Raw genomic sequence first — 288,358 nt, 5'->3', positions numbered from 1 at the left:
CATAAGGCATTAGAATTAAACAATCTTATTAAAAAAAAAGTCCCACCCCATGGGTCACAGTCACCGCTGACTTAAGCAAAAAACATCTTTAGATAAGGATTCATTTCCTAGGCCCCGGGTGTTTTAGAAATCTAGAAAAGAATTGTGCCACTTTTCTAGGTTGTCAGGCTCTTCCACATCACAAGGGAAATAGGCTGTGAACTCAATGGATACAGCATGAGGGACACACCCATTTGCACTCCGTCACCCCTTGGCTGAACCCTAGATTTCACCCACTGGCCTCTCACCACTTCATCTCTTTCTCCAAAGGTGTACTGTCTGCACCCTCTTCCCTGGGATCCAGCAACACTTGCCTCCAAAATAATACACATAGTTTGCCTGCCAGTACCCTCTCGGGTCTTAAGAATTTTCCAGTCCCAGACAATTATGTTTGAATGGGCTTTCTCTTATCCCCCATAACTGAGTTCACCATCCCCCTACCCCAAAGGAAGCATGGGTTCTGGTCATGATGTCTGCTGAGTCACCAGGAAAATGGAAGTCTCCATTCCCACACAAGGGCTGAGGGCTTGGAAAAGAAATCATGGAGTTACAGGAGCCCTGGGTTGCATCTGCTCCTGCCTTGGAATGTCTCCAAGCAAACCCATCACTTAATCATAGGAGCTCTTTCTTTCCCAAAGCCCCTTCTGATTAGTTCTTTTATTCACCCAATATTGAGCATCTACTGTATGCCAGGCACTATTCTAAGGACTTGGCATAAGACAGTGAACAGAAGAGATAAAGTTTCCTGTTCTAGTGAAGTTGATGTTTCAATGGGTGGGGCTGGAGCACAGAAAATAAACTGCAAATATAATGGTCAAATGAAGCATATATTTCAGGAGGTGATTTGAGCCATAAGAACAAGAAAAGTAGAGAAAGAGGTGGAATGGAGAGTGTGTGTGGTAGAATTAAACAGGGTGGCAGGATGGATCTCTCCAAGAGGGTAACATGTGCACAGAGACTTGCAGGATGAGGTGAGGAAATTATCCACACAGATATCTGGCAGAGGAGCATTCCAGAAGAGGGGACCCAAAGATGGGACCATGTTTGTCACATTTAGGAAGTAGCAAGGAGCCTAGTGTGGGTTGAGCGAAGTGAGGGCAAGAGAGAGGCATCTATGTGACCTACACAAGGAATTCGTATACATACTATATAAACCTTTAAACACGGCCTTTCCTAATAAGAAATAATTTTACTGAGAGCATCCCTCAACCCCTTGTATCCTTATTCTGAAATACCTCACAAAGTGAAATACACTGAAATTTCTAGGCAAACTCACATCCCCTCCACACACAAAAATAACCAAAACCACCCTGCCGTCCCTGCTCCCTCCCTCTCTCCCTTGCCCCCAAGGTGTTCTCAGACCCTTCAGAGAGCACTAGAATTTCAGTGAACATAGATTAATGTGATAACTGGAAGAGGCACGAGAATTCCTGCAATTTACTAATTTCGTAACCAGCTTTTTCAGCAAACATTTATCTACTATGTACCAGTAAGTCATATATTGAATAGCAGACATGATTATTATTAGCAACATTATTATTACTGTACAAGACCCCAAAAGCTGGGAATACTAAAATGAAACAAGAAATAGCCCCTACCCCCAATATTAAAAAAAAAAAAAAAGTGGACAGAAATGAAAAGAAAAAAAAAAAAAAGATTTCCCTTCATACAATAATAGTGCTATACATATTCCAGACAATATTTTGAACATTTTCCATGTATTATTCCTCTCAACCCTTATCTCAGTCCTGAGACATTATGCTATTTACATCCATAAAGTCATAAAGAGGAAGAGATACTGAGAGGTCAACAAGCCTCTCTGCATTAAAACAATATGTGTGGGGGAAAAGTGGAATTCCTTCTCTCCCTGTCTGACTCCTGAGCCTCCTAATGCACTCTGCTGGCATGCAATTAGAATCGGAACAACACATACACTTTAGTGCTACAGAAAAAGAAATGAGCAGCCATTCATTCTCCCTCTATGAAGTAACAGGAAAGCCACCAAACGCTACAAAACAGTGGCGCATCAGGTTTACAAGTAGAGAAAGGGCATTCGCATGAAGGAAACATATGCAGAGAACCTGAAAAACATAAGGAGCCCAGCTGAGCTAGCAGGAGATGGGGTGGGAAAGGGAGTTTGAGGTCCTGTTGTGAAAGCCTAGTGACCCCTCTTTAGGAGCTTGCATTTTATACTGGGTGTAATCAAATTCCATCCTGCTGAATGCACAATTTTACTCAACCCTATACAAAATTGGTGAACTACTCTCCTTTTCCATGCCATAGCTACCTTATGTCCTGGGTTGTCAGAAGGCTAATAATTCGACACCCAGCTCTGAAAACATATTTCCTTTACATAGGCAAAGAGAAGTCATAAAATCGAGATTAATATATTTATATTTTTATGCCAAGCAATCTGGAAAACCTTGGGGATAGAATAGGCACTTTGTCAACATCGGAAGGTTGATTGCTTTGTTGACTGGTTGGTTGGGTTGGTAGTATACTTGGTTGATGGAATGGATACATGAATTTCTGTAAGACCCCTAAATTTAGAACTTGTATCCTGTTCATTCCTCCATTCCCTTCATGCTTAATACCATACCTCATAAATAGTTGGTCTCACTAATTACTGTTTGAATGAAAGATAATATGAACAAGGGAATGAATATGTTTATAAATGAATGAATGTATGATCATATAAATGAGTAGACAAATTGAGTGCATGAACAAAGTGAATTAATGAGCAAATATGTCAATGTCCCACCCAATCTGTCTTTCCCTACAGGGAGTAGAAACTTTTACCTGCACACACCACATTCTTTCTGTACTGTTTTCAACCTCTCTCTTCTAAAACACAATCCAGAAGTAGACCATATTGCTGGGGAGAGGACCATGTCTCTGTGTTTTTGTTAGTCTTTAATTAAACTTTTAAAATTTGAGATGATTATAGAATCTCATGTAGTTATAAAACATAAAACAAAGAGTTCTGGAGTGCCAGCTACTCATTTTTCCCCAGTGGTAATATCTTGCAAAACTATAGTACAGTATCACAATCAGGATATGAACAGTGAAAGAGAAGATACACAACATCTCCATCATTGCCAGGATCCCTCATGATGCACTTTTATAGCCACGCCCTCTCCCCCCATCTTCCCTTCCTGTATCCACACATCCTTCCCATCTTCCCAATCTTGGATAAACATTTACATGTTTTCCATTTCTAAAATATGCTCATTTTAAGAATCTTAAATAAATGAAATCATACAATAAATAACCTTTTGTAATTGACTTCCACTCAACAGAATTCTCTGGAGATTCATCCCAGTTGTTGTGTGTGTATCAAAAATTCATTCCTTTTTATTGCTGAGTAGTATTTGATTATATGGATGTACCATAGATGATTTAATCATGCACCCACTGAAGGTATGTGTTCCTTCCGGGTTTTTTGTTTGTTTGTTTTGTTTTGTTTTGTTTTAGCACTAACCTGTATTTGTGCACACATTTTTGTGTGAACATATGTTTTCATTTCTCTGGGATAAATGACCAGGGTGGTGATAAAGAGCCAACTGTTAGACATTAGTGCTTTGAAAATCTGCAAAACTGTTCTCCAGAGTCCTCGTATCTTTGTACCTAAGTGACCCAGTGAAGATACGGAGACATGGAATCACTCACACATTGCTGGTGGAAATGTAAGTGGTATACGAACTTTGTACACCCACATGGTTGTATGTCAGTCATTCTAGTAGGTTACATACTGATATCTCATTGAGGTTTTAATTTGCATTTTTCTAATAGCTAATGATGTGGAACATCTTTTCATGTGCTTATTTGCCATCTGTGTATTCTCTTCTGTGAAATGTCTGCTCATGTCTTTAGCCCATTCACTAATTGAATTTTTTCTCATTGAGTTTTGAGAGCTCTTTAAATAGTCTAGATATTAGTTCTTTGTCAGATATGTGGTTTGCAAATGTTTCCTTCCAGTCTATTGTTTGTCTTTTATCCTCTTAACAGCCCATTACAGAGCAAAAGGTTTTCATTTTGATGAAGTCTGACTCATCCATTTTTTCTCTTATGAATTATGCTTTTGGTGTCAAGTCTAAGAACTCTTTGCCTAGATCTTGAGTGGAAGATTTTACCCATTTTTTTTTCTAAAAGTTTTATAGTTTTACATTTTATATTTAGACAATGATCTATCTTAAGTTAATATTTACATAAAGTGTAAGACTTAAGTAAATCTTCTCTTTTTTCATTGACTCTGGATGTTAAATTACACCACTCTCGTTTGTTGAATATACTGTCTTTCTGCCATTGATTCCCTTTTGCACCCTTGTCAAAAATGAGTGTTCTATTCCATTTCTCTGTGTGTTTATCTTTCTCCCAATACCACAATATCTTGATTACTGTAGCCATATAAGTTTTGCAATTGGGTTAACTGATTCTTACATTTTATTCTTTTTTTTTTTTTCTTCAAAATTGCTTTGGCTATTCTAGTTCCTTTTCCTTTACATATAAATTTGGGACAATCTTATCTATAGCTATGAAAAACTTATAATTGTGATAATTATTGTGTTCAGCAAGTTCCCCACATAAAACACAAAGAAAAAAATTATGGTCCATACACCAGCAGTAATACACGGACACTGAAATTTCAATATCATTTATAATAATTACAAAGAATAAAAGGACTCTTAGGTATAGATCTAAGAAAACATGTACAGGATTTGTATGCTAAAAGCTACAAAATGCTAATAAAAAATTAAAGGTGATCTAAATAAATGTAGAGACATACTTTGTTCATGCATTGGAAGATCCAATATAGTGAAGACATCCGTTGCTTTGATTTCCTTACTACTGAGAGAACAATTCAAATGATCTCTTTCATATTGGGTTAATAGTAGTATTTCTTTTTTGAAGAATTAGTCTGTTTTATCTAGGTTGTCAAATCTATGTGTAAATAGAGTTGCTCACGGTATCCCCTTATTATCATTTTGATATCGTCATGGTCTATAGTAATATCTCCTCTCTTTCCTGATAGTGGTAATTTCTATCTTCTTTTTTTTTTCCTTGTCAACATTTCTTTTTTTTTTTTTAAGATTTTATTTATCTATTTGAGAGAGAAACAGCAGGAGAGCAAGCAAGCAAGGGAAAGAAGCAGAGGGAGAGGCAGAAGCAGGCTCCATGCTGAGCAAAGAGCCTGACATGGGGCTCAGTTCTAGAACCCTGGGATCATGGCCTGAGCCAAACGCAGATGCTTAACCGACTGAGCCAACCAGGTGCCCCTCCTTGTCAATATTTCTAAAAGTTTGTAAATTTTATTGATCTTTTAAAAGCAACAGTTCTTTATTTCACTGATTTTCTCTAAAGTTTTTCTGTTTTCAATTTCATTGATTTTTGTTCTTATCTATTATTTCCTTCCTTCTGCTTCTTTGGGTTTATTTTATTCTTTTGTTTTTTCCAAGTTTCCTAAGGTGGAAACTAGATCATTGATTTGAGATTTTATTTTCTTATATATGTAACTAGGACTATAAATTTCCATTTGAGCATTGTTTTAGCTATATCCCATAAAATTTTGTATATCACATTTTCATTTTGGTTCAGTCCAATGTATTTTGTTAATTTCCCTTAAGACATCCTCTCCAATTCCTGAATTATTTAGAAAGGTGTTGAATTTTCAAGTTTTGGAAGATTTTCCTGTCATCTTTATTAGTGATATCTAGTTGGTTCCACATGGATCAGAGAACACGTAACATAGGATTTTAAGTCTTGAATTTGTTGAGGTTTGTTTTATCACCCAATATGTAGACTATCTTGATATATGTTTTGTGGGTCCCTGAAAAAAAAAAAAAAAGGTGTATTGTGCTACTGTTGGGTCCAGTGTTTTATAAATGTTGATTAGATCCTCTTAATTGATAGCATGTCAAGTTCTTCTATGTCCTTGGTGATTTTCTATATGGTTGTTCTATTAATTATTGAGAGGGGGTACTGATGTTTCCAACTATAACTGTGGATTTGCCTATTTCTCCCTTTAGTCATCAATTTCCAGTTTCCATATTTCATAGCTGTTTTTTGATCCATATACATTTAAGATCATTGCATCTTCTTGGTTGACTGGTCCTTTTACCATATATGTTCCTTTTTGTGATAATTTTTTTCTCTGAAGTCTTCTTCATCTGATATCAGTTATAGTCACTCCTACTTTCCTTTGATTAAAATTTGCAACTTAATTAAAATTTAAAAATTAACATATTTTTTCATCATTTTACCTTCAGCCTACCTGTGTTACTATATTGGAAGTGAGTTTCTTGCAGACACAGATAGTTAAGCCATACTCATGAGTTTTTATCCAGTTTGCCAATACAGGTCCAGATCAAATGTGAATATGTCCATTTACATTTAGTATAATTATTTTATTTTATTTTATTTTTTTTTTTTTTAAAGATTTTTATTTATTTATTTATTTGACAGAGAGATCACAAGTAGACAGAGAGGCAGACAGAGAGAGAGAGGGAAGCAGGCTCCCTGCTGAGCAGAGAGCCCGATGCGGGACTCGATCCCAGGACCCTGAGATCATGACCTGAGCCGAAGGCAGCGGCTTAACCCACTGAGCCACCCAGGCGCCCCTAGTATAATTATTTTAAATGAAGCTTGAAAGTGACACTCAGTTTTTGGTTTCTATTTGTTCCTGCTATATGCATCTCTGTCTTCTTTTTCCTACCTTGCTGTAGACTTTTTTTTTTTTTTTAGAATTACATTTTGATTTATCTATAGACTATTTGAGTATATCCTTTTGAATGGCTTTTCTAGTGCTTGCTCTAGGTATTAACATTATATTACAAAACTTAGCATGGTCTACTGGTGATGTCATTTTACCAGTTCAAGTAAAGTATAGAAACCCTACCACCCTCTACATCTCTCAACCCCCTCTCATTTATAAACATGTTAAATATTTCCTCTACATACATCTAGAACCACAGTGTTACAGCTTTCACTTCAACCACGAAACATAATTTGGAAACTTGAAATGAAGAAAAAAGTCTATTTATACATATTTCAGCATACTGTTTTTTTTGGTTGGTTGGTTGGTTTGTTTTTTGTCCTTCCTGGTGTTCCAAGGTTCTTTTCTTTAACATTTCCTTTCTATTTAGAGAACTTCTTTGAGCCATTTGTTAGAGTAGGTATGCAAGTGTCAAATTCTGTTTTTCTTCACCTATGTATGTCTTGATTTCCCCTGCATTCCTTAAACATATTTTTACTATATATAGTATTGTGGATTTATAGTTCTTTTAAAATCTTTTTTAGCACTTGAAAAAATGTTGTTCTATTTTCTTCTGATCTCTATAATTTCTGATGGAAAATCCACTCCCATTTGAATTGTTCCCCACCCCCCAGGGGGTAAAGTATTAAATAATTCCTTGATACTCCCAAGGTATTATGTCTTTAGCTTTTAGAAATTTGACCATGATGTATCTCAGTGTGGATTTCTTTGGACTTACTTTGTTTGGTTTCACTCAGTTTCTCAAACATGTAAGTTTATGTCTTTTACAAAATTAGGAATTCATCAGTAATTATTCCTTTGGGTATTTTATCAATTCCACCTTCTTTCTCCTTTCTTTGTGGGAACTTTCATGACACTAGTGTTGGATCTTTTGTTATAGATCCACAGGCCTCTCTGGCTCCCTTTGTTCACTTGTTTCAGCCCATTTTCTTTGTGGATCATTTCTATTGTTTTCCTTGCAGTTCATTGATTCTTCCCTCCTCCTCTTTCCATCCTGCTATTGAACCCACCCATTCAGGTTCTTGTTACAGCAATAGTATTTTCACTTCTAAAATTTCCACTTCGTTCTTCTCTATACCTTATTTTTCTTTGCTGATAATTTTTATTTCTTTGCTAAGATTCTTACTTTTTCATTTGTTTCAAACATGTTCTTAATTGCTCACTGAAGCATTTTTGTGATACCTCTTTAAACTTTTTCAGATAATTCTGGCATCTCTATCAACTCATTGTTGACATCTACTGATTGCCTTTTTTTCATCAACCAGAACTTGCTCTTTCTTAGTATGATGAGTCATTCTAAATTGAAACTTTAGGGGTGCCTGGGTGGCTCTGTTGGTTAAGCAACTGCCTTCAGCTCAGGTCATGATCCTGGAGTCCTGGGATTGAGTCCCACATCAGGCTCCCTGCTCAGCAAGCTTCTCCCTCTGACCCCTCCCCTCTAATGTTCTCTCTCTCCCATTCTCACTATCTCTCTCTCTCTCTCTCTCAAATAAATAAATAAAATCTTTAGGCAAATTGGGTCTAATCGAAAATTGTAGCCTGAGGCTACTCCAGAAGGGAGGATAGGGCCCTCTTCCCTCCCAGCTGAGTTCAGTAATTCCTTCAAAGAATGCAGAGCACTAGCTACCGGATGTGAAGCAGCAGACAAGGCACTGGGAACACTGCAGTAAGACAAACACACTGCTGGCTCCTGCTTTCCTGCAAAACACTGAACATGGTGTGAACGTAGAGTAAATATTACATGGGGTCTCCACATACGCAACGGTGAGTTGCTGATGTACACAAGGCACTCTTCTGGGCATTTGGAATGGGGTGGTGACCAAATGGAGCTTACATTCTGATAAGATGAAACTAAGGAATGAAAGAAGCATGAGTTGCTCTAAGAACTCTGACAGAGAGACGAGCCTCGCACCTGAGAAAGGGATGCTTCTATCACCATGTGAAGCTTGAGTAGGGACTGGTAAAAGGTATGCGTTGGGGAAGGAGGAAATACCTGGAGAGTGTTCCATTTCAAGTTCCAAATGTTGCCAAGCTACCACAGTTTGTTGTATAGTAAAATAAAAGGTAATTTATATCTTTCTCTCTCTTATTCAAGTATTTGTGTAATAATTTTTAAGCATATCAAAGTCATACTTAAAACTGCTTTATCTAATTTTTACCTTGTGGCTTTAATGTATATTGGTCTTTAAACCGTTACTTGTCAATTATGATCAAATTCTATTATGCATATGATATAATTTGGAGACCTAAATCAAAATCAAGTAAGAGTTTTACCATGTTGATAAAAGCATTGAGTTTAAATCCAATAAATAAATAAATAAATAAATAAATAAATAAATCGAAACTTTACAACTTGGGTTTTATATTATAGGACTCTGATCTTATTTAAACCTTACATTTTAACTGGCATCCTCTGACAAGGGAAGGGGAGATGCTGTCTCATTAGTTCCAGGGCCAGTTTGAGTGTAGAAGTCTAGATTCTCCATGTGGCCTCTGTAGTATCCAATGTGGTGTGTTCCTTGTTACTGGTAGGTGGGGGTGGGAGTTCTCCTCCTGACTGGGTCTCACTCAAACCCCCCATTTGTGGGTTGAGGGATAGGAGTTCTCTTTATAACTCTCACTAGGCCTCTTTTGACACATCTGGTGTGTAGAGGGGTGGTGAACACCTCACTACTGCCCAATGAGGAAACCCACATGGTCTCCAGACACTGTGATGGAGAAGGGACTCATTATTGTCTGGAAGGGATGAAAGTTCCAGCTCCCTCCTCAGTCTCCTCTGACACCACCCCAGCAGGGGGTTGGGGGCCTCTAATGACAACCTGAGAAGATAGAACTATAGCTTCCCACTCATCCTTTGCTGTGGTGTTTGGGTACAATAAAGTGGTTATTTTTTAGATGTTTTCTGTCTTGGTTTTCTGCCCCTTTCCTGTTCCTCTGGGTAATGAGGTTGTGCTTTTTTGAGGCTGTTTTTTTTTTTCTGTGCCTGTTGGCATTTCTGAGTTGCTGGCTTCTTTAGCACCAAGTCTGGGACATGTGAAGAAAAAGAAAAGTCAGAGACTCACCACCTTGTTTCTTTTGGTGGTCTAGCAGTCTCCAGCCAGTCTACCATTTCCCCACCTTTCAGAGTTTCCATGTACTTTTGTTAATGTAATATCTAGGGCATTTCGTTGTACTTAGTGGAAAAAACAGGTCAAAGTCCATGTCTTCCATCTTCCAAGAAGGAGTCGTCTCAGGGCCTTTTTCAAGTTTCCTATAGAAATATTAAATTGCTCACACTTTTGGCCTCAACTGAGACATTTATGTATTTCTTAATAACCCATTTACTTGACTTTACCAGAATTCCAAATCTCAGATAACAAAAAGTCAGCAGGAGAGGCGAGGACAAAGTCACAGAAGTTTTCCTGAGAGAGGAGACTGTCAGTGTTAACACTTAAAGAAGAAACTTCTTGAGAATTAATTCAGATGGAAACTGCTTATTTTTTAATATTGCTGAAACCTCGATTTGGCAGCATTCACTCAGAAATCCCAATTTTAAAAATAATCTTGCATGCTCAACTTTTGGTTAGATATCATTAAAAAACTTCCCTACCTTTTCAAACAATAGAGACACAGGAAAGGAATTCACTTCTTGATGACCCAGATCATAATTCTAAACTGCTGGGGCAGGCAGCTTTGCTTTCTCTCTGCCAGGCAACTGCAAGCTCCCAATGCTGTTCTCACAGATTCTGTTCCCACATCCCTAGCCCCTGCTTATAACATTCTAGGGGATTAGAAACGAGAATACCATGCTTGGCAGTGTTATGGGTAGATCAAGAGCCAGATGCTTGGGTTGAGGAGACAGGGTCTCTTCTACCATGCGACAGGCAGGGGATATGACTCATTGTGGGTTTGATAATTTTAGTGTCACTAGATAATTTAAACAATTCAATATTCTTAGTTATACTCTGGAAGGCTGAGATTGCCAAACAACCAGAAGTTAAAGCAAAAAAGAAGAAGAAGAAGAAGAAGAAGAAGAAGAAGAAGAAGAAGAAGAAGAAGAAGAAGAAGGAAAAGGAGGACGAGGAGGAGGAGGAGGAGGAAAGAAAGATAGAAGAAAGAGAAATTAAGTGTTATGTTTACAATGGTTGGTTTACTGTTATCCTGTTGGAAATGAATTTGTGGACTGTGGGTATGAACCGGATAATACACCAGATCCATTATGGATGTTATTAATTTGAATACAGAGTCATGGCAAAATATGTTATCCACATTTTTTTTTTAAATGAGAGAACCAGGTTTAGGTTACACCCACTGCAAACAAAGTAGCTGAATTAAAACCAGTTCTGCTCTTATCTTTTCCAAGACAATGGTGTAGAGTGGGTGCCACAAAATCTAGTTAAGCACACAGACAATAAATCCCATGCTCCTACAACATGGCTATCTAAAAGAGTGCTTCTCAAACTCTACGGGCTTAAGGATTCCAACACAGTAGGTCTAAGACAGGAAGTCCTGTCGTATTTTTCTTATAAGCTCTCAGATTTTCCTGATGCTACTGGTGCCCTGGGTACATTTAAATATCAAGGATCTAAAAGATCCACTTTGATAATATGCAAAGGGCATGAATATGGGTTTGATCTTTTAATTGAAGGTATTTCAGGCAGTTCATTGTTTTGGTTATTTTCTTTTTTTTTTTCCTTTATAAAATGCAACAGAGTCATAAAAATTACATGGCTGCCTCATAACTGATACTGAAACTGAATAGGAATATTGATGTAAGGCAAGGAAAAAAATCTTGGGGCATGTAAATGAATTAAAAATAAAGTGTCTGAACATAAAAAAGAAAACTAATCCCTTACCTATTACCAGTAGTATTCAATATTCTTTAGCTTCGTTGACCATAATTACTAAATCAAAAATCAGAATACATGATTTGATGATTCGACAAAAGATTAAAAATTAAAATTTGGTAATTAGGTGACTTCTCCATTGAGAACTAGAATATTTCACTGTTAAAGATATGAAATGAACATGAAAATAACCCCCCCACACACATATATACATAAATACCCCACTATAAATGTGTTACCTAAAATACTTTAGACTAAAGAGATCTAAGAGCCTAAGGATGTTTATATACCAGCTGCTATCCTGATTTTTGAATCTGCAATTTGTGTAAATCAAAACAATAACCCTCTGCATACTGATATGAAAGAAAATATTTAGCCCTTTGAACAACATATATCTAAGTACGTTCCTGATGATTCTATTTCTCAAGCCCCTGCCTCTAGATTCTCTTAAGTAACACAACACATTTCAGTCAGCTTAAGTCCCAAGTATAATCTTGTTTTACTATTTAAAAAGCATATTTCCAATTTTAAAAATGAAATTTCAACACTGATTTAGAATTGCATTTCCTCCCCCACCCCTACTGGAAAGGCTGCACTCTAGAAAGGGCCTCCAGGTGGCATTTTCTCTTTCCCCTCCCTAGCACTTTCTCCCACCACTCCCCTCAGAACCTGTCTAGGTTTGAAGCATGTGGGGAAAGAAGTAAAAGGAAGGTTGACTGGAAAGTTCTTGTCTGCTAAATAATTCTGTGAGCTGATAGTCTGGGTTTGGCAGTTCTAACAAGGATGATGAAATATCCAAAAGAGGGTCAACCTCTGAGACACCACTCACCCTTGTGCCTGTTTTTAGCCATCTCCCACTGCAGTTCTGTGATGTGGATGATGCCCCTATCTTCCTCTAGCTTCTCCTCTACCTTCTCTACCTTCTTTTCACAGAAGTCATTCACCCTTCTGGGTGCCATCTTGGTCAGGTGCTAAAATGGCTCCATACCAGCTCTCTCTTGCTTATAACACTGATGTTATCTAGAAAAATACTCATTGAGTATTCACAGAGAAATTCAGGATACCGAGCACAGCCAACACCTCTTCCCAGCACTGCCAACCCCCATTTTTACCCATTTGCAGCTAATCAGCTCTGCCCTTTACACTTTTGATTTGTAAAAGAAGACACAGATTCCAGAACACTCTGACCACCCTCCCTTCCACTGCAGGGGACTTACACAAAACTCTCTGAGTGGTCCTGCCAAAAACCACCCCCCACCAGGTGTGATATGAGTAACACCTACCTCCTCTCTTTCTTCTTTGTGAGGTGTAAGGGTTTCACAGCTCAGCGATTATTTTCCAAAAATACATATTCAAAAAAATTCTCTCACTCTCCACTCTGCTACCCTTTTGATTCCCATATGTGGTGTGACATCCCAGTAGCTTTTGATCATCTACTTTGAACTTTCTGCATATGATCTAGTACCTTCTTTGAAAGGCAATATCCATTGTCTCCTGGTGCCTCAGCCAACATTCTGTTAAATATGTTAATGGACCTCTGGAATCCCAAAGAGTATTTCTGAAACTTCTTCCAGCTTCAAATCTTTTCATAGGACAGATCACAGAACTGGTTTGGAGCACTTTTTTATAAACACTTGGGCAAGTGGCTGGCATTGAAAAGGACATTAGAAATAATCCTTCCTTTAGTATAGTAAAGAAGATGATCTGGGGCCCAGAATGTGTATTGATGAAGTAAAGTGACCCAGGTTCTGAACAGGAGGGCTGGAACGAGGTCAGCTATTCAACTGGCAACTCTTCCACCATACAAGACCAGGACAGAGACAGAGTGCTCAAAATGTTTGAAATTTCATAAAACTGAAGGAGCATAAAAATGTCTTACTTTTTTGAAGGGAATTAAACCAGTCTTTCAAAAGAAAAAAAAGTTGGTGAAGAAAATACCAGCATTATGTGTTTCCAAGACTCTCTGTTCCAGGATTCTGAGACATCTTGTTTTATGGGTTAATATATATCTTTATATTTCAGAATTATTTAGGAGCTGTTCTGTGGAGACACTCTTTTGTGACTCAGCAGTATTAGGCTAGAAGGTCTTCCATGAGATGAAGGATCAGAGTCAGAGCGCACTTTTTTTTTTTGGCTAAGGAACCAACAGTTCTTGTGTTGTATTGGAAACCAGGTCCTGCACTGCATTAAAGAAGCTCGGTACTCTCGCTGCCCCTAAAGTCCACAATTTCAGTGTAACAAAGCAGTTAAGAGCAAAGATGCTTTACAGTTTCAGACATAAGTTTGACCACTAGCTCACACATTTAGAGAAAGGAGAGCAGGTTGCCCACAAGTTCAGAATCTATTACATTGGTCTATAGAGTTTCCTCTTTACTGAGAGGCTAGGACCCTCACACCTTGAGCTGGAAACCACCCAAGTCCAGGTCAAGCCTTCGGGCTCTAAATATCACTCATCCTTTATTAATAGTCAAAGGCCTCAAGCCCAGAAGGAGACATCCTTACAGAATCTGGTATCACATTCAAAACAAATCAGCTTTCCTACCCAACTAATCTATGATGATGCTCTTCTTGCACACCAGACAATATGTGAAGGGGACCATATTAAAAATTAATAATTAATAATTCAGGCTGGAAGCTTGAGGAGGTGATGGTGTAAATGGAGGCAGCATGCCCCTCTCTCACAGTACTTACCTGATGTGTCTGAGAGGAATCGAGTGTTTGAGAAAAAAAAAAAACAAAAACCTGATTTTGGAGTTGAGTACATCATCACAATTCTGTTTCCAAGGTACAGTGACTTCACCTCCTCAGTCAAGCTCCTTTACTTCCAAACAACAGTGTCTTTGGACATAAAATGGCGATAGGGCAATGCCTGCCTTAAGGAAGTATTGGAAAGATGAACTACTGAGTTAACACCTTCAAATCAGCTAGGATAGGGCCTGACACACAATCAGTGTCCAACACACATTAGCTCATGTCACTGGAAGGACTACACCAAGGAATACATGCCAAATGAACACACAGAAAAGCCTGGTGTCCCTTCACTTCTTTATGAGTGTGCCTGTAGCCCACAATTTTCCCTTCTGCATGGTCATTCTAACTAGCTTTGCTTTCACCCTCCTCCCAGGAAGCTGGATGACCACACCAGCATAAGCCAGTCTCTCATACCTGTCCACCCTGATCACTCATCGCCCTCAGACTGAGGACCACAGAGAACCACCCACGCCTGATGTCTCATACCTCTGCTCAGAAATCCAAGGAGCAATTACTGCCCAGAACTGTAATCTCTGCACTTTCTTGACTTATAATTCCCAGAGAGAAGGAGACCTGAGGTAGCTCTCTTTTGCTTATTACCTTTCAGAAATGATCCAGTATAGATACTAAACCAAATGATTATCATATCAGTTATCAGTAATGCTACATAACAAATAAATTACAACCCAAGGACTTAATAAACATTTATTGAGCTTGTGAGTTGGAGGGTTGGACTTGGCTGGGCAGTTCTAATCTAATCCCCACTGTACTACTATGAGCTGGATTCATGCCTGCATCTGTGACATCAGCAGGAATATATGATTACGACTGACTGAGCTAGAATGCCCTCATATGTCTGCAGTGTCAGCTGGGGTGGCAGGGCTCCTGGACCATATGTCTCTTCTCAAGTTCCACAATTTAGGTTGGCCTTATTCACTTGGTGATCTATGTTCCCCCAGAAATTCATATGTTGAAGCCCTAACCCCCAGTATGATGGTATTAGGAGGTGGGACTCCATGATGGGACTAGTGTCCTTCTTTTTTTTTTTTTTTTTTTAATTTATTTGACAGACAGAGATCACAAGTAGGCAGAGAGGCAGGCAGAGAGAGAGAGAGGAGGAAGCAGACTCCCTGCTGAGCAGAGAGCCCGATGCGGGGCTCGATCCCAGGACCCTGGGATCATTACCTGAGCCGAAGGCAGAGGCTTTAACCCACTGAGCCACCCAAGCGCCCCGGGACTAGTGTCCTTCTAAGAGGAAGAAGAGACCAGACATCTCTCCTTCTACCATGTGAGGACACATGTCATTTACAAACCAAGACAAGGACCCTCACTAAGAACCAAATTAGTCAGCACCTTGACTTCTAGTCTCCAAAACTGTGAGAAATAAATGCCTGTTGTCTAAACCCACATCCTTGCTATTTTGTTATACAGCTTGAGCTTACTAAGCCAATGTGCTAATTGACAGCATTCTAAGAGAGCTAAGGAATGCATGCAAGGTTTCTTGAGGCCTAAGCTTGAAACTGGCACATACTTCCACTTCATTCTACTGGCAGAGGATTCTTGAGACAGCTTAGATTTGGGGGGCAGAGAAGTAGATTTCACCACTTGAGAGGAGGAACAGGGAAATCATGCTGCAAGAGCCCAACTGATAAAAAGGGGGTGAGAATCATGACCTCTTTTCCTATCAATCTACCGATGTCATCAAACTCAGAAATAAGAGTTTCCGAGTCAGAAAAATTCAAGTTTGAAATTAGCTGTGAAGTCTTGGGAAAATGATTTAATCTCCTGAAGACTCCCATTTATTCACCTATAAAGCAGCAATAGTAATCACACTGCCCTTACATTGCAGCTCTAATGATTAAACTAGAAAATTCCTGAGTATGGAGTCTGGACATAGTTAACTATTGGGTGTTATGGTGGTACTCAATAAACATCAGCTTCATAGATATTTTATGTAAAGTATCTTCCAGTGAACAACATTTTTTGAGTCTCCCAATGACTATATTTTACAAATGGGAATACAGAGTATAAGTCTCATCCTCAAAACTCATGATTCTTGTCTGATACCATACCACTATCTGTGATTAAGGGGATCTTATTAATATAAAGCTTACTTACTAAAACTATTAAGTGAGTATCCTTGCTTATGTAGAGTATTTTAATGCTGCTTCCTGTGTTCATCTAAACTGACTTGTAAAACCAGGTTTTTCAATAGACCTCTTCATTGCAAATAAAAACTCTGGAAAGACAGCTTTATAACATAATCATAGAAACGGTCTTCATGGCATTTTGTCAGTCCTGAGTAGAATCTTGGTCTCTCCTCCTTTAACCTGTGATACTGTGACTTCTTTCTGTGATACTCTAAAGTCTAGGAATAAGGGGTCTTGATCTCTTTCATAAAACTTAAGATTTTCTCCAATATCCTGAAAAGCCAATATTCTGTTTTATCCAGTCTAAGCCCTCCTGTATATGGCCATCAGAGTGATCACCTTAAAATGAAAATCTGACAAGTCATTCACCCCTTCTTTGAGCTCTCACAAGATGCCATGCACTTTCTTCTGCCCCTCAGGTTCCCATAGCTGATCCCAGCTCTGGATATTTTCAGATACCTCAGGAGGGATTGAAACAGAGTCTGACCCTTGCCCACTGAAACCCTAATGTTTATGTTGGCATCCTGCTCATAAACCAGGGAGTCCTGCCATGTGACCCTTGGCTGGGAATTTCTGTGGGGAGTCAGCTCAACACAGAAAAAAATTCTGAGATGGTTTCTAAAGGTCTCCTATGTGGGCCCCTTTAACCTTAAATTTACCATAATAGAAGCACAATCCTTGGGAGGTCACTGGATGTCCAGGAATTCAGACTTTACATGACTATTCTATGGAAGGCCCAGATGAGAAGCAGAAAGGGGGTGACCTTCCCTAAGACACACTCGGCTAGAACTCTGAGATTTTGAGACTAGTGGGCATTCCACTATACCCATTACCCATGTTCTTCTGTTTTGGTGGGAACTCCCTAGAGTATCTTTAGAAATATGCAATTATGTTAACCCCTTTAGAGAATAAAACAAAACATTATCACAGATCTACTCCTTTCCTGCTTCCTCCTGCTTCCCATAGCAGACAAGGTTACTGATTCACAGGCGAATAAATAGGGAGCCATCCAACCAAATGACTCACTGGCTCACACAGTTCATGAAGAGTGACACCAAAACCAGAACCCGTGGCTTCTGAAATTAGTCCAATGCCCCTTACCTAATGTAAACAGTACATTTGATTTTGTGTGACAGTGCCAAAGATAGCCAAGCCCTCATTCCCAACAACTCTAAATGTGTTTTTTGTGTTATGTAGCAAAGGGGAATTAAGGTTGCTGATGAATGAGGCTGTTCATCAGTTGACCTTAAAATTGAAAGATCATTGGATTATATTGGTGGGCCCAATGTAATGACAGAATCTTTAATGTGGAAGAGGGAGGTGGGAGAGAGGGTCAGAGGGATGCCACTTGAGAAAACTTAACCCTACACTGCTGGAGATGAGGGAGATGCCATGTATCAAGGAACCAGGGGCAGCCTCTAGAAGCTCATAAGGGTAGAACATAAATTTTCCTATAGAACATCCTGAAGGAGCACAGCCCTGCCCTTACCTGAATTTTAGTCCAGTGAGACCCAGTTTGGACTTCTGACCCTGAAACCATTAGATTATAACATCGCATTGTTTTAGCCACTAAGTTTTTGGCAATTTGTGATAACAACAAATAGAAAAACAATACAGTGTCTAGGTGTAACTAGTGTTTCCCAAGGTCCTACCAACTGAGGAAGGACCAATGGGTCCTAACATGTAAGCATGTGTTGTGTTCAATTCTTTCTCTAAACTTATGGGAGAAGGAGTTTCAGCCTTCAGACCCCATTTTTTCTACCCTGTTACTATTGGTGGTTCTTTGCTTCATGAAGGCACATCCTCTACACCCACCTCCTGCACTTGAGCCAAACCATTCTATTCCTCTGTACACTTAGATACCACACTGACCACCTTGGTCCAACTTAGGCACTGGAGTCCTTGACGTCCCCAAGGAGAGTGCTGTTTCACCAAGTCTTCCATTCGCTAGAGTTCAGTCCCTTCTCCCTAAGCCTCTCATCCAGCCCCCCATGGACAAATGTTCAAGAACAAATCTACATGGCAAATACCATCTGATTTAGGATGCCCTGATTTCTGACCCCAGAAACATTTCTAATGATCAAGCATATGCCCCTGAGCCCGTGTTCATCTGAATAGGTTTGCTGGGGGATCTTTCCATTCTTCATGGGGCTAAGAAATCTCAAGTCCAGATGGACACCTTTAGAGATTAATTTAAGAAAGGTAGGAAAACCAGTAGGGAGTGGGTCTGTTTTAGTTTATATTCCCTGCAAACCAACTATGTGACAGGCATTTTACCAGACACTTTATGTAATCATGTCATTCATTTCCCAGTTCAGGGATCTGAAGTTCAGAGTTAACTCTTCCCCAAACCCACAGCCAGGAAGTAGAGTGTCTGGAATGTCAGGCACAGGGAGGCTGGACCCCGTGTGTACAGAGACTTCATCCATACCAGCTGCTCTGAGAAAATATGTCATAGCTGGAATGGGGAGTGGGCGCTATCTTAGCAGCTTTCCCCTGCCCAACCTGGGTGATGGACATGGATCTCCTCCAGAGTATGGTTTGACCATGGAGGGAGGGAAGAGAGCTGAAGGCAGCACCATCCGCAGGGGCTCAGGGTAGGCAGCTGACATTAACCAGCAAGGGGAAAAAAAATCCATTTTTAAAACAACAGAAGAAAAATTAAACTTGCTGCTCCATCATTTCATATAAAAAATCAAGGATGAAAATAAACATGGTTCCAAGTTATTTTATTCTGAATTTATTTTTAATGCCAATGACAACAAAATAGCTCTTTTATGAGTCATTTTACAAAACAGAAAACATGATTTCCTGAAATGGCATTTTACAGAAGCTTAAAGGAAACTACTATTTGACATGAGAAAGATGGAATGCAGCTAACTCTGTTCACCTGGTGGGGGAGGGGGGGTCTTCTGCCACCCTACTCCCTAGAATACCCTTCCTCTCTTTAGCTACCTCCCCATTCCTCCTACAAATGTCACTTATGCTGTTATTTCCTCAGAGACTTCTTCTCTGGTCACCTCTCCCTTTTTTTAAATTTAAATTCAATTAATTAACATATAGTGTTTCATTAGTTTCAGAGGTAGAGTTCAGTGACTCATCAGTTGCATATAACACCCAGTGCTCATTACACCAAGTGCCCTCCTTAATGCTCATCATCCTTTCCCCTTCCCCCAACCCACCTCCCCTCCTGAAACCCTCAGTTTGCTCCCTAGAGTTAAGAGTCTCTTATGGTTTGTCTCTCCCTCTGTCTCTATTTCATTTTTCCTTCCCTTCCCTTATATTTCTGTTTTGTTTCTTAAATTCCACATGAGTGAAATCATAATTGTCTTTTGCCGACTGACTTATTTCACTTAGCATAATACCTCTAGTTCCATCCACATCATTGCAAATGGCAAGATTTCATTTTTTATGGCTGAGTAGTATTCCATTGCATATATATATATATATATATATATATATATATATATATATATACCACATCTTCTTTATCCATTCATTTGTTGATGGACATCTCAGCTCCTTCCATAGTTTGGTATTGCAGACACTTCTGTTATGAATTTTGATGGTCACTCCCTCATTTTATTTTTTTTTTAAGATTTTATTTATTTATTTGACAGGCAGAGATCACAAGTAAGCAGAGAGGCTGGCGGGGGTGGGGGGAAGCAGGCTCCCTCCCAAGCAGAAAGCCCGATGTGGGGCTAAATCCCAGAACCTTGGGATCATGACCTGAGCAGAAGGCAGAGACTTTAACCCACTGAGCCACCCAGGAGCCCCCACTCCCTCATTTTAAATAATGTCTCCCCCATTACATGCTCTCAAAGAACATGGTACTATTTCTTCATTGCATTTCCTGAAATTATGATAATTGTTCTGTGTTTATGTGCCAGGCGCTTAGACATGGGAGGTGCAGATCCAGACAACCCTACTCTCTTAGAGCATAGAGTCTAACTGGGGTAGAGGGATAGTTTCAGTGTCTCTCTCCATCAATTATACTGAGACGTGCAGAATTCCAGAAAACAAATGGACTTCAGGCAAGAACCATGACAGCAGAGAGCAGAGGACATAACTAGTCATGCTTACACATTGAACACACACATAAATATATGTCTCCTTTATGAGATATTGTCTGTCCTGTTTGGCACATATTAGAAGCTCATTAAATGATTATTAAAACACTTAATGGAATGGAAAGTAGCCACTTACAACATGTGGGCTAGTGAGGTAGTTAATGCCTGTGGCTCCTGGTTCAAAGCTGAATGTGCAAGCCTACAAGATAAACATTTCAATAATTATCACTAATAATCCCACAACGTGCATGCCAACTCTCATCTTTGAGGTGGATTCCAAATCTAATAAGTCACTTGCCATCTTTAACTTAATTGTTCTGTCACCTGGGTTCTGCCCTGTTGACACCATCTCCTTGAAGAAATGTGCCTAATGTGACATGAGCTTTTGCTGATGTTCTTCTTAGTCTTTGGATGGTACTTCTAATAATCTTCTTCAGTTCATTTCTAAGACGCTGATCCTCCTCAGGCTTCTCTCTCTGTTTCCTGCCCAAGGCCCAATATTTACAGAGCAAGAAGACAAAGCTCAGATGCCATCTAGATGGGAGTTCATTTATTTATTTTGTTGAATAAGTACTCGTACAGCAAAGAGTAAGTTCCAGGCACTACTCTAGATGTTTTGTTAAATAATAATTCAATTATGGTTAATAACTTTCACAACTCAAGAATAAGACATGACTGGAAGCAGAATTCCAGACTCATGTCCAAGAAATGGGATGCAAATGGATGATGTTAACAGGACTTGCACTGCCCCATAAACTCCTACAGCACCTCTTCTCTTGAGATATAGCCAGTTGTCCGAATCACTAAATACCATTGTGAGAAGCCCCGGTCACTTCTACCCAGAGTGCCATCTCTCAGCCCCTCCCTCCAGGTACTGGTCCCTACCATATTCATCTGTAATGTGCCAATATCATCCCAGGCACATGTCCCAAGCTCCTCCAGCTCTCCAAAACAGTGCCGTCTTCCTCCTGCCTGCTCCATCTAATATGTTCCTGTAGATACGTTCAACTTGGCCACAGTTCTCAGCATCTTCCTCTTCAACTGCCTAGCCTGTCAGTTCCAAGCCTTCTAGTCTGTCTTGGCAGTCTGCTCTTTCTGCCCACACCATCTTTCTGTCCCCTTACACCTAGATGATTGTGAGAGTCTCCCTGCTGCTCTCTTTGCTTTAGATCCCCTCTCACTTCTCTAAATATATACTTTCCTAGATATTAGAGACTCTATATACTTCACTGGATGTTCTATATACTTTACTAGATGTTCTAGATACTTTCCTTCACACCTCTTCTAAATGATCTCATGGAAAATGGAAATCAGATCATGGCACTCCTCTTTGTAAAATTCTTCAATGTCTTCTTTAAAAGAAAAACAAAAGAAGATTTTATTTATTTATTTGACAGAGAGAGAGACAATGAGAGAGGAAAAACAAGCAGGGGGAGTGGGAGAGGGAGAAGCAGGCTTCCTACTGAGCAGAGAACCTGATGCAGAGCTCCATCCCAGGACCCTGGGTCATGACCTAAGCCGAAGGCAGATGCTTAATGACTAAGCCAGCTGGGAACCCCTTTTCAATGACTTCTTATCTTCAGAATACAACAAGGAAGTGTTTATCTGGAAGGAGCAAGATAAATATGCTGACAAGTCTAACCTTACCTTTGCTGTTTGTGTCTTCATACTTGTGTTCCACAAGCATCCCAAGTTGTAGTTCTCCAACACTCCCTCATCTTTGCAGTCCCCTCTGCCTCTACATAGGCAATTCTTTCTTCATAGAATCTGCCTCCCAGCTCCCTTCTGTTAACCACTCTTCCCCTGACCACCAGCTGAGAGGATGGCAGCTAAGTATATAAGCCAGTCTACCTGGATTCAAATCTCAACCCCCATACCTGTAGGGTGACCTCACACTACTGCTTTTCTATGCCTCAGTTTCCCCATCTACAAAATAAGGATGATGGTATGCTTACATATATTAGCTTTTCTTGTCCTCACAATAACTCTGTGAGGTAAACATATGGTAACCCATGGCAAGCACTGTGAGTTTTTATTATGATCAACTCCTGCACATTACCAGCTTTCTCCACAAACCCCTTATGCATATCTTTTATTTGTTCATTCACCAAACAACTTGTCTATTTTCAGTCACTCACCACACTGCAAGTTCCTTGAGAGCAGGGACTGGGCTTTATCCATCCCACCAACATCTAGCATAGAACACGGCAAGGACCAGAAGCTCAGTGGAGCTTTGCAGTCCTAACAAATAATGCCAGTTTTCAGCTGTGTTCTCACATAAAGAACCTGATACAGAGTGGCCAGAACATAACATTTATGTTATGCAGTGTATGTTATATACTATATTTAGAATATATATTATGTTATGAGGGACCTTCAACCACACTGGTAGAAAAGAGCAAGGGAAGGAGTAGTTTTAAGAAGAGGATTATACTTTATGTCCACAGGCAATAGATACAACCAAGCCTGAAATAGACAACTTCTGCTTGCAAAATCTGTAGCATGATTTTAAGCATTTCCTTGTCAAAGTATTGACAGAAAAATGAAAAATATGTATCTTATGCATGTCCAGAAAAGTTGGATGGTGATAGCTCCATGGAATCCTCATTTAAAAAATGAAGAATTCATTGAGGGCTTAGAAAATTATGACTAGGCAAAAGGTAGAGCTGCTAAAACCTCTTACAGGTGCAAAAGATAATACTATAAGATGCTCTTAACTATAGGAAAAAACTGAAGGTTGCTGGAGGCAAATTAGTTAGAGGGGGAAAGAGTAATTGGGTAAAGAGAATTAAGGAGGGCACTTGATGTAATGAGCACTGGGTGTTATAAGTAACTGACAGATCACTGAACTCTACCCTGAAACTAATAATACATTATATGTTAATTAACTTGAATTTAAATTAAAAAAATAAAAAGAGAGATGATCACCATTTTCCAGCACGTTGGAATCATCACAATTTGCTGAAATGTTTTAGGAAATAAAAGAATTGAATGATACAATTTCTAAATGCAAAGCCTCTATGTAATTATATATATACACCATGCATATATTCTGCAATGACACTTGCATATTCCTGTTTGCATTGTTTACACAAAGGCATGTTTCTTTTACTTTATGAAAGAAGAATTTTTCAGGTAATTGTCTCCACCCATGCTTGTTGCCTCAACAGCTCCAGTAAGAATCTAAGCTCTTTTATTCATCTCTGAATAAGGGGTGATGCACACGGCTTAGAGTCGGGAAGTCTGAGCTCCAATATGGTCGGTCACTGCATTCAAGCTGCATGATTAACAGGTCTCTTAACTTAGCTGAGTCTCGAGCTTCCTTATCTGTAAAATTAAAAATAGCATCTACATCACAAGTCAGGTTCTGAGGTTTGAATGAGGTAATGAGTGCTAAATTTTTGGAGACTGTGAAACACTATGGATGTATAATGGGAACCCACTTAACATTGTTCAGGCAAAGTAATGGATAATCCCAGGGTTTCTATAAAATCACCATGAGCATATCTTTGGCTTTGGAGTTGGACAGGCTTGGATTCCTTTCCAGATTTCCTAAATATCTTTAACCACAGTGACTTCAGCTTCCTAGAGAATGACCTTCAGTTTCCTGTAGAATAATCATACCAGTGTCATAGCATTTACTGAGTATTTATAACATTGGATGCATTATGTAGACAATCTCATTTGATCATCATTGCAGTTCATCTTCTTTACCCGCAAAGTCAGCACCTTCACTTCCACCTCATTCCTTAAATTCCATAACCAGACATTCTTCCCTTTGCCAAACCTGTTTCTTCTCTAATTCCTATTGAAATACAAATACTTTATACATGAATGTATTAGTCAGGAGTTCTGCAAAATCAGACAGAGAGATGGATAATAAGAAATGGGCTCACATGGTTACAGGGCCTAAAAAAAAAAAAAAAAAGTCCCAAAATGTGCTTTGAGCAAGACAGAGATCCAAGGGAATGAAAGTGTATTTCCAGACTGAATCCAAAGGCCTGAGAAGCAGGAAAGCATATGGCTTCAGTTCCGGTTTGAAAGCTGGAAGTCTTGAGATCCAAGAAGAGACAATGTTTCAGTCCAAGTCCAAAGGCTAGAAAGACTAATATCCCACCTCAAACAGTTAAGCAAAAAGATTTCCTTCTTACTCAGCCTTTCTTCTCTTCTAGTCAAGTCTTCAAATGATTAGATGAGGCCCAATCACTTTGGGAAGAACAGTCTGCTTTACTCAATCTACTGATCCCATTTTAATCTCCTGCAGAAACATTCTCATAGATACACCCAGAAAGATGTTTAGCCAAATGTCTGGGTACTCCATGCCTCAGTCAAACTGACATATATAATGAACTATCCTAATGAGGGTCTATGAGAGTTCCATCACAACATAAGCTGAATAGTGTTCTCTGACCCTTCCTTGAAGATTTCCATTAGGAGGTAGAATTATCTGAGAAATAGGAGGATTTTGGAAGGTGTTCCATCAAGAGACAGGTGGGTCTTAGTGTGGGAGGAAAAAGCAGAGAATACCAAGTACCAAATTAGCTTCACAGATTTTCAGAAATATGACTAAACCTGTCTTATATATATTGTCAGGTTTTATTTTTCCTTTAGTCATCCATTAATATATTTACATATTCACTTTTCAACTAATGTTTACTGAAGGCATAATGTGGTCTAGGTATTATGTGGGTGTAAGGGCCAAACAATCAATTGAGGTATGAAGTTTGCTCTCAAAGTACACTAGAAGCTAAAACCATGTTTTCAAATTTCTTCTAAATGATATGCCGGTGAAACCCTAGACATATTGGTTTGGAATTTGCCTTAAGTCTTATGTAGTTCAAACACACCACCAGCAACACCACCATCTCCACCAAGGACTTCTGACTTCTAGACCTACCTACTTAGACTGTGATCACTCAACCACCGAGTTAACATTCCTGTTTTTCAGTTTAATTCCGAGTGGGAAAAAAATGCCTATTTCAGCTTTTATCTACTTAGTCCTATTTATATCACACAAATCAACACAAAACAGTCAATAATTCCATAGATGCATATCGTGTTACTGTCTTCTTAGCCCAGTTTGGTCACCATAAGGATGAGATGACAACGGCATTTAATGATCATTTCTTAAATTCCTATTCCATGCCATGCCCTTTTATAATTAGCTTCCTGTTATTCTCACAACCTACAAAAGCTAAAGCGAAGTGTCCATTGTCCATATAAGTAGACCAAAATTTAGACACAAAGAAGAGTTTGCTCAATGTTCCCAAGATAGTGAGGAGCCAAGTTGGGTTTTGAAGCCATTTCTGTGTGACCCCTCGTTCATTCTTCACCTGCCACACTAGGTAGCTTTGCTGAAAAGGAGCCAGCAAAGACAAAATTTAAAGTAAAAGTGCCCTGTACATACTCAGTTGCCTTGCTAGCTACATGAAGAATGTGTTTGAGTGTGAGAAGCCCTTCTTGTTGGACCCTTGAACTTAGAGAGTGAATTATTTGGGAGAAAGTATGTAAAATGCTTTTCTCCCTCACAAGTTCATTTATTGCTGAAATTTTGTTTTCACTACACAAATACTTGCAAACACTATCATGGTTTCTTTTGTTCACAAAGAGAAATGATAGACTGAAAATTCTTGGCAACTCCAACCCTTATTCTGCAGGGACTTTCCTAATTAAGTCAGTTGAACAGACTTTTAGAAGATTGTCTTAGCTTTGCCGAAATATCCATGTCTTCAGATTTTAAATGTTAAATAAATTATACTAAGGCTCAGCAATTCCTCATGGTTAACTTTGGGATGCATGAAGGCCTGGGGCCAATCCAGTGTCAGTGAGATTACTGCCCTGAATCTATGTGGTAGCCTCTGGTGACTACAGGTACGTAACTGACTTTTCTTTTTTTTTTTTTAAACTTTATTTTTTCAGTGTTCCAAGATTCATCATTTATGCACTACACCCAGTGCTCCATGCAATATGTGCCCTCCATAATACCCACCACCAGACTCACCCAACCCGCCACCCCTATCCCCTCCAAATCCCTCAGTTTGTTTCTCAGAGTCCACAGTCTCTCACGGTTCATCTATCCCTCCGACTTCCCCCAACTTCCTTCTCCTCTCCTTCTCCCAATGTCCTCTGTGCTATTCCTTATGCTCCACAAGTAAGTGAAACCATATGATAATTGGCTCTCTCTGCTTGACTTATTTCACTCAGCATAATCTCCTCCAGTCCCATCCATGTTGATACAAAAGTTGGGTATTCATCATTTCTGATGGAGGCATAATATTCCATTGTATATATGGATAATATCTTCTTTATCCATTTGTCTGTTGAAGGGCATCTTGGCTCCTTCCACAGTTTGGCGACTGTGGCCATTGCTGCTATGGACACTGGGGTACAGATGGCCCTTCATTTCACTACATCTGTATCTTTGGGGTAAATACCCAGTAGTGCAATCACAGGGTCATAGGGTAGCTCTTTTTTTTTTAAATTTCTTAAGGAATTTCCATACTGTTTTCCAAAGTGGCTACACCAACTTGCATTCCCACCAACAGTGTGAGAGGGTTCCCCCTTCTCCATATCCTCTCCAACACTTGTTGTTTGCTGTCTTGTTAATTTTGGCCATTCTAACTTGTGTAAGGTGGTATCTCAATGTGGTTTTTTTTTTTTTTTTTTTTTGGCTGGGTAGAGTATACTTTATTGATGGTACATGACAAGGTAGGGCTCCCCAAGCCCCTCCCCTTCTTCAGGGGGTCTGGGATGGAAATAGTGGAGGTTGGGAGATTCTCAGTGTTTTGGGAGATAAGTTGGGGCAGGGATTCCCCAGCAGCTGAGGGCCTCTCTCTTCCTCTTGCTCTGTCTGGGGCTGGTGGTCCAGGGGGCTCTTACTCCTTGGAGGCCATGTGGACCATAAGGTCCACCACCCAGTTGCTGTAGCCAAATTCATTGTCATACCAGGAAATGAGCTTGACAAAGTGGTCATTGAGAGCAATGCCAGCCCCAGCATCAAAGGTAGAGGAATGGGTGTCACTATTGAAGTCGCAGGAGACAACCTGGTCCTCAGTGTACCCCAGGATGCCCTTGAGGGGGCCCTCTGATGCCCGCTTCACCACCTTCTTGATGTCATCATATTTGGCAGCTTCCTCCAGGCAGCAGGTCAGATCCACGGCAGACATGTTGGGGATGGGGACACAGAAGGCCATGCCAGTGAGCTTCCCATTCAGCCCAAGGATGACCTTGCCTACAGCCTTGGCTGCACCAGTGGAAGCAGGGATGATGTTCTAAGCAGCCCCTCAGCCATCACGCCACAGCTTCCCAGAAGGGCCGTCCATAGTCTTCTGGGTGGCAGTGATGGCTTGGACAGTGGTCATGAGTCCTTCCATGATGCCGAAGTTGTCATGGATGACCTTGGCCAGAGGAGCCAAGCAGTTGGTGGTACAGGAGGCATTGCTGACAATCTTGAGGGAGTTGTCATACTTCTCATGGTTCACACGCATCACGAACATGGGGGCATCAGCAGAAGGAGTGGAGATGATTACCCTCTTGGCCCCATCCTTCAAGTGAGCCCCAGCCTTCTCCATGGTGGTGAAGACCCCAGTGGACTCCACAACATACTCAGCACCAGCATCACCCCATTTGATGTTGGCAGGATCTCGCTCCTGCAAGATGGAGATGGACTTCCCATTGATGACAAGCTTCCCATTCTCAGCCTTGACTGTGCCGTGAAATTTGCCGTGGGTAGAATCATACTGGAACATGTAGACCATGTAGTTGAGATCAATGAAAGGGTCATTGATGGCAACAATATCCACTTTGCCAGAGTTAAAAGCAGCCCTGGTGACCAGGTGCCCAATATGGCCAAATCCATTCACTCCGACCTTCACCATCGTGTCTCAGGCACACGGCTGGCACTGCACCTGAAGATGCAGCTGTCTGTCGAATGGGGAAGAGCAGAGAGCTCTCAATGTGGTTTTGATGGCTAGTGGATGAGCATTTTTTCATGTATCTGTTAGCCATTTGCATGTCTTCATTGGAGAAGTGTCTGTTCATGTCTTCTGCCCATTTTTTGATGTGGTTATCTGTTTTTTGAGTGTTGAGTTTGAGGAGTTCTTTATAGATCTTGGATATCAGCCCTTTGTCTATAGTGTCGTTTATGAATATCTTCTCCCATTCCGTGGGTTGTCTCCTTGTTTTGTTGACTGTTTCCTTTGCTGTGCAGAAAAAAAAAAAAAAATTATTTCTTTTCAGTGTTCCAGAGTTCATTGTTTATGCACCACACCCAGTGCCCTATGCAATACATGCCCTCCATAATACCCACCACCAGGCTCACCCAACCCCCAAGCCCCCTCCCCTCCAAAACCCTCAGTTTGTTTCTCAGAGTCCACAGTCTCTCATGGTTCATCTCCAGAAGCTTTTGATCTTGATGAAGTCCCAAAAGTTCATTTTTGTTTTTGTTTCCTTTGCGTTTGTAGACATGTCTTGAAAGAAGTTGCTGTGGCCGATGTCAAAGAGGTTACTGCCTATGTTCTCCTCTAGGGTTTTGATAGATTCCTTCCTCACGTTGAGGTCTTTTATCAACTTTAAGTTTATCTTTGTGTATGGTGTAAGAAAATGGTCGAGTTTCATTCTTCTACACATAGCTGTCCAATTTTCCAGCCCCATTTATTGAAGAGACTGTCTTTTTACCACTGTATAATTTTTTCTGCTTTGTTGAAGATTCTTTGACCATAAAGTTGAGGGTCCATATCTGGGCCCTCTACTCTGTTCCACTGGTCTATGTGTCTGTTTTTGTGTAGGTACCATGCTGTCTTGGTGATCACAGCTTTGTAGTAAAGCTTAAAATAAGGCAAAATGATGCCCCCAGTTTTGTTTTTCTTTTTCAACCTTTCCTTAGCAATCTGGGGGTCTCTTCTGGTTCCATACAAATTTTAGGATTGTTTTTTCCATCACTTGGGAAAATGCTGGTGGAAACTGATTTTTCTTGAATGGGATTTAATATTTCTTTTGCAATCACATGTGTCTGGAATCATTCACTTGTGGCAGGAAATGTGTCATAGTTTGGGAGATGATAGGAGGGTTTGCAAGCCATAGCTAACATTTCTCAGTAGTTCCAGGCAAATAAGATGTCAAGGACACATACTTTGCCCTTCTTCCTCAGTTTATCCTACACTGTAACACAGGTTTTCAGACTCTGACGTACATGAGAGTCACCAGGAAAGTTTGTTTAGAATGCACAGCACTATACCTAAAACTCAGAGATTCTAATCAGAGGATGGGTCCCTGGAATCTGCATTTTTAACAAGTGTCCCAAGGACTCAGAGAAAACACTATAAAATCAATCATAGGGGAAATTTGCCTTAACTTGTTCCCCAGAAAATAGAGCTTAAAGCATTAATGGTTGGCCACTTGACAAGAAAATTTTATCCTAGGGAAGCTGGAATGAAGGCACATGGGAATATGACAGGTTAGGAGGGAGACCCAGTGTGATAAGTGACACTGAGCTAGCTGAGCATTTTTTATCATGCCCAAGTAAGTGTTCCTTCCCTCTATCACATGGTACTATCTTCCTAGGGCTCTCAAAAACTATTGAGTCCCAGACAGTCCTTTTTGGGGAATGAAAGGGAAGAGCTTATCTGCCAGCTTACATTTCCCAATATTCCCTAGGCATTTTAACTCTGTGTGCTTCCATTTGGGTTCTGCATAGGTTTAAGTGAGCACCGCAGTACCTCATGCTTCAGTGGCAAGTAAGGTGCTCAGCACTGGAGGTAAGAGGCTCAAGTAATGAATACCAGACTGGGTGCTGGTATTCATTTTGTGAAGTAGATGTGGAATAGGTGTGGCAGAGGTGGCTGATTAAGCTCATGTAGAATATGACTGTAGCCAGAGCTGGGTCCTGACAGATGGCCAAAAGGACCTGTGGTGGCACATAAAAGCCATCTGATACAGAGTCCATGGTCAACTTCTTCCTTACTCCGTCTACCAGGGGAAGAATGTCTATGGACTAGGACAAAATGAAGTCCTCAGAGACAGCCAGGGGGAATGAACTCTGTGGGCTATCAAATTAAACTCAGAGCTGGAAACTCTCCTCTTCTCACCACATGCATCTCCATTTTGGACAAGATGGACTGGAAAACCACATGCCTGGAAAGTGGCCCTGGACCAGACTGGGAGGGAGATGGAAAAGAGCCTTGAGTATGTGACTTGGGGGAAGGATTTCATTCCTTATTCTTATCTCTTACTTCTGTTGCAATAAGATTCAGAATGCCCTGCAGGGTCAGCAGGGGCATAAATAGAAGCAGGCATGGGCAGGACATGGAGTTTAGTCTGGGAGGAAAAGCATAGTAAGTAGAGGTTTCAAGTCAGTCAGGTGTGAGTTAGGGCAAGCCTGGATCCAAAGACTATCTAGTTTGATAATACTAAACTCTCAGAGAGTCAATCTCCTTCTTTTTATAGGGATGATGTCCACCTTGAGAAGCTGTACCAGTGCTTACCCAAAACAGCATATATGTAGTACTTGGGGATATACAGGTATCCAACCAGTGTGAGTGAACATATTCTTCACTTCGTCTTGTCCAAGGTGTAGTCTAGTGGTGTTAATGTAAGCTGAAGTCCCACACTCAGTCCCACCTGGTTGGATAGAAGTTAAATGGAATTTGGGAATCTTGCACAATCAACAAAAGAAGTTTTATTGCACTGTATTTGTGCTGTTGGTGTTTATGCTGATGTGGCAACTGTAGGGTCCTGGAGGATAGTTCAGTGATGGTTTCCCCACATCCCCCATAACCAAGAACAAAGACTAGAGGAGCTGGTACACCAAGACAGGGCAGTCTTTCTGTTGAAAGGCCTAGAAGACTTGAATACATTATCTCAAGTACTAATTAAAGAGAAATTACAACTGCTAGTACTACACAGGATCTCTGGCCACCTGCGTTTAAAGCCATGGACTCCTCACTACAACACATGACCATGATCTATCATATTTGCAGTCCTGAAAAACCTCAGATCATGTATTTAAACCAAATTATAAAAACTTTGTTTCAGTGAGGATAAATGGGGTTTGGAACAGGTCATGCAAGTTCTTGAAATAATGGTGTTTTAAAGTTATAAATGTATATCTCTACATTAGTTTCCTAGGGGTGTTACAACATGTACCACAAACTAGGTGGCTTACAACCACATATATGTCTTCTCTTTCAGTTCTGGAGGTCAGAAGTCTTCCATCAGGGTGTCAGTAAGACTTTGCTCCCTCCAAAACCTATAGCATAAGATCCTTCCTTCCTTCTGCCAGTTTCTACTGGCCCAGGCTTCCTTGGCTTTTGGCCACATCACTCAGATTGTTCTTTTCATCTTCATATGGTCATCTTCTCCCAGTGCATGGCTGAGTCTTAACATGGCATTCTCCTTTCTGTGTGTCTATCCTCTTGTTACAAGAACACCAGTCATATTGGCTAGGAACACCTAAAGGAACCCATCTTAAATTGGTTGCATCTACAAAGAACCCATTTCTAAAAAAGCTTTCATTCTGATATACTTGGGTTATAATTACAACATATCTCTTTAAGGAGGACACAGTTCAACCCCCATCAGGCTCTAAAATCAAAACATCACTGAACAAATCCATTCTTTAATTATATCTAACCTTCACTCCTGAGTCTTTTCTCCCATCCACACCATCAGAATCACTATCACATTGTTTCTTATACATGCTCATCCCTTTCACACCCATTGCTACAATAGACCAGGCTCAAGAAGAACCAAATAAAGCAGCAGCCTTGCAACCCAACAGCTTCCTTGATACCCCATAACTGGTTCTACTTCCCAACTGAAATTCTAGTACATATACACTCACAGGCCTATTATGAAAACCCTATCCCCTAATCGATTATAGTATATTCAATCCATATTGAGCAATTGCTCAGTACATAAAGACATGCCTTCATCTAAAACCTAGTACTAACCCTGTGGAAACTTAGTATTCAAGTTATTTGGCATCAAACCTATTTAACACTTTATTTTCTTTTTCCTCTTGCTAAACTACAAGGCTGCATAAGTACTATTTGAGGTGCCAGAACAGAGCTTAAACAGCACAGATCAAGCCCAGGCTGCATGGAGTCTGTATCATTGAGAACCTACTCTGTGCCCAGGGATCTTCACTATGGCAGATTCCAAAAGGGACAAACCCTACTGTCGAGGAACACCCTCTTTGTTCTGTCTCTAAATAACTATAGAATTCTTTCATTCCTACAATCTTCTTCTTAGGATCATATTTGGAATAGACTGAATGTTTGTGTCCCCTCAAAATTCATATGTTGAAATCCTACCCTCCACCCCAGTGCAATAGTACAAGTAGATGGCTCCTTTGGGATGTGATTAGGACAAGAATAGGTCATGTGGGTGAGAGGAACCAGGAATGAATCAGTGCTCTTGTAAGAGTCACTAGAGGGCTTGCACCCTCTCTCTGCTGTGAGAATACAGCAAGAAGCTGGCAGTCTACAACTGAAAGACAGCTCTCACCAGACCCTAACCATGCCGGAGCCCTGATCTAGGACTCCCAGCCTCCCAGAATGTGAGGAATAAGTTTCTGTTGTTGATAAGCACCCCCAGTCTATGGCACTTTGTTACAGTAGCCCAAACTAACAAAGACATTAGTCTTCCCCTGGCTCCTATAAAATACTTTTAGTATTTTTGATGTATGATCATTAAGGAACCATGTTTCTACTGTTCCTTAGAAAACCCCTAAGTCATAGAAGGTTCCCAGCACAGGGATGGCAGCATGGACTGTATAACTCCAGCCTTAAAATGATCCAAGTCACAGGACTGCCAGCTTCACAACTGTTTACAGTGGACTCAGCCCCTAATTTTCACTTCATTGAGCTTCTGTGTCCCCCTTTTAAAGAAACATTACTGACGGGGGCAAGTGGCTTGAGGGTTAGAGACCCAGGTTTGTCCTTGACAGGTTTCCCAACTGCAGGACCCAGGCAACACTTGTAATTTAACAGCTTTGAATCTCCAAAAATTATGCTGAGTGGTAGGTGCATTACAGACTAAGATATAAATGAAGAAAACGTTCAGAAAAGCAGGGTGCCTGGGTGGCTCTGTCAGTTAAGCATCCAGTTCTTGATTTTGGCTCAGGTCATGATCTCAGGGTCCTGGGATAGAGCCCTGCATGAGGATCCACACTCAGCAGGGTGTCTGCTTAAAGATTCTCTACCTCTGACCCTCCCCCTGATCTCTCTTGCTTTCTCTAAAATAAATATTTTTTTTCTTTTTAAAAGGGAAAAGAATCTAAAAATTGCAATTATCCTACTTATGACAGCTATGGTTATTCCTATTTGTCTTAAAGGCAGAAAAGCAATTTTAGTTTCCTTCTCCTTCCTTCTAGAAAAGAAAAAAAAATTAAGAAAAAGGCAGAGAGAGAGAATGAGAGGCTAAAAGCCCTGTCTCCATTTAAAAGCCAAAGGTCCAATTCCATTTTTGGTGTTAAGCTTTGCCTCCTTCTTCTCTTCTATTCTCAGTCCTGCCTTGCTCCACTGTCTCCCCTAACCATGGTTTGTGCCACGCGCTAAGTAAAACCTATCAAGGATTTTTCTGTGCTGTTCATGATGTTTTCTTTTTCCTTAATCCGATTCTCACTTCAAGACCTAAATTCAACCAATGTGAGGACAGATGGTGTAGGGCCCTTTGCCCTGCCAATTTAGCAACCCTGGCAATGATTCAGCTCCTGCACAGAGAGGGAGTGATTTTGCCTGCATGATTTAAAAATACCACAGTGTTTTAACCCCCGGCAAAACTGTTTGGCAAACAACCCCTAGCAGATTTGTATGTGTGTGGATGATGTCACCACTCCTTACCAGATTTGTCTAAACAAGGTTTGCTCGAGATAAATGGCTAACAGTGGCTGCCATTTAAATGTGGAATCAGGAGACAAAGCTGTGCAAGCCTGGAAAGAAATTTAGCTGAGAAGATGGAACTTGTGCCACTGTCTTCATTCTTCCCATGACTCACCTTGGTTGTCAGTCAAGTTTCCTCTACTTTCTCATTTGAAAATGACAGATGTAATCTACAGCCAATTCCGTTCATCCAATTGCTGGGTGATACACCATGGGTTCTTGATATTACAAAGGATTCCAAGACGAGAAGCAACTACAGCCACCCTCAAGGAATTTATGATTTAATGAGGCATATGAAGTTCATCCTCCAAAGCTCATCTGTTCCTCAACAATTCTTATGAGGTTATCTCAACTCAGAAATCCCTTCCCTCCAAACTTGCATCTGGCTGAGTACTTTTCCTCACTCAGGCCTCAGCTCAAATGTCATCCCTGCAGAGATTCTACCTCACACTGCCTGATATGAAGAAACTCTCTAGCCCATACATTCCTGGCCACTCTCTGTCCTGTTATCATGTATCATTCCTTCATTGAGCTGCCACTTTCACTTACATATTTCTTTCTTACTGGCATTTCACCAGGTACAGGAGCCTCTGCTGCTACTAGTTTCCATGGCCTTGGTAGGAGAGAGACACTAGTGTTCTGGAGCCCTCATGATGCCAAAGTTGGGAGGGAACCTGTGGAGACAGTGGGGATAGATGACTCTATCACCAGTTTGGTGATACTAAGTCTCTGCTCTTTCACAGGGATAATAGTAACAATGATGCCAACATAGAAGCATTATTGTGATAATTAAATTATGGATTTATGCAAAATGCCTAGAACAATGAGGTCTTACTTAATGTTAGCCCCATGAGGCTCTTCTGGGGAAAAGTAGTGTGAACTAAGCACTGAATTTGTGTTTAATAGATCTTCATTAATGGATAAACAAACTAACATTTCTGTGAATGAAGAATTAAAGGAATCCAAGGAATATCAGTAGAGATTTAAGGGAAAAGCTCTTTCTTTTTTTTTAAATTTTTTATTATTATTTTTTATAAACATATAATGTGTTTTTATCCCCAGGAGTACAGGTCTGTGAATCGTCAGGTTTACACATTTCACAGCAATCACCATAGCACATACCCTCCCCAATATCCATCATCCCACCCCCCTCTCCTGACCCCCCTCCCCCCAGCAACCCTCAGTTTGTATTGTGAGATTAAGAGTCACTTATGGCTTGTCTCCCTCCCGATCCCATCTTGTTTCATTTATTCTTCTCCTATCCCCCAACCCGCCATGTTGCATCTCCACTTCCTCATATCAGGGAGATCATGTGATAGTTGTCTTTCTCCGATTGACTTATTTCACTAAGCATGATACCCTCTCGTTCCATCCACGTCATCGCAAATGGCAAGATTTCATTTCTTTTGATGGCTGCATAGTATTCCATTGTGTATATATACCACATCTTCTTTATCCATTCATCTGTTGATGGGCATCTAGGTTCTTTCCACAGTTTGGCTATTGTAGACATTGCTGCTATAAACATTCGGGTGCACATGCCCCTTCGGATCACTAATTTGTATCTTTAGGGTAAATACCCAGTAGTGCAATTGCTGGGTCATAAGGTAGTTCTATTTTCAACTTTTTGAGGAATCTCCATACCGTTTTCCAGAGCGGATGCACCAGCTTGCATTCCCACCAACAGTGTAGGAGGGTTCCCTTTTTTCTGCATCCTCGCCAGCATCTGTCATTTCCTGACTTGTTAATTTTAGCCATTCTGACTGGTGTGAGGTGGTATCACATTGTGGTTTTGATTTGTATTTCCCAGATGCCAAGTGATGTGGAGCACTTTTTCATGTGTCTGTTGGCCATCTGGATGTCTTCTTTGCAGAAATGTTTGTTCATGTCTTCTGCCCATTTCTTGATTGGATTATTTGTTCTTTGGGTGTTGAATTTGCTAAGTTCTTTATAGATTTTGGATACTAGCCCTTTATCTGATATGTCGTTTGCAAATATCTTCTCCCATTCTGTCAGTTGTCTTTTGGTTTTGTTAACTGTTTCCTTTGCTGTGCAAAAGCTTTTGATCTTGATGAAATCCCAATAGTTCATTTTTGCCCTTGCTTCCCTTGCCTTTGGCGATGTTCCTAGGAAGATGTTGCTGCGGCTGAGGTCGAAGAGGTTGCTGCCTGTGTTCTCCTCAAGGATTTTGATGGATTCCTTTCTCACATTGAGGTCCTTCATCCATCTTGAGTCTATTTTCATGGGTGGTGTAAGGAAATGGTCCAATTTCATTTTTCTGCATGTGGCTGTCCAATTTTCCCAACACCATTTATTGAAGAGGTTGTCTTTTTTTCACTGGACATTCTTTCCTGGAAAAGAGCTTTCTTTATGCATTTACTTGTCACTTCTACTCTGTGACTTCCAAAGAAGTTATGCATGAATGCAACAAAACTTGGCTAAAAAATCAACCCAGAGTCAGAAACCTTGTTATGCTCAGAATGGCCCTTGAGCTCTCACCTGTGAGGTTGAGGGCTCTTACACTGAGCCCCAGGTCTACCTATGTTGGGGTTTGCCTTCCTATTGATTGTGTTAAGGTGGTCAGCCTAGGAAGCCAGGGATGCCTGAAGGTCCTTTCTGGAGAGAATGGACTTCTATGGGAACAACCCCACCAGCTGTTACTACCCAGACATTGGATGAGTCTGAATATCAACTATGTTTAAGTTGAGGTTTTTCCTAGGAAGCTACTTCTTGGCAGTCATGAAAATTGCCCAAATGGGGACATAGACCCAGTTGACACTGAGCCTCTGAAACACAGCACAGAACTCAACTCTCACTCACACCAAGATTCCAGAGTGCTCATGTGATGTGTTAGAGAGACCATAGCTAATGGAGAGAGGCTCATAACATGCTTCCTGGAGGAGACAGGTTATAAAAAGAAAGGTCATTAGCATGAGGTGAGCCCATTTCAGGGGCCCAGAGTCAAACTACCCAAGGCCCAGACACAAACAGGTGCTAAGCTATAAGAAATCAGAAATGCTTGTGGCAATTAACCTAGGTTCTCATAGGAGCTCTTTTATAATTCGTGAAAAGCATGTGGATTTTGATCCATTACCAGAGACAGTACCTTCAACTGGGAATTTATAAAACAAACACACACCTACCAAGATGACCTTGAACAGTCTCTCTTGTGTTTTGGGGTTTATGGATATATGTGCAAGCTGCACAGTCAAACCCAGGCCTTGACACCATCTTGAGACCAGCTGTGTGACAGGACCCTGAATTTGGCAATCACCACCCTCCAAAAGGGGGACACCAAATATCACCCAGTATTAGGATGTTGACCCAGGACCAGGATTTTTTTTTTTAATCACCTGAATTTATTTCATTCAAAAAATCTTAAAAGAAAACCAATGAGAGAGCAAGAATAGCAAGAAAGTGGTTAAGCCAGGCTTTATCATCTTTTATTTTTCTTTCTTTTCCAACACATCATCTCAGCTTTACAGAAAAGTGAATGCTTCTGTTTAGAATGTTTATTCATAAGAAATCAGTTTCTCTAGGGAAAAGTGGGTGACATGTACTCCATGGGATCTCTCTTTGTGATTTTGGCAATTACTTATGAGTCCGTAATTACTCCAAAATAAAAATTGTTTAAATAAGACAGTATTTTTTTAATTTTATTACGTTATGTTAGTCACAATATAATACATATTAGTTTTTGATGTAGTGTTCCATGACTCATTGTTTGCATATAACACCCAGTGCTCCATACAATACACATCCTCCTTAATACCCATCACCAGGCTAACTTATCCCCTCACCCCCCTCCTCTCTGAAACTCTCAGGTTTTTTTACTGTAGTCCATAGTCTCTCATGGTTCATCTCCCCCTCTGATTCCCCCACCTTCATTACACTACTGGGTATTTACCCCAAAGGTACAGATGCAGTGAAAAGAAGGGCCAAATGCACCCTGATGTTGATAGCAGCAATGTCCACAATAGCCAAACTGTGGAAGGAGCTGAGATGCCTTTCAACAGATGAATGGATAATGAAGATATGGTTCATATGCAAAATGGAATATTACTCAACCATCAGAAAGGGTGAATACCCACCACTTGCATCGACATGGATAGAACTGGATGAGATTATGCTAAGCAAAATAAGTCAGGCAGAGAAGAAAGGGAAAAATAAATAAGACAATAATTTTTAAAGTATAGATACGAATTTCAGTTTCTCCTTATGTGCATTAAATTCAAGTTGAAAAAATATTTAGATAATTCTTTGAAAGGGCTCCAGGTTATTGATATGTGGTTACGCTTTCTCCTATACCTCCATTTATGAGGTAAATTTATCATTTTGTGCACTGGAAATGCTATGAGGTTAGTGGTGTCACACTCCTTTTTAAAGGTGAGAAATGGAATATTACTCAGCCATAAGGGATGAGATCTTGCCATTTATGACAATGTAGGTAGACCTAGAGACTGTTATGCTAACTGAAATAAGTCAGACAAAGAAAGAAAAATACCATGATTTCACTTATATGCAGAATCTAAAAACCAAAACAAATGAACAAAAACACAACAAAACAAAGACTTGTATAGAGAACAAACTGGTGGTTACCAGAGGGGATGGGGTGGGAGGGAAGGATGAAATAGGTGAAGGGGATTAAGAGTTACAAACTTCCAATTATGAAATGAGTAAGTCACTGAGATAAAAAGTACAGCATAAGGAATACAGTCAATAATATTGTAATAACTTTGTATGGTGACAGATGGTAACTACACTAATCATGGTGACCACCACATGATGTATACAACTGTTAAATTACTATATTAAACACCTTAAACTAATGTAACATTGTATGTCAACTATATTTCAGTAAAAATATAAAATTAAATTTATTTATTTTTTAAAAAGTTGAGAAATGAAAGAATCAGTTAAGTTAGATAACTTGCTGGAAGTCATTCAGTTAAAACTAGAGTAATTCCAAGGCCCAACAAAGCTAGAGTAATTCCAAGGCCCAACAGTCTTGCAGTTCTGCCTCCCCACAGGGCCTATAAGAGCCAGGAAAAGCTTTCTTTTCCTCCATCCCAGGAACTGAGGTCTTACTTGAACATAATTAGGTCTCAAAAGTCTTGCTTTCTGGTTTTTTTGTGTTTATTTGTTTGTCTGTTTGTTTTCCCTGTGATTCTTCCATACAATCTACCCAAGGTCTTCATACCCTAGGTGGACTAGCCAGAGAGTGAAATCTTGACAAACTCGTTGTATCAAGCATTGTTCCTTTCAGACCCAGAAGCAGCTCAGCTCAGCCCATACACTACATCCTTTATTCACAGATGTAGTGGATCACTCATCCATCAGGTAGTGTTTCTGGAGGTCTCATATTATGCTTTAGTGGCACTGCAAGAGGGTCCCAGGGAAAACTAAGAGACCGATATTAATAGATGCCAAGCACAGTACAGGACACTCTGCAGGATGCAGGCAATGTACCAGATTACAGCAGGCACTTGAAAGAACTTGCTGCCAGCTTAAATAAACCAGAAGTAAGGCAGAGAGAAATTAAACATCCTGAGTGCCCAATATGTGCCCCAAACCTTGCTACATGTCTTAACTTACATTATTTTGTTCATTTCTTGGAACAGCTCTAAAATACAGATATTATTATCCCTTGATCATAGACATAGAAGCTAGCTGAGAAACTGCACCTTGTCCAAGATCACACAACTAACAATTAGTACAACAGGAGTAAGAGCCAGCCATTTTTCTTTCCAGGCCCCATGTTCTCTCCATCACACCTGAGGGATCTGGTCCATGTGTCTTGTGTGGTCTCAGGGAGCCGCTGGCAACATCAAGTCATAAGATAATTAGTATTCAGTGCACAAGTGAAACAAGACCAGAAAAACCCACATTTGATGCTTGAGTGTTGTTCAGCAATCCATTTTAGTGTGTTCTATAATTGTGATGGGCCACTCAGGGACTCCATGTGTCTTTAAGGACACCCTTTTGGGTCAGAAGACTTTAGCCTCAATGGCTTCACATGCTGTGTTTCGACTGAAGAGGAAGTCCTACTCACACACAGGTCCTACCACCCTAATCTGTGGTCACATTTCACAGGAAACCAAACCTAAAACGGACCTAGGAGGGGCTTTCTGCTAAAGGACACCGCTTAGTCCTAATTCACCTCATTGCATTACGGATTACTGGTTCCCAGAGTTTTCTGCAATGCTGCCACGGTGGCCCCTCACAGGAGACCAACATCTCAGCACGGGACCTTGTGCACCTCCACGGCTCTTCAGGTAGGAGGTCAGCTCCATCTGAATGGGCATCTCACTGGCATAAATGATCATTAGGAAAGAGCTGACACCAAGCAAAAATTGTTTTTATAACATTCAGTGCTGGGCCTTCTATAAAGCATTGAATGGCGTAAAGAAAGCCAGCTCCCTTAACTCAGTTTTTAAAGAATCCTTCATTCTGCTGGAAGAAAAAATCAAGATACGTACCAATTAAAAATTAAAAGACTAGATGTTTTCAATCTTCTCATTCTGGAGCTTGGACCCCCTGACTGTTTGCTACTAAAACCTAAAGGCCAGCCTGGTTGCTGGCTTTCTTGGCTGACCTTCATTAGGACAGCCCCCTAGAAAGGCAGACACAATTCAAAGTAGGTCATTGAAAGTAGAAGTTAACTCCTGGAGCCCCTGTGGATATATGTTTCTTTTTTTAATGTTCTAAATTGAAATAATTTCCTTTCTGGTTTGGTGTGACTTTGGAATCATGCCAACCATCCTTCCATTCACAAGGGTGAGGAGTCCAAGAGTAAGAGTGAAGGTGGGTACAGTATTAACCCTCCAAGATGCCGGGAGGCATCTCTGCCAGGTGTTTCTTGGAGAGAACAAACAAGACATCAGTGAGTGAGATAGAAAAGAGAGTTGGTGTCCTCAAAGTCTGTCTGCTTTAAAAGATACTGACATGGCTGCACTTTATCAATACCAATTTTTTTTTTTATTGTGTGCAAGTGTTACTTATCTGATTATCCTCTTTGTTCTATTGTAGCATAGACCCTCAATGATGTTGCTCCATTGGGTTCCTGGGGGGTCCTCAAACCACAGGGAATGGTTATTTCAAATCTCAGGAAGACAGCTGTAGGCCAGGTCAATTGGAGGTCTGCCAGAAAAATGACAGTACTTCAGAAAACCTCTGCGAAACTCAAGATAAACTATGCCCCAGAGAAGCAGGAAATGCAACTGGCATTTACAGCTCCGTCTCTTGCTGGCCAATCTGTAGGTATTAACTCCCTTGATCCTCATACCCAACCTTTTGAGTTAGGTTAGTATTTTCCCCCATTTACAGAGGAACTTGAGTGGTCCAAGTAAATGTTCAAGGTTGCCCAGCTACTAATGCCATAGGAGAATTCAAAAGTACCCTGACTGCACCTGAGCTGACTGATAAGAACAATGTTTCTTGGCAGCTTCCTGGGGTTCATCTTGAAGCCGTTCCTGGAACGGTGTTAGAAATATTTCATGGCGATATTTCTCTTCTTCTCTCCAAGGAGCCCACTTAGACAACTCCATGAACAAGACCATTCTAAACCAAAGATTATCCTTTTCTGTACCATCTGGCCAGCACTGGCCTTAGCATCAGGGGACCATATTTCTAGCTCACTTTGCCATGAGTCAGGTTCTGTCCTGGAAAGGCTGTGGGATTTAACATCTGACAAGCTGGTCAGGATCCAAACTCTTGCCACTTGGACCAATCCTCAATTCCTGCATCTTTATAATGGACCAAGATCACATAACACTTGCACTGACAACTTTTTAGCCTCAATAATATACTATTTATTCTAAATGAAATATGGCACATATTTAACACTTAGTAAGCACTCAATAAATATCAGCTCACTCATCATTACTTTCCTTACCCCAAATCAGTGCTGACCTTACTCTTAAAACATTCCCATAATTACCATGGAATTACGAATATGGATGAATTTATGAATATTTTATTTTAATAATCTCATTAAACAATAGTAATATATCACAGTTGCATAGTCCTGTACAAGCAACCTTTACTAAGTGGAGAGGGTGACACCAGGTCATTTAAGAGATATTGCCACTGAGGCTCTGGGAAGTTGATGTGGTTGTACAACATGGTGAAATAGAAAAAGAAGGCGCTTTGAGGTCAGTCAACACTGTATGTGAATGTGATGTGTGACTTGTGTGTCTTTCGGTAAGTGACTGAACCTCTCTAAGCTTCAGTCAGCTGTTGAGGATGTGTTATAACTCAAAATAATAAAATAAAATAAAATAATAAATAAATAAATAATAATAAAATAAAAGTGTAAAATAATACACTTTGTAAGTTCCTGTGAAGATGAGAGCCAATGTACATACGGTGTCTGACACAGAAATCACGTTCAGGAAATAGACAAGTAGCAGCTGAGAGATATCACTGCCAAGGTCAAACAGTGAGTAGCAGAGCTCACTCTAGAAGCACCTTTTTATGAACACCACTACATAAAGCACTTATATTCATATGTCAACTATAATCCAATAATTTTTTTTAAAAGCAGTTATAGACAACATTGTAGACAACTGCCATGGTCTACCAAGACCTGAGTTCCAAAGAGCTCCCACAGGCTATCCCTACCCATTCTAGTGTGAGAACAATACAGGGCTCTAAGGGGTTACATCATTAAACAGAGATAACTACTTGAATCTAAATTAGGTTGAAGATTTTTACTGTTGAAACAAAATGCCCAGTGATGTTGTAAAGTGAATTATCAGTAAGTCTGGAAAGATATGGTTAAAAGTTCAGTATCAGTAACTTAAGAAAGAAAAATTACCATGGAAAACAGAACTGTGAAAAAAGTCATTATGGGAATATACTTTGTGGTTTTTGTTTCATTTGTTATTTTGTGGATGGAATACATTGGATATCATCGTCATGGTTCACTCTCTTTTTTTAGTAGGTATATTTAGTCTTACTCTGTACAAAAGGATGCTGGTGTTCAGAGAGATCCCCTACATTGTCCACTTTACACAGTGAATAAGAGGGAAAGCCAGAAATGGGACCCGGGTCTGCCTGAGTCCCAAGCTCCTGCTTTGTGCACGAGGCTTCCTCAGTGCTCTGCTGGATGTGTTCAGGGTCATGATCATAACATCATTTTCTTTCAAACTAAACAACAACATTTTTTGATCTCTCAGATAGACCACAAGCAATAGCAAATTGGTGTATGAGTTTGGTTATTTTATCTCATTGGTGATGCTAATTGAAGGACTACTTCCCAAACACTTAAACATAAGAAAAAGAAGTCCACCATGCTGACATGACACTGTGCATAGTTACCCGCCACCTAAACCAAGAGGAGTCAAAAGATCTGAACATGACATGGAAATTCCATATCCATGTGTTTGAAGACACAGCCTTCCATTGTGGTGGGTTTTCTGTTAAATTTAGTGTGAGCTAAATATGAGGGGTGCCTAAGGCCCAGACCCAACCTCTGAGAGAGTTAAGCTTTTGTGGGGTTCTGTTGGACCCATATTTAATCATGGGCTTTGCAGATTTCATCTAAGGCATTCATAGTTGATAGGACTCAGCAGTATTATCTCATTCTGGCATTCTGGTCCATGTATCTATCTTCTGTAACTGTGAAGTGTTAAAAGTGACTTAGGTTATAAGTTCCTTTCCAATAGGCAAATCTATCCAGGAAACCAAATTAATGTAGGGAGGTAACTTCATGAAAAGAAAGTCAGAGCTGTGTCATTACACTCTCTCGACTCCCTGAACTATCGATAGTCTGTTGTCTTGATAGGCACCTGGGAACCAGTCTGCCCCATAACTCCTATGGATGTTCATAGCTCAGGTCCCCCTTAGTCCTGGGCATGTCCGGGGATCTTCTGACCAGCTCTACCTCTATGGGCATTCCCCATAAGAACACTTCCCAATCCCAAACTCTTACTTCTGTTCCCAAGATCTTCCTACTACTTGGCTCCACCTACTCTTTGAGAAAGAAAGAACCGGGGTTTGGGTTCAGACTGTTACTTCCTAGCAGAATGATTTCAACAGCTTATTTAATCTCTCAGAATCCCAAGTCATCCTTTATAAGATGGAATTGCAATACCCACCTTCTGGATGTGTGGGGAAGAATGTGATGCAGTACATAAAAAATTATGTATTATAGTGCATGGCAATTATTAAGAGCAAAGTAAAGGATAGTGGATATATTATCATTTTTAGCACAGTTATCATCAGCTTAATTTGTATTCAAGCAAACTTCCATTAGGTTCCTTGGCTTCATTTCCCTCTTTAAGAGTTTTGACCTAAAGAAGTCCTGTTTTAAGGTGATTTCTCCAGAAAGCTAATTTCCTCATTTTCCTATTTATTTTAATCATTCATCTTTCAAAGCCTTGGTAGTATCTTACAACTCTTCAAATGTACCAATCCTCTAAAAATATTAAGACTTAATGAAAAAAGATACAAATTTCTTTAGAACACTTTCCTTGACAATTTGAAATCCTACTGTCCTTCACGGTACTGATACTTTTAGAAATTGCTCAATAGTTACCTGTTGAACTAGATGGCATAACCATTTATAGTTGACAAGATACTTTCACTTCCATCATCCCATTTGGTCTTCAAACCCATCCTATGAGCAAGGGAGGGTGAGTGTTTATATCCCCTTTTTCAGACTGGAGAAACAGAGTCAAAGTTGCACAGTGCTCTGTACAGTTAAGCACACTGGGTCTTAAAGACTTGCTTCCTATCTTGCCAGGCCAGTGATCTTGAACAAAAGAAGGGGGCGAAGAAAGAGTTAATTATATGGAGGAAGCTCAATTCAGGGGTTAAGTTCTAAATGCACTTGAAGTTTCAAAGAAAGCAGTGACCTCATCTGAATTCATACTGTGCATTTGTTCACAAGACAGATTTGGCTCAAGAGGGCTCTTGCTGAACAAAATGACAGAATTGTTCAATATTGAAAAATCTAGGTCATTTGGATTATTGCCTTAGGATGGAATCTAAAGTAAACAGGGTGTCCTACATAGGGTTCTGGCATTCAGCAGATGGTGTTATTGTTATTGTTGTTGTTGTTATTGTTGTCATTGTTACTGATTACATTACTCTCAGTTCAGTGTCTATTAGATTACCTGGCTTTTCTTGTCCTGTCTTTGGGCTTAAAGATGCTCTCAAACTTCTCTGAGACCCACCTTACTGTGAAACAGATCCTCAGAAAATGACCAGCATATAGCTGATGCTTAATAAATGACTATTTTAAGAATGGCAATGCTTTCACTATGGACCTTTAGATGTCCATGGGGGAGGTAGGGTCCCTGGACCAGTCTCCACCCAAGGGCCAGCCTGTAAACTGTGTCAGGTAATGGCAGAGAGATGATAGACGGGTAGGTAGATAGAGAGATAGACAGACAGACAGATAAGGGCCTGGAAGTACCAGCCCCACTCAGTGTGTTTCTGCCTTGATTTTATGAAAGCCAGATGCAAACGGGTTGAAGTAAACAGGTAAACCTTTATTTTTTTTTCTGATTTTGTTTTAATTTTTATTGTGTTATTTTAGTCACCATACCATACATCATTAGTTTTTGATGTAGTGTTCCAAGATTCATTCCTTATTATAACACCCAGCACTCCAAATCATCTGATTAAGCGCTCAATAATCTACATTTTGTTTTTGCTACAGTCTAGTTTTCTCTGAGCAGTAAAATCACTTCAATGATAAGAGAGCAGGAAGAGGGAAGGATGGGGGAGAAGAAGGAGGCGGGGGGAAGGATGAAGGAAGAGAGGATAGAAGGAAGGGAGGGCTGTGAGCATGAGCGAGTGAGAAAAAGGATAAAGCAAGAGGCTATTTACTACAAAATGGGGAAAAGTGGGGAAAGAAAAACCCTACCACGGAAGGAAGGGAACACTTTCTGCAGAAGAGAAAAAGATATGACTTTTGAAAACAAAATGCACCAGGGGAGATATATTCCAAAATCTATAGTTTGCATCAGATCATTAAGGGTGTTTTCAAAATCATTTAAAATAAGAAAAAAAAAATGGATGCAGGTGCACATTACCTTGAGATACTTAAGGGAGGTTACTTCTTACCAAGACAGTTGCAAAATCTTTTTTTTTTTTAAATATGCCCATACTTAATAGCAGAAAAACTAGGAAAGCAGTCCCCTATATTCCTCAAAAAAAAATCTATAATAACAATCCATTTGACTCAAATGCCTCCATTTGTTGGAAATCCAATAAAATTAAATGTTATACTTAATTAAATGTAGCTGATTGTTCTGACCAGGGTACAGAAATAGAAATCCAATCAGCATACAGCTTCTTCTACGTCTGAGCATCTCTAAGATGTAACTTTCTCATTTTTTGTATGAAAATAGAAGAAAGCCGCATATAACTGTAACCAAATCAATAAACATCTGCATCTGAGAAGTCAGATGTTTCAACATGTTTACTCAAAGCATATGCATGTATGCATGGACAGACATACATGTGCATGCACAGACACACGAGCACACTCCTTGGTCCTCATCCCCAAAATATTCACATGGTAACCCCTCATTTCCTGCCTTAACTCCAAGTGACATCTGTCATTTGGGATCTGTTGGATGTGACTATTTAGAGAACTAGATGTGTACTGTACGCACTTTATGCTGGATTCTTTCTTGTTTTCATGGTTTAATGAAAAAAAAGCGTCAAGCCTTAATGCTGACACTCCCCTCCAGTCTTGACCCAGTTTCAGCTGCAGAGCTACATCGTAGCTTCCCGACCATCTCTAATATCCTCCCCGCCAGTTCAGAGTTAGCTTTCAGCCATTTCCTGTGTCCATTCAGGTACAGTCATTACTGGCATGATGTTTCTTAAATTTTGAAATAAAGAGGCTAGCATTTTTATAATAAGCTTTATCTTTGAGGAATAAGTGAGAAGTATTTGAGAGCAAAAAAAAAAAATCTTCACTGTAAATGCATTGTTTTTCCTTCATAAAATATTAATTTCAGATCAGGTGAAATGCAGCAGAAATATTTATGATAACATGTCTCTTTGCAAGCTCAGTTTGGTAGCACTGGTGAATTCCCAGTGGAGAACAAGAGTTCTCCAGGATAACAAGGAAATGTGATTTGTTGCTTTACATATTTCCAATTGTTTAAACTGCTTATGGTACCATAAGGGTATTAATTATTTTTGGATTAAGATCCACACCAAAATTCAATCCATTGATAAAACAAGTCTTCCCTTCCTAACATATTCACTGAGACCCCAGATGAATTTCAAGCTTAGAAACAGCCATCCTGGTTTTAAAGCCCAAATCTAATGTACGTTCTTTGGAAATCTTAAGCAAACGCCTATCTATAGGACCTTGCTTTCTTTATTTTAATAGTTTTCTGAAATATTTATGTGCTTTAACCACCAAATCCATTATCTTCTTAAAAAATGCTTTTTAACCCACAAAGTACTTAGTAAGCTAATTGAATGTAGTAACTGAGACCATCCCTCCCAAAACTGTGGAGCTATTTGGCCAAAATGGATGCTTAGTGCAGGGACTCCTCTACTCTCAGGACCCCAGCCATGCTGTGCTCCTCTCTTTGATATGGCCCTCTGTATCCCTTGAGAAAAATGGATTGGCTTTTAATGTTGGTACCATAGGGTAAAGTAATGTTGCTCAAACTGGACTCATTTTGGACCCCAAGGAGTTCCAGAGCCTTAGATGCCCGTAAATCCCATGAGAATTCTGTCACTGAAATGAAAGCACAGATCTCTAAGCCAAAATGAATTAAGAGTGTATTCTGTTTCTCCTGCCTAGGCTTTGGAAGCTGGTACATTAGTCCGGCAATTATAGCGTCCATGTTGGCATTTTAAGATGAGATTTGCATTGGCATCTAACGTTTAATACAGTTGATATCTCTCCTTGTTGGAGAAATAAACAGTGATCATGAAAAGAGGTGGCCTGTCCTCACAGACTCCCCAGGGCCCCAGGATCTCCTGCCGGGTTCCTCCCTGACTGTGGGCCCCCACAGGCAGAGTGCAGTCTCTTTTCGAGAATCCCTTCTCGAATGTTCTTCTGCCAGCATTCCCACCGCAGAGCCGGCTCTGGACATATCAGTGCCATTTGCTGTGACTGACAGATGGCACCTGAGCATGCCTTCTCTTTGATCACAAAAGCCACATTTAGCCTTTGTTTCTGTGGCTAACTAGGAAGAGAAACTGAAGGAAATGCCCCAATTCCTATAAAAAAAAAAATAAGTGTACAAACTCATGAGATTTTCTCCCTGGCTGGACCTTATAACATCTCTGGGTTGCTGAGTGAAGGTAAGAAAAGCAAGCATCCAATGATGCTCTTTTATCTTGGACAATCTCTAGACCCAGAAACTCCATGATGGCCTGGGGGTCCCCTCTCCCTTCCATTATCATGCCCCAAGAAGGAGTCAGGGAAGCTCATAAGGAGCAGTAGAGAAACAAGTAAGGAAATCTTCCACTGACCCCAAGAAGGTGCATGGACCCCTCTGGGCATGCCTTCCTCTGTGTTCCAATGCCACCATATATTCCTCTATTATTTACAGACACATATTTAATACAGTTGCTTACAGTGCCGTGAAGAAACAAACCAGTGTTACAAGACAGGGCCTTGTTCTGTGGTCTCTAATTCCTAATATCTACACGGATGGTGCTTAGCACACAGCAGAATCTCACAGAATACATGAACAATTCCAAACCCAAACAACAGTTGTGGGAGCCTGGGTTTTACTCACTCTTTGCCTATAGCGAGACCTGACACCGGAATCACTGCCTGCTGAGATTCGAAGCCTTTCCCACTCTGATCTGTGGTATCAGTGTTTGGATGCAGCGGGTTTGCTTTACGCATTTTACTGAAAATTAACTCAGGAATAACTCCAAGCACATAGAGTTGTATGAACAGTGGCATGGCTGAATTTCCATTTAGGATGAGCCGGGTACAGGGAGGCAGATGGACGTACCCTTTGGTACTTCACTTAGGAATGAGAAAATGCCAGTGTGTGGCCCCAGGCAGAGAGCTGAGAAGGGAAGCTCTCACGTCCACTTCATTCTGCTGCCATGTGCCTCAAAATACCCGGGGCATTTTTAAAAATATCGGTATCTGGGCTCCACCCCAGGACAACTGGATCAAATTTTATGGGGCTTCAGTATTTGTAATAGCTCCTGAGGTAATTCTGAAGGGCAGACAGCTGTGAGAACCCCTGCTTGCCCCACCCATAGTCATGAGCAGAGGGAAGTGCTTCTCATTTTTGAAGACGGAAGCCTCTAAGTCATACAGGACGTTTCATCTTAAAGTTCAAGTTAATGTCAATCCCTATCTTTCCATATCTTAGATAGCTTAGATATCTTTCCTGTAATCCTCACAGGAGCCCTACCATAGCTGTTGTGTTACCCCCACATCACGTATGAGGGAACTGAGGCTCAGAGCAGGTAGATTGTTGCCCCAACGTATTATTAAAAAGTATCAAGGGCAATGGTTTGCAACACCACCTTATTGTACGTGCAATGTAGGGCCCCATACTTAACTTCTGTGAATGTCAGTTTGGTTTTGTTTAGAATAAGGATGATAATACAGAACCTATGGGGTTACCTGGCGCGGAGCAGGGACACATAATAGGCGTTGGATGTTCATTACATACACATGCCAGGAAGGGAAGAGCCTTGATAATGTACCACCTTCCTAAAGCCTATGGACATGAAATTCTTTCTGTCTGCTTCGCCACACCTCATTCTCACCACATCCTTTTCAAAGTGACTGAGATCAGATAGAACTACAGCATTCTGGGACAGCTCTTAGACGCTCAGAATAAAGCAAAGAGTGGCTTATCTTGGAAAGCACCACGCATTACGTCATGCTGATGCCACCACCTGGTTGGCTTGTACTTTGTTGTGGGTCACTAAGACCCCAAATTTTGCTTTTTAAATGCTAGAAAGTTTGGATGCCTCTCACGACATTTTAAAATTCTTTTTATATAATAGGCTGTTCACATCTCTCGCAAGCTGCTAGTTATATCTTTTCTGAACACTTACTAAGATTTTAAAACACGAGTTGTTTCAGATCAAATAATTTACAAAGGTTTAAGGACACGGCAAAAGTTAAGGGTTTCCTCCCCAGCCCCTACCCTGTCCATTCCTGACGCCCTCAAAGTGAGCACTTCAGCAAAGCCTCTGCAGGAAGCTTGATTAGAGAAGACAGTAAAATGGGAGAAATAGAAGAACACACATCCAACTTTTTTAGACTATTTTTTGTCACCAAATACGAAAGAATTACAGGGCTTTTTCTTTAGGATTTTTTTTTAATTTCTTTTCAGTATTCCAGAATTCATTGTATATGCACCACACCCGGTGCTCCATGCAATACATGCCCTCCGCAATACCCACCACCAGGCTTACCCAACCTCCCACCCTCCTCGCCTCCAAAACCCTCAGTTAGTTCCTCAGAGTCCACAGTCTCTCATAGCTCGTCTCCCCCTCCAATTTCCCCTAACTTTGAGAGAGCACAGAGTAAGAGGTAGAAGCAGACTCCCCACTGAGCAAGGAGCCCAACATGGGGCTTAATACCAGGACCCTGAGCTGAAGGCAGATGCTCAACTGACTGAGCCACCCAGGCACCACAGAATTATAGTTTTGTTTTGTTTTTTTTAAATAGAACTATTCTTTGTATCTTTTTTTTATATTCATTTTTATTGTGTTGTGTTAGTCACCATACAGTACATCATTAGTTTTTCATGTAGTGTTCCATGATTCATGTTTTGCATATAACACCCAGTGCTCCTTGCAATGCACGCCCTCCTTAATACCCATCACAGGGCTAACCTATCCCCTCACCCCTCTCTCCTCTAAAGCCCTCAGATTATTTTACAGAATCTTTGAGCTGGAAGAGACCTATATGGCCAAACTGATCATTTTTCAGGTGAAAAACTGAGGCAGAACACTTCAGTACCTTGTTCAAGGTTATACAGAAGATGGCAGGTGAGGCTGGAAAGCAGCTTCTTCCCTGGGGCCACCTCCCCAGGCCTCTGATCTGAAGCAGTAAGCCCTTGGAGGGGACTGTCCTGCACCCTATGATTCTTCCATTAAAATTATCTTCCTGTATCCCATCTCAACATTGCTAACTGATGCACTTAAAGAAATTAAGGGAGTGTTTAAGCAACACATTTAAGTGGTGGATGGTCCTGAAGTGGAAAAGGGGGTGCAAATCTGTCCTATGTGACCATAATCAAATAATTTAATTCCTCTAAATATCAATATCCAAAAATCAATGTCAGTATAACCCTAGAAACCCAAATGTAACATAGCTGAGGTTACAGCTATCTGCAGACTTTGTTATACAAGTGATTGCCTGTGCATCTTTCCATAATGTTGTATCGTTTGCAAAAGATTTTCAGATGCATCAACTGATTTCATACTTAAAACAGCACAGTAAAAGAAAGATTTATGCATTAGCATTTATAAATGAGGAGACACCGACAGCTCCTACGAGGTCACACAGACAGTTAGCAACAGTGCTGGGACCAAGCAGCATCCTTCAACGTTCAGTGCAGGACCTTTCCAGTATTTGGTGCACGTCGTTTGTGTTATATGAGTAAATGTTCAAGCCCTGTTCCCCACCTCCATGAAGGAGACAACTTTCAAAGAGGCCAAGCCCTAGATATACCACACCACATCCAGAGAGGACTGTCCGTGGATGAGAGTCTAGCAGCTGTCTCCCCTTTCCATACAGCGACTCACTGGAAACAGAAAGTGGGGCACACAGCTGTGAAGTCACACACAGGGTTTCTGAACACCTGGAGCTTAGTCTGGCTCTTTAATAACTCTCCTGCCGTTACTGGTCCAGGACACAGCTCAAGTCCAAAGCCCAGTCTTTGTCATGCATGGTCCCTAACAATCAAAACCCAGTGGATCCCTTCCCACGTACTATCAACATTCAAGCTGCTGACCCCCGTGTTCCCACAAGCAGGACAAAGCTTCTCAGGAACACTGGGTATTCTAACATCTTCATATCTTTGCATATGTCACTGCATTTACCCAACACACTTCCCCTACTTCTGGGCTAAGAAAAGGCAGACTCACTCTGCAAGACTCAGTTCAAGGACTCTCTCTTTTGTGAAGATTCCCCTGGACTCCAAAGCATAGAGGATTTGTTTTGTTTCATATGCATCTGTTTTTACAAAGCATTTAGATAACAGCCATCCTAGAAAGAGGCAGAATCTATATGATACTGAGTTTTAGGAGTGCCTTGAGGACAGAGACTATGTCTTATTGGGCACAATATTTGCACAAAATAAGTTTTCAGTACATAGCAGTTGGATAGATGGATGGATAAATGCCAACAGATGGCTGGCAGGATGATCTAGAAGTGCCTAGAGCTCAGTGGGGTGTAATACAGTAACTGGCCAGGAAATGGCATTTTTAAGTCCTATGCATTCAGACTTTTCCTGCAGATGGGTGATTTGGGGCACTCAAGTTAACTTCCCTGAACTTCATTCTTTTTACCATTGAAGTCCACTCCCTACCCCGCTATGCTCAGACGGGAGTCCCAGGAGGCTGATGGGTAGAAACTGCAACAATGCCTCCTCACCCTTGGGTTCCTGTTGAGTTTGGCCAATGGGAGACAGCAGCAGGAGATTCTGGCCAAGATAAGTGTGAGATGGGGTTTTCTCACCCACCACACTTCCTCCCTGCGTGTCCCTCATATTGTGGAAGCCTCGGTTCCCTTCCCACTAGCCCCCTGTCTGGGTCCCAGTGACCCCTAGCTCCCCTGACTCCTCCAGGCACAAACATGGCAAAAACACACCCAGGCCCTTCACTTTCCTTTATGGTTTCCCCATACCTTGTTCATACCTTTAAAAAAAATTTTTTTTTTAAATTTCTTTATTTGACAAAGAGAGATTACAAGTAGACAGAGCGGCAGGCAGAGAAGGGAAAGCAGGCTCCCTGCTGAGCAGAGAACCCAATGTGGAGCTGGATCCCAGGACCCTGAGCCGAAGGCAGAGGCTTAACCCACTGTGCCACCCAGTTCATAACCTTTAAACCATCTTTTTATTACACTTCTCAAATTATCAATTTGAGCATGCTATCTGTTTCTTGCTAGAACTCCAACTGATACCATGGGCAATATCCTTCATACCCCCAGGGCCTTTGTGTAGATTAAATGTAATCACTGATGTAAAGCTCCTACTGAATACTCCCAGGGTCTCTACGGCTAATTTATATGGTAAACGGAGTTAATAATCTCTCCTATGTGAGTGAATACAAGCCACAAATAAAATGTTGTGTTCTGTGCGAAGTGCTATAGAATTAAAGCTTCCCAATAAATATTTCATGGCAGGTCACGCTTGGAAAGGAGAAACATTCCTTCTCCTGCATGAGCACGAGCGCCCAGAGCAGAGCCCCGCCACCCCCCTCCAAGCAGTGGCTAACACATCCTGGGTGCCCAGGGGAAGTACACAATTGCACGCTAGGGAAAACCAGACTCAGGATGTGCTCAGCTCCCCGGGGCAGACGGGATGGATCCTGACAGAAAGAGGACAGCATGTCAGAGAAAAGTCCCCTCCCCCACCCCGCTCCAGAAATAAACCAATTATCGACCTGGATTGATTCTCTCCCCATCACTTCCTCTTAGCTGGCACCTGTGTCCCATTTTAACAAGAAACGACAGTAGCGTTCACCAGAATTAAAACATGATGTGTCTAGCTCAGTAACGAGATCACTTTTTGTTTCTACAGGCTGAACTGAAGATCCCTCTTATTTGCGGGGCGCCAAGAACTATGAACAGACAGTAAGTACCATGACGTCACTGTGAGTCCCAATCTCCCCTCTCCTGGCGGAGGAAGGAAGGGTGTTCACGCACCCCCGTGAGAAGGGCATTTCTGGCTTCAGGGCCGAGCCGGAGAGTCCGGGTCGAGGACGTGCGTGTTCGTGTTCACTGAGCATCTTTCCGATAGCACCGGCTTTTTCTGTGGGCAGTCCACTTGTTCTTGCCCAGCATGGGAGTGCCGCCAGGACAGGGACAAGACACCCAGCACCAGAATGCTAGAAGGCCACCCCCAAATACCACCCATTGTGTTACACCCCATTGCCTGAAGGTAGAACCAAAGCGACCATGTTGTCACACTTGTTCCCGCCGCAGAGAACTTGGAGTCTAGCTGTCTCTTTGTGGAGCACCCAGAGGGGTGAAGTGGTCAGTTTAGGGTATCCTAATGTGTATCTGATTCCACAAAAAATACCAATCCTGTTCCTGATGTCTATGACTATAATAAATAAAAAAGAGCAGACCACCAATTCGTAAGAGATATTTATAATGAAAAACACACACACAAAAATGTTTTTAATTGAAAAAAATTGGTGTACTAATTTTAAAATTAGTTTTGCTTTATTTTGCCAGTTGGAAAGGTAGCGCTGTTATTGTCACTGTCATTGTGTGAGCCAGAGCATGAGTTTCAGAGTTAGGAAGACCTAGTGTGCATCCTTTGTTTTGCTCCATCATTTTACAGCTGTTTGATATTTGGGGCATTACCTGATCTTCCCTCCAGAAAGCAGGGTCTGTCCTGGAGAAGGAGAACTAACTGGCTGGTTTCTAGGTGGATTCCTGGCCCTGGAGGGAGCCTGGGGGACAGCTCAGGGTAACCAGGTGATGCCTGGGTTTCCTAGATGGGTGCTGGAGGCAGGGTTGGTGTCCAGAGTGACACAGAGGTGAGCAGTTCCAGCATCACAGCTGTCCCGGTTGCCCCCAGGTGTCTGGAGGGAGGCAAACTGACACACAGCCAGGCCCAGGCCTGTGGGATGGAGAAGCTGGGATTGTTGCATCTCTTCTTGCCATGGAAGTGCAGCGGGAGCTTCCTGGCACATGGTTCACAGGTGGGCTCTGCCTTTGGCTCCTAATCTAGCTCATGAAGCATCTCTTCGGTGTGATGTGCCAGGACGCCCTTCTTTTCTTTGATCTTACAAGTGTGGCGGCGAGTGTGGCCAGATGGCAGGCACCACCACCTTCTCTGGGCATCAGCTTCCTGGTTTAAGTGACTCCTCTGAGACAGCACAGAAAGTGGGGATGGAGCCAGGGCTGGAACTGGAGTCTGATTCCAAATTCTATTTATCCCGCTCTGCAGGAAACTGAGGAAGGCAGGGGCTGGGCAGGTGAGGCCAGCGTAGGTCAGAGAGCTGGCTGATCAGGGTCGCACGACAAAGACAATGAACTATAATCATTGATGGACATGGCAGTCAGCAGCTTCACTGTAAGATAAACAAATAAAGTCTGTGGCAGTGGAATGAATGGTAAGGCAGGTGCATCTGCTTCCCACCAACCTGGGTGGCTTAAAACAACCAAAACTGTGTTCTTTCAGAGTTCACGGAGATAAAAGTCCAAAGTCAAGATGTGCACAGGCCCCTGCTCACTTCAAAGCCTCGGAGGAAAATCCCTTCTTACCACCACCACCTTGTCCCCAGTTTCTGGTGGCCCCAGGTGCTCCTCAGCTTGTGCCTACATCACTCCGCTGGTGTCTCCACTCTCGCTGGCCTTTTTCTCTGTGTCTATGCCTTCTCTTCCTCTGCCTGTCTCAGATCTCCCTTGTGTTTCTCTTATAAGGACATTTGTCATTTGGTTTAGGGTTGCTCCAATAATCCAGGATGATTTCATCTCAAAATCCTTAACTTAATTATATCTGCAAGGACTCTTTTTCCTCATAAGGTCCTGTTCACAAGTGCCTAGGATTTGGGCATGGAAATATTTTAGGGCTGTCATTCAACCTGCTAGGGCATGCTTTATTTTCAGACCCACCCCCTTCTTGGGGGGCACTGTGTGGTTACTTTGACAATCTCAGCAGTATTTGCTATAAGTTTCCAACTGGTTTTGTGATTGAGAGCCCCTACCCTGCATCCCTGCTTCTGTTTCTCCCTGTGATTCCACACTATGCCAACAGTCTCCTGCATAGAGAAGAGAGGTGTCTCCCTCTCATGAGAACTTTGGGTAGCTTTGATTTTTAGCCAGACAATTGACCTCTTGGCAATCTCATTTCATCAGGCTTCCAAAAGGAGGCTTTAAGAGTTCAGCATTAAAATCATGTGTGATGTGAAGCTCCCAAAGGACAGACTGCATAATCACAACTTCATAAACATTCCTTTTCTCCTCTTAGGATCCTGAATCAGAATCTGTATTTTCACAAGCTCCCTAGTTGATTTCTAGCCACATTAAAGTTTGAGACACACCTGGCTAGAACAGTGGCCCAGAGAGCTCTCTCCCTCCTGGCACGCTTGAGAAGCAGCTATGATATTTGCCAAGATAGGACTCAGAGAAGGCCGTCACATATGGGATGTTGCAAGAGCATAATTTGGAAATTTTTGACCCTCCCACCCTATACACACATATACACGCACTCACACACAGGTTTTTTCCTGCTCTGCCTTAGGGGAGCACTCCTTTCTCTGTGAAAATCATTAGACCAGGGCAGTAGATTTTAAACGTGACTGAACAACAGGATCATCAAGGAGGCTCCAAATGAAAAGCGATTTCAGTGTCCTCCCCCAGACCAAAGAAATCAGAATGCCTGGACACTGACTTTACTTGTAATGCTCAACTGAGTCTTATCCACAGCTAGGGTTGCAAAATGCTGTTGCAAGAGGTCTTACAACTCTGTAACCTGGAGATCCTTGTAATTTTTTAACCTAAATGGCCTTTGTAACTACAGCTAGTCCCTTACTGTCTCCCATTGGGCACTTTTACAATGAATGAATGAATGAATGAACAAATGAACAAACATATGAACACAAATGAAAGGACGGTATAGAGATAAATTACACATTTACACACACACATATGTATGTATACATATATGCACAATACAAGTATGTGCACATGTATTTCCCTATAAATGTGTTAGTTCAGTCAACAGCATTTACTGAGTATGCACTGTACTGGGTTTCAGGCTAGGGACCTCTCTTATAAAGATGAGAAAGTTCTAGTCCCTACCCTCAAATAGCATTAGCTGTATGTTGTGCAGATCATTTTAGTCTTACACAAAAAGTGATGGGAGAGCACCACCAATGCTAAGTACTCTGGATATCATGGTCCTAAATTCCTTCTGAAATTAGCAGGCTATTTCATATTTCTTCTCCCTGCAACAAACTTTCAGCCTCCTGAACAATCTATCAAAGTACCTAAAGTTCCACTCCTTGGAGTGCATCGGTGCTGTTAGAGTAGAGTAGACAGAACTACCTACTCCGTCGGGGCTGGATGAAGGGGTCTTGGCTCTTCATCATTCTGAACAGAACTGATAAGAACCTGGGTGCTACAGCTTTAAGTGTTTTGAAAGAGATGGAGGTCATGGGAGTGATCGCCTTTGGGCCCTTACAGTTAGCAAATGCCCTACACTGGCCAGGCTGCTTCAGGCACTCAAGAGGGAGACACACTCAACACATCCCAGATTGGAGGCTGATGGGGGCAAGTGCCCCTGTAGTGCCCACTTTGAACTGTGCTGAAAAGGTATGACGGCCAACTGACTTTGCTCATTGTTAAAATTACTCAGTCTTCATGGAAATTTTAGAAAATATATAAAAGTACAAAGAATGAAACAAAAGTCACCATTTATCTTAGCATCCAAATATAACCACTATTTGGCTGCAGGTTTCTGAAGTCATATTTCTGTATCCTTGTGTAATACATTAAAATTTCAGCAAACCTACTTTTAACACTTCTGCTGTTTTCATTCATTCAATCACACCATTTTGTGTTATGAGCACGGTCCCACATTATGACCTTCTTCAAAATCACAGTGTTTTAAGGCTAGTGCTTAAACAAGGTTCACAATCATTTAACCATGATTCCAAAGCCAAAGCCTCCAAAATACTGAAAACTGTCTGTAACTAATTTGGCAATAAAACTTGACCTACAATGAAATGAAGTTATGTATGCTCTTCATTTATCCCTCTTACTGTTAATATATCTTCATGTTTCACAGCAGAAGTAGCAGTGTGTTTAATGACCAGGCATTGCTCCAAAACCTACAGGTGAAATTGCTGGTATCAGTACATGCACGATATTACTTTCCAAAAATCCAAAATATTCTGAATCCCTAGCCCTAAGGAATTTGGGTAAGAAATGGCAGACATGTATTTTATCCAGTGGTTTATTTTATCTTGACCTTGGTGTTGGACATTTCAGTTGTTACCCATAAAGTTTATGAGGCAGTTTTATTGCCAATTTAAACTTTATACTCTAGGAATATTAGAGAAGGCTGTGTCACTCTGGTCCCTAGCATGCAATGCTGTGTCCTATCACATGTAAAACAAATCATGACCGTCTATTATTTAACAGGGACACAGATTCGATCAAGTTATCTGACAACAACCTACTATTTCTTCTCTTGTTTTAGGAAACTTGTCTTTCATATTCCTTTATTTGGACAAGAATTGATGGTAAACAAAGCAAACCAATAAAATAGTTTGAGAGCTAGAGAGAGTCTTAGAGGTATGGAATTCAAGCTGCTACCCATGGCTGTAACTCCAGACTTGAGAATCTTCTTGAATACTCACTACCTTCTGAGGCAGTCAGCTTAAAAATTGGAGGAAAACTCCTCTTTATACTGACACCAACAAAGCCAATTTCCAGGCTGTTATTCGTTGACCCTGTACATTTCACTAAGGAAATAACAATCTCTCCTGCCATACTTTTCCAACCTAAGTGCACAGTCTGGTTGTGCAAAAGGAAGGGTAAAGAGATAAACAGTGCTACAAACTGGGAGTGCCTACGGGCTGGCACACCACTAGCCATTTGCATGAGGATCTGTGCCACCCTGTGTGGCTACTTAGCACAAAACCCCACTCCCAGGTCACCACATAAGACTGTCAGTCAGGGTAACATGTCTCCCAATTCAGAGTCAGCTAGAGTCACATGTGTTGGATTCCAAAATCCATGATCATTGTACCATATTGAACTGTTTCGTGATGATCAAGAATATCATCTTTATGTATTTCTCATCAGGGACACATCCCCAAATCGAACGACTGTTTTGCTTATGAGAGGCATATTTTCTCTTTGAAACCTTGCATGATAAAAGCCACTCAATTGCTGGGTGGGGATGGATATCAGCTTCTCTCCAAAGAGCCCAGCTCACTGTCTGGTACACAGGAGATGGCCCATAAATGACATTTTCCTCCATATGCATGCATGATAAAACTCTCAGTAAACTCTAGGTCATTATTTTCCTCCATGATATAGGTGAACAACCCCTGCCTTCAACCTCAGGGAACAACTTCATTTTGATTTGCAGAAATTCATAAGTATAAATCCCACTGAATCTTGGGGAAACGAGAAGCTGCAATTTTGGCATCCCGAGATCAGAGTCTTGCACCCAGCAGAGTCAGCAGTGTGGCTGCCTTCCTAGTTCCCCAGAAGTAATTATGAACCAGCTCTCGGGCCAACCAGGCCCATCCGCTGGTGCCATCAGAGTCGCATCGCTACCATTCAGCTTCGTGGTTGGCTGGTAATTAAAAAGCTGCCAGCTGTGAGAAACACAGCTGAGATCCAGGGCGAGTGTTTGCCAGAGGGTGCAGACATGGCCAGTGGTTCCTGTGCAGGAACAGCAGGGGTGGCTGGCCCTGAGACTCATGGAGATAGGTGGGGATGAGCCAATGGAGAAGTCCAAGATAGCCTTCTTTCCCCTTAATGGCAAAATTACCAGCTGGTGAAGGAACAACCTGACTTCACTCACCTGCCACCACTCGGGAAATTTCCAGTTGACCAAACTTAGTGTCCTGATGACTAGCCACAAGGTTGGACTTTTCATGCTTATGCCTTTAACAACATCACGAAGAATAGAGAAGGCTACGACTTATTTTGAGTTTACTGCTGTCATACCAGTAATGTATATTCATTGTAGGAAATTTATAAAAATACAAAGACATCCATACAAAGAAAAAAGACCATAACAGAACAACTGAAAAGCGGTCAATGCTATAGGCATATTTTAACCTTTCTTATAAAACTATGCATTCTATTTTGGTTTTTTAATGTTAATATATTATAACTATTTTCCAGTGTTTCTAAAGTCTTTTCCATAGCTTTACAATCTTTCATCATTTAGACACGCCATATTTTATATTCTCACACTGCTAGAAAACAACACACCTCATGAACTAATTTGACAAGTTCTATTAATACCTCTATGTCTTAAGATACTGTGTTTTACTACCTGTCAATACAAAAAACCAACCACCCCAGGGAAGTCCCATGAGCCAGGCCAGTGTTTGGAGAACCTGACCCACAATGACAGTTTATAATAATCGCAGAGCATTTGAGTGTGTAAATGTGTAGAGAAATTGAAAGCAAGGTCCAGCATCTCAGGTTGGGTCCTCCACGAAGTCTAAACCACTAGTCACCCACTTGTTCTAGTCTCCATATACACAACATTCCCCCACCAATAAGACACAGGAAGAGAGGAAAGTGGGCCTCGTGAAAATTTTGGTCAAGTTCAAATGCACCTGATACCAAAACGCTGAAAAAGTTTTCAAAAGTTGTGAAGGGACATGATTTGGGGTCAAAAATCAGGAACCTAGAAAAAGGTACTCATTAGAAAGAGCAAAAGTAATTTCCCAGAGGCCTGGCTACATGGAATTCCAGTATTCCTGGTGAAGAGAGATCAGGTCACAAACCAGAGCACAAGCCAAATATCAAGTAGAAGAGTAGGAAGGCATCCTGTATGGTTCTGTTCTCACTTTCCATTCTTTACCATTACTTTTTCTGGAGGGGGGTGGGATTTTTTTTTTTTTTCAGTGATTGTATTTGTCTTTGTTTCTTAAATAAGTAGGCTTTTATTGAACTTTTTATTTTGAACTACTTTTAGACTTACAGAAAAATTGCAAAATAGCACAGAGTTTCCATGTGTCCTTCACATACATACTCCCATTTTTTTTTATTATGTTCAGTTAGGCAACATATAGTACATCATTAGTTTTTGATGCAGTGTTCAATGATTCATTAGTTGTGTATAACACCCAGTGCTGATCATAACACGTGCCCTCCTTTTTTTAAGATACATATTTTAAGAGCTTAAAAATTATTCTGTTGAGTTAGTCAAAGAGGAAAGTAATAAAGTCAAATGTCTATTTAGCTCTCACAACAAGGAGGTCAAACACTTACGTGATTAAGAGAGTGGACTCTGGAGTCATCTACTGGGATTATCAGCTCTACCACTTACTGGCTGTGACATTTAAGGCAATTAATGAGCCTCTCTGAGCCTTTGTTTATTTGTTTTGGTTTTGTTTTGTTTTTATCTATTAAATGGAAGTAGTAGCTATCTCAAAGAAGCTTGAGAAGAGTTAGGTTAACTGACTTAATATATGCAGTATGGGGGTGCTGTGGTGGGTCAGTCATTTAAGCATCTGCCTTTGGCTCAGGTAATAATCTCAGGGTCCTGGGATCAAGTCCTGAGTTGGGCTCCCAGCTCGGCAGGGAGTTTTTTTCCCCCTCACCCTCTCTCTCTGCCTCTCCCCTGCTGTTTGCACTCTCTCTTGCTCCTCTCTCAAATAAATATAATCATATATATATATATATATATATATATATATATATATACACAATATGTTTAGCACTGTGTCTGACAGGGAGGGGGCACTCCACAGATGTTATAGCAGATTGTATTTCCTGAACATGACACATGCTTTAGTGCAATGTGACCTGGATACTTCCCATTCAGAAGTGAATCTTTTCTCCATCTTCTTTACTGTGTGTGGGGCTGTGACAGCACTGACCAATGGAATATGACAGAAGGGACACTGTGCCAAGTCTGGGAATAGGCTTTCGCAGCCAGGCAGCTCTGGTTCCTGCCTTTGAAAACTGGCTTCCACTGGTCATACGCTATGACCACCATGCTGTGAGAAGTATAAGCCATGTGGGAGAAGCCCCCATGGAGAGCCAGGGAGGCTAAAGAGCACCAGGCACCAGACATGAGAGCTGGAAGGCCATCTTGGGCATTCAGCCTGGCCCAGCTCAGAGATAACCATCCAAATGCAACAGCAAGACAGAGCCTCAGAGGAACCCTCCCAACTGAGAGCCAGGAGAGATAAAAATAAATCCTCATTTCTAAGCCACTGCTTTGGAGTGATGAGTTATGTAACAATAGATGTCTAGAACAGATATTGTCTACTATTTTTATGATCACAATTATTACTTCACACAAGACCCTTTGCTGTTGAATATTCAGGATTTAATTTAGAGATTCTTATGACTTGATATCCCACTTTAAAGAACATCCATTCTAGATGAGAATGGCAATAAATAACTAATAGTGGGCAAACTGAATGCTAATAAAATATTCTTTGCCCCAAGTATGTGTGAAGTGCTAAAGGGACACAGGGGTTATTTTGTCTGGGAGCAAATCTTAGAAAAGGAGTGCAGTGGTTGGTAGAAGAGACATCATCACAGAGTAAGTGACAGTTGAGCTGAGCTTGGAGGCTGATGCAATGTCACTAAGCAGCAAACAGGAGAGGGAGCAGGGATGAAGTAACTACCACAGCTGGAAGAACTCTATAAGGATATAATACAAAGGGGTAACTTTAAATTGACTGATAATTTGATTTTTATTCCTTAAAATCTAATTCTAAGTAATTGGAGAGAGAATTTCTTGGTGGCTTATGATAAATAGTAGAATTCTACTTCGCACACCTCTTTATTGCTGAGGGTGGGGGAAGGAGCCACAATCTATAATCAGAAAGAGGATAAAGGTCTGGGTTGGAATTGCAACATTTAAAAACTCCCGTGATGTTGCCTTTTGGACAGGCTGCAATTAGAGGAATTCGGGCTACTCTCTGTTGCCATTGTTTGTTTGAACAAATATTCTTTGAATAATGAAAATTCTACACCCAGATACTCTTCTGTGGACTTTTCTGAGGATTCCATCAAAGATCCAAGATAAGTTATGTGGAAGAAACAGGAAAACTTCCTCTGCCATCATTGGCAAGGTCTTATTTTCTCCCTTTAGTTTCTTTGATTGCTTTCAATATTGATTAGAAACAAAAGAGAAGTCATAAGATATGCATAAAGTATAAAGAACAATAAAAAATATTCTGCTATTTAAAATTACCACTGCTTTTGAAGTTTCATCCACGTTTCTGTGATCACAAATTCTCACCCCTACAGGGAAAAACTGTCCTGAATCCTGCGTTCATCCCTTACTTACTTTAATTTTTCATTTTACCATGTGTATTTGTGTCAGTAAAAAAAAAAAAAAAAAAAAAAAAAGTGTTTGGTTTTGCTTGGTTTTGAACCTTAGGCCCCCCAAAAAATCATACCACAGGGTATATTTTGCACTCAGACTATGTGGTTTTTGACAGCTGGTTCTTCCAGTTATGGGCTGTGAAATCTTAAGCAAGTTAGTAAATGTCTCTGTGCCTGTTTTCTCAACTGCAAAATTGAAATAATAACAGTACCCACTTCTCATGAAGGGGAGCTCATTTGTGTAAGACTTTGGAAGTACTGCCTAGAACACACAGTGTGGGCTCCATAAGTACTAGCCATTATTCTCCAATCTGTTTTATGACTGCCCCAATTTACATTCCAAAGATAATCCATGCTATCGTGGATAGCCATAAATCCTTTGATTTTATGGCTATATACTATTTCCTTATGTGCATAAAATACTATTTAATTATCCACTGTCTAGTTAGTAGACATTGGATTGTTCTCCAGATTTTGCTTACACCAGTGCTGCTAGGAAAATTCTAGTTTGTTGGAGCATATATTCTAGGCTGGGGACAGATACTCTAAGTTAGCTGTATGTAGAGGTATGTTCTCAGAATTAAAATACCTGGGGCACAGAGCAGGCACACCTTCAACTTTACTAGACACAGTCATAGTTTCCCAAGTTGCCCGGCCATTGCACATGCCCACAAGCGTGTGTAAGCGACTCAGCTGCTTTGGAACCTCACCCACCCTCCAGACTGGCAATTTTCATTTCTACCCAGCAGGGGGGTGATTTTAATTTACCTTTGTTGGTGACAGATGCATTTAAGCATCTTTTCAAATACTTGTTAGCAGGGCACCTGGGTAGCCCATTCAGTTAGGTGCCTGGCTCTTGATTTTGGCTCAAGTCATGATCTTAGGGTCCTGGGATCGAGGGGCACATCAGGCTCTGTGTTTAGCAGGGAGTCTGCTTGAGATTCTCTCTCCCTCTCCCTCTGCTGCCCATCGACCCCCATGCTCTCTCTGTCTCTCAAAAAAATAAATAAATAATATATCAAGATATCAAAATTCCATGTTTTTGTGTTTGTCACTGCCAATACATTTTTAGAGATGATATATATATATACAGCTGGCCTGCTCATGCTTTATAATTCATTTGTTAGTTTACTCTTTAGGGTTTGCTATGTAGATGACAATATCATCTGCAGATAATTGAATTTTATTTCTTCCTTTTCATTTTTTATACTTTTTTATTCTTGCCTGATGGCCCTGGTTAGAACCTCCAAAACAAAGCTAATTTAAAGTCATAGGGAGCAACCTTGTTCTTAATCTTAAAGGGAATACTTTCAGGGCGCCTGGGTGGCTCAGTGGGTTAAAGCCTCTGCCTTCGGCTCAGGCATGATCCCAGGGTCCTATCAAGCCCCACATCGGGCCCCCTGCTCAGCAGGGAGCCTGCTTCCTCCTTGCTCTCTGCCTGCCTCTCTGCCTACTTGTGATCTCTGCCTGTCGAATAAATAATTAAAATCTTTAAAAAATAATAAATAAAATAAAGGGAATACTTTCAGTGTTTCAGCACAAAGCATAAGAGATCGTTTCCAGATTTTGGTACGCTTCAAACACCAGATTAAAGACACTAGGTCCCAAGGAGTCTGTTTATTTTTATTATAAATAAATATAAATTTTATCATTGGTTTGTTATGATGATTACATAAATTTTCCCTTCCCCTTCTGTTTGAAGGGTCCCCAGATTAACATTAATAGATTTTCTAATGCTCAACAAAACTAGAAGGGGAGGTGAACCATGAGAGACTATGGACTCTGAAAAACAACCTGAGGGTTTTGAAGGGGCGGGGGGTGGGAGGTTGGGGGAACCAGGTGGTGGGTATTGGGGAGGGCACGGATTGCATGGAGCACTGGGTGTGGTGCAAAAACAATGAATACTGTTACGCTGAAAAGAAATAAACAATTTAAAAAAATAGATTAAAAAATACTAGAATTTCTGAAATAAACACAACTCAATCACGACATTTTTGTTATTTTGTAACATATTGGTCCAAAGAGTTATTATTAATGGGCTTTAGTGAGAATGGCTTATAATCTTGTCTCTTCCTCTCTTCACTGGACTTGGCATTGGGTTTTTGCTAGCTTCATCAACTGAGTTAGGGTCTTTACCAATTTTTCTATTCTTAACAGAAATGTGTGGTAGGGAGTAATTTTTCCCTTTAGCAATAAAACTGTCTTGGACAAATATTTCCTTGGGGGGAGATTTTTAACTATTGATTCATTGTCAGTTATAGAAAGTATCATTGTTGGTTAATAGTCCTTCATGGGTAATTTTGGTTGTACATATTTTTCTAAGTACATGTTTGTCACTGATATTCCTTTATTATTTTAACCTCTGTTTCATCCTTAGTTATGTCTCCTCTTTCACTTCTAATTTTGACTGTGGTGCCGTCCCTTTTATTTCAGAGCAAGCTTGCCACGGGGTATAAATTGTATTACTCCTCTGTTGTAATTCCATGCTCTATTTTGGTAACTCCTGCTCTTTGCTACTTCCTTCTGTCTGTGTTCTTGGCATTAAGCTTTTGTTATATCACCAATCTACAAAGTTAGTGCATCGGTGATTAAATTTTAGCTTTTCTCCTTTTCTAATATTTCACCATTATTGTTGTGTCTTAAATTGTTTTATTCTCATTACCATTTACTCTTTGACTCATGACTTGCTACTTTCCAAATAAACTTGCTTTTTTTTTTTTTTTTTGGTAAACAAATGACTCCAAATTTTATTATTTTTTGAAATGTGAACACATAGTTCTGGGAGATAAATTTCTTTTTTTTTTTTTTAATTTCTTTTCAGCGTAACAGTATTCATTGTTTTTGCACCACACCCAGTGCTCCATGCAATCCGTGCCCTCCCCAATACCCACCACCTGGTTCCCCCAACCTCCCACCCCCCCCCCTTCAAAACCCTCAGGTTGTTTTTCAGTGCCCATAGTCTCTCATGGTTCACTTCCCCTTCCAATTTCCCTCAACTCCCTTCTCCTCTCCATCTCCCCATGTCCTCCATGTTATTTGTTATGCTCCACAAATAAGTGAAACCATATGATAATTGACTCTCTCTGCTTGACTTATTTCACTCAGCATAATCTCCTCCAGTCCCATCCATGTTGATGCAAAAGTTGGGTATTCATCCTTTCTGATGGAGGCATAATACTCCATAGTGTATATGGACCACATCTTCCTTATCCATTTGTCCATTGAAGGGCATCTTGGTTCTTTCCACAGTTCGGCGACTGTGGCCATTGCTGCTATGAACATTGGGGTAGAGATGGCCCTTCTTTTCACTACATCTGTATCTTTGGGGTAAATACCCAGTAGGGTAATGGCAGGGTCATAGGGAAGCTCTATTTTTAATTTCTTGAGGAATCTCCACACTGTTCTCCAAAGTGGCTGCACCAACTTGCATTCCCACCAACAGTGGAAGAGGGTTCCCCTTTCTCCACATTCTCTCCAACACATGTTGTTTCCTGTTCTTTTAATTGCCTTTTTGTCGCTGATTTTCCTCATAGTATGGTGGTCGTAGAAACTAGTCTCCATATTATTCTGTGACTTTTTTTAAGGGAATTTGCATTGCATTCAATTATAGGGCAATTTTCTTTCAGTATGAAGAATAGAATTTGGATTGTGCACGCGTGTGTGTGTGTGTGTGTGTGTGTGTCAAGGCTTATTGTAAGAAAATGTTTGTTGGTGCAAAAAAAAAATTTTTTTTTTATTTTGCCCTCATTCTCATAATGACATCTTCATTGAACATATAATTCCAGGTTGGCAGTTCAAACCATGGAGTTATTTTTCTACACTCTTTTGTCAACCACTATTGTTATTAACTATTGCTCAAAAATCAATTATCAATACAATTGCCATTCTTTTGAAGGTGATACTTCTTTTCTCACTGGATGCCTATAGGTTCCTCTCTTTGTCTTTGGTTCTCTACAGCTTCAGCATGCTATACCTAGGTGTGAATTTTTTCTTATTTATCCTTCTTTGGATACATTGAATACTGATTCTCTGTTTTAAAGTTTTTCACCATTTCTGAGAAAAATTCCTTATATTGAAGCCTCTTATTTTTTATTTAAATAAGAGGTACTCGGGACGCCTGGGTGGCTCAGTGTGTTAAGTTGCTGCCTTCGGCTCAGGTCATGATTCCGGGGTCCTGGGATCAACTCCCACATCAGGCTCCTTGCTCAGCGGGGAGCCTGCCTCTCTTTCTGCCTCTGCCTGCCTCTCTGCCTGCTTGTGTGCTTTCTCTCTCTCTTTCTGACAAATAAATAAATAAAATCTTTAATAAATAAATAAATAAGAGGTATACACTTGGTGTATATTCTTTGTCTGATAAGTTTAACATCTAAAGACTGAGTAGCTGATTCCATTGTGGTGTTTCTTCCATCTCACTTTGGTTCTTTGTTATTTTAAGGGTTTTCTGATTTTGTGTGTATGCTAATTTTCTTGGAAATTAATTTGTGGGGGGCACCTGGGTGGCTCAGTGGGTTAAGCCTCTGCCTTCAGCTCAGGTCATGATCTCAGGGTCCTGGGATCAACCCCCACATCGGGCTCTCTGCTTGGCAGGGAGACTGCTTCCTCCTCTCTCTCTGCCTGCCTCTCTTCCTGCTCGTGATCTCTCTCTCTGTCTCTCTGTCAAATAAATAAACATAATATTAAAAAAAAAATAAAGAAATTATTTTGTGGGAATTCATTCAGGCCTGGGTTGAAGGTGAGCTTCTCTAGAGAGGATTTGTGTTTGCTTTTGTCAAATGCTTGAAGGAACTGCAAAAACAGAACTTATTTACTCTACCTTCTCAACTTGAAGGTTTTTAGGCATTCTAGGCTAAAAACTGATGTGTACTTATAAATTATCAGGGGGAAGCCCTGCCCCCTTCACTCTGCACCAGTGTTAGAGAGTGGGAAAGTTGGCTTCTCTCTAGTTCATTCTTCAACTGAGGCTCTAACACTTTATACTCCAGTTTATATTGGGGTGGGTTCTCACACTAGACTCTCCATAGTGTAGGCGATCTGAGCCTTACTTCAAGTCCACTGCATTCTGTGACGTCTTGAAAATCAAAGACCATTTTTCCTGTAGTAGCAATTCCAGCAAAGAGACAGCTGGCTCCCGTGCTCCACTTCCATCTCTGAGTTCTAATCTTCTTTCAGATTTTGGGCTCTCTCTGGGAAGTCCTTACTTTTCCCAGAAATTGATTGCAAAGTTAGTTGTTTTTTCAAAACTGCTTTCTGTGCAAGATTCAGTCAGGTATCTAGTTCATTATGCTATAAGCAATCAAAGACATTCTCCCATTCTCTGTATGGAATTCAATTTTTTAATTGCGTTTTGACAAAAATTTAACTAAAAATAGAATAAAAGAAAATTTCCATGTTTTCTGTTTTATCAATGATGTTCTTATTTTTATATAAAGAAAAGTAACACATCCCTTGGATTGGCATGTTCTTTGCTTGATGTGATTCATCAAAGTTTTGCAAATGCTCATTCAATGATCATGAATTAAGCTCTTCCTACATGCCAGACTTTGTGCTATTCACATTTGAATACATTATCTCATTAGATTTAATCTTCAGAAATAAAGGATTCAGGGGTTACCCTATCCATTTAACTGGGAAAACAACATTCTGTGCAAAGCTAATATTGCCTGCCAAGTGCCCAAAAGTATTAATAGGTTCATGTGCACATGCCAGATTAATCTTTTTATGCATAAATAAGCAAACAAACAAATAAACACATCAATAAATAGATCTAAAATACATGAACAGCCCTATATACTGTTATGGAATGATTATGGAGTTTGGCTATTACATGGGCTATGCTAGCTGTTAAGACAAGAGGACGGGATTACTAACATCACCTTTCTGTGCTACAGTTTCCTGGATCAGTAGAAGATAACATTACTCTACCTCATGGAATAAAAATAGGGATCAAATAGGTAATGTATATGAAAAACACCAGTGTTAGCTCCCCCCTTCTTCTTAATCAGTCAAATTATATTTGGTGACTTCTCAGCTGTGTGACCTTAAACAAATTACTACACCTATGAGTATCTCAGTTTCTTTTTCTATACAGTGTAGGTAATAATAACACTAATCTCATTAAGTTGTCCTAACTGCTAAATCACAACCTAATATGTGTAGAATGCTTAGAATCTTATCTTGAATATAGTAATTCTTTATAGAGTTTTAGCTCTTCTCAACAGCTATTATGACCTCAATTTAAGAGAACACCCAATAAGAACTAGGTTTTCTAATATAAGAATTTTTTTTTATTTTATTAAGATTATATTTGAGAGAGAGAGAGAGACAGCATGAGCTGGAGGGAGTGTCAGAGGGAGAGGGAGAAGCAAAATCCGGCTGAGCAGGGAGCCCAACATGGGGCTCAATCTCAAGGCCCTGAGATCATGACCTGAGCCAAAAGCAGATGCTTAACCGACTGAGCCACTCAGATGCCCCAAGGAATAAGATTTTTAAAGAAACTCTGTTTTTTTTCTGATTATAAAATAGGAGCACATTCATGTGAAATACAAAGATAAGTCACAGAGGTACAGAAAAAAAGGTAAAAGGAACCAAAAAAGTCCATGTCAAAGATCATTGTGCCATTCTAGGTATAGAAAAGTCTAAAAAAAAAAAAAAAAAGAAAAGAAAAGTCTAAAAGATACACACTAAAATGTTAAGAGTGATCTCTGCATGTAGGATCAGAACAAGTTTTATATGCGTACATAATGTTGATGTTGATTAATAGAAGGCTATTCAGACTATATATGCGTATGTAGATATATCCAGCTGTCTGTCTCTTTATAATTCAGTCATTGAAATAGGCTCGGTTAGCAGTGTCTAAATTAAGACTTCAGTTGAAGCAATCCTTTATTATCTTCTTTATCTATATATTAATCCAGCTCAGTGTCTGTTCATTTGTGCATCCACTCATCCATTTATTTCCTATGTACAAAGCCCCGTGCTGGTTGTTAGGGGCAAATAGACGGAGACATCTCAGTCCCAAATTTAACAATCCAATGGAGCCATTACTGCAACGAACCAGTAAACAAGGAGTTTCTAAGCAATGGTATGTATTAAGTACCAGCAGAAAGTGAAGGGCAATGCAGGAGCACAGAAGTAAGGGCACCTATATCTACTCAGGTTGGAAGGTCAGGTGGGAAGTATTAGATTGGAGACAAGCAGTTTTTCAGGTATATACATGGAAAGAAAATTCTTTTTTAGCCTGAAAATGCTTAGGAAGTTCTGAAAAACATGCTTTTTTTTCTATGCCAGGGAAGACCACTGTTTCTGTCCTCCCAGGAAAACTAGATATCCCTTCTCTGAGGGATGAAAATAAGGGTATTAGCTCAGCAATTGCAAGGTTATTAGTAAGTAAAACCTAGCTACTTTAAGCTTTGGGCACTAAGATGGGGGAGTCTAGGATAATAGGGCAACCAATGACTGGGAACCAGAAAGCCCGTCTTTGTCCTCTCTCTGCCACTCATAAGTTCTTTAAATCCATATAAGATCTTTATGAGTCCTCGAATCCCTTATCTGAAAAGGGAATATAATAGCACCAATTTTCTCCACCATCTTTCACATGTCAGATACTTGAAATGGCAGCATGTTTGATCATGAAGATAGATGATTATGGTCTCTGTGAAAAAAAGATTATGTGAAAAGAGATTAAACCTTAAAATCAACCAGACCACATTCGCAATCTTTCCCCCGTCACTTTCTAGATCTAGATAAGGGTTACACTATATAATGTACATAAAGTACATAGGAAATGCGTAGCATCAGGTGCCCCTTAGTTGTTGGTTCTTTGAACTTGGAGCCATAGATGTTAACAGCTCCAAAATTTAGTTGACATTTGAGACTCAGATAAATTGCCCAGTTACCTCATTTATAAAGCAGAGATGTCTCAAGATAGCAGTCCTCTAATGTCACTTGAGATAACACATGGGGAAGACTTAATTAGTTCAGTGGAACCAAAACAACGTGATGTGTCATTACATGATAATTTGCAGGATGAAATGCTTTGCTGGGAAGACCAGTAACAGGTTGAGGAGCCTGTCCTATAACACCAGGATGCTAGTGACATACAAAACACAATGATGTATACTTCAAGTTTCTGACCTAGGCAGAAGGGGAAACTGCCAAGAACTCACGTCCAGAGAGAGGTCACAGCAGAACAAGTGAATTTGGCACGTTTGAAGGTAGCGTAATGAGCATGTCTTAGTGCTCCTTCTGTGCAAACGTTCTCCCATGCTTAGCTTTTGAGGATCAGAGCAAAAATGTCTATGGGCTTTAGGGCATCTAACGTGTCAGCATTCTTTACTTTTGTATCGCTATCGCCAAGAATGGTGTCTCTTATAAGTGAGCTGAAGGCTGTAATGAAGCTTTTTTGTTTGTTTGTTTAGTTAACTCCCTGCTCTGTGAGATGGTGATTATAATACTTAACCTCTCAGAATTATGGGGACAGACAGAAAAAGTGACAGACAGAAAAATGAGAAAGAGGAAAGAAGGAAAGAAGGGATGGAGGGAGGGAGGAAGGAAGGAGGAAAGGAAGAAAGAAACATGTATTTTCTTCGGTGTACTTTTGATAACAAGAATCTTCGTTCAGCAATTTCTTCTTGTAGTTAAGTCTATGGACTTAAAAATAATGCTGGGATCAACCCCATTCCTGTAAAATCATCTGCATCAAGTCCTTCCTGGTGGGCAATTAATAGTTAGAAATAATGGTTTGAATGCTGGCTGCTTAAGGTTCTGTGAGTCAAAGAGAGTTTCATTTGCCCATGAAAACACTCGAAGTTTTACCTATAAAAAAGAAAGAAGTAGGTGGGAGGAGACAGCTTTCCGCTGTCACAGCAACATGGCCTGGAGGAGACAGACTTCCCAAGCGTGACTATAGTAGTGAGGCTATGAAGTCATGCAACCTGCCAGGAGGCACAGAGCCTGGTGGCCGGCTTCTACCTCCTACTTCTGTCTTCCTTGGCTCAGGTTCACCAACGGTAAGGAATTTCTTCTTGACAAAACAGATTTGCTGAGGCACATCTGTTTCAAAGCTGATAACTTGTCCTGAAAACCCATTATTGGACCATTTCACTCAATACCTCAAGGCTTGGGTCTATTTCCCCAGTTGACACATAAGGGCCATAGATAGTCTCTTCTTCCAAACCTCTCTGGTTTGAAAATAAACCTTCACATTCCACAGTTCAGCCTCTAATTTGCTTTTGATTGTGTTGTATTTAAATGAAGCATTAAAGTTAAAAAAATGCAATTAGAATTTGAAAATTTCCAAACAGACCTTTGTATATAAAAATGTAAAGTGTGTGTATGTGTGCACCTGTGCGCCATTTTAAAAATACTCAATATGTACCTGGTACATGCGTTACGTCATAAAATCATCCTAAGGATTAAATGAGGATTAAATGTGTTACTGTCTCCAAAGTTAAGAAGTTAAGTATGTAAACAAGCACTTATGTCACTTCTTAACTCTGCTGATTTGTAAGGTTCCTACCCTGAGAAAGGGAGAGATTGATATTTCAAGAGGTACATAGAATCTTAACACGACAGGGTTAAAATTCCCCCCCAATCACATTTACTCACTTTGCAGGTGTGAAATGAACTCTATTTCAGGCTGGACACTGATGAGACTCCGAGACAGTGACAGGAGCACATTGTCAATCATCCTCTCAGCCATGTCTTCCCACCACATCACTGGCTATAAGAGGCAACAAGGGCTGGGTGCTTGGTATCATGGAAAGGACTTACTGGCACCTCTGGGTGGAGCCAGAGCTGGAGCCCAGACATAAGGCAATCAAGGAAGGTCTTTCAAAGGAAATTTTCATAATTCATTGCACTTCCACTTGTGGCCCAAGTTCTCACAGCACTATTCACACTGACCAAGGTGTGGGAACAACCTTGATATCCATTAAGGAAAGGATAGATAAATAAGGTGTGGTCTATACTAACCACAGAATACTATTCAGCCCTAAAAAAGAACTTCTGCCATGAGGTATTTAAAACAGTTAAAATCATAGAATCAACGAGTAGAATGGTGAAGGCCTGGGGGAGGGGAGTAAAGGGAAGTTATTGATCAATAGGTATGGTTTCAGTTGAGCAAGATGAGTAGGTTCTAGAGGTCTGCTGCATAGCATTGTACCTACAGTGAGCAATTCTGTCTTGTGCACTTAGAAATTTGTTAGGAGTAGTGTAGATCTCATGTTCTTACCACAATCAAATGATTTTTTTTAAGGAAGAGATTCGAGTACCACAAGCAGAACAAACTTGGGACAGTTATCCTGCCATAAGCTGGAACCTTCTAATCCTTGAGAACTAGCAAGGATTGGCATGAACACCCTTCTCATGCTTTAGCAGTTTATAGCCTTACCTAAGAATTTTACAAATCTCAGCATAAGTAACTTCTCAGAACTATCTCTGGTTCAGAGTGGAGGATAAGAACTGAAAAGCAACAGGAGTATGTGTCTCCTCTTAGTATTGCACTAAGCTATATTTGTAGTCAGTGGGAAAAAAAAAGCCAGTAATACTCACATGGCCTTTATTTTGAAATTTGACTTTTTTTCATAATTGATTTTTTCCATTAATTTTGACTTTTTAGAAATTATTGCTGTCTAGGCTCAGTCGGTTGAATGTCTGCCTTCAGCTCAGGTCATGAGCACGATCCCAGGAAATAAAAAGATTGCTATCTAACCATATTCAGTTTGGTTACTACTGAGTTTTTTGATGCCCTCTTAAATTTTGTTTCCAAAGTGAATTTGGGAGACCTGCCTCTCCCTGGTCTCCCCTCTGAGTCTCCACCATGTTCTGGACTACAGCATATAAGCTGTCTGAGCCCAACCCTGGACTTTGCCTTCTACTAGAGGGGAGACCTCATACAAATGATTAAGCCTCACTGTGCCTCAGTTTTCTCATCTGTAAAATGGAGATGATATCAACACAACAGTTTTGAGATGTAACTGTCAGTACATGGGATGTTACAGAAGAGGCCCTGACACCTAATAACCACAATATTAAGTTATTATGAGAATACATAAGTAAATATGATCCACCATCATCCTGAGAGTGTCCCCACTTCTCACTATAGCAACAGCTGGAGTAAGCCTGGTCTGTGAAGCAAAGCCTGGAGATGTAGGGGTAAAGGGGCATGGAGACATCATACTCACCACCACCCACAGTTTAGTGCTCAGCATCGGCAGACATCCATCCTGGGGTCACATTTCCTTGCTGCTCTTTCCCCTACCCCGTGCCCCCAGTGCTCAGTTTCCCAACACCCCACTGGCTTCTCCCTCTGCCCACCACCGTATATGAACCCTTCCCATCTCCCTACTCCTGCATGGCCCACATGCTGCTCTATGTTAGAACATTTTGACCTTCTCCAGTCCCTCCTTCCAAACTGTGTTGGAAATCCTGGGGTTGGTGTGCTAAATTAAGAATATGCAGATTATGACTTGCTGGCTAAGGAGTCACAAGCTGCTGTGGGGTGGGCAGGTACTTCCCTTGGTGTCTCAGCTCCCACTTTGGGGAAGCGAAAAGCCCAGGGCCATTTTGATTGGGGGTGCAGTTTCAGTACGGTCACACAAAGGAGATAACTCACAAGGTTTATTAGGTACAGATCCCAGGATAGGGACTCAATGAACCAGGGGTGGAAGCAGTTCTCTGTCCCTGGTCATGAGTGCAGGAGAAAGAGAGCAGGGTTACGCCTACTATTTATAAGGTGATTGGGGCAGAGGTCACTAACTTTTCAAGGGCTAACTCCAAGTGGTTATTTGAAAAGTGCCCCCAGGAAAAACAAAGCAAAAATTGGTGGCAGTCATCCTAAATTCAAGAGCTTATCTCAATGTCCAGACTCTGAGTGTGAGCAGGTTGTCATACTGTAAAATGTCTGGGCAGAAATGCAGGATGGCTGTTTCTTCAACACACAAACCAAGCATCAGGCCCGCTGCACATAACCAAGCTCATCGGGGTTGACAGCAGAATAAGGGATTTCCGAGTACCATGACCTAGGGACCTACGGTTATAAACAACATAAGAGATCAAAGAGCTGAGGAACCACGAGATATTTGGTGTGGTTGGTGCCCAGTGTTGTCACGGTAGGACTTCTCTCTGCGACATCTAGACATTGCTTTGGAACACTAAAAGTTTACAATTGTGTTGTTACTGTGGATTGCCATGACCTAATCTTGAATGTTTGTTAGGGGTATATCAGAAAGTGGAGGGAGTTTGAAGTTGTGGGGATGCTGTTATTCACTTCCACCCTATGACCAGCCTGTGACTGTATGTCTGCATGTGGCACTGTATCTTCTCCTTGTGTGTCGTCTTTTGTCATTTGTGGCACCGATCCTGGTGGCAGCAGGAAATTCTGAGCCGGCAGTGATAGGAAGAGAAAGGAAATCAGTCCCTATAGACAACAATAATAAGCTCTTTTCTTGCTTCTGGACAGCAGGCTCCATAGGGCAAAGACTATATCTCTCTGGTCACCTCTGTGTCACCAGTACATAGCACAGAGCCTAACACAGAGTAGGTGTTCAGTAGGCATTTGTCGAAGGGGTTATTGCTAGAGTAATTGATTGAAAGGAGAAGAGAACCTAAAGATGGAATCTCATAGGAGTCCTTCCCCCTGCAGCCATCCCGGAGAGAAGAAACTATGAAGAGCTATCTGCTCCTTTCAGGAGGATTCATGCTTCTCCAGGTGACGTGAGTCAAATATAATCAGCAAAGAGAAAAATGAGGCCAGGATCACATAGTAGTCAAGATCCAGGACATTTACATCTAACAGATAGACCAGACACTTGCAAGCATCATGCCTGTGAGTCTGCCTATGTGTGTGTGCATACAGCTGGGTTTTGTGTTTGATAGACCTGCCAGCTATCTTGCAATATGGACTTACAGATACCCACTAAAATAAAAAGTTTTAAATTGTGACTGACAGCTTAGCAGCACTTAACATTTTAAATGACCTTCAGGGTCTACTGTTTTACTTAGCCTTCCCTACAGCTCTGTAAGAATATCAGGGCAGATAGATGGATTCCCACTTGGGAGCTGACGGAGAATTCAAGAAGGTGACTGTCCCAGGGCCACCTGATATGAAATCACAGCGCAGCCCGGTGGGATGGGTTAGGTCATTGTTTTTTGGTTTTGGGGGGGGGGTGGTATTTTTTTAAATTTCCTTTTCTCCTTTCTGTTCAATTGGTGGGGAAGAAGAAACTCAAATATTCTAAGCTTGCCCAAGTTCATACAGGTCCCATCACTGTCAGTGTCAGGATTCAGACTAGCAAAGTCAGATGGCCTGGGTTTTCTTTCTAAACCCCATCTCCTTCCTCATTGTTGCCTCCCTGCCCCTGTCCAGTAGCCTACTCTGCCTGGAATGACCTCCCTCCCCAAAAGGTCCACCTCCCAGATGTAAACTGAATGACTCTCCTGCAAAATGTGTCCTATATTCTCCCAGGCCTCCCCAGACGTCCTCTCTATACCCACCCACTCTCTCTTTGCTTGCACTCACTTTGCCTCTACATCTCAGTCAGCAGCTCCCTAAAGGCAAATGCAAGGTCTTGGCCAGTTGCATGGGGCAGGTATCTGGCAGGAGGCACTGGGCAAGAAATCAGAAAACATACAGCAGGGTAAGCTGAAAATAGTAAAGGGCTGTACATACATCAGATTTGCTTATTTGTTTTTACCCTCTTATCTTCTTTTCCAAAATTGACTTAAATATATTTATGTCTCATGTGTTAGTTAGTTTGTTAGTTAGTTACTGTAGGGGTGTTCTTGAGAATAGCAAATTCATGGATGATGTATTTGAAGGATGCACTTCCACCACTCATTCATTCATCCACTTCCTCACTCAGATGAAGAAGTCCAACAGTTGTCTAGAAGCAGCATGGTCAGTAGCTGGGACAATACATCCCTCAGCCCCCCAGGAGATGGGGCATATCAGAGTATCCATGACAGCGAGCCTTGGCATGGTATGGACCCTATATCAAGGGCAGTCGGGGATCCACTGAAGTGAGAATGGTGTCTGCAGTTGATCCTCCACTTCATGTAAGCTCTTGTTTTCTACTGAGGTCATACTGGGCTCTTAGTGCAGACCCAGATTTAAGATTGGGTCTTTTGGAACCACCTGGTTGTCTCTTCCTCCCCTGAGTCTTCTGCTGTAAGCAGCATAACATTGGCAATGCACTGAAACTACCCATGCCTCTGTGCCAGTCCTCAATTCCGGGGAGCCTGAAGAACCCCACTCAGCACCTGCACACCACCCCCAGCAAAATGGCCAGGTTCTCCCCAAGCTGTCCCTCAAGGGGCCAATTCCTCTCTACACAGGGGTCCACATCAGACTTGAAAGCACAATCTAATTCCCCTACAGCTTTAAAACACCCATAACAAAACTCATTCTGATTTGAAGTTTGATTATCATTTCACATGAAAGATGGCCCTGACATGCTCAGAGGTTAGCAGGGTGGGCAACCTTCCAGAGGCAGCTGCCATGAGCCCCTCTTAACAGTGGCTTCACCTCCAGCTGGAGCAAACCTCTGTCTCTGAAGTTGGAAGCACAGGCTCTCAGGCGAGCACTTCCCACTGGTTTCAAGCATCTGCTTTTCATCTGCCTGTACGATGGTTTCACGCTGCTGTTTATGCTTGTTGCGAGGAGGACAGCTGTTGGGCAAGAGAGCAGAAGCCTGCAGCACTTGGGAGAGGCACAAGTATGATAACAAAAAAGAGTGAGACCCATAGCAGCAGCTCATGCATACACCCTGCATCTCACATGTCCATATGGTCAGTGTAGCCTGGCAATAGGATCCCTATGTTACAAGTGAGCGGGAGTGACAGATTCTGATGTGGTTAGTTTAACGTTGCTCAGTAGTTAGCAGTAGAAGAATTATGGTACAGGATGGGTGTGTATGTGTATGCATGTGACAGAGACTGAGACAAAAATTTTAGTCCAGCATCGTGCCCAGCAGCCATGCCCCAAATGACCACTCTGGCAGAGATTCCAGAGCCAGAAGTTTCCTCATTCCTCACAGCCTCACAAGTTAGATTCCAGGGTTGCTAATGTTAAGGACTGAAGAAAAAGAGTCCATTCAGCTTTAGGTAGGAGGTCATGTAGGGTAATGAAACAGAACCCAGACTTTAGAAACTGGACAGTCCTGGAGTTGGATCTCAGCTCTTCCACTTCACATGTGACATGGAAGAAGAACTTAAGAGATAATAAAGTCCTTCGGGGGGGAAGATGTGGAAAGTGCCCAGAGTGGTGCGATCAAGTAGGACTTTCTGTAGTGCTGAAAATAACCCAAATCGGGACTAACCAATATGGTGGCCATTCCCCCCACGTGGATGTCGAGAACTTAAATGTGTTTAGGGCAACTGAAGAACTGAAGTTTTATTTTTTATTTGCAATTAAGTATAAATTAAGTAGCCACAAGAGCATGTGGTTGCTATATGGGGTAGTACAGAAATAGAAGCTACAAATTTATGAGCTCGTGTGTTCTCCATGACAACTTTGTGAGTTACGTGGTGTAGGAAGTCTGTTCTCATTTTATTGACAAGGAAATTGAGTGTCAAAGAGATCCCACTAGGACTTCATGTGGGCATCTCACGCCGTTAGCTGGCTCCTGAGTTAGGGAGCTATCAGCAGCCCCCTCCCACTCAGTCCAACAGAGCACAGGCAAGCCCGAAGGCCGGTCAGGCACTGCCTGGGCAGAGAAAGCGCTTTGCACAATGAGCCAAAGCCACTGACAAAATATTATTCGATGTGTCAGTGTTAAGGCATTCTGTCTAAACCATTTCCCATCACCAACGGGAGAGGGCTGGCTGGGTAGGGCGCCCAGACTTGTTCAATCAATCTCGCAGAGGCTCTCTCAGCATGGCCAAAATGGGCTTTGCACTGGTCAGAAACATCTCCAGCTCACCATATCAAAAGCAGTTTTGAAATTCCCTCAATACAATGGGTTTGGGCCCTGAAATACACCAGCATTTCTGGGGATGAGGAAGGCATCTATCGTGGGCTGAATTGTGTCTCCCCACCACCCACCACCCCACCAAAATCACATACTGGAGTCCTAACCCCCAGCACCTTAGAACGGCACTGTGTTTGGAGAAAAGGACTTTGAAAAATTAATGAAGGTAAAGATGAGGCCATTAGGGTGAGCCCTAACTCATGATGACGGGTGTCCTTTAAAAAGGGGGGAAATAAGGACATAGATGCACAGAGGCACAACCATGTGAAGACACAGGGAGTTGAAGATGGCCATCTGCCAGCCAGGGAGGGAAACCTCAGGGAAAGAATCCCACCCACACCTTGACCTCAGAAATCCTAGCATCTAAAGCTGTAAGAAAATAAATTTCTGCTGTTTAAGCCACATGCTCTGCAGGTGTGTGTTACAGCAGCCCCAGCAAACTAATATAATTATTATTTCTATTTGATAAATCATCCCAGATAATTCTAGCAAGCAGCACAGGTAAAGAATCCCAACTTCAATTCACTAAAGAATGACAGTTGTTAACAACACCAATGTCAACAACAAGGATGACAATAATAAATTAAAATATTATAGCTTTTCACAGGGAATATGCCACATTCACAAACATTTTCACCAAGTTATTGTGAGGACAAGTCATTCTTCCCACTGGAATGACTGGAGCCTCGGGAAGCAGAGTGTGTTCAAATTCACAGAGTCCCTGATTAATGAAACCAGGTCACATATCCTAGGTCGTGGACTCCTCAATCAGATTAGCTGTTCTTCACCAAAACCACCTCTGAGCAGGGTGACTGGTGCGTCCCGATTTGCCCAAGACAGTCCAAGTTCACACTGTTTCCCCAGAGCCATTAGGAATGGTGTTCCTCTTTGAAAAGCTTCTGGGTTTTTGCGATTTATAACATGGTCACCTGACAGATAAGCCATATGGATACTCTAAGTCCCCCGAGAGGTTACACATCTTCAGGAGAGTACAGCAGCTATCTACATGGAAAGGGAATTCCCTCGTGCAATTGGTGGTCCCATGGGCTCGGCTAGTGGTGTGGACACAGGCTGGATGACAAGTGCAGTGTGAAGAACAAGGTGGGCTTGAGTGCTTAATGAAGGACACTGGTGCTTTTCCGTGACCTGCTGTGGGTTTATAGACAGCCCTGAGCTCCCTCCAGCTTTAATTCTCTGGTTAATTTGATAAGTGCTCAATATGTTTAAGGGGCTGTGGGCAGGAGTTGGCAGTAAAAGAAGAATGATTCCCATGGTGTGGGGTCTTCTCGAGAGGTGGGACATGTGTGTAATTCTGATATTCTGCCTCCACACATCTGGACTACGTATTGCTGGTTTGTCACAGTAACAAGCAAACCCCAGAAAGGTCAGTTTCTTCAGGCAGGAAGGTTTATTGTTTTGTTCACACACAGTTTGCTCTGAGTCGGGCAGTTCCCCTGGACGGGAAACTTTCATGCAGTGGTGCAGAGATGCATGCTGGCATCTGAGCTGTGCCACCTGGAGTAGGTGTCCAAGGCCAGGGGAGAGAGATCTAGGGGTAATGATTCTGCTCACACCCCATTGTCCAGAACAGTTACACCCCCCACACCCTGGCTGCAAGATTACCCTGAACATGCCTGCCCTTCAAAATACCATCCCAGGGGCACCTGGGTGGCTCAGGTCATGATCCCAGGGTTCTAGGATCAAGCCCCCCATCAGGCTCCCTATTCGGTAGGAAGACTGCTTTTCCCACTCCCCCTGCTTATGTTTCTGCTTGCTTGCTCTCTCTCTCTCTCTCTCTGTCAAATAAATAAATAAATAAAATCTTTAAAAAATAAAATAAAATACCATCCCAGTCCAGCACTTCAGCCTCATGGCCAGCAACCCCCTGCCTGCCCTCCCAAGTTCCAGACTCACTCCCAGTACGTGAAAGGGAAGCTGCCTCCATGACCTGCCATGCAGCCGTCCCCTCCCGGAACACTTCCTCCCCTCTGCCCAGCACCACTTAGGCCCTAAGGTCCGTGCGTGTGGTATCCGCTTGTATGAGCTTCCTAGGGCTGCTATAACAAATCATCACAAATTCAGATGGTTTCAAGCAGCGGCAATTTATTCTCTTGTTCTAGAGGACAGAAGTCTGAAATCGAGGCTCTTGGAAGGATGACGCTCTCTCTCCTAACTTCGGGTGGTTGCTAGTGGTTCTTGATCTTCCTTGGCTTGCCACTCCTTTACTCCCATTTCTGCCCCCCATCCTCATGTGGCTTTCTGCCTCTGTGTCTGTGTCTTCACATGCTATTCTCCTCTCTGTGTGTGTGTCTCTCTCTGTGTCTCTTTTCTGCTTATCAACACACTATTGGATTTAGGGCCCACCCTACTCCAGTATGACCTCAGTTTAAAGTTTCATTATAACTGCAAAGACCCTATTTCCAAACAAGGGCAAATTCACAGCTACCGGGGGTTAGGACTTCAATGTATGGCGTGGTTTGTTTGTTTGTTTTTAAGATTTTATTTATTTATCAGACAGAGAGAGAGCACACAAGCGGAGTGGGGGTGGCAGCAGGCAGAGGGAGAAGCCAGCTCCCCGCTGAGCAAGGAAACCTATGCGGGACTTGACCCCACGACCCTGGGATCATGACCTGAGCTGAAGGGAGACACTTAGTCAACTGAGCCACCCAGCCGTCCCTCAATGTTCACTTTTGGAGGACACAAGGCAACCCATTTGGCTGCTGAGAAGTCTCCCCAGGCACCCATGAGCAGAATTGCTGTCCCACCTCTGCGTTCTCACGGATCACATGCCACATACCTGAGTACGGCATTGGTGCCAGTGTGGAAGGCAGTGGTTTGCACACCTCCCTGTGGTGGGAGGGACAATGCTTTCTGTGTCCTGTGCCTTCTGGCAGCTACTTCCAATGCCTGACTCTGTACAGAGCAGCCTGGTCTAGAGGAACCTGACTTTCCAGAGAGGTGTTAATTTCAACTCCAATTCTGCCACCTGCTAGCTCTGTGATTTGGGGCAAGGTATTTAACCTACAAGATTTTCAGTTTCTTCATCTTTAAAATGGGAATAATAACCCAACCAAACCAGCATAAGACACAAAAAGAATTTATTCTCTTGAAGACTACCCAGCCCAGCAGCACATTTTACCAAAATTCCTTCCAGCAGTTATGTTCTCAGATCTTTCCTCGTCTCTAATGACTTTCACTAATCTGAATGAACCTGAAGGGAGAAGTCAAATTGTTCTCCTGAGCTCTGCACCAGAAGGAAGCAAAAAAATCTTCAAAAGGCTGAACAGTGACAGGTGTTTCAAAAAGCCAGAGTTTGATTGGGAAAGCTGGAAACGCAGAGGTGTCTCTGAGAAGCAGTAGGGCAACCAAAGTACTTAAATTAATTAGCGTTAAAAATGCACAGTCTTTCGGAGAGCGGCATAAGCCCAGTAGGCACCATCCAGGCTGCAGACATATATTCTCTCCCGTTAGATCAAACATGGGGAGGTGGAAGGCATGAAGCTTGAGGAAATGACAGGCAAATGCAGTAAATAGAACTAATTAACTTCAGCTTCATTCCCCAGGTTGCAAAGTGTGGAGCACACACAGCAAGCCGGCAGGGAAGCTGCAGGGTCTCTGGGCCCGCCTGTGACAAGGGATAACTTGTAAGATGCCTCCCAAAGTGACAGCCCAAGTGTTCCCTTTGGTCCGAAACTTCCTGGGGGCTACTTTTTCAGGGCAAATATTCAGTCTTCTTCCCTCTGTCTCTCCTCAGTGTCCTCTCTTGTCTCAGAGACCTTCCCTGCAGACCCCAACAAACTCCATCCTCCTTCTATGAGCTCTGGCACCTTCAAGAAACAAGTGGTGGCCAGGGTCAGGGAGTACCACGCAAGGATTCAGGACAGGGCACAGGGTCACAACTGTCAGTCTGAACCTAGCTGACCTGTGTGATTTTGTAAGGGTACTTTCTCCCCTCCCCCCACCCCATGACTTATTTTCCTTGTCTATAAGATGGGGGTCCTAGTTCTAACCTCACTGGTGGTCCTAAAGACTAATGGGAACATGTAAACCCAACACAGAGCTCTCATCTTCATGCGACAGAGCACCCAACGTTGTTTTACTCTGTTCCATTATGACCAACCTCGTGGGGCGGACACAGGGAGCAAATGAAATAGTGTATGTGACATCACATACAGCAAGGCCTCACACCTCTCACACTGGGAATGCCCATCCTATTGGCACCATGTGGGTGGGTTCTGTCTGCTTCTTGCATAGGCATCTTTCAGCCCAGTGACATCTCTGCCATTGGGAAGGGTGTGGAGTGGGTGTGGAGTGGTTATAAAAGTTCAGAGTAGAAAGATAGCAGCACTCCTGGTCTTCAGTGAACTTGCAGGAACTCAAGAGGGTATCGTGGTCCAGGAGGAAGAGCTCCATTTGTAGGGTCAGATGCTCCCAGCGTGGGAGCCACCCCCACCAAGCTGCTCATCTCGTGTTTCTCCCCTGCAAACCTCAGTTACAAGGGGAGTAAGAGTCAAATGAGAGAGTGTGGGTGACAGGTCACAGATCACCTGGCCCATAGTACATCCTCAGGAAAGGCTGGGTTCCATCAGATCCCAGGGAAGCCCCAACCCCATAGCGAAGACAGTGAAGATGGTAACAATAGTGAGCAGTCCAAAGACCCCGCTCTCAACCTGAGGACCTGCGGGCCTCAATAACATGTAACAAAGCCTCAGTTTTAGAAACGGAGTTCCAGATTTCTGTTGGGAGTTGCCTGGCCAAATTTGTTTCTTTGAGCCTAAGTTTAAGGTATTTAAAAAATACTCTTCAGTTTCATGATATGTGATAAGTGCAAAAGTGGCAAGAGTATGGAAAGTGGTAGAAATAATGAAGAATTTTTACATGAAAAGTGAATAAAAATCATGTCCCATGGTTCATGTGGCATGACTCTTTCAATACTAGGAACATTCTGGAATACAAGCAGTGAGTCTGTTCCGTTTGAGAAGTGTGGCCAACGTGCACCAGCAGCAGTTACCAAGACACGAGGAAAGCGATCGTGGGACCCTGGGCTAGACTCAGAGAACTGCGTGATAAGGTGGCGGAGGAAGCAGATATCCCACAAATAGTCACAGGAAGGTCAGACATTCGGGATGGAAGTTGTATGTGTGAAGTGCTGTGCAGATTGCCAGCACAAAATCAGAAGTCCCCTACTTCCTCTTTGGCATTCCTTCATACGCAGGCCCCAGAAGAGCCGGCCATGTCGTCCGCAAACCCTTCATGGACCGGGAGACAGGCAAAGGTGAAGCGGGGTGTGGTAGAGGTCCGCTAGAGAGCAGTGAACAGATCCAAGAGGTACTTTGGAGGGAAAGTCTCTAAGATCAGGTAACAGATAGTAGCAGATGACTCCTGGACTCCTCTACTGCACAACCAGGTGAGAGAAGGTGCCATTTACAGAACCAAAGAAGCCTGCAGAGATGGGCATTTGAAAGATATGACTTATATATTGGGTATTTTAATCGTTAGATGCCTGTCAAGCATCCAGTAGGAAACATCAGATGACAAACCTCTTCAAGAACTATTCATGCATTCGGCTATATCTAATACTGCAACTCAGTCTGCGAATTAGGTGCCCACACACTGAATAAGCCCTCGACTCAGTAAAAGAGGCTAAGGGCTTGAACAAAAAGGCCTCAGAAGCAGACACATTTGAACCCCCACTCCATTGTCCATTAGCTGTGCGACATCTGAGGGACAATTGGGAAAATCCTTCGGTTTTTTGAGCTTCACTAAAAAGCAGAAATAATTCCTCTGTTACAGAGTGGCTTCGAAAATGAAAGGAGACCGAAAACTTTCTAATTGCCAGACATTGTCATTGAATGAATTCCTCTTTTGCTTCATTTCCCTCTTTTTCCTCTATCGCCCCATTACTTGGTGATGAGGCTGAAGGGAATTAATATTAATGTGTAATTAAAGATCGTTGAAATAGTTATGTAATGTTGAAGGGTTTTGGTTTTTTGTTTTTGTTTTTGTTTTTATTTATTTTAGCTTTACCCCAAGTTCCTGACTATTTCATATAGATAGACCAATCAATAAATTGGTAGATACAGACACACAGAGAGAGGGAGATGATGGATAGATAGCAATAGATGGGATCTATCCATATAGATCTATCTATTTGGATACAGATACATAAACAACAGAGACATAAACCAAGTGTTCTTATCTTATTGTCAGACAACATGGTGATCTGAAAAGTTTCTACCTCCCTGTAATTGTGATTGTTCCTCTCTGGCCATTTCATTTCCTGTTCCTCCATCTGAGCACCTGCCCCAGTGGGGATGTCTGTCTCCCCTCTACCTGCCTCTAGTTTCCAGCCTCTGCTTTACCCTCTGCTGCCTATCCAACCACAGAACACAATTAAATGACTTCCCATGGAAGGCAGCTAGAGCACTCGGCCTTTGTGTGAGAGGGTGCCTACCTCAGGCAGCTTGAGAATGCGTGTCCATCAATGTGCTCTGGGCAGGGATCCCTCAGACAGTTCTTAGGTCCTGCGGGTTCTTCAGGAGCTGACCTCATCATGTTGACCCCAAGACAACCAGACACCAGGAGGAGCAGGAGGGAAGTGAATGGAAGGCCAGGAGAGAAGGCTTTCATTATGCCATGATGGGGAGTGACAGTGGGTCAGCAAATGCTGATTCCCTCAAGTAGCTCTGGCACTTGATGCGATACAGTAGAGGATAGAAGATATCTTTTCTTGAGCTTCTCCTCTGTACTTTCTGTAATACCTTTATTACAACCCTTATTCACATGCCCATCCATTCATTCATTCACTCAACAAATGCACCTAGAGTTAATTGTACATGGAGATAAACATCACCGTCCATTCTCTTGCCTGTTTAAGGGGCTGTCCATGATACCATACATAGGACAATAGTGCCTGCCTGGCTTGCAGTAGGTACCCTATAAACAATAAGTTACTGGTGTAATTGCCGAAGAAACGTGTGAATTTGTGATTGAGTGAAAGGATGGACAGATTAAACAATGAATGAGAAGGAAGGATGCTCAGTCCAACCTATGAGATTGTGGATCATGTGGGTGGGAAGTGGGAATGAGGCATGCTGGTGAAAGGAAGATAAACATTCCCACTCCCACTGTATTGCTATAATTAGTTTTATTGGCTCCTCCCTTCCTCAAGTTCACAGTCTATTTGGAGAGAGAGTGTCTCCATAATTTCTGAATCTGAAACCCATAACACAGGGCTCAGCATAGAGAGAGAAGAAAGTCAGGGCAGCACTGAGGTAGGGGCAGGATGGATCCCAGCTCCACCACTACCACCTGCAAGAGCTTGAGCCTCCTGGAGCCCTGGGATCTCCACTGTGTTCCTCCGTAAATGATGGTCATGAAGGCCTCTCCCTGCTTCTCTCTCGGAGTGGTCACAGAGTCCAAATAGACAAATATGCGTCATACTAAGTTGTCAACTACCAAGCAAACTTGTTCAGAGGAAGTTGTTCCTTATTCTGTCAGCAGACAGAAGTAAAATGAATACGAAGCAAACCACATCCAACGCAGATGCACAGTGTTGAATCAGCATCCACAAGGCTGAGGAATTTTCACAGAAAATAACCCAACTCCTGGAGTGAGAGGGTAGTGAGACTATTCCAGTGTGTCCCTTAATTATTGTGAGTCTTTCCCATTTGGGACCCCCAACCCTCGGAGGTCTTCTGGTCCAGTGCTTCTCAGACACTTTGCATGGACTGGGGATGGCTGGCAGCATCAAAAGCACAGGGAGGGGTTTTTCTATTTTCAAATATTTTATTAAATATTTCTGAGGCATTGAAAAAACTGAGTTCCCAGGTCTCCCTCGTGCAGGCTCTAATTCTGAATTCTTGAGATAGACTATGGCTATCTGTTTATACAAGACCTTCCCAGTGGGCAACCAGGGCTGGGGAACACTGACCCACTCACCACCATGTTCCTCATCCTTTTCTGCTCTACAGCTTGGAAGATGTTGCCTCAAACCTACTTGGGCTTGCGAGACACTGACTTGGGGTGGGGCCGAGGGGTGTCCTCATAGATAAAGGGGACAATTCCCTGAGTTGGCTGCAACTCCAAACCTTGATTTGAGGTTTTCTAGACCCAAGCATCCCCTCTCATGACTTTGAGAGATGGCAGCACTTCCTCTCTCCTGCTGGGTCTGTGCCTGCTTCCAGTTCCTGGTACAGGTGAAACAGCAGGGGGCCTTCCAAGTGAACACTCTGTTGCTCTGTGCCTTGGATCTGATTGCCAGTATGTCCTGAGAAGGTGAGCCCAGTATGTCTCAGGACATACTGGCATTCTGAGATCCAAGGCACAGAGTTGTTGTCTTCGCTGAAGAATGAGGAGACAGGGGTCAAGAACACACAGTTTGTCCCAAAGATCTGGGAGCTGGGTCCATCTTCACCTGCCTCCAAAACCCCTCTGCCCCTCAGGGGTTCACCCACTGCTCTACTCTGCAATGTCCTAGGCATCTTTCTGTAGGTTGTCCTTTCCTATGAGCAACTGAGAAACAGACCCTACCTTTTCAGAAACTTAACATGAATTCAGAGAGAAGGAAAAATAGTGAATCTTCTCACAAATCAATATTTGGACATGAGAAATCCAAGGGTAACTTATAAGTAGAGGAGAAATGAGAAATCGTGAGAGCCAGCTCTCTGGAAGAACAACGGCACAAAGCTCTCCCTATGATGCAGGTAAAGAAACTGAGGCACAGGGGTCAAGCAGACTGCTCAAGAAATACATAAGCAGTGAGTAGCAGAACTAAGACTCAAGCCCAGACATGTCATTAAGGTATAAATCTGTAACCATGAAGTCAGGAAATTGCTGAAATGCAGTATAAGATCCATATTATAAAATGTTATGCGGCCATCAAATATGATTTCATGGAGGTATATTATGCACATATTTTTTACCAAAGAAAAAAAATTTTACTTGTGTGTGTGCTCTAAGCCAGAATATGTCAAGATCTGTATTGTGTGATTTTTATTTTCTTATTTTTCCTTGTATTTATTTTCTCAATTTTCTACAATGTCCATGCATTATTTTTTTAAGATTTTATTTATTTATTTGCAAGAGAGAGAGCATGGGAAGGGGGAGCAGCAGAGGGAGAGGGAGAAGCAGACTACTGAGCAGGGGGCCCAATGTAGGACTCAATCTGAGGACCCCAGGATCATGACCTGAGCCTAAGGCAGACGCTTAATCAACTGAGCCAACCAGGAGGCCCCATGCATTATTTTTGTAATTAAAATGTTATATAAATAAAAACATAAGAACCAAATTTTAAAAAGAAAGGAAAGAGGGAATAATGAGGGGCTGATGCTCCAGTTTTTGAAGAAAAAAAAAGAACTTCATGTGAATAAACTCAAGGCCACTCAAGAGAATCAGTGGAACTAAAGGCAGGCTGATGCTGGTCAGTGAAGCAGAAACAAGAGCAAAAAGGAGAGAATGAGAAACAGAGGGTGGAAGCAGGAGCTTGCTATTCAAATTCTATTCTTCTTGGAGATAAAAATCATCACCATCATTGTCAGACCATTGCCCTCAAAGAAAACTTCACTTCATGGATATAGAGTTTGAGGTCTGGGGCTCTAAGACAACTTCCCCCAGACTTAGAAGGGAACAAGCAGAGCTGGCCCAAAAGACCACAGTGGAAAAGACATGTTCTCTGGGCAAAAAATCCTGTCTGTGAGGCTGGTGCCACCATCTGCTAGCTGGGCCGGACAGACAAATCAAGGATGAGAATAACCAATCCAGTGCCCAACGATCTCCACAAATCATCAAATAAATGAGCAGCTGAAATTATGTGCTAGTACAGAGCAGGTCACAAGTGTGGCTTTTCCTAGTCTAGATGACCCCTTCCCCCTTCCAGACAGGAAACCTCCCCCAAACCATGTTAGTCCTCAGCTATGTCAGTGGAAGTCTGACCAGTCATACAATGAAAGAAGGCTTGGTTTGGGTGCCTCTCTGTCTCTGTCTATCTCTTGTCTGTCCTCTCAGTCTGGCTGTCTCTCTCATCTCTTCCTCTCTCTCTGCCTCCATCCCTCTCTCTGTCACAGAAGCACAGGCCCCCACACATGCACTCTTAGTCCAATAAATGCCTGGCATTCTTCATTTCCAAAGTTCATAAATGATTTCGCTGGATCTAAAAGAAATGATCAACTGGGAAGAGGGAATGAGCCCAGAAGAGCCAAGCTTAGTGTAGAAGCAGTGAGAAAAGCAAACACAAATTGTTCAAATTAACTTGCGGCTGTGTCAGCCTATTGTGTTTGCCTCCAGGCTCCCCCTTTAAACACAGAACACCTCCCCTCCGCAGCGGGGCACCGCCATGCTTTCAACTACGTCAGCTAACCTTTCTGTGTAACAGCAAGTCTCAAATCCTGTCAGACATCCCCAGGGCTGAGTTGACTGGTTTGTTCAAAGCCTTGCATGGCTTTATGGCTCCATATGCAGGAGATCTTCATGTCATAGGCATCTTGGAGCCACGTTCTTGGTATGTCTGGGATTTGGGGGCTGGAAGCTCATTCACATTCATAATATTATGATGGTTATTATCCTCCTGCCCAGGAAAACTACTGCAATTCATTCTACTTGAAAACCACCAAGAAAGACATTGCACTCTTTGTTCTATAATCAGTGGAGTTGAACAAAGGAATATTTGAGACCTGCCTGGATTCACCACCAGCTGGGTTGGACATATGGGGCTGGTCACTCTCCCTCCATAGGGTAGTTCCCTCAGCCCACACAAGGAGTTTGGATGGAGTCACCATTTCCCAAAGTGTGTTCCTCCAAGCACCAATCACCAAGATTCTTCAGACAAATAAAATGGGTTGTTTCTTAACCAAGTAATATGGGAAGAAGGAGAAACCCTCTCTCTTGCTTATTAGCATGTGAAAGTTACTAAGAAGTCCTGCTGGAATGATGCTATGTTTACTATCCAATGGGCTAAACCAAACAACTGGACATTAGGTTGCTTCTCCTTGTGCAAAATCTATTATTTAACATGTCTTGATATTAGGGTCCAGCATTACACATTAGTGCTTCCCTGTCCCAGCATTGACTGATGTCCCTCCAACTCTAATATCCTAAACTGTTTGAATGATATAAATCTAAATTATGCAAGCTAATTACTTCTCTACCTATGGGTGAGGAGGAAAGAAAGAAACCCAAAATGTTGGGCTGCTCCATTCGCTGGGACATGCACATCACATTTTAACTTAAACACGTCTTGCTCAGTGTGACATCTAACTTGTTTCTTCCCCTCTTCCTGTATACCTTGTTACACTGTAAGTCTGGACATCAGCATCCTGACTGGGACTCCCACGTGGGCTCGCGGTCCCCTCCAGTGACAGTTTCAGCTCCATGTCACAACATTCTGTGCTCAGTTGGAACTGCATGTTCTCTTGGCCATTTCCAATACTAAACTCAGAGTCTCTAGAAGTCACAGCACCAAGTTTGTAAGTATTGTATCACTATGTGCCTGACACTTAGAAATAATGTCCAAAATCAATTGAGTGCTTAGAATATGTGAGACACCATCTTATTTAGTCCTTTCAAGTATCCAGTGAAGTAGATACTGGTACCACCTTTGATGCACAGACAAGCAACCCGGGGCTCAGCAATGTGTACTGACCTTTCCTAAGTCCATACAGCTACGAGGTTTGAGGCTAGAATTTGAACACAGGCTATCAGACACTGGAACTCTTGCTCTCGCCACCATATTCTGCTGCCCAGAGGCACTGATAAGATGTTCGACAAATATGTATTGAAAGGAGAAAAGCACAAAACTTTATTCAAGGAACATTCTAGAAGGAGGTACTTTTCTGATTCTGCACCCTCTGTATCTTGGGGTTACTAATCTGTTAACCCTTTCCAACCCAGAAATTAATCCCTAAAACCCATAGAGGGTCTTGTTAAGTCAGGGGCTCATTAAACCAACTAATGTGTTACTTGAGTTTAGGAGGATCCATTCTGGATTCTCTGGAATGAGAGTTGTATATAGTATATATCTTTTAAATAATCTATTATCTTTGTTTACTACATATCTTTTAAATATTTTAACAACTCTGTTAAGATATAAGATACATAATAAAAATCATTGAATTGTACATTTAAAATAGATGAATGTCATAGAAGAGATTTGTTATGTATTTGTACTGAGGCTCCCTCCATCAAACCATGACAAGGCTTTTGGGGTTCTTTGGAGGGGGGTTTTGTTTGTTTGATTACGTTATGTTAGTCACCATACAGTACATCATTAGTTTTTGATGCAGTGTTCCAAGATTCATTGTTTGCATAAAACACCCAGAGATCCATATAATATACGCCCTCATTAATACCCATCACCAGGTCACCCCATCCACCCATCTCTTCCCCCCTGAAACTTTGCTTGTTTTCCTTAGTCCATAGTCTCTCATGGTTTGACTCCCTCTCTGATTTCCCCCCTTCATTTTTCCCTTCTTTCTCCTAATGTCCTCCATGTTGTTCCATATGCTCCACAAGTAAGTAAAACCATATGACAGATGACTTTCTCTGCTTGACTTATTTCACTCCCCATGTTCTCCTCAGATCCCCTCCATGTTGATGTAAAAGTTGGGTATTCATCCTTTCTGATGGAGGCATAATACTCCATAGTATATATGGACCATATCTTCTTTATCCATTTGTCCGCTGAAGGACATCTCGGCTCTTTCCCCAGTTTGGCGACTGTGGCCATTGCTGCTATGAACATTGGCCCTTCGTTTCACTACATCTGTATCTTTGGGGTAAATACCCAGTAGTGCAATTGTTGGGTCATAGGGTAGCTCTATTTTGAACTTTTTGAGGAACCTCCACACTGTTTTTTAAAGTGGCTGCACTAACTTGCATTCCCACCAACAGTGTAAGAGGGTTCCCCTTTCTCCACATTGTCTCCAACACTTGCTGTTCCTCACCTTGCATAACAAGGGTTTTGATACCAAAATCATGTTCTTTCTCAATAAAGAACCAGAAGTGTGGTGGAGGCATCTTTGCTGTGGTGTGAAGGCCCCTTTCTGCCCCACACCTTTTTGACCGAGGATTATAAGAAGACCCTCTTCATGGAGTCATGGTCCTCACACCTGTTACAGTTATCTCTGAGCTGTCATAGCCAGCCGCATCTAGCGAATTTTGGAACCCAAGAATGAACAAAATAACATGAATGTCTAGAGAAGTGGCTTAAAATCAGGTGACCCAAGTTTGCTTTCCAGCAATTATCCCTTTTGCACTGTGTGACTATGAGCCTCAACTTTCTGGGTTGAGCTGTATTCCAGGCTGGCTCTGTGCCTAACAATCTATATGGCATTTTCCAAATAAAGGGGTAGCACTCACAGACATTTAAGTATTTTCTACTCCTGGAAATCTTTTCACTGCCTAAAATGTCAGGACTCAAATTTCCAAGCAAAACCTTTTCTCTTCTTTCTTTCTTTTTTTTTCTTTCTTCTTCTTTTTTTTTTTTTTTTTTTTTTGGTCTAGCCTCTAAGCAACTATTGTTCCCAAACCACTTGCCTTTATGATCTAGACTGCAAATACCAAGTCCTGTTTTGCCCAGACGAAAGAGTGATTGGAGAACCATTTAACAGTGTACATTTTCTCAGCATCTCAATCACAGAAATACCTGGGATAAACGGCTCAGTGCTGATCTGCTGTGAAAATTTGTGCAGTGTTCAATTACCCTTACAATTGTTCATCTCTTACCTGTGGAGCCCCAATGTTAAGTCATGGGACAATGGACTGCCATTGGGAATTTTTTTTTTTTTCCTGCGCACAAAAGAAGTTCACAGAGAAGTCAGGGACCCCGGGCCCCACCTGGAAAATGAGCCGTCCTTTGCTTTTCAAAACTTGCATCATCCTTTCCTTGACATTTTGTTTTTAATATCTTCCTGGAGAGGACAGAATAATAACAGTGAATCTGACATTGGCTTATGGCATCTGAGGATAGAATTAATTCAAGGGCTAGATATGCCAGTGGCTAACATTTGTGGGTCTTCAGACATGCGGCGCATTTCTGGCAGCAGCTTGCTCTGGCAAGGATTATGCCTTCGACTCAATAGACCCTAAAATGGAAAGGCCCAGTGACACTTAGCTTCCTCATGTTTGGTTATAGACTTATTCATCCAGTCCTTATTCCACAAATGTTTCATAAATATCAATTATCTGTCAGTAACACTGTTTGGGGCTAGGAATTCGGAGCCACACAAGATAGGTCCCTGCCCTCAGAATCTCCCTGCCTGGAGATGTGTTGCTATTATTCTGACCTCTCCAGGATGTTTCTATCCTGTCTCGAGGGACAGACAGGCAAGCAAGCCAGTAGTTCCAGCGCACTACAGTCAGCATGATGGGAGCTGTAGGCGCAGAGCACCATGGGAGCCTGGCGATGGGCCATCTAACAGGTGGGGTGGGCAGGACATGTTCAAGGAGGCTGAAGGGGATCTTGGTTTTCAAAGGTGAGTAAGAGTGCTGGCTGACGAAGTGTTGGGGAGCAGGAGAAACTCCATGGTTATACCTACTACACACAGGGGCCAGTGACTTTATGGGAAAATGCAAGGGGGCAAACATCAAGGATCGAGAGGATCCAGCCGAGGAGCTCCAGATATAATCAATGACAGTTCTTTGACAGTTAAGTCAGCACCTGAGGGAGGAGACTTTATGAGAGGCGTTAACCTAGACACTCCAGGTACCAAAAACTCGCTGAAAAGGATAAAGCAATTGGTCCCCCCAAAGAGGCACAGATTCCTAGTAAAACAGTGCATCTCAGAAACAGGTATCTCTGGCTATTGCCTGGCTGTAGGGCTTGGGTACATGGCCCTCTGTTTCTGGACTTCAAGTCTCTTCTTTGCATGAGGAGCTGTGAGCTCTAAGGTTCTGAGACGAAGGGGGTGGTGTAAGAAAAGGGGGGTGCTTGCTCAGTGCTCGTTCTGTATCCCGACACGCAGCATCTCCCACTCACATGTGACGACCAAGGGGGAAGGAGTGTCCAGGCCACAGATTTCCACATTCTCGTGTAAGAAGAAAACCAGGGATTGTTGTTTAGGCACCGCCCCCCTCCTTCTTGTATCATTTAGTATCCATGAATGACTATTAGGACGGGGTCTTCTGGAAAGAATCCCGGACTTTAGCCCAAATAGGAATAAGTTCGGCTGGCAGCTCCCACTTACAGGGCTCAACCTCCCTGGGGTCCCCACGTATGGTATTCAACCCCCTTAGCCTCCATTTCTTTATCTCCAAAATGGGGAAAAGAACACCAGTAGTCTGAGATTTCCTGAGACCCTACATGTGAAGCACACAGCATGCTGCTGCATTTAAACACCTTTCTACTTGTTTGTGTTTTGATGTTCGTTTTTTGAGGGTCATGGAAATCTATTCCAACCCATTCATAATGCTGAACATCCTCTGTCCTTTTTCTATTTTCTTTTCTTTTTTTTTTTTTTTTTAAATCCTGGTCACAGTCTACTCCCAACCCCGCCCCCCCGGCACACACACACACACCTGTGTTTCCTACAGAAATAAAGCTAATTCTAACAACCAATTACTGAGGTCATTGTCACACAGAGAGCGGCCGAGGTCCTCTGAGAAGGTGCTCTGTTTCCTCGTAAAATTTAACTTCATTTCCGACAAGGTATTGACCGCCCTGTTTTTACCCAAACACAGTCTCAAAGACTCCATCTGTCTGTTACTGATGTCTCTTCCCAGTCTGCTAGCAACAGCTCAGGAGTCTGGCCAGTTTAAAAACACAAAGTTCCTAAAACCAGAGCCAGTTTATTTTCCTAACACGTGATTAGTGTGTTTGGTTCTAATTTAGCATGAAAAGCCTCCAGCAATCACTCTAGGGAGAGCTGGGTGGTGGTTGAGTGAATGACGGCGTTTGGTCTACAGGTGTGGGCCCACCTGTAGGCACCGTTCGGGGGGAAGGACAAATCCCTTCTGGAAGCTCAGCCCAGCTGAGTTCAGGGGACCTAGGACATAGAGCTCCTCGTGGCTGTTCTGTGGACAAGGACATCACAGCCTAGGGCATTCACTGATGAGGGATCAAAGATGAAGGATACTGCCAATGTGCCATTTTCTCCTGAACCTTCTTCTAAGTAAACTTATTTAGGCATACGTTACATGTCATCCATTTCAAGCATATGACTCAATTTTCTTTAGTAAGTTTAGCAACTTGTGTAACTATCAGCTTTACATACATCATACATCAGCTCTAGAACATTTAGAACATCTCAATTAGATGTCTCACCCCCTTTCACTACTGATTCCCAGGCCCCAGCTCCCATCCTCTGCTCCAGGAAACCACTAATCTACTCTCTTTGGGGCTAGATGGTCTTTTCTGGGTTTGTCCATGGTACACTAGGTGGACTCCTGTGCCCAGCTTCTTCTGCTTCACATATTTTTGAAGTTTGTCCAAGTTGTGGCATTTGTAATGGTTCACTCCTTTTTATTGCTAAATAGTATCCCATTGCATGAATGATGCCACATGCCATCTGTCCACTGACCCAGCAGTGGGCACTGAGGTTGTTCTCCATTCTGGATGCTAAGGAAGAATGCTGCTAAAATCATCCCTGTGCAAGTCTTTGTGAGGCTCTATATCGTCAATTCTCTTGGGTAGATATTCAAATGTAGACTTGCAGGGTCATATGGTACATTGGTGTTTACATTTCTAAGAAAATGCCTCCAGAATCTTGATTCTTGTAAGCTCATTTGCTCTCCCCTTCCTAACTAAAAGGCCAATGATTCTAGCACAAGGACAGTACCCTGCTCACCCCTTCTCTCTACCTCCTTATAGCCCAGGATGAAAAACATAAAACAAAAACAAAAACCAGAGCTGTTCTCTCTCTCCTGGTGATATACATAGTGGAAGAGATGCAAAGGGTTCAAACCCAAAGGAAGCCTGTTGGGGGAGGAAGAAAGTCGTTCTGCTCTCTCCCATTCTCTTTTCTGTATGGTACAGGGCAGACAGAGGTTACAGGGAAATCAAGCTTCAGATGGTAGTCTTGGCTCATAAATCACTAAAGTCTTTATCTTTAATGCTCTGGGCAAACGTTAACTATTACCTAATTAGAATTTAATTTACTGAAGAGTTTGGGTACCTACTAAGTGCCTAGCACAGAAAAAGAAGCGAGTAGGGAAGTAATTTCGATCGAGGAGTACCCTCTGTCCTTCATCAGCTTGCATCACCAGTGATGAGAAACCTATCATTATAATCACTCATCGAGTTGTAGTTCAGGAGGGGGTTGTGGATCGGCTCTCCTCCTCGGCTCACATCAACGCTGTTGACAAAGAATTCCTTCCCAGGGGATAAAAGAGAAGGGGATATTTGAACTTGGACCTGCCCCGGGCTTAGATCTCCTCCAGCTACAAAGGAAAGATACTGGGATTGATCCTGAGCACAGGGAGACAAGTAGTGAAGTCATCCGCATATTTTTGAGGGGATAAGGAGGCGCACGGATTTACGAACACTTTGGGACTTGGGACAGGGAGGGGAGGAAGGCAGCACAGTTCTGTGGGACTTTTATTCCTTCTATGTTCCTATACTTGAAAGGAGAAGAGAATTAACTTTTACTGGGAACCCAGCCTCACATCACACCTACTAAGACATCACTATTGTAGCCACTTTCGAGATAAGAAACTGTGGCTCAGAGCAGTCTAATCATTTGCCCCAGGCCAGAAACCCGGAGTCTAATCACAGGTGTGCTGCATACCAGCTATTGACGACACCAAAGCTGAGCTCATTCTGTCATAGGACACTGTAAATGGTTATCCTTCTGGTAAACTTTAGTAAACATTTAACAAACAGCTCCTGAGCTGGAGTGCACATAAATGCATACAACTTGCTATAAATGTTACTGATACGTGGGATGTACAGTATGCAATTTACAGATAATAGTGAAATACACAGCACTCTTTAAATTTCCATAGTGCCAATTGGTTCTCACAGAATGATTTCACTGATTTTTGTTGTACTCTTACATCCCTAACCAACCCATGGTTGCAATTGACAAATGAGTACCATTCTCACATCAAGATTGACTGAAATCTTCCTTTGCATGAATGAGTAAAACAGAAAGGAAACAACAAAGAAATCTTCCAGAACTTCACTTGCCAGTGATGTGAGTAACTTCTCTGCTGTATCCAGTTTTGAATACTGGAAAAATATCTCCTCAATTTCGGTATATTCATGATATTCCAGCTATAGACATGACACACTTTTTTTTTTTTAAGATTTTATTTATTTGAGAAAAAGAGACAGCATGAGTAGAGGGAGGGGCAGAGGGAGAAGGACAAGCAAGCTCCTTGTGAGCACAGAGCCTGCCTGCAGGGCTCCAACCCACGACCCTGAGATCATGACCTGAGCAGAAGTCAGATGCTCAATCAATCGAGCCACCCAGGTGCCCCTGACATGACACAGTTGTTTTTTTTTTTTTTTTTAACTGTCAGGGACAGTATTTTTTTTTTAAATTTTTTATTTATTTTCAGCGTAACAGTATTCATTGTTTTTTCACCACACCCAGTGCTCCATGCAATCTGTGCCCTCCCTAATACCCACCACCTGGTTCCCCCACCCTCCCACCCCGCCCCTTCAAAACCCTCAGGTTGTTTTTCAGTGCCCATAGTCTCTCATGGTTCACCTCCCCTTCCAATTTCCCTCAACTCCCTTCTCCTCTCCATCTACCCTTGTCCTCTATATTATTTGTTATGCTCCACCAATAAGTGAAACCATATGATACTTGACTTTCTCTGTTTGACTTATTTCACTCAGCATAATCTCTTCCAGTCCTGTCCATGTTGCTACAAAAGTTGGGTATTCGTCCTTTCTGATGGAGGCATAATACTCCATAGTGTATATGGACCACATCTTCCTTATCCATTCATCCGTTGAAGGGCATCTTGGTTCTTTCCACAGTTTGGCGACCGTGGCCATTGCTGCTATAAACATTGGGGTACAGATGGCCCTTCTTTTCACTACATCTGTATCTTTGGGGTAAATACCCAGCAGTGCAATTGCAGGGTCATAGGGAAGCTCTATTTTTAATTTCCTGAGGAATCTCCACACTGTTCTCCAAAGTGGCTGCACCAGTTTGCATTCCCACCAACAGTGTAAGAGGGTTCCCCTTTCTCCACATCCTCTCCAACACACGTTGTTTCCTGTCTTGCTAATTTTGGCCATTCTAACTGGTGTAAGGTGGTATCTCAATGTGGTTTTGATTTGAATCTCCCTGATGGTTAGTGATGATGAGCATTTTTTCATGTGTCTGGTAGCCATTTGTATGTCTTCATTGGAGAAGTGTCTGTTCATATCTTCTGCCCATTTTTTAATATGATTATCTGTTTTGTGTGTGTTGAGTTTGAGGAGTTCTTTTTTTTTATTTTAAGATTTTATTTATTTCTTTGACAGACAGAGATCAGAAGTAGGCAGAGAGGCAGGCAGAGAGAGAGAGAGGAGGAAGTAGGCTCCCTGCTGAGCAAAGAGCCCGATGCGGGGCTCGATTCCAGGACCCTGGCATCATGACCTAAGCTGAAGGCAGAGGCTTAGCCCACTGAGCCACCGAGGCACCCCATGACACACTTTTAAATTAAACCTGCTTTATTAACATTTTTCCTTCATTTTCTTGAGTTAATCTAACAACAAAGCAGTAAGCAAACCCTGACTTACAGCATGTGTCAAGTTCTGTGGTATAAATGCTCCCACAGTGGCCAAAGTCAAAACCAGCTTGAGGTCACTAAATGCAGAATTGGGAAGAACGCACATGTTTCCACCACATGGATAAAATAGACGTGAAGAGCGTCAAACCTAAGGTGATAGAAAATGCAGGAAAATAATTAGGAAGGGATGTGTTTTGAGTATTTATTACCTTTGTTTTTACTATGATTTATTCAATTGTAATTGTATATAATTTAATTTTTAACAAGTCATTTACCAACTGGCTCTCAAATTCCTACCATGGTTAACAATCAGCCCCACTGTGTAGTGTAAATGCACTCCAGCACATCACCAATAGCCCCTAGTGGCCCCCCTCACCCTCTCCCACCCCATGCAGGTCTGATGTGGAAGGTCTCTTCAATTCCTGACATCTTACAGCTGGAGAAATAAGGTCTGGAGATAGCAAGCATGCCATGAGGCAGAGGCTGAGTGAGAACGACTAACATTTCCTCTCTTCTCCAGCCAGTGTGGTAGTTACCACTCAGAGTTCCCCAGGCCCCCACCAGCTCTCTGCTTCCTCTGGAATCCTAAGCACAACTAGCTCAGTGCTCCAGTGAGACAGAACATCTCCAGGAGGCCATCAAAGGCGAAGCCAAAGGATTAGAACAATAATGCAAAATGGAATAGGGAAAAACATGAAACGCTGGGATGCTTGCTTTTTGAATGGTTTCCAGGGGAGCCAGCATTAAGGAGCAATTAACTCTGTGGATGAGGTTGGGAGAGGCAATGGGGGAAAATGCCATAGAGTCTCAGCCATTGCTACAAGGGTGATGAAACCTCCCTGGTCCCCCACCAGCTTGTCGTCCTCATGGTCCCGGGTCTCAGCTAGCATCAGTTCCTGTCTGGGTCACTTCAATTACTTCTCCGAAGATCTCCCCACTTTCACCAAAATGCCAAAAGTCCAGCTGTTCTCCACACAGCAGTCAGTAGATCCTACGGAAACATACCTGACATCACTGTGTTCTTCTGTCCAAGACCCTGCCATGGCTTCAGTTTTCTCGGAGCTTAAGCCTGAGATCTCTCAATGACTAGGGCCTTACCCCATCTGCTTTCACTCGCCCAAGGACGGGAACTCTTAGATGGTCTTTCCAATCCAACTTCTCCCCCGCTGTGCTCACTCCTGTTCAGCCATGCTGGCCTCCTCACCTTGACCCAACTGCTTAGCCATGTTCCTGCTGTCACCTTCAGGCTGTTCCTTCAGACTGTCACCCCCACTCCCCCCCTGGGCCTGGATGCTCTTCCCAAAGATACCCCACAGCTGACTCCCCACAGTGCCTTCTCTTGGCTCTCACCTTCTCAGCAAGTCCAACCCTGGCCACCCTGTGACCTGCCCACTCATCTTTCTACCTCTTGTGATTGCTTACCTTCTCTTTCCCCAGGACAGAGAGCCTTCTGAGCCTTGTTCTATGGAAGGTAGGAATCCTAGCTTCGTTCACTTACATATCCCAAGCATAAGAGCAATTCTTGGCCCATAATGTGCACTAAAAAATTGTTGTATTAATTCTGATAAAGATTTCCAACTCAAATATTTATTGAGGATGTACTGGATTCCAAGCTCTGTTTTGTGTGCATTATCTCATTTAATTCTCATAGCCTACCCCAACCAGCCCTATGAAGGGTCAGACCAGTGGCTCATGATGGCTACTATTAGGATGCAAAGCAGAAGCCACAGAAAGCTAGCTGTGGAAAGTGTCAGGAAGACCATGGAAGGCCTATGTTCCACATTTGGGACATGAACCATAAACGCAGTGAGAAGCCCAGCCACAACATGGCAGATGGATGGGGGGAAGTGAAATAGGGTGGGACTGGAGGGGAAACATTGCTGCCAACAGTGCTGCAAATTCCCACAGTGGGGAGGCTAGAGCCCAGCCCAGGACCTGGCATCTTGTAGAATCTTCCCCTCTCCCACTTATTTCCCTTTTCCACCTTGATTTCCCTTCCTTTCTTTGGGCCTTCTGGAGTCAGAACATGTTGGGCCAGGAAATGGAGGAAAGCATATTATCTTGAGGGACCATAAGCTCTAGAAGCCCCTCCCGCCATGCAAGCAGGAAGCCCCTCCCTGGCATCCCTGCAGGTACAAGTCAGTTACAACCCCTTTTACTCTTGAGTTTACATTGGGTGTATATTAACCAGGCACAAGTCAAGCATTTGTTCCGAGGGATTTTTTTAAAAATACACGTATTTTTTTAAGTCCTCTTCTATCCACATTCAGTAACTTTCAGGCATGTCCATCTATAAATTAAATTTCACTATGAATACCTCTTTGCATGTATAAAAAGGGTAATTCACTGTTGTTATTGTATTTACTCATTACATACCCTGATGGCCTATTAGAAGCTACATCCCCTGACAGTCAAGACTGAAGAAAAAAGAGAGAGAGAAAGAGAGAAATCATTTGAAAAGCTGATCTGTAAGACTTCTATTTTTCTTGGTTCATTTGTTTCCTTTTGCTGAATCAAAATTTAAACAAAAAAGCAAGTGGGAATAATGTTTTGTGGGTTTTCTTGAAACTGGACATAAAGGATTCAGGATTACTTTCTTATGGTCTAAATTAAATTATCTTTCTTTTGTCTTTCTTTATTTCCTCAAGAAGATTAAAAAGAAAATGAGGAGAAATTATTTATAAGACACACAAAGAGGTTTAATTAAAAGGACAAGCCCTGGGGATGCAAAGGCCAAATGAAATGGACCTTGAGCACCACTGGTGGAGCTAGGAGCTGAGCCAGAACTTTCTCAGTCAGCATCTGGCTAACTCAGGCAGGTCATTCCAATTCTCTGGGTCCAACTTCTCCATTTGTAAGATTAACAGGTTCAAGGAGATGATGTCTGTCCTTCTACTCAGGTTCATGCTCTGAAAACCTTTGAGGCTAAAACTGGAAAAGGAAGGAGATAAATTCATACACCACCCTTCACTCTGTATCTGCAACCTATAGACAGAGATGATCTCTTCTGGAATATTCTGAGTCCATTTTCTGTCTTAATAAACAAGAATGAGTAATTCCCTTAAGAGAGTCCTGTCTCTATCTACAGAGCTTCTTGTGCACAAATATTTCCTTTGCTGCTATTCTTGGGCGGGGAGTGGGGGGGAGAGGGGGCAGCGACAAAAAACAGAGTTTTTGTGGTAGATGTGCACACCAGTGAAGACCATGCAGGTAGTAATCTCTGAAAATCCAAACCTGGTCCATTTCAACAGAACCCAGAGCCTTTCTCTGAGTCATGGGAAGCTAGAGGACAGAGTATAGCCCAAGTGGATCCCAGGAGCCTGAAGAAGGTTCAGGAAGGGGCTACCTCCCAGCCTGGTATAAATCCAGCAGTTAGTCAAAGCTGTGAAGAAAAGGAAAATCAGGTTAGAACCAAGTGGACTGTCCTATAATTGTGTAAACATTCAAATCAGGAATAAACAAAGATAGGAAGCCACGGATTTAAAAAAAAAAAAAAAAAGGCAGAGGGATGGGCTCTTGGCTCATCAGCTTGGTTCCCACTCATGTGGTTGCCAGCTTCACGAAGGCAGGACCTTCTGTGTCTTGTCCATCTGTGTCCCCAGGCCTAATACAATGTCCAGCACATAGTAGCATTGTGGAATACACCAGGGTCTCCTTCCCAATTTCAATTCAGTTCAGTAAAGGACTTGAGTCTAAGAGGACTTTTTTCCCATGACCATGAGACAGAGCCTCTCAGGAGTTCTCAGTGAAGATGCAGGAGAGGCCTTAAGTCCAGGACAGGTGTGGGGGCTTAGGAAACTTGGCTGTCATCCACTAAGGCAGAGACAAGGACCATTCTAACTCACTGAGGAACATGGGACTTCTTCCTAGACACATTTTTTTAAAGATGTATTTATTTATTTGAGAGAGAGAGAGTGTGCATGTGTGCAAGAGTTGGGGGGAGGGGCAGAAGAAGAGACTCTTCAAGCAGACTCCCCACTGAGTGTGGAGCCCTATACAACCTCACCACCCAGGAGATCATGACCTGAGCTGAGACCAAGAGACAGATGCTTAACCGACTGAACCACACAGGCATCCCTTCCTAAATACATTTTCAAAAGATGATTGGAAAAGATGGCATCTGTGCTGGGCCCAGAAGAACAAGAGATGCTGAAGTTGTGCACGTGCAGAAGGAAAAGAGGAAGAGAGGGAAGTGAATCACAGGCGGAGGCAGCAACATGAACAAAGAGTATCTCAAAGAGCTCTATTTTGGACCAGCAGGAGGTTCAGTTTGCCTGAAATGTAGGTCTGTAAAACAAAACTGCAGAGTTGGAATAATAGCCAAGACAAAAATTGTAGGGCCTCCTTGTGGAGAAAGGACTTGATGTCGAGGAGATCAATTAAGGAGCTCTTGTAGCAGGGGATTGAGTGAGCACAGGACGCATGAGTTAAGTCATCCTTTTGCCAAGCCATATAAAGCATGGTACATATGCACACCCCACTTATGACATGGTTTTTAAGACTCTGCCGCTAGGCTTATAGCTGCTCTGATTCACCACTGTTTAACACAGGGACAAGAAAATGCTCAGGATGCATTTAGTGACAGGGTGCATCATGGACACACCAATCAGTCCTATATTTTACACCTATGCCATGTAACCATCATGGGCCCAGGGTGTTTGAGTGGTGTAGGTGAGATAATACAAGGAGGAAGTAAAGGAGTTGGGGCTCAAACCCTAACTCTAACCCTGAAGTTATGTACCCAAGCTCCCCTTCCCCTCCAGCAGGCTGTCCAGCAGAGTCACTGTCCAGGATTGTAGCTAAAAACACAACAGATAGGAGACATTGGACAAGAGAGACAGAACCCTCTGGGCAATTCCCTCAAAGCTGAAACTGCCTCAGAATGTAAGTCTGTTCTTTATCTGGGCCATTTCCCTCACTTTCTGCTATGCATGTAGTGTCAGAAAAGGCAGGAACAGCCTCCAGAGTCCTTGGATTGTGATCTTCTAGGGTGCAGAGACTCAGGGAGTACCTTGTTGTGTTCCTGTCTCTGAACAGGGACTGAAATGATGCCTCATCAGCAGTGCTGGCCTCCCAACAAATGTAGCTTCCAATGCATTATCTAGGCGTGGGTTCACTGCAACAATCCAGGTGGACAATGAGGTCATGTCCTATAGACAAGGGCTCCCACTGTGTCCTCACTAGCAGCTCAAACTCCAGTGTGACTTGGGCACAGAGAGAAAGAGAACATCCCACAGTGGGGGCCACGACAACCAGAGAGGATCTTCTCCCATGGCCTCGCCCCTAGGTCTCCTCCAAAGAAACCAGCTCAAAGCCTTGCTCAGCCCTAGAAGGATCCATCAGGACAAAAAGTCTCCTGTGTGCATATCTTTCCTCTGTTCATCAGACACTTGATGTGGTGTACAGTGGAGTCTACTACATGTGGAGTCCATTCAGTGAAGGAACAGGTTTTACATCAAGATTTGTCTCAATAGGGGCACCTGTGTGGCTCAGTGGGTTAAAGCCTCTGCCTTCGGCTCGGGTCATGGTCCCAGGGTCCTGGGATCGAGCTCCGCATCGGACTCTCTGCTCAGCAGGGAGCCTGCTTCCCCCACCCCCCTTCTCTCTGTCTGCCTCTCTGCCTACTTGTGATCTGTCAATCAAATAAATAAAATCTTTAAAAAAAAAAAAAGATTTGTCTCAATATAGAACCTCATTAGCTAGAGGCATGAGTCCTTGTTTTGTCATCTATAAAATGAGGACAACATGAATTGCCCTCCTCTAATATGAGGGTCTGTTGTGAGGATTAAATTAGATCACCTGCAGTAGTATCTGGCACATGGTAGACACCTACTATCTATTAGTTACATATCCTTTCTTCCCTGTGTGTTGAGAGGCACTTTCCAATAACTAAACGTTTGAGAAGTATATTAGTCAGGGTTATCCAGGGCATAGAACCAAAAGAATACATGCGTACATACAGAGATTCATTTTAAGAACTTGGCCCACACGATTGTGGGAACTGGAAAATCTGAAATCTATATGACAGGCCAGCAAATTGGAAACTCATGTAAGAGTTGTACTGCAATCTTGAATCCAAATTCTGCAGGGCAGAGGCTGGAAACTCAGACAGGGTTTCCATGTTGCTATCTTGAGCAGAATTCCTTCTCCTTCAGAAAACCTCAGTCTTGGCTCTTAAGGCTTTCAACTGATTAGGTGAGACCCACCCACACTATGGAAGCTTATCTGCTTTACTCAAAGTCCACTGACTTAAATGTTAATGACATATGGGGTACCTGGGTGACTCAGTCAATTAGGATTCCCAACTCTTGGTTTCAATTTAGGTCATGATCTCAGGGTTGTGAAATCCAGCCCATGTCAGGCTCTACACTGAGCATGGTGCCTCTTTAAGATTCTCTCTTTCCCTCTCCCTCCACTCCTCCCTCCCCCAGTAGGACACACACTCTTTCTGTCTGTCTGCCTCTCTCTCTCTCTAAAATAAAAAATAAAAAAAAAAACACGCATATATGTGTGTGTGTGTAAATAAATAAAATAGTTAATCACATCTAAAAATACCTTTTCAACAACATCTAGACTATTGTTTGACCAGACAAGTGGGCATCGTAACCTAGCTAAGATTAACCATTATAAAGGTGTGAATACATGAGGGATAGCAATTAAAACATCTCTTTATAGTCAATTCATGAGTTGACTCATATAGTCTACTCATGAGTGGACTACCCTCTCAAATTCCCCTGGAAAGGGTTACCAGCTCAAATCTTAAGGGGCCAGTGAGCATGTAGGGAAGTGTAAGATATTCAGGATGAATGATGGGTGTCATGAGCTTGAGAGTAAAGGCCCCAAATAAATATATTCAAGTTCAAAATTTTTTAAAAAGGGGGGGTGCAAAAAAGTTGTACATGCCCTTAAGCTTTCCTGGGTTCAGCAGCAAAGCACATAATGATATCCAGCATCTAGACTGTAGCACATCAGTTTCCCAAGAAACTGAGCTTTTCCAGATGCTCCAAGAGAGCATTTCTTTATATGTATTTTTATTTTATTTTATTTTTTCAGTATTCCAAAATTCATTGTTTATGCACCACACCCAGTGCTCCATGCAATACGTGCCCTCCTTAATACCCACCACCAGGCTCACCCAACCTTCCACCTCCCACCTCTCCAAAACCTTCAGTTTGTTTCTCAGAGTCCACAGTCTCTCATGGTTCATCTCCCCTTCTGATTTCTCCCAACTCACTTCTCTTCATCTCCCAATGCCATCCGTGTTATTTCTTATGCTCTACAAGTAAGCAAAACCATATGATAATTGACTCTCTCTGCTTAACTTATTTCACTCAGCATAATCTCCTCCAGTCCTATCCATGTTGATATGAAAGTTGGGTATTCATCCTTTCTGATGGAGGCATAATACTCCATTGTATATATGGACCATATCTTCTTTATCCATTCGTCTGTTGAAGGGCATCTTGGTTCTTTCCACAGTTTGGCAACTGTGGCCATCATGGCTATGAGCATCAGGGTACAGGTGGCCCTTCTTTTCACTACCTCAGTATCTTTGGGGTAAATACCCAATAGTGCAATTTCAGGGTCATAAGGAGCTCTATTTTTAATTTTTTAAGGAATCTCCACACTGTTTTCCAAAGTGGCTACACCAACTTGCATTCCCACCAAGAGTGTAAGAGGGTTCCCCTTTCTCCACATCCTCTCCAACACATGTTGTTTATTGTCTTGTTAATTTTGGCCATTCTAACTAGTGTAAACTGGTTTCTCAATGTGGTTTTGATTTGAACTTCCCTAATGGCTAATGACGATGAGCATTTTTTCATTTGTCTGTTAGCCATTTGTATGTCTTCATTGGAGAAGTGTCTGTTCATGTCTTCTGCCCATTTTTTGATATGATTATTTGTTTTCTGTGTGTTGAGTTTGAGGAGTTCTTCATAGATCTTGGATATCAGTCCTTTGTCTAATCCCCTATTATTTTTTTTTAATATTTTATTTATTTGACAGAGAGAAATCACAACTAGACAGAGAGGCAAGCAGAGAGAAAGGAGGAAGCAGGCTCCCTGCGGAGCAGAGAGCCTGATGCGGGGCTCGATCCCAGGACCCTGAGATCATGACCTGAGCCGAAGGCAGGGGCTTTAACCCACTGAGCCACCCAGGCGCCCCTAATCCCCTACTATTAATGTATTTATATCAATATGACTCTTTATCTTGATTAATAGTTGTCTTTTGTAGTTGGCTGCTCCTGTATTGGGGACATAAATATTTATAATTGTTAGATCTTCTTGGTGGTATAGACCCTTGAAGAATGATGTAGTGTCCTTCTTTATCTCTGACTACAGTCTTTGCTTTAAAATCTAATTTATCAGATATGAGTATCACTACCAGCTTTCTTTTGAGGCACATTGGCATGAAAGATGCTTCTTCATCCCTTCGCTTTCAGTCTGGATGTATCCTTAGGCTTCAAATGGGTCTCTTGTAAACAACATATGGATGGGTCCTGTCATTTTTATCCAATCTGCAACCCTGTGTCCTTTTATGGGAGAGTTTAGGCCATTCATATTGAGAGTGATTATTGAAAGATATGTTTTTATTGACATCATGTTGCCTGTGAAGTCCTTGTTTCTATAGATTGTCTCTATAAATTTCTGTTCTATGACTCTCTTGGGTTCTTTCTTCTTTTATATAACCCTGCTTAACATTTCCTGTAGTGCCAGCTTGGTGGTCACAAACTCTTTTAAACCTTGCAAGTCTTGGAAGCTCTTTATCTCTCCATCCATTTTGAATGTCAACCTTGCTGGATAAAGTATTCTTGGCTGCATGTTCTTCTCATTTAGTGCCCTGCATATGCCTTGCCAGCCCTTTCTGGCTTGCCAGGTTTCTGTAGACAGGTCTGACATTATTCTGATGGACCTTCCTCTGTACAGAAGGACTCTCTTCCCCCTAGCAGCTCTCAAAAGCTCTTATCTAAAATTATGATTCATCAGTCTCATAAGTCTCTTAAGTGTCTCGAGGTCTTTCCAGATTCATTGATGTTGGGGGGTTGACCTTTCTGCCTCTAGGACACAAACACTGGTTCCATTCCCCAGACTAGGAAAATTTTCATGGAGAATTTGTTCAACTATATCTTCTAGTCTTCTTTCTTTCTCCTCACCCTCAGGGATCCAAATAATTCTGACATTGGAATGTTTCAAGGCATCATTTATTTCCCTAATTCTGATTTCATGGCTTCTAAGCTGTTTGTTCCAGGCCTCCTCCTGATCCTTTTCCTCTATCAGTTTTTCCTCTAGATCACTAATTCTATCTTCTGCCTTGGTTACCTTAGCTGTTAGAGTATTTAGATTAGATTGGATCTCATTGATACATTTTTAACTTCTTTCCAGGTGGCTTTCACTTCTGCTCTAATCGATTCCATGTTGCCACTAGTGTTTTTCTCCAACCTAACCATTGTCTGGATAATTGTTACCCTGAATTCCTTTTCTGACATACTGTTTATGTCCATACCCAATAGCTCTGATGGAGAGGGTACGGTCTCTGAATTTTTCCTCTTTTGGGTATTCCTCCTCCTAGTCATTTTGGTGAGAGGTGGTTGAGGGGATGTGTAGCTGAATATATCAACCATGAGCCATGCAAGGTGCACACTGGAATGCTTCTGAGCATTGGAAGTTACCACCAAAGAGAAAGAGAAAAGAAAAAAAGAGAGAGAGAAGGAGAGAGACAGAAAAAAAAAGAGAGAGAGAGAGAGAAGACCCAGCCAGAATGGGCCCCAAAGGTAAAAATTTTAAGGTATACAAACAAAAATGGAGAAACAAAAAGACTGACACAAGTAAATGACAAGAAAGAAAAAAAAAAGAAAAAAGAACCATGCCAAAAAGAACCCCAAGTATGAGATTTATGTAATACCAGAACAAAAACAAATACACAGAAACACTGATTGAAGAAAAGGATGGGATGGTGGTTATAAATCCTCAGTGTGGGAGAGGGAGGTTATTTTGATTCTTCCTGGGTGTACTTTGATATCTTTGTTAAAGGACTCAACTTTCCAGAGATAAAGAGGGATTAAAACTGGTTTTTATATAGGGGTAGTATTGATTGGGGAAAGAGGATTACCTTGAAGCTTATCTCTATATAAATATTTTTTTAAATAGAAAATAAAAAGAAAAACACAAGTATATGTATAAAAAAAAGTTCAAGTTAAAAGGTTATTATGGAATATGCTGTATTAAACCTCTAGTTGTAATGTAAATAGGTTTAAAAAAATTAAACAGAACAAGAATAGTGAGAACGAATTAAAAATAAAAGTTGTGATAGTTGTCTTTCTCCGATTGACTTATTTCGCTAAGCATGATACCCTCTAGTTCCATCCACGTCATTGCAAATGGCAAGATTTCATGTCTTTTGATGGCTGCATAGTATTCCATTGTGTATATATACCACATCTTCTTTATCCATTCATCTGTTGATGGACATCTAGGCTCTTTCCACAGTTTGGCTATTGTGGACATTGCTGCTATAAACATTCGGGTGCACGTGCCCCAAGGCGGGGGGGGTTGGGGGAAGGTAGGAAAAGAAAAAATGAAAAGATGGGATTGGGAGGGAGACAAACCATAAAAGACTCAATCTCAAGAAACAGACTGAGGGTTGCGGGGGGGAGGGGGGACGGGAGAGGGTGGTGGGGAAATGGACATTGGGGAGGGTATGGGCTATGATGAGTGCTGTGAAATGTGTAAACCTGACGATTCACAGACGTGTACCCCTGGGGATAAAAATACATTATATGTTTATTAAAATAAAAAAATTAAAAAAAAATAAAAAAAATAAAAGTTGTATCTATGAAAAATACAGGTTTTAGGGCAATACCAGAAGATTAAAATATTGTTTTCCCCTGATATTAGGGTTTTACAGTTTTATGGGGACCCTGTGGTGGTTGTCCTCTCATTGTTTTGGCTGGCTTCCTGGGGGAGGGCCCTGCCAGCACATGTTGTTTTTCAGGCAGTCTTGCTTGGGCTGAGTCCTCCTGCCCCATATCAAGGGGCTGGGTTCTGTGAAAACCGGTTTTTCAGGATTGTGTTCTCTGGAGGGGTTTTTTTGTGGGGTTTTTTGGGGTTTTTTCCCCCCTTTGGCGACTTTTTGCAGCTTTTTGGAGGTTTAGTGGAAAGCAAACTGCACCCAGACCTCCTTCTCAGAGAGAAGCCTCAGTCTGCTCCCCTCTGGGTGGTCCAGAACACACAGACTCCCCCTCTGCAAACTCCATCTGCTGAGCTGTGCAACCTCCCACAGGCAGCGCACGTCCCCAGCCACTGTCTCAGGGGTCACCCAAAGCACCCGCTTGTGTTTGCACCCCTGTGCCACTAAAACTGCAAGCAATATTGGTCCAGGGAACCCAATTCCTGTGGCTACCTTTGCCGGGACTGTGTCTGGGGTCCAGATCTCAGATTGCCACCATGGGAGATTGCACTGAGTTCCTTTCAGCCCCAGCTGGGAGAGTCCAGACCCTCCGCTGGTCCTAGAGACCACGGGCTAGCACCAGGATGAAGCTTTCTCAGGCGCCTGCGGGGAGTGGGTCAGACCCCAGTCACACAGTGCACAAAAGTTCTAGGGAGCTCAGGCTGGCACCATCACCAGACTCCCTCATGCAGGGGCAGGAATGTGCCCAGCCAAGACATGATGCAAGCCTGCAACCCTGGGGGCTCTGCCACACTCTGTCTGGCATGGGTGGTCACTGGCAGTGGCCGTCCTGGGACCATGGGTTTAAGCCCATGCCCATGACCACCCAATTCCACCAGCTACCCCTTAAGATCTTTTTCCTCTTTTTGAGTGCCTTTAACCAGACTCCAAGTTAATCCTGGTCCACAATCACAGGGAACTCTCATATTGGGGTTTTACTTTCCAATGGGTCACTTCTGGTGGCTCCCTCCCCCTTCTGTTTATCCTCCGATCATTCCCACTCCACTTTACCTCTCCACTGGAGTCTTCTGTCCCCATAGAGATCCAGAAATGTATAATCCTACATCTCAGGCTGGTTTCATGGGTGTTCGGAGTGTTCTGGTAGATAATTAGCTCACTTTAGGGGACTGGTTGAAACAGGGTCTCAACTTCTCCACCATCTTGCACCTCTCTTCCTCAAGGAGAGCATTTCTCAGGTTTAGAAGAAACTGTGTAGGAATATACCACTTGAAGTAAGTTTGCACATACCACCCACACAGCTTAGGGAACAAGTGGAAGAAACAAAATGGGCATTTCTCACTTGGAAAAGTTGAGACAACTGATGTGGTGACTATTTTAAGGGAGTTAGAAGCACCGCATCCCACTACAAAAAAAAAAAAAAAAAACGATTGCGGTGGCCTCTCATACGCAAAAGAGTTAGAGAACCAGTTTATTCTGGTCTTGGCTGGAGCTTTCTGTAATTAGCTGAAAAACCTTCAAAAATTGGCCTGACATTTTCAGAGGTCATAGAAAGTTATAAAATAGGCCACAAAAGGATTTGAGCTGATTTGGTTTTTAGGTTCGCAAAAAATCCTTCTAGACATTACTAAAGTGTCATCTGTAGTCCTGCTTCCACATTGAGTAGAGGATATGCATGGCATACAGACACTAAAATGTTCCCTCCCCCCAATTATCTATCCCCTGGTACTCATGTTCCTCCCTGTGTAATCACATCCCCTGGAATGTGAACAAGTGCTGTGGTTCAAGGAAATGGGTTGTCACTTCTGTGATTATGTTGCCTAAGATTACAACTTCCTCTTGTCTTCTTGGTTGGCATGCTTTGATGAGGTAAGTGGCATGTTGGGGAGGTCCACATGGCAAGGAACTGAGGACAGGCTCCAGCCTACAAATGCTAAGGACCTGAGGTCCCTAGTCCAATAGGCCTCACGAAACTGACTCCTGCCAATAATCATGTGTACTTAGGAGCAGCAGAGCTTTCCAACCCTGGCTGATACTTTAACTGAAGCCTCAAAAAGACCCGTAAACAAAGGACCCAGGAAAGCCATGTCTACATTCCTGATCCACAAAAACTGTGAAATAATAAACGTGTTGATTAAGCTATTAAGTTTGTGATAGTGTTGATACGCAACAATAGATAACTAATACAGTATGGCACATTTTTTAAGATGGAAACAAAAGATGATATAACATCTCTAATGATGCTAAAATAGCAAATGCATTCTCATTCTTCTGAGGGCATGATAGCAGAAACTAATAGAATAGAACTGATAATCATAGAAGAATTGATCAATTGTATAGGAGAGAAAATGATCCTGTGGATTTATAAGGGAGAAAAAAAATCCAGTGGATTTTATAAGGGAGTAGAAACTCTCACAGATTGTGTAAAAGAGAAGGAAAGCTCATGGATGTACAAATGAAAGTTCAAGGTGATGCTGGCACAAAGTAGGAATAACACATAGCATAGTGGAGTTCATGGCTCTTGAACGGCCATGCTAATGAGTATGAGGTCTTTTGGTTGGGCTGGACTCAAAGTGGGATCCCAGGAGACCCTATAAAATAGCTAGTGCCACCACCCTTTCTAGATAGACTCCTCAAGTCAATGAAGACCCGTGCCATTGTGTGGTGTTCATCTCTCAGGCTGAGAAAAAAGACAACACAGTGCTGTGTCTACAGAAGTGTTCCAAGGTTCTGTAGCCAAATTAATGACAGTATAAGGAAAGCAGTAGGTTATGGTGTCCATATTTTCAAAGTTTTCATGAAGAACAAATGTCTTATACTAGGAGGTTGAGTGACAGAAACAGACTGAGCCAAAGAGATCATATCACACAGACAGACATGACTTGATCTTTAAGTATATGCTCTACGTAACTTTACTGAAACATTCAAAGCCACTCACCAGAAACAGCAAGAAAATTCTCGAGTTAAGGCCAATGACACAACCTCTAATGCCTATAAAGTACTGGATTAGATAGTGAAGTTGAATTTCCTGCTTTAAAAAAAAAGGAGGGGGAGACCTGTTGGAATCCAATATTCTATTTACCTGGGAAAATATTGGGCAATTAACTCGCTGCCAAGGCAACAGTTGTTACATTTAGATTAGATCAGATCCTTATGGATGACCAGCCAGTACAGCCAAGCACCCAAAACAAATGGCTGGGTAAAAGAACAAAATGACGGAGCAGCTTAATTTTACTTTCTGTAAAGTCCCTATCGCCAGTAGGTCTCCATTTTTTCTAGCAGATGCTTCTCACTCTCCTAAAGTTAAGGAGAGCTTTATGTTGGTAGCCTCAGCTATATGAGATAATAATCACATGCTGGTTGTTCTCAAAAGAAAAATCAGAAAACGAAAAAGAAGCAACCTACAAACAAACAAATTAAGTAATATTTAATGCCAGGATTTTGTATCTCTCCAATAAAATCACCCACTATTTTGACCCGGATGAAATATTTTAATTATCAAACTGCCCTGCTCAATGCTATTGGTTGTCCACCTATGGTAATCTTTAGTCATTCTGAGTGAGAATCAGGTCCTAGGTTAAAAAAAAAAAAAAATGACCACTAACGTGCAGTTGATACATGAGGGAGGTACTGTAACTCTGCCTTTCCTTGTGTGTAAAATGGGGATGATGAGCTAAATCAGTGACTCAATCAGTTGGCAGAACCTAATTCAAATCCAGATCAAGTACAAGTGTGTGCTCTTTTTTTTTTTTTCTTTAAGATTTATTTATTTACTTTAGAGGGTGGGGAGCAGAGGTCAAGAGAGAATCCTCAAGCAGACTCCAGGCCGGGTATGGAGCCTGACACAGGGTTCAATCCCACCATGCTGAAATCATGACATGAGCCAGAATCAAGAGTGGAACACTTCACTATGCCACCCAGGTGCCCCCCTCCAAGTGTGTCCTCTTAATTCTGTGTCCACACCAATACCTTTGTGAGGACTGACACTTTTCTGACCTGATAGTCTCCTTCTCAGGGGACAACTGCCCTTAAAATCATTCAGCTTTGTCCCCATCCTTCCTTCCAATTTCCTTTCTCTCCTACTGAAAAATAGAGCCAAGGCCCATTTTGACTTTGAGATCTCAGACTTTCCAAAGGGTCAGAATGCAGTGTGATTTTGTACTAGACTTTGTGAATCTCCACCTAGGTTTCCCTCAGCCTTCTTTGTGAATTGCCTTGGTTGGATTTGGCTTACCTGGAACAGCCCACATCCACTGACTGGTCCACCCAGAGGCACAAAAGGCCAGCTCTCCTACCACAGTTCGGGACATTGTGAAGGGCCATCATGATAGCCTCAGAGCACAGCCCATATTGTTCCCTTGCCAATCTTGCTCCTTTTCTCTCCTTCCTTGGGGACTGATCCCAGGAGCTCACCCTAATGCATTTCTTACATGACTCCATTTCAGGGCCTATTTCCTCAGGATCCCAACATCATCAATTCCTGAGGAGAGAGAACATGAGTTAAACACGAGATGAAGAAATCCAGTAGAGCTGGGGATAGAGTGGGATAGGTCTCTTTCAGAGAGTGCTGTGAGGACTTCATGGATTAATATGTGCGAAATGCCAAACAATAGCCAGTAAGCTATAAATCCCATGTAAGTTTTGAGTTGTCATTATGATCATTATATAGTGTTATACATTATTACCACTCATAATCTTGGAGTCAACAATCCAGTTGCACAAGTCATTGAAGGATTATGACTTAAGAGCAATTTGTGTGATTTCTCAGGAGTCTGCAAGATCCCTGTGAATGTATAGAATGGGAAACTTCTGAAAAAGTTGCACTTGATCTGAAAGTTTATGAAGAGAAGTGTAGTTTCACAACAGAAGAAATGGTAGTGCTTTCTCTGTGCTGGTCAGACTGTGTCCGCCATATTGGGTGTGGTTCAAAGTACAGGAGAAAGTGAGAAATTTGAGGGGAATGACCAGGACAGATTAAAGCAGGTGTCTTTAGCTTTAGATTTTTCCACCTTCCTCTGCACCTCCCAGCTTGCCCCATCATCTGTCTGAGAACTACCTGTAGATCCTCATCCATCACTTTGGGGAAGCTGTTCTTGACTACCTTCTCACTTAAAGATTTAACCAGTTTCTTCCTTCTTTTTCCATCTAGATCATATATGGGTTTTGTTGTTATTTTTTTTTATCATTGCACCTATTGTTTTGCCTTAATTTGGATTTGGGTCTAATTTATTTTCTGTCCCTTAAGACAGGTTAGATGCTTGCGTGTTAGCTTCCTAGGGCTGCCATCATAAATTACCATAAACAGGTGACTTAAAACAACATAAACTTATTTTCCACAGTTCTGGAACCCAGCAGTTTAAAATCAGCTGGGCTGTGCTCCCTCAAGACTCTGCAGGAGAATCCTTCCTTGCCTCTTCCAGCCTTGGATGGTTCCATGGCCCATGGCTCCAGTCTCTGCCTCCATCTTCATGTGGGTCTTCACACAGCCTTCCTCCATGTTCTCTCCTCTCTTCTCGAAAAGCCCTGTCATTGGTTTTAGGGTACACTAGGTTTTAGGGTACATTGGTTTTAGGTTATTCTCGGATGATTCCATCTCAAGATCCTTAGCAGGATTATATTCTCAAAGAATCTTTTTTCCAAATATAGTCACATTCACAGGTCTCAGGAACACATATTCTTGGTAGACATCCCTCAACCTACTACAGCACGTATATATTGATTTCACCATGGAACTAGTCCACCAGTTCTAAACTGTCAGGTAGGTTAGGTCTACTCAAAAAGCAATGGGAATCACAGAAGGTATATTTAAAAAAAAAAAAAAAAAAGAGGGATCAAGAAAACAAATGTGTGAAGGGATACCAGATGGGTTTTGTTAACTGACCATGCAAGTGGGAGGTGGAGAAGAGAAGAAAATCAAGAATGGCCAGAAGGTGTCGAACCTCAAGTGCTGGGAGGAGAATCAAAAAGAGAGGCTGGATGGTGTGGGGTGATGTGTTCTTGCTCTTGTTTTGGCAGGATGTGAGATGTTTGGAAGAACAATTAATTGGCTCACCCGCTGGTTCTCTGTGCCTCAGTTTCCCCATAAGCCAGTGGCACTTCTCACTTTTACAGGATGTCCTGAGTTCTCTGGGCAATGAATTAACTTGTGTTGCTTCCCTGGTGGACACTTGAGTAGGATCAATGACAAGTAATAGAGTAGCAGTTTAAAAATGCTGATGTGATTCATTTTACAGCATGGGTGAGACAGGCTGAGTGGCCCACAGGAAGGACAGCTGGTCCCAAATGTTTGAGGCCTTGTAAAATGATGCATATCTACTTAACACTGCTGTAGTAAACAGAACTGTCATTCCCAGGCTCACAGACACAATGGCCAACTTGGGAATGCTGAACCTTCCAAGGTCAGATCTCTATTTAATGAAAAGCAAACAATCTTGACCCACGATGATTAACATTCTTAAGCACATTTTCTGTGATAGACTGAAACTTTATGATTCTTTCAACATTGTACATTTTTTTTAAAAATGTGTCTCTAAAAAAATGGAGTCCTAAAGAATGATTTAAAATAGAGAAACCTGGGAGGGGGTAAAACTGTGGAACTGGACATTTCAGTTTTTCTTGAGATTAGCAAACAAAATTAAAAGCCAAATAACTGGGAAGGAGCAGGAAACAGGGAGAGAACCACTTTGATTTCTAATCTATGCTCTTTCCATGCCTTTCCAAAGCAAATCAACTTTAACTACTTACTATCCAGGTAATTGCCATTTATTTACCAGCTTCGTTAACAGTTTCCTCACATAATCCATTGTGGGAGGAGGACCTCCCCATCCTGCCCATTTTCTCTCTGTTCCTCAGTGGTTTTCAGTGAGGTCCGGCCCTCAGCTTCTGGAAATCACTGGCTCCCGGTTCCCGTAAAGCACATCTGACATGCACCTGGCCAGAGGTCAGAGCTCTGGCCTGCAACCAGCCTGCTCACTGTAGCCAAACCCCCTTGGCTCTCAGGCTCCTGTGTCCTCATCTGTATCTTGGAGCTGAGAAGGAGACCTGCCCATCTGAGGGTTGCTGTCAACATCAAATACAAAAAGACGTTGAATTCAACTCTCTTCCTAAAGTTAAAAAGTCGAAAACAAATTATCTGGAAAAGTAAAGGTAGCATCCAGGATGTTGGGTTCTTAAGGTATCTAGAAAGAGATTGAGGAAATTCTCAGAATCTTTCCCATTCTCCTACCATGGGACAAGTTAAAGCCATTTAGGCAAACGTTATGTGGGCTGTCAGAGTGCACAAATGCTCTGAGGTGATAGAATGAAACTGAGGGCCTCCTTCTCTCTGCGGGGACAAGTCAGGATTTCCCTGGTAGCGGAGAGACCCACAGGATTCGGCACATGAAGGGTATGCTCACTTCCATGGATCAGCCCAATGGGCAGGCCATTTGTTGATTCTTTATTGATTCATCTATTTGTATCTTACAAACATTCCTGAAGTCAGGGAGCCAGTGTGCTGGGAAAGAAATAAATCCCAGGATATGGCTATACTGCCAAGCCGCTAGTGCAGGGGAACACAATCGCATGAACAGGCACATACAAGGCACTATGATTTTTTAAAAAAAGATTGTTTGTTTACTTATTTATGGCCTATCTCCCCAACAACAGTAAGATTCATGAGGCATACTCCATCCGTCTTCTTTAAAAACTGCATCTCACTGCATGGCCTCCAGCCTGGTACAGAGTAGATTTGATAACTGTTCATTGAGTTAATGAGTGAATGGATCCGTGAACAAATGAATGAATGATTAAACAGAGATATATCAAAAGTCCTAAAGAGGAAGCAGCATAGAACTCATGGGAAACTAGTTCCAATACTAGAACCTGAAGAATGGAAAGGTTTTTGGCAGGTGGAGAGGAGGCCAAAGAAAAATCCAGTAAGTGATGTGGGAGCATGCAGAAGTAGGGCCCAGAGAGAGGACAGTGTGGGGCCCTGGCAGGGGGACAGGATGGGAGGGAACAGAGACACAGACAACAGAAATTGTGCGCAAGGCCGCTGAGGCAAGCATCTCGGCGATCACGGGAATAAGTTTGGATTTCGTCCCCCAGAAAGGGAAAGTGGTATGGCTTTTCAAGCAGGGAGTTGACTTGATAATATCCTGCTAAGGAGAAAGGTCACAGTCACTCCTGCTGCATTTTCGTGTGTGGATTGGATCCAGAGGTCAGGAAAGCAGGTAACCGAGATAAAGAGAGAAGAATGAAGATGGAATGGAGTGAGGAAGAAGGGGCAGGAGAGGGGAAATCCGGGGATCTGCCAACAGAGCGTGGCCGTGTTGGTGTTGGGGACGGGAAAGAGAAAGCTCAAGTTTAGTGCCCAGGTTGCTGGTTTGGAAACTATATGAGCAACGGAGGGGCTCACTGGGAAAGGGGCTCTGTCTGGAGGATAACCAAGAAGAAATGTCCAGAAAAGAGATGCCCATGTCAAGAACTTAGAAGGCAGATAAATAGAAAATAACGAAATATATGAAATAATACAATAATTAAATGATTTTCGAAATCATGAAATGATGAAAAAATAAAATGAAAAACAAACTGAGCATTTTGGAGGGGAGGAGGGTGGGGGGTTGGGTGAGCCTGGTAGTGGGTATTCAGGAGGGCACATATTGGATGGAGAACTGGGTGTGGTACATAAACAGTGAATTTTGGAACACTGAAAAAATTTTTTAATTTAATTTAAAAAAATAAAATAAAATGAAAAATAACAAAATAACACTTTATCTTTGTGTCAATTTACACAATGATGAACTATATCAAATGACCCAATAAATTTTTTTAATTTATTTTATTTTTTTTTTATTTTTAAGGATTTATATATTTATTTGAGAGAGAGAGAGCATGAGCAGGGGAAGGGGCAGAGGGAGAGGGAGAAAATGAAACCTTAAAACAGACTCCCTGCTGAGTACAAAACCCAACATGGGGCTGGATCCCAGGACCCTGAGATCATGACCTGAGCTGAAACTAAGAGTTGAATGCTTAACTGACTGAGCCACTCAGGAGCCCCACACTTATTTTTTTTAAACATTTATTTATCTATTTCAGAGAGACAACAGGGGGAGGGGAAAAGGAAGAGGGAGGGAGAAGTAGATGGAGAGACAGAGAATCTTAAGCAGGCTCCACACCGAGCATGGAGCCCTACACAGGGCTCCATCCCACGACTCTGAGATCATGACCTGAGACTGGATGCTTAATGACTGAACCACCATGGTGCCCCTCACTAATTTTTTTTATTTATCACTTCACAACCTATAGGCTGCACGCAAAATCCAAGATGGACAGTCCAGTCGCCAATAGGCATTTCCCGGAGTCCTTGACTCCTGCGTGCACAGGCTGCCCACTGAGGGCCCACTGTGGGCCAGGAGCTGACCCCCACCCTACAGAAGCACAGTCTGCACATCTCTGCCCTCACAGGCATGGTCATTGAGCTAGCTTAGCAGACATGGTCACAAGCTACAGGTTAAGACCAAAGGAAAATTACAACTCGGACACATGCTATGAAGGAGCCAGTCTCAGAGGGCAGGGAAGGTTCCTCTGAGGACTGGGCACCTGTGCTGAGCTCAGAAGTAGGAGTGAGAAGAGAGACAATAAACAATACCTAAAAGAGGCCTGAGGGTTAGGGTAGAGAAAGTCCAGGGACCCGGAAGAAGCAGATTTGCTCCATGCGGAGGAAACCAGGAGGACAAGAAGGTCAGCCAAGCTAACGAGGCAGCTGTCAAGGAGCATTCGTGGAGGAAACCATTATCAATAATTGTCTGCTAACGTTCACAAAATACCTGCAAAAGAAATGGAAGTATCTCAAACGTGGCTAATTGAATGAACGAGGATGCATAATAGTGATGGTTTACGATAGTAAGTGTGAACAGATTAACTCAATTTAAAATAATTTAATCTTTTCACTGTAAATGCCATAGCAAAGTATCTAAGTTATATAGAATTCCAATAAATATTATTTGAATCTGAATTGCTATTGCTAAGTAATCTTCCTTCCTACATTGGATGATGTCTGCTAGCGTCGGGTCAAATCTGACTAACAGAGGAAGCACCTAGAACATTCTTTGGCCCCAGGCCCTGTCTCTCTTTGACAGCCTCCCATCAATGGCATGGTGAAGGTGTGATCCTCCTTATTTTACAGAGCAGTGTCACAGGGACTCAGGCAGCTCAGGGAGGGTGCCAGCGGGAGCCTGCTGATGTGGGACAGCAGCCCACATTCTCATCCTGGCTGGGGTGCTTCTTCACCCCACACTACCGCTCCTTGTAAAATAAAGCTCTTACATTTAAAAGATGTATATTGTAAAGTAATTAACTTACTTTAAACATGGATTTTTTTAATCCCAATGGAAATGCAAAGAGAGATTTGGAATTATGTGTGAGACGTTCATTACTTAAATCTGACTGGGTGGCTGTTTCTATGAATGAATGCACTTAATTAATTTTTTTTCCCCTAGTTTCTTGCTATTTCCTGACTGTAATCTATTTTCCTTCATCCCAGGGGCAACAGAAGGACAGCAAAAGAAGGATCCAGTGATTTGAAATTCCAGAACCTCTGTCTGCCGAAAAATAGGTCAGAATATTTCCTTGTTTATTAATAGAGGAGTGAAAATGTAGAGTCTGTGGCAAATCAGCTGACCACCATACACTCACACACACACGTGTGCACATGCACACACACACACCAGGTTAATGTGATAGAATTTTATTGCTGTCAGAGGTCTTAGAGGTCACATGGAGACCAAGGTTCAGAAAGAAAAGAAACTCATGTGGGTTGAAGTACCAGCACATGGGTGATGCAGGGAGAGGTTGAAAAGCCCTGCGGCATCCGCAGAATTTCCCATGAGGGCTACTTCCACCATCCACCAGTGGTCCAAACAACCCAGGAGACAGCCACTAAGATGGAAACTTCCATTCCCAGCTGGTGAGTGATTTAAATGATGGATCATATATGCATCAGGCCATGAGCCCACCACCAGCTCTCACACATGAGGAGAACAGAGGAAGCCATGTATCCGTGTGGTTTTTTCTCTTTGTCCCCCAGCTGAGCAAACACTTACTAAGCAGTCATGGCATTAGAACTTGCACAGGCTAGAGAATATGCAGAGATGAAAGACAAAGTGCTACTTCCAAGGGACTCAGAACCAAGTCTAAAAGTTCAGAATAGGGGCTAATTTCGTGAAAGGACAAGATTCCAATCCTGAAGCCAATCCAGGTCGGCCATCGCCCAGCAGCCAGACCCTGGGCAACACCCTGATGCCCAGAGAGGGTTGGTCTCCCTGCGCCCCAGCAGAGCTCCCTCACTGAGCCTTGCCTGAGCAGCCTCTCTGCCCAGAAGCCCACAAGGGTCTCCATATGTTATACCACACCTTGCATCCCAACACACTTCAACCGAGTCAACTGCCAAACACCCATTCAGTTCGTCCTATGTGCCAGGCACCCAGGCATTCTTATCACCCTAAGATTTACTTGAAGAACTATTTTCCCTAAGATGAGTAAATGAATGCCTCTAAAACAGAATATTTGAAATATTGTCAAAACCACATTAAGCAAAGGAAAATTTGTGGCTGTTCTCAGACTTGTTCAATGTTTACATTAAATACATTTGAATAATGCATTTTAAGTCAGTTTTTCTTATTTCTTGACAATAGCAAGAGATGGGAGTTGGAAGGGTTAGAAGCCTTCCTTCAAATGAAGATGGTTGCAGCAATCACATACATCAAAGTAATATTTACAGCTACATTTGAAAAAGAGAGAGAGAGAGAGAAAGAAAGAGCAGTGCTTTTTTCCGCAGCAAATTATTTCAGGATGTGTCATAGCATGCTCAAGATATATTAAAAAGAGCAACAGACGATGCTTCTGCAACCTGTTCCAAACCATTTATAAACCTAAATTTAAAAAAAAAATCCCATATGCATACAAATCTCTGTACCACTGCGTATTTTATAATGAAAGTATTATATGAGTATAAATTCATATTTGAGATATATAAATTAAATCAAAATGTCTGAAAACTACATATTTGGGCCCACTGTCATACTTCAAGAACTATTAAACTGATTAATTCATTCTCTGTACAAATGACAATTATCAGCATTTGGCAGAGAGGAGAGAAGAAGGGTGCTGTGGGCAGGCAGGGCAGACCCCTGGGGTGCCGGGTCTCAGTGTCAGCAGACCCGCTCACTCCCGGAGCGACCTCAGTCTGACAAGCCCATTTCCTATCTCAGCGCCTCATATACTTTAGAAAGGCCATTTGAAAGCGAATGGGTAGGTCATCTTGTCCCCTACTGACCCCTGTACGTAAAGCAGTGCCTGTGTGTGGGAAATAAATGGGAGACCCCTGCAGCGTGCCTAGAACATAGTAGGTTCTCAGTAAATAACAATGGCTAATGGTCGCTGAGTGGTCATGTGACCATCATGTGACCATATGCTGGACGCCGTTTTAAGTTTAATAGGTACTGTCTCCCTGGATCCCCACAGTCCAAGTGTTATTAGTCTCCTTTTTATAGGACAGAAAGCATGCCCAGGATCAGTAACTTCCCCAAGGCTGATGAGCCAGTTGCTTTTCCAATCGTTACTGGTATCTAAAATAGCCTTGGCACTCCATGTGGCTGCCCTCAATACTGCCAGCCCTTAGTTAGATGAGGGGTCAGTTCCCGCGACAGGTGCAGAGGGCTGTCCCCCAGCCTCCTCCCACACACACCCCATACACACACACTCAAACATGCATGCGCCTCCGGACCACAGAAGATGCCCACGCAGATGCTGAGTGCCGGGGCTCCACCCATCTGATGGGGTCCAAGAGATGATCCAAGAAAAACACAGGAGCCCATCCACATCCAGTACCCACGACATGTCCACACTGCTGATACGAACACATCCTAGAACTCCCCATAGAATTCATCGAGCTGAATCCCCAGTATCCACTCCTGTTCTGTACTGAGTCCCCACATGTACAGAAAATGGAAAGATACCAATTGATGTTTCACAATCGAGTCCAAACTCAAATCCGTAGTTAAGTGCTTAACGTGCACCAGTCACCACAAAAGGAATTTTGGCATTTAATCCCCATGGTACTGATCTGAAGTAGTTATTCCAACCCATCTTATAGACAAGAAAGAGAATCTGAGAGAGGTTCCATTTGCGGTCAATCACAGAGCTGGTCACTGGTGACAGCTGGATTTGGTTTCAGTCTCACCTCAAGTCAAGTGCCATTTCTGGGTTCTAGGTGACCCCAACTTTCTGTTATGTCGGCATAGTCATATGGATTTTGTTTTCTGTTCCTGGGAGTATCCATTCGGCTCATGTCAAGACTGCCAAGAAGAAGGAGCATGTGCATGGGCCCCCTGAGAAGAACGGCCACATCCATGACACAGCCTCACAGCGGCAGGTCCTGGATCATGGCCGTGGACCAGCATCCAGCAGCATCACCTGGGAACTCTGTAGAAATGCAGATCCTCCTCTGTAGAAATGCAGGCCCTGACCTCCAGAATCAGAAGCTCAGGCGTGGGACCCGGGCCTCTGTGTTTCAGCAAGCCCTCCTGGTGAACCTGGTGCCCATTCAAGTTTGAGAACCTCGACTTTATCATCGTTACCTGGAGTGCAGCTTCAGAGCAGGAGTAGGAGGCCTCTGGGCTCAGCACTTACTCTTCCCCTACCCACTACCTCCAGGAAATGGGAAGAAGAGAAGAAGATGCAAGAAGGCGGCCGGGAGGGTAGGAGGAAGGTGGGAGAGTTCAGTGCACTGGGGACATGGAAATTCAGAGTTGAAGACACAGCCCTCAGGGGCAGTAACGGTCAGGGAGACTAAGGGCTTGCCCACAAGGTTCCCAGCCACGCCTTTGCACTCTGCAAGTGGAGACTGTTCCCACTCCGGACGACAGCACTCTAGTTAACACTGTCGCTCGTGCGTCCCACACTCCAGTGCTCCCAGTCCCCTCTCCTCATTGACTATCCATTTGTTCCCTTTTGCCAGGATACTTGCACCGCAATAGTTAATTCCCCAGAGGTTGGGGGAGGGAGGGCAAGGTACAGGTGGCTGTAATTCCTCAGGGCCAAGGAGAGCCAGTCCTTACCCTTCAGATGCAGCAGTCCTGTTCCTATGCTAGGAGGCCCCCTGCAGGACACTCGCAGCAGACAGCCCTCCCTCAGGAGACAGACCCAGTGTCAGGGTTCCCTCCTGCTCCTTGCTCTTGACCTCTCTGCTTTCACCCTACACCCCTGCAGCGACCCTGAGCATCCACGGCACTGACAGATCCCTAAGAATACCACTCCCTTTGGCCCTCCTCGCTGGGCAGAAAGGGGGGGTATCTTTCTAAAACGTGGCCAGCTGATAGCTTTACGGAGGGCCCAAAGTGCTTTCACAGAGGGTGTGTGGACTACTGTGCGGTGCCTGGTCCTTGGGAGCTCCCCAAGGTGGATGCTCAGGAAGCATTGCTGAAGGGATGGGAAGAAGGACTAGAAGGACCCACCAGGAGGCCTTTGGATTGTACGATGCCCAGGGCCTGGCACATACTAGACACTTGAATAGGTGGTAGAAGGAACTTTTACCAGAAGGAAAGGATTGAGGGACACAGAGAGAAGACAGAACAAGTCAGGGAGGGCAGGGGAAAGGGTCGAGGCCATGGACTTAGGAGCCGTCCACCAGCTGGAGGGGCACCAGAGCTAATCTGGGCACACAGGGCACACCACGCAGCCACAGCCCTGGTTCTCTGCAGTGTAACCTATCCAAATGCCAGATATGGTTGTTTTCACCCTTCAGTATTTGTCAGGGACATGGAGAGCCCACATAAGAGGGATCATGCGTTCTGTCCTTGTTGAGGAAAGAAAAATCACAAGTTTTAACAATGAGATTTAAATCGGAAATTCATAACTCCACACTCTCTTTTGACTCTCCTAGTGTGTTAGGAGAGCAAACAGTAGGGGGAGGCTCACAGGCCTCAGAGGGATCCTGAGGGGTTGAGGGGGCAGGGCTCCCCGAGCCTGAAAGTTCCTGGGAAGTGTGAGCATTCATACTTCCAGACTTTTCCCTAGGATCCTTTCAGGGACCGGCACAGCCTGAATATGTGTTTTGTTTTGTGAAAAATAAGATAGAAAAGAGGAGAATTCTTGAAACTAATCAAGGATTCCTTTAACCAAGAATGAGTCCATTCTTTCACTAATTAAATATGAGCATTGACTTGAGTCCACCTTGGTGTGAGTTTCATCTACTGCAAAGTAATGTGGGTGTTGGGAGTGGTTCTCCAGTCTGGGATCTGTAACAAAAACGAAAGCCTGTTCCAGAGGGGTTTATGTGGGATGTGTGCCCACGCGTGGAGCAGGTTCATCCCGTGTAGTGGACTCTCTGCCAGCCCTTGCCAGGGCAGGTGGGTCCACATAGAGACCCAGACATGGCTGACCATGCATCTCTAAGCTGCCCTACTCTTGCGACGCCCTCTAGTCTCTGCTTGCCTGTGCACCTGTACCCTGCATTCATTCCCTCGTCGGTGCTCTCACTCATGCTTACTTGGCCACATATTTGTGAGTACATGATATGTTCCAGGCACGTTCTGTATTCAGTGCCTGGTCTCCCTTTTAGGGACTGGGGCCCTGAGGAAGGGAGTTTGAGAAATTGAGCTGTACTCTGTTCTGCTTATAGGGATGTGAGTTCCACTGGAGAAGCACCACATGAGCAGAGAAGGGCTCTGACGGCCACACGGGAAGTTGGGGAAATGCTCGCTGTCGAGGCTGGCACTCACTCTCACTGAGACTGCTGCACACCCCCATGACCTTTCTGTGATGCAGCTCTGAGCAGGCTTTACCCAGCATCTCACCCAATTCCACCTGTCTCCAGGACCACGAGGGCCTTCTAGTGCTCCCCTGCTTGTTCCTCACTCTCTGGGCATGAGCACACCATGCCTTTCCACACTCAGCTCCCACAGCACCCTCATGCCGACCTGTACCTCCCTCCAGTGCTGGAGAGGAAGGAGGGTGTACCCCACCCACAGACTGGCTGTACCCTCAGGGGAGGGGTAACCTGGGCCTCAGCCAACCCAGCCCCAAAATGAAAGGGCCAGTTCTGGTAGTTAGCCCTAACACTGAGATCAAGGTTCCTGTCCACCAGGAGTCGCCAGGAGATTTGCTGAGATGATTTACATAAGGCTCGCCCTTTACCAGCACGGTGCAGGCATCCAAACAGAGGGAGGAAGGCAATGAATTTAGAACTTCAGAGTCACCTTCATTGCTCTTTAGACTGTATTAAAAGTGAGTTTAGCAACTCTTCTCAGTTGTCTGACAAAAATTAGAATTTTAGTCTAAAGAACTCTCTTAATGTCCAAGACGGTGCTTAAGGTAAGACATAGTGCTGAACCAGTTAATCTTGGAGGCTTGGGACAGGGAGTGGGCTGGCAGGTGAAATCACACTGACCGTTTCCCAGGGGGCTTGTTGTGCATTCTGCTCCAGCAATGGGTGCCTGGGGAGACCCAGAGGGGACCACACACGTCACTCTCGAAGGGGCGATGAGGAATTATCTCCACACCAGGAAATTGACCCTGGAGACAGGACCCAATGTCGTCTCTATGGGACAGGAAAAACACACCATCCAAACTTTGTTCCCATGGATAAGTAAAACGCAAGTGCACCCCGCCTACGCAACCAGATCCGGTTCTCCCAGGAGGCAAGGAGCGGGGGGAAAGGAGGAAAGGAGGGTTTAATTTAGTGCCCTTTCCAGGTTAAAAATTATTAAGCCTATTAAATTATTAAGAAGTATTAAAAATTAAAAATAATTCAGAAATTGAAATTCTTTATTTGTAATAAGGCTTAAATATTGAAAACCACAAACCACCGGAGGTCAATCTTTCTCATTTCATATTCCGTAAACTCCCCCCACCACAATGTGGACACCTGCCTGCACAAGCCAGAGATGCAGAGGAAGGCATGCCGCCCAGAGGCTCAGACAGAGGTGGAAGGAGCACGGAGTGTGAAAAGCAGAGGGGTGGCTGCCGAGCCATCCCCCTGTCCAGCCGTGGCCCGTCCACATGTGACCATGTTATGGATACCATTGATGCAAAGGAGCCAAGGAGCATCCTTGTAATTCCCTGGCAAGAGGCAGCTTGCTAACGAACACGTGGGGCTTTCTTGAGCGTAAAGAACACACTGGATCTCCATGAAGCTTGCCAGCAGCCTCTTTTGCTCATTACCCTGGGCTGTCCGACTGCAAAGAGCATTAACACAGGAGCCTTTTCAGGTAGACTGTCAGCTGCCAGTCTGCACTCCAACCAGACATAACTGTGGGGTGCAGGTCCCCTCTGGGGTCCCTTCCTTCCCAGGCCCTCCGAGGCCGGTTCCAGGCTTCCTCTTCTCCCTCTCCCCTTTCTGGGCTCAGCTGGAATAACAACGCTGCTCCTGGCTCTGCTGATGCTTCCTCTGCTAATTCATTTGGCTTGCACTGACGCACAGAGGGCCCTGGGGTGCAGAATCCCAGAGGATATGACATATGAATGAGCCCCATCGCTTGGGGACCCCACTGAGAGGGAGAGTGGATCAGAGAAGCCTGGACAATCAGGAGTAAGCTCCCAGGCACGGAGTGCTGGGCGGTCTACTGGCTGCTGTAGGCTTGGAAATAATAAGGGTGGTGGGACAACTCCTGGCTCCGCCGATTGCTTGCTGGGCCACTTCACCTAACCTCTTCTGAACTTGAGCTGCACCTGCAAAGTGGGGAAAGCCAGCCAGCCAGAGCGGAGCCTCGCTCAGTGCCGGACAAGCTCCACTCTTCACAGGTGTCAGAAGACCCCCAGGTCTGCCTTTGAGGGTCCCAAACTTGGAACAACAAATTGGACAACATTGCCTCTGACGTGCTTTTTAGCATTATCAGTCTTTGATTCCAAAAACCAGGTGAAGCCAAGGTCAGAAGGACAGAATCCTAACTTAAAAGTCCAAGCTCTTGCTAGGCTCCCCGAGGAGACTGGCATCCTCTTCCTCATCCCCGGGCCCGGGACGCTGCCTGTGCTGGGTGTGATGCCTCCGGGCAAGGGCCTGGCTTGCCACACTCCCGTCAAGCTCGCTGTGCACAGTCGTGAAAGAATATCATTTACATTCCCCATGTCATGAGTGGCAGGTCTGGGGAACCTTCAGAGGCCTTGATCTAAGACGAAGATGTCAAAGAAGAGCCCATGCGTTCAAAGTGTCAAGAGAAAGCTCCGAGGCCCTAGATAAGTGATCTGCCCCTTCCTGGCCGGTTTACTATTAATTTCTGCAGACTGTCGGGCAGCTTGAAAGGATGCCAAGAGCTAACCACAAGGGCTCCGAGACCACAGCTGCCTTTGGGCTCGCCACCATCTCGGGGCCAGGGTCAGGGAGGTGGCAAGGACAGAGGGATCCAATAGGCGGGTGTCAGGCCCCTCGCTCTCTGTGGGACTGGACAAGTTGGGGAGCTCTCTGAACCTCCCATTTCCTCATCTGTAAACTCAGGACAGCGTCAGCCACCCCACAGGACCACTCTGAGTATTAAAATGGCAGAGGACAAAGGGCAAGCAAGAAGTCAGACTCAAGGGCGGAGGGCTGTGGTCTTCTGGTTACTCTTGTCTCCCAGCTTAACTATTCAGTGCCTGACATCCCAGCCACCAGCCAGGCCTCATAAATATTTACACCTGGTGTGTGTTGCGATGCTCAGTTAATTGCCCCTGTGACGTACTTTGAGAGCCTCGGAGGATAGGTGCTGCGTGGGGCCCAGGATTATTAAAGGCACAAACAAGTTGGCACAGAAGCAGCACCCTCCAGAGCCTTCCATCGCCCCAGAGTTTTTCAGATCTTTGCCCGAAATCTAACCAAAAGGTGTTTCCAAAGGCACCCTGTCCAATGTGAATGTGGTGGCCAAGCAAAGACCCTACTAGAAAATGGACAAGCACACGTACAGGCAACTCACAGCGGAAGTGGTTCCAAAACCACTTGGAAGATAATAACAATAATTCAGTCTCACTAGGCATCTAGGAAGTAAAACAGGTAAAATAAGGAATCAGGTGCCAAGTAGGCAGGATCTTTTTAAAGGATGGATTTAAGGGTGGTGAGATCCAGCAAGACGGTCACTTCCAGCTCTGTGGTTTAGCATCTCCATCGATCCAACCCATGTGGAGAGCAACTGAGTGATCTACAGCAAGGGGCGTGGATGACCCCCATTGCCTGACCTCTTCACTGCACTTGGTAGAGTCTCTCCATGGAAACATTTCAGGGGTTAGATGAGAAATGCAAGCATGGATATTCCCTGCAAGATCATTCACCATAATAAAAACTAGGAAGAACCTAAACGTCCCCTCCAAAAATCACCAAGTAAATATCACCGAATAAAAATAAAATCACCAAATAAATATCACCAAATAAAAATCACCAAATAAATATCATGTTTTGGAATAACAGCTAAAGATAGATAATGCATTTTTAACATCAGCAGCCCATACATTCCTGTGCTACTTTTATACACCTGTATGTTTACACACACATACCCTTATTAACACGTGTGCATAGGTATAGCAGACTTGCCAAAATATTACCTGGGGTGCTGTTGTTTTCTTCTCTGTGCATTTTTCTATTTTCTGGATTCTCTATAACAAGATGTTGTTTTGGATCTAGAACAATAAGAAAATGAGGAAATCGTTCCGTAGGTTGATCTGGGAAATGTCTGTGGTGGCTGCCACTCCTCTGGGGAAGGTGTGTGGCCCGCATGCCGCTAACACTGACCTTGGTTCTCTTTCCTGCCCTAGGTCATGGCCTCGAATCCACAATGCCACCGGTGAGTCAGGGGCCCTCTGTCACCTAAGCAGTGGGAATGTCAGCATGGCTCTGTTACTCTTCCTTCCATTCTTGTCTGCTTTTCTTTCAATGAAACTATTGGCCTGTTCCAACTGGCATTAGCCACTGACAGTCTCTCCCTCTGGTTGCTCCTGGAGTGCAGCCTGGCCTGTGACTTCCATGAGCTTTGGAAGCTGGCAGACTGACGGGGAACCCTGGCTCCCCACTTTTAAGCTGTGAAGCATAGGTCCCTTTGGGCTCAAGTTCCTTCATCTGGAAAATGGGTGAAAGTCTGCCTAAACATCAGGGTTGTGGCCATTCCTTAGCGCTTGTACAACTGAACTCTATATAATGGCTTCCCCCCGAAAATATGTGTTGTGCAGATGATTGATTCATTTTATGCTTCTCTTGCATCTTTTTTCAGAGCCTAGTTCTGAATCCCATTAAAGTTTGAGTAAAAGTACATACTATTCATCTTGGAGCATTATTGTTTCAGGGAAAGTCCAATAGAACGTCCCTAGAAAGCTGGTGGCCACAAATGATGGCTGCAAAGAGACAGAATAAAGTGAGAAATAGACAAGAAGTGTGCAAAGAAGGGATAAAATCATAGGAAGTGATGCAACCTGCCAATGAGCTCCAAGGTTCATATGGTGCATGCTGGAGCATGTCCCAAAGAGCCACGAGTAGGGGAGAAAAGCAAAGTCCGAACTGCAAGTATGAATATAGATAAGAAACAAGCACCCAGCTCTAATGGTTTTAGTAAGTTTCCCAGTCCTTTGCTAACAAAGGTTGCTTTCTCTCAAGGTAGATGCTTCCAAACTGTACCAGAGTCTTTGATCCCAAATACACCTCCCTCCATCAGCTCACTACCTCTCACCCCTTCCCACCACCCACTTAGAGTCCTGGGGGTACTCTAGACCCTTCCAAAGGGGATGGTCCCTGCAAAGGAAATTGCCAGTCTGACGCAGGGGCTGGTGAGTTATAAACCACATAACCCATACCCCTCCCCCTTTGCTCCCTCTCCATGTTCCTGAAGACAGAGAAAAACTGACAGGTGGGTATTCCATTTAATTAACAACATTCAAGAGACAGAAGCTGGGGCGGGGTGGGGGGGTGGAGGTGGACAAAAACAAACCAAAATCCCAAGAAAACTGATTGAGATAAAGCTTCCCAGGCCTGCCCATACCCACTGGAATCTATATTCTGCTAAAAATATTAACGGCAAATCACACCACCCCTGTCTATGCACCTTTATGAACCGGGGCAGATATTTATTAAAATATAACAGAACTGATATAATTAAAGATGCTTGGGATTCACATAGCAGGCTGTTTGCCACGATATTAATAACATTTCTAGATATTTTTAAGTTGCTTGATTTTTTACCATGGGATCAATTGAACATATGGTGAGGTTCCAGCAGGAGGGAATACTATATAGTCATTAAAAAACTGACACTGAAACATATTTAGTGACATGGATATGTTCTAGTCTGCTATTCTATGACAGAGCAGGCAAGAACACAGTGTGCTCAGGCCTATAGAGGTTATATCATGTGTGCATGTGTGTGTGTGTGTGTGTTATCAGGCTACAATCAAATATTTTTAGTGGGTGTCTTGGTAGGGGGACTTTATAGTAATTTTTATCTCCTTTTTTCCTCAGCTGTATCTTATAATTTTCTACAGTAGCATATATTTTATATGCTAAACATTATATATATATAAAAATACGTATTACATAACATATATACATTCATAACATATACTATATATATATATTCCAGGCCTGGAAAAGACAAACACCAAACACATGTCCAAACTTGGACAATCTGTCAATACCAATACCTTCTGTGAGGCTGATTTACAGAGAATAAGGCCATGTTTTTCCATAAAATAAACTCAGGAGTTTCTCTCCTTCCACTGATTAAAGAAGGAAATGAAAGAAGATAGCCCTATTTAGAAAGTGGTCTTCTCTCTTAAGGCACCGTATACAACAAAAACCCTGATAAAGATATATATTGGCTATTTCAATTAAATGGACAAGAAATTTCATTTTGTCCAGGAGCACTTGTTTTGTTTTTGCCTTTTGTTTCCCAAGGAAAGCAGTCTTGAAAGTTGGTTTTTCCCACTTTCAAAAGAAAAATTAGTAAGGATTTTAAGAGTCGGTGGAGGAAAGGCAGGAATGGGATACATGCGCATCCAATGCCCCCTGCTGGCCCTTTATAGACATTGCAACATTTGTATTAATTTCGCCGAGGCTGGTTTTCCCACAAGATGTGGGCAAAATCAGTGGACAGAAACAATGTGAAAAGTTGGTGGTGGAATTGCTGGAAAAATGTGTTCCCCTAGTTCACATAAGCACAAGCCAGGATTTCAAATCGCCCATGATTGGTAAACCCAGCAATTCAGAGCTGTCTTTAAAATGTGTTGTGTATCAGAATCACAGTAGTCACAAATGTGTATTCTCAAGCCCATGCCAAGGTCTGTGCTTTCACAGGTCTGTCGTGAGACTAGCGAGTCCTTGCCTTCCCGGGATAATTCCATCTCATGTAGTGCTAGGGCTGTCTTTGGAAAATCACTGGCTGAAGCAACAATAAATAAAAAGGAAGCTATGAAGACTGCCTTCACTAGGAAGCTGCTTGCAATTCCCTGGACGACGACTATCTCAGAATATTTTATTTAAATTTCAACAGAAACCGTGCAGTTCCTAAAAGACAAACACTGGTGAAGGCAGCACAGAGAAAGAAAAGAACCTGGAGCCCTAGGTCTGGAGCCCAGACTTTGAAAACTGGTTCTCCCATGACATCAGCGAGACCTAGGACCTGTGAATGAGAGAAAACGGAAACTAACAACATAATGAGTCCCTAGTTTGTGCCAAGCATTTGATAGATGTCTCTAATTTAGCTGTCAGAGGCTGATAATACTCACAGTGTAGATTAGGTAAACTGAGCCCAAGAGAAGTTAGATTCCCCCCAGGGAATAAGTCAGCAGAGTAGAACTCAGATCTGCCACAGTACTCTTGTTCCTGCTGGGGGCGAGCAGTGTTTTCATCTTTCAGCTGAGGCTGTCAACCAGCCGTGTCACTGAATCCCTGGGCCTCACAGCCAGATGGGTTGTGCTCAACAGACCACTGGGAAAATGGACAGAGCCACACCAACAGAGTTGAGTGTTGAGAAACTCACTGCTCTTTTTTTTTTTTTTTTCTTAAATGAGAACTCAGTAACGAGCAAGTTCCTAATACAGATCTGAAGGCAGAGGACTCACAACCTGGATTGAACAGAAAAGATTTGGTCATGACATTGAACTTGAAATGTGAAACACAGCCATTCATTGGGGGAACACACTGCCAGGCAGTTATTTCTTTAAATTTCTCAACTGCTATTTGGGGGAGACACAACTTTTCTCGTTCTACAAGCTGATATTCATTAACTGAGGCTTACGCGCTTGCCTGCGGTCACGTGGCCAGAAACGGCCAGGTTTTGAACCTAGAATTTCTAACTTATTCAGCGTCCATGAAAGAGGCATTCATGACTTTCCTTCAGAAGCTCTGCCACCTTTTCGGTGAATTCCAAAGCTGACCTCCTCAAGGAGATTAAACAGTAAAGGCTGAAACACATGTTCAGAAAGAAATCACAGAGGCTTAAACGTGACTTGTTTTCTTCTATGTAAGTCAAGTCCAGAGGTAAGCCCTCCAAGGCTGTTTGGCAGCTCTGCTCCCCACGTCCTCAGAGACGCTGATCCCTCCCTTGCATTAGCCTCAATCCCATTGCCTAAAATAGGGATAGCTGTGCTCTAGGCAGCAGGAGGGTGGAAGGGAGGAAAAAGAAGAAATCAACAGTGCACAATTTCTCTTCTGAAAGTTTCCTGAAAACTGAATTGATTTTCCACCTCTTGCATTTACCAAAACTTAGACTCATGGGCACATAGGACTGCGAGGAAGACCGGGTTGTAGCAAGTACTTGGTCTAGGTGCCCACGTAAGCAGCTGATGGTCGGGGCTTCCAGGACGGACGGGGGAAGTGGACATTGAGAGACATACAGCCTTCTCCTCTACAGAGTTCTAGTGATGGGGCCTTGGGACCCTCTGGCCTCTCCCTTATCACCAGTTATTGCTGAGTAAGACCAGCTGGCTCACTAGAGCCAATGCTCACTTTCGCCATACCTCTCCCCACTGCCCTCCCCCCACTCTCCAAAATCTTGTGACTGCATTGAAAACAGAAGCTGGGGCTGCTTGGGGAACCTGACTGGTTTGGGAATGCCATCATCCGAAAAGCCCGCTGAATCCACTTCCCAGAGAAAGAGGAACTTCTAAAGCACTCCAGGCTCCCTATTTTCACTTCCCTTCTTGCACCAGAGAACACGACTCTCTTAATGGGACCTGCTGGGAACTGTTTCAGTGATTTCCTTTAAATGCAACCATCCCATGGAGCCAGCCCTTGGGGACACAGCCAGCACCCCTGTGCCAGTAGAGGCACTAAAATGCACCAGCCTCAGGCTTCCAGAGGCTTCCGTTCAAGGGTGTGTTTACAAGCGCTGATAGTCCGAGCTTCTCTCTAACTTTATCGAACATGGCCCATTTCCTCATGGAAGGGAGTCAGAGCTCCTAAGTCAGCAGTCTTCAGACATCAGTGTGAGTAGACATCACCACAGAAGCTTGTGAAGAAACTAACTGGTTTGCACTGTGAGCCTGGTTTTGTTTTCTTCCCTTACTTTTTTGTTTTTGGTTTTTTATTTTGTTTTTTTGAAATGGAAAACAAAAAAAGTACGTTAATCAGGAAGAGCTAACATCCATAATGTATAAACTACATATGTTGGTAGTTTAATAAGATAAGGATTTACTTCTTGTTCACATAACAATCCAATGTGGATCGAAGGAAGTCTTTTCCCAAATGCTCACTTGGGATTCACTCTCCTTTTACACACTGGCTTTCATTATCCCTGAAGACCTCAGGGTCTTCTCTCTCTAGATGGGTGTCGAGAGGGTCACGAGAAGGAGAGGGTCAAGTGGGTCATCCAGGAGGGACACACATGCACCCACCTTGTCCTGGCAGCTAGAGCACCATGCCATGGCCATGTGGCACAAGGGACACTGGGAGATGTGTACCAGCCAAGAGCCCACAGGGAGAGGAAATGGGGCTCAGTGCATCTCCTTGCAGTATCTTCAAAGCCATTCGAGGCACTTGAGGTATTGAGGCCCAGGACTGGAGAGGTGCTCCTTCACTTTTACCTAAGATTGGTAGTCAGGGAGGCTCCCTCCAGGCACAGTGTGTACAGGTCTCTGGGGTGGAAGGAGCTTGGCGTTGAAAAGAAGCTGGGGTAGCTAGTTTCAGAGGAGAGGAAGAAACTGGAAAGACTTGCGATCAGAAAGGGGCCAGGAACCAGACTGTGCTGGAGGCTGGGAACCACGGCAGAGAATCCAGGTTCCACGGGGCGTGCCATGGGCCACGAGTGACATGAACCGATTCACAGTTTTAAAAATATGCTTTTAAAATTACATCCCAAACCTGCATTGTAAGGAACATAGGGACTGCAGCAGATAAAGACAACTCCTTCCCTAAAGAACGGCTAAGGACAAGGGCGCCTGTGTGCCTCAGTCGGTTAAACGTCCCCCTCTTGATTTGGGCTCAGGTCATGAGCTCTGTGTCAGACTCCATGTTCAGGGCAGAGTCTGCTTGAGATCCTCTCCCTCTCCCTCCACTCCTTCCCTGGCTCATGTGCTCTCTAAATAAATAAATAAATAAATAAAATCTTTTAAAGGGAGGGCTGAGTACATACCCATCAAAGAAGTAATCAAATGCTGCCTATTTTTATGTAGGTGTCCCAGTGAATGAGACAGAAAGTAACTGTCCTGACAATTCCGTGACATTAAAGTCACCTAGAATGGTCAGAGAGGGGAGCCCCAGGAGGATCCCAAAGGGCACCAAGCATTATGGAAAGTAACACAGAGGAGGTGGGAACTCCAGCTGGACTCAACCCAAGCAAAGACTCAGAAGTGGAATGAAACATATTTGGAGGATCCAGGAGAGTCTCAGGCTGCAGGCTCATGAAGGAAGAGACCCCACAGCTCTCCATGTCGGAATAATGACCACATCTGATGAGAACAGTTTTCTAAGATGAGGTCATATCGAACTCTGAATCACACAGTGGAGATGCTTCCCTCGGTCCTGTGGGCCAGAGTAGGTCCCCAAAATTTCAGTGCTCATTTGCCTCTTCCAGGCCGGCTGGTCCTTATGGGTAACCTTATTAATGTAACTCAATTCATGAGAGGGTACAGGTTGCTACTGTAAAGGGCCGGAAAACCTGTGGGTTTCTCCACCGGGGCTGTAGGTAGGGGTATGATTGTGCTGGGACGGGAAGATGTCCTCAGTGCCCCAGGACAGTGGTAGCTGCAAGTGCTACCACCGGGATGGGCTGGGACTGGGCGGCAGGTGCAGACAGACTTCTGCTCTTGCCTGCTCATTATCTCAAGGAAATTAGCTTTGGCTAGTTAACATGTCCCTGATGCACTGGTCCTAAGCAAATTCCAGAGAGCTGTGTTTCCACTGAGCCAAACTTTCATTAATTTACACATTACAGTCTACACAAGGCTTGGGCATGCTGACACAAATCCCCAGCTATTAATTGCATATTTTGGTATGGTAAAAGAATTCTGGGTGGAAGGGCAAAAGTCTAAGAACATGATGAAGCCAGAACAAGATGCAGAAATACGAATCATCCTGTGGTCCTCTACGTGACTTGGACACAGGCCAGAAATTTGCCCTGAGATTCTGAACAGCCAAAGGAGGAAGGAAAATAGATATCTCTTGTAAAATCAGTGTTTTTCATTAAATCAAAGCAAACCAATGCTGAGAAGCACACAGCTCCCGAGACCCACTAGAAACTTCTCACATATGTGCTAATAAAGAGGATGTGATAAAAACATTTTCTGCTTATAATGTTCCTGCATGCAAACTAACAGCATGACACTATAATGCAATTTAGGAAAATTAAGTCTAGAGGAAGCAAAAAACCCTGCAGATCATGTGAGCAGTTCAGTGGCTCTGCATCATCTGAGGGTGGAGTTTAAAATAGGGCATCGACCGAGTGCACTAGACGACCTCCAGGCAATCTTCCATAAAACAAGTCCCAGTAAGGGGGTCAAACATTGACAGACCTCACATGAACAACACTCACTCAACAAACACCTGTCAAGAACTCATTTGTTCACGGGGCAGCTGGGTGGCTCCGTGGGTTAAGTGTCTCACTCTGGATTTCAGCTGGGGTACTGATCTATGGGTCATGAGATCAGCTGAACGTCGGGCTCCGCACTCCATGGAGTCTACTTGACTCTCTCTCTGTCCCTCGGCTCCCCTCCTGATCTCTCTCTCTCTTTCTCTCAATAAATCAATGAAATATTTTTTTAAAAAAAGAACTCGTTTGTTCAATGTTGGGCCCTGGGCCTGGAGTTAGGGACAGATGAGTGAGTAGACCTGTCCCCCTGCCTGTGAAATATTTCCAGTCTGTTCCAGGAGATGGGCATACAGCCGATTACAGCAAAATGCAAGTGCTGTGCCAGAGGGTGGGGGAGGGGCAAGTAAACCTCCTCATGGGCCCAGATGCCCAGGGAGTCATGACTGGGTGCATATGATGGGGAGAAGGAGGGGTCCTTCTAACCTGATACTGACCTTCCATAGAAGGAGCGAGCTTTTCTAGTTTGGATATGATTGTCTAGCCTCCTTTTTCATCGCCCTTGCTTTGCAAGAACAGCAGATAGAAGGAAAAGTATGCTAAGCGAAATAAGTCAATCAGATCTCACTGATCTCACTGATCTCACTGATATGAGGAATTTGAGAGGCAGGGTGAGGGGTCATAGGGGGTAGGGAGGGAAAAAATGAAACAAGATGAGACCGGGGAGGGAGACAAGCCATAAGAGACTCTTAATCTCAGGAAACAAACTGAGGTTTCCTCGGGGGTACGGGGGAAGGATAGGGTGGCTGGGTGATGGACACTGGGGAGGGTATGTGCTATGGTGAGTGCTGTGAATTGTGTAAGACTGATGATTCACAGACCTGTACCCCTGGGGCAAATAATACATTATATGTTAATAAATAATAATAATAATAATAAAAGAAGGAAAAGTATGGACATACATACTGCATTTTAGGCGATCACCTTCAAAAGAAATAAATGGCAATGAGCACAAAACTTCCAGAGAAACACAAGGGTCACTCTTTTCAACGTGTTTTGGTTTATTTTTTAAGATTTATTTATTTATTTTAGAGAGAGAGCGCCTGATCCAGGGGGGCAGAGGGAGAGGGAGAGAAAATCCCAAACAGACCCTGCACAGAATGCGGGACTCGATCCCACGACCTCTGAGATCACGACCCTAGTGGAAACCAAGAGGCAGTCACCTAACCAGCTGTGCCACCCAGGCGCCCCCACTCTCCTCAATGTTTTGCAGTAACACTTGGTCCACTTCTGTTCACAGGCCAGCACCAGGCTATCGATGAGCCTCTTCTAGAACATGTAAGTCAGCCTTCCCGAATTGTCAGTCTTTGACATTTACAAAGTGAGTGGTTCTTTTCAAGGTACTTGGGTGAATTTAAAGAAATTTAAACTTAAAGGAACAAAATTTAGAAAAGAAACAAAAACAACAACAAACTTTTCCAAATAGCACGATTTCCTAGCAGAGACACCTGCATTTCGCTTCTTGTGTATAACCTGTCTTCCCACAATACACACTGTAAATCAAACCATTATGTTGTATGCCTTAAACTTACATAGTGATGTATCTCAATTATTTCTCAATCAAACTGGAAAAAATAAATAAGTGGATAAGGCATTAATAGAGAGACAAAAAAAAAAAAGAAAGAAAACTGTCTTCCAATTCCTCAGCTATGAAATGCAGATAAAAATTAACTCACATGGCTACCGCAAAGATGAAATAAGATGAAAATACCACCACATGGTGCTGGCAAGGGGGAGACAAGAGAAGCACTTCCTAAGCTCATGGTGAAATCTTAAATTGGAACTCACTTTCTGGAAAGCCATTTCATAATAACCAATCAACATAAAAATGTCCACTTTCCTTAGCCCAATAATCCTATGTCTGGGAATTTAAACTAAGAAACTAATCTCAAATTTGGATTAATATGTAAACATATTCATTTGTATTTTATAATAATATATTTAAAGAGAAACACTGGAATCATCCTAGATATTCAATAACAGAAAAAAACATTGACTAGATTATGATGTATTCATATGATGAAGCCACTAAGAGTATTGACAAAAATTTTAATGACTAAAGAAAATTTGAAATTTATAACATGAACTCAGCTACCTAATGTTATATTAGTTTATTGTTAAATTGTACATCATTTAAATAGTTTTAACTAGCATATCTATAGATAATATTGGGAACAAGTAGATAGATGAGAGGGAGAGAGAGAATTTGCCTTTAAAATCATTGGTTCTTCACTGTTTGAAAGCCTTCTTTAGAATCAGATTAAAGCTACAGATCCTCACCTCAGGACACACACGCATAATCAATCAATCAACCAATCAATCAATCACAAATATTTTTAAAGTAGGAGGCTTGTGGACTGAAAAGACTAAGTTTTAGTTAAGAAAACCACTGCTATTGGTAGTAGTAGGTTGATAATAGATTATTAAATAGATGCAAGTCATTATATTTAAAATAAAATTCTGTCTCTTTCTCATTCTGGAAAGAAATAAACCAAAATATTAATATTTAGTCCTGGGGCAAGATTCTCAGGGTCTGGTGTAGATTCTCTATAGACCTGGGGTGATGGTTGCTGTTCCCCCTTGTGTCTCTCTGTGCCCTGACACCACAAAGTCTAGCAAGGGGATTAGACTAAAGATCTCTGTCTCAGATTCTTTAGCAGGTCCAAGATTTCCCAGAGGAACTGCACTCTGCGGAGTCTTGGTAGTTGCTGTAATAGTATGTAAATGATGCCCCTGCAACAAAATGTCCATCTGTCAAATCCCAAAAGGAGTTGCTCCAGGTCAGAACTCACTTCTGTGTGCAGTTCTGAGGGAGAACAGCCCAGCCACCTCCCCTTCTTTCCCACGTCAATTGTGAAAACCCCTGGAGTTCCCCTCCTGGCAGACTTGCTTTGCCCTGGGCACTCAGCGGTACCGAAACTCAGTACATTAACTAGAGAGAAAGGATCTATCACGGGCAGGTGTCATGAGCAGGTGTCAAAGTAGAACCTTTATGGACATTTTACTCAATTAATCTCCAACTACAACCAAATAAAGCAGATTTAGCCATCTCCAATTTACAGATTAAGCATGTGAGTCAGAGGGGTTAAGTAACCTCCCCAAGGTCATAAAGTGGATCCAGTTTAGATCTAGGAGTGGGTGACTCCATCTTGGATCTATGTTTCCCCCAAGCAGACTGATCCTGTCTGGTCTCCCACCCAAGAATTCCTGGTCCGAGCCCTGCTTTCCTCCTAAGACCAGACCAAGAAGGCAGGGTTTCATAGCTGTAACACCTGGTTGCTCGGGGCACAGCGTCCAGGCAACCACGCCAATGGCCCCACTCCAGCTTTGTTCAGTGACCTAACCTCTTTCCGTTGGTCATCAAGGTCCCCCTTTCGATCCTGTTCCTACTCCTGGGTCATTGTGCTGGTTCCTGTTCTCTTAGACCTGAGCCCCTTGAATTTTGTAACTTCATAACTTGCCTGACCCCTCAGTTCTTGTAGGACTTAATCCTTGGTCTCCTTTAGGAGCATTTTGATAGGAATCAGGGCATCACACTGAAAGCCAAACTCATAGTCTTCAGGGAGCCCCCCTTCTTTATGCTCTCCCATGGAGAACACTGACATACTCTTGCATCAAATAAGCAGAGTTACTTAGAGCCCAAGGAAAGCTTATAAGGCCTTCCAGACAGGGGTTGGTGAGTCCCCACAGCACTCTGCTCACCTGGAAATTGGGACCATCACGGACATTGTCTTTACCTGTGCCAAACTGCTTTGGTAGAGCAATGATGAAAAAAGAGTCATGCTTGGAGCTGGTAAGCAACTTGCCCACATACACTAGAGAACTGGAATCCTGCAGAGCTGGAATTTAAACACAAGCCTCTAATTCCAAGCCCCTCCACTATAATAAAACCACCTCCCAGACTGCTGTGTTCATACAACGAAAAAGCGTACCTAAAGCATCCAGCACATATCAAGTCCTTAACAAACATTAGAGGGGCTCTAGGGGAGGATTGGCAACCTTGCTTTATCTCTGCATTTCTTCAATTGTCATTAGCACAGCAGCAGCCACGGTAATATTTATATATGTATATGGTATTATATACAATACCATCAGGTATTTTGCTCAAAACTTTTGATGCATTGTCTCATTTAACTTCTGGTTGCCAGTATCACTCTATAATTCTGGGTGATTGTAGTAGTGTGAGTGAATATCATCTAATTCAAAAATAATTGAAGTGGCCTCCAATAAAGATTATCTCTAACTGGGGAAATTACAGGATAAATGAAAAATTTTAAATCATACCCATTATTACACACTAAATCTAATTAAAATCCATTATTTTATGTACTTGCTTATTTAAGAAGCATGTATTAAGAATCTACTATGCACACACACACACACACAAAAAAAACAAAAACCCACAGATATGGTGAAGGCTATAATGCAGTAACTTTGACTTTAAGCCATCAGTCTTTGACTATAAAATAATTGAGAGTCCAAAGAAAGAATTAGTGGGCTGCCCAATTCATGTAGTGTGACTAGGATAGGCTGGGAAGAAGTGAAATGCCCTCTACAGAATCAAAAAGGAACTTAAAAACTCAGGATCTGAGCCCAGGCTCACACTGTTTGCCATTGCACTCCCTGGTTAAAAGTCAAAATTATGGATGTTGCAACACAAGGAATGCCCTAGATTCTTCGCCTTTCATCTTAGGCTCAGAACAATTTTAATACCCGGCACTGGATTCTAGAGGAGGTGGATGTAGCAGAAGACCTAGGTTCTGCCTATCGATGGCACCTATGGTCTCTGTGGTTTTCACAAGTCACCATTTCCAGTTTCTATATTTGTAAAACAAAGATGTAAATTGTTAATCCTGAGGGCCAAACTGGGGGATGTGCATGCCAATCTCTTATAACTGGATCTGTTATTTATAGCCATGGCCATCTGGGGTCTTAGTGGGAACTTTAAGAGAGACAAGGGATCTTTCTGTATGAAAGGCCATTGAGATTAGCAACTGGGCTGAAACACAGCACAATGCTGAATCCAAATCCCAACACATAAGTACAGATTCCAGAATTTCTATAATGGGGATTATATCTTTTGCTGGGTGGTACCCAGTCCTGCCATCTCCAGTGTTCAGACTTGGATCTCATTAATGGTATATAGAAATACAACCAAAATTTGTGGATTGACCATGTATCCTGACACCTTGCTGAATTGTTTATTAGTTCTAATAATTTTTTTAGTGGGTTCCTTGGAATGTTCTACATACAAGATCCCATCATCTGCAAATAGATCTCCTTTCTTCTTTGAAAGGCTCATGTGATTACACTGAACCACTCAGGTGATCCAGGATAACATCCCTATTTTAAGGACAGACAATGAGTAATCTTAAGTACCTCCTTAATGTCCCTTCATAGCAGTACCCAGATTATTATTTGATTGAATAACCAAGAATGGGAATATTTGAGGACATCTTTAAGATTCTGCCCACCACAAGAATTTGCCCAGATTCTTACAGGTTTTCATCTAAGAGAATCTATACGTCACTGTAGCCCCCCTCAACTTTGTTATGACTGAACCTTCCCTTGACTCCATCAACCGTTTCCTCCTGCTTAGGAAAGGAACTTTGCTGTGTCAGTTCTGGATGGATCAAAAGACCACATGGATGGCGACTATGAGCACCCTGAGCTTCACATGGTAGAAGCATGGCCATCAATACAAATTTTGCCAGCCAGGCCTATAAAGGAATCAGAATATGCAGGTAACATCTGGTGTCTAAAAGCTGGGAATGCACGTCCATGACGCAATACTGCACGGCAGTTAAAGCCGCAGATGCCGAATTATACAACTCCAGGCTAAAATCCTGCCTCTGTGCCTTACTCGTTGTGTGGCCTTGAGCAAGCCTAAAAAATTCATTTTCTTTACCTAAAAATGGGTTCATAATAACAGAACTTACCCTCTAAGAGTTCCTTCAAGTTCTCAACAGGGGACTTGGCACAGAGTCAGAACTCTGTAATTACAAGTTGTCACGATCACGATGCTCTTCCTGAGTCCAAGGAGCAACCGGGGAGCATGGCAGAGGGTGGACAGGCGGGGCTGTGGGCAGCATGGGAACTTTAAGACAGAGTTTGCGTAATGGAGAATAGCATGAAAGGGAAGACTTTTCAACTTGGCTGACTTGTTTTACAGGCAACCAGCGTATATGTAGCCCCAGGACATGGCAGCAAAGCCAAGCTTTTTAAGAGTAAGGAAGACATAATTTCACATCCACCCTGCCTCTTCCCAACTGGGACACACTCAAGTTCTCTGAACTATAGATACAGCACAGGGCTGTAAGGGAAAAGAGGAGAAAGCCCTTGTGATTTCTGAGGGCCTGACCCACAGAGACAAGTCTACAGAAGTTGTTTCAGGAAGAATCACCTTGCAAATAATGATGAAACTCCTTAGCTCATTCACTCAACAAGCAATTACTGAGTACCAGCCATGTGCAGTTACTGTGTTAGGACTGACCAAGTGACACAAAGATAAACAAAGCAGGATCTCCATTCTCGGGAAGGTCGCAATCTAGGGGCAGATGCAGAAAGATCAACAGATAATTAGGATAGACTATGTTAGGTGTGAATATAGAAAGAAGAACCACAGTGTTGCTGTTGGTGGGTGGGATCTAGAAAGATTTGCAAAGGGCGTGACAGCACAGGGCTTGAAAGGGGTAGGAGTTCCCAGAGACTGAGAAGAGTAAAGGATTCTCAAAGAGTAAAGGATTCTCAAAGACTCTGGAATTCACACATACGGACCAAGAGGAATACAGGTCCTCCTCCTTGGGCTTCAATCTCTTAATCTGTCCAGTGAGTTTGTAGATATGCACATACTTTGTTAATTGTAATGTGCTGAGTCCACATAAGGTAAGACTTCGAATTTTTCTCTTTCCACAGATACACGCTATTTCAAGGGTATGATGGACACTCCCAATCCCTTAGACACCAAGACCTCTGTCCCCACGGAGCGCCACCCCTGGTACACACAGATGGGGCTGGAGAAAGTGAGTAAAGGTTTGGCCATGTGACCCAAACATGGGCAGGGCAATTCCTAGCAGCCGGGAGCTTCCCCATCTCCCATTCCCAAGGCATCTTGCTGGTGATGAGCATGCTGAGTTCAGCAAGGTGTAGGGGAACTGATTTCTGTGACTGCTGAAGTCACGGTCCCAGGGAAGGAGCACCAAGAAGGGAAGAGCACTAACATTTGGGAAGGTTTTCTGTGAAGCGTTGGGGTGGGGACTCCTCACAGGCATTTCACCTGAGGCTTGCCTCCTTTTCCAGAAGCAAAATTTGACTCAGATCTTATTGATAATAACATGTCATTTTGCCCAGGCTGTAGGCCTAATGCTGACAGCTGGTAACCGGGTGCTAAGAAGTAAGTCAAGCAACCTCTCTTAGTCCTTTGTAACCTCATCTGTGAAATGGGCCTAAAAATCCCTACCATGCTTTACTTTGAAAGGCTGTTTGGACCCTACATATAAGAGACTTATGAATATATCCTGTAAATATAAATGCCATATATATATATATATAACATATATATATATGTTATATATATATAACACTTCTGCTAATGATTCATTTTCTTAATGCAGAAATACAAATGAATCACCCCTGGAGTTTCAGGGTTTACCAGGCACGATGCCATGTGACATTTTGTGTCCACACTCTCTGTGCAGACCTATTTCATGCAAGAGAGTCCCAGTGTCATAGACACCTGTTTTTTTTTTCCTTTTCCTATTAAGTTCTGCTTATAAAATGATTTCCCATGTGATAAACAAGCATTAATGGCATAATCTTTATAGATATTTCATACCTCATCATGGGATTTTTAATAATTTTACTTAACCATTGAGTAAAAACATTTTAAAAGCTTTGGTACATGTTGTAAAATTTCTTTCCTGAAAAATTGCTTCAATTTACCCTCCCAGAAGCCTTGTATGAGAATGTGCACCTCACAGGACTCTCACCGAAACTGGCTAGTGCTTTATTAATTACATTTTTAAAGGGATTTCACTGTCTTTTCTCAAATTTGTATCGCATTTATTAGTGAGCATGAACATGCTTTTAAATATTTATAGCACATTTTTCTTTGTGCATTATTGGTTCACATTGTCTATCTATTTAACTTGAGGGCTTCTGTTAATATTGATAATCAAAGGAAACAACAAATATTACCAGGCAATGTCATTTACCCAGAACACATCCAGGAGAGTTTGGGAGAACAGGATGAGGGATGAAATATTGAACACTTCTGCTTTACACAGGCAGCAACCTAAACTTTAATCATTCATTCAACAAATTCATTCAAGAAATATGTGTTGAGTGCCTGCCATGGATCAGACACAATGATGAGCTCCCACATGCACTGGTGAATAACCAAGGCCCTGTGCTCATGAAATTTACATACTGGTGGGAGGAGACTGGAAATAAATAAATAAACAAGCAAATAAATAAATAATAGACAATATGCTAAGTTATGAATACTTTTTAAAAATCATTAAAGCAGGGTAAGGGTAGTCAAGGAAGGTCTCCCTGAGTAGAAATGGGAATGAATGAATAAATGGAAGAATGAATGACATTTAATCCTTAAAATACCCTTGCAAGATGAGCATTATAACCCCCATTTTAACAGCTCCAACTTTTTTTTAAAGACTTTACTTATTTATTTGACAGAGCAAGAGAGATGGGGGGAAACACAAGCAGGGGGAGCAGTAGGCAGCGGGAGAGGGAGAAGCAGGCTCCCTGCTGAGCAAGGAACCAGACTTGGGGCTCCATCCCAGGACCTTGGAATCATGCCCTGAGCAGAAGATGTTTAACCGATTGAACCACCCAGGCACCCCAACAGCTCCAACTTTTGTGAGCTCTTTGAGCCAGTTACTTACCCTCTCTGAACCTGCATTATCTTAGCTATAAAATCTCATCGTTGTTATGATAATACATACAGAGCATAGTGCTTAGCAGGAAGCAATCAATCGGTCAATAGCAGACCTCTTCTTGAGAACAGGGACCATTTTAGCCCCAGCACTTAGCACAGTACTTTTATGTAAGAGGATCTCAGGAGATACCAGTTAAATGGAGGAAAATGAATGAACAAAGGAACTCTCAATCATTTGAACTGAACCTTGAAAGATGAGCAGCTGTTTCATAGGAAAAGAAACCCAGGCTCTACTGACTTCTGTCCACATGGAACCCTTTTTCAGCCTGGTCTTCAAAGTTCTCAGGTAAATATCTGCTTCTGTCAGCAACATCTGCACTGGGGCAGCCCCACAGGGGTTGTTGGACAAGGAGGAGGACACTTCAGGGCACTCATCACCAGAGCATAAAGCATGTTCAGGGAAAAGTAAGAATTGCAGAGCGACTGGACCAGTGGCTGAAGATACAAATTCTGGTCTGGTTATTAAAGAATAGAGAATATTCACCTAAAAACTTGAGCTTCCCTTTCCCCCAGAATTCAGTGATTCATTCCCCTTTACATGTAAGTAGGCCTTTGTTAGAAGAATTTTTTTAAAGATAATTCTCGGAGTTTTTAAAACAACTATGCCAGAATGTAAGCTTCCATTCTTATTACTTTATACTTCCTTCATAATATCTTTGTAGCTTTCTGTTACAATACAGATTTCTTCCTTTAGCTAGATCACTTTGCAAGTGGAACTATAACCTCAGCATTTCAAGTCAAGTGAAATCATGTGAGAAAAAGAATATGGGAGACTCAGCACAATGTTGGCCAGGGCAGGGTGGGGAAGTTGAATTATTAATTAAGTAAGGGCTTGAGCTCAATTCAGATTAAGGAGGAAGATTTATTCTTATGATCAATACTTGAATAATCACATTTCATGAGAAGCAAATTCTTTATTTTTCATTATAGCCTCATTCTCAAGAGTTAATTCTTACTACTTCTATATTCACTGTAACCTCTGTTGAGAGTAAACCATCGATGAAAGGGATCTTCAAATCCTGATGAGAGACCAGTTCCTACCTAGACTCCTTAGGTTGGCTACAACTGTCTTTGACCACTGAGCCTCTGCCCATCTTTTCATTTATTGAGCATTTTGCTATGTACCAAGCACCGTGCTCAACAATGGGGATGAAAAATGAGCCAGTGCCCAGAGTCTAATGGAAGAGTCTAATGGAAGTATAATGTGAAGTGATAAGACAGAGGTGAGCATGATTCACAGAAGCTGCATCACTTAACCCAGCTAGAGGCTTTTGAGAAGCCTTCTGGAAGAAACAGTGCAAAGCAGTCTTTGACACATCATTGTATGGTCATCAGTGGCCCTCATTAGGGACCATTTTGCCCCTAGGGGACAGCTGGCAATGTCCAGAGATAGGCTGGTTGTCAGGACCAATTGGGGAGTGCTACTAACATCTACTGGTGAAGAACAGGGACATTGCTAAGAGTACTATAATGCTCAGGGCAGCCTCCACAGCAAGGTATTGTCCAGCCCCAACTTTCAATGGTGCTGAGGTTGAGAAATCTGGGTTATAATGTGCTATAAGGTGTTGTGAGCTCAGACCTGTGTGTATGTCTGAGTCCTTTAGAATCCAAGCTCTTATTCCTCTTTTTCCCTCATATTCCAGCATTGATGCAGGCTTATAGTAGGCACAGATAAATATTTATCTAACAGAAAATGGGAGGAGCCCCCTTGGGAGGGGCAGAAAATATTCCCAGCCCTGGAATCTTATACTAATACCATCAGAGGGCACTTGCTGCTTGGGAAGGTGTAGGGCAAAGAAGTTTTTTCACACAAAAGGGCCAAGTGGATCCAAATGTCCAAAGACACCAAATTAATTTGGACACCAAAGGGGGAAAATGTGGGAATGCTGAGGAACCCTCATCCCTAAGATCCTAAGCACACCGGGTCCACCTGAGATAGAGACAAGAGAGAACCTCTACTGCTTCTATAATCGGGCTTGTGGTGGGAGGTGGACATAAGCCTTGAAAGACCCCATCTGTAAGGCAAGCACACAGAGAAAGCTGAAAGTTGAAGGCACAACAGAACATTGAAAAACCCATCCAGCACCCCAACCTCCACAGAGCAACACTTAAGGAACTGGAAGTCATGAAGGATGCCATAGTGACAACAACATCCAAAGAACGCTCAACTCTTAGTAGATTAATGAACCAGCAAAAGACCCACACACCTTCCAGGCATGTACGGTGGTCCCGTTTTCCACAGAGGAAAAGAACAAGACATTGAACATCATAGGGTAATAAGTAACAGGCTATTCAATGATACTTCTCCCTCCCACCATCCATCTTGTCCACCTCAACTTGATGCCAGTGAAGAGTAATGCTACAACCTGTACTTTCAGCGTTCTCTAGAAGCATAGGAGATAGATGACAGAGAGATACAGAGATACAAAGAGACACAGAGACAGAGACATAAAAGAGTGATTATGTGGGCTCCGTTCCTTGATCTACCATCTGAAAGCTGGAGCTCCAGGAAAGCCAGTGGTGTAAGTTCTAGTCTGAGTCCAAAAGGCCTGAGAACCAAGAGAATCAATGATGTAAATTTCAGTCTAGGGCAGGAGACCAATATTGCAGGTCAACATTCAAGTACAGAGACAAAGTTCTTTCCTTTGCCTTTCTTATTCTATTCATCCCTAACAGATTAACTGATGCCCACCCACAATGGGGAGGGCCATCTGCCTTACTAAGTCTACTGACTCAAATGCCAATCTCATCTGGAAACACCTTCACAGACACACCCAGAAATGTTTAGCCAATTATCTGGGAATTCTGTGGCCCTGTCAACTTGACACATAAAATTAACCATCATAGACCCCACTGCTGACCTAGGCTTAGAGGCTTTCAAAAACACTGGGCATCATTATATCTTCATCTTCTTCTCCACCCTCTTGCCTAGCAATTGTAGAGCCCCTAATGGTTGACCAGTGCCTTTAATAATATTAATAATGATAGCTAATAACTCTTTTTTTATTTCTTTTCAGCGTAACAGTATTCATTGTTTTTGCACCACACCCAGTGCTCCATGCAATACGTGCCCTCCTTAATACCCACCACCTGGCTCCCCCAACCTCCCACCCCCCCCCGCCCCTTCAAAACCCTCAGGTTGTTTTTCAGAGTCCATAGTCTCTCATGGTTCACCTCCCCTTCCAATTTCCCTCAACTCCCTTCTCCTTTCCATCTCCCCATGTCCTCCATGTTATTTGACATGCTCCACAAATAAGTGAAACCATATGATATTGACTCTCTCTGCTTGACTTATTTCACCCAGCATAATCTCTTCCAGTCCCATCCATGAATCTCTTCCAGTCCCGTCCATGGCTAATAATTCTAAAGCTTTGTTGGTGCCATTCCCTGTTCTAGGCACCTTGCATGGTATGTCTCATGTAATCACCCCATCCTCATGATGCATCAGTACTTTTGTTACCATAATTTCACAAATGAGGAAATTGAGGCTCAGAAGGTTAAGTGACTTGTCACATTCTCAAACACAAGATTTTTATGCCAAATACCATCCAAGGCCACTACAGTGGTCATTGGCACGGTGGTTCACACATTTACATTTTTTTACACGTGTTAACTGACTGCCAACCATACACATATGGTGATTCTCTAAGAATGATGCATCCAGGGACTTGTGCCCTGACCCTGGGGAGTAACCCTACAGAGTGGCAACACATTTGATGGTATCATAGTCACAACTGAAGTGATAACGGTGCCACGTTGTCTTCCACAGGTGGACAAACCCGTTTCCAAGGATTCCAGAAGCCAACATGTTAAAGGTAAAGTCAAGTCACAAAGTTTGAAACACAAGGATATGTCTTTGCTTCCAAGAAATCTGTTCGTGGTCACAGGTTATCTTTGTTGGTGGTCACAGGTTATCTTAATCAAGATGATTTTTTGGACTGTCCTTCATGAAATAACTACTTTTGGAAAGGCTCTTACACATCTTATGCCTTTTTATCACCTTACCTTATTGACGAAGAAATTGATAGTGAAAATTCATATTCCATGGCTATGCAATTTCAGAAAGGAATTGCTTTGAAACATATGGGTTGCATTAAATATATAACTAAGTTATTTCTCCAAGCATATCCCCAGTAAAATCACAAGATAGAAATCTAATTTTAAAACGTTGATTAATTCATATGAAAACAGATTTTGAAAGCTTTAGGCAAAGCAACTCAATTTGGAGATGAAGATACAGGTAGGAAGCTGAAAGGAAATAATCAATTTCAGTAGTGCTGGAAGCACACATGGAGGACAGCCAAAGAAATTTAATTGGATCATACACATTATAGCTCCTCTCATCATCTCCCCCATGCTCCATCTTCTCTCACAATGTCCAAATGGAAAAGATGGCAATGATTTACACTTCCCAGTACTTGAAACATATCAAATTTATCGTTTATGGGTCTAATGCTATATTCTATAACCTATTATTAACATCGTATTTTCTTTCATGGGAAGGTGTAACAGCTAGGATCCTAATAGGAGACAGATGGCAAACCCAAATTAGGATGACTTAAGGAAACTTATTTACAAAGGAACAATTTACTGAGGTGTGTGGGGTGTACGGCTGATGTGGGAACTGGGCAGTGGCACTGTCGCCACCCCCAGCCCAAAGGAATGAGGGGACAATTATAGAAAACCAGAAGCACACCACCTTGAGAGGAGGGACACCACCAGCCCCACTGAGCCTCATGGAGGGGAAGCCAAAGGAACACATGCCCACCAACTTCCCTCTCTAACCTGCCTCTGAATTCCTACAGGGACTTTGCAATGACTGAACCCAACCAGAAACCAGAGGGCAGGGCGGTCAATATCTGGTCCATGCTGGTTGGTCCTCTGGGATGGAGAGTGGAGTGGAGCAGAGGCATATGGAGATGGTAGAGGATGCAAGAACATCCAGGGGCACAGAGGAGATCCAAACAACAGGAAACATGGTGGAAGGAGCAACCGGAGTAGCCAAAACATAGGCTCTGACCCTTTCCTGGCTGTGTGACCTTAAGTGAGACACCTAACCTTTCTGGGTCTCACTTTCCTCCTCTTTGAAGTGTGAAATGGGCAGGGTTTTTATGATTACTCAATTCAGGAGCATTCACCGAGGCAGGAAAATATAGCTATTCTCAAACCTTCCTCCTCCCTCATCTGTCTTCCTTCCATACCACCCTTAAACCTCCCCCAAAATAGGAGCTTCCAAATCGGTGCCTCTTTAGTCCTTAAAATGTCAGTACCTTCAATGTATATAGTACTTGATTCAGAGCTCTTCTCCATGAACTCATGTATTTTATGAGAACTCACATAACTCAAAGTGAATTATGTAGACCAAATATTTTCAGACCTCTTGACAGAGAAAGGGACCAGAAGCACAGGGCGATCCCAGATGAGAGCATAATCGTTTGATACACGAATGTTCCACGTCTTCCTAGAACCTTCACAGACACGTGTCGAGAAATGAGTCCTGGAGAGAGAGAAGACAAAATGGACCTCACAGTTCCTTCCTTTTTTATAGTTCACTGTAGACATCCAACTTCACTTCTTTGATTGCAGAAGCTTCTTTGACCATTATTCTACATTATCGACATGTCTGTTCGTCTATTAAGATGTTTCTAATCCCCATTCCAATATGCATGTTGGGGGAGCACTTCCCCCCGCACCTCCAAGCTGTCCTCAGGCACCAGCTGTGTGTCTATAACTCAACCCAATCCTGATATTATCCACCCAGAGGTAGCATCAGATTACACAAGTTGAGGGCTCAGTCTCAAGCCTGTCCCCACTTCAGATGCCAGTCACAAGTCCAGATTGTCACCTGTGTTTCTGACAGACAGGTGATAGACTGGAGGTCCCAGTGACCTTTCTTAGGTTCCACTAATTTGCTAGAGAGGTCATAGAACTCAAAGCAATGTATTACTCATTAGATTACAGTTTATTATGAAAGGATATAAGTCAGGAAGAGCCAAACAGAAGAAATGCACAGGATAAGGTATGTGGGAAAGGGTGTGGTGCTCCCATACTTCCTTTATCTCCAACGCAAAAGCTCTATGAACCCCAACCTTTTCGGTTTTTATGGAGACTTCATTACATTGGCATAATTGATTAAATCACTGAGCATTGGCAAATGAATTCAATCTCAAGCTTCTCTCCCCTCCCTGGGATGAGTGTGGGAGGTAGAGAAAGTTCCATTTCTCTAGTCATATGGTGGGCTCTCCCCATCCCCCCACAACCATCCTCAGATGCAGTCCAAAAGTCACCTCTTTAACATAAGAAGACACCTTTATAGTTTTCATCACTTAGGAAATTCCAAGTGATTTATGAGTTCTGTGCCAGAATCCCGGAGATGAGGATCAAATATATATTTCTTATTATAAATCACAGTATCACAACTATCCATGCATATATTTATCTATGCTTTACCTGAGCTCACAAAGCTACTGGGGTGCTTAACAAAAACTTACATAGTAAAATGGAAGAAAATAAAAATAAAATCCTAGAGTGAATCTACGTCGACTATAACATGAAGACAAAGATAAAATTCAGGACCCTCGGGTACACATCATTACACTCTATTAAAATTAAACTACTGGCTCGCCTCTTCAGCTTTCTGGTAGTCTAAGCAAACAGGAGGTCATGCTTCTTAATGTGATATTAATTGCCCATAATGGAAAAGCAAACTAATTTCTAAGAAAGCACAACAAGGACATTTCTTTCAGAGTTATGTCAGTGCTGTCAACCTTGCAGTAAATGTAGGCTGGTATACGGGGACCATGGCTGCAAAAACATGACTGTTTTTGAAAAGGAGCCCCCCACTAGACTGCATACAGGACATCAGTGAAAGCAGAGTTCCCAGAATTGAGGCTTGTAGGGAGTAAGTGGAGGTTGCATGAGAAACTTCTGCAGTAAGAGTTACTCTCTTTACATCCTCTCTTCCTACATTTCCCTAATTGATGGTTCTCCATCACCCCTCAGAGCGCTAAGGAATCACACAGAAAAGGAAGCTCAAAGGGGTGAAATTAATATGAATACCCCCATTTTTAGGACCAGGCATCTTGCTGGAGAATGCTTGAATGATTTATGTGTTTATTACAAAATTCTGTATTTTTGATGGAAACACATTCTCAGATAATTTATTCATTCTCACAAAATGTCATGGAAAAAACATATCGGGTGGTTCAGCAATGACAGAATTTTATGGGTGATATTTTTCATCAAGTTGAGCAGTTATAGATTTATGTTAATGTACACTTCATGTCATTTTTCTTGCGATCGTATTCTGACATTATCTGGAAACTGTCAGATTTCAAGATCTTATCTTCCCTGAAACTTGGTTTTTAATTCTAAAAATGGGTGAAAGTTTATTTGGGGGCAAAGTATTTATATATAATAGTAGTACAGCTTGTTTGTGATGAGCCATTAGCACTCACCACAAATCCAAAAAAACTGTCTTCTTTTCAGAGAAGGATAGCTGTAATGTTCAAATATAGGGCAGCTTAGCTTCTTAATGCTGAGAATAAAGGACGTTAAAGCGAATTTCTCTTGGCCTCAGATGTGAACCAAGCACAGACTGTGAACCAATTTTCTCTGAGGTGACAAGCATACCATATGCAAGAATGAATTTATAATGAAATACAATATACTATCCAAGAAAAGAAAGAGAATTATGCACAGGTGACTGAACACGTACATCCAGAAACATGAGCTTGGTTGAAAAGAAGCAAAATAGAATTCCACACAATACCATCAAAAGGCCTTTCTTCTCATTTGCTTTTAGAGGAATTTGGATGCCAACAAAATTAGAATCAGAGATGAGTTTGTGTTAATCTGGTTTAACTCCCTCATTTTATGGAAGGAAATCTAGCAAGAGAAGTGGCCAGCTCAAGGTCACAGAGACCAGAGCCTAGACCAGAACCCAGGGTTTTGTCAACGATGGCAATGTTTCCATACAGAGTTTTGCTGTATTTGCTAGTACCTAAAATCCATTCTGCAAACTCCCCCTCCTGTTCCCTGTTATCCCACGCATCCAAACGCTGCAAGGTTTAGTGCTGGACATGAATTGATGGGCGATACTGCCCCCTAGTGCCAGAATATGGCAACACAAAACGTCGCAAAAATGATGGACTTCGGCATCCTTTGGATTGTATCTTAAACAAAAATAACAAGCCTTGGGTCACAGAGGTTATCAGAAATAAATTTAAGATTATTCTCCTATGATTTTATTTTTAAATTTATTTCAGACACAACAAAATCTCAGACATAGCTCAAAAGCAACAGAAGCAGGGATGCCTGCGTGGCTCAATTGGTTAAGCGGCTGACTTCGGCTCAGGTCATGATCCCAGGGTCCTGGGATCGAGTGTCGCATTGGGCTCCTTGCTCAGTGGGGAGCCTGCTTCTCCCTCTGCCTCTGCCTGCTTGTGTTCTCTGTCTCTGACAAATAAATCTAAGAAAAAAAAAATCTTTCAAAAGCAACAGAGATATTGATACAAGATTCAGTTCAAAGTTGATGTCATAAATTTATTATAACTGGTATAAATTTTATAAAAATCCCTCAGTAACAGGACTACAAGAAAGCATTTGCCTCTCCATCACATACACAGGAAAGAATAAGGCTCAGAGAAAAGGAAGGGCGTCTGATAACTGCTCGTTTTAACACATACGGTTTTCTGAAAGAGAAATGTAAAGTAGCCACAAATAAAGGAATTAAAAACAAGGGAGTTAACACACTGTGTGGTAACTGCCAGGGTAACAGGGCACTTTGTTTAAAATTACTTGTTCCAGGAACTGAATAGCATAAGACCTTAGACCATGAAGAGCCCGCACTCTGGTCCAGTCAACTCTAAGTATTCTGGGAACTCAACAGAGTGCATACTTAATTCTGCCTAGGGGGAGAACTGTGTCTCTCAGGAAGGTTTCACAGAGCAAGGGACATTGGTCTGAGGTGGGAGACAATAACCTCACGGGGAGTTAAACATGGTTTCTGATGCTTAGAAGTAGCTAGAATATGGCTGCATGAATGTGAGACCTGGGGACACAGAGCCCTGGGTTCACATCCCAGCACTACTGCTTTCCAAATAAGAAAACTCCAAGGATCTTAACCTCTCCACATTAGTCTCCACATCTCTAAAATGGGGGAGATACCAGTTACATCATACAATATCTATCTTTTTAAAGGTAAGGACAAGTGAAAACCTATAGCACCATCACTGACTCATGGTGGACCCTCCACAGAGGCCTACTGAACTGACCAGATTCACAGGGTTCTGGGTTCCCTCTGACCCTTGCCTTTCTCCCTGACTCTCTCTCTAAGATTCTAAGAGAGTCTTCCTGAGTCTCTAAGCTAAAGCCATTCATGCTCTATTCAGTCTGGTGTTCAGGGTACAAAATAAATCTTGTAGATGAATATGAGAAACGAGTTAGCCTCCTCAATCACAAGGATCAATGTTTATTCAATGCTGTTTTCCCTATAGCAAACACATAGCATTGTGCTACACACATAGTGGATGCTTAGTAAATATTTATTCAATTAAGTCTAAAATTTAGCCCATTTTAATAGTGTATTCAATCAGCATTGCCAGGTGTCACCAGACCACCTAGTGATGAACCCATGACCTCCTAGTAGGGGTCATGCACCTGCACTAGGTGGGGGCCTGTGGAGGAGCAAGTCAAGAGGCCCGTATTGCTTGCTTCTGGTCCCATTTCTTTCTCTGCCTCTAAATCTAGGCAAATGATATTCCCTCACTGGGCCTTAATATCCTACCTGCTGAAAGACAGCAGAACACAATGGTCTCTAGCATTTTGTGAACCTCTGGGTATTGCTCAGACACACAAACCCAACCACCCCACTGCCCATGTCAGCCCTGAAGTCTTAGTCCTTCACGTGCCCTGCCTGCCCTCCCACCCTCATTCCCTGAAACACCAGGTCAGGGAAGAAGAGCTTCCCCAGGCTTGTTTGAGGAAGGAGCTTCTGTCCTACATCCATCACTAACCCCAACACACAGCTGTCAATTACATGGTCAAGTGTGTGTTGATGTACGCGCTCCTGCCACTGTACTGTCTCACCTGACTTGAGCAGTTGCCTAAGAGGGTGTGTCCCTCTCAAATTCATAACTTTGCCTAACTTACTCTCTCCCTGCCCCACCCAAAGAATGGTGTCAACAATTTATTGTTGGAATTAATTTCTGAATGCTTCAACAGACTTGAAGACGTTCTTCAAACAGGCCTTGTCAAATCTACATTAACCACTTGGATCATAAGTTGCTTTGTTAGGCTCTTCCATAATTAATCATCAGGACATGCAGTCCTAAAGGTCCATGTCCATATATCCTAAAACCGTTAGACATGATAAATACTGTGACTCAGCCCAGATTTTATCCATTTTTGTCCAGAGTCTATTTCTCTAATTACAGAACATTACACTGATGGTCTATTTCCGAAGTAATGATCTTCATGATCATATTTTATAGATAAAGGGTATGACATATATTGAACACAAATCGAATGGCAGCTAAGTGAAAAACAAGTATTATTTTATTTAATTCTATCCAAATCCAAGGAACTATGCCTCATAATCTGCATTCCACAGACAGAAACCAAAGCCCAGAGTGTTTCCCTAATTTTCCTGTGGTCACTTAGTAAGTGACAGAGGAGTGATTAGAATCCCATGTGAATGATTTCAAAGACCCCGTTTGTTGTCACTCTGTTGTGTCATTGTCCCTTCTATCAAGAAACACATTCTTGGATCCTACATATCTTTGTCCCTCCATTTAAGTCACAGATGAGGACACTGAACCCCTGAGAGGACAAACAATCTGTGTTAAGTCACTCAGCTCACTACTGGTAGCACCAGCACCAAATCACAAGCCCTGGTAAATGTCTGGAAACAGATCTCTGGGGGGTGGGGGAGTATGAGAACAGATTTGGAGAGCTGACACTATCCTACTTCCAGATGTACTGTAAAGGTCCAGTAATCAGGACAGTGCAATATTGGCGAAGCAACAGACAAATGCATCAGTAGAGCAGAATGGAGAGCCCAGAAATAGACCCACATATAGTCAGCTGATGTCTGACAAGGCAGCAGAGGCAATCTGATGGAACAAAGATTGTCTTTCCAACAAATGGTGCAGGAACAATAGGACATCCCCTTGAAAGAAAGAAAGAGAGAAAGAGAAATAAAGAAAGAAAGACCTAAACACAGACCTTACACCCTTTACAAAAACTTACTCAAAATGGGTCAGAGACCTAAATTAAAAATCAAAACTATAAAGCTCCTAGAAGATAACACAGGAGAAAACCTTGATGACCTTGGGTGTGGTGTTGCCTTTCCAGACACAACACCAAAGGCACAATCCATGGCAGAAATCATTGATGAGTTGCACTTCCTGAAAATTACAAAGTTCTGCTCTGGGAAAGACAATGTGAACAGAATAAGAAGACAAGTCACGTTACCTGTAGAGAATATCTGCCAAAGACACATCTGATAAAGGACTGTTGTCCAAAATAGGCAGAGAGCTCATAAAACTCAACAATTAAAAAACCAATAGTCCAATTAAAAAGCGGGCCAAAATATATATATATGATATCATATATATATATATATATATATGATATATAGATGGCAAATACGCATATGGAAAGATGTTCCACATCACACAGCATCAGGGGAGTACAGATTAAAACAATAATGAGATGCCTCTACACACCTCGAAGAATGGCCAAAATCCAGAACACTGATAACACCAAATGCTGGCAAAGATGTGGAGCAACGGGAACTCTCATGCACTGCCAGTGGGAACACAAAACAGCACAGCCACTTGGAAGACAGTTTGGCAGTCTCAGATATAACGAAAGTGTACGTGAAATAATTTATTTTTTGATAATGGCTGTGTTTAACAACCGCATTGCAAAATTCCTAAAGTCCAACACCAAGCTTCATAAGCTGGACCAGCTGCTCCAACACAACCACAAGTGGGTCTTGTGATACTTTCTTATCCGGGATGCTTTGCTTTAACATCCCAGAACCCTGGAAGGTTGACAATTTCTTCGTGATTTCTCCCTAATAAGTCGTGGAGGTAACAGTCCAACCCTATCCATCAGATTCTACAGCCATGCTGTGCTCCCCTCACCACAGTACCTCCGAAGCAGCAATAAATTTTGCAGCGGAAGTGAAATCAATCTTGTTGCAGAAGGAAGAGCAAATGAGGACACTCTGTGGGCAGATGGTGCTAATTACACAGATGGCCACCAGATGGCGAGCATGCCAGCCTCCTCCTCGTGAAACCCACTTTATTGAATTTCAAGAAGGGAAGGACCCCAGAAAACAAATGTTTGGGTCTTCTTATGTGACAGAGAGGGAACTTTTCCTAGCATTTGAAATATTTGTGTGTACTTCACAAGGAGAGTGGATTGTCATTCCCCTTCTAGTTTTCCATCACACAATAATGCTAATATCTGGGTGTGCATTACAAGCCATGTACTTGAAGGGCATTCACCCATGTATTCCACCCACAAATTCCAGTGAAGTGTGAGTAACCATTTCTCACTTATCCAGATGAGAAAACAGCCGTCCCTCAACCCATTTGCTTATTTCATAAATATTTATTGAGCACCTGCTATGATCCTGCCCATAGTAAGTAGCAGAATCAAGATTCAAACTCCAGAAATGTTGCTCTGTATCTCATCTTTTTCCATTATCCCAAATACTAGTACTTTATTAAACAACCCCCCCAAAACAAAGCTGATTGGATTTTATGAATTATCACAGCATGACGTGCTACTTTGCCTATTTGATCCAGTTTTCTCACTTGTAGGATTCTTGAAATTCACTCTTACCCACTAGTCTGTAGGATTTCAATTACCTAAACAACAAACAAGAGAAGCTCGACAGCAAAAATGACTACTAATAGACATATTTGATATAGCTGAAATCTCCGCTGCTGTTGACAATGATGCCAGATACAAAAATTTTTAAGTAGGGGGGAAGGTAAGTGATGCCATTTTATAATGTCATTTTATAATGAGAAATGAGAGAATGAGAGAAATGAGAGAAATGAGAAAATGTCATTTTATAATGAAGACACAGGATGTGTAAACAGTGTGTCCAAAAGACGCACCGTGTTTAAGACAAAGCTCTTACCACAGCCTACAAGATGCCAGGCGATCTGGGCACTCCCCTACCTCTGCAACCACTACCTCCCTCTTGTTCATCTCACCTCAGGGCCTTTGCACATGCTCTTCCCTCTGACAGGAAATTCCTGTCCACACAGTCATATGATGGGCTCCCACATGTTCCCTGGGTCTCCATTCTCATCACCTAAACAGAGAGGCTTTCTGGGATCTGCCTAAAAAATAGTCCCCCTGGGGCACCTGGGTGGCTCAGTGGGTTAAAGCCTCTGCCTTCAGCTCAGGTCATGATCCCAGGGTCCTGGGATCGAGCCCCACGTCGGGCTCCCTGCTCAGCAGGGAGCCTGCTTTCCCTCTCTCTCTGCCTGCCTCTCTGCCTACTTGCGATCTCTGTCTAAAAAAAAAAAAAAAAAATAGTCCCCCTGCTCCCCATCTCTCTTGTGTGACAGATGGAGAACTCTTCATGCTCCTGCTCTCTCTATGGCCCGGCTTTCTCCCTCACTCTGTCGCATTATTCTTTGGAGCACTTCTCATCACCTGTCCTTGTCATCGTACACTTTTATTTGTTTTCTATGTCCTGCCACTGAAATGTAAGTTACCTGGGAACAGCAACTTTTGTTTGTGTATTATACTGCCCAGCACCAGCATCAATAAATATATTACAAATGAATGAAGCCATGCCTGACATACACTACATGCTCAATAATAAGTCCATGAATAAAAGGAGGATAGATGTCTTTTCCTGAGCTCAGTCACGGAAGCAATGGGATAGATATCTCTGAAACGATAAATGGAATGTTCCTACTGAATCCCAGATACTCAGTCTCTTTATTGAATTTTTTTCCAGTAGATTGAATTGATCCCCCATAGATATAGTGGTAGCTAAGAAGAGAGGCCTCTTAGAAAGCCGACATCTAGCTTCACAGGGAAAGTCATCAGTGTGAGCAGCGAGACAGTCCGGCGGGGCGCTCTGAGGGTGAAGCCAATGCACAAAAAAGTGAGACGAAGTTAATCTTAGGTCTTTGGACCTGGTGCCTTAAGAAGGCACCATGTGGTCTAAGTTCTTTGGAAATACTGTTGAAAGAGCCAAAGAGCTCCCATTAACTAGATTGCTGCTGCTGTTGAAAGCCATCCCAGATCCTATTTTGTTTTTACAGTGCCAAGATCGTCTACAATTCCTGTTTGCCATCAGTGTTTGAATGTATGCAGAGAAATCCAGTCTATTTAAAAAGTGTTTTCCAAAAACAAAAGATGAAGAACGATAATTTTGCTCACTCAAGTAATTATTTTAGACCCGGAAGAGCCCTTGAAATCATCCAAACAAGTGTTTGTTGTGTTGTGTTGTTCTGGGCCAGCTGGAATTTTCCCCAAAAGAAATCTGGAAGCAGATGGAATGAAGCCTCCTGTGACATGGGACAACGAGCCAGACACAAGTCCTCTAGCCCTCCTGTTCCTTATGAGTCCCCAGGGGAGTCCAGGGCACCCTTCAGAGCATGGTTAAAAACCACTGAGCCAGTGTGGCCTCGTTGCTCCACACACAAGGAAATGAAGCTCATGGAGGCCAGTACTCAGCCCAGAGTGAAGTCATCTCTGACAGGAGCCATGTTTTCCCATTGGCTCCTCCCACAGCCATATAAAACACCATTTAAGACACCACATCCACTCTTACAGATCAGTGAACTGTGCTTTCTCAACTTTGCTTTCTTTGCTTTTTCTGACCCCCCAGACTAACTTAAATCTCCCATGTGTCCCTTTAATACCATGGCCTTCCTTCTGAAATTCTCAGAGATTTAATAGTGTTTTCAATGTACACTCTTTAGGTACAAGCCCTATGGCAACAAGAACAGTGTCTCACCCTCCTCATTGTGTCCCCAGATCCCAGACCTTGGCCTGTAAACCGAACAAACATAAGGACCTTGAGGGGAAGGCTGTGCTGTCTTTGTATCCCGCTACCTAGTCCCCTTGCTTAGCTCAGAGTAGAAGTCCATTAACTGTCTTTGAGTTGAATCCAACTGTGGAAATAAAACTACCTGAGATTCAGGAAATGCCCCCTTGACCTTCATTCAGGCTTTTCTAGGGTTGGGTGGTCTTAAGCAATTGTCCTACCTAGTTTGTCCTTACTTTGGTCTAAAATAAAAGTTGGATTTGGGAGTCTTAGAAAAGCCTTCCATCTGGAAAATTCTGTGATGCTATTTTCCTTTGCTCAGAAATGTCCAGTGAAGCGTGTTTGGCAGAAATGTGAAACAATGATATAACTGTAGAGATATATAAGGATTTTAATTCTAATCACGAATTAGTGGTCAAGAGCTGTACCTTGAGAGCCGTACCACATGCACTAAAGTCTTCTTTCCACCATTTTCCAGGTGACTGGAGGGTAACTTCCCCATACCTCAGTTGTCACTTCCAGAACAAAGGCCAGGATCAAATGAAATCACCTAACTAGTATTATTAGGTCCTGGGTACCTAATAAGATCTCAACAAAACTTACTTGACGTTATCATCAAGATTATTCAAATGGAAATGATTTCCATTCAAACATATGCAAAACTAGCTTGATGACATTTTCCATACACTCACTGCTCTCCCTCTTATGTTTCAGGAGACAGACCCACAAAGGGAAACAAGGTAAGAGAAATCATTAAAATGGGTTTGTCACCCACTCTTTATTTTAGAGGGATATGGACAACGTAAAGACTTAGCACTTGAAAAATGCATCCCAGATGTTTGGTTGGGATTTGTCATTTCTATTTGTAAACCCCAAAATTGTTAACTATTATTTCTGCTCAGAGAACAATAAATTTAATTTCTGATTCTCTTTCTTTCTGCAGACTCCTTTACCACCTCCTCGGTAAGACACCTAAAATAGAAATTGTATTTTGCTACACACTTAACTGATTAGTTCCAGAATTTGAAAAGCTCCAGAATTTAAAAAAGAAAAACACGAACCGTTGATGTGGAGAAACTAAGATGAGCTGGCCAGTGAACAAGGTCGAACAAGCCAACCGCTCCACATACCTTGACTCATCAATCCGTGATGTGTGCCCTGCGTCCTTCCCATCCTCTGCCGTTTCTTCCCTCTGTTTAGTACAGAAACCCCCAGACGTTACCGGCCCTACGAATTGCCTTCAGGAACTTGCAAGGGATAGGCCTATATTTATATGTGCACATAGATTTTTCTATCTAGTATATATAGAAATACTACTGTTATTCCATTATACATATGCATGAAGGCGAGAGCCACAGCCTTGACTTCGCAGGCTCCTGGTGAGTCGGTCACTCTGCTGTCCTACTTGGGGCCCCAAGAGGACCTCTGTCACAAAGCGAAATACCCTTGCTGGTAAGGTCTCGTGGTTTCTCTCTCTGCCACCCTAAAGGGAAGTGTCTTTTTTTTTTAAGATTATATTTATTTATTTGACAGAGAGAGAGATCACAAGCAGGCAGAGAGGCAGGCAGAGAGAGAGGAGGAAGCAGGCTCCCCGCTGAGCAGAGAGCCCGATGCGGGGCTCTATCCCAGGACCCTGAGATCATGACCTGAGCCGAAGGCAGAGGCTTTAACCCACTGAGCCATGCAGGCGCCCCCTGAAGGGAAGTGTCTTGAGCATGGTCTATGTCTTTGCTCTCTGCATCCCCACCCTCCACCAACAGTGCCGGATAGGCTTTATAAATGACTGAATGTCAAAATAAAAGGGTGCGTGAGATATTCACTGACTCTCAAACATGTTCCTAATTCTGTGGGGGCACTTAAAGAGCTCGTGTCTTTCTCAGTCTCAGACAGGTGGCATATTGGGAACTCCATGATGCCCTGCAGAAAATGGCATCACCCCTTCTGGAAAAGAGAACGAGACCAAAGAGCATGTTGCAGGAAGGGAGCTCTAAGCTCATTAGGAGAATGACTACCATACCCTGATAATTGCAGCTACCTGAAAAGGATCAGATTGCTCTGTCAAGCAGCCAACACCCCAAAACGGACTCCGCACCCAAAGCTGGGGACATGGAGGGCAGGACTGGCTGAGCAGACTCCTGCCCAGCAAACCTTCTCAGACTCTCACTGCAACTCTTCCCGCAGGCCACTTGCCACTCTTCCAAAGAAGTACCAGCCCTTGCCCCCAGAGCCGGAGAGCAGCCGGTCGCCCCTCCCTCAGAGGCTCAGCCCCCTCAATGTCCAGAAAGGACCCAGGTGACAGGTTTGGTGATGGTGCTGGTGAAATGTCCAGGGAGGCTGGTGGGCTCCGGAGGGTGAAGGGGACTTGGGAAACAGGATCCCTCCTGTGTTGGGAGGAGCCAATGATGCTTGGAGGGAAAATACTCTTAGAAAACTGCTCTTTGATTCCTTAACAGAAAGTATACCTTCTTGGGGCGCCTGAGTGGCTCAGTTGGTTGGGTATCTGCTTTCAGTTCAAGTCATGATCTCAGGGTCCTGGGATCGAGTCCAGCATTGGGCTCCCTGCTCAGTGGAGAGCCTGCCTCTCCCTCTTCCTCTGCCTGCTGCTCCCCCTGCTTATGCTGGCTCTCTCTCACTCTCTCTCTCTCTCTCTGTCAAATACATAAATAAACTTGTTAAAAAAAGAAAGAAAGAAAGAAAGGTAACACATCTTCTTTGTAATAAAATGAGTTATTGAAACAAAGGCTCACTTGAGACCTGAATTGTTATTGAAGAAAATGTTAAGTGCCAGAAAAGAATCAGGACTTGTTATGTAAAAACTGAAAGGGGATTCAGGCTATTTGCAGACCAGTACTGTCCCTCAGCTTCTCACCACCCACTCCAGCTATGGGAATATTACCCCACGGGAAAACCCATTTGTCAGAAACGTTATCGCCATTTTGACAAATAATTAAAAAGCCAAGTCTCTGGCATTAAGCTGACGACAGAGCCACTTCCAAATGTGTGGGGCATCAGGCAGCCAGCAACAATCACAAAACGTAACAAAGAAGAATAGGCACTTTTCTTTCCCCAAGAGAGTTTGGATTTGCGAAATTTCCTCATTTTAGAAGTCAGAACAGAGATGAACATTTCTCTCTCGCTCCTGCATGGAATGAATGATGCTTTCCTACTGCAAGCTTGAATCAGCAGGTTGGAGCACGAGGCATCACTTAGTAAGCATTTTTCATAGATAACAGAAATTCAAAATATCAGGCACATTTTGAGATTCTGTGGAGAACCCAGTCAGCACTGGTTCTGATGGCGAATGCCAATGAGCCTAAAATACCATTTCCACTTTCTTTTTCTGGCCCATGTCTCTTCCTCTGTTCATCCTTCGCAGCCCCACATAAACACACCTCCTCCCCTGAAGGAACAGCGCTCCTTCTCTGCCCAGCGCCATTTCCCTTCGTCTGCTGGTTTCTCCACTGGCCTTGCAGTGTGGGAAGGGACGCAAGCCCTCAGGTGTCAATTCCAGCTGCCCCAGTTGAAATTCCGGTGATCTTTCTTATGAAATGGAAGATAGGGGGCAGCCGTTCTCGGCTGGAGGTGACTCTGGCCTCGGGGAAATTAGCAGTATCCAGAGACATATTTTGTTGTGAACGGTCGGGTGGTGGGAATGCTCCTGGCATCTGGTGGGTAGAGGTCAGGTATGCCACCAAACACCCTGCAGTGTATGGGCCAGCCCTGTGACAAAGGGTAATGAACCCTCCAAGGTCCATAGTGCAGAGGTTGAGGACCTGCTGTAGAGCAAATGACTAATCTTCACCCAGCCCTCATCTTCCTGGGCTGTAAAGTGAGGATGACAGTAATATCTACCACCTACCTCATGGGCTCATGTGAGAATTACACAGGACAAATCATGACAAGTGTTCAGCACTGCCCGCCTAGGACGTAGCTGTGACCTTGAGCCTGTTCCTGCTGGTGCCTTTGCCCATCCCCCACCCCATAAAATTATCTGGATACAAGTCTGTTCCACCCAAAAAGGGGGGACTGACTCATTTCAGTGTGCATAGTTCCCAGCACAGGGTCTGCCTGGCACATAGTACACCTTCGATAAATCTGTATTTCCTTCTGCCATTTCCAGAGGGTCCTAGCCAGACTAGGAGTCACCAAATTTGCTCTGTTTTGATTTCTAGTTTCAAAGCACGAGAGACAGGGAGGCAACAATAGCCAACAATAGACCATCAAACCCATGAAGTGATGTCATCAGCATGGGAAACGTGAAATGTATCATCCCGGACCCTAATGACCGAATAGTCTAATACATCCAGAACTGGTCAAAACTCAGAGAGCAAAGAGGCAGAACATAGGATGAATAAAACATCAGAGTGGTTGAGGTTGTTTGGTATGGAGGAGAAAAAAGAGGATCTTCTCTTCCTTCAGTGTCTCTATGCCAGAAAGCACAGGTGTTGGGACCCAGCAGAACTGGGTTTGGATCCCAGCTGAGCCACTTCTGGCTACATGATCTCATAAAGCTCTCAAACACTTCTGAGTTTCCATGTTGGTGAGAACAGTGTAATCGTCCCCACGTGACAAGAGTGGCAGTGATTTCTCTAGAGTGCCTAGGAGAGTATCAGTCACAGCACAGGAAAGATAGAGAAACACCTGAACATCATTTCCCATCTCTACCCGACAGAATTAGGCACCCATGACCCTATTTTCTCTCGAAATACAGACTCCATATCCTAGTACAATGTTCCTAATTCTGGCTTTACATTAAAATAATTAGGAAAGCTTTTTTAAAAAGTACTATTCCCCAGGATCTGCGTTAATCACTCAGAGAGGGGAGAAGCAGCCATCACTGTCTTTAAACGCTCCCCTGGGGGCAATCTGATACACACCCAGGGCTAAGGGCCCAGAGGGAGCCAGGTTCCAGGAATCTATCTGTCAGTAAAGCTTTGATGGTCTTTCAGCCGTTCCTACATATGCTGCAGCTTCCAGGGTCTAAAATAATACGCCTTGATCTGAAAATGAGTTCCTCTGCAGTCTGGATCACTTCAACTTATCATGCAGCCAATGCCATGGTGTTGGAGTCTTTACAAGTTCGCATTCTGCATTCTCTTGAGTTTCTGCAGCCAGAGCTAAATTTGTTTAATCACTTTTAGATGTAACGAGAACTGGCAGGGTCTCTTTGCCATCAACCCCTCCAAAGTGTCATGACATCCCATCTCACTGTATCCTTCTAAAAGATGGTTTTCTAAAGGCTCAGTCCTCTAAAGTATGGTTTTTGAAGGCTCACTGGCTGGTTCATTGTAGGTGCCTCATAAAAATCACTTCCTTACCCCTTGGGCATGTAGGTCACTAAGATTCACAGAGGTTAGGTGACTCAGTCAAAGCTAGAGGGCTGCTGCAGGACTATGGAGAGCTCAAAAACATGCAGACACTGGGAATAGCACCATGAATAAGAAAGAGTTTTGCTGTAAAAGGAGAGCTTCCAAATTCATTTGAGTTGGGTGCCATATTGGGAGTCAGATGGCCATTACTAATGACCCACATGTTGCTTGTCAACAACCACAGGAGGCTGTGGCAAGGTTCACTTTCTCTGAAAACAGAAGGGACACTGGAGAGCTGAACTGCTTTAGCCCACACAGGAAGGCTAGTACCTGCTCCCCTCCTACCCTCCTACCACGGGCGCTCAGAGATGGACGGCCCTCCATCAAGAGAGGCTGTGATTTACATGTGGTAATCCACCAGGGTCACTGACGGCAGCCGACAGCTTCAGCCCGTTGCAATGGACTCTGCTCTCCTGACAGTGAATGTGGGTCTGACTATTGCTGCAACCGTTTGTCTCAGCCAGCTCGGCCAGTCTCTACTTGAAAGCTAGGTCTTGGCTTCACAAAACGATTGCTGAATCGAAGCACTTCAGTTCATGAAAATGCCACTTAAATCCTTCACTGACGACTGAAAACTAGAGAACTTTGAAGTCTGGGGAATGTTCGTTGGGTGTTCTCAACCATTCGTGTACCGTTATTATGATTTTTATCATATCCGGGTACTTCATATTTTTGTCTCAGATCATTTTTTTAAAGTAAGGAAATTTATTTAAAGGGGAAACATCATTAGCATAACTACAACACGGACAGTTTCAGACCCAAACTTTGAGCCTGTGGCATTTTTTCTCTCCTGAAAGGGAAGACAAATAAAATGCAAGAGCAATATTTGGAAAAAGTCACCACCACATGGAGACTCTCTCTTTGACAGAAAGAGATTAAAAAGGGAGTAACTTTCCCACTAACCCTTATAATTTTAATACCATGGCATGTGCACCAAATAAAAGCATCCTGAGTAATCATCAGAGTAACGACATTTGGGGAGCTCTTGTTACACCATGAGTCCACTCTGGGGTCTTTTGGTTGCTTGACCTCATGCAGTCCCACAACCCCACTGTGAAGAAAACAGTATCACAATCTCCAGTTTTTTGAGCAGGACACAGAAATGCAGAGAGGTCATGAGCCATGACGTCTCCCTGCAGCTTCAACAAATTCGAACCCCACGCTGCAGGGTTCGGCCATAATGTAATTTACAGAAGGTACCTGCTATTTAACCAACAAAACACCTGTCTGCCCAGCTACAGTTTTCCCTTTCCAACCAGCAAAGCTGGTACCACCTCAGTTCAAGCCATCTCAGGGACAAAAATGTACGTTCTGATGATTTGGAAAGTGAAAACAACAACAACAACAAAAATCCGTGGAGATCTTGAGAAACCAGAGTCCTTGAAGAGAGAAGAAGCATTGATTACCAAGAAGCATACAAATTTGCATGGGAATGGGTACTTACAGGAAATACTGATTTTAGAATGTGACTCTAATTATTATTATTATAGTGCTGCAAGATATCGCCATTGGGGAAAACTGGATGAGTACACACAGGATCCCTCTGTATAAGTTCTTACACAAGCATAAGACCTACAATTATGTCAGAACGAAAGTTTCATTTAAAAGAAAGTTTTTAATGGATGCAGATGAAAGGTGTTATTTTCTTCCAAATAACTTTCACGTATATTATTTCATGAGAACCTTAATCATTCTTCTTCATTTCTGTGTGGGTTTACCCATTTTACAGGTGGGAAAACCAGGCTTCAGAGAAGGGACTTCACTTCCAGAGGATGAGGGAGCTCACAGATGACAGTGCAAGGATTCAAACCCAGTTTATGTAAAACTCAGCAAAATCTAAGGGAGGCTCAAGAAGGGTTATTTTTACAGTAAAATGGATTATCCTCAAGTACACACAGAGCACATATTATGAACAGGAAAGACATGGGGAAGCTTATCCCTGCCACGTACGTGGTGACCACGGCTTATGGGTCATCTCCAAAACAGAACACAGGACCACTTACACAAGATGAAAGATGCTCACAGGGAGGTGGCGTGGTGCCGTTGGGGTGGGCAGACAGGTCCCCACCCTGGTCTGCATTTTGTGAGGGTGCAAGTCTCCCCCAAACACTCCCAACCACCACCAAAGCCAGAAGACTTCATTTTATAGGTAAAGGGAGCAACTAACTTGGGGAGTCTTGTCAACAGAGGCATTCCCAGGTCCAGAGATGTTGTCATGCACAGAAAACCCTCCTACAACTGCTTGGATTATCACATAAAAATCCATTTTTTAATGCTACCGCTTACAAAGCCTAGTTTTCCTGAAGACTCCCATTTCCGTCGATTGAGTATAATATTTATAAATCAGGCAATTTTATCTAGACAGAAGGACACTCTGTCACACTGCATAGGTTAAGGAACCTTAGACAATAAGACTTATTTACCAACTCAGTTAAATCTTAAACATCTGAAATACCTATATACATCTAACTTTAAACCCTAATGAGCAAAACTTACTTTAACAACTTTTATAAATCTAATAAGGTAAATAGAGAAATCTAGACAAATTCAAGTTCTCTCAAACAGTTCACAATCTTTATAAGTGGAGTTGAACACAGCTCGACTCTTGGAACTTAAAATCACAAGTCTAAAATCAATTGCACGTCTTAAATTGAAGCCACATGGCCAAACGGTCAGTAATCCTAAAATGCCAGAGTCTCTTAAACATTAAAAAACAAAAATTAGCCTCAACTTAACCTGAATAATTAATACTATGGGTGTCTGTTCAACTTTATTACTTCTGATCATATCTCTTTTTCTTCCCATTTGCCCCATTGAAAGGGGGAGGCAGGGGGTAGAGGTACCATCTCTGATGGGCTGATGAACTGGTTACAAAACATGGCCCTCACTCCACTTGCCTGCTGCTTGGCTGTCTGAGAACAGGATACAGCATCTGAGTGCTGTGTGCTCCTGGGCTCATCTCCGTCTCTCTAGATCAGCACTCGCCTTCTGAGGCTGGTGTTGTTGCCTCAACCTCCCCACATTCCCTCAGGACCAGGCTCTCACTGGCAGACCCAGGCAGACAGAATGTGCCTGTCACTCCTCATCGGCCTTTGACCACATCCCAACATCAGTACCCACTGAACACCCCACATTGTCATTCTTATTGCTAGCAATCCTAAATGAATGCTCCTGTGGCCATTTCGCAGATGAGAAAGACAAGGTTCAGAGAGGTGAACTGACTGAATTGTTAGTATCCATGAAAGGCTTGCTAGCTCTTCTGAGACGTGCCCAGGACGCACATCAACACACCGTGCATTGAGTTCTTACCCCATCATCCATTCCATGGTATGTCTCAGTCTCCCTCATGGAAGCATCCTTCCTCTAACCCACGGCTTCCTGGGATCCCGCTGTACCCTACAACGTCATACTTAAGACCCTTTATATTTCCTCAAAACAAAACACTCAGAGTTTTGCAATCAAGATAATAACAGCAGGTCTGACTGTGCTAATGAAACCCAACATGGAAAACCAAATGTGAGGAGAAATGATGACATTACTGAAATTCTCCAAAAATGAGAAGCTAGTTTATTCATGTCCTTTCTGTCACCACCTTTTGTATTCCCTCATAACTTCTTCTGTTTCTTAGAAAATTATGAGAAAAATAACCTGGCTTTAGCTTTAAAGAACAGTGATGAATATCACACTGGACCATGGGCTGTTAATTTGGCAATGAAAATACAGTCAAAGGTTTTTAAGGGATCAGAGTGATTTTATCTTGACCATTATGAACTGTATTTTATGTAACACCATATTTCTTTTCCTTACAGGCAGATAAGCTTAAAGGACTTAAGTGAGGTAAGTGGTATTTTTGTTCTCAGAAACAAAGAAGGGATTTCTTTGCATTAATGTCCGTGATGGCCAAGACACTATTTGATTCAGAGACTTTATCACAATTAATTTTCATTACAGCTGTACTCAAATGTATTAATATTTCTACTCTAAAGATGAGAAAACTAAAGTAAAACAAGTTAAGGTCCAGATCTTAGACCAAGGTCTTATTTTGTGACCTGAATATACTCAGAGTTCACTAGTCCAGTGAAGAGCATCCCAGTTTCCACGGAAGACATAAAGTTTCCACCAATTACCTCCAGTCTTCCGCTTTCCAGAAATAAGATGTTGGAAATGGTACTATACCTTACCATTTGTTCCTCAAAAGAAAGACAAGACGGCTCAGTACAAAACATTTTAAATATAGACCACACAGACCTGGATTTGAATACACACACAACCCCACGGCCACAAAATAGAGAAAGATAATACTTCTTTGCAAGGTTGTTGTGAAAAAGTTAAAATAAGTCAAAGCAAGTGCATAACGACCAGGTGAGCTGTAGAAGCTCAATAAACAGCAGGAAAGTCAGGTATCATGGAGCTGCCTTAGAGCCCTTCCACACTCAGCTCCTTAACTCCCAATAAGGAAATGATGGGTCCGCTGTGACTGGTGGAAAGCCACTGTCCACCAGCTAGAGTGGCCTCACCTCATTCCCACTGGCTTCCTAAGGAGCATGGTTCTTGTTTTAGTATTTCGACTATGCTCTTACATCTGGACAGCACAGGTTAATCTATTTTCTTTCTTTTGTTCTGTCTGTCCATCTGTCCTTTCTTATTTGGTTTTATGAGAATGCTAAAATCAAGTCACACTTCTCATTTGTCACTAAACAAGACACTTACTACCTCACATCCATCAGATAATCATGGCAAAGAGGACAGCACATAACTGTTGAATGACAAAGCCAGCCCTGGTTCCAATCAGGACCTCACCCAGCTCCTCCTCTTCTGGGAGTTTTTGGGTTTTCCAAGTGCCCCCAGGAAGGAGAAAGGTGGGTGTGGCGCTCTGCTGCTGGGCACTCTCTGACTCCACCACTTTGTTCCTGTGGGTGGAATTTATGTGTCCCCAGTAGCAGATGGCTGGCACACAAGATGATCTATAGTCCGCAACTCATAGATCATCCTGTGAGGAAAATAGGCTCTCCATTCATTTAGGAGCAAGAAGGAAGTAGCGAGCCTCAGACAGCGGGGGTCACGCAGGACAGTTTGTTTTCTTTGCGACTTTGGTTGGCATTCTAGAAGTAGATATCATCTAAAACACAACACCGCCTACTGGAAAAACACATTCTTCCTCCTTATCTTTTGCCAAGACACTTCCCCATTGTTTGTCTGGGCTAAGAGTCAAGGCCATTTCTCCACCACAAAAGCCCATCTCATAGGACAAAAGCCAAGCTTGGGTGTGAAGTGTTTACTCACATTATATCTTGGGAACCAGAACTTGTTCCCAGCAGAAATGGTGTGCTGCCCACCCCAACTCAAATTCACACAGCACATTATAGTTGTCAAAGAGAGACTCGTTGTCTCATTTAATTCTCACAAAACACTAAGAGAAAAGAAGCCTCAAGGGAGGCTGAAGACTTTCCAGAGTCCCCACAGCTGGCAGAAGACAGGGCCAGCCCCTGAAAATCCTGGTCCACTCCCCACACTATGATGCTCTGCCTCAGGAAACTCAGAGACACTTCTGAGCTAAAGTAGCTTGAAAGAAAAAAGAAAAAAAAAAAAAAAAGGAAGGAGGAGGAGGAGGAGGAGAAGGAGGAGGAGGAGGGAAAGAGAGAGGGATGGGAATGGAGGGAGGGACATAATAAAGGAGGCATTTCTATTTAACTTGAATGTTTATTTTCTAACAACAACAACAACAAAAAAAAAAGGTAAAGTAGATAAATGAGAGATTTTACCCCACTTTTCTAATTGCATTCCATTTTAAATTCAGAGCCCTCAAGCACAAAGTGGGCTGGGTCTCAATTAAAGAAAACACCTGCTGTCCTAGAAGGATAGCTTTTCAGCCGTTTTTCCAGCTCTGCTCCCCCAACTCCTTCAACAATCCTGAGATTTGTCTTCAACAAGACTGTCTCCACAGCAGCCTCTGACTGGGGACTTGGAACTGCCATGTCCAAAGTCCCACACAAGACTCAGTGGGGACATTCTCAAACCACTCATTAGAACGGATCCATTACCCTTTTTACTTAGCCTATAGATTTGCCTGATTTGCTGTCCATGATGAAATGTATGGCCTCTTGCCAGAACCCAAGGGGACACCGAGACTTTCAAAACAAAGGGGCTTGCCTGTTGCCAAGCTTCAGTCAAGAGGTTCAATGCCTCTCTGAGCTGTTTGTTGCTGAAGGTTTCTTGTCTGGGAAGACAATGTGACTCAGGAGACCTGGGCTCCAAGGGTCAGTACACACCCCCCCCCCGCGCGCACACACACCCCCACATACACTCCTGCATTGTAAATACATCATAAGTCCAGTTTGTAGCCTAAACTTTTCATGTAACATTGAGACATAATTGGAGCATAATCCTATCCCATACTCTACATAAATACTTGCCATGCATTTATAATTCTGATAAATCAGTATAGCACCAAAGCTGACTTAACAGTTCTCACTTAGATGGGCGCATAGATCATTTCTAGGGTTTGACACTATAAGGAATGATGTACTGGATGTCTTTGTGCATGGAAATGGGTCCAAATATTGGTCCAAAAATTTTCTTAGGGAAAAAAGTCTCCTCAATGGAATTATTGGGATGAAAATAGGAGCAATCCTAAGGTTTCTTGATGGCTATGGTTCACGTGTTCTCAGAAGAGTCAAAGTAACTTTAACTTCATCAGCAGATTGCATATTTGCCTGTTGCATCACACAGAGAGTATAACATTTTTATTTTTGCTTAGTCTTTTGGAGAATCATTTGTAGGCTTTAAAAAATCTATACTAACAAAAATGTTGCCCAAATTCTACTAACCAATTGCTCCAAAACACAGGTTTAATGTAAAATTCTCTATCACCAAGACTCACTCAACATTATTATCTTTTGTTGTTAATTCAATGCAGGTCCTTGGGACAGATCGAGGTAAGCGGTTTATATTTGTTTTCATACCCTGATACCATTAGGTTGAGTTCCATTTCCAGATTTATAGCATTAGTCATTTTTAGAAAGGATTGTTCCAGGGCCTGGGATCGAGGAGCACCTGCATGTATGCACGATGACGTGATCCAGATGGGCCCGGGACCTCCTAGTCTACTCAGAGCCCTCTGGTTGAAACAAGGTGATTAAAATCGGGACCGAGCTGGAGGTCTTTCTTCTGCCGCAGGCACCTGACAAGAAGGAGGCACACGGTCTGCCCCTGCCACTTTAGAAAGACGTGGCTGGCCCACTGCTCCAGGGAAGCTCTTGGTCTCTCTGGCTTTGATGGAACCTATGCACACATATGCATACCCTCCTCTGATTGTGCACACACACATATATGTGTGCACACATCATTGGTGTTGTTGTGCAATGCAATCCAACACTCATTCAGTAGTTGGCATGCTAAGCAACAGTATGTCCGTGCCTACCTTTGAAATACCATTCACCATTCACTTATGATGATCAGTTATGTCAAAGCCAAGGGCCTGAGCCATGGCCCAAAGAGTGAACACAGGCAGCATAGTCCCACAAAGCAAGACTGGTTCGGATTTCAGAGGCTGCTACCGACTCACTCGGTGGTTTTGGCCATGTTGTGTTGCCTCTGTGGGTCTCCAGTCTGCTCTTCTTGGGAGTTAGGCTTCAGTGGGCCTAACCTGGGTTTGTAGATTCTCAGGGGTCCCTGATGGAGAAGTGGGGGTCGGTTGGCAATTCTAAAAAATTTTAAGACCTAAAGGAAACTGTGCCTTTTCCATACCAAAGCTCAACATCCTCACTAAAATGTTCAGATGCTGTCTCCTTGGACTTCTAAGATTATCAGTGCAGTGATGTCACATTGATCAGCACACAAGGGACAGAGGCTCTGGGTGGCTGCTGATGACATGAAATGATTTTACGGGATAGGTGACTAGTGGACCAGGCATCAACCCCAATTACATTTCAAGTATTCACAGCCCTTCAATCAGAGGTGTCCAGTCTGTGACCCACCTTGGACAGAGAAAGAGCACAGAGCAAGAACCAGAATTAAGACATGTCAAGGTCGATACGCTTCCTTAGCTTCACCACTAAGGACAGCTACAGGGAGAGTGTTTTATCGCATTTCATATCATAGTATGATTATATCCCTTGGTGATTTGGATGGCAGATTAAAATCTATTCATGATGAAAAGAAAATAAATAGTGGTCACATCCAAGGCATATGTAATTACTAAATAACTCCAGTTCATACAGTTGGCAGATCTTTTGAAAACTTAAAGATCAAAGGGGAAATTTTGAGAAAATATATGCCTGCTGGCAAGCAGGCAGGCACAGCTAGTCTACGTCAGAACTCTGGGAGCTCTCTAGCCCTGTTGCTGAAGAGATGCAAGACTTCAGGAGGGCATGGGCCAGCACTGCAAGCCCCTGCCCAGAGCAGTTCTCAAGTTTCCCTGTTTTATTTATGTTCCTACGTAAGTTCTCACTTGAATGCAGAATTCAACTTCGGTTCACTTCCACGCCAAGCCCTTCCGAGAACAAATACCTTCCAATGTGATATTCTGTGTTTCTGGAACCTCAATGATGAATTCCAGATTCAGGACTCTTGATCCTATCGAATATTCACAATTCAAAGTGGTTTTTATAGCCTCAGGGAAAAGCCACCCACAGGAGCCAGGGGAGTTGTAGAATACATAGGCTACAGTTTCTGCTGATCACCAACAACCCAGTCCTAATCAGAGATCACTCAGATGAAATTATGGAAGTTCCATTAGGTCCCCAATCATTTTCTTTTTACAAACTGACCATTATGCGACTCCTTTATGCAGTTCCTCATTATCAGATGAAACCTGAATCAATTCACCCGTCACGAAATCAAAGCCCTCCAGAGATTCCTCTTGCCACTGCCAGGTAAGGAGACAGGAATGCCTTGTTGGGTGGTAGCCTGGGGATCAGGCCATGTGTTGTCCTGGATAATGACGCACCAAGGCTTCCTGAGGAATGGGAAGTCTTTGGTCTTTGATAATGAAGCCCAGTGATGAGGCCCAAGGGAAATGTGTGACTCACAGTTGTTAGGGAAGCTGATGGCATTGTTCTTCCTGCAATTTACTAGCGATTGCTTGTTAGAGAAGTTTGGAAGATCTGAAGGCTTGGTTATGAACTAGACAGGATTAACTGGAATGGATGCAAATCATTCTGGGAGAAAAATTGGCCATTTCTAGTTATTCTCAGTTGGTAACTTATAGGTTACCACCTGCAAACTGACAGCTACTTTTGAACAAAACTTTATAGATGGTTGGAGATTGAAAATGCCATTCTCTAATTTAACATTTGCCTGATCAGGTTATTGTGACAACTACTCTCCCAACTGAAGATTCGAGGAAGCAAAGGCTCCGACCAGTGATTCACTGACCAAGGTCACTATAAATCAGTGCTGGCTTCCTTACAACAAAATCCAGGACCTCCAAAATTAGTGCTTCTAAGGTCCCCATGACCCCTGGCTGATCAGCAGCTCCAAGCTCAGATCATGCCACTTTTCCACTGTGTCAGCCCCTGTTGTCACTTAATGCAGGACATTTGCACACGCTATTCCTCTGTCTATACCACCTCCCTCCATATTTCCTCTCAGGGCCCTCTCCCTGCTTGGCAAACCCCTCTTCAGGCATCAGACCCCAACTTAAAGCCACACTGAATTTAAGAGATAGTTCTAACCCACACTCTGGAAGGAATAAATGAGGTCCAGAGAGATGGAGTTCCTTACCACTGAAGTCAAGTTCAACTTCGAATCCCAAATAGTAGCCCATGCTGCCAATCGTGGCTTAATTCTGAAAATGCTCTAAGATGACTTTCCCTGGTGTCCTGCCCACAGTTAAGATGCTATATTTTATTTACTCAATAAATACTTATAGGGAGTATACCTTGTCTATGGTAGAACAGAGCCATGGTCAGGAGAGACCCACCAGAATCAGACTGCCCATCCTCATCACTAGCAAACCACATCCTTGGGCAACGTTGTTTGTCCTACAGTAGACACTGAGAGCAGATCCAGGCCTACTGCAAGTTCCTGAAAAATGTCAGCTCTCACTGCCACGGGTCAGGCCTGCGCATCAAGGGCATGATCTCTATTCCCCGTTATCTCCCCTTCCCTCACTTGCTTATTGTTGTTTCAATTGTCTTTTATACAATATTTTATAATCCTCTTTCTCTTATGGATTTCCTCATAATAATCCATAGTTTTCTCACTTAGCTCACATTTCAAGAAGGAACAAGATAAGTTCTGTGCTCCTCTTGCTTGCTATGGCTCACTCTCCTTCAACTGGTAAACAATTTCTAGAAAATATCAGCCCCAACCCGCCACCTATCTATGGTGACCGTAGTTACGAGGCAAGTCTGAATTCATGGCTTCCAAAAGCAAAGAATATGTGCTTCCATATATGGAAGAAAGAGAAAAGGGAGAAAGAAACAGCTGAAGAAAGAAGAAGGGAGAAAAGGGAGAAAGAAGAAGAAAGAGAAAAGGGAGAAAGAAATAGCTGCCTACTGCCTTACAAAACAAACCCTTGTAGCACAGCCAGTGAAATAGAAAGTGCTTGGTAAATGGGACTTAGGTCATTATGACTGACCTTGCCTTTGAGTGGAATTTTACCTACCATGGGAAATACCAACATTCTGTCAACTCTAACATTTCCTTTAGCTCACCATTCGTGACCAGGAACCACAGTGTGCAAAACAGAGGTAAGAGCACCTTATGTAAGAATTATAAAACAAACAGGTAAGCCATCACACTATGACATCCCTGTGCTGTGACTTAGTTTTGCGAGCTTCAGCGTCATTTGATGCATGTAGGTATAACTAGATTATTTTCATTGATAGATAGTATTCCATTATGTTAATATCACAATGTATGTCCGTAATTCAATATGATCACTTAGGTAGCTTCCAGAGTTTTCTTCTTATGAACATAATGACATTATGAACAATAATGTAGAAGTCTTCCCACATACACAACATGGTAACTACTTCTCTGAGAGTGAAATTTCTGGGTTGGAGGCTGTGCCTCTCTTCGATTATACTAGATGTGTCTTCCAGACATGCTAGTTCACCAACAGCTTATGAGTCCTCCTCGTTCCCCATCATCTCCAACAGTTGTTCTTGACAAACTTTAAGTTCTGCCAATCCTTTGGATGTAAAATAGACTTATCTTAAGTCTATCAAACAAAGAAAATCAAATTGATTCCTCTTACTAATTGATGATAAAGATGAACATAGGATACCTGTCTGCAGAGTTGTCTACTGTAGCATATAAAATAGTGTCATATTCCTATTGGTGGTGGGTCTTGATATTATTAGTATTATATTGTTCAAACAAATCTATCATATTTTTGCATTTCTTTCCTCACCCCATAGCTATGGAGATTCTGTGTTCAGGTCTAATCCTACAATCTCTTTCTGTTGAGCCAGAAGAGGGCTGAGAGCTGCAGGAAGCAGACCCCATGGGATAGAGTGGAATGACTGAGGTTCTACTGACCTGAGTCCTAGTGCTGCCTCCTTCCCTGCAACAGGGCCATCTTGAGCAAGTTCATTCTTGGATCCACACCTTCCCTCCATCCGTAAAATCCAAATAATAATATTAACTCACAGGATTATACACACACACACACACACACACACAGATATGTGACACATAGTATACAACTGACACATTTTAATAAATATCCTTCCTCCTCCAGGGATTCCCAGCCCAGCTGACCCATAAGACCCAAGAGTTTCCTGCCTCACCTCCATCTTGTCCTTATCCCTCCCCTGCCCTATATTATCTAGGTCTTAGATTGTAAAACCAATCTGGAAAGTTTATTTCCCCTGATGTGTGCCACATTGCTAATAAGAGTTGCTTAAGAGGGGTGCCTCGGTGGCTCAGTCATTGAAGCGACTGTCTTTGGCTCCAGTCATGATCCCAGAGCCCCAGGATCAAGTCCTGCATCAGGTTCCCTGCTCAGTGAGGAGTCTGCTCCTCCCTCTGGCCCTTCCCCTTCCCCATCTCATACTGTCTTTTGCTAACTCTCTCTCAAATAAATAAATAAAATCTTTAATTAAAAAAAAAGTTTTCCAAGAGAGGATTTCCTTTTTTAAAGGAAGACAGTCAAAAGGAAAAACTGTGATTAACAGGATGGGCCCAATCCCTAAGAATCAAATGGCAGAAGCGGTAGTCCTGGAGGCCAGACTAGGTGTATGAAGACAGGAGGACTTGCAGCATCTGGGGGCAAATCTAGGGGCTGAGCAGGGGCTGTGAGAATATGCTACAAGGAAACCAGAATCAGCTTAGAGAGAATTCCAAAGTCTTAATTTGAAAGACAAAACCATGCACAAGTGAAAAATAAGGAGCAACTGAAGATTGGAACAGCAGTGTTAGTGAAGCGGATGGCCTTCACAGACAGGAGTCCAGTCAAGCATCCCCAAACTGGGAGTAAATCATCTGTTCTGAGGTCTTACAGACTGTCCTCCATCCGTGTCCTAAAACAGCTGATGAAGGAAGTAGCCCAGGATGGATGGGGGGAAATGTTTCCAGAGCCTTCAAACACCACGGATTCATTCCTCTTTCACTCATCAAGCATCCACAAAGCACATGGTTTTATGCAGAATTGGGCTGGGTGGGTCCTAAGAATACAGAACAGAGGCAGCCCCGCCCTTCAGCTAACCAGTGCTTAACCGCTCCCCCGTTGGCTTACTGAGCAGGTGTTCATTCTACTGAGTAAGAATTCATTGCTCGGGCACCAGGACTTGGCAGAAACTAGATGCATAGAAAACCACACAATCTCAGCACTCAGTTTTCAGTCTAGCAGACTCTCTAAAGCTTACTGGTTTTAATTTCAATGCCTGAGCCGAAGGAGGCAACACTCTTCGTGTAGAAGAGTGGAATCTATGCCTCTGTCAATGAGTATATTATCATCCTTATTCTACAAATGAGAAAGGAATTTGGGAAATGCTTTTTCTTGATAGTTCAGCAACTACTTGATAAACAGACTTGGCTCAATTCCCTGATTAATGAATTCAAGCTAAGCTATTAGGAGTCTGGGAATTCTGTGCCCAACAATTCCAAAGTGGGGCTGGGGGTTCCACACCACCAGGAAATTCTCAACACCAGCTGGGTGACCTGTAGTTCAACTCTATTCTGACACTACAGGGAGTCCCTTAGATCCCACAAGTTAAGGGTTCAATCCCACAAGATTGCACCCCCACCAGCCCATGTCAGATGTCAATCATATGCCCAGGTTGTCACCTGGGCTTCTGATCAACCAGCTATAGGTCCAAGGTTCCAGTGAACCTCTCCCTAGATTCAGTTAATTTGCCAGAGTGGCTCACAGAACTCACAGAAACATTTTTCTTGCTGGATTACCATTTATTATAAAAGAATACAATTCAGCCACAGCCAGATGGTAGGGATGCATAGGACAAGGTTCTGAACAAAGGGGCTTCTGTCCTCATGGATTTTGGGGTGCTGAATGACGGCACATGGAAGAGTTCTGGTTCACCAACCCAGAAGCTCTCTGAACCCCATACTCTGAGGTTTGGAGAAGTTTCATTTCAGAGGCACGATTGATGAAATCATTGGCCATTGGTGACTGATTCAACTTCCAGCCCCTTTCCCCTTCCCTAGGTCAAGGGGGTAGGACTAAAATTTCCAACCTTTCAGTCACATGGCCGGTTTACCTGTCAACCAGCCCCCATCCTTAGGCACTTTTGGAAAGTCACCTTATTAACATAAACTCAGGTATGGTTGCAAGAGGTTTGTTATACATATTAAAGAACCTGTATCATTCTTATTACTTAGGAAATTCCAAAGGTCTTAAGAGCTGCTGTTAGAAACTGACTACAACCAAAGACATGTTTCACTACTGCATCACAGAGCCTAAGTGAATGGGTATCAGGACCAAAAACAAATTATTTTGATATATTGGAAGATGGTCCAGAAAGGTTTGGCTCTACTACAAAATTCTAACATTAATCTCTAAGCTTGGGATTGTAGGGGATCTGTCTTCTTTTTGTTCAAAATTTTTGTTTTCTGACATTTTATTTCTCTATCAGCATTTTATAAATATTCTTTAAAAAATATGGCTCTTACCTTATAAAATTGCTTTTTAAATTGCATGTAAGTGGGGCACCTGGGTGGCTCAGTGGGTTAAGCCTCTGCCTTCGGCTCAGGTCATGATCTCAGGGTCCTGGGATCAAGCCCCACATCAGTCTCTCTGCTCAGGAGGGAGCCTGCTTTCCCCTCTCTCTCTGCCTGCTGCTCTGCCTACTTGTGATCTCTCTCTCTCTCTCTGTCCAATAAGTAAATAAAAAATCTTAAAAAAAATTGCATGTAAGAGTAAATTAAAATTTGCCAATAAATATGTATGGATACCTGCTTAAAATAAAACACTTTTCTATAACTTACAGAAGAAAAGTCTAAAACTTTTCTTATAAAAGAAACTGTGCTTCTTTTATAATAGTAACAACAGAAGCAGCGGTGTTTCTTTAGCAATAGTACAGTCAAACACCACACTAACAGCTTTATATACAGAAGAGTTTTGAAATGTTAGTAATTACTGATATCAATACGATTCAACAACCCATGCCTTTTTTATTAGGCTACCCTACCTCAAATTTTATTGCCCACCCACACACTGTCCTCCCCACAATATTCTTCTACTGTCCTCTAAGTAAGAGAGTCTTATTTCATGGGGTTATAAAACCAAACTGCAGTCTTATGTAAAAAAAAATATATATATATATGTATATGTAAGTATATTTATATATGTATATATGTGTATCTGTATACATATAAATATGTGTATGTATAATATATATTTAATGTTACAATATTATGTGTATATATGTATATATATATATAATTTCCAAAGATTAGCTGCCATTATTCTAGAACAAAATCAGTTAAATATTTGCAATGGATTATATGCTCAGAATTTCATTCACTCATTAAACAAAGAGCCAAAGGGCTTTCAAAGGAAAACAGTACAGGAAAGTTGTTCTGTTTGTTGTTTTGTTCCATTTAAATCATTCTCTGCATAGACTACAAATGCATATAGATGTTTCTAAATGCTCTTTTTCAAGTTGTACTTTTTAAATATTGAAGCAAGGCACTCAGAGTTAAAATCTAGTAAATCAGTTGCCACAATATAATGAAAAATTCATAATCACTGAACACTATTATGTAAACTACACAAACCAAGTGATAGACAATGCCGATAATGGTTATTTTCTTTTCTGAAGTACACTCTAACAGTTTTGATCCATGTTGAAAAGATAGCGATGGCCATTTCAGTAATAAGTCTCTATGTACTGTTTCACTCTAATTTAAAATAAAGTTTTTAAAGTATTTTCAGAAATACTACAAGAGCTCTTTTAGCTTTTTCTTGTTTAGGATTTGTCTAGTATATAGTCTCCATCCTCCCATTAGTGACCACTTTGTCATTATATTTCGGTGTCACTATATTTAAGCATAACTGGAATTTTTTAACTAGTCTGTACCTAATTTTTAAATGCTTAGCTTAAACTGCCAGATAGTGGGCTCATCTCCTAATTCCCCTTTCTTTCTGCCCCTTGGAAGTTTTATGTTCCAATCTATTCACTCATTCATGACCTTTAACATTTTAAATAAAATCGTGTTTGAATTTTTAAAATCTGAGGTTCATATCCTCTTCCCAAGCAATACAAGAAACTCAGAATGCCCTAAATCTGATGGTATGGATTCTGCACTGTCTGAAAATTAAGTTCCTTTACTTATAAAATTTGAAAATCAGAGAGGTCTTTAGCATAATTCCTATTTTTAAGGTCATAAATTGGTGGGTGAAATTAACTTACTATGATGAATGTGATTTAAACTTGAAGGAATCAAACGTTTTTCAACAAACATTTTGGTACACATAATTCCCTCTAACAAACATTCTTAGCCTCCATGTTAAAAGCCACAATCCTTGGAACCATTAAAATAGAATTTAAAATGTTTCAGGAGTACTCAATTCTTCTTAGGAAACTTAGAGAAAAATTCAGCTTTTTGATGACAAGAAGCAGAATAAAAACATATAACCTAGGGGCACCTGGGTGGCTAGATGGTAAGGCATCTGCCTTCGGCTCAGGTCATGATCCCATGGTCCTGGGATCAAGCCCCGCATCTGGCTCCCTGCTCAAGCGGGGAGTCTGCTTCTCCCTCTCTCCCCATTGTCCCCCCTGCTAGTGCTCTCTTGATCTCTCTGTCAGATAAATAAATAAAATCTTTAAAAAATATATATATATAACCTAAATGCTACTGTAACTGGCATGTAAATATTTGCTATTAGTATTATGTTTCAAAGTGTACTGTCAAAAGTATCCCACTCTTTCGAAGTTCTTATTCAGCTACTAACTAGAACTATAATTTTAATTTTATTTTTAGACTGAATTAATACTATATAGCTTATAATTCTGCTTTCATACTAATCACCTTTCTTCCATGTTATGTTATTACTGTCCAGTATTCTACTTTGATATTGTTTTCATACTCTCAAAGCTTTATGATTTTTATACAGTTAATCCTTGCTTAAAATTACTAACATATTGGGGCACCTGGGTGGCTCAGTGGGTTAAAGCCTCTGCCTTCGGCTCAGGTCATGATCCCAGGGTCCTGGGATCGAGCCCCGCATCGGGCTCTCTGCTCAGCAGGTAGCCTGCTTCCCCCCCACCCCCCGCCTGCCTCTCTGCCTACTTGTGATCTCTCTCTCTCTCTCTGTCAAAAAAAAAAAAAAAAAAAGAAATTACTAATATATTCACTAATATCTTTGCTTAGTATTTCTCCTAACACTTCACTCCTTCCTTGTGGACTTGATTTCATCCTTTACTAGTGTTTATGAGAATGACATGCAGTGGAATTATGCTATTTTCATTGAATATAAGGAGAAAACACCATGTTAAAACTTGACAAATGGTAGTATCTTAAAATTTAGGTTCCATGTGAACACTAAACCTTTTCAGTGAACTTTTTGTATTCTGTTACTTTAAAGTCCATTGGTCTATCTTGCTCTTTTAAAGAATGTTCTCACCAGGCATGATTTTGTAACATCATGCATTGGTCACTTGGAATATGATTCACAGACCTGAGCAGATCTTTCCAAAGTTAACACATTTTATAATATTTTTTTAAATTACATTTGCAAATAACACCACAAGTCTCATCAGAAAATTGTGCTGTTATGTAATGATGGTAGATACAAGTTTTTCCAAATTCCAATTTGCACTAGAAGAATCTAATTTTATAATTGGCAACAAATACTGCCAGTTCTTTTCCATAAAGTGACAGGCTTACTTTGTTCATTTTTAATAAAATATCTGCCAACTGCCCAAGTCTGAATAACCATTATTTATGGATTATCATTCTTTTAGGTTAAAAAAGTGATATTCCACTAAAACAAAAAGTTATTCTTTCAAGTTAAAAAAATAGCATTTTCTGAGTTGAGAAACAATTTGGCTTGTTGAAGAAACCGAACAGAGGTCACTATGACCAGAACAGAGTGGACAATGTGGGATGGATGGATGGATGGATGGATAGATAGATAAGATTATTCCAGGCCTTATGGACAGAAGTAAAACAATTTGGATTTTCTTTCTGGTGTAAAGGAAATCATGGAAGGATTTTTACCAGGTGGAATAGCAAAGTCAGAACTACATTTTGTTATGATTACTTCAGATGCCCTAGAGAGGAAGGGGCAAAAGCTGAAACAAGAGAACAATCCAGAGGAGATTGCTGTCCAGAATGAGATGACAGTAGTATAGACCAAGAAGTCTACCCCAGGCACAGGCAGGAGTGATGCTGGAGGGAGGAAATCTGACACAGTAACAAAATCATACTTATATGTGAATTTCCTTTTCCCCAGATCATAAAGAAAGCATGCAGTTTCATCCTCCTCAGAGATGTCAGTCTCCAGCCCACCTGAGCCCTCCGGAAAATTCACTGCACTATAAAAACACAAACTGGAGAACACCTTTCCCCACGAGGTCTGATGAAAAGGTAAAACAAATACTTCTCTTCAGTGTCTTTCTAGATGAACTTAGCATCAACAGAGAGCTTTACTGAACCACGCCTACATGGAGATCATCGTGGTTGGCTTTATTTTATTCCCCTTCTGGCTACATATTACTGATTTTTAATATTTTTACAGTGTTTTGTTATATTTTATATTGCTCTTCTAACCAGTCTTTAATTTGCACATTCTCAGATTCTTCAAGTGGCTTTAGTTAATAAAAAAAATAGAGATATCAAAGCCTGTGTTTTATATTCACTAGCTGTTCAGGACTAACAAGGATTTATATATTGCAATACTTTTGCCCATAAAAGAGCCACCTGTCATATACTGATTGCATTTGGACAGTCCAACAATTTATTGAGCACTTATTTTATGCCACATAATGTGCTAGAGGATATTGTCCCTGCCCCAGAGGAAACATAGAGCAAGGAGAGGTGCTAATTCATAACAGATGTATTCTTGTTTGTCCTTCATCTATTTCCTGCTCTCTTTCTAAAATATCCACCATCCCTATTATCTTCTTGGATCATGTTGCACTTGTATTTACTATGGGGATGGCATGTGTCAAAACTTTCTTTGTAGTTTCCATGTCCTTCCCTCCATTACTTTATAACTTTGCTTATTAAATAAAGCCTTTCGCTATAAAGCACAGAGGAATGTGCTTCTTATGGGTCTCCATCCCATATCCCCATATGCTTGGGGTGCTGCTCTGGAGCTGGGAAAGTTTTTTAAGCAGAAGCAGAGCATATAAGGTATCTCTGGTCCAGTCCTACAATCTCTGCAGTATCCTAAAGGTCTTTTGTTGCCCTTATATTAATTTCTACCTTAATTCTAAAAGACATCTCAAACTCTTAAGTTAGATTTTGGGAAACTTTGGCACATACTTCTGTTATTGTCTCTTTCTATGTACCTGGCTTCTTTTGCCTCTGTCATCTCCTTCATGAGTACTGAAATCCCTGAGTTCTAACCAGGTGTCTCTCCAAATTATACCTCTCCCAGAGCCTGGATTCCTCACAGGCATGGGAGAAGTTTGCACTAGATCCAGACTGCCCTGATGTCAACAATTTCAATGCACCTTACGATCTGTGACCTACCCATGTACTATCAATAATAAGGTTTACTTATTAATATTCTTTGACTCTTTTTTTTCACTTTATATCACTGTTCTAAAGAAAAAGGCAGTATTACGTGCCACAGATAGGAAGTAACCTTCAAACTAATTGCAACAATCCACTTTGGGTATATATGCCCCAAAGAACTGAAGGCAGGGACTCAGAGAGGTATTTGCACACCCATGCTCATAGCAGCATTTTTCACATAATGCCAAAAAGTGGAAATAATCCAAGTACTCACTTTGTATATATAAAACATTTATATGATATTAACAATAAAATGTATACTATATATAAAATATTTAAATAATTATATATTTATATAATGTATCTAATATAAATAATATATAATATACAGTACACAAAATATATAAAAATATATAATATATATAAATAGGGATACTGCAGGGACTTTATATATATATTTATTTTTTTATTTTATATCTTTATATAAAAATATGTATATGTTTATGTATGCAGTATCCTGTCACATATATATATGTATACGTATATATGTATACATATATATATGTATGTATACTGAGTATTTGGACTATTTCCACCTCCCGGCATACACACACACACACATAACTTTGGAATGATGACAAAGCTTTGGAGATGGACAGTGGTGATGGTTGCAAAACCATGAGAATGTACTTGATGTCACTGCATCATACACTTAAAAATGGTTAAATGGTAAATCTAATGTTATGTACATTTTACAACATTTTTAAGTCACTTTAGCTCAAACAAAACAAGGCCATTAAAATGGAGCAAGATCCCACCACTCGGGGCACCTGGGTGGCTCAGTGGGTTAAAGCTGCTGCCTTCGGCTCAGGTCATGATCCCAGCGTCCTGGGATCGAGCCCCGCATCGGGCTCTCTGCTCAGCAGGGAGCCTGCTTCCTCCCTTCTCTCTCTGCCTGCCTCTCTGCCTGCTTGTGATCTGTCTGTCAAATAAATAAATAAAATCTTTAAAAAAAAAAAAAAAGATCCCACCACTCACTAATGGTTCTCAGCGTAAGGATTGTTCTTCTGTTGCAGAAGAGATCAGAAAAGCCAGAGGGATATTAAGGACATACTAGAACAAAAATGAAACATTCCCCTTGAATTATTCAAAGGGCTAGACAGAGAACTGAAAGGAGGCTACTTCTCCCCCAGGTAACTCAGAGTTATTTAATGCTGTATCTGAGTACCACCTAAACTTGTCTGCCAGCACTCATGGCCACACCTGGAGAAAACAGGACTATAAAATCTCTAAGTGCCTTCCAGTTTGAGCAAGTAAATAAAATCAGAATGGCTGAAATGCACCCTGACTGAGCCCTGCCAAGCCCCGATCTATCTGAGAGACCCTCCAGAAGCAGCAGACTGCTCTGAGCTCTGAGAGCTCCCACTTCTGAGGGGGATAGGGTTCTGAGGCTCCTTTCTTTCTGGAGCCTGTGACGTGGCTTTGCAGCAGTCAAGCAGAGCTCCTCCTGCCTCTGGACCTTCCCAAGGGGGCAGGGACTAGGTAGAGGAAATTATTCCAAAGGGAGTCTTAAATAAGAGGTGACTTTCCTCCCCAACTGGATGGAAGAGAATGGCAGAGCCAGGCAGAAGAAAAGGGTGAGGCATGGGGTGGTTTCTAGGCAGCAGGGCTGGCTCATGCCAAGCCCTGAAGTGATGCATGTCCAGAGACCAGCAAGCACATCTGGCTGGCCAGACCCATGTTCTCAGACTGGAGGGAGGCAGCCGGTCAGGTTGCAGACGTACGCTGGAGCTAGCTCACCCCTCTCCCAGTGGCACTCACATATGCTTGGTGGTGTACCCATTGCTGGAAGGATCTCCATCCCAGTATGCACTGGGAGGACCAGAGACTCAGATGGAGAGAACAAAGACGTGCTGTCTCAAACCTAGCTCTTGCCAACCATGTGACAGATGCTGACTCACTAAGCCTGCACTATCCTGACATGCCTGCCACACAGGATTATTACGGGGGTGGACTTAATAATGAATGAAGAATGGCCTTGGAAAGGCTGGGGACTCATGCAGGGGACTGTTTAATGTTATCATCCTTGGAGTCCAGTAAAGGAATTGTAGATTCATGGCACATCTCCCTGACTGTCCTTTCTTCTGTTATGGTGGATTTTATCATCAAAATAAATCCTTTAGTATAATAAGGTATCATGGTACAGAGAGAAATCCAGACAGACCAGAGTTCGAATCCCAGTTCACACAAGTGCTACAAGACGCTCTTGATCAGCACCTTTCCCTCCCCTGCCGGTTTTTCAAGGACTAAGGCCAGGCCGGCTTCACAAACAATACACCTCCCACCTTAGCTTCAGCAGGTGCAGATTCAGAAAGCACTGGTAGATAGAGTGTTTATGACCCATTGTGAGCATGGTGCCAAAGCACCTTTCTCAACAGATGGGAGTGAAATTTCTCATGACTTTCAATGACAGACTCTGTTGTGCCAGTTTCCTATAACAGCAAGCTGCGGCTACTTTTCTTGTGTCCATTTCCAGATCCAGGGATGGAATTTGGGGGCTGCATATATACTATAAATCAAACTGTGGTTTGACCCTGGTGGAACAAAAAGCACACTTTAGTTAATTAATTGATTAAAGTTAGTACTTCTTTTTGACCCTAAAATATTCGCCATCTATCTGCACCACAGGATGTCCAACAGAATGACTGGTACATCGGAAAACACAGTCGCCAGGCAGTGGAAGAGGCATTAAGGAAGGAGAACAAGGTAACACCTTGGAGAGGGGCCACTACACCCTATCTGCAGCCATCTATGGTTTTCTGCCTAAAGGTCCCAGCACATACCGAGCAGTGTGCTTTTATGCACCAGCCTGGATCTCTCAGTGCTCAGGAGGTTGTCATTAAGAGGGGGAAATGGCTGTGTCACTTATTAATCTTGTGACTTGCTCTTCTTCCAAATTATCTTTAAGGAGGGCATGAGATGTGATGAGCACTGGGTGTTATATGCAACTGAAGAATTACTGAACTCTACCTCTAAAACTAATGATGTTGGCTAATTGAAATCTTTTTAAAAATATTTTTAAGTTTAGGTTTCTTTATGGATTAAATGAAAACAGTAAAATGAACCCTAAGGAACTACTTTGGAGATCAGATGTGGAAGCTGGGGTATGAATGGAGGTCACCATGGAAAATGCCTTCCTTCTACTTTCTTCCCAGTTCATCTTGTTACTAAAGGTCTGCCCAAAGTACAGGCAGGTCTTTTTTTTAATTTTTTTTAAGATTTTATTTATTTATTTATTTATTTATTTATTAGAGAGAGAGAAAGAGAGACAGAGAGCACAAGTAGGCAGAGTGGCAGGCAGTGGCAGAGAGAGAAGCCGGCTCCCTGTTGAGCAAAGAGCCCAATGTGGAACTCGATCCCAGGACCCTGGGATCATGACCTGAGCTGAAGGCAGTGGCTTAACCAACTGAGCCACCCAGGTGTCCCTAGAGGCGGGCCTTTATATCTTCTGTCTCCAGGAAAGGTGCAGGGATTGAATAATGTCCTAGTCAGAATATGATAGGTTTCTGTATTAACTACCCCAAGTTCTCAGTTGCTTAGCATAGCAAAACTTTCTTGCTTGAGCTCCATGGTCTTCAAAGGTTTGGGTGCATAGACCTAAGCTGGTGGAGACCATGCCTTCATGTGTGCTCACACCAATCACATGCTGGCCCTTACCACATCTTCTCAAAAGCAACACTCATCTCTGCTCACATTTCATTGGCCAAAGTGATTCACATGGCCAGGCCTAACTTCCAAGGGGGTGGGGACGGACAAATCTACCCTTTGTTCAAAAGGAGAAAAGACATGAAATTACTTAGGATCAGATCAAATGACTACTAGAGCCATCATCACCAACAGCAAATAGTTATTAAATTACTATTCTATTATGAGCAGAGAGCTTTATTAGGCTGTGAGAAATCTCTCCTAAGTGACAGAAAGGTTCTCAGGACTGTTGGATCATCAAAACCTCTAACTAACCAATGCAATGTTTATTGTTGAATAAGGAAATACAAAAATGGAGTTAGTTAATTAGTAAATGGGTGGATAAATGATAGGTCCCCGATAAAGTTTAGTAAAATGTAGCTCTCGGAAATGATATTGTGAAATTAAATGAGATAAATCAGATGTTAGTTTCTAGGGTAAATTGAATGATGCCCCCTGACAAGAAACCCACATCCTAATCCCCAGGCCTTGTGAATATGCCTCCTTACTTGGAAAAAGGGCTTTGCATGTGTGACTAAATTAAGAAGCTTGAGATGAGGACACTATCTTGTATGAGCTGAGCAGATTCAAAGTAATCACAAGAATCCTTAGAAGAGGAAGACATGGGGGCTGTAAGTCAAGGACCCCTGGCAGCCTCTGGAAGAAAAAAGTCAAGGAAACGCATTCTTCCCGAGGGCCTCCAGAAGGACCCCAATCCTGCGACCCTTGATTTTAGCCCCATCAAACCTTTATCAGACCTCAGCCTCCAGAACTGTAGGAGAATAAATTTGTGTTTTAGTCCATGAAGTTCATGGTAGATTGTTCTAACAGCAGGAGGAAATTAATACAGTTGCTAACAAAGTATCCCAAACATATTAGAAGTCCACGGAACGATCTCATTTTCTAGATGAGGAACCGGAGGCTAAATCAAGGTCTCAGTCATAAAGAGGAAAAAGTGGAAAAGGGGACAGAACCTATATTCAAGATCAGTGCTCTCTCCACAAAACCACAGCTGCCTGTAGTAGCCATCATAGTTCTTTACGTTCCAGTGGATAGCTGTAGGTGGCTAGGTGATGCCCTGCCTACAGGACCCTCCCTGACCCCTCACCAGGGAATCCCACCCTAGTTGATCTCTCCTGGGTAGATGGGGGAGCAGTATGTCAGCTCCAACCTTGCTTCCTCCTCCTGGCTAATCAGCACCAAATGAGTCACTATACTCTCTGAGCTGTTTGCCAACAGAAAAATTACACTGAGCGGACCTGCTTCCAGGAGCTGCTGTGTGGATCGTGCTAAAAGACCAACATATGCACCCATAATGTCCTTCCAGCAACATCTGGGCACTCAGTCAAGGCTCCTTTTGCCACCCCCTCCCCCTGTGTGCCTGTTTCTGCCTCCCACCCAAAAAACACTGAGAAAACAGCATCTCAGTTGCATGACTTCATCTTTTCCTATTCTGTTTGTCTCAGTTTTGTCAAAACATGTTTCCAATTAATGAAAGATAATTTCATTTAAATTGCAGGATTGCCCAGATTCATGGTGACAAACTCATTGCAGAGGTTAAGATGATAAATCCAAAAATTGGTTCCGTGTCTTGGCGTCTTCTCCCTTCCTGATCTTGGGCAATGTTCTGTGCTTGAATCTTAAGGCTTCAATTATGGCTGAATGTTTTATGTAGAACAAGTTCCAGAAGATTCTTCAACCCCACTTTATGTACTCAGAGGCTGATATATTTAAAGGGCAAAAACTTGGACTAGACTATTAGGTAATCTACCAACTAGCCATGAGGCATTAGTGGATTCACTTAAGCAATTAAGACCCTACTTCCCTTACCAGTAAAATGGGGATAAAATAACTTCTCAAATTTCATGTAAACATCACATGAAATAATGTTGTAAAATGCTTAGCATCTTTTTTTTAAAGATTGTATTTATTTATTTGAGAGAGAGAGAGAGAAAGCACAAGCAGGAGGAAGGGGCAGAGAGAGAGAGAGAAGCAGACTCTCTGTTCAGCAGGAAGCCCAACGAGGGGCTTGATCCCAGGACCTTGAGATCATGACCTAAGCCAAAGGCAGACACTTAACTGATTGAGCCACCCAGGTGCCCCTAAAATGCTTAGCAACTTGAGAGCAAGTCTCAATAAACCTAGCTATCAGAATTATCATGTCTCTACAGTTTCTTAGTATTATTTATAAACTTAATATATTTATAGTATTAGTATAAGTATTGTAATCATTATTATCTGTACCTATAATGATAAATATTAGTTATGCATGGTAGGTATATATATATATATATGTATATATATATATATGATATAGTCTATAGGGAGATAATCATATGTAACAATTAATTATAAACATAAATTGTTATATGTAATATCTATCTATAAAAAATAGTAAGTCCTCACACATCTAATTAGATCTATTCTAGTAGATTATTTGTAACCATCTATGTAAGAATCTATGCAATTACAGCTACAGATTTTTCAATACTTTTCATCATACAAAAGGCACAGTGTAGCCACAAAACCAGCATTGCAGGGGTGCTTCTGTTTAGGAGACTCACTCCATTTCCTAGCCCTTTATGACCAGACCTCCAGCCTGAGCTATTCCTCAGGTGGGCCTGGTCCCTGCAGTGTGCCTCTTCACAGCCCTCAAGCCATCTCACACTGCTGACCTTCTTTTCAAAACTCCCCATCTCCTCCCTTGGCTCCCATCACACTGAAGCTTCTGGGTTTCCTTCCTAATCCCTCTTCTGTCTCCTCTTCTTCCCTTGCACCTGCCTTCCCCTCACCAGAGGCCATGTTAGCCCCTCCCTCTCATGTGTGCTCATGCTGCTACCAATGACTGAAACCCCACATCTTTTGGGGGGACCCTAGCCCTATATTAACATCTCCCCACTCAGAGGCCCCTTGTATTATGCTAAAAGCCTCCCTTGCTAAAGCCTGCAGTGGCTCCCACTGTCTCTAGACTAACACCTGAGCATCAGGCAGAACAGGATATATGGGAACAGGGGTAGGTGAAGAAAGCACCCTCAGGAGGGGAGGTGGAGGGCTTCTCCATGCAGATGAGGTGGCCTGTGTGAACGCTGAGAGCCCAAAAACAAGAGGTGCCTTTCAGAAATCTTGGCTGGAGCCAGGGTTTTCAGAAACCAAACCCCAAGACAGACTGGAGCATTTATCCAGTCTGCTACATGTCATGCTAAGGTCATAGACATGATATTGAGGCCAGTGGGGGATGGTGTAAGATTTGGAAGAAGAAGCTGTCCTGATCTGACTGGTACACTTTTCAGAAAGTAACAAGAACCCTTACACGGGCTGACCCTCAAATATTCACTGAATTAAATTTCACGAAGAATTGTTTTGCCAAAAAACAAGCCACATGGGAACGTGGCACAGACAAGTGTCACTACAGCCAACACTGTCAGGCCTGGGATGCTGGCATGCCTGAGAAAAAACCATTCTTCCTTCTGCTTCAGGATGGCACTTTCTTGGTCCGAGACTGTTCCACGAAATCCAGGGCAGAACCCTACGTGCTGGTGGTGTTTTATGGGAACAAAGTCTACAATGTGAAAATCCGTTTCCTGGAGAAGAATCAGCAGTTTGCCCTGGGGACAGGACTGAGGGGAGATGAGGTGGGTATGACCCGACAACTTCCTTTTCCCAGATCAAAGACAGCAAGGGGAGACGTTGGGGGGAATGCTGGCCAAGTCACCCATCATATCCCCATGACTGCTGGGGGAGGAGAAGAGAACGCCACCCTGGAGGTGGAGACTAATTCCCTTCCAGCTCCTTCTACAAGCATCCCTGCCCACCTTAAACTTCAGCCCACGGGCCCCAGCCACTCCTGACCATTCCATCCCCTGTCCACGCGGATCTGCCCATCGAAGGAAAGTCATTCTGCAGGACACATCCAAATTCTGCCTCCCCGGAGGTCTCCCCTGAAGCTGGAGTTAGTGTTAACACCACATCCCTTCCCCACCCCCACGCCAAACCCCCACAGGTGGCATTCCTCACCCTACCTTCTGGCATTAGGAACACTTAGTCGTGTCTCCAAATTGAATGTGCGCTCAGTCACGGTATTCGGTGCCATGTTGAACATGCCCGTCCTCAGTACACACCTGCTGACAGGCGGCTTCGTGAGAGGATCCGTCAGTTAAGGCCTTCCAGATTAACTGCATAAAAACAAAGGAGGAAGGAGACTGATTTTGGCTGAGCATGCTTGCAGTCGGCCTGGTCTCTGTATCACCTTGCGTGAACCCTCGACGACTCCAGCCTTAGATGTAGGGAAACTGAGGCTCAGAAAGTTGTGTAAATGGCTAGAGACACAGGAGTAATGAGAGGGTGAGGAGAAGCTAGTCTTTCAACTCTTCTTGAAAGGAAGGCAGGACAGAGGGATTGGAAGGGAAGGGTAGGGGTCAAGTTCTACATCACCACTTACTAAGTATGTGAGCTCAGACCCGTCACTTAACGTCTCTGGGCTTTAGCTTCTTCAAAGTGAAATGCAGTGTTCTTTTCTTGTGCAGACTTCTCTAACCCAGGAATTTTCATTTAGCATCTCCAGACCTCAGTGTTATCTGTTGGTCTATATTATGGGCTGAATTGTGTCCCCCCCTGACTCCTCCCAGATTCCTATGTTGAAGCCCTAACCCCTAGGACCTCCGAATAGGACTGTATTTGGAGCTAAAGTCTTTAAAGAGGGGATGAAGGTAAAATGAAATCACGTGTGAGGGCCCTAGAACAGTATGTCTGGTGTCTCTGTGAGGAGATTAGGACACAGACGTGCACAGACATAAGGTCACAGCAAGAGGACGGCACCTACACAGCAAGAAGAGAGGCCTCAGATAGAACCAACCCTGCCAACACCTTGATCTTGGACTTACAGACTCCTGGACTGTTGTTCAGGTGCCCCCACCCTGACCCATCTGCGGCCCTTTGTCATGGAGGACTGAAAAAACAAATCCAGCGTAGAACCAGAACTTTCACACAACTCTCCACTGTTCCTCGGTAGAGATCAAAGTGAAGAACACGGCCAGGGCTGCCAGAGCACATCAGGAATGTGCATATGTGAGGATCCCGTCAGTGGCCACGTGAAGACTGCAGCTTAAACCCAGTATCCGACCCAGAGGCCTTTCGGAATACCGCACATAGCTGGACACGCGTGGTCCACACCGGCCTTTTCAAGAGCCTGGGAAAGTCTGGTCATAAATGAGAGTGTGAGTGGAGAGAGAGATTAATATATAAGTCTGCTAAATGCAGCCACACTGAGAGAGGAAGACAGCAAAGATGAAGAGAATAGCCAATTTTCCCTTTTGTGATGAGGATTAGTGACTTAATGAATGTACCCCATTCCAAGCCAGCCTGACACTTAGCAAGCCCACAGCAGATGCAAGTTATTATGCTTTCATCCTTATTCCCGAGTCACTGTAATAACTGGGGTACAGTTCCCCTGAACCAGATGCCTATGGTTGGTGGACATTCCAGTTCAGTCTCCCTCCATCTTTTCTAGCTTCTTCCAGCTCCTAGAATTTCCCATGTTCTAAAACAAAAAACAAAAAACAAAAAACAAAAACAAAAAAAAAAACTGTATTGTGACTTTTAAATGCTCGGGGCACAGAGCAAGTGGAAATCACACGCCCTGACCCACAGGGCCTCTGCGAGGTGCTGTGTCACTTGCTCTCTTACCTGGACCTCAAAAAACCTCAGAGAAGGGTGCATTACTGAGACCCTTTTACCAGTGAGGACACAATGGTGAGGACCTAAAGAGGTCACAACAGCTTTCCTCCCGCAGACACACTTTGGTCTGCTCATAACAGAGGAGACGGCGATCTTACTCCGGGATGACATCTGAATAGCGTAGAATCAGATCGTAAGCCAGTTCCCCGCCTCAGCAGGGCTTGCCAACCATGACAGCCCAGATTAGACCATCAGCTTCCAGGTGAGCTGCTCTAATTATTGTCACCAAGGACCCCTCAAGGATTCAAATGCCTATTTTAAGAAAACCCTTTTTGGGTTATTCCGGAGTTTTCTCCTCCCATTCGTTATCCCCCCAAGCCAGCCTCCTTTTTCCTACATTTATTTAACACCTGCATGTTTGCCGTGCACAAGGCCTATCCTGTGCAGAGAACAATTGCTAATTAACTTGAGCAATTTAATCCTTCCTGGCCAACCTGCGACGATGGTGCCACCAATATTTTCATTTAACAGACAGTGACACTGAGACACAAATGTTAAGTAACGGGCCCCCCAGTCACAGCAGGTACAGAGCAAGGCTGGGCTTCACTTTTCATTCTGCAAAAATACTCATATGGTCTTGGGTAACATGGTGACCAAATGCCAACAATCAGCAGCCTGCCCAAAAACCGTCCAGAATGCGGGATGAAGGAGAGTTAACACTTTCATGAAGCTTACTGTGCACCAGGCACCGGATGAGAAAGGACACTTCCCAACTGTACACTTTCCTGCCTCACGAGTCGGATGCTGGTGCCAGGCTGGGACAGTCTAGCTTGCTCTCAGCTCCCTCCTGCCCCTCACCAGGCACGGGAGCCCCCACTTTGCTGGGGAAGACGCTCCCAGCTTTACAAAAGGGAGAGAGTCACAACAGTCACAAAAGGGAGAGAGAATTTGATACAGGAAGGCTCTGCTGAGTGCAAGCCAACTCCAACTACTTCCTCTGGGGCTTGCATAAAGAAATAGCATCTTCGTTTGACTCTGCGGGAGCAAGGTGATGAGATACAGGGTTGTCAAGGATAATTTTGGTTTTGTGTGACTTTTTCACTGCCTTGCAAACTTGAGAATTTAACCACACATCCAACACAGTGACACCCCTCTCAAGGGAGTTATTACATCTCAGATTAGTTGACATAAACACAGTCACATAGAGACTCAGACACACAGAGGCAGGTGCTTAGTGAGTAGGGGTTTCCATCAGAAATGATTCCCAAGTGCCTCTGCCTCGGGTCTGTGCCCCCGGGCACTAGTGAGGCACAGCTCTCCCCAGGATGTGGGGGTGGCAGAGGATGCCTGGACAAGGCTCCAGAAGGCGAGCATGCCAACATCTTCTCAAGCACAGAAGGGGATCAAACCCACCCACATCTCCCAAGAATAGGCCTGGGGAGGTCCATTTTGCTGCATTGGTAGGTATTTGGGTCATCCTGTTAGCCACGTGGCTAGAAACTCATGTCTGAATTCAGATTTAGGAAAGACCCCGTGTCTTCATACCCTGGGTCCTCTAACAGAGCACCACCAGGTTGGTGACTTCAAACATCAGAAATGCCTTATCTTGTGGTTTTGGCGGCCAGACATCTGAAATCGAAGTATCAGCAGGACTTCTGGACATGGAGGGAAGATCCCTCCTTGCCCCTTTCAGCTGCTGGTGGCTGTGGGCAAACCTCAGCTCCTTGTCTCGTGGGCCCTATCGCCCCAATCTCTGCATCGGCTCTAATCTCTTCCTCTTCTCTGGGTGAATCTCCTCCCTGGGCTTCAATCTAGTACGGGTATGCATGACTGTTTTTAGGGATAACCTGGAATTCCCTCCTCCTGCAAAGATCCTCAACTGACCCCATCTTTTTTTTTAAATTAACATATAATGTATTATTAGCCTCAGGGGTACAAGTCTGTGAATCATCGGGCTTACACATTTCACAGCTCTCACCATAGCACATACCTCCCAATGTCCATAACCCAACCACCCTCTCCATATCCCCCCCAGCAACCCTCAGTTTGTTTCCTGAGATTGAGTCTCTTATGGTTTGTCTCCCTTCTGATCACATCTTGTTTCATTTTTTCCAACCCTACGCCCCACAGCCCCCCACCCTGCCTCTCAAATTCCTCATATCTGAGAGATCATATGATAATTGTTTTTTTCTGATTGACCTATTTCGCTCAGCATAGTACCCTCTAATTCCACCCACATCATTGCAAAGGGCAAGATTTCATTTTTGATGACTGCACAGTATTCCACTGTATGTATGTATGTATGTATATGTGTGTATGTGTACACATACACACACACACACATACATATATATACCATATCTTCTTTATCCATTCATCTGTTGATAGACATCTGGGTTCCTTCCATAGTTTGGCTATTGTGGACATTACTGCCATAAACATTGGGGTGCACGTGCCCTTTCTGATCACTACATTTGTATCTTTAGGGTAAATACCCAGTAGTGCAATTGCTTTAACTGATCCCATCTTTTTTCATGAGAAATACTATCCACTCTTGACATACAAGGCAATACAGATTCCTGGGATCGGGACATGACGTATCTCTGGGGGACCACCTTTCAGCCCAATCTACCCATTTGCTCAATTATTGCCCCACCATTCATTTTATGCTTACACTATGCTAGACTTCATGCTCCATTCTGGGGACACAGAGTCCTTACTGCCCAGGGGCTATCCTGCTCATCTGTGCCCATCGATGCACATGCCCAAGCAGGGGTGAGACTGGAAATATTTAGCCATTGCTAAAACACCAGCCCCAGCAAGAGAGGCACCTGCCATTAATAACCCACAGAGCTTCACCTGCTGCCAGCCGCTAACCTGCATCTGACTTCAGAAACCATGTGGGTCAAGGTTTCTGTGAAAGCTCATAGAAATGAGCCATTTCTATCATCAGACCTTTCCTTGCCCTGCAAATGGTTATGATAAGTGACTGAAAAATTATGCTCGATGTTTACTTGGTGAATCAAACTTTAAAAGACTAGTAGGTAGAGACCAACAATGAACCCATGAGATCACAACTTCTCATTTCCCCTGCCTGCTTCTCTCTTTTCTCCTTTCACTCCTACGTGTGCTCGCAGACAGATTTCTTTACTCTTCTGGCATTGAATCATTGCCTACTGTTGGGATATAAGGCAAACACAAAAGGTTTAAAGACATTTTAAGATTTAATATTAGGGTGACATTTGCTCCCCTCCTGGAAAAATCATTTCATATGAAAATAAGAGCTTCATTATAGTATTTTTAAGAAGTCTCTTTAGGGTAATAATATATCAGTTGTGGGCCTATCACTACAAGGGCATAATAAGAAATGACAGTAATGATTTATCACTCCTGCCTCGCTTGCTTCCTACCACTTATTAAAATTATCATTTCACGTAAAATGGCATCCATGCAGTAGGTTATTAAAACAATTAATATCACACTTATTATCTCAAGACCATCCTGAAGATAGCAGGAATGAGAAGAGGAAGCAGGCGTTTTCCCTCTGAAGATGAAGATCAGGGAAGAAGCTTTCCTCTGTGCCATGTGGGTTAACCAGTTTTGCAGAAGAGTTCCACATGAGAAGTTTCTTTTCATTACTCACTTTCAGTTTTGTCAAATTTGAAAAAAGAGGAAGAAAACACTGCTCTTAGTTTATAACTGGAAGTGAAATACAAAAAAAAAAAAAAAAGCCTTCCTGGAAGTATACAATGATCATCTATAAACTTCTCCAGTGACCTCATTGCTCTTTGTGCATATTCTTGGCAAACCCAAAAGGGATGAGGTCATGTTAATGAGACAGGTATTGAGCACTCACTGTATACCAAGCTGTCTTCTAAATGCTGACTATGTGTCAACTGTCAATTCAATTAATCCTCACAAGGGCCCTTGGAGGTGGGTCTTGATGTTACTTACCATCGCTGTTCATCGATAGAGAAACTGAAACAGAGAGTGTGAGAAACTTGCCCGAGGTCACACAGCTAGTGAGTGGGAGAGCCTAGTTAGGAACTCAGGCACTTGGTCCCCAAAGGCCCTTCACATACGACTTCTCTAACACTATCCTTATTCCCCGTGGGACAACCAGGAAACCACCTTACTTTAGCATCAGGTAGGAATTAGTATTTATTGTGTACACCTCAGGGGTGGACAGATGGGTTATCTCCTTGAAACCAGATCCAGTAACAGGTGCACAGGAGCAAGTCACAGAGTCAAGCAAGACTGTTGTAGCGTGAAAAGACAGAACCTAAGTCAGATGAGCTGTGGTAGGAACAATGGGGAAGCTTGTGGACTCAGTCTTCAGGATGGGTAGGGATGGAGTGGATCTAGGGCCATGTCAGGAGATTCGTCGTTCCCTGCTTCTTTCCCCAAGTCTTTCCCTTATTCTTCACATCAGCCACAGGTGGCAGGAAGGAGGGGACTGCCAGAGTGGTTACAGACCTTTAGCTTTTCAACGCAGTGCTCCCCCAAGGAAAAGGAGTTCCCTCCCAGTAGCCACAGGCAGCCTGAGGGAAGGTTCATGGGGTGCCTAGTGATGTTCTTGAGTTCTGAGTTAATTATTTTCAGAGCACATTATTCCTAAGTGAAATTACCTCCTTGTATAGGAAGCTATTTTCCGTCTGCTCCCACCAGAATGCAATCTCCATGAGGACAGGCACCATGACAGTGCCATTCCCTGTTGAATATCCCGAAGGCCTGCAAACATTTCTGTGCTGGGCGCATTGGGCAGAGGGAGGGTTCACAACACTAGAGCAGCATGAAAGGCTTCCCCGCCAGGACTCCCTCCCGTCAAGCTGTGCCTTCTCTATCCCAGCCTGTTGGAACCCAGGATCACAAGCTGTAGGCAAGCTGTATAAGGGAAAAGCAGACAACTTGTGTCCAGAAAAACCAGGTTGCATTCCTGGTCCTGGGGCTCTGCCTTTGTGACCTCGAAGCAGGTCAGTCCACATCCCTGAGCTGCAGTTTCCTTAGCTCTTCCATGAAGACCATTCCCCCTGTCCTGCTCACCTCCGAGGGTTACAGCCAAGCCTCCTTGGCTCAACATCGTCTTAAGGTGTGCAAGGCTGGCTGGGTGAGCTCTTCCTACTCACCCTTCAGGATTTCCTTTGAGGGCACACCCAAACTCAGCTCATCAGAACCACCCTCTGGGTCCTCACATCTTCAACACCTGCCTTTGTTCATGCTTCTTCCTCTGCTTTTAGAATCCTTAAGCCCTCTTGTCCCTTTATCTAGACACCCAGAAGGTATAACCCATCTCAGTTCTGTATCTTCAGCAAAGCACATGCTGATTCCCTAAACTTGAAATAATCTCACTGTCCATTCAATCACCACAACCCTTCATCTGTGCATTTCCAGGAACATAAAAGTAAAGATCTGCTGTCATCTCATTATTTCACAAGAAGCCCAGGGAAGGAAATGTCATTGGCTAAGAACTGCCAGAACCTGGTGGCCGGCTCTATTCCTTCTGATTACCCCAGGATTCACTGGAACACAGGGGTTTCTGGAAGGGGAGCTCACTGTAGGCCTTCCCACCAATCCACTCAGTGAAGGTCAAGCCCTGACTTGCTCACGTTTGGTCTCCCCAACCATCTTACTCTCCCATGTTAACATTTTTACCACTCATCTTTCAGGAGCTGTCTTTCCAGTTTCTTTTCTTTTCTTTCTTTTTTTTTTTTTTTTGACACTTTCTGACACAGCTTCACAGTTCAAAAAAAAAAATATTGAGTTAACGTCTTCCCTAAGAAAAATGAGGCATCTTATTCTGCGCTTTAACCCACCAACACAAAAGATATTCAAATTTTCATTAGCTTACTTTTCTGTGTTTCAGAAGTTTAACTCAGTGGAAGACATCATCGAACACTACAAGTATTTTCCCATCATACTAATTGACGGGAAAGACAAAACTGGAATCCACAGGGAGCAATGCTACCTGACTCAGCCCCTCCCCCTCAGCAGGTGCTTCTCACTTTGGTAGTCGGATTTTGTTTTCTCTGCGGTTCCAGTCCCGCCCACCAGATCCAATACCTCTACCCACTTTTCACTGATTTCAAAAGATGATTTTTCTGTGGCTTCGAGGGATTCCTTCTTTGACTTTGAAGAAAAGGAAAACATTCTATAATGGAAATTGGGAAATTGATTTCAGTTTTGAAAGTTCAAACCACAGAAGAAATATTGGTAAGAAGCAAAAATAAAAACGGGCTTTTAAAAAATATCTCCTAAAGAGAAAACTATAAACGCGGTGACCATGGGTCACCATCCTTCCAGATGAGAAATAAAGGTGATGAGAAGCTTTGCTTAGATGTTTGCAGCTAGCATGGGACAAATCTGTGTGAGACTCCCATACCGATGCTCTTTATAGGACGTGGTCCTGCCTTTGTTTCAGAAGCAGTAGGACCTGTGAAGGTACAATGTTTTTGAGATTCCTTATGCTGAAGATGTTGGTGAATGTAAGCTCTATTTTATTTGTAATCCCGAAACCTCAATTTTAGGGAAGGAATGTAACAGAAAAGGAAAGTGTTTGCAAATATCACCTGTAAGACAGAAATCAGAAATACTTTCACTCCGGGGTGAGAGGGCTGTGGGCCCAGCCTCCAGGACTCTGTTTTGAGTGGCTTTAAGACAAATGGAATTAGCAGATTTGCAGTAAGGGAGTAAGCCTAAGTCTGAGTGAAAGTAATTTTTTTTTTTAAATTCCAATTATGGACTTCCCTTCAAGAGAAGTGTCCTCATTAGTGCTATTAATCATTAGATTAGTGCTATTTTGAAGGAATATTGCATGCCTCCTGATACTGTTCCCTCCTAAAGCTAAAAGGATCCCACATTATTCCTATTTTATAATACAAATAAGGAGTAAGAGGCTCAGAGAGGTTACTGGTCCCATTCAGTATAAAAAGGGAGTGCACATCTTTACCCATTTTGCCTGGCTCCATCCTAGCACGCCTTCCCAGGTACATTCCCCATGGAATTTTATCATCAAGTTGAAAAGCTAGAGAGACACCATTTGGAAATACAGATTTGCCCGCACTGAAATATATAAATAAATAAACTCTTTAGTGGAGTAAGTTTAAAAAAATGAGAGAGAGAGAGAGAGAGAGAGAGAGTGTGTGAGTGAGTTCTGGTTGAAATCAATCTACATAATGACTTCAAATGTTACAAAAGCGTATACATGAAATGTATGAAATATTTATGCAAGAGTAGCTTTAAGGCAGAAGTAAAATCAAAACCGAATTAGAAGGAAAGGGATAACAATGGGAACCATGCTCGGGATTCTCTCCTCTAAAGCAGCAGCCGAGGAGTGCTCTCAGAGGAGCTCTGAGCGTCTACCTACCAACCAACCTGACAGCTGCATGGGTTCAGCTTTCCCAAGGTAGGTGGGAAGTTATGTCTCTAAGTCAGGTCAGGAATATTTGATGAAGAAGCTCTTTGTCGGTTAGAGTTCCTGATGCCCCACTGAGTCTCCCTTCCATGGCACCTGCACAGGATCACATAGAAACCAGGAGCTGAGCAGACCTGAACTGTGGCTTCTAAGAAGCGTACTGCTCAGAGCTGCAGGAAGTGTGGCTTCTGGTCACTCTCAGCTAGACTTCGGTAAACTCAGGCCAGCATGGAAAGAGACCGCGGAGGTCCCAGCTGGGATGCAGGAAGAATCTGAGCCTCCCTCTACAAAGCTTTTGGAAGATGCCCGCGAACTCTGATTCACTGGTTTGCACCATTCAACACTGTGTGCTCAAGAAATGTCTGAGTCTCCTCAAGCACCATGGTTGTCAAAAAGGGTGAGCATATGCTGGTGGCTAGCATTTTATGAGGCTTATGTTCTTCAAAATGCTTCTTTCATAAATGCCTGATATGATGGGAAGAGGAAGAGGATGTAGAAATCAACCATGTTCAAATAAAAAGCCCACCATGCTTATCTGTAATGAAAATCTCTGGAAAGAAAGATAAAATTCAAAATATTGACAGGGTTGTTTTTTAGATGATTAGGGTTTGAGGGATCATGTTAGTTGGGTCTTCTGTAACTCAGATGCCAAGACAAGAGTTAGAGATGCAAACATTTGTTAGAGGTGATGCCTGAGAAAGATAAGGGGTGAGGGGAAGGAATAGGACTAGGCAGGGAGAGCTTTTGGACTGTGACGTGGTCTGACCCTTATGAGAGGAGAGAGAGAAGGAGGGAGGTGGGAGTAAGGAAACCATCCAGCTGAGATACAGCTCTGAGAAAGTCCTGGCCAGCCCGCTAGTATGATTCAGAGCAAGCATTGCTCATAGAGGATACAGTCCCATGTGAGGCAGAAATGGCTAGGTCTTAGGACACACAGCACCATGTAAGTCATTCCGAGACTGCTCAGGGAAAACACAACCTTCTGATGCTGTGAGAGATCCAGAAGCTGCTACGGAGGAAGGCTGTCAGATAGCCCACTCATCAGCAAGTTCCTCTTTCAAGGGAGAGCCAAGTGGCCCCCCCACCATGCCTGCTACAGTGACTCTCTTTTTCAGTGTTAATTGTAATAAGGACATATTGCTTATAACTATTACTGAAGAATAAGAATATACATATTTTAATTGCACTTGATTCTCACAACAGTTCTGTAAAGTAGGCAGGGTAGGTCTTCTGGACACACTGCATGACTGAGGACTCTGTGTCTCCTTGGCCCAAATCTTATGGTGACATAGTCATGGCTGAACCAAGGTCTTCAGATGCAATTCTATTCAGTGTCTAGCTGCTTATTGGATCTGTATTTGAAAAAGTTCAATGATATGGGTTTGGCTTGCCCAAATTCCGAAGCAGTTTAATCCCTCTTCAACTTGTATTTCATTTTCAGTGGAAAAGTGTCACTTGATTCCTAGCCACCAGAGTAGTGAAATCTGACTTTATCTGATTATAGCATCTATGCATTCAAGGCATTTCTTGTTGACTAAATATCATTCTGGATCAATTTGTATCTTCCTCAACTTTAATAATACCTTGCTCTAAGCACTTGTTTGTGTACACATATGCATTCGTTGCTAGACACTCTTGAGGATGTTCAAATTATAGTGGTGAATTAAGTGGGAGAAACAGACAATGAAAAAGTACCCAGTAAATAAGATGATCTATTTTACTGTATTTCCAGTTGACCACTTATCACTGAGGGTTTATTAGTGAAGCCAACACTTGATATTTTGAGGAAGCTTATTTGAGATGTTTTCTAAAAGTTCTATACCAGAAAATTTTAAATTTTTCCAAATTTACTTAATGGAAAATTTACCCACTTGGGTATATGTGTGTGGGGGAGGATGTGGGTGTGTGGGTGTGTGTTTGAGTAACTACATTGTAGCTGAAATCAGTTAAATTTTCCATGCTAATGACCAGAGAGGAACCAAATTTTACCCCATTATCAAACTCAGCCCATTGCCATGTGTATGTACACATAAACACATTTTTTATAAGATGGTCTGTATCATAGATGACTAGCATTTTATTTGTGTACCCATTTTTGTATACTAATATTTGTTCTAGCAAACATTCACTTTCTTTTGAATATTCATGATTGATACCTATTTTAAAATAAATGAAATCAAATATGTAATTGAATGTCATAATATATTTGTAACTGAGTATTAAAGAAAGGAATTCAAAATATAGTTTAATTTTGTTCATTTCATACCCTATTAGCCTTAAAGACTTTCTGAAGTCATAGTTAGGATAAACTCATCACAAAATTTGAGGAACAATTTTTGACATCTGAGCATTAGCCCATGCTAGATTTGGGGAATAAAGATGAAAAGACGTAATCCCTGTGATTGAGGGTTAAGAGTCTGGCAGGGAAGATACACATGCAATAAAAATCATGCTGCACAGAATAATAGATTTGCTAATTCTCTCTCTTGTGCCACCATTGAGTTGGTAGGCAGAAATGGATGTGTGGGGAGGATGTAGGACATGCCCAGGGGAAATGTTCAAGCAAAGAGTTGAAGGACAGCCCTAGAACCCAAGCATTAGAGGTACAAATCTTTTGTCAGTCTATTTCTGAGGGCCCTTATCTTTAGGGCTCTATTCTTGGCCATTCTTGTCACCAGTCAAGCAATGACTGCCTAGTGAATGGGTGTGTGAACAATAGAAGTGGCATCTGTGGGGAAAGGACAGATGATTAATCAAGTGGTTTTGGGAAACGGGCTCACCATATGGAAAAAAACATACAATTATGTCCCTACGTCAAATCATATACAAAAATAAATTTACCATAGATCCAAGAGCTAAAAGTGAAAAGAAAACTTTAAGTTGAGGTTTGTATTTTCTTCTGATAATCTCTATGATTTGGGGATAGGAAAAGAGTTCCTAAACCACATGGCAACGTGAATTATAAAAGGAAAGACTGAAAGATTCATTACACCAAAGCTTAAAATTATTGTAAAAGACGAAGTTCAAAGGCATTTAAGCAACTCCACAGAACTATGAGCAAAGGATATAAACAAGCAATTCATACACAAAAAGTAACCTCTTAGCCCTGTAAGGTGTCCATCCCTGCTCTCATAACTGGACAATGATGGAATTGACACAGATGTCAAGAGACGCTGTCACAGAATGGAGTCATCTTCAAGGACAAACACCGAAGAGCTTAATGGAGCAGAGCAGGAGATGGAAATGTGGCTCCTCTGGTCCCCATCCCTATACCTGGATGATGGACCCACATGAGGGAGATCTTAGAAGAATGTTTAAAGAGAGACCAGAAGCTTAAAGAGTGGACAGCCCCCATGAGAATGCCACATGAGCTTCTCCTCTGCCCATGGATGGAAGCAAAATGGCCAAATGAAAGCTAGATCATTCCTCTGTGTTCCCTGACTGGCTTGCTGAAGCCAAAGGCAGTTACCCAGGAGCCTCCTCCCAGCAAGCCCAGGCTTCAGGATCATCTGACAGCAACTTCCACAATAGTTGCCAGGGAAACATTAATTAAAATAACAATCACATAGCACTTCCCACCCAACAGATTGGTCAAAATTAAAGATTTCAGATAATATCCAAAGCTGGTGAGGACCTAAAGAAGTAAAAATTCTCAACTACCGGCCGGAATGTGAATCAGTACGGCTACATGGAAAGTAATTTAAAAATAGTAAAATATAAAACACATGACCCATGCAATAAGAATTTCAATTAAAATATGGCTAAATATGAACTTATCCTTGATCTCTCTGGAAACTCCATGATAATGACAACAGAGGAATTGAAAAGTCAAGAATATGTGATAAAGGGAATGGAAGAAAATAGCAGCAGAGAGACATCCACAAAATTCGGGGTTAGGGAAATTAAAAGGACAAATAGTAACTGAGTTAACAAAATAGAAAAAGCTAAAATGTAAGCCTGCTAGGAGGAAATTCAACAAGAAACAAGCTTAACTTATTTCACTCACTTTTTGCTCACTTAATCAGTTTCAAGCTGGTTCCCCTTACAAAAATCTGGAAAGCCTCAGTAATACTTCTCAGCCCCTTCTTTTTATTTTATTTTATTTATTCATTTGAGATAGGGTGAGAGTGAGTGAGCTAGAGCAAGACAGAGCACAAGCAGGGGAGTGGCAGGTAGAGGGAAAGGGAGAAACAGGCTCCTTGCTGAAGAGGGAGTCTGATGTACATAGGGCTCAATCCCAGGACCCTGAGACCATGATCCAAGCCAAAGTCAGACACCTAACCCACTGAGCCACCTAGCTCAGTGGGAAGCACCCTTACGAGCCCTTTTCATAAGGTTGGCACAAACCTAGCCATAAAGAAATAAATAGATAAACCAATCAGCCTGACACAGACAATATAAATTAACAGACACAGACAATATAAATTAACTTACAGATTAATTTGCTTCACAAACATAGATACAAAAATCTTTTACAAAATATTGGCAAATCAGTGGAGAGAAAAGATGCCGACCTAAATAACTTTGGAACAGAGTGGAGACTATAAGACCAAAGACAAAAGGATGACACACAACATTGTACTCCAGTTGGTAAAGGCATTTCTCATACTGGTACACGTATGTATATACAATGGGATTGAACACATCAGTATATGCCAATCTTCTCCCTGCTAGAATGGAAGATGCCAGATAAGCAGGGGGATAAGGTCAGAATGAGCCATGTGACACTGCATTATAGTTGGAAACATCAGTATGAATTCATATTTTGTTTAATATAGATACATACGGATAAACATAGAAATAATTACAGATATGTGGATAAGCCCTAGTATAACACATATATTTCTGAGCTCTGTTCATTTAGAGGGCCTAGAAGGCATGACACCTTTCTCTGTCAATAATTGTCCCCAAGGAACTAGAAGCAATGACAGTGATAATTCACACATTCAAAGGCCAGAAGTTGATTTCTAATACTAATATCAAAGAAAAGAAGTGGGGGGGGGGGTCCCTGGAGAAAGGGCTGATTCTGGGGCTGGGACAGGGAATATACATGATGATTCTGGAGCATCTGGTCATGACAGAAAGGAAGGAAGTACTCAAAAGCCACTGTACATGAGGGAGGTAAGTGAGAGGACACAGAAGCTAACAAAATAAATAACATGGTATTGAATTATAACAAAAGGTATACAATAAATATTCACGAGTCCACAATGATATAAGTAAGTGGCAGATAATGGAAATAATTCACATATAGAATTTCAAATAATTTATGTAGATACTACACCATCAGGGAGGAGGACCATAACTCCTCACTCCCTATGTGTAGGTTATGCACAGCGAATTTCTCCCAAAGACTACTATATGGAAAGAAGGGAAAAATGACTAACCTCACAGTGGAGACAGATGATCAAGATTTACATTATCAGTGATAACTACTACCCATTGTAGCTGCCCTTGATATCATGTGATGAGAATGGCCCTTTATGTCAGTGGTCTTCCTGTCAAAATCCTATAACCACAATCTCATCATGAGAAAAATATCAGACAAAACCAAAGTGAGGAACATTCCACAAAATACCTGTCCAGTATCCCAAACTGCCAAGGTCATCAAAAACAAGTCTGAGAAACTGTTCCATCTTGAGGAGCCTAAGGAGGCATGTCAAATAAATGCAGTAAGGAATCCTAGATGGGATCCAGGGACAGAAAAATTACAATAGATAAATACTAAAGAAATTCAAAATGGAGTGCAGACTTCAGTTAGTAATAGTGTAGCAATATTGCCTCATTAATTGTAACAAATTTATGTGCAAGTTGTAAATCTTACTGATGTAAGTTTTTAGCAACAGGAGAAATTTAGAAAATTGAGAAAATATCTGGATACAAATGAAAGCAAAAAAAAAAAAAACAACACACAAAAACTAATGCGAGGAAGCAGAAGCAGTACTAAGAGGAAAGTTTACAGTAATAAACAACTGCACTAAAAAAAGAGAAAGATCTCAAATCAGCAATCTAACTTTATACCTCAAAGAACTGGAAAGAGAACAAATGAAACCAAAAGTTAGCAGAAGAAGATACTATCAAGAGAACTAGGAGATAAGCCACAGACTGGGAGAAAATATTTGCAAAAGATACATTTGATAAAGAACTGTCATCCAAAATATACAAAGAACTCTTAAAACTCGGCAGTAAGAAAGTAAAAAACCCAACTAAAAAATGGATGCCCTCACAGACACCTCCCCAAACAATATTTGATATAGAGATGACAACCAAACATATGAAAAGATGCCTCACATTAAATATCATCAGAGAAATGCAAATTAAAACAAGATACCACCACACACCTATGAGAATGGCCAAAATCTGGAACAGGGTAATGCCTAGTGTTGACGAGGATACGGAGCAGTAGGAACTCCTCCGATGTGGCTGGCGGGAATGCAAAACAGTACAGCCACTTTGGAAGACAGTTTTGCAGATGTATCCTCTTACCAGATGACTCAGCAGTCACACTTCTTGGTGTTTACCCTACAGAGGTGAAAAAAACTTACACCTGCACATAAACCTGCACACGGATGTTTCTCGCATCTTTATTCCTAACTACAAAAACTTGGAAGCCACCAAGATGCCCGTCAAGTGGTAAACTAATAAACGAATGGTGGCGCGTGAGACAATGGAATATTATTCAGTGCTAAAAACAAATGAGCGACCACGCCATGGAAAGACATGGATGAGCCTCAAAGGTATATTACAAAGAGAAGGAAGCCAATCTTCAAAAGCGACCTACTGTATGATTCCAACTATATGACATTCTGGAAAAGGCACACTATAGTAACAATAAAAAAAAAAAAAAGCTGCGGTGAAGGGGTAGGGAGAAGAGAAAGTTGAGTAGGCGGAGGACAGATAATTATTACAGCAGTGAGAATATTCCATATGCTATTACAATAATGGGTAAATATCATTATAGATTTTTCCAAGCCCATAGAATGTATAACACCAAGAGTGAACCGTCAGGTAAACCATGGACTTTAGGTGACTATGTTGTGTCAATGCAAGTTCATTGATGGTAGCAAATGTCCCTTCCTAGTAGTGGTGCTGAGAACAAGGAAGGATCTGCACATGGGGGAAATCTCGTACCTTCCTCTCCATTTTATTGTAAGCTTAAAACTGCTCTTAAACATTAAGGTCTTTCTTAAAAATACTCCAAAAAGTTGAAAGAATGAAAATAATAAAGATTATAGGAGAGAAACAAAGAATAGAAAAACAAAAGGGAAAAAACATCAGTGAAAGAGGTTGACAAACTCTTAGCAAATAAACAACAAAAAAGAGAAGTTCCAAATAGCTAAAATTAGAAGTGAAAGAGGGGACATTACAATGGATGTCATAGAAATAAAAAGGATTATAGGAGACCACAATGAAAAATTATATAGCAACAAACTGAATGACCTAGAAAAATGGATAAATTCTGAGAAACATAAAACCTACCAAGACTAAACTATGAAGAAATACAAAATCTGAACAGAACTATAGCTAGTAAGGAATTAAAGCAGTGATGAAAAACCTCTCAACAAAGAAAAGCCCAGGACCAGATGTCTTCACTGGAGAATTCTACCAAAGCTCTAAAGAATAATTAATCCCAATCTTCCTCAAACTTTTCCAAAGAATTGAAGAGCTGGGCACATTTCCAAACTTATCTATGAGGCCAGAATTGTTCTTATTATCAAAACCAGACAAAGACACAAAAAGAAAACCATAGACCAATATCCCTGATGAATATTGATGCAAAAATCCTAATCAAAATAATCTTTTTTTTTTAAGATTTTATTTATTTGACAGAGATCACAAGTAGGCAGAGAAGCAGGCAGAGAGAGAGGAAGGGAAGCAGGCTCCCCGCTGAGCAGAGAGCCCGATGCGGGGCTCGATCCCAGGACCCAGAGATCATGACCCGAGCCGAAGGCAGAGGCTTTAACCCACTGAGCCACCCAGGCGCCCCGCTAATCAAAATAATCTTAATCAAAATACCAGCAAACTTCATTCAACAGCACATTAAGAGGCTTACACACCATGAGCAAGTGAGATTTCTACTTGGAACGCAAGGACTGTTCAACATATAGAAATCAGTAAATGTAATACACCATACATTAACAGAATCGAAGGCAAAACTTCCATGATCATCGCAACAGATACAGAAAAAGCTCTTGATAAAATTTAACAGCCTTTCATAGCAAAAAGAATTTCTTAAAAAGCACAACAAATGGTGGGTATTGGAAGAAACTGCCTTAGCAAATGACAAACCCACAGCTAACATCACACTCAATTTTAAGAGAGTGAAAGCTTTCCCTCTAAGATAGAAACAAGGCAAGGATGCTCATTCTGGCCACTAATGTTCAACATAGTACTGGAAATCCTATACAGAGCATCATCCAAACTAGACAGGCAGAAGGATATTATCTCTGCTCTCAGATGATACAATCTAATATCTAGAAAACTCTGAAGATTTCACAGAATCAACATGCAAAAATCAGTTGTGTTTCTATACACTAATGAAAAAAATTGAAAAGGAAATTTAAAAACAATCCCAATCACGAGAGTATCAGATAGAATAAAATACTTAGAACAAAAACTAACCAGGGAGCTTGTACATTAAAAACTACAAAATAATGCTAAAAGAAATCAATGAAGATACAAATAAATGGAAAGACATCCTGTGTTCACGAATTGGAAGACTTAATATTGTTCAAATGCCCACACTATCAAAGCTATCTACATATTCAATGTAATCCTTATCAAAATTCCAATGTTATTTTTTGCAAAAATAAAAGAAAACCATCTTAAAACTTATAGGAAAAATAGTCAAAGAAATCTTGAAAAAGAAAAACAAATTTGGATATCCCATACTTGATCATTTCAAAACACACTGCAAAGCAACAATAATTAAGATGGTGTAAGTATAGGCATGAAGAGAGATATATAGACCAGTGGAACAGATAGAGAGCCCAGAAATAAGGTCTTGAGTCTATGACCAAATGATCTTTGACAGGGGTGCCAAAGCTGCCCAGTAGGGAAAAGACTGCTTCTTCAACAAATGCTGTTTGGAAAACCATGCATCCATATGCAAAAGGATAACTAACTTAGACAACATACCAACATACCAAAATTAACTCAAAGTGAATTACAGACCTAAACATAAGATCTAAAATGGTAAACTTCCTGTAAGAAATATAGGGTGAAATCTTCAGGACATTGTATTTGACAATGATTTCTTGGATATGGCACAGGCAATGAAAACAAAAATTGACAAATGGGACCACATTAAACTTAAAAACTACTGTGCAGCAAAGTAAGAACAACTGGGTGATAGGCAACCTATGGAAGGGGATAAAATATTTGCAGGCAATATGTATCTTACAAGGGGTAAATATCCAGATTATATAATAGACTCCCAACAACTCAAAACAGCAACAAACAAATAACCTGATTAAAAAATGGGTAAGGGACTTAAAAAAGACATTTCTCCAGAGAAGATATGCAAACGATGCACATGAAAAGCTATTCAACATCACTGATCATCAGGGAGATTCAAATCAAAACCTTACACTCATTAGTGTGCTCATTACCAAACACATAAAAACAAAACCAAACAAACAGCAGCAAAAAAATAAGTCCTAGAGTGGATATGGAGAAATCGGAACCCTGCGCACTGTCTGTAGTCAGCTGCTGTGAAAAACAATATGGAGTTTCCCCCAAAATAGTAAAAACATAATTACCATTTGATCCAACAATTCCAATTCTTGGTATGTATCCAGAAGGGTTGAAAAGAGCATCTCAAAGAGATATTTGCACACCCATGTTCATTGCAGCATTATTCACAACAGTCCAGGGGCAGAAGCAATCTATGTGTCCATCAACAGATGAATGGATAAAGACAATGTGGTATATCCATACAATGGAATATTATTCAGCTTTAAAAAGGAAGAAAATTCTGTCACTGTACAGTATGGGCAAATCTTGGGGACATAAAGTGAAACATGCCAGTCATAAAAACACAAATACTGCATGAGATTCCACTTATTTGAGGTATCTAAAGTAGTCAAACTCATGGAAACAGGAAGTAGAATGTGGTTACCAAGGGTTGAGGGGGAGGAGGAAATGTGGAGTTGTTTAGTAAGTAGAAAGTTTCAGTCTTACAAGGTGAAAAAGTTCTAAACATCTGTTGCACAAAAACGTGCAAATAGTTAACACCATTGCCCTGTGGACTTGAAACTAGTAAAGATGCTCAATTTTATGTCATGTGCATTTACCAATTTAAAAAAATATAAAAAAGCAACTGACAAAATGTGTATGTGTGTCTCTGTATCTAGCAATGTATATATAAAGGTAAGTAGGTCATGATGAAGTAGGACTTACCCTAGGAATGACATGTTGGTTTAACATTTGAAAATCAATGTAATTTTCCACATTAACAAAGTAAACAAGAAAAACTACTTGATCATCCCAACAAATGCAGAGAAAACATTAAAAAATAATTTACCATCAATTTATAACAAAACTTCTAGCACTAGGAACAGAAGAAAATTTACTCAGTCTGACTAAGGGGACCTACAAAAACCTTCAGCTAACATGATACTTAATGGTGAAATATTGAATATTGAAAAGGAAAGAATTAAATGACATCTTTAACCCATTCTTCCCTGTTATCTGGGAAAAGCCCCTGGAAAAGACAGAAGATGGGTGATCTGATTCAATTTCCTTATAAACATGAAATGACAAACCTCTTGGCAAAGAAACTAATGGTACTTACTAGTAGGAGAATCTTTACCTGTGGAGTACATTTTGAAGGATGGACAAGTTTGCTTATAGTAAACAAATCTGGAGCCTATGGATTTATGGAGCATTGCTCCCTGGAAAATGTTACATAACTAGCAAAATAGAGAACAGAGATGTATTCATGATTTAAATTGCTCATTTACATGTAAATTATGCAAACTACTCTCATCATTTACAAAGGCACCAGAGCATATCTGAGGTCACAATAATGGACTTGAAGAGGTCTGTCAATGGTTCTGAACATGTTCCTTCCTCATCTGTGTAATTTGACTGTTTTCACATCTCTGATTTGGGTGAGTCTGCTTTGATAATCTGATCCTTGTTTTAATCACAAATATGATCACCCTAAAAGGACTAGGCAAAGATGTTTGATTCATCATTGTGCTAGAGGCTCTAGCTAGTGCAATAAGGCAAGAAAAACAACAAATAGAAGGCATAAATATAAGAAAAGAGGAGATAAAACTGTCTTTGTTCAAAGATGTACTTTAAAAAGCCATAAGAAATCTATAAACTATTAAAATAGTAAATTTAGCAAAATCAGAGCATGAAAAGTTAATGTACAAAAATAATCACATTCCTGTATCTTAGAAATTATCAATTGGAGGGGCACCTGGGTGGCTCAGTTGGTTAAGTGACTGCCTTCGGCTCAGGTCATGATCCTGGAGTCCTGGGATCGAGTCCCGCATCAGGCTCCCTGCTCGGTGGGGAGTCTGCTTCTCCCTCTGACCCTCTCCCCTCTTAAGCTCTCTCACTCTCTCTCTCCTCTCTCAAGTAAATAAATAAAAATCTTTAAAAAAAAAAGAAGAAATTATCAATTGGAAAACCACTTTTAATTCCATTTTGAATATCATTAATGCAGTTATAAATAAACTGGATGAAACAATGTACAGTATCTTTCAACTAAAAGCTAGAAGCATTGCCATGAAAAGTTAGAGACCTCAATAAATGGAGAGGTACCATATTCGTGAACTGAATGAAACCTCTATGTCATTAGTATGTAACTTCTCTCCACGTTTATTAAAAATCCTAGCAGGCTTTTGTAGAACTTGAAGTGATTAGAAAATTTATATGAAATTGCAAAGGAGGTAAGTCTAGCCAAAATAATCTTGAAAAATTAAGAACAAAGTTTGTATGAAGATGAATAAACACATCAATGAACTGAGTCTAGAATCCAGAAATAGTCTCACACAGATATCATCAGTTGAATTTTGGCAAAAACATCAAAGGGATTCAGTAGAGATAGTGTTTTCCATAAATGGTGCTGGAAAAAACTACATATTCATATGGAGAAAAAAAATGAATTCAATTTCACACCACGTAAAACTAAAATTCAGAAATGGGTCATAGATATAAAAACTATAAAACTGCTAGAAGTAAACAAGAGTATACTTTTGACCAGGGTAGGCAATTTGTTACAACACCAAAAACAAATAACCATAAAGGAAAAAACTTAATATATTAGATTTCATCCAAAAAAATAGTTAAGTTGCATCTCATCAAGATTTAAAGTTTCTGTTCTTCGAAAGAGACTATTAGGAAAATCAGAGGCAAACCCTAGTTTGGGAGAAAGTATTATACATATATTTGAGACATATTTCATATCTAGAAAATATAAAGAACTACATACCAACTTATAGAAGACCTGGAGAAACACTTCACAAAATAAGATATAAAAATGGCCAGTAAACATATGAAAAGATGCTCCACATCATGAGCCCTCAGAGAGATGAAAACAGTTGAATATGTTTGCCTCTAGATAGCCAAAATAGAGAAACGGGATGGGAAAGAAGGCAGGTGACCCCTGTTTTCCATCATGAACTTTTCTGTGCTGACTTCCCAAACCTAGGGGGTAGGGTATGTGTGTTAAAGCAAGAATTAAGTTTTAAAAATGAGTATGCCCTGGAAAATGTTACACCTGGGGTGTCTAGGTGGCTCAGTCTGTTAAGTGTCTGATGCCATGATCTCAGGGTTCTGGGATTGAGCCCTGCATCCAGTTCCCCACTCATGGGGTGTTTGCTTGTCCCTTTGCCCCTCACCCACTCATACCCTTGCACTCTCTCTCATATAAATAAGTAAATAATGAGCATGTCCTATGAAGCCAATGTGTCCATCTGGTCCTGGTAGAAAACAGTTTATCTGAAATGTTCAAATGAAGAGCCCTTTATGAAGCAACTCCTTAGGGAGAAACAGGCATGGTGAACAAGACAGCAGATGGTAAGGGATCCAGAAACCTTGCAATGGTTGGAACCTGTAACCTTGCTCAGGGCTCACTGGACAAGGAGAGGACATGGAGCCCAGGCAAACCTGGAACAGGTGAGGGAAGGACAGATGGCAGGACAGACCAGCTGCCAGACATGAAGCACTAAAAAAAGAGAGAGATCAGGAAATAGTACCCAGAGCCCTCCTTCCTGCCCTCTAGTCTCCTACCAGCACCTCCACTGACCAAACCCAACGGGAAAGCAGTGGACAGTGTGGTCTCCAGGGAACAGTATCCTAGGCCAGAGCAGTCTAGTAAGGATGGAGAATGGAGGGGCGGGACAAATGGAGAACAGCCACCAAACCCAGCAACCCTACCTTTTTGACACCTCCTTGAGAAACTTACACATTTGGGGTGAGATGTGCACAGAAAGACCTGTGCCAAGATCTTCCCTTTAGTACTGCCTGTATCAGTGAGACATTATGTTCCCTGGACAAAGAACCACATGGCCATTAAGAGAAAAGAGATAGATTATGTATTTCAGCATAACTAGGTCTGAAAAACACATACTTAATACTGCACAGTAAATTTTGAGACCACATAAAACAATACCATGTGCTGTTCATGGGGACACATGAGAGATAAAAAGTATGAATCCTGAGCTGCCTGTGTGCACATTATATACGTGATGTGGAACGGGGACTGGGGAGCACAAACAACGATTTGTAATAAGCTACAATTCAAGAACTCTAATGCGTGCCAAGTACTACTTTAAGCACTTTAGATGTATTGTTTTTTTTTTTTTAAGATTTATTTATTTACTTGGGGGGAGGGCAGAGGAGAGGGAGAGAGAAGCCCAAGCAGACCCCCTACTGAGTCCAGAGCCTGATGCAGGGCTAGAAAGCCCACCACCCTGAGATCATGACCCGAGCTGAAATCAAGAGTCAGCTGCTTACCTGACTGAGCCACCCAGGTGTCCCGGTGTATTGCGGTTTTTATTTGGGTTTTTTTTTTTTTTAAGATTTTAATTTTTAAGTAATCTCTATATCCAACACAGGGCTCGAACTCACAACCCCAAGATCAAGAGTAGCAGGCTCCACTGACTGAACAAGCCAGGGGCACCCAGATGTATTGTTTCATTAAGCCTTCTCAAGGAGCCTGTCAGTTAGTGGACAACACACTCTTTCATTTTTAGAAGACAGAAAGGAAGCACAGAAAAGCAAATAACCTTCTCAAGATTCTTCACTTTCATTCATCCTCTCCTTTATCCAGAAAATATTTCCGGAGTTCCATTCTGTGCCAGGAACGGTTCTAGGCACTCTGGTAACAGTAGGGAGAAAACCATGCCCTCCTCCAGCTCTCCCTGCAGGGAGACAACAGAGACAAATTACAAAGACAACAGAGAGAAATTATAAAGTCTGGACATTAAAAAATTCAAAGTCTGTTAGAGGAAACTAAGAGTCACAAAGAAATTAATAGGGCAGGGAAGACAGTAAGTGCCAGACATGTGGCAATTCTAAATAGGGCAGTCATAGAAGGCTTTGCTAGGAGGTGACATTTGAAGAGAAACATGAAGATGAAGACATAAGACATGTGGATTTCTGGGGCAAGGACAATCCGGGCAGGGACACAGCTAGTGTTCAGACCTGAGGCACCCACGGGCCAGCAAGTTCACGGAACAGTCAAGAGACTAGTCCCTCCTCTCTCGCACACATGTTTGTCTACTGAGGTCCCAAGTGTCTGTAGCAGTGTCTGGCACAGAAGCAGACACTCAAAAGAATATTTGATGAATGAATGAATAAACAGAGGATTAACTAGTTGAGAGCCAGAGTAACCAGAGAGAGGTCAGAGAGGCAACAGGAGCTGCTCAGGTGGAAACTTGCTGCCCTTGGGAAGACCGGCTTTGACTCTGAATGGGGTGGGAGGTCCCTGGCCAGACTCAGATACTACCCAAGACTTCAGTTTAAAAGGATCGCTCAGGCTGCGGGGCTGAGAACAGACTGAAGATGAAGACTGGGGAGGGCAGAAGCAAGGAGAGCATTCAGGAGACCACCCTCACACAAGCAGGTGGCACTGCTACCCTAGGCTGAAAGGCAGCAAGGGCACAGAAAGTGGTCACCTATTTTGAAAGTGCGGAGATCCAGGAAAAGAGGTGCTCAAAGTTGGGATTCAATGCAAGGGTCTGAGGCACCACAGCCAGCCTGGGCACTGCAGCCAAGCTGTTTTCTGAGGGATAACAGAGCAAGCAGTGGGGCGGGCACAAAAGGGGGTGGGAGCAGCTTTAACTAGGATGGGCTCTGTTCCCTGGCAGTTCCGCCCTGGAGGCCCGCTGCTAATGTGGGGCTTTTGTGTGAATTACGAGGCACCCTTCAGAGTAAAAAGGACCCATTTGAGACAAGAACACCAGCTCTGTTTCACTCTATGGCCCGGCCCCCACTCCAGCCGCCCCAGCAGGTTCCTGGACCCCTGCAGCAACAAGTCCCCCCATGGTCACTTTCTGTGCCTAACGGAGGGGCGAGCCACCAAGAAGGTGCGGGGCGGGGGGAGGGGGGGGTTGGGTTGTCAGGCTAGTCATCCAAGAGGATGCTTGATCAAATCAGTCCAATTCCGTAGCCCTTAGGACCAGCATAAAAGGTGAAAACAAACAAACAAACCTTCTATTTCACATAGAGGATAAATGTCAAAGGATACCTTAAAAAACCCTAATGAAAAAAAAAATACATAGTGGAGAAGGGGTGAGCAGGCAATCTTGCCTTGCCAGATTTTTTTTTAACAGAAAGTCACCCTAACTGAAACATACTAAAAATTCACAAGTAGGAACCCTAAAGGAGGCAAAGGTGTTATTACAAGTCAGCGAGAGAAGGGTGGTTCCTTTAAATACAGATTGCTGCGTCCAAAACCTTGTCACACAGGGAGGAAAAGGCACATTCTTCCTTTTATCTACAGAAAAAAATAATTTGCCCAAGAATGAAATCTTTAAAGATAAAAAATATATAATAATAACTATTTAGGAAAAAATGTATGAAAATATGGGTATGCTCTTGGCATTTGTGGCAGCATGTGTCCCTGGGGATTTTTTTAAGAAAGACAGGACAATCAAAAAAAGGAAAATGTAACATTTGACTATGTAAGTATTTAAAATATGACAAAAAGACAATAAGCAAAGTTGGAAAGAATAGACTGTGAAAAATCTTTGAAGCACCTGTGTCAGATAAAAGATTCTTATGTATGCTACTCCAGTAATTGACGTAAATTGATAATATAAGGACAAATAGCCCAGTTGAAAAATAATCAAAGGATTAAAAATAGCCCTTTGATAGGAGGGAAAATCCTGATGCTCATAGACAAATGAAAAGGAGCTCAACTTCACAATTATCAGGGAAATTCCAATTAAAGTAACAATGAGCTAACGTGTTTTTCACCGAGAGGTGGCAAAAAGTTCAGAAGAATGTTACAGTCAGTCTTAGTAGGGGGCAAGGGGACCCAATTGCTAATAACAATGGGCACTGAAATTACTTCAGGACTTAGGAAATTAACCTGGCAAACTCTGTTAAAATATATATCTTTCTACTCAGCAATTTCAATTCTAGAAATCCATCCTATAGAATTAAAAGTAGAGTAGTTCATTATATTCTAAAAATCAAGTATCGTGTTTTGGTTGGAGAATAAAATTTGTTCAAAATATAGATGACAATGCAATGTACATTCTGCAGCACTGGAAATAGTTTTCATGACTGGCTACCTATAATTTTCACATGTTTATTTGTGAATGATAAGGAAGATTTTCAGACGTATTTGCAAGCACTTGTCTGCAAATAACACATCCCCAGTGGAGTGGGAGAGGGCTCTTTATTTCCAATAAATGTAAAGCCAAATTGAATATTATGACACTAGATATAACTTTCTCTTTTTATTATTTTTTTAAAGATTCTATTTATTTGACAGAGAGACGGAGCGAGAGAGAACACAAGCAGGGGGAGAGAGAGAAGCAGGCTTCCCACGAAGCAGAGAGCCTGATGTGGGGCTCGATATGGGACTCGATCCCAGGACCCTGGGATCATGACCTGAGCTGAAGGCAGATGCTTAACAACTGAACCACCCAGGTGCCCCTTCTTTTTATTATTTTTAATTACTTGAGGAATCTTGATGCTGATCGCCATCCTGCTGGGGAAAATGACATGCCAACTTAGTACATGATTTTGAATATAGACATCTAAATTTAAGGAACCATGACAGGCACACAGAGCCACACCTAGCTACAAGCAAGACTTGAAATTTTAGTCCTTTCTTCTGAGAACTTCTTGCTGGAAGTTTAAGAGTACTCAATTAAGCCAAGTTCTCCTTTTTGCCTTGGCAACTTCAGTCGGTTGCTGCTCTGTTAGCCTGGCTGATGTCAAGGAGCCAAGTTCTTGGCAATCTATGGTGGACATATGGCATAAATGAAAAATAAATCTATGTCTTTTTAAACCACTGAGATTTGGGGGCTGTTTATTGCTATGATGTAACCTAGCCCATCCAAACTGATGCAATAGCTAAATTACCTGGGGCTCTCAATCTGAGCATCTCTTTCAGTCTTCTACACAGTTAAATCATCTCAGTTTCAGATACGATTTTTATCCCCATCACTTCCCAGATGAGAAAATTTAGAGATGAACGAATAGAGGAAGAGTTAAGTGTCAGTATTTGGACCCATGGATTCCAAGTCTGCTTTCAGCTCTGGCGACTCACACCAAGACAGTAGGCATTCAACTATCATAGGTGTCTATTGAGTTCCAGGTCCACTACTTAGGTGAACAACACAGACCAATAACTTATTTCGTTGTGTAGGAGAATGAGAAGACCCAAGTAAACAAATAATAAATGATTTCAGTTTGTCATAAAAAATGTAAACACAGGGGCGCCTGGGTGGCTCCGTGGGTTAAAGCCTCTGCCTTCGGCTCAGGTCATGATCCCAGAGTTCTGGGATGGAGCCCCGCATCAGGCTCTCTGCTCAGCAGGGAGCCTGCTTTCCACCCCCAACCCCCTCCACCTGCCTCTCTGCCTACTTGTGATCTCTCTCTCTGTCAAATAAATAAATAAAATGTTAAAAAAAAAAACGTAAACACAAATATGTGCTAAAGTGTAGGGAGGGGATGTCTATGGGAGATGAAACTGTTAGAAAGACTTCTAAGAAGGGGGGGTTTGAGTTGAGAGGAGAAAGATGAGAGATGTCACAGACAGCAGGAACGCCTGCTAGGGTCCTGGGACACAGAAGCCCTGTGCATCAGCGCTGCAGAGGGAGCCAGCTTGGCAAAGCACAGGAAGGAGAAGGGAGGAAGGGATGCTCTTGGAGGTCAGGTCTTAATAGGACTGGAGGGTCCTGCAAGGACTCCAGCGGGGGAGTGGCTCCATCCCACTTGCTTTGTGGAAGGGGCACTCTGGATGCTTCAGCATGTCTGAGAGTGGAAGCAAGGAGCTGGGGCGGGAGGCTATCACCGCAGCCTAGAGCTATCTGCCTCAAAGGACCAGGTGTTTCCCCCGCCCCCATCCTTTCTCAACACACAGGCATCCACTGACGCAGCTTGGGCCACGAGACCTGAGTTAGAGTACACACCCGAATTCCCCTACCTTGTTCCGCGGATCCCGCGCTGGGATGCCGAAGCTGTGTCGGATTGCGAAGAACGTTCTAAACGCTCCTCTCCTCTTTTGCACTCCCTTTTGTACCTCCCTCAGGAACCTCCTCGGGGACGGCCCTGTCTTATTCAGGCTTTGGCTACCCCCTGGTCCAAGCAAGGGACGCTGGCGGGTCAGGCCAGCTTGGTCCTGGAAGCCGGGTCTGTTCAGGCCTGGCATATGCTAACTCTGGCGCGTCACTGATGAACAAAATAGCCGTGACAAGGACACGTGCGCTGGTGGAACTGACAGTCCAGAGGCAGGGGGGCACACTTACTTATCAAAGAAAATGTGAAGAATGGGAGGCTCTGAATCATCAGGAGCCCCTTTGATCCCACTCTTCTGGCCCCCCAGGTAGGAATTTGCCTTTGGTTAAATACCAACTTTGCAAACGCCGGTCGCGAGAGCGCACGCGTCTGGGCCGGGAGTCTCGCCAGTGCGGAGAGTCCAGCCCCCGCCGCTCCCGCGGTCTAGGAGAAACAAAAGCAAAGCAGCACATCGCGAAGAAGCACGTCGGAGGGAGGTCGCGCCGCAGGCTGGGGACGCCCAGGTTGCTGTGCCAGCGATCAGGTGAACGTAAAGCTGCCCGCGCCGGGTAGAGCTCTACAGGCGCGGAGCCCGCGGGGCCGGCCGCGCAGCGACGCCACAGGCCGCCCGAGGTACTACAGCTCCCGCGCTCGCGGCCGCGGCGCCGGGGTGAGGGTGGGGAGGGCGATAGAGCGGGCGGGGCGGGGCGGGGGGGTGGTGCGGGGAGGCTAAAGACTGCCTCCAATGGTTCTACCAGACGCGCATGCCCGGCGCGCTGCTCCCCGCTCCGCGTGCCCTACTGCGCCGGCCCGCAGGGCTCCAGAGGCGGCGGAGCAGGGCGCGTGCCCCAAGAACACAGCGCAGCCAGGTGGCACAGGGTGTCTGGAACCCAAGACTGGTCTCAGGCGTGGCTGTCCGCCCTCTTTTGAGTTGATAAAAGCATCTCAGAGACCGGCAGTAACTTGTCCAAGGTCACACAGCCCGTACCAAAAAGTAACGGGATTGGGACTGGGACTCTGCAGCCTCCACCCAATGCGTCCCAGGAATGGGAGGAGCACTGAATTTGAGTATCTTTGTAGTCCTTCACGACTCTGGAGAACCTGAGCAAAGAGACGTTTTCCCCCCTCTTTCACGGGTGAGCAAACTAAAGCTCAAAGAACTTACTAGGCATTTCTGAAATATTTTAAACAAACTAACAAAGCCACTTCCTGGGGTCTCATCTTTATGCACAGTCTTGAAATGCCTGAGATGTACATGTCTTTGCCCGCCTCCGCCCCCTCCCCCCGAACTCCCGCAACTAGCCCAAAGATCCAGACCCTGTTGTTAGAGACCTGGCCCATTTCTGGGGCACATTGAGGGTGCAGTCCCTTCCTCTGAGCCACAAGGTCCTCACTAGCAGAATCCCAATAAATGACTCCCCAACATCACAATCCAGCATTATCTAGAACTGCAGTCCTTCCTTCTCTCCTTCAAACATGCCCAACTCTGCCCATCTCGGGGTCTTTGCATGTGCTCTTACCCTATGTGTGAAGCTCTCTTCCATCTTCCCATGCTGGATCCTACTGATGGCTTAGAGCTCATCTTCAAAGTCCCCTTCACTGAGCCTTTTTGATCATCCTTTCTCTTGCTTTGCACTCCCTTCCACACCACACTACCTAGTTTTTCCCCTTTGACCTCTAGCCCTCCCTAATATTAACTATATATTCCATTAATTGTCTGATCACCACCCCTAGCAACAGGAAGGCTCCCTGAAGAAGCCTGATTTTGTTCCTCAAGCACTCTGTCCTCAGCACCTAGCTTGCTTGTGTCTGCACTAAGTTAGAGCTCAGTGAATGTTTGTTGAATGAATAAGTAAATGAATGGACATCTCCCAACCCTTATACTCAATGACTGGTTTTGTTTGCATGTCTTCCCTCCTTTCTTCTATTTATCAGACAATCAAATCTGGCAGCCTGTATTAGTTTCTTAGGGCTGCTGTGACAAACAGAAATTTATTATCTCACCGTTCTGGAGAGGAAGTATAAAATGAAGGTATCAGCAGGCCCGTGCTCCTTGAGAATGCTATAGGGAGAGATTTTTTCTTGCCTTTCCCAGTTTCTGACAGCCCCAGGTGCTCCTTGGCTTGTGGCAACATAACCCCACACTGGCCTTGTCTTTGCATGGTGACCTTTCTCCCTGTGTTTCTCTGTGTCTTCACATGGCATTCGCCTCTCTGGATTTCTTCTTTTTTAAGGACACCAATTGCATTAGATTAGGGCGCACCTAATGACCTCATCTTAATTATGTCTGGGAAGACCTTTATTTCCAGATAAGGTCACATCCACAGGTGTGAATTTGCATTTACATTCACTGAGGATTGGGGCTTTAACATATCTTTTGCGGGGACATAATTCAACCTATAACAAAGGTGATCTATTGAGCACTGAAAAAAGATTTAGGCAAACTAAGCAGGACAGGGAAGAAGACACAATGGCAGCTGTAAAGGTCAGCCATGTGCCGTGGTTGAAGGTCCAGAAATAACATTTCCAGGTGAAGTCTCCTTTTCTTAAAGAGGGAACAATATGTCAACCTTAAGGGTTTCAATGGGAGTGATCTCTATTCCTTCTTGGCCCTTTTCCAAGCTGTAAACACTCCCACTTCCAGACCCTCCACAAAGCATTTTAATCTGACTGAATGTGGGCTTCTGGGAAATGTAAATCTGTCAGGGACTGCACTAAGCCTTGACCTGCTTTCTCTTGTCTACGGTAGACAATTCACCTGTGAGCTAGGTCTTACTGTTCGCTGAATTTTACATGAGAAGCTGAGGTTCAGACAGGTTAGGGAGCAGGCTCACAGCTTCTCTGTGCCTGACCTGGAATTCATAACAAGCTCTATCGAACTCCAGAAAAATCGCCAGGAAAGCCAGAGGTACTCTTTCATCAGTTGTGTGACCCAAGAGGGCAGAACTGTAAGGCATGAGTGGAAGTTACAAGGAGAGGCAACAATTCAGCTACGATTTAGGAAAAAATCTCTAATGCTTGGACTTCTGATTCTCTGATACTTAGAAATAACAGTGTTTCCTGATTTAGCTGCTTTTGCCACTAAGCGATTTCTAGGCCGTTTAGATTCTCAGTGTCCTTCCCAAGCCCACCCCTCTCTGAGGGAGATGGAACTCTTTGTGCACAAATGGGTTTTTCTGAGAAAAGGTCTGCTAGAGTTTCTGAGCGGTAGGAGATATAGGACCAAGAGGCTCCCTTACGAGGAATGAAGGTCGGGTCTTGCAGCAAGAGCAGGGGCAAGAATTTGCGGCTGGTGTTCAGTCTCGGGACTGGCATTCTCTTTGCCCTACTCTTGCTATTCAGGGTGGGCATTTCTTCCTGGCTGCTGGCCCTGTGCCTCACACTGTCTTCCTGAACTTCACTTCTCCGTGTTGAAGAACCGCCCCCAGTTCTGCCTCTCCTCCCTGCCTCTGGCCAATGTCCACGCACCCTGACCTCCAGCCTCCAACAGGAAGGTGTTGGAAACCAGCCGTGCTCCTTCCGGAGCTTTGAAATAAAATTTCGGCTGTTACTCCTGGAGAAACCGTGCTTGCCAGTGCCGGTGCCGGTGCCGCTGCTCCCTGCCACAGTCCGCTGTTCCTTGGGAGCACTTGCACTTTGTAGGGAGCCGCATCTGAGTCACTGATTATTGGGACTGGTCCCCTTCTTTCCTCAGAGAGGGGTCTATTCTAGGTACACTTTCTTTCCGGAAGGTCAAAAGTGCGCGTGTGCTTGGAGTGCAGCGAAGTTCCCGGAAAATGGTATTGGAGTCCAAGTAGCAGGAAAAAACACTAGCATTAAATGAGCTCACACCATCTCCAGACTCTCCCAACAATCATTGTCTCGCCTGGCCCTCAACAACCACCTATGTGATAGGTAAGACTCTGGGCTGCAGGTACGGTCTTCCCCGCCTTTAGTAAGGGCAACTCCGAGCCTCGGCGAGGTCAGGCGATTAAGGGGCTTCTTTGCCCAAGGTCCCAAAGCTAGAATGCAAACAAGTCCGGGAGACTCGGGATTCGAACCCGACTCAAGGCCGTATCATTCACTGCTGCTTTCAAAAGAGGAAGAAATTTGGAGGTTGAAGAGCTGGGCTCCTTTTCTCTCTCGCCCTCCCTCAGTCGATGCCGGACTTCAAGCTCCATGCGGGCAGGGAGCTACGGCGCCCTCGGCTTACACCCAGCACGGGCACACAGCGGGCGCTCGCGAACAGTCCTCCCCGGCGACATTGGAAGGAGATGGTTCCCCATTTGCCGGAGGCTCCTGAGCTTGCGGGCAACCAAGCAGAGGCCACTGCATGCAGTGGGTGTGGACGAGCTGGGTCGAGCTGGGAGCCCAGCACCCGGACCGAGATGGGTCTCCAGTTCCCGCGAGCGCGGAGACCCGGCCCCGGCAGGCTCTGACTTGGGGAACACCGGCGCCGCCCGCGCCGCAGCCGAGCCTCCGCGTCGTACTGCGCACGCGCGGCGCCGGCCCGACTCCGCCCCCCCGAGTAGGGACCTACAGCGGGCGCGGCGGAGGCGGAGGCGGTGGCGGCCTGCGGCCGGCGGTGTAGACGCCCCTTCCCGGGAGCCGGGACCCGCCGGCCGGGTGAGTGGCTGCGCCGGAGGGCGAGGGCCCCGGGTTCGCGCACAAGACGGGCGGGGCGGGCTGGGGCGCGGAGGCGGCTGCGGGGGCCGCGCGGGGCGGGGGGCGGCCTGAGGAGGCCGCGCCGGGGCGGGACGGGGCGGGCAGTCTGGGGCCGGGTCGTGCGGGCCACGGTATCCGCGTGTCGCGCGGTCGACTGGCCAGCCGCGTCGTAGCGTGAAGGCCCTCGGGGCGGGACGGGGACAGGCAGGGGGCTCCGGGCCCGGGGCCGCCCAGACCCTGGGGCCGCGGTGGCGGCGGCATGCGGGGCCTTTGTGCCGCCGCGACCCCGCAGGCTCGCCCCCCGCGCGTCGGTCGCGATTCGGGGCGGCGGCGTGCGGACTGCGGGGCCGCGGGTGTGGAGCCGCCGAGCCGGCCTCCTCCGCCCGCCCCCAGCGTTTTAAATGATGCATCTCCTGCGAGGATTTCTACCGGTCGCTCCGAGCAGGAAGTGTCGTCAGGAGGCCATTTTTAAAGCCTCCTGCGGGCCTGGGAGGTAAGCGTTGACGTGGTGGGACTCTCCGTCCGTAGTTGGAGGAGACCCCGCAGCCCCGCCACGGCCCGACCGGCCCCGGGAGACCACGCAGTGAGCCCCTGCGCCCCCCTTCCTAGCACCACGCTGTTAGATGAGGACTCGCCTTGGAGACCGTGTGCCCTCGGTGTGAGAGTGCCAACAATAAACTTGAAAACCGGACTGGCATTGTCTTTCCTTGAGAGTTGCGCGGCGTGTGCCCCGGGATGGGCTTGTGCACGGAGGACCTGGGCACCTTCTGCCGGAGAGAGGAGTCAGGGGAGGGTGGATGGGGAAGGTTTGACTTGCTCCGACGCTGGTGGCAGCCTTTGTGGGACCTCCCCATCCCAGCTGTCCTTTCTCTCTTGCGCTCCTGGGTTGTCGGGCGGTTTCAGGCAGGGTGCAAAGGAGTGCCTATTTCTTCACCGGAAAGGGAAACCAAAGGAGAGAAAGGAAGGGAACACTTAAGTTCCTCTGTGTAAATGTAGCGCATTAAAATAACGCTGACTTTAAAAACTAGGATAATGAACAATTAGTCTAACATTAAACAAGTTAAAAAGTGACTTAGCACTTTGTCCTCTATTTAACAGTCTACACAGCTGAACTGTAATGTGTTACAGTCTTTTAAGAATTATATCTCTTGAGTTTAGAACTGAAGTCACCAAGGTTAAGACAGCCGTGGTCTCCAGGAGCTTGTCCTGCTTTCCTAGAGGAAAGGAGGAAGAATAAGAATGTATGCCTTTATCTTTCTCTGAGTCAGGGATGCAAAGTTCAGCCCCTCGGTCATGTGTGTACACAATAGGAGATACTGGTGGAGGGTTCTCGAATCCCAGCAAATATTTGTTTAGAAATCAGTGTCATATAGTCTCTTCAGAATGCCAGGAGAACGTTAGCCTGTTTTAATCATCTGATATTAATGTTCTTTTTCACCTAGGATGCACTCTTTAAAATTATTTCTTATCCTAGATATAATATAGCCTTGAAAGATAACCCTTTTGTATGTATCCGGTTTTGTTATGCTGATAACATTCATTACAGATGCATTTTGAAGACAGACAAAGGAGGGTATTATTCCATTGAGCCTCCTTCCTGACATTACGTCAAACTAATGTATATTTTTAAAAATTCAGTGATACCAATGTGGGGGGAAAAAAAAAAAAAAACAATACCAGGATCTGCCCTGGTATATTTGCCTTTAAGTAAAGAGATCCAGGCCAGTTTTGGGGCAAGAGGAAGAACAAAGAACATTTTCATGATCGTTGCCATGAAGGCTGACATTTCATTCATTCAGTCATTTATTCATTCCCTCAACCAATATGTGTCGAGTGCCTCCTGTGCCAAGCCCTGTGCTGTTGATGGGTAAACAAGGTCCTCAGAGTGAGGCCTCCCAGTCTTGACTGTTCTCAAGCTGCCTGGGGTAGACTGCATTTTCTTTGTTCACATATGCCAGCCCAGCTAATTGCAATTTCCAGAAGCCATCCTTGGAATGAAGGGGGGTGGAGAGTCCAGAGACTGTAATCCAGATGTTCTCATCATGGAATAGGGGTGGTGAGGCAGCAGAATCACCTGGAAAAAATTGTAAACCGCGTGCCTCATCCCATTTCAGGAAAAGAGCAGTCTGATTTATTAGGTCACCTGAGTCCTAGGAAACCTTTTCTTTTTATTTTAAGCTCCTGTGTTACCTTGCCATACATCCCTGCTTGAGAAGCGTCTTGGGGGCTCATTCTCCTTATTTTCTGGAAGACAATTCCTGGGGAACCAAGGCTGCACAGACCCAGGACTTACATCCAGATGCCTGGCTTCTGCTGCACGGTATTTGTGCAGTGCTTGCAGCCTCACAGGATCCCTGGTGTAGAAGCCTGTGCCAGGGCCTGCAGATGTGAGGCTAGATGGGGCTTGGTGCCTGAGAAGACAAGGCCTGAAAGAAGGAACAGCCCTGGAACTTGCCACACTTTTGACTCATCTGCAGCTCAACAGCCCCAGGCAGGAAGTAAGAACAGTACCTGAGTGACAGCAGATGCTGTGACTTCAGTTCACAGTCTCGCACAGCCCACTAGCAGAAAGCAAAAGAATTTTGATTAGACACCAGCTGACCAACTCCATGACCGGGGAAAAGACACACAGCCTCTGCAGCTCTGTTATCTTAGAAGCAGCAGATAATTGAAGGTGTACTTTGAGGAATGTTGAGGTAATGTATGAATGTGCCTCTGCAGGCACCTGGCACCCCATCCACCTGACTTCAGTCAAGATGCTCCAGGATTGCCAAGGCCAGCCAGCCACCGAGAGCGTCCTGATCAGATCAGATCACTGATACAGCATTTACTGCTTCACTGAAAACACCCATTTACGACTGCTCTCTATCTCCCATTACACTCCTGAAAGACAGCAGCCATGGCAGGTGTGGGGGTAAAATAGTTTTGGTTTGTGCTCGTTATACGCACAAACTGCCAGGCATTGGTACCATGCCAGAAACAGTTACATTTCCAAGAATCTGCAAAGCGGTTACTGTCATTACATACTTTACAGAGAGTATCAGTGATGACATTTCCAAGGTCAAATGGCTAAGCAAGGGTAGGACCCAGCATCCCCTTGCCCAGTCATCCCACTACCTTCCAAGGGAGTGGCCTTGTCCCCATTTCCAGCACCCTTGGCTGGGATGGGTATATAAGAGATTGTACAACGACGTTCGTAATATTCTTGCCATTCCCACACAGTTCTGTGCACCTATAATGTCAGGTAGTGGTTCTTAACCTTGGCTGTATATTAGATTTATCTGGAAAGCTTTTAAAACTCCCAGAGCCTCCCACACACACAGTGGGGCCCAGGCATCATTACTTGTAAAGCTCTCCAGGTAATTCTAGTGTGCAGTAGGGTGACCATCCCAGGTACCTCCTTCAAAAATAAGTTTACCATCCTGGGGGTATTATGACAAGTGGGTCACTCTAATGCAGTCAAAGTTAATAATCACTGCTGTGGTGGGAGATACTTCTTCTGTATTTGATTATACTTTTTTATTAAATCCTTAATCCATTTCATCTACAAAACTTGGTTTTTCTTTAAGCCAAAACGGGGTGGGGGGGATACAGAAATATATGTGTCCTTCATTTTTGTCACCTTTAGAGACCTCAATTCCATAGGTGTGTTCAGTAACACACAATTTTGTAATGTTGCTTGTAATACTACTTTGTTTTTTACCTTGTATTTTTTTTTAATGCTAACAAGAGCATAATTTCCCCAGAACATTTCTTTTCCACATAGAGAACTGTAAGTTTGATACTTTAACACTCTGTCATTGGTCATATTCTTTCTGTTGAAAGGTCTTCTCTTACATTGTTAAAAAAAAAAAAAAACTATGTAATAACTTAGTTTTCTGATACAGTCTCAGTTGAAGAGCTTCACTGTGTCAAGTCTGTCTCCAAATAACTCCTTTGTAGCTGGGGCTGTGGAGGACATCCTGGCCTCCAGCCCCCGAGGATCTCATCTGGCTGATTTGTTAAGCTAAGAGTTTCTGCTTCTCAGGAGTTTCCCGGACTCCTCTATATTCATAGGAGTCTTACAATAACAGTTTGACTTATTTCTTAACAGAACATGTTCTGTTTGTTAAGCATAAGGTTACCTGCTGTCTGCATATACCTTTTCCCCACATCAGTGTGTAAATTAGTCATTACCATTCCTACTTTACAAGTGAGAAAACTCAGGCTCAGGGGAGGTTAATAGATCCAGATTTACACAGCTATTAAGTCTAAAATCTAGCTTTTAAACCTTGATCTTGACCTCCCAAGGTCATTGTCTTTTCCACTCTTAAACTTTCCCCTTAGAAAGTAGAGGAATCAGTACAGCAGCTTTCTTGTCCAGCCTTCTTGCCCCATTCTGTGCCCCAAGTGGTACATTTGGTTTCAGAAGGAAATCTAGAATCCCTAAAGCTATACACTTGTCAGCAACATTTGGAAGTATTTTTTTTTTTATTATTATTTTTGTCATTCAGGGGCCATCAATTTGCACTTCAGTCATTTCAAAGTGCAGGGTAGTTTGGCAAAAAGAAACACTTGGTGTTTTTCTTTCTTTAGAACTAGGTACCCTTTCAGTTCAGTTCTGATTCTTTGTAATGGTCTGAAAGAGTCCTTGCTGAGTGAGCTACCAGCTTCTTCGTAAACACCATTTACCTGGGCAGTGGTAGCACTTTACAGGCCTAATGTTGCCCCCCCCCCCAATCAGGTGTTACTGTCTACATGCTGCTGGGCACTTTGAGGTAGAATGCTTTAAAATTTTGCTTGCTGGGAACATTTCTTAGACCAGTCTTTGCTATAACTAAGTAGACAAAAGGAACAGGAAAAAAAAACTTTGAACCTCTCTGTCGCTGGCTGTGTGCTTTGTGTATGTTCTCTTGTTTGGCTCTCCTAATTACCTTTTAAATCTGAAGATCCTAAAGCCTGTTTCCTTGCCTGACAATGCACAGAGGGAATTACTTGCCTAAGGACCCCAAGACACAGGGACAGAATCACAGTTTGAACTGCAAACCTTCTAACTCCGTTCCCTTTGCTCATAGTACTGCAGCTCCGTCCCTGCACTGGCAGTGGATTTGGTAGAAGCCCCATGGAAGGATTCCGGGAGAGAGCGTCCTGACTCTGCTTCTCCATCCAGAAATGATGTGGCCAGTCAACTACTACTACTTAGTTTGGGGGACATCTCAGGAACCAAAACTAGGTGTTGATGCGGGCGGCATGTATGTGATGTAATTGGCTGGCCACCTCTCACACTACCATCTAGCTTGTAAATGTCCTTGCACTTACAGGGATATTTCACAGTTCAGCTGGGCTTGGAGAGGATCAGGGAATTCAGTAACTGGCTTATACATAAACCCAAGTTGTAGTGAGTACTCCCTTATGTGGTTCTTGCATCTTTTCACATTAGCCACTTTGCCTCTAAGGCTAGGTGACGGTCTTGGCTCCAGAGGTAAATTGTGTTTTAGGCTATACAACCCAGTAACTGTAATTAAAATCGTGATGTGAGATTCAGTGTACATTTGGGAAAAAGCAATCATTAGGCAGTGAAGAAGCATGTATTTTAGACCCTTTGACTATTCATGTGATTGGCATAATTTCTTTATTTTTTTAAGAGATTATGATGTGTAACTGACCTAAGCACTTTACATCACATTGTCATGTAATCTTCATGACACGCCTGTGACTAGGGACTATAAACAGGAATCGGACAATTGGCCCCAGGTCACACAGCTAGAAAGGGATGGCACTGGGATTTGAATCCCTGTACTATGATTCCTGAATCTGCAGCTTTAAATTGTGTCACTACTTACTTCTCTTCTGATTCTGTTGAGCATTTGACGTTTCCAGTATTTAGAAGTGCGATGCTTCCATCTTAATGAGAACTTGTATAACCCTCATGGTTTTTATAGGCTTTTCTTTTTAATAGGTTTTTATAGTGTCACTGACCTGGTGTCTGACAAACTTAGTCTTTCTCCATCCATCTGCATAATAAACTTAAGAAACCAGGCCAGGTGAGCTCAAAATCAAAAAGAAAAGGCAGCAGCAGGGAATGCTGCACAGCCTCTCCCTAGGAAGAGACAAGACTCAGGAAGCACATTTATGACAAACCATGCCCTTCTCTTTGGGGTGTGTCAGTCATCTTTAGCTGATGCTTTAGATAATTTTTACAGCTGATGCTGTAGATAATTCTGCATTAAAAAGCTCATTGCGTTCTATTAAAAAAACACAACTTATTATTCATCAGACATTTTATTTCTTGTGTCCACGGTTAATAATACTAAATATTTTCTGTGCTTTTGAAAGCCCTCCTAAGTTATCTTTAAAAATATTTACATGTTTCTAGTCCTAGGAGGTCAAATGCAGAGGTTTTGGGATAGAGACATGAGTTTGAAAGGTAGGTCAACACTGAAACTGCAGTTTACTGAGCGCCCTTCCAGTGTCGGGCATGCACGGCTTTTTATCATCTCATATAAGCTTCAGTCATCAGCTCCCTGGGCAGTAGTTTCCCAAGAGGACCCAGCTTCCCAGGTGGCTGGACCCTATGTGAGCCAGACAGAATGAGTTGCACAAAGGGAGTGGGCTCGCGAGCCAGTCACTCGGGTGCACCTGCAGTGACGTCAGATGCGCTCATGTGTGGCACCAGCAGCAAAGGCATCTTAGTTCTTCCCTGCCATTCACCACATCCATTCACACCTGTCATGGGGTGCGCTCAGATCTTTACCCCCCACAATTAGCCACAAGCATGGCATCTTTGTCATCTGAACTGAGGAAGTGCCAGTGTAGAAACACTGCATTATCTTGAGAATGGTTTAGAAGCCAGGAAGACACTTGGAACAGGTGACTGTAATCCGAATGTAGCTTAGATGTCTTGCCTCCCATTAAACATATTTGCTAATCACAGCCTCACACTTCCTACTGGCACTTGCTCCTAAGGATTCTTAACTCAGAATAACTGGCAAGATAGTTTTATGGAGATACTTCTGAGACGACTGCACTCCTTCAACGCTGTAGATGGTTTGGTTCATTCCCTGGGGACTTTCCTCCATCAGGATGCACTCCACTTCTTGCCAAGTATGTGATCTTACCGTCCAGTCTGTCTGGGACTTTGTCTGGGACTTCAAGTTTTCAGTTTTAGGAGGAATAATGTCTACAAGTTTTAAGAGGACTTGGAAAGAAAATGGCAAAACTGCTTTCTATAAATTTTGAAGAATCCCGGAGACTGGGAAAAGTGCTGGAAAACTAAAAATGCACAGTTGGAATCCTGGTTTGGGTGAGTCTTCAAATGGAGGAATCTCGTCTGAAGATTCTTGAGAATTTCTTAGAATTAATATGTAAGATGTTGAAGTAGTTGGTAAGCAGGTTGTGCCTGGCAAGTGAGTTACTTCTTTCCTCCCCTCTCTGCCCTCCCGTCCTCCTGTCCTCTTGCCCCCTCCCTCTCTCTAGATAGTAGGATTACGGGGCTAGTAGACAGCAGATTTGATATCAGCTGGTATGCAGATCTTTGGAACAGAATTGAGAACCAAGGACTAAATGAGAGAAAAGGTGTGCAAGTTGATCACGGTTCTGTCAAGGGGGATGAGGATATTTGTAGCCCCAGAACCAGGATATAAGAAAGTTACAAGGACAGTGGTTTCATTTTCATTTAAGGGCAAATTCTCAACAATGAGAACTACAGGACAATAAAATTAGCAGCCTAAAGACGGGAACAGTTTTGTTTATTGCAATATTAGACCATCAATTGCATGATCAACTGGTGAAGATGACTTAAAGGTTTGAAATGTTGCTGGCAGTTTCTTCCAGTGATTTCTAATACTGGCTTTTCACCACAACTCACTAGCATAGGGGTAAGTCCAGAATTGTCTGTCTCACCTGTGACACTGAGACTCTTCCACATTTGGGAGCCACTGGACCATTCCCTAACATAACCCAATATGTTAGAGTCCCCCTGTGCATTCTTGGAGCCATGGTTTTCTTAGCTTCTGGCCACAGATCTTGTTCCATTGTTTTGTTTTGTTTTAAGATTTTATTTATTTACTTGACAGAGATCACAAGTAGGCAGAGAGAGGCGGGGAAGCAGGCTTCCTGCTGAGCGGAGAGCCCGATGTGGGGCTCGATCCCAGGACCCTGAGATCATGAACCGAGCTGAAGGCAGAGGCTTTAACCCACTGAGCCACCCAGGTGCCCCTCTTGTTCCATTTTAATGGGATGAAAATGCCTATGTGAACACGTTGACGATAGCAGCATTCTCAGATGGTAGAAGCCTGTGATTTCAGGGGTCAGCACTGGGAGACTGGGCTTAGAAATCATGTAGCTGAATGTAGGTAAATAAGCAGGTGTGAAAGGGTGACTCGCTTGAGGAGTAGCAGAAGTTCTGCTTCTAGAAGTTCTGGTGCTAGTATTGTCCCTGTGGTCTCCCTTCACTAAATCCAGTTTACATCTCTGGAAAATGAAGTGCCTGGGAGCTTCTACGAGTGACTCCTAAAACTTTCACCTGTTGTGTATGCCAGGAGTGCAGTGGGAAATGGAAGTCCTTGTCTTTGCCCATTACCAGTTTGCTAGCTGGAGGCATTTGCACGTCTTGCCCTCTTCACAGTCCTCTTCCATAGGTATGTGTTCAAACACTAAAGGCAGAGGGAGCACCTTGTGACCCCACGGGCCTCTGCCCACTTGCTGTCTAAGTATTACATACACATTCATGGTGCGGCAAGTCTGATTGAGTCCTAGATGCCACCAGGGTTCTGCTGCATACTGAGAATTGCCTTTGAAAGGAAGCAGCTATCTTCTGCAAAAGCAAAATAGGGAAAGACAACAGTGTCAAAGAAAATAAACCCTGTAGTCAAACATGGTATGTTAAGTGGTCCTTTCCAAAAATGCTTTTAAAGACAGGTTTTATGGTGGATTTGAATATGCAATAAATACTTCTCTTGACCCAACAGAAGGGCCTTCTGCTCCCGCAGGTTGGCCTTTCAGACTTAAGTTTACGTGGCTTTGGGCCTGTGAGCACTGTGCCAGAACAAAGCTTCTAATCCCCCCCTCATATTGCTGCTCATCATTGAACAGACACTCACTGGGTATCTCTGTATGCCTCTTGACACTTAGAGAAGCACTTTGAAACTTCAGAAGTGTTCTCTTACACTCTCGAGCGTTTTAGTCATCGTGGCAGCGCTGTGGGAGAGGTTGGGTAAGTGTCCTTCATTCTAATTGCCAGATGAAAAGTTGAGGCTCAGAAGGCTTCAGTGGATTTTAGAAGGTCATAAAATAAAGGCTTTTTAGCAGATCCCCAAATAGAATTATTTTGTTTGGCTCCAAGTTCTTGTATGTTCTAGAAAAAAGCATGTGTACAAGGTAACTTTTTATAGAAGTCATCGTCAGCATTACACCTGTTGTGGCACTTGGTGTAGGGAAATTCGCATCTCTGCCACTGTGGCCCGGGCTGCCACCATCTCTCACCTCAGCCCCCCACACTGTCATTCCACCCTCACAGATACTTGTCCGTGCAGCGGTAGGGGCTTTGTGGGGGTACAAATCACAGTGGGCCAAGTCACTCTTCCAGTCTCCCCTATTATCTGTCTCAGGGACAGGAAAAGCCACATCCTTACGACTCTGTGCTAGACCTTTCCTTGATCGGCACCCCTCCTGCCTCTGACCATGTGGACTACTCCTTCTCTTCCCTCCTCTCCTCACTCAATACCCTCTGTTCTCCACCTCCTTGCCATTCCTCAGGGGGTCCAGGCCCACATCCCACAGACCTTTGCCTTCTCTCTGCCGGAAACTCCCTTCTCCCAGACAGCCCAGTCCTTGCTCCCTGGCCACTCTGAGGTCTCTGCTCAGAGGTCAGCCTAACGGGAGGCTCTCCTGACTCACCACACCATCCCATGCCAGCCCTGCAGCCTCATCACCTACTTACTCCCTGGCCCCTGGCCTGGCTTTATGGCTGTATTTTTATCAATTACTCATCACCACCTGAGAAATAACCCTGTTGCCTGTTTCCCCTCTCTAGACCCTCCTGATGTACGGACTGATCCTGGGTTTTGCTCACTGCTGGCTCGTAATAGACGCTCAGTAAGATGTTGATGGAATCAGTGTCTGTCTACCCAACATTGCCGGTGTATTACTGATTTCTTACATTTGTGAAAGCAAATGGAGCAAATGAGAGAACTGGGAATCCAAGCTGCCAGTTAGCTCTCATATAGAAACAAATGAACACTGGAGCCGAAGCCCTGGCTCTCTCCACCACTGGATAATTTGTGTGTTTAAAGTTGAAATAGCACCCTCCTGCACAAAGCTTTATTCAGGCTAATATGAAATTATACCTGTGAAATCACTGGGATGCTATCCGTGACCCCTAAAAATAACTGTCACATATCAGGGGCTCTTCTGAACGACAGCTGTGGTTTCCTTGTTGCCGGCCTGTTGTGGTTGGTCTAAAGGGATGAGTTTTAGGGGGCCGAATTTAAAAATGTCTTCCATTTAGGCTTCTTATTTGCCATTTCTGTTGTATCACATTTTAATGTCAATTTGTCTTTAAGAAAATATGTCAAGATTTAGCGTAAAAATCAAAGGTCATTGAAATAGAGGATACGTGTGGAAATAGCTTAACTAACCCTTAAGTTCATGTATTAACTGTGCTTTATGATGTCATTTCTTTTTCCCCCCTTTAGTGTTGCCTGGACTACCAGAGAATTGAGAACAATCCTATTTGGGGATCATACACTGACTGTGGTGGTTTATAAACAAGGATAACTGATGACACCCCCCAGGAAGTCACTGCTTCTCCTCCAGTCACGAAGTTAAATGAAGGATGGCCCCTAAGGGTTTTATCATGTGAAGTCTTCCTGAATTTTCTGGCTTTCTCTTTTTGGAAATGCAAATAAAGAAGATGAAGGATATTGGACAGCAGTTATATACCACTCAAGTGAATGATGGACATAATTCCTTGACCATGTCCCCCAAACAACCGAATGCCAATAGAGCCACTCGACCAGATAGACAAGAAGCGCAAGCTCTCTTGTGTCAAGGTTCAGAGGCAGAGGCTGCCATGATGACCATCGCTACGTGTATGAAGTGCAAGAGTGTTGACAAAATCCCGCTTCAAGATTTGAAAAAGGGTACTGGGCCAAGCCAGAAAGAAGACAAATACATTTGCTTCAGATGCAACCTCGGTGTGGCCACTTCCCATTTCCATTTTGTGAATAGTAATCCCAGTGCTACTCCTATAGGAAATAAAGCTGAAGCCATCGCCAGTTCCATCAATAACAAATTTAAGGTAAGGAACTTTAAGCCAGGCAAATACTATTGCGATAAATGTCGATTTTCCACAAAGGACCCTCTCCAGTACAAAAAGCACACGCTCCAACATGAAGAGATTAAATTCATCTGTTCTCACTGCAGCTACATTTCCTACACAAAAGGGGAGTTCCAGAGGCACCTGGTGAAACACACAGGCATATTCCCTTATCAATGTGAGTACTGCGACTATGGTGCTATTCGGAATGACTACATTGTCAAACACAGGCGCAGAGTGCATGAGAGGGCGGGGGGACGGCGACCGCCCAGAACTGTTGCCAAGCTGGAGCCAAAAAGAATCAGCACATCAAAACAAAACACAGAGCTCCTAAAAGCTCCCAATCCAAGGACTGCATTTCAAAATAAGTTGTCAGATCAACTCTCAAGGTTCTCCCTCCATACAAATAAAGACAAAATGCACAATATCATGTTGTTGCCAGAATCAAAGGAATACCAAAAAGATGTAGTGTGTATTCCAAATAAAGTGACCCTGATGGAGCAAAATGAAGGCAGTCTGTTTGAGAACAAAAGTGTGGAGGTGGAAGTGTTGTCCCCAGCAAAAGAGCCCGTCCAGCCAGGAATGCCGTTGACAGTGGTGGCACCAGCAGAACTTGTGGTCCCTGCCAACTGCTTGGCCCAGCTGATTGATGTGAAGGTCGTCAACGGGACCCAGCAGCTTGTCCTGAAACTGTTTCCTCTGGAAGAAAGTAACCGCCCCGAAGCTGGTGGGGGTGAAGGGGGTAATTCTGAGCATATGATTAAAGAGAAGGGTTCGGCTGAACCAGAAAAAATGGTTTCTGCAAGCCAAACAAAGTCACTGGCGATTGAAGGGAATGTTGGAAAACTGGCAGGCACTGATCATCTTCAATCGTCAGTTCAGAAACAACTTAAAAATGTGAAGTGGGTCAGGTCTTACGATTTTTTCATGTCAAATTCTAGTGTGCACAATCGAGAATCCCTTCTCTACCCAAATACAGTTGAGGACTTCCAGAAAAAAAGTAGTATCTATCCACATAGACCAGCTCTTCCTTCTCTCTCTTTAAGAGGTCATTCTCCAGCATCTGTAATAAAAAACAGTATTTTCCACAGTTTCAGAGCTGCATCAAACCCTTTTCCATATAAAGCTGCTGTTTCTTTTGCTGAAGATGGAAGGAACTCACTTGGTGACTCACAGCAGTTATATCCCCTGGCTGCGTCACCTGCAACCATGTCCTTCTCTGGAGAAAAGGGCTTGTTGCCTGTAAGTACAAGTAACTTGGAATCTAGACATGAGATCAGTATTCCTATAAAAATGGTTCCCTCTCATAGGAAGTTGAAAGACAAGCAGACCGAGGAACACAAGGCAGTTTCAAACACAAGCCAGATTTCTTCCCAACATAAAAGCGAGTATTTACACGTAAATATACCAGGAGAAGATAGAATCAGGTCTCAGCCGCCCGTGGAGGAGCCTTCAGAATTAAAGAATCCTGAAAGGACTAAGGACTCTTTCGATGGTCCAGTCATCTCATCAGTATTTTCTCTGAGCTCTGGGTCTGAAAATGTCCCTGAGGGCGTTAAGTGGAATAGTTCAACATCCAAAATAAAGTCAATTGAACTCTTGCGCAGAAAGATAGCTCAGTTAATTGAATCCTGTGGCAAGCCGTCATCTTTGTCTGCAAGTAATGCACATCGCCGTTCTGTAGGGCAGGCATCGAAGGGAACTTCGCAAGCTGCTCCTGAAGGTATTCACGAAATTAACGTGTCATTTGCCAGCACTGGCTATTCCCCAGGCACACTCCCGAAGCCTCAGGAGGATGGTGGTATCCATGGGCCACTCGCTCCTCCACAAATGTATCCACAGTTTATAGAAGGCAGCAGTGGGAAAACTGAAAGCAGAGTGACCAGGAAGGCCCATGTTACTACTCCAGTATTGATCCCCAAAGGGGCTGTGTTGAGGGTTCTTAATTCTTCTGAGGACACCCACATTATAGAGGCAACGTGTGAAGCACCGGTCAGCATACCTTGCCGTGAGACCCAGTTAATAAAACCCATTCCGTTCTGCCCAGTGAGACAGACAGACTCAGACCTACCGTCTTTGACAAATGAAAGTGGGCCCATAGATATGTCCCAAAATCTTGATATACCTCTTCGGCCAAAACCAAGAAAAGAGAGTGCTTTTTGTGGCACCATGCCTAAAAAAACTGGCCCCCTGCACGGTCAGCAAGGAAGCAGTGAACTGAGTAAGCAAGGCAAACTGCTTTCCAGAAGTCTTCCTATAAGTAAAAACAAAACCAAACCAGTGAATTCATCCAAGAAGAAAAGCAAAATCCAGGCTGATCCCAGCCGCTATCTCAAGGATCCTTCAATTTTTCAGGTTGCAAGACAGCTTCGACTGATTGCCGCTAAGCCAGACCAGTTGATTAAATGCCCCCGTCGGAACCAGCCCGTCATCGTGTTAAACCATCCTGATGTTGACTCTCCAGAAGTCACCAACGTGATGAAGGTAATCAATAAGTACAAAGGCAATGTCCTCAAAGTCGTCCTATCAGAGAGGACTAGGTGTCAGTTAGGCATCAGACGGCATCATGTTCGCCTGACGTACCAGAACGCAGAGGAGGCCAATCAGATAAAAAGGCAAATGATGTTGAAAATGAAACTTAAGAAGGTGCATAAAAACAACTATCAGGTGGTGGATTCCTTGCCTGATGACTCATCGCAGTGTATATTTAAGTGCTGGTTTTGTGGGCGGCTTTATGAAGACCAGGAAGAGTGGATGAGTCACGGCCAGCGGCATTTGATAGAGGCAACTAGAGATTGGGATGTTCTTTCTTCCAAGGGCAAATAAGTAAAAAATGGTCTTTGAAGCAAATTGTTTTTCTTACTTTTAGTTTATTTTAGTTTGTTTGTTTTTCCCCTCCCTCCCTGACTCAGTGGGAGAAATGCAGATTGTAGGAATGGGAGGATCATTCATTCTTCAGAAACCTTGTGAGATTGTTGAGAGCCAGAAGTCTTAACCTGAGATAACTGACTGGACCTTGGCAGGTGTTTTTAGCCCCCAGAATCGTATGCACAGATCTATGTACATGTGCTTTTCTGGAGAGAAGTGAAACTTCCAGATTTCCAGTTGAGATCTGAGGTGTCTTTGTTTAGCACCCCTTTTTTCTGAGTAGAAACAAATCTGGTGATCTGTTCAGGTGGACATGTTTAGGGTGTTCTTTGCTATGTTCTTTATTCAAAATGCTACTGAGGAATGAAACCCATATCTTGGTGTACACATCCATTTTTCTCTGCACTAACTTGTGCTGAATATTTGATACATAATGGAAATCATACATTCTACTTCATTATCTTAAATTGGGTTATAGAAAAGTGGCTCTTCCTTGAAATTCCTCACCCACTGGGCAGTACTCAGAAGTGTTGTCTCTAGCACAGAGCATTAGCTTTGCTTGGCCACTTGAAAGAATGATGCCAAGGGTTTGCCTGAATTTATTACTTCAGCAGTAGATGTTCGGGGAGGAAAGAAACCAAAGCTTTGCTTTCTTTTTAAATGTCCTGATTTATGACAGCTGGGGAGGGATTGTGCGTTTAAAAAAAAGGAGGAGAAGAAAAAGAAGGGTCACAGAGGTAAAATATCCAAAATTAAGGCTCCCGTGTGCCCTTACCACCCTCACAAACGTAAAGTAACTAGGTTAAAATGTGAATGAACAGGCTTCTTACAACATAGGTAAAACTGGGGAAGACAGTTCATGGTAGGACTGTGAAGAGAGTTATGACTTTATCGCGATCACTGGTTTCCTTTGAGAACTCTCAGACCAGGGCAAAGGCTGCGTGCACTTTCTCCACCACTTAGGATTTCAGACACTGCTCCCCCCCCCCCCCCGCCCCCGCCCCGCTCAGAGCCCGCTCTTCTGCCAGTTTTCTGAACAGGCTCTCCTGTGGAGTGAGACACTTCCCTATTCACCTCCTGTCCCCTTCCTTTTGTGCCTTTGAGGCCCCTTAAGGCTTTCCCTGATGAAAATCAACAAAATAGAAACATCCCACCATCTTCGTTGAGGTTACAGAAACACTATTCCTGGTTTTCACTGATAGTCACAGTCCACTTCTAACTTCTCTTTTCCAGTCTGTTCTCCCGATCGCTCACCTTTCCTAGGTAGTAACTCTAGAGAACACCTGCTTCCCTCTCCACCGATAGACACCAGAACCACGGCTGGTCCACAGGACACCTTGTGTGTGTTAGGAAAAACTCCTTCCGCACCTTTACCACCTCGTGGGCAGATTGGTGGCCTGGCAGAGGGAGCTCGGGCTGGATTTTGTCCTCACTCGCCCACTCCACCAGGCAACAGCCATCACGCGGAACACACCCACGCACCCGGCACAGTCACAGGGTGGCTCCAGCTCTGTTTTCCTCCTCCCTTTAAGACTGCTCCATCCTTAGGGAATTCTTTAGTGCAGTAAATGGCACTGGGGGCCGTTATAACTGGAAAAAACTTGAGTGAGATTTCCATTGTGCTGGTTAGTTGGAACTTTCTGTGTTTGTTTTGTTTTGTTTTGTTTTTACATGCGTGAAAGTCTTAGACTATCTTCTGATAGGTGGAATTGTAACTCTTTGCAGTTGGTTCTCATTACAGATAATCAACATTTCTTATGTCTAATTGAATGCATGATCATTAAGTTGGCTAATTGGTTAATTTTTATTGAAATTTAAAACTTGGGTTTTTTAGATGTGTATATATGCATGTGTGTACACATATAAATATTTTTTACCATATGAAAACTGCAGTAGCTAATTTTCTGATTTCCTATTTTATAATGAAATTATGTGGGCTGGAAAAATAGAAGACATTTTATATTCTAGAAATTATTTTGGAAGCACATTTTTATAATGGTGTGATCTCATTTTTAAGAAAATGAAAGCACAAGTAAGTGATGAGTCTGGTTTATATGAACAAACAGGAGTAGAAACCCCTGAGGATCATTCTGTTGCAGTATTTTATCCCCGCACATTTCTAGTTGGTGCTTTCCAGGAACTGGATCCCGCGTACCACTTCACCACATAGAGGAGAACGCTGCAGTATGAGCCGTGTGTAGATGTGTGCCCTGCCGGCAGAATGGAAGGCTCCTAACATACTGAGAAGAAAAGGCTGTGATTTTTTTATTTTTTATTTTTTCTCCTTCTATACCTCACTGCTTAGTAGCATCTTTCTTGAGAGGCTAGAGCATAACCTTTCAAGAAAAGTGACCATGAATCAGGTCAGTGTTAAGTGTCAACATGAAATATTTATACTTTGCAGCATCAACCGTTTTTCAAGTATTACCTAAAACTCCGCTTATGTACTTGTATGGAGCTAAATTTTATGAGTAGACTACGTAGCAAAGTTTTTTTGGAGATTTCCAGAGCTACAACACTTTTTTGAGGAATCAAGAAGGCTCCTGAAAGTCATAAAAAATGAGAAAGCAAAACATGTCTATCCTCCCTATATGAAGAACTTTGGGAAATAGCTTGTTAACATGTAGGTAAATGTCAGGAAACATTTCTAACAAAATTGAACAAGGTAGGAGTAGAACCATGTTGAGTATTTACATACTCCTACCTTGATTTTGAAGGACCTGTACTCGCTGAATTTTATTAATAGTACTTACTAATAAAATTTTACACTTATTTCTTAGAGTTTCTTACTTTTGGGGGCCAGAAGTGAGACGATCTTGTTATAGTTATGACAAAGTGAAAATTAAAAAAAAAAAAAAAAACCTCATAGTCGCATAGATAATATTTTACCCAAATTTTTATCCCCTCCCCAAAACATTTTGTGAGCCCTACTGTGGGCCAAATGCTGTTTGTTAAACTAAACTGAACACAGTATATTAACCCTCAAAAGCTCCATCCCTCTTTCTTTATGATCTACTAGGTGTAAACCATCCCTGGAAACAAAGATGTGGCATTGCTTGGCCTTTGGAATAATTTTTCAATCTGTAAATGCCAATATGAGCAGAAAACAAAACATTGACACGTTTTAAGCATTATTGTAAGTCCTGTGTGAACAGTTTGTGTGTCTGCTGCTCTGGTTTTGAAACACGTTTGTATATAGATATAGAAGTTGGCGTAAATTTTGTTAAATAAAGCAACCGTAAAATGTTCTCTGTCCTTTCATTTCAGTGTTCAGGGGACTATTCATGACATAGCCTATCTTGTGGGATAGGTCTCTGAAACCTGGAAAGGTGTCCTTCTGTACAGCACAGGTCCCTTGAGTTCCAGAGGGTATATTTTGAACTCAATGCACTGCTGGCTAGCCATGCATACTCTGAAATGACACCAGGTCCCTTTTTTCTTTTGCTCTGCCTTAAAGTCACAAGAGGTGCTGGTTTGGGCAGCAGTAACAATTTTCATCTCATGGTCTGTAGCCTGGTCAGAGATGGTATGTGGCCACTGCACCTGCCTCTCAGCTGGGAGGGGTTTGGGGTGGGAGAGCTCCCAAGTGGTTGATGAGCCTGCTGAACATGTGGGCAGCTGCACTGTGCCACCGTCTGTCCAAACATCCTCTCATCTGGTTCCACGCATACCTGGGAGGAAAGAGGATGAGGATGTTCAGGGCAGGGGTGGGGAGGGGGGGGTTCCCTCATTTCATTCCAAGGAATCAAAAAGGGAAAAGGAGAAATGGACTTGAGTTTTGGCAGATCCTGAGGAAAACATAAAGAGATGTGAGTTGCTTAAATTCAGCAGTTTGCTGTTCTCATTTGTTAGCTGAGAGGAGTTGTCATCCTCCATCCTATAGATCTGGTCCAATAAATTGTTGCCTTTGGTTATTTGGGGGGAAGTGGGAATCAAGGTGGTGGAAGCCTCAAGGGGGGGTTACATTGGGTGTGGACGACCAGAGGGGGCTGCGGAGTGAACAGAGAAGGGGCCTGAGCAGAAGCTGATGTCCAGCCCAGAAAGCAAGGGAGGTGCGGTCGCTAAGCCACATTTTATTGCGAAGAAACCTCGAGCTCCAGAAAGACGAACGTTTACATGAAGCTGAGCAAAGTCATGGGCAAGCTGGGCTTTTAAAAGCAGGAAGCTCCAGGCATGTGAAAAGCTTTTTGCTTTGCAACATGTGTAGAGCCCTTTGCTGCCGCCAATTACACTTAGTATGAACTGACTTCTTGAGAGTCTAGCAGGGGTCAGAGCCCTTAGCTAGAGCGAGATAGTGTTCTGGGGAATGCGTGCTTCATCTAGAACGGTGCTGTCCAGTAGGGATATGCTGTGAGCCACATATGGAATCTGAGCTTTCTGGTAGCCACATTTAGGAGAATAAAAAGAGCAGGTGACATTAAATGTTTTATTTGACCCAATACGTCTAAAATATTGAAACATTTTCAGTAAAAATAAAACGGAGGTATTTTGTGTATATAAGCACACACATATAGACAAATACACTACTTAAAACACAATCTTTAGGGGCGCCTGGGTGACTCAGTGGGTTAAAGCCTCTGCCTTCGGCCCAGGTCATGGTTCCAGGGTCCTGGGATCGAGCCCCCCATCGGGCTCCCTGCTCAGCGGGGAGCCTGCTTCCCTTCCTCTCTCTCTGCCTGCCTCTCTGCCTACTTGTGATCTCTGTCAAATAAATAAATAAAATCTTTAAAAAGAAAACACAATCTTTAGAAACCTGGTATATATCTTCAACCTACAGGAGGTTTAAATTTTAATGCTAAATTTTCATTTATAATGAGATGTCATCTCACCAAAGCACTTCAGCTGTGTTTAGTGGCAAGATTTTTAACAGCTTCCATTTTTCTATTGAAACGAGAAATTCGGTTCTTCAGGCACCCTAGCCACACCAGATGTTCACTACCCACGTGTGTCCAGTGTTTACCGCACTGAACCACCTAGGACTGGGTAAATCATACTGTGTTGTAAACATCAGCCTGCTTGTCTGAGCTCCTTGACAGGAAGAAGTGGGTTTTATTTATCCATGTATCTCTAAAACTAGGGTAGGCCAGGCAAGGTCCCACTAATTCACATTAACAACATGCCCGCTCTGTGCCAGATTCCGCATCCATGCCCCACCCTTCTATCCCTAGACCCGTACCTACCTTAGAGAAATGGTTGCACATGTGACTTTTTAAGGTCAGTTAACATTTATTTTGCAGCCTTAGCTTGTCAACCAAACAAGAATTTATTTCTCACTGACACTGCACCCACTGTGCCAGGGAGCAGTAGCAGCACCATTCCAACCATTTGGGCTCCTTCTTTGGTGTGATGGCAAGAGGAGAAGATCTTATACAAGTGGGAAACAACACACAGAACTTGCGCTCACGACCTGCCGCCCCAGCAGTGGTCACGCAACCTCCCTAAGGGGCAAGGCCATCCCACTCCCTTTGTGTGCAGAATGGCATACTGACCACTAGTGACATCTAACACAGTGGGCCACAGGCTGAGTGCTGCTGGAGGGGCATGGATGGCAATTGCCCTGTGTGGAAAGCAACCCGTTAACCTGATAGTTGTGAAATGGTAACCGTCGGCTAAGGTGGGGTGAAGATATGGAGAAAGAGGAACTTCAGCCTGTATTTGGCAATGTCTAAACTTGAAGAAGCAATATACGGTTTTCATTTGCATTGCCCTGATTCCTAGTGAGACGTGTATATTTTGTAAGTATTTCTTGGACATTCTCGTTTTCTGTGCATAGGCTACTGGTATCCGTTGTCCGTTTTTGCTATTGAATTATTTATTTTAAACTTTTTTTTAAAGATTTATTTATTTATTTATTTGACAGACAGAAATCACAAGTAGGCAGAGAAACAGGCAGAGAGAGAGAGCAGAGAGCTCTCTGAGCAGAGCAGAGAGCCCAATGTGGGGCTCGATCCCAGGACCCTGAGATCATGACCTGAGCCGAAAGCAGAGGATTAACCCACTGAGCCACCCATGCGCCCCTATTTTAAAATTTTAAAAGAAAATGTAGACCCTATTAAAAATCCATAAAGAAATATTTTTTTCCTTTGGGTTTGGTGTTTTGTACTTTATTTTAGAAATCTCTCCCCACCTTGAAGTCAAAAAAGAAGGCTTTTTGTATTAAATGTAATATTAAAAATAAACCTCCATACAACAGTGAACACTGTAACAAAACACAAGCTGTCAGATAAAGGCTTTGTAAAAGTCTTTTCCAAAAGGATCTGGGCCCCAATCCTTTTACATGTCAGTTCTGGGTGAATTACTCAATTGTCCTAACCCTCATTATGGGAGAGTCTGCTTTTATCCCTGTGTGGGACACTGCCTCCATATACCCAGGTTCCATATTTGTGTGGATCTATGGTTGGGTCTCTGTGTTGCTGCATTACATTGTTCATTGTGATTCTTCTTCAAAGTTAATTCTGTTTGTTGAATGAATAAATATGAATTTCAAAGTTAATTCTAATAAGATAGTTTTCCATTGACAGAGGTATATATGAAGTGCAGACACTTTCCTTGCAGATATTAGGAAGCTGTATAATGACCTTGGCTATTCTTGGCTCTTTGCTGTTCCATATGCATTTGAAAATCAGCCTGTCAATCCCTCTTGAGATTTTGATTGGAAGAGCATTGAATTTACGGACGCATTCGAAGAAAATTTCCATCCATGGGAACGTGTTATTACCATTTAGTCTGCTAATTGATTTAAAAACGTTAAGAGAAATAAAGTTGTGCTGGACCAATAACGTTTTATAATTTATTCCCTTTTGGGGAGGGGAGAAGAGTTCATTCATAGTAATGATAAAAACTCTAGGTTGCATAATCAATTAAAACCATGAGGAAGGAAGAAAGAGAAATTTTAGACCACCATGTCACTTGCAATAAGAGTAGCAAAATTGCCAAGTGCAAATTCAATATTTTAAAAATCAGTGGAATTCCTACACATTGGCATGGAAATAGCTCTATAGGAATGTTCCTATTATTTCCGCTATTCAATAGTTTAAGAAATGTCCTAATTAATGTATATGAAATTAAAAATTAAAATGGGTCTCTTTGTATTTTCTATGTAAGCAAAAGATTAGAGTTTGAAAGAAAGAAATATTGGAAGAGACAAATTTTCCTTAGAGTTTCACCATAATTTTAGAGTTCCAGCATAATTTTTCCATAGGTTCTTGGAAGATATATTTTATCAGCTTAAGGCAATTCTCTTCTATCCATAAGTTGCTTAGGTTGTTTTCTTTTTCATAACTACATTTGTTAAATTTATGTAACATATTTGAGTACTTTTTCTTTCTTAAAATTCTAACATAATGTATTACTTAAATACATTTTTCTCATATTAAATCTTCCTTATATTCCTGGGATAAACCATATGTCATCATGATCTATTCGTGTGTATATAGTGCTGAATTTCCAGATCTAATGCTAGAATCTATGTAAATGGTACAGGTCTGTAATTTCCTCTTTTAGTATTGTCCCTATACTATTTTATCAAGATACACCACTCTCATATATATACAAATGAATACTATGCAGCCATCAAAAGAAATGAAATCTTGCCATTTGCAACTACATGGATGGAACTAGAGGGTATTACGCTGAGGGAAATAAGATAATCAGAGAAAGACAATTATCACATGATCTCTCTGATATGAGGAATTTGAGATGCAGGGCAGGGGTGTTTGTGAGGGGTAGGGAAGGAAAAGATGAAACAAGATGGGATCGGGAGGGAGACAAACCATAAGAGACTCTTAATCTCACAAAACAAACTGAGGGTTGCTGGGGGAAGGGGGGTAGGGAGAGGGTGGTGGGGTTATGGACATTGGGGAGGGTATGTGCAATGGTGAGTGCTGTGAAGTGTGTAAACCTGGTGATTCACAGACCTGTACCCCTGGGGCAAATAATACATTATATGTTAATTAAAAATAATTAAGAAAAAAAATGATATACCACTCTCATAGATTGGGGGGCAGGGGGTCACTTCTTCTACTCCATTTGATGTAAATTGTTGCAAAGAATAGAGATCAGTTGGTCCTTGGAGAGTTAATCCTTCAGCAAAAACATCCTGACCAGGCATCTTTAACAGAAAAGGAGACACACAGACGGAGGGAGAAGGTTGGAAAGTCTCAAATATGGATTTGATTTCTACAATAATTATATTTTCAGGTTAACCATTTTTTATTAAGTCAATTATGCTCCTCTAATCTGTTCAATTCCATAGACCTAGAAAAATAGAAACAACAGTCCTGTCTTTTTGATGTTTACCGGTAAGTAGAATGATGCATCTTATATTATTTGGTGGGACATACAAGTCCATATGCCATCATGTAGAAAAACTGTATCATGTCTGACTGAGTCAATAGAAGTCATAAAGTCAATCACTTGAAAAGGTTTGCATTCGTAATGTTCCAAAAATAAGAATTCATTCAGCTCATGAATGCAGCCCATAAACCCTATGAAAGCAAGGTTCGCCTCAACACCAAGCACGCTTGAGGACATGCCTCCATATAGATAAAGGACAGCTAGATAGCAAATGGTGCCTAGCAGAGAAGGAGACTTCACCAAGTTGTGGAGAACATTTTGCTATTGTCGCTAAAGTTTTTGTCTTCGGATGTTTCTCAGGGCAACTGTCATTCATTTTTCACAGCCCCAGGGCCTAGCGTCTGGGTTCCCCCTGTAGCACAACTGTGGCATGCCTTATCTGGGGGTATGCTCCCTTTTAGAGGATGTAGGATGCCAGACAAAAAGCCCATTATGCAGAGTTGTCTGACTGCAGCACTGAGCCCATACTAGTTAGAATAACATGATAACAAAACTCAAATTTGTTGTGGTTCACGTCCAGCTAAGATTTTTGTATCCTTGTGTGTAGTCCACTCCAGGCTGGGTAGCATTCCTGCAAATCTTACCCTGGGGGCCATATATTTCAGGTTGCAGAGTATAGAACAGATAAGAAAGGGGTGGAGGAGGAAAGAGGGCTGGCTCTTAATTGCTTCAGCTAGGAGGTGACAGCCCTTTGGTTAGAATTAGTTCAACAGCTTCAACTAACTGCACAGAAGATTAGGAAATGGGGTGGGGGGGGCACATGGGATATCTGATAAACAATTTGCCACATTAACTGTGTGATTTTGAGCAAGTAACTCAACCTCTCTGTGCCTCAATACATGTAGTATTAGCCCCGAATTTAGAGCCAAAGTGAACACATTTTATATCTTGCATCTTATGAGAATTCAAACAGCCAGGTGGTATCTCAGATATTAAGTATTTAATTCAGTAAGTATTCACTAATCTATTGAACACATTTTCTGGGGCAGACACGCATGATCTTGATATTGCCATGATTAGAACACTAAGATCCGTGCCTTCACATCGCCTGGAACTTCAAAGTGTGGTCTGTGGGCCAGCAGCATGGGGATCACCTGTTATCTTGCAAGAACTACAAACTCTTCAACCCCATCCCTGACCTCCTGATTCAGAATCCACAAATCCCTGGGTGACTTGTGTGCACATGACAGTTGGAGGAGCACTGGCCTAGAATACTGATCCTTCATTTCTGGCTTCATCTGGCTCATTCTTTGTTTCCCATCTCAAGAACACCTGCTCTGATTCTCTCAACCCCACCCCCATCTCGAGGTTAGGGATTAGACGTTGCCATGGCACTGCTATTGCTCTTAGAAAATGAAAGGGGAGAAAGTACTCATGGTCCAGTGGGGAAGCCAGCATACTTTGTGTTATCAGAACAAGTGGCATATGCAGAGCCATGGGCTATAATTAATGGTAATATGAACCAGGGGGACAGGGTGGGGGCAGCAATCAGGAAGGAAGACAGCAGGGAACTGAAAGACAGTGCCTTGGGCTGGACAAGCTGGGCCCCGAGTCACAGAGAGGAGCCCAGGCTGAAAGAAGTGAACCAAGATGCTGCTGCAGCCAAGTGGTTTAGAGCTTGAGGCTCAGGGCTCATCTCTTAAACTCACCTCCTGCAAGCTGACCTCCTGCTTTCTCTGTGCCTGTCATTTTATGGCCCCCGGTTTACAAGGGAGCTGGGGCTGAGGGCAAGACCTCTCAGGGGCTCATGCATAGTAAGCCTGTGAGTTAAACGCTAAAGTTTGAAAAGCATTGCTTTACTATGCGTACAAATCATGATGGATCTCATTAAAATACAGATTCCAGTTCAGCCTGTCTGATGATGCCGACGCTGCTGTTCTAGGGGCGAAGCATCGAAACCTTCAAGTTTTCTTTTATAAAAACAGAACAAACAACAGCTGTGGGGGGAAAGCAGTGTGGAGCCGATTCAAATACTCTTACTTACTTCTATGAACCGATACAGAAAGCAACTGCCTTCCTTGCCGTTTGCCTTTCTGAGCTCAATACATACAACCATAAATTCCTATCTTCTCTCAGAAACTAAAGAGCAAATAGCTAATCCGACCGTGGAGTGGCCAGCTTTCCACCGTCTCAGCAACTCAAATGAGGTTGATCCTAAGTACCCCTGAATCCCTCCCCTTGGATGTCAAACCTGGAGATTCTGATCCTGAAGTTTCCTCATAAGGCAGTTGGAAGCATGGATATGTATGCTTCACTGGGGCATTTTGAATAATGGTTTGTAATGAACTCCTAGAACTGGCCATTACATGGGTGAGACTCTGGAAATCCTGGAGCTGGTCTCATTGCTTTAAAACTCCCTGGGCAGGACCACCTGGGTGGCTCAGTCTGTTGAGTGGCTGACTCTTGGTTTTGGTCCAGGTCATGATCTCAGGGTCCTGGGATCGAGCCCCACACTGGGCTCCAAGCTCAGCAGGGAGTCTGCTTGTGGATTCTCTCTCTCTGTGTCCCTTACCCAGCTCGTGCTCTCTCTCACTCTAAAATAAATGAATAAATAAATCTTAAAAAAAAAAATCACTGGTGAGTCTGGTCAGGTGCTTCACCACCAAGCAGACAACACTAGAGTCTTATCCCCCCTCCACACTCCAGCCAGAACCTGTCTGCCTTGTTACTATTGTTGCACTTGTCTCCGGACTTTTTCAAGGAACAAAGCAACTTGACCCTTTGAAAAACTAATGTAGCCTTTACCCTTTGTTTTAGAAATCATAAACCTGGCAAGTCACTTCATTTCTTCCAGCCCCCATGTTATGCAAATCCCTGTCTTTTAAAGGACTGTGTACGGAAGGCACGTATTGCATGAAGCACTGGGTGTGGTGCATAAACAACGAATCCTGGAACACTGAAAAAAAATTAAATTAAATTAAAAAAATAAAAAATAAAAAAAATGAAGGGCTGTGTATTCTGTTTGCAGGGAAAAGGGTGTTCCTCTTCTAGTCTCTATTCATTTTGGCAGAGATTTCACTAAGAAATCCATAAAAGAAAATTATGATTTAGAATACAGAGGTTTCTCAGATAAAATGAAAGATCATGGTTGGCAATTGTGTTTGTAATTCACACAAATACCCTCTAAAACCTGGAAGTTTTCTGTGTGCAAATACTGCTAGAACTGAGATTTGAAGGGAAGCTAAAAATAATAAAAACTTAGCTAAATATTATGCTGAAACATTTATTTTAAGAGTAAAATGCCTTTTAACTGTAAAGTGTGGGGGTTGGACTAGATCATAATAATCATGCTATTTATTATTGCTATTATTATCATTACGCACAGCTGAAAGAGACTTTCAGTACTGCTAAACTGCAGGCAGGTAACGTGCTGACATCATGGTTGAGGAGCACATGGGACACGCCCCTCTACAGGCAGGCAAGTGGGTAGCGATGGAAGAGAACACAGAAGGTACCGGTCCCTCCATACGTTTAATTGCTTACGTCATTCTTCTTCCAGGGGGGCCGGAGCGAGTGGGGGTGGGCGCCGGTGGAAGGGGTCCTGCGCAAGACCTGACCTGGCAACATGAGGTTTCCTCTTGTGCTGGAAGTGCCCTGTTTGCCCCTTTGCCGCTCTGCTTTGTCCCTAGAAAGGCTGAAGTCTACGTACTAAAATAATTGTGTCCCCTTGCCTTCTGGCTTCACTTCGGGTGGCAGGATAAAGAGATCCGCTCTACTGCCCAGTTCCCCTTTAGAAGTGCCACAGCCAGGGTTAGAACTAGCTTTGCGGGGTACAAGTTTACACACACTTTGAGTCCTCCTTAAAGAAAAAAATACAAAAAGTTTATCACGACAATGTCAGGTATAAAATGAAAATATGAGGGCGCCTGGGTGGCTCATCGGGTTAAAGCCTCTGCCTTCTGCTCAGGTCACGATTTCAGGGTCCTGGGATCAAGCCCCCCATCGGGCTCTCTGCTCATTGGGGAGCCTGCTTCCCCCTCTCTCTGCCTGCCTCTCTGCCTACTTGTGATCTCTGTCAAATAAATAAATAAAATCTTTAAAAAAATGAAATGAAATGAAATGTGTTTAGAATGAGAAGCAAAATCACAACTTTCAAAATTAAAAAAAAAAACTTACAAGTAACACAAACTTCTACCTACACATACCTCAATAATACCTTTCCTGTACATTTTGATCTGCCTTCTCTTTATTATGATGAGGATTTCATCAACTTGGTAATATTGCAACAAAGAAAACTGAAAATTTTAATCTTTTTTTAGCTGCTTGAATGCTGCGATCACTGCATTATTAACATGCCAAACTTCTATTTAAATGGGAATAGACTGAAATAGAATTTATTTCTGATAGGAGACTATTTGTTTTGACCAGGGGGTCAATGCAAACTGAACCCTCTGCTTACAATTTTATATGTCTGTTAGCTGGAAAAATTTCCCACAGACTAGCCTTGGCTTTGTATACTCCAAATTCCTTCTTTTCCCTTCACTACCCACATACTTCTGGTGGCTAGGGTCCATAGGCCACATCTGTATAACAGTATAGCCCATGGTCTTGCAACTTTGTGTCCTAATACTTGAGTTGTCACAGAAGACACTGAAGTTCTGGAGGCCATTCCTACATGATGGGTCTCACAGTAACCGTCCACGGAAGGGACTGGGTTTGGTGAGCTATATGTAAACGTTTCCTAAACTCAACACCTTCTTAGCTAGATTTAAATTACTCCAAATCACCCAACAGGAAGGGAAATGTGATGAAGGAAAAGTCTGAGTGGGAAGAGAGATCTTATGCAACAGTGGGTTAAAGATCTCACTTTGGAACAGTTTACAAAAGCATAGGACCATGTGAACACATTGCTATCTACATGTTCTAGCAAAGCTTAAGTTTGTTGAAGGGTCCCTTCTGCAACTGCACTTGTCCCTGAGTTCCAGTGGTCACCTCTTCCCCTTGCTCCTTTATCCAGGTGTCCTGGACCGTACCCTTAAACAGGTCAAATATTTCCTGCCAGATCCATACTAGTGTACACCCCCAGCCCTGCCAGCAATGATAATGACGAAGCCAACGTTTATCATCTCCCCAGTGTCTCGGTCACTGTGCAGAGAACTTAGCGCATATTGACCTGTTTGTCTTTACACCAACCCAAGAAAGTGCTATAAGTATTGTCGTGGCTTGAGCTCTAGCCTCTCACTCTAGTTCTGTGACCTGGAGCCCTAGACAGTTGAAACAGCTTCACCAAGATCCTTGCAGGCAAAATTAGGATAATCTAAGTTTGTACAGTATTCGATGGGGACAAGTATATGGAGCACGTGTCATAGTTATGAGAGATAGGAAAGGAAATAGATCTAGTACAGAAGGTTGAGGAACAGCAGCTGAAGTAGTGAAAGGCAGCCCAGGACAGAAACAGCTTCATGGACAATGAGTGTGGGAGCTGTGGGGCATGCCTCCGAGAGAACACAGTTTGTGTCTCTCACTATAGTGGACAGATGCCAATTTTCATTCATTCATTCATTATTCATGCATTCGGAACTACTTATTGAGTGTCTACTACATGTCACACATTGGTAAGCCTTGGGGATCCACTGGTGAAAGAGACAGGAAAAGTTCATATGCTCGTGGAATCTAACATCCTGTTGGTGAAGATGGCAATGAACCATTTACTTGTTTATTTCATTTGTCCTTACAGCAGATCTTCCACCTAAAATGAGAACAGGGTAATGTTTGCAGAGTGACCTGGAAGGAGAGGGTGAATTATTTTACATGTAGTATTCAGAAGGGCCTCTCTGAGGAGGTGCATGTAAGCAGAGATCTCCAAAAAGTGGGGGAAAGGAGGCACCCAAATGCCAAAGGGCAGGACTTCCAACACTGGTTCCTTTGCCTCTTGTTGGATCTCCCCACATAATGAATAAATTATGGGGAGGGTCATCTGTAACTCCTTTTATCCTTCTCCCTGCAACTACTCTTTGATGTACTGTTTATAAAGCACATTTTTCCCCCATTGGTACCTATCTTCAAAAGAAAGATATCTGCACAGGATCCAAGAAACCTAGGCATGGTCGGATCCTATCAGTAGCTAGATACACAGAGAGAATTACCCCACCCCTGCTCTCCACCAGCCCATCTGTAGCATGAGGGGCTGGATGAGTATGTCTCTAAGGTCTCCAACACTGCCTGATCCCTCTCTTAGTCTGTATTTCCAATCCATCTTTCCATTGGCTGGTATTTTCCAAATGTGTTTCCGTTGTACAGTGTGGGTCCCCTTGTCGGTTCCTTGCTGTCATGTTCTTATTGTTTCAGTTGACAGTGAAAAGTGAATTTGGTAGCACCTAAATAGTCTGTAATTCTCACTTGCAGAGCATTGAGAGCAACGCTAAATAAAACCACTCTTTGTGCTAATCCCTCCAACAGCTCAGAAGTATTTCCAGCTCAACTCATTACGTGGAAATGTGTTGGTGCTCTTGCTTTTTTCTTCATTACACAGGCCTGGCCTTATCCTGAGAATCCACGGTTCCCCATTGTGGGGCGGGGGTGGGGTGGTCACTTAGCGCCTGGTGCAGGCATGCTGTTGTTTGGCAAAGGGCCTCTGCACCAGGCAGGGACTGCTGCAAAACCCTGAGGGAGAGAGTTGATGATGGACTTATTCATTCAACAGACAACATATTTCAGTTGTTTCCCCAAAGAGGGCTTCTTTGCCATCATTTATTTTTAATGGGTTTTTGGGCTCAAAGGACACCAAGAAGGAGAAACCCACCTTCTCCTTACTTCTAGTTTAACACAGGAATGCAGAAATAACAGGAATGAGAAGGAGGTACTGAGAATATTTCAAAGGGCTGAAATGAATGTCTTGTTTGGTTTTGTCTTTTTGCTGTTCTATGCCTTGCTTTCTTTTTTTTCTTTCTTTTTTTTTGTTTTTACTTTCTAATTTTTCCAGTTCTTATTTAAATTCCAGTTAGTTAACATACAATGTGATATTAGTTTCTGATATACAATATAGTGATTCCACACTTCCATACATCACCCAGTGCCCATCATAACAAGTGCCCTCCACTAATCCCCATCACCTTTTTTCCCAACCCTTCCCCTGCAACCCCTGTCTCTCCTCTGGTGACAATCAGTGTGTCCTCTATAGTTAAAAGTCTCTTGGTTAGGGCTGAAATGAATTTTAGTGAAGTGTCGAGTTGCGAGCTCAGTCAGTTAAGCATCTGCCTTGGGCTCAGGTCATGATGTCGGGGTCCTGGGATTGAGCCCTGAATCATCAGGCTCCCTGCGCAGCAGGGAGTCTGCTTCTCCCTCTGCCCCTCCCCCACAATTTGTACTCTTTCTCTCTAATAAATAGATAAAATCTTAAAAAAAAATAACTAGTAGAGCTAGTGGAGTTGAAAGACAAACCAAGGGATTGGAATGTTACTTAATCATTTGCAAGTCATGTATGTTTATCTTATTACACATCTAAATACCGTCAGTCCATCCACAGAGTCACAGACATGCATAATTAAATTCAGTCATCTTTGACCTTTTGCAGCCATTTGGATTTATGAAGTCGTATCTTTGCACACTTTTCTTTTTATCTTTCATATTACTAGAGTATACTTGTCAAAGTAGGAGGATAGAACATATCAAGCGAGCTAACAAACTGTGAGGTACTTTTACATATTCAGACATGTGCGTCAGAGCCCCCACTGGGCTTTCACGCAAGGACTTGCTGTAAGTGGAGGCATGCCACCTCTCCCAGTGAGACCTGGAGCCTCCCTTAGATGCTGGTGGACCTTCACAGACCCAGTTCACTCAATGATCAAGTTCCTTGTGTAAGGATTGGTTCGCTTGAACTAACATTCCTCTTTGAGTGCGTCTGCTTCTATTTGATGAACTGCTCTTTCGTAGTTAGAAAATAATCAAGCATTTTGAAAATTAAAGATCGAATTCATATCAGGTACTTTACACAATGACTGTGTGTATGTGCTTGGGCATCCATTAGTTTCCCAGTGCTGCATAACAAAGTACCACGAACGGAGTAGCTTGGAGCAACAGAAACACAGTCACTCACTGTGTTGAAAGCTAAACTTCCAACATCAGGCAGTTGGCAGGGCCTTCCTCTCCCCAGGGTCCCTGGGGAAGAGTCCTTCCTTGTTGCTTCTAACATATAGCAGGTGCCAACATCTTTCGTGTTCCCTGGCTTTGCAGATTCAGCACTTCAGTCTACGCCCCAGTCTCCACATGGCCACCTTCCCTCTACATCTCTGTCTCTGTGTCCAAATTCTCCTCTTCTCATAACCATACCAGGGCTTTAACTTGACTACGTCCACAAAGACCCAATTTGCAAATAAAGTCTCATTCATAGGTTCCTGAGTTAAGACTTGAACAGAACTTCCCCTAGGACACAAGGCAATCCATGACAAGGCACACATGTGTAGTTTCTCTGGTATCTTTTTAAACTTCTAGTAAGACAATCTGGCCTTTAAAAGAAACAATTCAATGGAAGAGCACGGATCCCCTTGCTTCACTTCGGCAGTGCTCATTGCCTAGTCTTTTGGCTAAGATACCTTATTTAGCTTTCTGTGAACAGTTTTAAGAGTTCTTATTTAAGCTCAGTATTGCTCAGCAGTATTTGGAAATTGGGTATTCCAGTCAATTTTCCTTCCCTAGCCTCTCAAATCAGTTTTTGCCTGATTTTCCTTTTATCTTTCCAAATCCGCCTTCAAGTCTCCATGTCAAGAATTCCAAGAGCATTTCCAGTCCAGCAATTTGCTAGATGAACTCGCCAGACTCAAAACAGTTGTAATCACAGCTGAGATTTATTACAGTGAAGACATACAAAACAGAACAAGCAGAAGGAGAAGGCACATGGGGCTGAGTCCAGGGAACATTTGGTACCAGCTCCTGAGAGCCCTTTATAGTAGAGTCATCCTGGAGGGTTTCATTTCTACAGCAATGGGTTATGACAACACATGTGAGGTTCAGTCCACCAGGGAAGCTCATGGCAGGTTCTGCTCTGGGGCTTTACTGGGGGCTGGTGGTGTACTCAACCTCTACCTCTCGTGTACCAAAGTTCCCAACTACCAGGAGGAAAACGTGCTCAACATGAACCACATTGTTTGAACAGTCTAGGCAGTGACCCACTCTCATCACTGAGAAGATATCTTGTATCAGCATTGGAAACTGTTCACCAACCCAGGACCAACCTTGTGTACAGAACATTCTAAGGATGAGTCTCAGACTTGCTGTGTAAACCCTCCACCCACCACCACTTCCTTTCTTGTGTCCCTCCCTCAACTCTTCCTAAGCTTGTGTTCCTCCAGGTGAATTAATCGCTTTAGTTAAGTAACATTTCAACTAAACTTCTCTTTTTTTTGAATGGTGAGTATCACTTGAGATTATCATTTACTTATGGTCTAGTTTATGGAGAGTTATTTCCACTTTTAACATGCTAAGAAAAAGGACAGATGACAGATAGGCAGAAGGACATCTTGTGCTTGGGGAGGAAGGCTCAACATTATTAAGATTGGTTCATGACAGTCCTGTACATTTCTTAGGCTTATTCTTATGTGTTTAATGATTTTTATCTTGATAGTATAAATATGATCTTTCCTCCCACTATATTTCAAATGTTTCTGAACATATACAGCTTTTTTTACCCCATTAATTTCTATAAAGTTTCAACTAGCCACATTTCTTTTCCCCCTTTTTTCATCTTTAAATTCAATTAAGCTACATATGGTACATCATTAGTTTCAGATGTACAGTTCAATAATTCATCAGTTGCGCTTAACACCCAGTGCTCATCACATCATGTACTCTCCTTAATGCCTATCACCCTAATACTCCATCTCCCATCCTCCTCCCCTCCAGCAACCCTCAGTTTGTTTCCTAGAGTTAAGAGTCTCTCATGGTTTGTCTCCCTCTGATGACTTCCCATTCAGTTTTCCTTCCCTTCCCCTATAATCCTCTGTACTGTTTCTTGTATTCCACTGGGGTGCAGGTGCCCCTTCAGATCACTACATTTGTATCTTATGGGTAAACACCTAGTAAAGCAATTGTTGGGTGGTAGGGTAGCTCTATTTTTAACTTCTTGAGGAACCTCCATACTGTTTTTCACATTGGTTGTACCAGCTTGCATTCCTATCAACAGTGCAAGATGGTTCCCCTTTCTCTGTATCCTCGACATTTGTTGTTTCCTGTCTTGTTGATTTTAGCCATTCTGACTGGTGTGAGGTGGTATCTCATTGTGGTTTTGATAATTTTTCCCTCTTGGCTAGTGATGTTGAACATTTTTTCATGTATCTGTTTTACTTGTATGTCTTTGGAGAAGTGTCTGTTCCTATCTTCTCCCCCTTCTGACTTAATTATTTGTTTCTTGGGTGTTGAGGTCAGTGAGTTCTTTATAGATTTTAGATAATAACCTTTTATGTCATTTGCAAATATCTTCTCCCATTCTGTAGCTTGCCTTTTGGTTTAACTGACCGTTTCCTTTGTTGTCCAGAAGCTTTTTATCTTGATGAAGTCCCAATAGTTCATTTTTGCTTTTGTTTCCCTTACCCTTGGAGATGTGTCTAGCAAGAAGTCGCTGTGGCTGAGGTCAAAGAGGTTGCTACCTGTGTTTTCCTCTAGGATTTTGATGGGTTTCTGTCTCACATTTAGGTCTTTCATCCATTTTGAGTTTATCTTTGTGTATGGTGTAAGAAAATTGTCCAGTTTCATTCTTCTACATGTAGCTGTTCAATTTTCCCAATACCATTTGTTGAAGGAACTGCCATTTTTCCATTTTTCTTTGTCAAAGATTAGTTAACCATAGAGTTAAGGGTCCATTTCTGGGTTCTCTATTCTGTTCCATTGATCTATGTGTCTATTTTTGTGTCAGTACACTTTGTAATAGAACTTGAAGTCCAGCATTGTGATCTCACCAGCTTTGGTTTCCTTTTTCAATACTCCTCTAGCTATTTGGGGTCTTTTCTGGAATAAATTTTGGTATTATTTGTTCCAGATCTGTGAAAAATGTCGATGGTATTTTGACAGGGATTGCATTGAATATGTAGATTGCCCTGGGTAGCATAGACATTTTTAAAAATATGTGTTCTTCCAATCCATGAGCATGGAATGTTTTTCCATTTCTTTGTGTCTTCCTCAATTTCTTTCATATGTGTTTTGTAGTTTTTAGATTGTAGATCCTTTACCTCTTTGGCTAGGTTTATTCCTAGGTATCTTATGATTTTTGGTGCCAGTCTAAATGGGATGGATTCCTTAATTTCTTCCTCTTATGTTTCATTGTTAGTGTACAGAAATGCATTGATTCTGTGCATTGATTTTGTATTCTGCCATGTTGCTGAATTGCTATATGAGTTCTAGGAATTTGGGGTTGGAGTCTTTTGGGTTTTCCACATAGAGTATCATGTCATCTCTGAAGAGTGAGAGTTTGACTTCTTCATTGCCAATATGAATGCCTTTTGTTTCTTTTTGTTGTCTGATTGTTAAGGCTAGGACTTCTAGTACTATGTTGAACAACAGTGGAGAGAGAGGGCATTCCTGTCATGTTTCTGACCTTTGGGTAAAAGATCTCCATTTTACCCTGTTGAGAATGATATTCCCTGTGGGCTTTTCATATATGGCTACACTGTGCAGAGTTTTAACTAGGAAAGGATGTAGTGTTTTGCCAAATGCTTCTTTCTGCATTAATTGAGAGGATATATAGCTCTTGTCCTTTCTTTTATTAATGTGATGTATCACACTGATTGATTTGTGAATGTTGAACCACCCTTGTGCCCAGGAATGAATCCCACTTGGTTGTGGTGCATAATCATTTTAATGTACTGTTGGATCCTGTTGGCTAGTATTTTGTGGAGAATTTTTGCATCCATGTTTCATTAGGAATATTGGTCTATAATTCTCCTTTTTTCTGATTTTAGGATCAAAGTAATACTGGCCTCATAGAAAGAGTTTGAAAGCTTTCCTTCTGTTTCTATTTTTTTTTCAGACAGCTTCAGAAGAATAAGTATTATTTCTTTAAATGTTTGGTAGAATTCCCATGGGAAGCCATCTGGCCCTGGACTCTTGTTTGTTGGGAGATTTTTTGATTACTGCTTCAGTTTATTGCTGGTTAGGGATCTGTTCAGGTTTTCTATTTTTTTCTGTTTCAATTTCGGTAGTTTATAAGTTTCTAAGAATACATCCAGTTCCTCCAGATTGCCCATATAGTTGTTCATAGTATGTTCTTAAAATCATGAATGGAAGAGGAGAGAAAATGACCAACACCAAGAAAATACAAACAATTTTATTGATTTGGCTCCTTTCCCTTTTCTTTTTGATATGTCTGGCTAGGCATTTATTGATCTTAATAAAATTCTTTCAAGGAGCCAGATTCTAGTTCTATTGATCTATTCTACTGTTCTTTTGGTTTCTAGTTCATTGATTTCTGCTCTAATCTTTATTATTTATTTCCTCCTACTTGGTTTGGCTTTATTTGCTGCTCTTTCTCCAACTCCTTTTGTGTAAGTTTTGTTTGTGTATTTGAGACTTTTCTAATTTCTTGGGAAAGGCTTGTATTGCTATGTACTTTCCTCTTAGGACCACCTTTGCTGCATCCCAAAGTTTTTGAATAGTAGTGTTTTCATTTTCATTTTCATTTGTTTCCACTAATTTTTAAAATTCTTCTTTAATTTTGTGATTGGCCCATTCATTCTTTAGTAGGATGCTCCTTAACCTCCAAGTGTCTGAGGTCTTTCCAAATTTCCTCTAGTGATTGAATTCCAGTTTCAAAGTATTGTGGTCCAAAAATATGCAGGAAATAATTCCAGTCTTTTGATACTGGTTGAAACCTGATTTGTGATCAGTATGTGATCTATTCTGGAGAATGTTCTATGTGCACTCTAGAAGAATGTGTATTCTGTTGCTTTAGGATGGAATGCTCTGTATATATCTGTGAAGTCCATCTGGTCCAGTGTGACCCTGGGATCATGACCCAAGCCAAAGGCAGACACTTAAAGACTGAACCACTCAGGTACCCTAGGTCAGAACTTTAAACAGACAGCTACATTCCATGTGGGGTTGAGAGCATTCCTGTAGGCTTCCTATAGGTCATATGATGTTAACCCTAGACCAACTACCCCAAATTCAGTTACTATTTATGCTATTTAGAATTGTATTCAGAGTCAAGGTTGGGAATCATTTAGCTAGTTAAAAAAATAGCAATCAAATGTAATTAAGGACTTTGTTCAGATTTTAATTTGAACAATACATTTTCAGACTAGTAGGGATATTTAAATATAGATGGGGTATTAGAAAATACCAAGGAGTTATTTATAATTTTGTTAGATGTATAATGTTCTGACTTATGTAAGAAGATGCCCACTTTTTAAAGAGATGCCTATTGAACTACGTAGGAATGTCGTGCTTGTTATTAATTTTAAAAGAAAACACTTTGGGTCTCTAAATCAATGTGAAATATTAGAAAGTGCATAGTGACTACACATATAAACCATATTTTGTTGGATATGATAATAGCATCAATAATAATTCAAGTAAATAGAATTCAGGATGTCTCAATGATTCACTTTATTAATAGCCCCAAGGAGAAAAAAACATAACATCATCTTAATGTGGAAACAACATTTGAAAAAAATTCAACAGCTATCTAAAAAGCAATTATTAGGTGGTCGGTGTTAAAATTTATTATAAAGCTCCGATAATTAAGGATGCAGTACAGGAGGAAAAACCACACATTAGTGAGACAAGACCATATGTTCACATAGAGACCCATACCCATATGAAGATGTATTAGACTAAAACAATAGCAAATATCACTGTATCAAAATCTTTCCAAACCCATTGTTTTTCTCACTACAAAAACCAAACAGCCTTCAGAGTTATGATTCATGAAAAAAACTAGATTCACAGGCCTTTCCCCCTGAGCATTCTAGTTCCAACTCAGTAATTCCTAGACGTTGTAATGACCTGGGACCCATGTGTGGACCATCCATTCACAGAGGGCTGTGGGGAGGTTGATAAAAGGCAGAGAAGTTGGAAGGAACCAAGTCTTTAACATTCCCCTATGCTCACTTTCTTGCAGAAAGCTTTAGATTCTGTGACTGGGCCTAGTCAATATGCTATCATGAGAAAACATATTGATTTGATGTTCACTATCCATCATTCCAAAGACTGAGGAACAACAGGAAAAGAACTGCTTTGGTTGGAAGGAAAAGAGAGTGTCTGTCAAGTTGTTTCTATTCATTTGCATTCACAAACCCTGTCTCTCCCAGTGTGTTACCTGTCAGGTCTAACAGGATGGAAGCAGACAGGTATAATAGCTCTAAATTACGTGTACTGGGAAAAACAAATGAAAAACAGCAAGCGAGAAGATCCAAGGAAATAAGTATGGCTGTTGCTCAGTTATCATGTTCCCTGTCAGAGGCTGAGGAAGGTAACTAGCATTTTTATTCAACTCAGTCCAAAAGTTGTTAGGAACTGGAGATGTCAGGGTGAAGATACCGTCGTAGCCCTCGAGGAGCTCAGATTAGAAGGGGAGGCTGAGGATACAGCAAGGCAAGAGCAGTGATAAAATGGTCCTACATAACACAGCAGAAGAGTCCCCCTCCCCCAAGGGTCTTGGAAGGCCCTCTGAAAGAGAAGATATGGGAGCTGAGTCAAAGGTTGTGCAGGAGCGAGCCACACAAGAGGAACAGTGGGACAAACTCAGCAATGAGAGAATTCTAGACAGAGAGAATGGTGTCTAACACCAAATCCAATTGCCTCCTAGTGTTGTGCCACTTGCTTTTCACAAAATCTCTTTAAACTCTAATAAGATATATGTATTTGGTCTTCATTCCCCTTTCTGGCACAGAACCCCTAAAACTCTTGGAATTTCCTAAGTGGTGAGAATGACTTTTGTTATGCTAATGAGGGGACTTTTGGACTTTTCCTAAGGATGGGGGCTTGCTGCTAGCTGAACTAATGCTTTGATGAGAGTGTTAGAAATTTCAGTCCCACCACTGACCCCGCAAGGGATAGGGGGTGGATATTGAGTCATCTGCCAATCAGTCATGACTAGGTAATAAAGCCTCAATAAAAACCCAGAAGGACAGGGTTCCAAGAACTTCTCAGTTGGTGACCATGTGGAGGTGCTGGGAGAGTGAGGTAGCTGAGAGGGCAGGGAAGTTCCGCACCCTTTCCCACATACCTTGCTCTATGCTTCTATTCCATGTGGCTGTTCCTTTTATATTAAATCAGTAATCCAGTAAGTAAAATACTTTTTAGAATTCTGTGAGCTGCTCTAGCAAAGTAATGGAACCCAAAGATGGGGGGTTGTTGGAACCTCCAATCTATAGCCAATTGGTCAGAAGCACAGATGACAACCTGGGCTTGTGACTGAAGTGGGAGGGAGGAAATGGGGGATAATTTCATAGGACAGAGCCCTTAACCTTAAACTCTTATGGCAACATGCTCATGAGAACATCCTGATTTCTCAAATGAGACAATGGAGGCTAGAGAGGATAAGTGGCTTGTCCAAGTAGAAGTTGGCATACACCAGAATGAGGATCAAGTCCAGGTCAGTAGAATTTCAAAGCCTAACTTTTAATAGAGGCAGGCTATGCTGCCTTCCCAATGTGATGAGCAATAATAGCACAGAGGTGTGTTTGTCCATGGGTAACTACAACGAGTGCTATTTCTGGATTGTTATGTGGAAAGCAGAGATAGTTAAACATTACATAGAAAATTTTGTGTGCCATGTGAAGACATTGGATGCTATCCTGGGGTAACCAGATATCAAATGGCCTTAAGCAGACAAATGTTTTGGTCAGATGAGTTTTATGTCAATTTATTTTCTTTGGTTTCATCACAGTAACGTGAAACAAGACTAGAGACAAAAAGATTGGTTAGGAAACGCTAAAGGTAATCTGAAGAGAAGGTGGTGGGTGTCTAAACTAGGTGGTGAGAGATGAGATGGCAAAACTGGGGCAGTTGGAGAAGTAGTGGAGAGCTAACAGCAGGACTGTTGGATCCAATGGATATAAAGAGGATACAGCAGGGGTAGTTAAGGGGGACTCTGGGTCATTAGTTGGGATGACTGCGTGAATTGTTGGTGTCTCCAATGAAACATAAGGATAACTGTCTGAGAAAATGAGTCAACATGTTGTGTGTTCTTAACTTGAGACCATGAGCCTATCTAATGCAATGAATTCCTAATTGTATTAGCTATTTCCCATTTTTTTAAAAGATTTTTATTTATTTGTTTGAGAGACAGAGATCACAAGTAGGCAGAGGCAAGCAGAGAGAGAGGGGAAAGCAGGCTCCCTGCTGAGCAGAGAGCCTGATGTGGGGCTCAATCCCAGGACCCTTGGATCATGACCTGAGCTGAAGCAGAGGCTTAACCCACTGAGCCACCCTGGTGCCCCGCTATTTCCCATTTTTATATAAACTACTTTGGATTGGTTTTAAAATGCCTCATGGTTATACCTGCCATAGCTGGATTCAGAGACTCAACCAAAGTCATAAATAACCTTTCAGCTTCTTAGTTCAAATTCCCTTTTTTACCTCACTCTTCATCTCCTTCTTCACAGCAGTGTTAATGGTTGACAACTCCAGATGATACTACACACCCATCACCACAGCTGAAAATGCCCCTTGCTTTTTCAACAACCATGCCAACTCCTGAAAAGGAGCTTTAAATAGCCCTCATAGGGACAGGTCTGTCCCTGGAAAATCACTGAGTGGACCAAGGAGATACTTTGAGCAGAAACTGTGGATTATGTATCCTTCCCTTTAGTGGGAGGAATAGGGTCAGGGAAATCCCTGAGAGGAAAAAGAGTTCTAGTACCAAAAGGAATTCTATTTAATAGGCCAAAGCAACAGAAATTCACACCATGGGAAAATATCCATCTGGGGTTGATGATACGACTGGTATGTGGAGGAAGAGGTCAAGGTTGGAGGTAAACTTGGAAGTCATAAGCAATGCATTAGAACTCAAGGAGAGTATAAATGTTAAGATGATTACTAGGCCAAGGCTGAAAGTACTCAGGAAACATCACCCCCTAAGACAGGAAAAGAGGAACACATAAACTAGAAACAAAACAGAGAAGGAAGAGAATCATGTGCCAAGGAATGTATGAACATTTTCTTTTTTCATTTAATTTTCACTACAACACAATAAGGAAAGTAGAAAGTTTTCCATCTTACCAGAAGAAGAATTTAAATCAGAGCTATGTGTCCTGCTGGTGTGCAAATACAAATCTGACAGGTGGAGATGGGATTGGAAACTTTGGTTATGAGGCTCCAAACTCTGTTCTGTCACAGAGTATGGAGATCCCCACTGACAGCAAAAGGGCTGAGGAAGTATTCTGTTCCCAGGTGTTTTCTCCTCCCATCTCGGAGGATTGTACTTTTAAATACCTACTTGTTTCTTGACAGTAAATATTTTTATTCCACAAAAAAACACCCTCCCAAAACTCCACCCCAAATTAAAAACAGTTCTAACCACTCTTCAGAAGAGCTTATACTTAAACTTTTGCAATCTGTCCTTGATTAAGCTTGTACAGACTTGAGAAAACCTAGAAGTATGATAACTAAAAAGACCCTTGGAAATCATCCCATAAGGGATTCGGTGATGGATTCCAAGAGAATCCAGTAAACCTTGGAATTTGAATATAAAATTGTGTTTGTGCATAAAGGCATTCTCTTTTGAGATCAGAATCTATAGTTTTCTTTGGATTCTCAAAGGAATATAAGAGCCCAAATACCTTAACTTTATAGAAATGGGTCAAATCACCTACACCCTGTAGGCCTCAACATCTCACCATGAGACCTCAGGACACTCAGGTCTAGACCTTAGGTTTCTTGATTCCCAAAGCATGACACCTTCACGGAACCCCTGACAATAAGAATCCCATGTTTGGAAGAAAGGCTTTTGGCCCTGTGATCACCTATAGATTTTATGGCCAGCAAGGGTCCTTCTTGTAAAGTCATTCCTTGAAAAACAAAATGTTTTTATTAAACTGTCATATATAGGCACAGGGAACGTGAGGTGCAGACTGCATTATTTCAGGGACAGGAAATGCATAGAAGGGCAGGAAGAGGGGAAGGAAGAAAAGGGAGAAAAGCAAAAAGGGGGAGGAGGAAAAGACCTTTGACAAGGGAATTCACATCAGCTGAGGCACTAAAAGGAGAAGTATAGGTGGTGTCTTGGTTCATACTATGGTCTGAGTATTTGTGTCCTCCTGAAATTCACACAATGAAACTCTGATTCCCCAAGGTGATGGTATTAAGAGGTGAAGACTTTGGGAGGTGCTTAGGTCATGAGGGTGGACCCCTTCTAATTGGGATTAATGTCTTATGAAAGAGACCCCTAGAACTCCAAAGCTCCCTTCTTTCTTTTTTTAAGACTTTATTTATTTATTCGAGAGAAAGAAAGAGAACAAGCATGAATGGGGTAGAGGACAGAGGGAGCCTAGCTCCTTTCTTTCAAGTGAAGAAACAATGAGAAATTTGCAGCCCACAAGAGGGCCCTCAACTGACCATGCTGACATCCTGACCCCAGTCTTCCAGTCTCCAGAACTATGAGAAATTTCTGTTGCTCATAAGCCAGTCAGTCTATGGTATTTTATTATAGCAACCCAAATGGGACTAAGACAGTTCCCACTCTCCAGAATCAGACCCTGCCATGAGGATTTAGGTGTAAGTCATTTATTAGATGTGCTCCCAAAAGAAACTGGAAAAACGAGCTGAGGAAGCAGGATGGGGAAAGAAAGAACCAGGCAAGCATATGACTCCAGGCAACATCTCTTGGACAGTGGCTAGCCTGATATGCAGGGGACCTTGAGAGTGTGCTAAGTCTCAGAGTTTGTTCCAATTGGAGGCCTGGAATCAGCTCTCCTTTAGCCAGCTGGGGAAGGGAAAGGGGGTGGAGGAGTCCAAACTCAACACCTGCTGCTCTTTGTGTTCCTTGTGGGGTGAGCAAAATGAGCAGCTCAGGTAGCCCAAGGGCAGTTCTGAGAAGAAAAGAGCCAAATAAGGTCATCAAAAGAAATTGCACACCAGGACTGGGGAGATGCACAGAGAAACAGTAAAAGGCATCCAAAGGCACCGGGGCAGAGCACTGACAGTGTCCAACAAAGGAAGGAAAATGAACCTTTATTCTTCACCGGGTACTTTTTCCTTTTCCCTTTTCCTCTCAGTTAACATCTGATCCAGGACAGAATTAACTCACTGTAGCAGCATAGATAGTTCGGGACTCCATTTGGTATTTGTACAGCTAAACCTGAGCTTCTGAGTCCTGGTTGAGAAGTGCTGAGTAATAACCATTTTCAAAGAATGAAATCAGTACCCAGTGTTATGAAATAGATTGCTATTAAATTATGAGCAATCAAATTATTTGTAAATATTTATTGCGCACTTACCATGTTTCAGGGACAGATCCATGGTGAATTTACTTATTGACTCTTTCCATCAAACATCTAAAGTAGGTACCAGCAATATGGCTACTTTATAGGTGAGGAAACTAAGCAGAGAGAATAAATATCATGAACAAGAGCACATACATAGTAAGAGATGATGCCAGTCCTCAGATTTAGACTACCTATCCCTTGAGCCCATGCATGCTCTTAACTGCTGCACTGTGTTCTTGAGTATTAAAGACCCTGACTTATGCTCCAAGACCAACTGTGCTTTTACTGTATGACTCTGAGTAATTGAAAATATGAGCAAGTTACTGCTTTTGAGAATGAGAGTATTTGAGTAACCAGGGGCAGACCTGTCTTTCCTTTCTAAAGATAAGGCCACTGGAACACCATCAAAATGGGTTGAGTTACTTATCCCCTGATACTTACCAACCCTTCCCGAAAAAGCATGCATAATCAGTATGTTTTGAAGAGGACAAACCAATCACTTCAGTTCCTCTCTCGGGGAAAGTGGTCTTTTCATGTTTAATAACACTTGTTGCTTTAGATTCTTCTGATGGCAAAGGAGGACACATTTGGAAGTGGAGTGTTCCTACCTTTCAGCCGAATTATATTTCCTTGATGATGAGTAATGTTGAACATTTTTTTCTAAACTATATGAGAGTAAATTGAAAACCTCAAAGTCCTTTTCCCTTAAGTGTGCCCAAGTGTATTTCCCGAGAACAGGAATATTTTCGTACATAATCCCAGTATAATTATCAAGTTCAGAAAATTTAACATGAACATTTTCTCAATTTATAGTCAGCTAACTTCTGTTATATACTCACTGTAACAGGCTCTGTGCTAAAAACAACATGTGCATTGTTGGGAGGATTAGTGAAATAACCTAAAACTTGGTACTTTTATTGTCCCAGTGTTATACACAAAGCATCCCAGACTAAGCACATAGCTGGGAAGTGGCCAAGCTCAGGGGTGACCCCAGCCCAGTTTTTTCCCTGAGATTGAGCTCCTAACTATTCTCCTGCCTTCCAAGGGCTCCAGTGGTTCTCCTCATGTCACCCATTCCTTTCACCTTGATCCATTTTCAAATCCTACCTGACCCCTAATGCTTAGCTCAACCCTTTCAAATAAGTCTTAATGAATTACACAGGGCAAATTTGAATTCTTCCTTGATAACCTGAGTTTTTATTTGGAAAATGAGGTTAAGGGGACAAGAAAGAAAGGAAGTCCAAGAGAATGTTGCTACATTTTTCTAGATAGGTCTCCTAAGGTAAGGGAAAGAAAAGCAAAAATAAACTATTAGGACTATACCAAAATAAAAAGCTTTTGCACAGCAAAGGAAATTCATCCACAAAACGAAAGGGCAACCTACTGAATGGGAGAAGATACTTGAAAATAATATATCTGATAAGGTGTTAATATTCAATATATATAAATAAAAAACTTATATAACTCAACATCAAAAAATCAGATTAAAAATGGGCAGATGTGAATAGACATTTTTTCTAAAAAAGACAATAGACACATAAAGATGCTCAACATCAATCATCATCAGGGAAATACAAACCAAAACTATAGCAAAATATCAATTTAAACCTCTTGGAATGGTTATTATCAAAAAGATAAGAAATAATAAGCATGGGGGGGGAATGTGGAGAAAGAAGAAATTTCATGCACTGATGGTGGGAATGTGCAGCCACTGGAAAACAGTAAGGAGGATCCTCAAAACTAAAAAAAAAAAAAAAAAAAATAGAATTACCATATGATCCAGTAATTTGGCTATTTACCCAAAGAAAACAAAAACACAAACTTCAAAAGATATATGCACCCCTATGTCTATTGTAGCATTATTTACAATAACCAAGATATGGAAACAGCCCAAGGATCTATCAATAGATGAATGGGATAAAGAAGATGTGAGATACACACAGAATGGAATATTACTCAGCCATAAAAAAACAAGATCTTGCCATTTACAACAACATGAATGGACCTAGAAGGTATTATACTAAGTGAAATAAGCCAGACAGAGAAAGACAAACACTACATGATTTCATGTATGTGTGGAATCTTAAAACCAAATGAACAAAAACAAACAGACCCTTAAATTCAGAGAACTGGTGGTTCCAAGAGGGGACATGTGTAGGGGTATGGGTGAAATAGATGAAGGAGATTAGTAGGCACAAACTTTCAGTTCTAAAAGAAATAACTCACAAATGAAAAGTATAGCATAGAGAATACAGTAACAAATATTGTAATAATGTTCAGTGACAGATGGTGATTATACATTTCATGGTGAGCACTGACAAATATATAGGATTGTTGAATCAATGTACATCTGAAACCAATGTATCATCGTAAGTTAATTATACTTCACTAAAATTTTTAAAAATGCCTACCACCCAAAAAAAGAAAAGAAAGGAAGCAAATGATTTTTACGGACTCTCTGGGAATTGAATCCCTGAGAGTTCCTACATTTATGCACCAGATGGCAGTGTTCAATTAGTCAAAAGAAAAATCCCAGGGTAAGGATTTGCTGTGTAAAATAAAGGTATTTAACTATTTCTAAACTGTTCTTAGACTCCTCAGAGCTTCTTGGAGTTTCTTTGGAAACTATGAACAGTCATAACTGGTTCTACTATATTCTCACAGCAATCTTGAGACTAATGGACATGTGGATTGACTTCCCGTTTATGATGGGGAAATTCATCCAGGGCAAGTGTGAATGGAAAGTCAGGGAGTATGTAAGTGGCTGGCCCAGGATTAGGACCCAGGTCTCCTGGCTTATAGTTTAGTGTCCATCATATGTATGAACTGAGTTATATTAAAGATTATTTTTTCTTCCAATCTTCCTCTCAGACAAGAAACCTTTCTTGCCCATTGGCCCACATTCTTGCCCAAGCCTTCCCCCACCTCCACTGTACCTTCCATGTTGCTAAATTATCTCAACATAACTGTTCCCAAGGCGGTCTGATGACAACAGGTAGATGCAAGTAGAAAGAACAAACCAAGAAAAAACAGAGAGAAATCAAGTCCTGTAATAGTCGTTCTTTTCAAGAGCTACTTTTGAGAGTGTGAGGCTCCCTTTATGAAGTAGATTCTATTTTTCTATTGACCTTCTAGTCTTTTTTTTTTTTTTTCGTTTTTATACTGTTGATCTAGGAGTCACAATATTCATCCTTCACATTTCATACTCAGAATTGGTGTAGTACCACTTCACAAAATACACAATAATCTTGTAAATGTATATGTCCTTTCACCACCATCCTTTTTTTATAGGTTTATCATATTACTTCAACCTGCATTATAAACCTCAGAAGACAATGACATAATTTTTGCTTTAAACAGTCCTATGTATTTTAGAGAAGCTAAAAATTAGGTTTTGATATTTAAATATTAAGCATTTCTGGCAACACTCTTTATTCCTTCCTTAAGATTTAAGTTCTCCTCTGGTATTCTTTCTCTTCAATCTGAAGAAATTAGCCTTTCTTTTACTGTGGTAGTAAATGAACACCGAAAACAAATTCTCTTTTAACTGAAGAGGTCTTTATTTTACTTCCATCTTTGAAGGAGACTTTTGCTCAATATGGAATTCTAGGTTGACGGTTGTTTCTTGCAGTACTTTTAGATGATGGTCCCTTGTCTACAGGTCTCTATCATTTCAGATGAGTCAATGATAATGTGAATCCTTGTTCCTTATGTATACATTCTTCTCTGTATCCTTACAAATTTTTTTTCTTTGGGGCTCAGTAAAGACGTGCTTAGCCACGACTTTCGTGTATTTATCCTACCTAGGATTTGCAGAGCTTCTTAGGTCCTTGCATTTGCATTTTCCCCCAAATTTGGAAAAAACAAAACACAAAAAACTGGTCATCATTTCTTCAAATATTTTTTCTGCCCAGTTTATGCTTTCCTTTGTAATCCTTCCAGAATTACAATTAATCCTACAGTATCTTTTGATATTATTCCACAAGTTCCTAAGGCTCCCCATTTTTTCCCAATATTTTCCTCCATTTTTTTAACTGTGTAATTTGAAAACTATATTGTATTTTTTAAATTGCATAATTTGAAAATATTGTTATATATATTCTATTGCTCTTAGACTCTAAGTTATCAACTCCTCCAACAAATGTACTTAAAGCAAAAAGCACTAATAGAAATTCTCCATCATGAATTTTTTTTTTCCATTATGAATTTATCATATCTGGGAGGAAATCTGCCTATATACAGAACTCCTTGGTTTGAGACATGGATGGGGCTTGGAGCTCATCATAGTGATACATCCTATTGGATACTGCCCCCCTCATCTAAATCTTCCTGTATTCAAAAAAACCTCCAAAAAAAATGGGAGATTTCTATTAAATGCACAAGAGAACACCAAATACAGCCACAAAAGTGCCAGAAAATGGAAGGCACTTGTAACTCTAGCAAGACCCTCACCAGCACAGGAGAGCCTCTTACCTTCCAGGAGGACTGTGCTCAAATTACAAGAACCCTGTCTTGGCTCCAGTTACTATGGGTGGGAAAAAAGTCCTTCAACTTAGCTCCATCTGAGAAGAAGTGTTGCCCCCAACTCTCCAAATCCAGAAGAGGAGAAGGAGAAAGAAAAGGAACAGAAGAAGGGGAGCGAGTCTATGGAATCCAAACCAGGGTGCTTTCCAGGTTTACATTGTCAGGAGGTAGGAAGAGGACAGGGGAACATGAGACACAAGGGAATAGTCAAGCTGTTCCTGGGGGTTCTTTGTTTGGAAGGAGCGACAGTCCTGGTGATTCAGGCCCTAAGGACAGAACACCACTATGGCTTTGAAGAATGCTTAGAGTGTAGGTGAACAGGAAGAAATGGCCCTGGGAGGGGCGCCTGGGTGGCTCAGTGGGTTAAAGCCTCTGCCTTCGGCTCAGGTCATGATCCCAGGGTCCTGGGATTGAGCCCCGCATCGGGCTGTCTGCTCAGCGGGGAGCCTGCTTCCTCCTCTCTCTCTCTCTCTCTGCCTGCCTTTCTGCCTATTTGTGATCTCTGTCTGTCAAATAAATAAATAAAATCTTAAAAAAAAAAAAAAGAAAAAAAAAAAAAAAGAAATGGCCCTGGGAGACTAGGAACCGGAGGAGCTCTGATAACTTGGCAGAAACACGGTTGTATTCACCCTGATAGCACAGGATATGGTCCTTTTCCAATGTGGGCTCATGTGTGCTCACCCCACCCCAACTAGGGCCCAAGACCTCTAGATGTAGAATCCTCCACCATGCTGACACTGAAGGCCAGGAAGGGGGCCACATGTACAATTGTGTAAGGGAGAAAAAAGGTGTTTGAGGGACACAGAGGTACTATGGGTACCTGATAGGCTATTACTGACCATTTTCATTTTCAGTGACTAAAAAAAAAAGACTTCCAGAGGCTTAGGGACCTGTCCACCTGTGAGAAAAGCATACTACTTATAAATGGGGGCAGGGGGAAGGAAAGGGACCCTCAACATTTTTTAATTACTGTTTCAAAATACAGAAAAGTAGAGGAAGTTATTATAATGGTTTATTGTTGACATTTTCCTGTCTTTATTTAAAATTTTGTAAGACATAGAAAGATAGTGATAAGATGCTCCCTTCCCCACCCTCTGCCCCACCACAACCAGACTGACATGGGATCTTGGGGTTATTTTAGATATAAAAGTTATGTGGTCCCTATTCCATTTAATATGTTTCAACCTTCTCATAGCCCTTTTTTTCCCCTTTTGGTGCAAGTTAATGGAATTGCTTTGAAACTCCCTAACCACCTCTCCTTTCTAAAGTTTCTGCATGAGAAAAGGGAAGATCCAGTTCAGGCTTGAACCCCTTGGCATCCCTGCTGAGCTACTGAATAAAAAACAAAGATATGCAAATGGACATTAGAACTGGTATTAGTGATCCTGAAAGCTTGTAAGAACTCTTCAACCCAAGATTTTGGGCTTGGGGGGTTGGTGAAGATTTTGAGGTAAAAAGAAAACAATTACCTTAATTCAAGTCCACATGACACATTAAACCATTTGCTAATTCAAACTGTTCAGTGAATTTGGGTTTTAAGAAAGAATCAGGGAGAAAGCATAACTATAATTGTGAAATGGAAACGGAAAAATGTTTTAGATTTTATTTCATGCAAGACTTCAGATTAAAAAAAAAAAAAAAAAAGGAAACAACTACCTTAAATGGAATGCCCTTAATTCTTAACTCTTGCCTCATAGGTTACTTTTATTAACATTTAAGATTATATAAATGTAAATAGATGTTCAAGAGAGTATAATAAAACTAGTATCTTTAGAAAAGGAAAAACTCTTGAAAAAAATCTTATATTGCAAAATATGTAGCTCTAAGAATTATTCCATTTACCTTAAAACTTCACTAAGTGTATTAATTTCTCTGACAAATTCTTGAATTCTTAGCAACAGAGACTATATTGTTCTTTAATGAACCTTTACTTTCTAAAATGCCTAATTGGTTTGGTAACTCAGACAGCGACAATACCAGGGTTATTAAAATTTGTTTTCAGGGGATTTCTAGAAAAATGATTTCTTCTTTCTTTTCCTGAATTACATTCATAGTCATTAGACTATTTGCATGTGTGTCTCAGTGCATTGTTGTCTGCTTATATCTGTTCTTCATAACACTCAAGATGATTAAAATCATTGTATTATAAACACTTAGGACTGCATGTACACATATATGTATGTATTTACATATAAATAGACATAAATTTAAGTTAATATTTAAGAAAAAATAACTGTCTCCAATGGAACAGAGAGGGCTGGTAAATCAGAGAAAAGAAATTGGGCTTGATAAATATGCTCTGTCCAGGATGTACAATTTATTTGAAAAGTGATGCTTTGGATATGTTTCTCCCTCACAGACTCTTGAATTTTTCTTTTGGGGATGTTGGATTTCATTTCCAAAAGGGAACCCACATAAACATGAAATTCCCAAAACAGGCAAAATAAAAGTATATAGGTCCTTCCCAACCTAGGAGAAGGGGGAAGGGAATAGGACTTCAAAGGGAAGAAAGACAATTCACAGGAAGATGAGGAGTAAATGTTTGGTAAACATTTGTTGTCCCATCCAGGAACCATGGGACACAGAGAGGAATTTTAGCAAACAGACCTTGTTTGTTTCCTCTGTCTACCACCCCTAGTTCCTATTAAAATGTCTATGGTGATAGCTCCCTTCCTGAAGCAGGTTTTCTATATAAATTCTTTTAGGCAGTTAGGAGGAAGATCAGAGTTTCTTCCGGAGTCTTTTAGGACTTGATTGTTTTTAGTTTAAAATATTGTGCATGCCAAAAGTCAATTCCTCTGAACCCCTACGGGGCCTAATTTACTGAACTCAGAAATCAAAGGAGTAATAAAAAGAAAGAAGGCAGGCACTCAGGTTCAGTAAGCTGTGTCTGACTTCAGTGCATTGGGAAAGGGAAGGAAGTCAGGCTAGTAACACACTCAAGGGGCCATTCCTAAAAGGAATAGAAGAGAGGAGGGAAACTTTAGGCACACCAACCACTACAAGGAAAGATGTACTGCAAACAGATGCTATCCAAGACTGGAATGGTCAGAGGCAGGATTAATACACACAACTGTGAGACAAGAATATCGAAGGACCTGGTAGTGTTGGGGAGAGGGAGAGTTACTCCCAAATTAAAAACTGTGGTAAGGTAGTACTTCCCTGATCTACCACTAAAGGACCATGCAGCGAATACCCAAAATATGATTATAAGAATCCAAGCAAAATCTGCTCTAAGATGCTGATGTGGGGAAAAAAAAAAAAAAAGTTTTCAAGAATATTATTCAAACCAAGACTGGGGTGGAAGCAATGTCATGCTAGAGCTGCTCCTGAGCTGAGTGTGCAATGCAGCACTGTGATCCCATCATCAGACAAGGTGGGAGAATATACCCTCGAAAAGCGGCCAATAGTACAAACCAGACTTTTTCCCCCTGGAGAACTGCATTTACCAGCACACTATGAAAAGTCTTGAAATTTTTATGTTTCTGGTGAAAGCCAGAACTTATTTTCTTAGAAAGTACTCTAAAGATCAATTTAGTAACTTGACAATTTTTAAAGCTTAACACAGTCATAAAAAATGGGATTAAATGGACAAACCATGAGAGACTCTTGACTCTGGGAAACAAACTGAGGGTTGTGTAAGGGGAGGTAACTGGGGGGGGGGGATGGGGTAATTGGGGGATGGGCATTAAGGAGGGTATATGATGTAATGAGCACTGGGTATTATACACAATTGGTAAGTCACTGAACACTGCATCTGAAATTAAAGTACTACAGTTGGTTAATTGCATTTAAATTTAAAAATAGGATTAAATTTATCATGGTGGGGATGTTAAAACCTGGGAACAGGTGATTTTAGTGATTTTTAGTGATTAAGTGTTTTTAAGAAATCCAATAAAAGAGAACAGTCAATGCTATTAAGGTAATCATAGTTAGATTTGGCAACATACCATCACATATATTGATTATAGGATTAAGACTTTAGATAGTCCCAATGTTGGAAGCCCTTAATTATTCGTATCTTTATGCCAGTAAAACTAAAATGACTTCGTTGGAAGACCCATTTACTGGAAAGGTGTCACTGTGTTTGAACATAAATTGCCCCAGAAGACCTGGCTGGGAAGGTGGCAGCAGAGTAGGAGGACCCTAGGCTCACTTTGACCCAGGAATACAACTAGATAATTATTAAAACCATCCTATATACTCCAGAAATCAATCTGAAGATGGGAAGAACAAACTCCACAACTAACGGTACAGAAGAGGCCACACAGAAGCAAGTAGCAAGTGTGGAAAAGTGGTTTGGGAGAGACACAGAGCATGGTCACTGTGGTGGGGAGTGAGCCACAGTAGCCTACAAGAGTGAGAGACAGACTAGCACACAAGAATGCAGGGTGGGGAGGGGAATTAATACTCATAACAATTGACCCGAGGGTGAGAGGGCCAGATTGTCCTAAGTTCTTACAGTCAGTGAGGCCTAAAGCCTGGAGTTTTGAAGGCCAGCATGCTTGGTTCTGAGAGAGTTCAGAGGACATTGGGGATGCTCTTGGAGAGAAGGCAGGCAAACATCCCACAGATGTACAGTGCAGAAGCAGTGATCCAAAGAGCACCTGGGGCACTCAGTGGAGAGGTTATTTGCTTATCTTGGAATGTGTCCCAGAGAGGCAGCATTCAGAGACACTCCTCTGGGAACAAAGGAACTGTCAGGTGCCATTTCCCTCCCCTGACCCTCAGCATAAACACAGGGCCAATGTGGGAAACAGGGCAGCACTAACACTCACTACCTAACTTGCTTACATCAAGCCCCATCCCTTCCCCCCACACTCCAGAAGAACTGCCCTTCCCAGTCATGTTTGTTTTAGTCCCACCATTCTGGGCCCCCACCCCCAGGAGACCAGCCCACAACCCTGCCAACAATGCATCTCCCAAACCAGGAGTTTTTTGAGGCCTTGGGGCTGGCAGCAGCAACAGGTTTCATTTCACAAGTAGACCAGAGCTCCTAGTTAAAATGTGCAAAATTCAGTCCAGGAGTCAAACATTGCCTGCAATGGTCAAAGAGAGCCTCTGCAGATGACTGGCCTGAAGGATAGTGTGGCTAGGACAAAAGAGCAGAGCACATGTAGCACACATTGGAGACATACTGGGAAATGCCGTTCCTGGAAATGCCATTCTGGGGAACAGAGGACACTACTACACTGCAGGGCACTACTGGACCTCTTCTTAATAAGGCAGGAGATGTAGCTGACTTTCATAACACAGAAATAGGCACAGAGACTTAGACAAAATGAGAAGACAGAGGAATTTGTTCCAAATGAAAGAACAGAATAAGGCCACAGCCAGAGATCTAAGCAAAATCATCATGCCCAATGGAGAATTTATTTTTAAGATTGATTTATTAGAGAGAGAGAGAGAGCACATGAGCAGGGGGTAGGGTTGGGGGGCAGAGGAGAAGCAGACGCCCCGCTGAGCCTAACAATGAGGCTCTATCCCAGGACCCTGAGATCACGACCTGAGCAGAAGGCAGACACTTAACTGACTGAGCTGCTCAGGCACTCCCTGATGGAGAATTTAAAGCCCTGATCATAAGGGTAATAACCGGACTTGAGAAAAAGGTGGAGGACAACAATGAGATCATTAACACAGAGATAAGGAGTAACATACCAGAGATAAAAGGCTCAATAAATGAAATGAGAAACATGCCTAAAGGAATGAATAGGAAGAAGCAGAGGAACAAATTAATGATCTAAATATAGTAATGGAAAGTAATCAAGCTGAACAAAAGAAAGAAAAAAGAATTATGCAAACAAGAATAGACACAGGGAACTCAGTGACTCCATCAAACATAATAACATTCATTTTATAGGAATCCCAGAATAAGAGAAAAAGAGGGGCAGATAATTTGAAGAAATAATAGCTGAAAACTTCCCTAATCTAGGGAAGGAAACATATCCAGATCCAGGAGGTACAGAGAACACCCAACAAAATCAACAAAAACAGAACCATACCAAGACATAGTATAAGTAAAACAGCAAATTATTGTGATAGAGAAAAAATACTAAAAGTGGCAAGACAAAAGAAGGCATCACATACAAAAGAAACTCCATAAGGCTCTCAATAGATTTTTCAGCAGAAACACGCCAAGCCAAAAAGGAATGGCATGCTATATTCATAGCATATTCATAGTGTCTGAGTGGCTCAGCCAGTTAAGTGGCTGCCTTCGGCTCAGGTCATGATCTAGGGTTCTGGGATTGAGCCTTGCTTTGGGCTCCCTGCTTCGTGGGGAGCCTGCTTCTCTGCCTGCAGCAACCCCTGCTTGTGCGCACATGCATTCTTTCTCTAATAAATCAATCAACTGAAGTGCTGAATGGGAAAAATCTGCAGCCAACAACAGAAGGAAAGATAAAGAGCTTCCCAGACAAACAGAAACTAAAGGAGTTCATGACCACTAAACCAGCCCTACAAGATATATTAAAAGGAACTCTTTGGGTGGAAAGATTAAAAATGAGAGCATGAAAGTATGAAATGCAAAAACAGTAAAAATGGATATTTTGTAAAAATTCAGTCAAGGAATTCACAAATAAAAGATATAAAATATGTCACCATTTACTTAAAACATGAAAAGGAGTAAAGAATAGCTTCAATCTTAAACTACAGTCAACTTAATATAGAAAGCTATATGCAGAAGGGGTTATATACAAACCTAGTGGTAACCACAAGTCAAAAACCACTAATAAATATGCAAAGAATAAGGAGAAAGAAATCCAAATATATCACTAAAGGAAATCAGCAAACCATGAACAAGAAAAAAAACAAGAAAAGATCAGAGAAAATCTTCAGTGTAACAAACACAAGTAATAAAATAGCAAATACTTATCAATAATTACTACAAACCCCTAAGTGAACTGAATGCTTCAATCGAAAGACATAGATATGGTGACAGAATGGATTAAAAAAAAAAACACACACACATACAAGACCCATCTATATGCTCCCTACAAGAGACTCATTTTATTTTATTTATTTTTTTAGGGGCATAAAACTAACCTTTTTAACATAATAATGGTGAATACATGTCATTATGTATTTGTCAAAACTGTAGAATGCACAACTCCAAGACTGAACTGTAAGGATCATTTTAGACCTAAAGTCACCTGTAGATTGAAAGTGAGGAGATGAGGAAAGATTTATCGTGCAAATGAATGTCAAAAGAAAGCTGGAGTAGCAATACTTATATTGGACAAAATAGACTTTAAAACCAAGATTGTAACAAGAGACCAAGGAGGACACTATAATAAAGAGGACAATTGAACAAGAAAATGTAACAATTGCAAATATTTATGCACTCAACATGGGAACACCAAAATAACAAACAAAGGAAGTACTCAATAAAAATACAATAATAGGGGACTTTAATACCCTGCTACAGATGCATTTAACAGATTCAGAACATTCCATCCTAAAACAGAATAAACATTCTCTTCAAGAGCACAAAGATCATTCTCCAGAATAGATCACCTATTAGGCCACAAAACAAGCCTTAACAAATTCAAAACGATTGATGTCATACAATTCATCTTTTCTGACAATGGTATGAAACTAAAAGTCAACCACAAGAAAAATAGGGAATGACCACAAACAGAGGAAGGTTAAATAACAAGGTACTAAACAATGAATGGGTCCACCAGGAAATAAAAGAAATTAAGAAGTACATGGAAACAAATGAAAATGAAAGCACAATGGCCCAAAACCTTTAGGATGCAGCAAAAACAGTTCTAAGAGGGAAGTTTATAGCAATACAGGCCTACTTCAAGAAGCAAGAAAAATCTCAAATAAACAACCTAACCCTGCGCCTAAAGGAACTAGAAAAAGAACAACAAAACCTAAAACCAGCAGAAGGAAATAATAAAGCAGACTCCCCGCTGAGAGCAGAGTCTGCTGTGGGCCCATGGCAGAATCCTGAGATCATGACCTGAGCTAAAGTCATAATCTATAACCATCTTCTCCCTCAACCCCCATTTTTCCCCCCTTGGAATTTGTTGAAGAAACAAAGTTGACTTGTAGAATTTCCCTCATTATGAATAAGACTGATTGTGTCCCTCTGTCTTAACATGTTTGTATTAGGACAGATTTCCTAAGGGCAGAGCCTGAGACGGGAACTTTGTGAAAGTGCTCTCAGAAGAGGAGAATGCAATGGAGTGAGGGGGCAGGAGAGGGAAGGCAAATAGCTAAGCAGAGATCAGATCTCAGGTCTGGCCCCACAAGTTGATTCTTCTTTCAAGAAAGGGGCCAGCCTGGCTGCCCCATGTCAATTCCTGGCTATGGGTTCCCTGAGTGGGTGGGCATGGTAACCTCTCAGGCAGGAATTCACTTCTGTCCATAGGCAATTCTCCTAGGAAGGAGCTGCAGAGAACATTTAGCAGCCAATGGTTCCAGCAGCAGATGGAAAGATCAGGAAGGACACCAAGAGCATTCTCTCTCTTCTGGGTTTCCTGAAAACTGTACTTAAATCTAGAGGTTTAATCCAGGTCAGGTTTTATTTTTGATAAGACTGTGTGCTACCTCTGGTACCACATCACAGGGCACTTTGTATCTGCTTATCTTATAAAACCTTTAATGCACCACTCCAGGATTATCGTTTCTGCCAAAACCATATTTAACCACTTTCACATTGTGAGATAAGTTGGCTTAACAAAGAGAGTCAGGTTTCATTTAGTTTAACAGTGTGTATGCTTTCCACCTGTAATTTATAACTCATTATAATCCACATGAGTGTACAGTATTTGTATGGGACAATCTGTTTTCCAGCAGAGTTGGAAAAATGAGTGCATTCTTTTAGGTTTTTCCAGATGCCTAGCTGGGAAAATTCAAATGAAACTGGCTTAAATCAAAGAAAATCATTAAGTCCCTCACTTAACTGCACAGTCTGAGATAAAGTCTGAAATGTACCTAGATCCAAGCCCTCACAGGTGTCAGAAGTAATTTTACTGGCTCCATATTGGGTTTCATTTTCTCTGTGGATGCAGTATTTACCAGAATCACTCTGTGGCCTTCAACATCATCAGGTTTACATCTTATCCTGTCTTCAATCCCAGCAGATTGAGTGTCACTCAGCTTGGTAATCTGGTAGGAATTGAATTCTGTTGCTTGTGATTTAGGTCTCAGACTATAATGAGGTATGATGGCATTATCAAATCACCCTCATGAGAATCACAGACCCAGCACCAAGCTTCACTAACAATTTCAAGGATAAGAATAAACACAAGGCACAACCTAACAAGGAAATCTTGCCCCTCTTTAGGACATTCTCTGGCCAAGATTTGACAGCTGAGGTCTCTGAATGATGTGTACACTCACATAACTTACACAAAAAGGTACTGCTGCATCAGGAAAGGTCCATTCTAAACTATAATATTTAAGCAGCCTTCATGAGGTGGCAGAGGAATCCTTACCCCATAAATCCCAAAATTCCTATTACCCAAGGAATCTCCTACCAAAAACTTTTGGTGTTTTGCCAGGTCCATCATTAGGATGTTTACAAGGATCTGAAGAGCTAACCATTCTTTCTAGAGGTGTTCCCCATTTCAGAGAAGGCATTGCAGACCTGCTTATAACCATTTCTTTCTATTAGGTCTCTGAGCCCATTGCTATGACCAGGGCTTAAGATTACTTGATGGAGGAAACCCTGGACTACAGAAGAACGGGGTGATTTTACCAGAAAGAGGAACACCACCATGTCCTAACAAGGATCCAGGAGGCCTCAGAATGCAGACAGATTTTCTAAGAACTTTCTTGTTTTGTCAAGAAGGTTTGAAGGAGACCCAGGCACTAAAAGCTCAAGGATCTAAACAGTTTAGGAAAGCACTGTGAAGCACACTATTGATGTGGCTAGAGGAGCCCATGGTCATAGGCTCTCTCCTGCATCTCACTTACTGTAGGTCTGCCTCATGCTGTTCATGAAACTGTAACAGAGTCTAGTTCAGTGAATCCAATGTACCATAAACCCTTAGAGATACTTTCAGAGGTTCTGGGACAGGGGTAGGGGGTGAGGGAGGGGAACCCAGAATAGGTATCTATCCTTGTGACTACAAACCACTGGCCCCTCTAGGATTCAAGGGCCCCAAGTGTAAGCTTACTACCACCTAGATAGTTGGTTTCCTTGAGAAATAGTCCCAAAGGGCGGTGGGAAGGGGAGGGGATCACCATCAGTCTCCATTCCTGGCAGGTTGGACAATCAGTGGTGGCAATTGCTATATCAGCCTTGGGAAGGGGAAGCCCATGTGATTCGGTCCATCCACAGATTCCACCTTTGCCACTAGGGTCACTTTGTTTATGTGCTCATGTTGCCTGACTTGGAAGGACCAATGGCACAGGCTGCCTAATGTTAACTTGTTGAGTCATTTTGTCTTCTTTCTGTGGAGTATTAACATGGGTATCAAAATGTTATGTCCATTGACATTTCCCTACCCTAGACCTGCTTGACCTTGATTTTCCAATCTTTCTATATTTAAGCCTCTGTCTAGATGACTAAGCCATATGCCATTGCTCAGGAGTCTGTATACAGTCTAACCTTAGACCACTTCTTCACAAAGTGGATAACCAAGAGAATCCAAGTATGTAGCCAAGGAGGCAGAGCTGCTTGGACCCTAGCCTGGACCTTCTACAGAGCCCATTCCTGTTCTGGTTCCCACTCAAAACTGGCAACATTTCACCTCACCCTATATGTGTATTGGGACAGTATTCACAGGGGTGTATATAAATTTTCTCTGAAGGCCAAAGAGGTCAGCCAGTCATTGTACTTCCTTCCTTGTGATGGGATGCAAAAGATGCAAGTACTTATTTCAGATAGTATGGTGGCCATTAAGTATGCTACTCAGATCTCCTTCAAGAGGCCATGCTGCAGGAAACATGAAAGTCTGAGATACTGCATATTTGGGTCTACCAGGGCTGCGTTCATATTGAGGCCATGCTTCCCTCCAGCTGCTCCCAGCCTGTGAGAACTCAGTGATAAACTAGTGCCACCCCTTCCCAATCCTCCTTCCCACTCTCCCATTTTATAGGTATCACATTGGCATGGAGGACCACAGGTGCTCCTTGCCTTCTCCTGTTTCTTCCTCTCTTTTTCACAGGTATTTCTCCCAATATATCTCTTTCACATACAATCCTATTTTGGTGTTTGCTTCTCAGAGCACACAGACTGACATGGTTGAGATATCCAAGCATGTCTTTGACTACTAGGCCCCTTCTGCAGGGGTCTGTGACTAGTGCAGATTAAATCTTCACAAAAATTATCTCCTGTCTTCTGAATGGGTACATGTCATTCAAGGCTCCAATGCACTAACTGCTTCTAGCTTGTGGGTCAGTGTGACCCATGGCAAGACACCCAGACAATCCCTATCCTTTCATTTTATGTCAAGATTGGAGAGCTTACATGAACTTGAGGTGAAACTATACATGTAAACTGTTGTCCAAGTGTTAGTAACCTATAACCCATAGGTCAAATCTGGCTTGCCATGTGTTTTATATAGTATTTTTTTTTCAAATAGTCACAGTCATTTTTTTGAAACATGTGAGCTGTGGCAACTTTGGCACTACAACAGATGCTTGTGACAGACTGTACAGCTGGCAATGTTTACTATCTGGACCTTTACAGGAAGTTTGCCAGCCCCTGGTATTGTCCATTCCATAAGAATATATTTTTCTGATAGGGAAAAGGCATGAATTTGCCAAATCAATGGCTGCATACCATGCACCTAAAGCCATGTAAACCTGTTTTGGTAAAGAGGAACTCCTATTTGCTTGAACTTGTGGCAGTTTACAGTCATTCTCTAGATCCATCTTTTTTTTTTTTTGAGCCAGAATTATAAATTATATGGAAACATGACAGAGACCACCATCTCAGCATCCTTTAGATCTTGGCATATCAAACAATAGTACACTACAGGGCAAGTGTGGGCGCATGGTGGACATTGTGTTAACATTAACTGCAGCCAAGGAGAGTTCCAGAGGCCTGAGAGGTAAAGGCTATTTGTTAATAGTACCCCTAGCATCTAAGGCAAATCCTTTCTTAATAGTGGATCTGGTCAGTACATCTCTGTCCATCATAGTCACCTGAAGCCAAATAAGCTGTTGATGCCAAAGCCGCCTTGGATGATTGAAGAAAAGATCCAAAGGCTCAGATATGTAGAAATTTTAGAACAGATTTTTCATGTGAAAGCAGAAGTTCTACCAGGCTTGTTTCTAGGAGAGGCTAGAATTACTCTCTCACTAAAGCAATAATGAATACACTGGTGATGTGGGAACTGACACCACTGATCTCATGGTGACCTTGTAGGACATGCCACAGTGGAACTGTGCTTGAGTGTATGAAGAGGATATAGCGTGCAAGCATTGGTACAGGCAGGTGGTGGCTTGTAACCATCAGAGGCAAGATAGATTTATGACTCTAACAGGGAACACAAGATCCTTGAGCCACAAGGATCTGTGACAATAACCTCTATACCATGGTAAACCCAGGAGTAAGACAGATGGGCCTCTACAGGTGACAGTTGACCTGTATAACCCCACAAAATTAAGAGCTCATGAGGGAGAAAGACAGGCCCAGAAAGGATAATTATAATCCCTTATCTAATTTCCAGTTAGAGGTCCAGTCCTTTAGGAAAAAGAAGGTTCTGCAAGCCACAACAAATATATCCAGTAAAAATTCTCCAAATTCTTTCCCAGATCTTCAGTCTAATGAACAATATTTTCTAGTCTACTAGGGAATGGATTCTTCTCCAGTCAAACAATGAGATGAGTCTGCAGCCCCTGTCAACCTATTGACTGCAGCTTCATAAAATTCTGAAGCAGAGGACCCAGCTAAGTCATGCCAGTACTTATGATTCACAGAAATTGTAAGATAATACATGTGTTGTTTTAGTCTGTTAAGACTGAGGTAATTTGTTACACAGTAGGAAACAATGAATATACTTGTCCAATATGACTCTGAGTTGGAGTGTTCCAATGACAAGAGCTCATGAAAAATATGGACTATGGAAAAGGAAGGAGAGGTCATTATTACTGAGAGGTACAGTATTAGATCTGGTATTCTTGTATACTTCTCCATGAACTCCAACTTTTAAGAGTTTTCCAATAAGCCTCTCTGATTATGGCAGCACCACAAAAAATTCTCCAGCTTCTGACTTCCCCACCAGCACTTCCAGTTCAAGCCATTAGTGCCTTTTTCTGACCCTCCAGCCATAGCCTCTGGACATTCACTTTTCCAGCTCTTTCTGTAATTGTGTAAATATTAACTTCTGTGATATTATTAGGATATGTGTAGTGGGTCTGTTTTAGATAATAACCACAAGCATACAATTAATTATATCAACTCAACTAATTCCTAAAAAACTTTATATTTACATGAATTAATGTTACTTACTACCTAAAACATTAGGTCTTGGGGCATCTGAGTGACTCTGTTGGTTAAACATTGACTTAATTTTGGTTCAGGTCATGAATCTGAGGGTCATGAGATTGAGCCCCACATTGAGCTCTGCACTCAAGCTCTACTTCTCTTTTTCCCTCTCTGCCCCTTCCTTGGCTCATGCTCTCTAAAATAAATGAATCTTTAAAACAGTAGGTCTTTCTACATCGGAAGACAAGATGGCCTACCTGAAGGTATCCTTTAGATCTGGTGTTCTTGTATACTTCTCCATGAACTCCAACTTTTAGGAGTTTTCCAATAAGGGACTCAAGGCTATTCACTAACTAGTGAGTAATGTCACAGCCTCCGCTGGCTCTAACCAGAGACTACAGTCAGTGTGGCACCCATTACAGACTTTGTCACAAGAGGGCAGAGATATAATCCAATCCATATCACTGCATCCAGAGAACCTTCACTTTTTTTTTCCTTTCTCCCTTTGGGAAACCAGGCATTAAAGACATTCAAAAGCGGGGCGCCTGGGTGGCTCAGTGGGTTAAAGCCTCTGCCTTCGGCTCAGGTCATGATCCCTGGGATCTGGGATCGAGCCCCACATCGGGCTCTCTGCTGGGCAGGGAGCCTGCTTCCTCCTCTCTCTCTCTCTGCCTGCCTCTCTGCCTACCTGTGATCTGTCTGTCAAATAAATAAATAAAATATTTAAAAAAAAAAAAAAAAGACATTCAAAAGCAAATACACATACAGAGAAAATTAGAAAGTGACCACACACACCTAGGGAAAGACATAGTCTTAGAAAAGACCTCAGAACACCATAACTTTAAACCTCAAGTGGACCCTTGGCACAGAATCTATAAAGATAAAATTTAAAAGACAAAAACAAAAACAGGAAATCTTAAGAACAGGGGGGCAACTGATTTAAAGAACAAGTACATCAGTAAGTTCAAATATCCAGTTTTCAACAATAAAAAAAAAATCAAAGCATACCAAAAAATAAGCAAATATAGCCCATTTGAAAGAAAAAAATCCCAGAAAAACGTGTGATGAGAGATCTACCAAAGATCTTAAAATGACAGTCTTTTTTTTTTAAGATTTTATTTATTTATTTGATAGAGATCACAAGTAGGCAGAGAGGCAGGCAGAGAGAGAGAGAGAGAGAGAGGAGGAAGCAGGCTCCCTGCAGAGCAGAGAGCCTGATGCGGGACTCGATCCCAGGACCCTGAGATCATGACCTGAGCTGAAGGCAGAGGCTTAACCCACTGAGCCACCCAGGCGCCCTTTAAAATGACAGTCTTAAAGATGTTCAAGGAACTAAAGAAAATATGGAGAAAATAAAAATGCATGAACAAAATGGAATTATTAATCAAGAGACAGAAAACCTAAGAAAAGTCCCAAGAAATCTGCAACTAAGAAGTATAGCAGCAAATTAGAGGGATTCAGTGACAGATTTGAGCAGATAGAAGAAAGAATTAGAGAACCTAAAGATAGGACAAAGAAATTATTAAGTCTGAGGAAAAAAAAGGAAAAAGAAAAATGAGGTTAGGGTCCAAGATGGCAATGTAGGAGGCTTACAAATTAACCTCCTTCCACAGGCACACTAATCTCCAAGTATACATGGAACAACTCCCTCTGAAAGAAGTCCAGAAACTAGCTGAATAACTCCTACATACCAGGCAAACAAATACCCACATTGAAATGGACCACTTGCAACTCCCTGGAAGGAGCTTATGCACATTTTGTGCCTTGACTTTTGCAGCTGCCACCCAAGAAACAGACCCCTTAATCACCTGCCCTAGTGGTGAGCAAGTCTTGCTTTCATGAGCCCGACAGGACTGTGCCAACAAAGAAATAGTTCTTAACCAGCTTCCCACCCAGGAGAAGAAAAAAAGAAGAAGAAAGAAGAAAGAAGAAGAAGAAGAAGGAGGAGGAGGAGGAGGAGGAGGAGGAGGAGGGGGAGGAGGAGGAGGAGGGGGAGGAGGAGGAGGAGGAGGAGGAGGAGGAGGAGGAGGAAGCAAACCATAACACACTTCTAACTATAGAGAACAAACTGAGGGTTGATAAGGAGACGTGGGCAGGGGATGGGCTAAATAGATGATGGGTATTAAGGAGGGCACTTGTGATGAGCCCTGGGTGGTATATGTAAGTGATGAATCACTCAATTTTCCTTCTGAATCCAATATTACACTATATTAACTAGAATTTAAATTAAAATTTGAAACAAAAAAATAAATCAAAAAGGAAGTAAAACTATGTCTATCTGTATACGACCTATATAAACTCTCAAGATTCCACCCAAAACTGTTGGAATAAATTCAGTTAAGTTGCAGGATACAAAGCATACAGAAATCAGTTGCATTTCTATATATGAGCATTCTCTATACAAAGAGAAATTAGGAAAACAATCACATCCATAACTGGATCAAAAAGAACAAGTTACTCAGGAATAAATTTAAAGAATGAGGTCAAATGTCCATAAACTGAAAATTGTAATACACTGATGAAGTAAACTGAAGAAAACACAACTAAAAAGAAAGATATTTCATGTCCATGGATTGAAAACATTGTTAAAATACCCATACTATCCAAGCAATCTACACACTCGATGTCATCCCTAATCCTAAAAGGTGTATGGAACCAAAAACGACTCCAAATAGCCAAAGCAATCTTTTTTTTTAAATTTTTTTTATTTTAATAAACAT

At 42.5% G+C, this 288,358-nt stretch overlaps 3 protein-coding genes across 3 annotated transcripts; 2 read left to right on the top strand and 1 right to left on the bottom strand.

The window, feature by feature from the left end:
* Positions 1-27,310: 27,310 nt before the first annotated feature.
* LOC308338887 (glyceraldehyde-3-phosphate dehydrogenase-like) lies at positions 27,311-28,500 on the bottom strand. Its single transcript, XM_080797191.1, is given in 3 exon segments — positions 27,311-27,879; positions 27,883-27,891; positions 27,895-28,500. Coding segments are annotated over 3 exon segments (996 nt in total). The 5' UTR covers positions 28,486-28,500; the 3' UTR covers positions 27,311-27,483.
* A 22,870-nt stretch (positions 28,501-51,370) lies between these two features.
* On the top strand, positions 51,371-201,109 carry CLNK (cytokine dependent hematopoietic cell linker; the record flags this gene model as incomplete). Its single annotated transcript, XM_080796353.1, has 19 exons — positions 51,371-51,394; positions 54,210-54,262; positions 120,743-120,814; positions 129,976-130,004; positions 138,469-138,506; positions 142,828-142,972; positions 144,144-144,250; positions 149,954-149,999; positions 161,933-161,958; positions 162,162-162,181; positions 163,400-163,510; positions 170,397-170,424; positions 173,504-173,522; positions 175,379-175,460; positions 177,241-177,281; positions 184,454-184,587; positions 188,371-188,448; positions 192,903-193,058; positions 200,963-201,109. 19 exons carry the CDS (start codon positions 51,371-51,373, stop codon positions 201,107-201,109), a joined length of 1,356 nt encoding a protein of 451 aa, XP_080652479.1.
* A 24,607-nt stretch (positions 201,110-225,716) lies between these two features.
* ZNF518B (zinc finger protein 518B) lies at positions 225,717-242,845 on the top strand. The gene is made up of 2 exons (XM_080796637.1): positions 225,717-225,811; positions 236,524-242,845. The coding sequence occupies exon 2, from the start codon at positions 236,727-236,729 to the stop codon at positions 239,970-239,972; it is 3,246 nt and encodes a 1,081-aa protein (XP_080652763.1). The 5' UTR covers positions 225,717-225,811; positions 236,524-236,726; the 3' UTR covers positions 239,973-242,845.
* Positions 242,846-288,358: the final 45,513 nt, after the last annotated feature.

The sequence above is a fragment of the Martes martes genome (genome assembly GCF_963455335.1).
Source record: "Martes martes genome assembly, chromosome: 2".
Lineage (NCBI taxonomy): Eukaryota > Metazoa > Chordata > Mammalia > Carnivora > Mustelidae > Martes > Martes martes.
The sequence above is the reverse complement of the archived record's forward strand: the minus strand, read 5'-3'. Positions and strand labels throughout refer to the sequence as shown.

Coding starts and splice junctions, on each gene's coding strand:
- ZNF518B (XM_080796637.1), top strand. CDS start 236,727: ATGCAAATAAAGAAGATGAAGGATATTGGACAGCAGTTATATACCACT.